Source organism: Acipenser ruthenus, chromosome 20, assembly GCF_902713425.1.
Source record: "Acipenser ruthenus chromosome 20, fAciRut3.2 maternal haplotype, whole genome shotgun sequence".
In the NCBI taxonomy this organism is placed as follows: domain Eukaryota; kingdom Metazoa; phylum Chordata; class Actinopteri; order Acipenseriformes; family Acipenseridae; genus Acipenser; species Acipenser ruthenus.
Genome location: NC_081208.1, coordinates 31,119,998 through 31,352,497, shown reverse-complemented (window position 1 = coordinate 31,352,497; position 232,500 = coordinate 31,119,998). Strand labels below are relative to the sequence as shown.

At 39.5% G+C, this 232,500-nt stretch overlaps 3 protein-coding genes across 12 annotated transcripts; 1 reads left to right on the top strand and 2 right to left on the bottom strand.

Moving 5' to 3' along the window:
• Positions 1-571: 571 nt before the first annotated feature.
• On the bottom strand, positions 572-9,229 carry LOC117425332 (AKT-interacting protein-like). Of its 3 annotated transcripts, none has more exons than XM_034042188.3 (10): positions 9,072-9,229; positions 7,677-7,793; positions 4,069-4,277; positions 3,680-3,744; positions 3,465-3,565; positions 3,168-3,256; positions 2,632-2,730; positions 1,988-2,095; positions 1,736-1,796; positions 572-1,420 (listed from the first exon to the last, which is right to left on the bottom strand). In XM_034042188.3, the coding sequence occupies exons 2-10, from the start codon at positions 7,695-7,697 to the stop codon at positions 1,313-1,315; spliced, it is 861 nt and encodes a 286-aa protein (XP_033898079.1). In that variant the 5' UTR covers positions 7,698-7,793; positions 9,072-9,229; the 3' UTR covers positions 572-1,312. The 3 variants fall into 3 exon arrangements, with proteins under 3 accessions (XP_033898079.1, XP_033898078.1, XP_058849920.1); XM_034042187.3 differs by having other exon boundaries at positions 8,961-9,228; XM_058993937.1 differs by lacking the exon at positions 9,072-9,229 and adding an exon at positions 8,534-8,638.
• An 18,782-nt stretch (positions 9,230-28,011) lies between these two features.
• rpgrip1l (RPGRIP1 like) lies at positions 28,012-81,505 on the bottom strand. Its single transcript, XM_034041797.3, has 26 exons — positions 81,398-81,505; positions 79,102-79,194; positions 78,159-78,303; positions 76,567-76,865; positions 75,630-75,735; positions 75,083-75,226; positions 69,090-69,195; positions 66,271-66,417; positions 65,840-65,913; positions 62,977-63,116; positions 59,472-59,578; positions 59,120-59,170; positions 58,089-58,268; positions 52,847-52,964; positions 50,354-50,806; positions 48,119-48,255; positions 47,434-47,785; positions 46,918-47,126; positions 45,863-45,955; positions 43,653-43,742; positions 42,607-42,781; positions 42,053-42,150; positions 34,472-34,658; positions 32,118-32,202; positions 29,518-29,651; positions 28,012-28,441 (listed from the first exon to the last, which is right to left on the bottom strand). The coding sequence occupies exons 2-26, from the start codon at positions 79,184-79,186 to the stop codon at positions 28,350-28,352; spliced, it is 3,807 nt and encodes a 1,268-aa protein (XP_033897688.3). The 5' UTR covers positions 79,187-79,194; positions 81,398-81,505; the 3' UTR covers positions 28,012-28,349.
• Positions 81,506-81,637: 132 nt separating this feature from the next.
• Positions 81,638-202,740, top strand: LOC117425155 (alpha-ketoglutarate-dependent dioxygenase FTO-like). 8 transcript variants are annotated; one of them, XM_034041869.3, is made up of 11 exons: positions 81,642-81,801; positions 104,626-104,703; positions 105,167-105,749; positions 111,360-111,509; positions 113,415-113,494; positions 114,164-114,307; positions 121,130-121,249; positions 128,292-128,392; positions 138,992-139,116; positions 199,652-199,798; positions 200,097-202,740. In XM_034041869.3, exons 1-10 carry the CDS (start codon positions 81,760-81,762, stop codon positions 199,774-199,776), a joined length of 1,548 nt encoding a protein of 515 aa, XP_033897760.3. In that variant the 5' UTR covers positions 81,642-81,759; the 3' UTR covers positions 199,777-199,798; positions 200,097-202,740. The 8 variants fall into 8 exon arrangements, with proteins under 8 accessions (XP_058849913.1, XP_033897762.3, XP_033897763.3 ...); XM_058993930.1 differs by lacking the exons at positions 199,652-199,798; positions 200,097-202,740 and adding an exon at positions 161,249-163,562 and having other exon boundaries at positions 81,638-81,801; XM_034041870.3 differs by lacking the exon at positions 128,292-128,392 and having other exon boundaries at positions 81,644-81,801; positions 200,097-202,739.
• Positions 202,741-232,500: the final 29,760 nt, after the last annotated feature.

Genomic DNA, 232,500 nt, shown 5'->3' with positions numbered 1-232,500 from the left:
CTGATATCAGGGCAACCGGAAGGCTATCTTTCCTATACATGCTTCCCATTTAAACCAGGGGTAGTAAGACTGCCTCGAACAACGCGTACCATTGCAGGACTTTATTTGAACCAGGTGCTTAATTATTTAATTGACCTTCAGCCGGGTCAATGAATTAGTTAAGAAACTGGTTACAACAAAGTCCTGCATTGGAAGCATCAGAGTAGCTTAAAATTAATTTCAAATTACAGGATACACATCTATTCCTAAAAATGTGGCATTGGTCAGAGTGCCTTATTGGATCTCATACTCTGGATCTTAACTGGCTCTCAATCTCCACATCTTTTCTAGTTCATCTTTTATCTATACATTCTATAAATAACATAAGACAACTTGCAGAATTTTTTTTGTTATAGTTTTTGTTAAAGATAGGTCACTTTTATAAACACCCATGGCTAGTCGATTTCACCAAAAGCAAGAGTAATCAATATCTCGCTTTAAGTGGTCAGTAGATGAAAGCACAAATGTGTTTACAATGCACCGTTCAGAATTAAATAGTGTTAAATAAAAATAAAACAGGCAGCCCAGATAGTTTCCTTGCTTTCCTTGTGTGCTTTAATAACAAATCCAACTTCATATAAATTACATACCAGTGTGTCAAGAATACAGTTCTCAACACAATAAAATCACTTCAAAGTGCTAAATACAGAATTAAACAAGTTATTTACAATAAGTCAGCTAACATTTACACACAGAAACCCAAAACAACCGCATTCAAGAAAAACGTAAAATGGCTGCGAAAACACTTGCATGTAAAAATGTTTAAATTATAACAATTTAACATCAGCTTCATATTTTAATACTATTTACCTTCTGCCTATAAACATTAAGACTTAAGATTGATACACCTTCACGGCAGGATTTAACAAAACTGACTCAGAAGACTGAAAATTAAATGGTCACCATTAGTGTTATCTGCAATAACTGTATTGAAACACAGACCACCTTATGCCTTGGTTCCACTTGAACCTGTGCAGTCTGAAACCCATTCACTTGGTTCAAAGTCCATATCATATCTACTACTTGGATCCAGATTCTCCAAAACACATTTAAATGTCAGTTCAGTTGGAAACAAAACACTAGGAGGTCCATGCAGTTAAAGTATGCATAACTCAATTAAAAGAAAAAAAAGAATCTGACAATATATACGTCTATTATTTTACAAGAAATTGTACTGATTCATTAGAGTTCACGGATTTCCTGGTCACACCTGCCCACCCGCCCCTCCTCCCCGTTAGTAGAAAGTGGTGGACAGCAAGTTGTTTGGAAGAGCTCAAGCCTGCAGAATGTGGTCATCCTTACTGAAGGGCTGAGTTGATCCAGGCTTCACCCACGACAAGCCCGACACCTGCACGCTTTTGGGGTGCTCATCAGGCCTTCTCTAGGTACAACACCACAACATTAAAACCAAAAAAACACCCTTTCCTCCCCCCCCACCCCCTTATATGTACACACAACTACACAGGGCTCTACTCATTTAAACTTTAATCTAAAAAAGGGTTCTCACATACCCCATCAGTAGTTCAATTGGTATTCAATGAAAAGTCCATATAAAAAGGAGTGCCATCTATATAGATCCGTAATTGAGAAGAGCAAGCTTTCAGATGCACGGGAGTTTATTACACAGCGATCGGTTCCATTTTCCAACATAGTATTTTATTTTTGGACCTCAACAGAATCTGTCAGCAATACTTACTTTATGCGTAAACATCCTTTCTCTTGCCTCTTCATGTACAGCAGGATTCCACGGAGAAAAGCTTTGGAAAGATATGGAGGAATATGAATGAATATATTATATTTAAAAACTACAAGCTGGTTTTGTTTAATTGTTTTAATAGAGACTTATACAAATGACATTTACTGTAATCAAGGTGTAGCCACTGTGCCACCAGCTTGAAAACGTGAGGCTACATGTTACACAATAATGAACACAAACCTACCTACCTACCTGATTGCATAGGGATCATCCATTTTAGGCTGGTCAAAAAGATGGCTGTTGCATAGCTTCACACTATCCACTACCTTGCTTTTAAAGAGCTGCACATCATTTTCATACCTGCGGATTACAACTAGTTACTCTCCATTTAACAGAGGGGAAAGGACGGGGAAAAAAACACAACAAACATGTCGTTATTGTTGATGGATATGATGTTTAAGTAAAACAAAACAAAAAGGATTCAAAAGAACAGCATTGGCATCAGCAGCAGCACTGTGTTCAGTATTCACTGCTCTCATTACCACAGTACAAGCTCAATTTCAACAGGGCACTGTTTGCTGGATAAGCCTTATAATCTGCCTCTATTCAAAGACCCAATGACAAATGTGCAGAGGGTGCACAATTAGGTGCCAAACACTGCACACCAAATTTGTCACAAGGGCTACAGGTATTAAAAAAAAAAAAAAGGACTTAAACCTACTTTGAGGACAGGCTGCTTTAAATCTACCTGCTATATTAAATGTTACTTACTCTAATTTTGTAAACCGCAAAAGTTAAGCCTAAATGTAATGCATCAAATTACATAAAATGCAGCTTGTGTTGCAGCCAGTGTGCAATACCATCATCTCAAAAATAGAGAACTTGACAGAACTTACAGCACTGCAGCTTCTGGGTTTAGGGGATCCACCGTCTGTATCTTATAGAATACTGTGCGGGCGTACATCAGTACCTGCCAAATGTGATTGTGATTCCGTCTGGAGAACAGAAGAGGAGCAAACACATTGGAATGGTATTTGGACACCGTGCAGGGAGTGGTCTGCTGGTAAAGATACAGTAAAGTCACCAAACACGGACTCTGAGCCTCCCACAGACCTTTACGCTTACACACATAGATAACATTTAGATGTTGTATCCATTTTGCAAAGACTTGAGAGTGCACTGTTTTTATAGATTTTAAATGTTCTTGATGTATGTTGACAGCATCAGCTAATTTGCAGCCTAATGCAGGACCTCTGCTGTCAAATATGTTTTCACAGCCAGGGGAACAAAATTATCACAAAAAGACACTAGTCAAAACTGTGCTGAACATTCGTTACAAATTTTAAACATTTGCCAATAAGACGTTTATTTTCTCAGTAGCTGATCGGTCTACTTTGTAAGACTCCAATATCAGTATACAGACATTACGGACCTCCACTTTGTAAATGCTCTCTTCACATCCAGCTCCCCCGATACTGGATCCACTAAAGGGTGGAAGACTGGGATATCAAATACCACTCGCTGGAAGAGGAGAGAAAGAGGAGAGAGGGGTTTTATTGTTATAGAAAATGTAGATTTATAAAAGTTTAGAATGGTGTCCTGAGGAGCACAAGAGGAATCCGCAGCATCCTAACAGTATTTGACTCAACCCAAAGCACATTCCCATTCCCCCTAGGTCCAGGGTCTATAACAATAGAGCACTTTGTTTAGATCGGTTTAAATTACTTACAGGACAATTGCCATCTGGGTAGTTATCAGGGATGTAAACCGAGAACTTGAAAACGCCATCCTGGTACAGTCCATGTCGGATAAAAATAACCCCGAACCACACTGCAACATAAGACCCAACATAAGTTATTAGTTTGGAACACACCACAAAGTTTATTTTTTTTAAATGCATTTTTTAATTAAAAAAAAAAAAAAGAAGAAGAAGTGGGCTCATACTTAAAGCTGATCGGTAGGATGGCTGCACGTAGATTCCAGGCAGTTTCTGTTTTATCATCAAGGTGCTACAGGATTAAAATAAATAAATAAATGTAATTAAAATCAAAACTTGATTAAATGTTTTAAATCAAGTATTTTGTGATCTTCAGGAGTAAAGATTTGCTACTTGAGAATATAGCTGAGAATTTGGCAAGCATGCATTTCCAACATCTCTATGGAGTTTAGTACTACTATTAAGTGGCACTGACTCTGTTTTGACCCATTTATTTTGTATGTATATTTATTTTAACTTGTTTAAGCTGTGTACTGCAATGATACAATTACTGGGTTCATTTTACAGTAGATTTAGATTAAAAACAAAACAAAACACACACTTAGAAACTACTTACAACTCTGCAAGCAGCGAGTACTCCAAATAAAAGGGCCCATACGAGGCATGTGTTCCATTGGTAGATTGTGCTGAAGCAGCCAGGGATATAGGCTTGGTTATCGGAACTGCATTTTTCGGTATGGAAGGAAGTTGTTTTTTGCCATAGGAAGTGCGTGGAGGACTGGTTCTGTGTTCTCCCTGCACACATTTATCTTCACGGTCAGATCTCTGCAGACAAAAGAAAAAACCTTCTCACCAGGGTACATATCCCAAAATCATATCCTGTAAACACTATCCCCACACAACGTGTACACACTACTGACTTGTGCTTATAATACAGCTCTTACATCAACAGGTTTAACTGTTTAGTGTTTCTTTACGACCGAGAATGCATATTCATGAGTATGCACAGGTGTCTTCAGTACCAAAGGGAGACACTCTTTCAGTCATAGAATAATTTATTTCTAAAGAACACATTTTTAGTTTTGCTTATTAATACATAGGGCTGTGTCCGAAGGTTCGTTCGCTAGCTAGGAATTCGAAGATTGTCTTAAACCTTCGAAGGTTCGTCAGACAGGTTCACGCGCTGTATTGTTTTTTTTTTCTGTTAACAGAAACTGTTTGTCAATGTGTGAATACTATAAAATCATACATTAAATGCCACTCAGATGCAAAATTTGATCTTTTGATTTATAAAATAGGTACATGCTTATTAAACAACAACAAAAAACAGGGCTGTCTGGCGCACAAAGATTTGAAGACAGACCACAGAAACACGCGTATCAAAGTTAAAACAGTTTTTGTTTTTAAAATGAAAGGACACTGCGCGTGTTACAACAGGCAGAGTTCACAAGACCTGGTTCCCTCATTTAGACAATACCCAACCTTACACAATCTCTATGAAAGTCTTCTCAGATCCATATAATGCAAGGCGGGTCAATTAACCATCTTGTATTTCTGACTTGTCACAATGACCGACTAATATTAAAAGGAACACAATTCATATCTAATAATGGCTCCAGAAAGAGATCAAACACAGGAAGCTAGCTTTCTCCAACTGCTGAACATGTGACGGCATTCCAGCCTGACTCATTGAAGAGGCTGCAAATCACAAAAACATGAAAGAACTCACATGCATACCAAAGAGTTTCAACACGGTCATGAAGGTGCATAAAAACATCTATAGTTTCTAACGACTGCTCACACACACAGATGTACTTTGATAGCCTTGCTATATGATTTTACTCAATAGACATGCATCATGCTCTAGAATACAAGTGCAATTCTTTTTTCATCGATAGGGGAAGTGTTCTTAAATAGAAAGTGAAAGAATCAAGCTAGGGAGGGTCTGATCCCCCTCAACAGTTGAGTGCAGGACTTTTCAATATTCATCGTTTCAGAGCACAGTGCACATGTTCATGTAGTTTTACCTTTTGTACATCAATGCCAGCTACATCAACCAACGCAACAGAACTTCAGTGGAGAGGTGGGGTTCTGACCTCTTATGATTAAAAAAGCTCTTTAATGGCTGAACTTTAAAATCACTCAAACCTGGCTACTGGCAGACATGTTAGATGAACTCTTCACATTTATACAGGCTTCCCGCGGAGGAGTTACACATCTGTTTCCTTCATTCTGCAGGGCTGGACAGCATGCCAACTGAATACAAAAATAAACTAGGGTGTGGCTTCGCATAAAAGGCCAGTTTACTCAAGAGGGGATCACTAGAGGATAGTGATGAATTTCACACAAGCTCGAAGAGGTTTTCCAGTAGCTCTACTGTCCTCACTGTTACACCGTAAATGCTACTAGCTGAAAAACAGGGTCAACGAAAAGTGGTTTACCTTACTGCTGTATTACAAAAGCACTATTCCAACTCCCTTTGCATCAAACCCTGCTATCTAGACTACACTGCAGCAGAACGTATTCTCAGTTAATGCTTTCGCAACAAAACAAATGGGAATGGCATCAGCATTACTGAGAAGGTTTGAATAGCTTTCCAGTGTTGACTATTTGCAGTGGAATGGGCAGGTTTTTCCTGTTTCCTTATTCACTAGTTGTGCAAGGCTTTCACAGTTTTAAAAGGAATAAGCAGGAAACTAATTGTGTACTACAAGTCCAGAAACACTGTACAGTCAGGAACGTCACTGCTTTTCACTGAAGTGATCAGTTATCAATACATAGCTTTCTCTATTGCATGTGCACGGCAGTATACAATGTTCAAGGCAACCCTGAAGGTCCTACAAAGAATTAACGCAACTCTAAACTGTTCCCATTAGCTACGCCATGTAGGCCTACATCATGAAGCTGTAGTGCCCTGGCTGGCGTTGCTTATGACTTACCCAGGCTTTGCATTACTTGCTCATGTATAAAACCACAATGTTTTATGGTTTATCCTACCCATGAAAAATACTGTATGCCTTTTCTTTTCGATTGGGATGTGATTTTCTTCTCAGAGCCTGGCCACGGATTCATTTATGGGTGATAATGCATTCTATCAAAACTGACTGGGAGGATAAAGTGCCATCTGATTTAAATCCCTGGTTTCTGTGTGTGACTTGAGCACCAACTTTGCAAAAGGGTGCAGCCTAAAACTTGCATAACTAAGAGTCCGTTCTTCGAAAGCAATTTCAAGTACGGAGCAATCCTCTTTATAATAACTCCTGTGTCTGATAACTGTGTTAAACCTTAGGTGTGGCAATACCTAGCATGATTAATCACACCCAAGACCTTCATAGAACATCTCACCATTGCAATCAAATAAAATATAGGTTACTAAGTGAATAGGTTACTGTGGTAGTCTTAAGACAGCCATGTAGTACTAGAATATAGATAAGTTTAGTCCTCTGTTGGTGAATGTAATTTAAGCAGTAGAACTATTTAAGTATTCCAAGTACTGAATGGAATTTGAGTACTGTACATCTCCTGGAGCAAAAACGATTGCATTGTACAGCATCCTTTAAAACAGAAATACATACATTGTTCAATCTCTTAGGCAGATCATGCAAATCCCACATTCCCAAACCGTTATTAATATGCATAAACTCAGTTGACCTAGATTCTTATATGATGTGCAGTGCTGTAATGAAAGCATCACATTCCTTTGTGAATCTTGATTAGGCACCGTCTCGGAAGTCAAACTGCGGGATAATTTTGCAACTGATTACAGCACTAATGTTAAGTGACAATAAATAAAAATTATAACACTGACTGACAGCGCTAAGCACGAAGAAACAAAAAAAAAAAGTTCTTAAATACTCAAAACAAAGTCTATGTGTCCCAATGAAAACAATGAAAAAAAATATGAGGGACTAGTATTTACCATTTCTAAAAGCAACGCACATCTTTAAGTGGTTAAGCTCCAACACTTTACTACCTTGAAAGGGGATTGTCCTCTATCTTGAGAGCTCTACAAAGAGAAGAACACCTGTAGAGAAGATCAGCAACACCTGTATAAACAGACGTTCCTGTCGCTCAACTGCCAAACCAACATCACTGGTCAACGACACTCAATACTCTATTGTGGTGATCAGTTTACTTTCCGTGCCACTTGCGAGTCACGTCAACACCTTGTAGTTCAGCCCCATGTCTCTTTCTGTTCCGTTGTTTTCGCTCCAGCTTGCTTACCTTGTGTCCTGTACTAGACATGCTCCAGAAAGGATTTCTCTCTTGTACAGAACTCAAATGTTTGCAGTAAGAGATAGAGATGGTGAAATCTCCCTGCAGCCTCTCACATCCACTTTACTGGAAAAAATGAAAACAGAACTTAGATATATTTTTTACAGTCCATAACAGTAGGCAGTTGTATAGAGATCTAGTGAAATTCAACCAAATCAGCATCTGTTAATAGTCAACTGTGAATAAATGTTATATTATAATAATGTGTTGTTCATTGTTTTCAATGTGAGTATCAAGAACCATCAAATTTCACAGAAGTCCCCTTTAAGGGGGACTTTAAACTCAGTATGATGTATGTTGCAATCCACACCGAATTGTGATATTTAGCCCTACACTGTGTGGGGTGCATTTGAAATCTTGTTTAAATATATATATATATATAAAAATAATCAAATTGCAATAAATATAATGCACTTCCACCTACTGTCAACGAATATCTAACAAGGGTGATAATAAAATTAGAGTTGCATATGCATTCTAGTCTATTACAAAAAAATCTACCGAATGCGGTGCAACTATGAGTAGGACTTAAACTACAGCCAGGGACACGCTGCTGTGAGCCTGTGCTGCGTCTGCTGCAATACGCCGCAATATTCAGAGCACACAACATTGCATCGGGCTTGGGCAGGACAAGGCAGACACTCGCCCTATATTCATCTAGTCAGGAAACAAATGTTTAAGTAGGGTAAACCGACTCAAGCATGCCGACATGCCTACTTTAAAATGATTCCACCTTATATAAAACAAGACATAAGCATACCTATAGTGGATCACAATAAGCGTTACATAGTTTTGATTTAGCGTACCTTGTATCACCAAACTATCACGCAGAATCAGAACAGAAAGAAACTCTGATTCACAGGGACAAAATACTTAAATTCAATCCAGCACGGTTAGGACGGTAGCAATATAATGCAAAAGGAGGAAGCTCATTGGTCAAACGAAGGCGCGTGGCCCACGATTCGCTAGCGACCCGTCAGTTACGATTCATGAGGGCCTGCAGGTTTGGTTGTGTTTAAAAGTATTCGCCCTGGCTGTGTCTGTCTTTGAGATGATACATAAAGAGAACCCACCCCAAATACTGTCACAAGATACGCTGTCACTGCCAATGAGCTAGGAGGTTTACACACCTGAATTAAAATACGAAGCCACCCGGAAACTACACCGTTTCTATGGTGCAAAAACAGAAGTAAATAAACAATAAAGCTGAACTGTCGTCCGTCCGACGCTTACCTGGTATTTTACAACATACTATTTCTGCTGGTCCGAACTTTGACGAGACGTCACAGTCGAAATAAACGCGCGTCGCTGCTTTTCTGGCCAACGAAGTTCTGTTAAAATTACCTTTCACCTGCTATCCAACAGCGCTTGCACTGCCACAAGAAATTAAAAACCGACTTCCTCCCCGAATCAGCCCCACTGGAAATCAGAGATCCAGCCCTTGCCTCGACCCTGATTGGCTTATAGTCGCGTGCAAGGGGAAGAAACGTCTCTGTTTGGTCAAGAAGGCTGCCAGTCTGCAGTGTTGGATCGGGGGCTGGTATCTATGTCAGAAGTGTCCTTTCCAGGTTGATACGGTTTTGTGAAATAGGGGAAGGGGACGGAGGGAGTGAGAGAGGGAGGGAGGGAGGGAGGGAGGGAGGGTGTATTCTTTTTTCTCCACATAAGTGAGTTCAATGGAATTTTTAGCGGCGAGATTCGTATAATGGCTCCCTCCGCTGGTGAGGACAGGTATAAAACTGTCCCACTATACGTTTTGCTACTTCAAACCGAAAATGCAAAAAGCACTATCCCAATTAAAAATACACGTACTACTATAATAATACATTGTAAAGGCATGGTTTATACTACATGTCCATGGCCTCACAATCCATTTTCTGACCTCTGATTAGCACTAGCAGCATTCTCGTTTTGGTTCTTGTATTTTATACAGCGGTTTGGCTGAATATGCAGATATTAGAAAGAAAGACAACATACAGATACCAAACTGCTGCTGCTTGCTTCCTAATCACTTCACTGTCTTGTAGTTCAAAAACTCACTCCCATAGGCTAGCTGTAATCAAACCACGTGACCTTCAGCTGCGCAGGTACCAGGATGCAGCACTTTAGCTGTAGGCTATAGGGGTGGCCAAAGTGGGACATCCCACTCCTGGTCTTACCCAACCCTGTCGAAATGATTTAATTGAACCAATTAAACCTTCACCTGGACCCTGAAGTAGTTAATTATATGATTTTACCTGTTAAACCTGCAGTGGAATAGCCCTCCAGGACTGTGAATGGACCCCCCTGGGCTATAGCAAGGTGTTTGAGACATTTGAATTAACATGAGCAATGGATTTTGGCTCGTGCTCATTCTGTGCAATAAGGGCTGGCATTGCACAGAACCTCTGTCTTGTGTATTTGCATTGACATAGTGTATATTATTGTATTTGTATATCTCTATATTATGGTGAAACGTCTACTTATATTGGGCTGTATTTGGGTATGATTCCTAGGGTTGCCACCTCGGAGGTAACAACAAAAAAAAATCTATTGCAGTAATATTATCTTGATTTATTTAACTTGTGCTCAACCTATGGTACTGGTATTGCAGTGCTGCTGTATAATCTACATGGATGTGGAAGCATAAGATTAAAAACAGGGTAAGATTAAAAACCAGTATATTTTAATGTCCCAGGAAGGCATATTGAAAATCCCGAGACACCTTCCTTGATACCTGGATGATCCAGGGAAAACAGGGACAGGTGGAAACCCTAACAGTACCTTACGCCAAATCTAAGCCTGTCTGTATACAATAGGATTTCTGCACTGTTTTGCCTTTCAGCTCTATCTAAACTAGATTCATTACGAGGCTGTTAAAACTGGACTTTTAAATGATGCATTGATGAGTAATATGTGTAAGAGCTGACAAGTTTAACAAAGCCATTCGTTCTCTCTCTAACCAGACTGTAAGAGAAAGGTCATTCCCAGCAGCGCCAATGACAGGTTTGGAAGCTGCCACATGTACTTTTCTCTTATTAAATTCTTTAGGATAAATGATAAGTGATCGATTTCATGACAATTAAACTCTGTAATTATTCAGAATAAATCTAATTGAACACTTCCCTGGTGAAATTAATTGGAGAAAATGACACTGTCCATCTGTGAATGTAAAACCAAATTATTGTTCTGTTATTGGATTCTATTATTTTTTTCTTTCACTGCACTTCTGGCTGCAGGTTGCATCCAATGCTGGGTGAAGGGGAGCAGCGCTGGTAAATGCTGCACACTCACCTCAATGCCCTGGGTCCATTCAGAAATATCACTGGCATTGGGCACTGTGGTGTTTGTATGAGAAGACAAATAGAGGTCATGTTTACCTGTCGGACAACTGGCACCGCAGGCTGAAAATAAGACTCCTGTTGCATTCTGGGTTTCAATACCAGCTTGATTAGCAACAATGTATCTGTAACAAGCTCCAATGTATTGTCTTACACTCAGAGTAAAACCAGGAGTGAATCAGACTGCTATGCAAGGTATTTTATCGGCTCCCAAAGAAAATTCGTTATATCTTTTTAATGACTAGTGTTATTTTTTGCCACATTGCCATATTCATTATTTAATACGCTGTTTTTTAATGATGGTGTTTAATATTCATTGGTAATTTGGTCTAGCCTGGTCTCATTCCCCAGTGTAATAACTGGATAATCGGAATGAAAGTGAAAACACCAGTCGATTGCGGTTCAAGAGCCAAGTCTTCTAATTTCCAAGGGGTCCTGGACTGTGCCAAAGCCCACAGTGACAGGGCCTGGATTTTCCCTCCTGTCCACTTACCTGTGTATATGAACAGGTTGTTAAGTCATCTTAAGAGCCATTGCATCAAACCATGCAAACCTGCGCTCAGTGCGAGAGCATCTCCATGTCCACCTGGACCCTCTGCCTGCCATTCAGTCCTGGGCCTCCCTCAAGCAGAACTGTGTTGGAGATGTGGATTAATGTCCTGCAGGGGTTAATCCGAGACCACCAGCACTCATTTAGCTTGTGAGCCGGATTCCAACCCAGAAGGTAAAGGAACATAAGAGCAAATATACGAACGAGGGGAGGCTATTCAGCGGTTTCATAGTATCTGTTTAATCTCAGAACTTTGTCAAGGTTCCAGTTGATTCAGTATTAATGTGCATGTGAAATAAGTGTCTCGCAGCCTTGCTCCTCTCTCTCTCCACTTCATTTTCAACTGTGTGCTCTGGACCTGCTTTCTGAGCTGCATGTAAACTGTTGTCTAGAACAGCATTTATTAAGGCTTGTGAATGAACCTGCTGCTCCACCCAGCTCCCCACCCCCTACTCCCTCTACTGTCCACAACCATTTTAAACGTCTATGCAAGCTCTACGAGTCCTGACCATTGTGAGGTTATGATGCAGACAAGAAACACAAAGCCCTTTACATCTTTTCAGCAATAAAGGTGCTGACCACTGAGTTTGTGGCAGGCACAGGCTGTGGACAGCTCGGTTCTTCCTGCAGCCATGACAGTGCCTTATAGTCAGCTGGACAACCAAACCACTTTAATATCCAGAGAAATATGTTCCCCAGTCCATTCCTAATTCAGAGGCTGAATTTAGTTTTAAGTGACAGTTAAAAATTGCATGTGGCATCTCCCAATGAAATTTGCCTTGACAGCCAGGACATAAAACTAACAATAAATGACTCCACCACGTCCTGATAATAAGTAATAACGATGTTAGGCTGCATAGAAATAGCAGGGGCTGGATTCAAATGCAATATTAATTTTAGGAATAAGAGTGACTAGGGAGTGAAAGAGGCAAAGAAACAAATCCTTCATAGAGCAATAGTCTCTACTTATCCCCCAGGCTACTGCTTCCCATACACCTCAATGCAGCAATTACGTGCTGTAATGTCTGCAGTGCAAATAAGCTGAGAGATTTTATTAAACCAAATGAGAGCATCATCTGTGTATTATTGCGCAGTGATTGACAGTGACGAGTGTTGGGCAGGCACAGATGTGAATGTGATAAATAAGCTTGCAGGAAAGCTCTTGATAATGTTACTGCTGATAGAGATGCACTCCAACCCTCTCTTGGTAAATACAGACAGTAGGGATTGCACTGCATATTCATTTCCATTGGAAGAAAGCTTCTTGCATACTGGTTGGGGGGTGCTGTGGGCTCATTGCTTGGCGTTTCATATGAATACCACTGAAATGTAATTTATCATGTGCATAGACTTTAAAAATAATAATAATAAAAAAAAATCTTCATATTAAAAGTAAAGGTCATTCCCTATAACTGTTAAGCTGTCTGAGCCTCAACCTTTACAATCGGTAGCAGACTGGATAACACAGATAAAACAAGAAGTAAAATCAAATTAAAATAAAACCTTTAATGTTTTAAACCAAATGGAGCTGGGATGGGCCGGACAGCCCCTGACGTTCTGGAAGAAACCAATTAGAAAGTGTGTATGTTACAGTGGATTGACAGCAGAAAACATAGGAATCAAATATGACTTTGGTCATACATTATTATTATCATTATGTGTTTGTTTAGCAGACACCTTTATCCAAGGCGACTTACAGAGACTAGGGTGTGTGAACTGTGCATCAGCTGCAGAGTCACTTACAATTATGTCTCACCCGAAAGACGGAGCACAAGGAGGTCAAGTGACTTGCTCAGGGTCACACAATGAGTCAGTGGCTGAGGTGGGATTTGAACCGGGGACGTCCTAGTTACAAGCCCTTTTCTTTAACCCCTGGACCACACAGCCTCATATACTGTATTGTCTTCAAAATAAACATGCAAGTACTGCATTAGACCATTATATATATATATATATATATATATATATATATATATATATATATATATATATATAGGGTTTGTTCAGTTTTAAAAGAATTGTTATAGCATTGTTAAAAATGAGATCTGGTATATCGTCCAGCACATCCTTCAACACTTTCATTCCTGTCATAAGCCAACCAGCGGCTTCATTCACTGACATGCGTTTCAATCAGTGGCATTGTTTGCCATCGAAGACACTGCTATGAAATGACCTAGGAAGTGTAAGACTACCTGAAAGTAAGGCATGTAAAACGAGAGCTTTCTTTAACCTGGTAGCAACAAAAAAAAAAGCATGTGCACCTTTCGAAACTGCACAAATGGGCTCTACATGTCGTCCAGTGTAGAATGATTGGATCCGCTGGATAAGGCCCTTTAAGGCACACGTGAAAGTATTGTTTAAATGCCATTCAGTACAGTTCTAACTATGAAAGATGGATATGTACTGGCAGAGCAAGTATTCAATACAGTCTGCCTGCCTGCCTATCTGTTTGTTTTTTGCAGTAAGTCTGTATAATACAATACTGTGTTTTTGTACAGTAGTTATTAGCTTAAAGTTTCAACTGTTTTTTGTGCCCAGAAATTGCATGACGTACTGGTACACCAGTAACAGTATTAGCCCAGTTTGGCTGAGGGCAGATCTGAACTTGGCGAGTGATGTTTCTGTCTCTGAATAACCGCTTTGGGGATTCACTGTCCTCATTACAGAAAGCATCCCAGGCATTATTGCCTACTGTAATGTATGGGACAGTTGTCTGGGAATGTATTCTGAGCTGGCATTCATTGGTGCCTTGCACAAGTACAGGTCATGTTATTTGATTTGAATAACAGCCCCGAGCTACACCCCGAGTCCTGCAGAAACAATCTCATTTAATAACACCAAAACTAATAACAGGAAAGTATTCCAAATGATTTGAAATTACATTTATGAATATTTGCTCAGCAGGATCAATGATCAGAAACCCAGTCTGTTTGTCTCGTGTGTTCCTATTGTACAGGAAAGGAAGGAGGCTGCTCACAGCAAACTAAAAGACATTTCATTTGATGTCACTAAGGCTTAGTATATTTCTTATCTCTATTTAAGTACAACTGTAAAAGATGTATACACTGAACTTTATTTGTGTATCTTAGGCACAGTCTTTCAGTCTCTTTATAAGAGCTTTATAAATACATGTAAGAACACATTATTGTGCTCTAAAAGTATTTAGCCTTTAGAATTCATTGACAAGTTTCTATCCCTGTGTATATTCTGCAGCCCACCTTATCTTTACCATGTACTTACTGAGACTGGGCTGGATTAATTAATACATTGACCCATGTCAAAATGTTTGATCCTTTTTTTTCTCTAAAAATAAAAATAAACTTAATCATAACCTTAACTCCATGATTATCAGAGGCACACTGAAAAAAAAAAATCAAAGCTAATGAAAATGAATTAATGGTTTTAAAAAACGTTTATCTATAAGGTGCCAGAATCTGCACTACAATGACTATGTGTTAGTTCTCAGATAGCAAGTAAGAGAATGTTTAACCTGTCAAAACTGTCATGTCCGGTTTGTTTTGAAGCGGAAGCTTTGCAGCAAGCTGGGTATCTAAGATCTCTCTGCTTTGCATAGCTCCAATAGCCCCGAGCTGCTGTTTGCTGTTAGTCAACCCACAGGCATCATGCTGTTTCTTAAAGCATTGATTTCTGAATTTATTACACCTCATTAACTGATGCATTCCAGTAATTGATTAGTTGGCAGCTGGGAGTTTATTTATTTATTTATTTATTTTTAATCAGTTTCAAGTCCATTAGCAGGATTACCTCTGAAAGGTACGCTTGCTACCTGATGCATTAGAAACTCTGCCTCTGCTCAGAGGAGATGCTCACACAGACAAGCCTGCAGTCAAAAGATCTGGGTTTCAAGACAACAGTGTTGCTGTAAACTCTGTAAGGAGCCACACTTTAAACACCTACACTAATTATATCTCACTAGCAAGTGCTCTGTGTGTGTGTAGGGGGTCTTTATAGACAGGTCAGGAAAGCTTCTTTTTGGAATTAAATACCCCCCTCTGCAGCATACACTCGCCCCACAGAATCACACAACCGTATATATGAGTTTTGATTATATCTAGAGAATCACTTGTGATTAAACTTGCTAAGGACATTCTTTATCACAAGCTAGTGAGTGTATTATAATAACGTCAGGGCGTATAGAGTCTGGCTGACTGATCGCCCGCATGTCACACTTTTAAATGTATTTTTATGGGAACCATATTCCGTTAGGAATTATACATTAATTAATGCTGGTTCCCTTGACTTTTACATTGTGCGCTTACTTACCTCAATGTTTTATAAGAGCCCCAGCATTCAGATAAGACTGCTCCAGTGCGACAGGTTCTTTTATTTTGTAATCAGATTGGAGCGGGTCTAATCCGGCATGCTGTAAATGTCACACTTGAGTCAAGCTGCAGCTCCTCCTCACACACTGTTAATGCAGAGATCAAATAGGACAGCAGCTTTTAATAGCATGAGCGCACCAAGGTCCAGTCAAGAAGATGAGTCAAGACTGATTGAACATGCACTGAATGATTTTCAGCTGACAATGACCTTTGCATTGGATTTAAAAACAAGCATATCTGTCTACCTATCTGTCTATCTGTCTATCTATCTATCTATCACATAAACACTTGCATCATGTCTATTTCATTATGGATATTGATTTTGGAAGTTTTAAAATGATATCCCAGCAGTAAAAAACAGTTTTTAAATAAACCCATGAGTTCATGTTTTGTTAATAGGGGTTTATTGTATCAAAAAGTAATTGCATTTGTGACGTACCTGTTTGCAGACAGCAGGGGGCGCTCGCTGTAACACAACCATCCAGAAGCAGGCAGGCATGCTTGTGCTTGGAACAGGCACGCAATTTAACAGGACTACAGGCCATTCAGTTATTTGAACTCCGCAGCTTTCCTTAGATTTTTTTGTCCCTTGTGTGCACAGCAAATCACAGTGCTATATAACCTCTAATAATGTTATGATTTGCAAACAAGGCTTTTTTAGTAAGGTAGTACAAGCCACAGAGGTGCTACTCTCAGGTCAAGCACACATTTCACTGCATAAAACTGAAGATGCACATAGAATAAGAGCCAGTGGCACGCTTTCAGTTAAAAAAAACAATTCCTATATGTCACACTTTGTGACACACATAGAATTACAATAGTTCACCTTAATATTCCAAAGTTCATATGAAACATTCTACATTCTAAACCCACACCACTATCGTGTAACGGTCTGTTGTAAGGACTCTAAGTGAATTAAAACATGAAAAGCAAACCTAACAGAAAAGGCTATACCAAATAAAAATGTAATGTTTTATGTATGAAGAATATGCAAGCACCAAGCACTGTATCATCTCAACTATCTTCTGGAACATTGTTGCAATGACCATGCTGCGGACAGCAGGTTCCACATAAGAGCATCCCTCAAAAAGGTACAGAAAATACTTTGGCCACACATGCTTGTTTATAGACTTTAGTGACTGGGCTGCCATTTTGTAATTTCCACCTTTAAACAGATCTGTCTGGGCAGAAAACTGTCTTAACAACCAAGAGCTGTTTCTATCCTTTAGGGTCTTATTAAAACAGCACCAAATAACTCCACAAACAACCACTGTGATGAGGATAACTGATGGAGGAGGAGGAGGAGGAGGAGGAAAAGAAGAAGAAGAAGAAGAAGAAGAAAGGTTGTTTTCTTGTTTCATTCTTAATCACATCAGGGAACGTGTTGGCATGCTTTGAGAATCCTGAGTGCTTTTGAACTGTATCTTTGTTGGGTTGCTGCCCTAGCATTTCGATATCTGATCGCACTGTTCTGAACAGATCTGGATCTCTTTCTCAGAGAGTAATGTAACTGATTTACTGCATATTTCCACACATACTCGGAGCGACTGCTGATCACGGTGCACAAAGAGATAAACTTAGTTGGCAGCTCAGGCCGTGACGTATCCAAGCAGATGGAGCTGCCTGTCTGCCTGCCAGCTCGTACACTCACCCCACAGAGTCCAAACACACAGTAATATATTACTGCAGCGATCCAGGAAGGTAATGGGACTTTTTAATCATGGAGAGTGCCACATGGAAATTTGGGACCGTGAAGCCTTTAAAAAAAAAATTAAAAAACCACCAAATATGTTTTATGAGGATCCCTTGCAGTAAATTGAAGTCGGCATGTTTGAAGGTCCTGATCCATCCGCAATGGCCTAATAGCAAGGTTCTTTTAATTACCTTTTTCTTTCATCAGAATTAAAGTAGGCCTACGCCACTGTGTTCCAGACTTGCCAAACACCAAAGAAGAAAACAAAAACTGATATATAAAAAACAAAACCTTCATTGCTTTAATCCTGATGAACCCTGCAGGTGCTGTCAATGTCACGTGTCACACAATGTAGTTATGCAGTTAGAATGTACTTAATGTGTACATTTGTTTTGTATGAGAATACCCTAACCCTTACCCTTTTCTGATACAATTATGTACTCACATATATCGTGCAATAAGATTTAAACGTTAAGTACATTATAACTATGCATAATAACATTGTAATGATGTGTAAGTACACGTGTTTACAGTAAATGCACAGTAATTAAAGACACAATGTTACCCAATTTTGTAACATAACAAAGGATCACATTTGAATTCTGAAACCGCTGTCCACCCAAAACTATGATGACTTTGTGCTGTTACTTAATACTAACATCATATATGAAACCCATTCATTTGTTTGTCTTGTTAGTGCTGCCACAATTAAAATATAATCCACTGGTCAAGTCAGCGTAGCTCAGGTGCATCCCAACAGAAATGGAAATTCAGTGTTGGATTCACAAACAGGGCTGTCAGAGAGGATTTCCAATCTTTTTCTCCTCGCTGCTACCGGAATAACAATATTACAGTATTTTTTCATTTATAATTTGGCAAGGAACACAAAGGACCTCATGCACTTTAAGTTTCCCATAAAAGCAAAAATGTAAATTTGATAAAATGCAAAAGTTCAAGCATTTCGTAATTTTGCACTCCGCTTCGATTTAACTCAAAGCTGTTTTTATTTTTAGCACATGATACCAATGTAATTGAACATACGCCAAGTGGACGCTGGCAAATTCAATGCAGGTGTGTAAATTACAGGGGGATTTCCACTGACACAGTGCAGCACGGCCTCTGGAGACAACACTCCCAAAGTGAAGCAGGCTGGATAATAAGAAAGTGGGTTCTAGAACTGTGGATATTGCATCTTTATGTTTATTAGAATTCTCTATGCAGTCCCCTGAATTAGCAACAATTCTATATATTTCATTTTGGGATGTGTATTCAATAGTTTCTTTCACTGAGCTGCTGTTAGTGGGTTCTTTCACTGAGATGCTGTAAGTGGACTATGGGCTATTTCACTGAGCTGCTGTTAAGTGGGCTATTTCACTGAACTGCTGTTAAGTGGACTGTTTCACCAAGCTGCTGTTAGTACTGTCAATTACTGTAGCTAATGTATATCTTGAGCTGAAAAATGGGGCAAAATTCAGTTAGGTATAAACTGACTCATTGACCTACAGATACATATTATTTGTTTTCTTTCCTGTTCTAAGCTGCCATTCAATCAAAGTTCCAAACAAAGCAGGGCACGCCCTGAACATGATGCTGCCATTCACAAAGATTTCATATAAAACACAGCTGCGTGGCACCTCTGAAAACACTGATCACCATAGATCAGAGGAATAATGCAGCCGCTATCAGGACAATAACAAACACATTAATAAACGCAAGAATAACAATTTGCTTCTACTGATACTAAGCCATCGTTATGCAGCATTTCCCTTCAAACCAAAGCAGTTCGGAAACGACCCCTGACTGTTATGAGGCTAAGGAACGTACAGGATGGCAATAAACAATGCTGCTCCTGCTGAGTACAATTCCGGGCAGCTTTTGGTGGCACCACCACCTGTTTTCTTGTACCATCCTTTCAATGTCTCTTCAGTGCAGAGCAGAATCCGACACTGGAGAGAGAGCGAGACCTGCTCACAATTCCACTCTGAATGGCTGCAGCCAATGCATTCAGTCTCATTGAATTCATTTTCTTTCTTTTTTTTTTTGCTTCTGATTGTTTTCCACATGAATGCATACATTCATTAAAACTCAAATCCTAAATATAATGTGTGTCTGAGTATTAATATTTTTCTCTTTTTGTCAGTGTTCAATCAACCATAATATCCTATGCAAACCTCATTTCATGTTATCTCACTAAGCAAGTAAATGAGGGTTTCAATAGGGATTGATTTAATTTCTCGGGATTAAGAAAATAAATTAATCTAGGCACTTACTGGAGGCTTTTTTTTTTTGCCTTAAAATCTGTAGTCTTATTAAAGAAAGAAGATACTCCAAATATAGTAACATACATAATGCATGCTTTTTAATTCTGAATAATTTGGTTGTATGACCGGAAGCCAGACTCAACTTTGCAGACAATGGAGGTCATTTGTGGCAGCTGGTTTAGTGACGTGGTAACTGGTTTTATGATGGACACTCTTCAAAATACTAGTACATGACTACCCAGGAATAGAACTGTAGTTACCATTTTTGTAGTTACCGTTTCTTTGTTTTTTAATGCACTATACTTGGAGGTTAGCATGCAGTTGTGAGATGAGACGAATTTATGCACGTCTGTGCAATTATGTATTTAAAAAAGCATATTGTGCTAAGACCATGGATTAAGTAATGTACCAGACACACAGGTATAGTTACAGTGCAACCAGTGCGCCAGTATTTCGAATAGTACCCCATTAGCTAACAGTGGAAGGCACAAGTAAGTACAGTATACTGGCACAGTGAGAAGAAGGCGGCTCTGCCCAGCATTTATTAAGCTTGAGCTCGGACAGAAAAATGTGTCTTTAGCTGAGGAATACTCACAACCATTTATTTGTAAGCTAACATTGTGTGATACCCACTAATATGAAAATATAGAGTGGATTCCTCCATCTGAATAACATTTAAGACTTGCTTTCAATGTAAACCACAGTGTTTCAGAATTAAAAAAAAAAAAAAAAAAAATGTTTAGAAATAAATAAACCTTTGAATGGTTGAGGAATAATAAATGTTTACTAAAATGATCTATAGTTTTCAGAAGTATAAAGCAAATTGTAAATACAAAATAAAACACAATGTAAATGCATATTTATGAGTAGAGAACTGTCCCGTCTTTATTTTCAAAAGTGATGGAATAAGAACTGATCAGGTCTGTGTGTGTCCGAAATGGTTAAAAGATTGCTCACCGTCCAAATCTGAATTTCAACGTTTTGGAAATATATATATTTTTAAAAACATTTTGCTGCACAATTTTTACCCTAAAATAATACACAACAAAAATAGGTCACAATTTTCAGCAACAGATTGCAATGAAAGAGTTATATGATTTTATTTAAATGAACTGAATGGCTTGCTTACTGTGTAACCCCCTTCGAATGAACCCCATTTAAATGATTAATATAAACATACCATTATATTCTGGCAATGCTATCAAAACGTTCTTCACTGTAAACATTATTTTATTTTGTTGTTCTCCCTGTGTCCAGCAGGGGGCACAAGCTCACCACTAAAAACAACAACAAACAAAATGTCTGAAAGCCTGCAAACCCTTCCTGTGTACTGTTCAGTGTTTGCCCATTATTGTAAAATAAACCCTTATCCAAAATTATAAAATGAAACACCAACGCAAATATAATCAGAATCCACAGTCAGTTATGATTTTGTAAACCTGGTTGTTCTGTCTGAAGTTCAAATGCAACTGTATATGAAATGAAACAGGACTGAAGAAAGTATCAGTGCACGGATCATCCCATTATTCCAGTATATATGCACACAGTACACTAGAAACAACATGCGTTTAAACACAGCGGGGTTAAAATACAGCCCAAAAAACTCAAACACAAACTGTATTGCTCTTGCCCTGAGATGTGTTAGTCAAGGAATTTAGAGAAGTAATACAATGCTTAAGTTTCGATGGAACTCATGTCAGTCTATGCCTTTCTCTGTCATTGAACTCCATACAGCACGTCCCTCTTATTGGGTCTATTGAGTTGAGCTAAGCCGTGGAAGACCAGAATCCTGCCGTCTTTGAAATAATTAAAATAGGGACCTCCTCAAAGGTTCAAGTACAGTATGTTTAAAGCTACACTGCCAGAGGTTTGATTTGCTTAACTGTGTTACACTATATTAGAGGCTCTATATTCATTATTACAGGAACAGTGTCTGTATTAAGATCTGCCGATTTTTAAATCAATTTGAGAATACAAACTATTGAGGTGTCAGGGTTATTCTGCACAAACCTGTGTGTACAGCTCTTGGGAAAGGAAATAAAAGTTAGAAGCTAATATGGTAGCACTTTTAAACAATGACCACAAATCCATAGGAATTCCAGAGGAATGGCTGCCGTTCCTGTCACATTCCATTATTTCAAAATGACTGTCATTCTCATGCAATTTATATAAGCTGTTCGGATGTATTCTTGCAATATTCCTTTTAATATCCAATTCATTTGTAGACATTATTAAATGTTGTGAATAATACTTTACAGTTCGGCAAAACCCTGATAGGAACAATGCATGGCACAGCTGTAGTCTAGTGTGTACAGAGACATTATATATATATATATATATATATATATATATATATATATATATATATATATATATATATATATATATATATATACACACACTTAAATTCACCTGACATTCCAATTGGGTCATTCTCTGCCATTGCAGTTGCTTTGACGTGTCCTTTATGCAAAATAATAATAATAATAATAATAATAATAATAATAGCTAATAACCCCCCCCCCCCCCCATGATATAGAGTAAGTTATAGTAAAACTGTCATTCTTCCATCCACATTTTATTTATAAAAATACATGTTGCCTTTTCTGAAGATTTTGAAAGCGTGCACATGGTTTAGAGCGCAGGGTCAAACGTCTATGAACTGAAGAAGCATGTGTACTGTAGATCTGAGGAAAAGGAACTTAATAATGCCTTGAACTTCACAAAAAAAAAAAAATAGACAATGGGGGATTGGGAAGTGTTTTGATAAGCCTTTACGTTTGATCCCCAAATTATAAAAAGATGAAATAAAAATGTAACTGAATGTTGGTTTTATACTGTATAGTTTTGAGAGAAAAAAAAAAACACATATTGAATGCATGCATATTATTATTATTATCATCTGTGCAGCAACAACCCTGAACCTTTTACAATCCCAGAATCAGAATGGGCTGGAATAAAACACTAATCTTCTGTTCTGGAATAAGGATGGCAATCAAAACTTGTTACCCTACATGTTATTACTGGCATGCCAGTGTTGTCAACAAACATTCAGCACTTGGAAATGTCTTTTCTTTAAAAAAAAAAAAAAAAAAACTGATGTGCGCTGATTAAACATACTTGTTTGAATAGTTTGTAAATAATTGCACTCTATATTGTCAATCAGTTAGTTTACAGTGGTTCATGTTATTTATTTGTTCACGTTAACTTGTACGTTAATTATGTTAGTTATAACAATTTAAATTTTGAGCAATTCAGTCGTTTAATGAGATTTCCCCAGAATTGCGGTGACAAACACATTGGCAGACATTGGCCAAAGTTGCGTGAGTTGAGCAAGTTGAGTCTAACCAACCTCTTAAAAACTGCCAGAGCTTGGAAGTCTAACCTAGCATAACACAAAGGCAGGTCTGCTTTTAAAATGTATGAATAGTTTCTGTACTAAACCACACCAGCATTTGGCTGGGAAGAGGGTGGTCTGTTCCTTTTGTGTTACAAAGAAAATGAACCCACCTGCGGCCTAAAACAACCAATCAGGATCTCTGCCTGCCACCTGATTGGTGAATTTCAATCTGAAATCTGAGAGTGGACGGAACACGGTTAGTCAGACACCTGACTTTATCCCTGAACTCAAGAACACATATTGCTTTTATTCCAGCAGTTTTTATGACGGGCTGGTTAGTTACTTTAATGATAGGAAATTATGAGTGATTGATTACAGTGTGCAGCACACTGGAACCAAACCAAAAAATGACCTAACATGTATAACATATGCATTTACTGAAAAGAAAAACACTGTGCATGTCTATGTGTAAAAAGCCTTTAATTAACATATCTTAACTGTCTAAAGCAGGCACCAGGAGTATTGCTAACAAAATACTGTTTTGACTTTATTTACACAATTAAAAATCTCGTCTATCTCAAAATATATCTATATATTTATATGTGCTAAATTGGAAGTGTTATTGGCAGAGGAAGGGAACACAGTCACTCTTAAGAATCACAGCTTTAAGTGGGATTTACTTTATCGTTTTGGCAGGCTAGAGATAAGGTTCAGATTCCTGTTTCTCTGTTCTTTTATTATTTGCCTATTATCAAAGACGCCACTCAAATTTTGCTGTCTAATGCATAAGGAAATCATTTTGCATTTAATAGGGGTGCCAGTTTGACTAAGGCTCTTATTATCCAAATCCACAAAAATGTTAAGAGGGCCTTTGTCTGAACAGATGTAGGAACCCTGTTTCTCGTTGCCACAGCAGTTGATGTCAACGGTCTGGTGTGATGTATGTCCCTTTGCAGCACTCCGATGTGGGGGGCGAGTGGGTGGGGGATGATGACATTGTGGTCACGTGACAGTGTCATGCTGGGGAGAATTTTTTTATTTCCATGTTTGCGGCAATTGTAACGAAATACATAACTTGTGAAAACCTGATGTGGGCCATGTAGTTGTTCCTCTGAAGAGACTTCCTGCTTTCATTAGCATGTGATTCCACAGCGACACCACATAACGAATGGTAAAATATATTAACAGTGAAAACACATTAATAGCAGCACGTCCCGCACGACGTTGGCCGTGACGCTTGCAAAGCGCAGAGCATTGGCAGCTGTTTCGAGTCACAGATACTGCTCGCCTACCTTGGGAGGCTGGGCTGCTTGCTGCTGATGTCTTTGTTTTCAGGTGTTAATGGGACCAAACAGGCCACTGCTTGGAGCACAGGAAGGTCTCAGGTTCAGAAATATGTTTGAGGTCTCGGCTTCAGTGGACTGTAGCCACACGATTCAGCTTGCCCCCGGGACACCTTAGCAGGCCATCTCATAGAGGGGCATGGCGAGCATGGAGAGCTCCCTCGTCCCCTATGAGAACTGATGGCTTGAGGCACGCTCACAGGGCACATGCTTACACATACAAGGCTCTGTGGATTGAAATACATTTCTGTTTCATTACATGAACAATACAAATGTCAGTTGCTTTAATTTTCTAATCCTAGTTATATTGCCCCAGCGCAGCTCAGCACTGCAGATCCTGACCCTTAACCCGTTTAACCTTGAAGCTGATTACCAGAGGTCATTACATACAGGGGACATTAATAACTAAATGGAAACCTGTATTTATTCTATCTATCTATCTATCTATATATATATAGAGAGAGAGATATTGAACATAAGAAATATAAAAGTAAATTAACCAGTAGTTCAAAAATGAACATAACAAGAATGACCTGCAATTTGAATTATAAAAGAAATAAAAATGAGATAATGTACAACACAGAAGAATAAAGGACAATAAATGGCTACATTGACTCAATACCACGATGCCTGAAGGTTTAAATTGAAAAGAATAGTAGATCAATAACAAAGTAGTAAATGACATCACAAACACCTTAACAGATTGAAATAGAAATGTGAGTATAGTTACCATGACATCAAAAGCCTATAAGCACCTCCACTGTTTGTTTTCACCTGCTCAGATTCAGGTGTGACCAGTGCCTGTGTATTTGGATAATTAGTGAACAACAATTCATCAATTTTGACCAGGTTACATGTGTGTCCTAAAAATGTATTAACATTACTGGCCTGTGTTCTGTACTTTATAGTTAAAACAGGCTGCAAGGCCAGAGCCAAAGTTACCATTAATTTGCCGTGACATGTTGGTTAATCTTTAAACTCTCCACAAGCAAAGCAGTACCGACAGGACATGTGCAAGTCAATCGAAAACTGTGTCGAATCCTCCACTGCTGGGGAACAGCTTCATAGCAGACAGTTATCCAATAATTACTTCAGTTTGGCACTGTCCAACAGTATTAATCAAAAGAACGCCCTGGGGTGACACTGTTCCTAAGGTTGGGTTGAGATCATCCCAGCTTCTTTTACTTTGAGCATGAAACTGTCTCGGGGAGCGTGCACCGACTGGAAACTAAAACAACATAGTGAAGGAGGGATTCTGCCATTTTCACCCTCCAAACCCCTAGCTCTGTTAATTCTGCTGTTACATAGAATAATGTGCGTCTCCTCAGGGTGAAGAGTCTTGGAGAACGCGGTGGCAATTCTAACTGTTTCCCAGTGTTTTTGGAGGTTTTGTTAGGCAAGTTATAAAAAATGCTTTTTTTTCTTTTTACTCCAATTTGTTTTCTGGGTCTGGATCAGCTGCTTCTACTGAACTGAAGAGAATGTTATTTGTCTCTAGTGGATCCCAAAGCCCCATGACCCCCATGGCATACCCTGGCAGAGGGGAAGCTGCACCGAAAACCAACAACGTTCAGTTTGGAAAGAGGCACCGCAATTGCATTTTTGCAAAGCCGACCAATTAATCTTGCTGATGATAGTGACTGGTTTGAATTATTGTAAAACATTGTGATGGTTCCTAATGATGATATATCTGAGCCCAGCCAAAGAAAGCTGGGGAGGAGGGTATCCAAAAAAATGAGATAAGAGCCAGCCTAAGTGACAACAAACATGTGGCTGTTTACTGGGGATGGTGTGGTAGGTTTTGCAGATGTCTGCGGTTTGCGGAACAGTTCCAGGGGAATGTATTAGTTATGTGGATTAGCAATCTCAGGGAAAAGGGTGCTGCCAATCCTGCCAGGAGGCAGAGTGGGGGGAGTGGGTATTATTGCAAAGTTCAGGGTTGACTGTGAGCACAATTATTCCAACAGCCTCCATTGTACATCAACAAATTAATACTGCATGGATGTCATTTCAAAGCCTGCTGAAGATGGCAAGCCATTACTGAAGCCATTAGAGCACAGATGGTTCAGACTATATGCAGATATTCATGCCTGCACATTTGCATTATATCTGCTTTTTTGCTGTTGAATTGTAATGAATTGTCTCCTAATCTATTCCATCTTCTAGCCATTAGCGGGCTTTGATAGCTAATACGAGCAGAGGACTCATTTTCCAGGACTTTAATCACACAATGCGGGGGGTGCCTAATTTGCTAAATGAAATGGGCTATGATTACTGAAGCAGAGATTTAATACATCACGGAAAATTAGGTCGATTTTAATAAATGACTTATCCCACTGAATACTTTACATTTGCTTATGAAGGAACAGGAAATGTTTGCAAACAGTGAAACTTGACCACATTACCGAGAACAAGGATAAGCAAATGAATAAATTAGTGATAATAAGAAGTACAGTCACATTAGCTATTCTTGTGTATAAATCTGTCAGCATGTCAATGTTAATATAATGCACAATGCCAACTTCTTTACTTTGCTTTCAAAAAGACAGACAGAAAGCGGGATAAAACACGAGGCATGTTTCAGCTACACTTGTGTTAAAAATAGTTTCTGATCCATCGCTTTTATTAGACTGCGTACACGCTGATCTGTCTAGTTTTCACTTCTCGATTTCAACGAAATTAAAACATTTGCATTAAAATGCAACATCCTTTGGTGTCTCTAGGTTAGTCACATAGTATTACTAGCATATTATTATTAGCATAATGGAACGATTGGAACTTTGGGGATTCTTTGAGTTCTGTTTTTCTTTAGATTTAGATATCAGTTCATGGTATGCAGAGCAGCTGCTTTCTTCAGTGTACAGTAGTACGATTTTCTTCTGTGAGAAGAACTACAAAAAAAGTAAAATATTTTTTTACAGAATGGTTATTTTGTATTGAACTATTGGTAATGCAATACATGTTTTGCTTAAATACACTGTAAACTCTCCCCAGGTTTGAGACAGAACATTTCCAATCTAACTATACAATACCTGTACGGTAGGAGGTTTCTGCTCTTTGTAATTTAGCCATTTCATGATGCACACACAGCATTCATGTTTGCAATTACTGACTGTGCCTTTTCTTCCCTCTCTAGAAATCCATGCTTGAAACATGTTAGCTAATCTGTTTCTGTTCTCTCTGTTCAATTGATAGAAATTGCACGCATCAAAGAAAATGCACACTGAGATTTAATGTGCATAAAATGGACATTAGCTTTTTAAAGAGGCAGATTAACACATTAATCCAGGCAATTTTCATCTACCAATTCCAATAAAATCATCACAGTGTAAAAGTCCTAATGAGGCTTAACAGGCTTTTTCATTTAGTCGAGTGATTAGGGATAACACTAAACTTTAGTTTAGAATGGGTACACAGGGACTTAAAGCTTGAGCTGGCATTCTGAAAAGAAAGACTTTATTAAAAAAATGAATTATCTGACATGCATACATTTGGCATAAATGTGTGTAACAAATTCTATAATTACCAGGGGAGCGCATCATTGAAATCAGACAAATATCCACTTTTGTTTTTCATATTAAAAAAATTAGAGTGGAAATGGAATAATGTAGCAAAAACACAAAACATATATATTAGAATAAAAAAAAAAAAAACCACACACAACACACATAATTGTAAATTCACTTAAATCCAAATTAAATAAAAGGCAGGGGTTATGTGCATAAGCACCCCCGATGTTGTTCTTGTTTATTTCTCGTACATATCATCAGTGCTAGTCTTCAATGACAGAGCGTAGTGCCTGGAGAGCCACAACGGTAACCTTCAGTTTTCCAATTACTGCATTGTCATCCTGAGCATCGACAACTACGGCAATAGAAAAAAACAAAAAACAAACACCATGTGCGTCACTATAAGCTTTCCTAGTATGTATTAGTTACACCTTTAGAGCTCTGTTTGGCTGCAGCATGATGTCATGAACAGTCTTTTGTTGTTTGTAACACCCTTTATAACACAGTCACATAGGTGTTATTGGTCGTCTTCAAACTAATGTGGAATATTAATAGATCTTCAGACATACATAATCACGCCTGTAATAAGTTAATCACACTTTTGACATTTTAAACTGAAGATAAGAGACTGTAGAGTTGAATATGGATAAAGAGTGAAATGTGGACAGTGGCAGTGGTAGGGCAAGTTCCAGTACATAGTCAATCTAACTGATCTCATTTTATTTCAGTTCATTTTGTGAGAGACATCCATGTGTTGCAGCTACTCCTGATGTTTTCTCACCACCTTGTTTGAATGCCTTGGTTAGTTTTTGTCAGCCCAGCTACGCAAACGAAAAGGAAACCTGACAACCACAGTACTTTCTATCCCCGCCCTTTTCCATGGTATTCCTACAAAAGTAGCATTTGTTTGATGCATCATATTGAGAAAAAATAACTTTTTCCTCTAAAAAAAACTCTTAAACACTAAAACCCCTTGCTATTTGAGGCGTTGTGCTGTGTCCTACATACATCTGAAAACCGTCTCTTGCTTTGTTTAAATTCTTTATGTAGGCCTAGTCCTTAATGTCATTAATGTACAGACATGGAACTGCACTTAGAACAATGTTGGATCTTTTTTGATAACACTGTGCTAAACAAAATAAAAAGACTATAACTCTCAGCATACCTTTAAATTAATAATCATGACGTGATGGACTTTCACAAGGAAAACATTTTTCTAAAGCAATATATTTTTCTTTCAATAAATAATGTGCAATACCTTGAAACTTCAAGTCCAATGATAGTAACAACAAGAAAAACATCTTTGACTTTGACTATAAAATGACTGCTGTAAAATGCATCACACATGGATATCTCTAAAATGAAAGCCCTTCTATAGCGGTATAACTGCATATATCATGCGCTAGCAGAACCTCAGCATACTACACTTACTGTTGATGCTTTTCTCTATGACATCCTGCTTATCCTGAAAGATGTCTCTGATGTTGACAAAAGCAAAGCCAACATCTTCACACTCCATGTCCTGCTCGTCTTCAGGAGGGTCACTAACCACAGTAAACTTGATGCTGTCACAGAAACAAAACGAAGAAACTGACACAACATAAAGATATTACTGCAGTCTTGGGAGTACATTTCAGGACAATGACTAATCTCATTGTACTGAGTCCCTGCCAAGGACTAATTTCTTTAGAATGTTTTTTATGAATCTCACTTCTACTCAGTTACTTCTACTTTTAGCAACTTGTAGCACACCTGTTTTATCTAATGAGCAGTATTGTGAATGTAGCGACGCTCGTTCCAGCTACTCTTTATTACTACCTTGGTTACTGAATGAACCAGTAGCATTTCCGCACTTGGTTTTCAGAGGGAGGTTCAGACGCTGTGCAGGGGCCACAAGGCTGAGAAACGCTGATGTAAAGCGTTCCTCAATGCACTTACCTGCTGATAACTACCTGATTACATCTAATCTCAGATATCACTATGTGTCTAATCAGATTTAAAATGATATATATATACTTGAACAGATACAGGAATGTATATGTATTTTTTTCCCTAAGGATGAAAAAGACCTAAGATATTAAACATAAGATCCAAATTCTGTTTTTGTCTATTCCCCCCCCCCCCCCCTTAAAACAAATACATATAGACAGTGTTTTGCTGGAGCTGATTTGAATTAGTGGTTTGCGCTGTGGCCAAAACATTTGGATTGTCCAAGGGACAGGAATTTATAGTACAGTACTCTTCTTTTGATATGTTTTGGCAGGAGCCCTCAAACCGTGGATGCTTGTAAACTTGAATGCTTTGAACGCCTTAATAAGGATCTTCCAAAGTCAAACAAACGTTAAACCTAATGGAATCCTGGTTTGCACAACGCCATTGCTCAAATAAATCAAACAGTACTCATTGAAAGTAAAACATACTGTTAATATTATAAAAGGGGAGACACTGAAACAAACAAACACACTCATTAGTGATGTGAAATTATTACCTCATCACCATTTTATTGACAATTAGAAGGCAACCCCCCCCCCCCAATAAAATGGAATGAAAACTTTATAAACGTGTGCTTGTTACCAGCACTGCAGGCGCATGCACGGACACCCCCAAGTACAGATCTGTATTAAAGGTATCCCATTAACCCAACAACACTGCAATAATATCGATTTGTTTAGGCATTATGGTCTTCCTTGCCCCAAAAGTGAGTGAAGCTTAACACTGGCACATTGGAAGATACAGAAAGTAATCTCCACTCATGTCTCCATGCAAACATGTGGGTAAGTAACGGCATGGCTAACAAGAGATGAGGATATTCCCTCTTTAAATGATACCATGCACTACCCTCAAATGAGTAGCTGTTTAGCGAAACTAAATGTTCAGTACTCAAGCCTCATTGCAGATATACCCTTAATAATTAATTCCTACAGATGTCAGGACAGCCCAGTTCCTGACCACATTCCGGCGCCTCATTAAGACTCACCTCTTCAGACAGCACCTGTAGAACTCCTCTGTTCTTCCCCTGGGACACTTATCACCCTTCCTTAAATGCGCTTTACTTGCTCTTATCTGCCCCCTATTTTACTGCATTTAATCCTGTACTTCAGAGTACTGTAATCTGCCAAGTGTTTAATCTGTAGTATTTTGTATTTAATCATATCTTGATGTAACTATCACTGACACTGTTATCTGCTGTATTATTGAATTGTATTTGGTCACACTTGTACTTGCTTGAACCAAAGTCATTGTATTTATCTTGCTCTTAATTGTATTATTACTTGTACTTTGATACTTTGCTTACGATTGTAAGTCGCCCTGGATAAGGGCGTCTGCTAAGAAATAAATAATAATAATAATAATAATAATAATAATAATAATAATAATAATAATAATAATAATAATAATAATAATAATAATAATAACCCATTTGTGTCCTCACCCTGTTGTCACTGCTACAGTGACATTTTGTTCAGGTTAAAATCTAATTTTCTAGCGATACAAAGTAGCTGTAAAGTAGCTGAGGTATTACAATGACCACCACCCCTACACACAAAGAGCACATATATGTAAAGAGGACCCTAATACCAACAGTGGGGTAACAAAGTTTGTATGGAAATGAAGTGATGAGTATTGAAATTTAAAGTGTATTTATTCTTGATCCTTTTCGATTATGTTCTCCAAGAACCCTTGTATAAATTGCGGTGGCAATATTCATAGATAGACTGGACTCGTGTCGACTGCGTATCTTAAAAGCTTTATGATCTCTCTGTGTCAGGTTTGATGGTGTGCCACGCTGGGCTAAATACCAGGGTGCCATTTAATGACATCATTCCTGTGAATGGTCTTTGCTGACAAGGCAGGCAGGCAGACAGACAGACAGGCAGGCAGATGTACAATCCAGCTGTTGGGATAAAGATCAGGGTTCCGTCATGTTGACATTTCTTTAAAGTGGTCTTTACTGACAGAGTACATAATCATCACAGCGGCGTCAGATGAAAAAGAAAGTGTTTGATGATGTTTGTGCCACTAATGTTTACCTCTCATGCGCCGGGTCTTGTCCCTGGAGCACAGACCTCAGGAACTCTCGTCTTGGCTGGTTATTTTCTTTATCCACGTGGATCACTGTCAGGACAACAGGCACAGTGCGTTACTTGATACAATCTGACACTACAGAGCTCTTGAATTCCATTTAGGAATCCATATAAAAGCAGGAAGTGATTCCCCCCCCCCTCCCTACTTTTCAATGTTTACTTGAAGAGGAAAGCAGCCGGCGAAGGGGAGCCGGTATTCAGTCCTGAGATCATGTGATTTGTTGTCTTGTCACTGGCAGGTTGATGTGCGCGCTGTCAAAAGGGATACAGGCATTGCCTGAGCATGCCACATAACTGTCATCTCCTGTTAATGACACTGGCAGTCTCAATTGGAAAACCCTGCAGCCTCTATTGTCGTGTATTTGAGGTGATTTAATGCGTTTTCTTTCACCTGAGGAGTCGCTGATAATGATAGTATATGGCAGAGAGCTTGTCCTTTCTGACAACAACAGTAATGTAATCCTCTGCTCCTGCTGCCACGCAGCGGTAAGAGGTGTAGCATTAGGGGGAACCAAATCCATAGTATTGGAGACCTCAATCGCAAGTACACACATACACAACGCAGCCTTTAGGAGACCAGAGCCCACTACATCGTCTCCTAAAGATTGGTTTTCTTAACCTTTTCCTGCCTAATGACCACCTGGCAGTCAACCATCAAGGCTTACTGTAAAGCCCAGGATAGGGCAACCTGTAATGAAGTCTTCTGTTACTAGCTGATTTAGCAAAGGCACAGACTTGTATGTAATCTGTAATCTGTCATGTGTAAAGTCCCTTGCATGAACATGGTATGACAGCTTGTTTAATAGTGATTTATTTTGTTGACCCTGTAAATTCCACAGTAAACCTTCATAATCACAAGTGACGAGAGAAAAAAACAAACAAAAAAAAAACAATACAAAACCCACACATTTCCCTTGGTACTGGCAATCATTATGCAATAGGCAACCTTAATCGCCGCTTATTACCCAATTACCGCTTTGTGAAGACATGAATTTATAAAAACAGAATGAGGATTCTCCTAGCATTCTCAAAAGGGAAATAATTACACTAATGTTACATAACAAACAAGGCTTAACTGTGTTCTTTTTTTTTTGGCTTTAAACAAAGAGTTAACAGCATTTTTCATTAGCTGCCTGTCGAAAAAAGAAAGATATTACAGCAATAAAAACACCCACCTTTCCGAAGGTGTACAGGCAGTGAACAAAATATTACAATGAAGATATCCCAAATAACACATGGATTCAACTGAATTAATGAGTTCTTCAACTAGCTTTAGATGTTATTGCTTGTGGATTCGCGGTTCAACTCAATACGTCTATTAATTTCACTCTGGGCTGCTATTCAGGTAAATCTTTATTATTAAAGATAATGTTCTGTTGACCCTGGATACCGCTATGCAGACAAGTCTAATTAGGCCTCCTGAGCGAGAGAGGGAGTAAAAACCTCAATCAACGCCTGCTCTGGATTCATTTCCGTTATCAGATTACAGGCTTTTCTTATGACATTAACGAAGATCAAAGAACTGAAATAAAGGAGGAGAACACGTTTCAAGAGAATATTCAGAAATTACAAAAAATAAAATTAAAAAAAAAACAACTCGAATCACATGGATTGTACCTGACAGGGAGCCTAGACACTGAGCTTCCCACAGAGTTTAAACGATGAAACACATTATATAACATGAACTTCAACAACAAATGTTTCTGAGAGTTTAGACCTAAATTACATACTTTGCTCGTCTTGTTTGTATTGCAGAAACCCTATTTCAAATTCAATGCATTTATTTTAACTTTGCGTTGGGTTTTCCAGTCCCGCGGTTCTTACCGTTGCTGTAGTTGCAGTGTATGGTCTGCCCATGCTCCAGTTTGGGCAGTGGCATGACCGGTTCTTACCGTTGCTGTAGTTGTAGTGTATGGTTTGCCCATGCTCTAGTTTGGGCAGTGACATGACCGGTTCTTACCGTTGCTGTAGTTGTAGTGTATGGTTTGCCCATGCTCTAGTTTGGGCAGTGACATGACCGGGTCTTACCGTTGCTGTAGTTGCAGTGTATGGTTTGCCCATGCTCTAGTTTGGGCAGTGACATGACCGGTTCTTACCGTTGCTGTAGTTGTAGTGTATGGTTTGCCCATGCTCTAGTTTGGACAGTGACATGACCGGGTCTTACCGTTGCTGTAGTTGCAGTGTATGGTTTGCCCATGCTCTAGTTTGGGCAGTGGCATGACCGGCTCTTACCGTTGCTGTAGTTGTAGTGTATGGTTTGCCCATGCTCTAGTTTGGGCAGTGACATGACCGGTTCTTACCGTTGCTGTAGTTGTAGTGTATGGTTTGCCCATGCTCCAGTTTAGATAGTGACATGGGTGTCTCCTCAGCGGGCAGGTTCAGGAATCTGTACTCTACAAAGAGGTTCAGGATGCTGTCGTCTGCTGCTGCCCGAGACTCTGGGGACAGGGTGAGGGACACAATTTCAATCCGGATCTTTTCCGATGGCTGCAGAGAAAAAGAAAAAAAAAAATCCAAAGTCATTTATTTCTCCCCAAAAAACAATAACCCAAAGCAGTCCTATTATCTGTCACAGTAAGTGTCGTGACTGGAAACATGTATTTGTTTATGTCCCCCTGTAGTCTCCCAAGACTGATTTGTAATGATTTTATTAAAGACAGTATACTGATGACAGTCCAAACAGCTGTCTTTAAAGGGTTAATGCTGTAGGTACAGGGCCCACTCAGCTGACTCTGCTGCAAGCCGATGCTAATGTGAAGTGAAGAAATCACTACAGCTGATAATACAATGCACTGGTAAGTGGTGGCTGCTTCACAGTCTAAACCAAAAATGAATTTGGGGGTACAGGCTACTACATTATGTGTTATAAAAGTCTAACACTAACAGCACAGGATCCTATTAGGAACTTTACAATGTATATTTATGTGACACAAAGCCCTGCATTTAGGCAGTGACTGAATTAAAAAGGTAAACCAGACCTGCAAGTGTTAACAATCCTCACTTTCCTGGCATATCTAGTTAAACAGAAGAGATGAATGGCACATTCCAGCAATCATAGCGGTGGTGCTGGAGAAGGGCAGGCCAGTCTGATCTTATCTGATAGTGTTAATGTCTCAGGTGTTCAGCTCTGTATATCTGATTAGAGTGATGTGCGGCTTATTGGTGTCAGTTCTGCTCGTCTTCACAATTTGGATATTTCGAATAAGTGCACTGCTAGGCCTAGGCTAGCTGGCAGATTATGCTGTGTTGTGCGCGGCAGGTTAATTTGGTTGCCTCCAGTTGTCAAGCATGAATAGCACTGTTTGCAAATTGTTTATCAATGCGTTCAGGAATGCTCTGCCCTGTAAAGTGATTCCTGTTATGTCTAATTAAATTCTTAGCCGATCTGATCATCTCACTCAACTAGCTTTACATGTGTGTAATTTGTAAATCATCTCATAGTTACCTCCATGAAAGTGGCATTGTCTAAACCATTTTTTTTGTGTATATATAGATATATATATTTTTTTTTTTTAAATGTCTGGATTGTATAACTGCTGTGTTGAAGTGTTGTGAAATTTACCTTTTAGTCATTTATTTTTTTTGCAGTGCCCTTTAGATTAGTTACATTTATCAATAACAAAATTTTGTAAGGAACAGGTGAAAAAGAAAGAAAGAAAGAATGATCTTTCATTACCCTGGATGTTGTGTTTCCGAGGAGGGTTTATGGTCAACCACTGTTTTTTTGTCAGTCTGGGTGGCCAAAAAAAAGTCTTCTTTAAATCACATATTTAGCAATATATCAGTGTTAAGCACAAATGTCAATGCGTGGTCAAGAACAGATAACAAAGCTCCAAGTTTGCCAAGCAGTTGTGGGGAACAATTGCTGCTAGCCAACAGTGCCCAGATGCTACGAGAAAGATTCATCATGTGCAAATTACAGCTGGGGCGAATCATATTTTACTTTCAACAAGGGAGAAGTCTTCCCGGATTCACATGACCACAGGATTTCTAAGCTTTAAATATAGATACTAACTTAACTTAAATCACTTGAACCAAACTCACTGCTTTGTACACATATATATACACAAGCATATGGTTTACTAACACATATATATATATATATATATATATATATATACACACACACACACACACATACACATACACACATACACACACACATATAAATCCTGTACAGCTCTCTGACTGACCTTTCACATTGATTCCAAGGAATCGATTCAATCTACAGAACACCCAAACAAAGACAAACTAGCCAAGGTTATATGTTGATACTGTTACCTTACTTCCATGTAATTAACTACTTCATTGAACCACGTGCAGTACATTGTAGGTGGTTGTTTAATGTTTAAAATTGACAAAATACAAACATGCAAACACTTTTCTGCTTCCTTTTTCCTGTTTTATTTCACCCGAAAAATGTATCCTACAATACAATACAATATTCGAAAATGACTGAAAAAAACCAACACATTTTTTTAATTAATGTATAGTTTTAAATACAGGAGACGTTATTAGACACATCTCTGTCCAGGATTAATGCTTCCTGTCTGAGAGTATCAACACATACTATTTAACTGTAGCAATCTGCAGGTACAATATCGGCTGTCTTTGGTACAGGGTTGACAGTGACCATGCTTTGTGGTGATATAACCCGTCAGAAACATGCACATTTTAAAACAAACTTCATGCTCTTCTATGGAATCTCACTAGAATTTGAAACATACAGTACTACCAAAAAAAAAAAACCCACAAATACAGCTATTACATTGATAAGCTAAACCCCCTCCGTAAAATAAACACTGATCAATTCTGAAAAATATAATACTGCATTCCTGCCTTTAGCTGTATTTTGAATGTGTAGTTTGTAGTTTAAAAACCAAAACAACTAGCTTAAATGTGATCTAACCTTACAATAATAATACTACTAACAACAACAACAGCAACACTAATACTACTACTACTACGATTAATAATAATAATAATAATAATAATAATAATAATAATAATAATAATAATAATAATAATATCAGCAATATAGTGTACCTATTTGCATCTGTCAAATGTTGGAGGGTATGTGAATATTGTTAGGCAGAGGAGTCCTCAGCCTGGTTTAACAATACAGAATTGAAATTGAAAACAGAAATTGAGGAATAAGCTACCGCAACAACGTAAACAAATGTTTGCAACTCACTTCACCGAATTGCGGTTTGAGTTTGAGTATTATCTTCAGACAGCTGACTGGCTGACATCATTTTAAACAAATTAGGGTGCAGATTGCATAGAAATTAAAACAAACAAAAAAAAACAAACAAAAAAAAAAACATGTATTTTCCACTTGCTTACACAGCATTAGGGTATTGAAATGTGTTTGGTCATGGCCCTTTTATTTGATCACACATTAACTTCTCATGTTTTAAAGATGCTTTTAATAAGAAACTAAACCTGAATATTTCAATAATAGCGCTTTATTATTTAGTAGATTCACAGCCACTACTCAAGCCATCCTTGTTTTCTCCAGCAATACAGATACAAGACTTTCGCTGGCAATATTACTAGGATTAGCATGGCATGATGAAATATTTAGTGGAGTGTTTTTTTTTTTCTTTCTAAAACCTAATAAGCCAAATGCCATTAAAGTGATGGTCTGACTGGGAAAGGCTTTTCATATTCAAATTTGAGGAGGAAGAGATGAAAGCACAGAAAGGTTACTTGGTTTAGATAATAACCCCTGGTGCTCCACATTCACATGTATAACGAAAATGACACCAATCCCATTGTCTCGCTTTATTTTTTACTTCTCATGCAAGTGTTTTATATTGGGGTGGGGACAGCTTTTTAAACCCTTTTTTTATTGGCCACCAAAAGCGTAACAAATAAAGAAGATATGACTATTGAAACTGTCTCTGTTACACTCTGTTTAAAATCAAGAATTGTAAGCTACGCAGAACATGTCAATAATAAAACATGTTTTTTTTTTAATGCGACAGGTTCAGTAGTCTTTCCTCTGCCTACTTCCCTGTCGATGTACCCCTGTTTTTGAGGAGTGTCAATGTGTTTCCCCAGATTGCCCCACAGCCACCTGGGATAGTCTGATTTTTCAATTTGCATAGAATGTGCCGTGCTTGCTTTGCAATGAAATAGGATTGGGTCAATGTACTCTGTTTGTGTTTGGTGTATGTGTCATTTATTTAGAAGCTGTTTTGGTCAGATCACTGCAGGTCTTTCAACATGTATGGCAGAATTTTTTTCTTTTTCTTGTGGGAATTATACCACCATTTGTCTTCGTTATCTAAGCTGCAATAACAGTATGTTCAGTTTAGTACTAAGAACAAGCTTAAGTATACCTCTCTGAGGAATCTCATAAAAAATGTAGCAACATTTTTCGAAAACATAAAAAACAAATGGTGAACAAAACAAAACACTTCTTGTGGTTATAAATAACTCCAATTAAAAACATGTTTCTGTCAATGAGAGGATTTTCCCTTTACCAACAGAGACCCATGCTTTCAGCCCAGAAAACCTCAGCTGCCTTCAAAGCTTGGCTTCATTGGTTAAGTACAAGAGTAATCTGAAGGCAAACAACACTATTAACTATTAATCTTGCTTTTAAAACATCATTACTAAAATAGACAAACTTAAAAACGATCACATACAATGATTTAATTAATTAAACTGGCTGACTTTGAAGCATACATTATACACAGTATATTACAACACTATCAGCAATCACATATATTGAATATATATATATATATATATATATATATATATATATATATATATATATATATATATATATATATATAAAACAAATGACAGTAAAGCCAAATTTCTGTCCCTTTAGCTCCTGCCAAGACAAAGACTAATACACATGCAAATGCCCTTTGTTGACATCGTTCTTTCTTTTTTTTTCAGGAATGGAACAAGGCTTTTAATCAATGTATTATACATCAAATTGATAATGTTAACTCCTGATTATTCAGATATATGAAATATTCATGGAGAACTGTCCAAAATTGTACATTTCCTTGACTTTCTTCTCCATTAATTATCATGCCTGGGAGCTTTTTAGTAAAAGGAGCAGCCATCAGCTTGACTGAACTTGACAAGGCGGCATGGTCCAATTACACCGGCTCTCCGCAAAGCTTTGATGTAGTGAAAACACAAAGCGATAGGGGCAAATTGTACAGCACATTATGTTAATGGCTTGATTTAATCCAGCCACTAAACGTTATATAGCCTGTTAAAGAAGATGCTAACACTAATTATGCTACTTTGGAGAGGGAAAGGAGGGGACAAGCATTTCACAAACTTGTAAATGAAATGAAACAAAATGAAGTGATTTCTGTTTAATTGTACACATCGCTGGCAGGAGAAAAGGTGTACAAAGGTAACCTGTTGGGTTTCCTTTTTAATCAACACATCCAAGAACTAACCAGAGCCTGCGTGAGGAGCTGGATTAGGATATTATTTCATAATGAATATGTCACTTCGATTACAGCACTTAAAAATTGAATTGTTTTGGGCTACAACGCACAGCCCTGTCTGCTTTGCTAATTAGTGTGTAATTACAAGGTCTGCTGAGTCGAAGCCACTCAGCAGCGGTCCTACAAATTTATAGATGTGATTATCCAACAGTAAGCAAGACGATCCTTTCCAGAAAGCGACTGCAATTCAAGTAAATACAAAACAAACAATCTAAGTATTGCTTGGCTAAATTACCCTGACTGATTTAAAAAAAAAAACAAAAAAAAACACATTTGGATTTAAAAAAGAGAAAGAAAAGGTATGGAAACACAGCATAATCACTGAAAACCATGAATACAAATCAGTGTTTTGTGCATTATTGTTATTTTGTGTACAAAAACTATAATTATGTTATAGAAATTACTTCCAAATGCTTTTAACTACAAATCTTTTTTTTCTGTCATGAGAGGCACTACTGCTTAATTAAAAACAAAAAAAAAACCCTAAACAAATAAGCAACAAAAAGAAACAAACAGTACGGTAATGTCACTGAAATAAAAAGTGTTTTGATTCATTCCGAGAGTCAGGCACACCTCATCACTCCATCAGCCCTTTTGGCTTGTCACTATTAGAACAATGTTTCCAAATTTGAAACAATGGGCATTATATGTAAAGTGGTTCCACGTGGAGACCCACATATTCTTTAGGTCATCTTTAAATAACCAGAATCATGCTTTCAGACTAGCATTACACAGTTTATTTGTTCAGTGTTCATTTTTTTGTATTCATCAAATCAAACTGAATCAGAGCTGAATCATTAACGTATATCACTCAGAACTTCAAATGATGTGAACAGGGAGGGAGGAAGCAGTGCGTATACATGGAGGGTCGGAGTCCGGACTGAGTCACAGTTCAAGCTATTTTCCTTTTAATGAACGGATCGGGCTGATGCATTTAAATTCCCACTGCTGAAGAGCGCCGTCACGGGGAAGAGCCGGTGGCGGCTGTTTTAAAAGTCTCAGAAGTGCCGCTGATCTGTGATGCATGCTCTATTATATATCCTCCTGTTTTATCCTGACTCGCCTTATCCCAGCCCCTCTGGATAATTGAGCAGTTCACCTGGGGCGAGGATTGAAAGCCATGCAGATTAAATGTTTTGTTGTTACAGTGCGGTACAGGAGACTCTGAAGCTTTCTATAAATGATTTCAGCAGCTTTCTACTTTCTCTAAAAAAGGACATAACCAATTAAAGGTAGAATGTGTTTTTTTATGGTACCAATAGCCAGTTGCTTAAATGTGGCTCCCTGTCACAATTCTGATAATTTCATAATTTCTATCAATGTAAGTTTGCAGAATGAAGCTAGACCTCATATTAGAAGCTTTGACGAGAGGCAGCATTCTTATTAGGATGCAACCAACATTAAAATCTACTTTTAAAACAAAAGGGCTAACATTCTAGTCGCGTACTGCAGTGCATCCATAGCACTGATTCACTTAATGACCATTAATAATTCTTTACTTGAGTTTATAACGTGGTACATTACAGCATTTAAGTGCACTGAAGATGTACTTAAACTGGCATTTCTGTCTCGGTTTGAAATCGACAGTGGCATTTTTACACCTCTCTCGAGGCTGAAATGAAAGACACGCAGCCAATCAAGCATGAGCAATTGCTTAATGTAGCTGGCCGCATTATGAGATGTTACACATGCCTAGCTAAGGCAGACAGTACATGAAAGCCAATCTGAGGCTGCTATTGACCAGTGTAGCTGCTTGACTTGCATTGTGTTTGAAAAGCAGGACCGGTTAGCCTTGCTGAGATGGAACATCATTGAAAAAAAAAACAAGAGACCTGGTTCAAATGACCTACTGTGCTTTGTCTGGTTTAAAAAGGATCAATCAACTGTTTTCAATAAAGCCATTAAGCTTAGATACAGAGGTATGTGCAGCAAGTGATATCTTAATAAGCCTCTAATCTAAGGAAGAAGAAAGTACAAAAGATCACTTTGTAGAGAAGCTCTCTCTTATCTTTCAATAAAATATTCTCATTTTTTTTTTTCAAAACAGCTTCATGAACCAAGTCTTTACTGTTGAATCTGGAGGAAAAATGGTAAATTAGGTCATGGTTTCCATACATTTTACTTAATAAATCTGAAATATCCTTAATTAAGAAAAAGGATTCACAGTACACAAGTACATATCGCTTTTCTTGATCCGCTTTGTTAGCTTTTTCTAAACGCATTAAACTAAAATCTAAATCAAAAGCATATGTTTCCTCATTTAAAAAAAATATATATATTTTCCCTTTCTTCCAAAGGCCTCATGCATTCTTATTGTGGCCTTGATCTAAAAAACTGCAACAACAAAAAACAAACATGTCAAACAAGAAGGTACACAGCAACATGCCAGACCTGCTTTCTGCTCTGGGGTGCTGGGCCTGGAACAATGCAGTCATCACTGTCGGAGAGTATTGATTCATTGGCATCAGTGGCCAGCGCATCCTCCCCTTCTGGGAAAGCAAGAGATTGACAGCGTTAAAAACAATTAGAATTACAGGCCTTACGAGGGGAACTTGATAGCTACAAATTGTCAGGATCAAGAAATATGGAGTTAGACAGTCAAGCGGATCCATAAGCAGTTACTCCGGGTAGATCTTAAAGCTGCTGAAATCAATGAGCATTGCCGGGCAGGAATAACTGTCTGCTGGGTATCTCTGTACACTTTATTGCTTTATCTATGGACAACATTTCAAGAAAACCTCAGCCTTCATACGTAAAGTGAGATGTACAACAACAAGGCTTGAAAGTTACGCACACTGTACAGGCACAAGGTCAAGAGATTTATGAAAATGTATGCTGTTGTTTGTCTGAGCAGACGATCAGAATGTCAACAACAATGTTGCATAATGCTTTTAGAATCTGCATGCGTATGGATTCACAGAGTAATATATAATAATGCTAAACACCTTCTTCGTCCCGCTCCAACACCTCTTCTGGAATGTCCGATTCCTCCTCCTCTTCTGAGAGCAGGCTCTGTTCTGCTAGCTGCCCTTCGGAGAGGTGCGAGTCCTCCTCTTCCTCCTGGATCTCCTGGGCAATCTCCCCCAGCTCCTGATTGTCTAACCTGCCTCTCTGTAAATCCTGTGGAAAGTGATCAGAAAACCATGATCCTCAGAGTTACTATGCTCTTACCAAGAAACGCCTGTGTTCAGTCCATTTTGTACCTAGGTAATTGCATTACATACTATTATGATAAATGCAATGTTTTTAGATCCAGTTTATTATCATGTAGGTTAGATGCATGTGTAGGGAAGGTGTATGCCAGCTACAAGACAAGGTCAATTACTTTACGACAGTAAAGTAATACACTCAAAATAAAATAGTTTTAAAGCACATTGAAAACAAGTTACCACACCATAAAACGCTGTGCTTTATAAGCTGATGAAATGATACATCCATGGCGATATACTATTTATTATGAGCTGTCCCCCTAGAGAGATCCAAAACAATCCTTAAAAGCACAAAAAAAATGGTGTCATTCCTAAAACAACCAATTAAGCTGCAGCAAAGTTAAATATACAAATAATGAGCCTCTTTGACTGTGTATCAATCAAACACATCATGTTGGAAATCGAAAATGATGATGGAAATGAAGGGAAAGCTGCTTTGGGTTGCTTTCTAGACAGTAATTCTTGGGGAAAAAAGCAGGCAGATCCAAACTGTATCTGTTTGCAGCTCTAATCGGTTTCAGCTTTAGACAGCGTGGTACACATGCACGATTGTGGAGATGGTGTTTAGAAATGATCAGGGTCTCTTTTAATGATGTTATGATATTTCTAAGTTTCGCCCCATTTTAATTCTATATTAACCCTGCGGTTGTTTTTATTCATCAACCTGCTTATTAACATCACATCACAGTGATGCTGTGCAGTGGAAAGCGCTCTGAGCAGGTACTGTTAAGATCATTCAAGCAGATCCCATCACTGTTTTCCTTGTCTGATGCACTCCATACCTCCGGGATCAGAGTGGGGCTAGTTGAACTTGAAGGCTTGTCTTGTAAGATTTCTTTCTCCTCAGCAGGAGATGGACTGACATTCTGGACCTATCACAAGACAATGCAAACGTTATAAAGAAATACTAGAACAAGATTTGGCCACCAGCATCATGATACGTCTGTTTCTGATTTAGAGTTTTTCATTATAATCAGATTTATTTTATTTTTTATTTTTTTAACCAGAATGATCTTAAAACATAACTCAAACACAATTTACATTTTAGCATGATATAATTCTGTATTTTTAATTATTGCTATTGGTTAAGCCAGGCTTATAAAATCCTATGTCTGTTAACTCAAAATACCTACTTTGCTTCAATTAAGCAGAACATTGAAATAAAATTAAGATTTACATTGTTAGAGAAGGAGTTCCATCTGTCTCCTATAAACTTCCAGAGAGTTAATTTGCCTACCTGGCTGGAAATTTCTTTAATCACGCTTTATGGCATGCTATTAAGTTTAGAACCAATTCATTTTGAAACTCTAAAACTCTTTTATGAACAATATAATGGGACCTTCTCTAGTTTTTCCCCCACTTTTTAAAGTGTTTGGTTTTGTCTTGCAGCCAATTACCCTACACCAATAGGATATGATTTAACTAAGGCAGATATTCTATAAGCTTTGCATAAGCATTACTGCTTCATCAGTGTGGTCCCGTGAGTAGAGATACACCAAAAAATAAATCCCCATCGAAGAAAATGCTGTTTTAAAATGTAGTTGATTTAATGATTACCCTATGGCATTGTTGAAGGAAAGTTAATCCTACTTGGTTTTTATTTAAGACAAGGGACATAAGTTACTGCCTGGCCCCATAGACCACATTCTGCTGGAGATGAGGAAACTCTGAATGCCCAACAGTAAGGAGTTCATTCACTGCCAAGTAGAATAGGAACTGTTTCCTGTGTGTAGCTGCCCTGAGCACTGTCTACAGCACAAAGCAATAAGCAGCTGCCTGGTCCACTCCCTCCATCAAGATTATCCATATTTTTTTATTTTTTTTATTTATTAATTTTTTTTAAAATTTAGATTGACCAATTATTACTTGAATTTATTTTTCCCCCCAATTTGGAATGTGCGATTATGTTTTTTCTCCTCACTGCAGTGAGTCCCCGCACAGTACAGACGTTCTGAGGGCGTGTGAGCGTCCTCCGATCTCATAAGCCTAAAGCCAGAATCACTTTTACGCTGAGCAATCCAGAGTAGAGGTGGGCAGGCTACTGGTCCCGGAGAACAGAGATCAGCCTTGATTTTTATCTATAATAATTAATAATAATTTCTTTCTTAGCAGACGCCCTTATCCAGGGCGACTTACAAGATATCACATTATTTTTACATACAATTACCCAATTATACAGTTGGGTTTTTACTGGAGCAATCTAGGTAAAGTACCTTGCTCAAGGGTACAGCAGCAGTGTCCCCACCGGGGATTGAACCCATGACCCTCCGGTCAAGAGTCCAGAGCCCTAACCACTACTCCACACTGCTGCCCATTCATCTACTCTGAATGTGCTCGGTGTCTGGCCAGTAGGGTTAGCTATTGTGCGATGAGGAGAAGGAATCCCTGCCAGTTTCCCATCCCCCATCACGTGAGCGTCAGAGCCAATGTGAAGTCCCCTTTGGAGTCCCCAGCAAAGTTCGGCCTCTTTGCACAGCCCAGATGTGAACTGGCACCGTCCAAGCTGTGTGACTCATCCTGCGCTCCCCGCGGCAGAGCTTTAACTGGATGAGCCACTCGGGGACTCCCATCCATATTTTTGGATCAAGCACTTGTGTATAGTTTTCTTGTCCTGTTTTGTATTCCTGATTTTACTTTTTATACACATTGTAGTGGTTTGCATTTGTTCTTATGCCCAATAAATAACAAATCACAAAAAAATGAAGAGTAGAGACAGGTAGGGAGACAGACAGTTTGCTTAACTAGTGTAGACAAGCATGTTAGTAACAGTCATCCCCCACCACTGCTGTAAACACACTATGTAGCTATAAACAGTAACTGTGACATATGTATGAACAGCCAGACAGATGGACAGGTTCCACCTTAAACTCGCAGATTATGATACACTTAACAGGTAAATCATTTCCTAAACTTGTTTCATCAGAGCTGGATAAAGGATTTTAAAAGTATGATATACAGTACATATTATGTTGGGAGGGATAGTATTACTTACTGGACTCTCTGGTGTTGTATCTATAAATGACACTTTCTTGTTTGGTTGTTTATCCTTTGTGAGTGTACGCTGTCTGGGTTTCGGCTGGGGAACCTGTAATGACACAAGAAACAATCAAGACATCTAGCTAGGAGCTGAACTAATTTGAAATGATATACATTGCAAAAATAAAATCCTGCCATTAATCAATAATCAACACACTGTATACAGCAATGTCAAATTCCATGAACAATGAGAATACAGAATATGCATACTGTATATATCTGCATGTATCTATCTATAAAAGAGAGGCATTTATAATGACATTTTGCCATTTTCATTTAAGAGTTTGTTTCAAATTTCTGGAACATTTCTCACAGAGCAGTACATTCTGATTTCTCCAGCCAAATCGCTGCCCTCCCTAGATTAACATTGGAAAGCCCCTTTGTAACACATTATTATCATTTATTATTATTATTATTATTATTATTATTATTATTATCATCATTATTTATTTCTTAGCAGACGCCCTTATCCAGGGCGACTTACAATTGTTACAAGATATCACATTATATTTACATACAATTACATTATTTTTTACACATTATCAGATACAAGGTCAGAGGATGTGAGCTCGTACTCACAGTCCTTCCCAATTCTCTGTAATCGTTTGAAGTACAGCAAATCTGTTTATTTATCTGGGCAGCTATGTTGTACTTGAGAGATCATGGTAGTAAAGCAAAAAACATTGAAAAATCAACCAGAATTATATTTTTTCTGAAAAAATATATATGTACAATACATGCCATGCAGTTGTAAAACACTGTTTTTAAAAATTATCTTTAAACCCACAAGCAGAAAAAAGAAAAAGGCTTTTATTTTGTAAGACAGTACATAAACAAGGTCAGAAAGGTTAGGGTTAACCAGCTTCTTGGCACAGCGAAACCTGCTGGAAGAAGTGGAGATGGAATAATAGGACACGTTTTAGCAAGTTCGGGGAACAAAAATAAAACAGAAAAGCGCTCCATCAAATCGCAGATGTGGCGATATGCATTGGAAATGGCTTGTTAGCTCACCTCCAAGACTGAGGGGAGTGGCATACTTGGCAATGGTTCATTCCTCTCCTCTTCTAAAGCCAACTTCTCTGGTATCTGCTTGGGAACAAACTTCGCCTGCTCCACTGTCATAGATGATCCACTCGGTGGAAGGTATGAAAATCTCCATTGTAAAGTGACATCAACCGTTCCATTGGGTCGTCCATGTCCATCTGTCAGTTCAAAAGTGCCTGGAGAGACAGGAAGGCGCATGGGGTAGAGAACATGGTTGGGAAAGATCTGGTCAATATATTTCTTATCAACATTCATCTCCCTGTTTTTCTGAGTGTCATTCTGACCTAAGAAACTACAGTAGAATAGTTTTTGATTCTTAACATAATCTTGGATCTGTTTATTTTCAAGTCGTGAGCAGTGTAGTAAAAAAAAACAAGATCAGGGATGTTTTTTATCTCCCTTACATAGTAAAAAATATATATTTCTAGACCTTTATCAAAAACAGAACATGGGTACTGTGTTGATGTTTTAATTTTGATGTACCTGTAATGGCTTTATCATGAGCTAAAGAGATGAGAGGCACTTTGGCTTTGCCTAGGTACAAGTTATCTTGTGAGTCAGCGTCGTCAAACACATAGAGCACGAGAGCCTCTGATTTCAGGTAGCGGTCTAGATCCGCGTTCATTGGCACAGGGAAGCTCATGTGATCGCTGAACTGCGGGCTGTTGCTGCTTGTAACAATGGGAGTGTCATGGTCCGCGAAGTCAAAGAACTTGTACACGATGTATGGGCTTGGCTGCAGGTGATCTTGCCGTGGTTTCAGGTTGTTACAGCATGCCACTGTCACATGGAGCTCGTTCAGACTGCCTTCAGCCATGGCGGCAGTGCTGAGCGCCTACAGAATTAAACCAAAAAGGCACGGTTTAGTAGAAAAAGACATGTAGATCATTTTTCTGTCACTGCGTATAGATATGAATTACTAGGGGTGTGCAAAAAAACTCAAGAAAACAAAAAAAAAAACATTTTACTTACAAAAGCATTAAATATACAGTAAATATATATTGTACCATTTGTGAAATCTTAAATGCATTTAACTGCTGAAACCAAGACAGACAATAGGAAGGTCAAGCTAAGAGGCAGTGGATAGCCTGGACAGTCTGCTCAGAATACTGCGGAAGTGCAAAGTGGAAAGCAGAAGTAAAGGAAAAGAAAGGCTTTCACAACGTACCTCCTGGACCTTGCCTGAATTCAGATAGCCGAGGGCCTTTGTCCTCTCTTTGTATAAGCGGACAGCCTGGTCCATGGGCACCCGCAGCCTCACCCAGTATTCCAGAACTCCATAGATGTGAACATCTCCTCCCACTCCTAATTAGAACATGAAAACACATGCTTGCATTAAATAAATAAATAAACACATAAATAAAAAGGCATATGTATACTATAAACATGGTCTGATAGAGTAAATGAAAAATTCAGCCATATATAGCATTCTAAAATAAGTACTGTAATCAAAACAGACATCAGAGATTGATAGTATAGCGTGTCTATATTGGTCTATATCTGTTGATTGAATATGGAATAAAAAATATAGATAAATACTATGGATAAGAGGCTGGAATTGATTTTCAAAGGATGCATGGACTCAGGCCAAAAGAAGCTTGACGGATTTGCGTGTGAACATCTCTCTGCCTGTTAAGTTTAAATAATTCACTGATGTTTTCTTGCCCAATTGTATCAATTCTTTTTAGCCCAGATCGACTTAGCAAATGCCACCAGGGGTTCACTTAATGGTTTAAACTCATTCTTCCTGTGGAAATATGTTTTTGTTTTGTGCTGGCACCACGATACACAATACCTTTAGGACAAATCATCTTACATTCCTGTAGAAACAAGTTAAAGCAACAGCTTAACCAATTTCAATACCTATTTTAGTGCAAACTTAATCAGTAAGATGTGCAACAAGAACTAAACTCTTTAGCAGAGTGTCTGTTCAGGCATCTTTGAAATGATTGTCTTAATTAGTTCTGACCTTTAGAAATATCAAAAAGTAGTTTGAACAAAGCAGATCTATCCAGAATTGTAAAACGAATCCCCACCGGCCAGCTTGCTTCAGCCCTTGTAGATGATTTTCGAAAATCAAGCAATTCAAAATCAATTATAACACATCATGGAGAATCAATTTCAAACAATCCTTTTGGGATGACTAACAGTGTATAAGGGTTTAATGAATTTAAGGCATTTGATAAGTTGGTTTATTTAATAAGAGATGACTGGCGCTCACTTGATTTCCCTATGCTAATCACTATAATGTACTTCAGTTAAAATTAATAAATAAATAAATAAATAAATAAATAAATAATAGTCATTTATACCGCGCTGACGTTTTTTTTATTAGAAGATGCGAGTCACATTATTCATAAACAGCATCACAGCTAACATGCTGTAGCTGTATTTTACCCACAAACTGTCATTGTCAGGCAATAAACACCACCCAAAACCCTTTTATACAAACAATAAAATAATACAGCAGGGTGGTGGATATGACTGTTTTCAATAAGATGATTTAGACTTGATATCAATATCTGGCTTGTTAAAGACTCATAAAACATAGTCAATATCAGGAGAAGAACGAGGCTTAGGAATAACACGGTGGGATTGTATTGCTACATGTTCAGGCTTAATCACAGTGTCTCAGACAAACACAACTTTATAAGAGGCATCTTTAAGTCATTTTTGTTTGCATTTATGTAAGCATAATGTTTTTGGTTTGTTTTTTGTCCAATAGACAAACAAGTGCTACACTGCTTGCTCATCCCTGGTAGCTACAAAATGTCAAATGAACCTTAAGAGCCTGAAAGCTGTTTGGATCTTAAATGAAACCAGGAATTTGGCTAGTTGCAATCATGGCTTTAAATCACAGAGGCATATTGCTATTACACTGTATATAAAAATGCTGCAGCCCCATTTTATTGTGGAAGCTGTAAAAAAAAAAAAAAAAAACTTTAGCAGTTTTCTAATTGGGACTGAATTTAGAATATAAAATTAAGAAAATAAATGAAAGCTGTTTTTATTATCAAGTTAACTAAGTCACAAAAACAGGACTGCTTGATGTTTCAAATCTTGCTTTGTGGAACAAAAAAAATTAAAACAAATAATTGAATATTGAAATGCAAATTTAAGAATGCAAAATGTTAGATACTTATGAGCTCCCCTCCCCCCCCAGCAGTGTATGCAAGTGTTTAATTTGAGAATCAAGCTACTGAAAAATAAATAATGCCCAATACCGCACAAACATCCACTTGCAAACTTGCAGTTATTCATGGAGGTAGGTTAGTGGAACTGAGCATCGCATAAATGCCTTGGAATTTATCTTATGATGGAAGGGTAATAAAATCCTATATATTTCATGCCCCACTTGGTGGCAGTGACAGCATATCGTAGCATGTTAATTAGGTCTACTCACCAACCAGAGCCGCTGTGCCAAATACTGTGCCGTTCTTCTCAAGGATCTCGTGCAGCCGCAGCTGGCAGGCTGCAAAAGTTTCATAGTCCATGCCATGGGCCAGCTGGATCTCTAGTGTGACTGAGCTCTTCTGGAGGTACTGTAAAAAGAAGTCATCCACACGCACAACATACTGGGAGGTGAAGTCATACGCTGGCTGGGAGCCCCGGACCACTGGAGTGGCTTGCAGTTCGAAATCGTAAAAGGCATAGGTGCAGAAAGTGGAAGGTTCCCGGTCGCCAAAGGCCCGGAGAGCTTCGGGAGAGAAGTTGACTTTGCTGATGTGGATCTCAAACAGGTTCTCTCCTCTCTCGAGGTGGACCGTTTCATCAAACTCATCCACTCTGTCTTCACCTGTGATCTCTGCTTTGAATTTGTACTGCTTGGTGCCATAAGCGATATCTTTTAATTGGGCTGTAACACATAAATGAAAAAAATAACTCTTACATTTAAATGATGTTTTAAAGCAGTCAGAAAGAGCAAGGGTTGGTTTTTGTATCAATAGGCTATTCTTGTATGGCAGGGAGCACAGCAGTAAAACATTTATAAGCCTGGGACATGCGATGCTGTGGTAAGTAAGTGTCTAGATTAATATATGTATGATATAATTTCCTTATTGTAAAACACAATTTCTATAAAATAATGCAGACACTACAGAAAACAGTTAATTGTAAATGATTTAAAAACAATCCTCACAACAGCACTGTGTCAGCTATGTTTGAGAAGATTAGATTACTTTCATGAACAATCAGTCTTTATACTTCAACATGAAATTGGACATTAGCAATCTTCTTCAAAATGCATGTTTGCCTGGATAAATCTTGAATAACTGTGTGCAGTATGTATTAATACTCTTCAAATGAGGAGGAGAGACAGGCGCAGAAGAGAAAGGCACCTTTTCTTTGAAAGTTAGTCAACCAAGACAATACAAATACAAAAACTTGATATTTTGGTAAATACAGAGTAAAGTCAAAAAATAACATACCAATTCTTAGGCAGTCTACAATCACTTTCGATTCACTAAAAATGTACAGAACATGCTTTTGGCCAGACCAAGAAATATAACTCGCTTGCAAAGCTTTATAAGCAAGTTTCAGACAGCTCTTAGTTAAATACCAATATTTTGCATATATTGCATTGTGGGTTGGTTAAGTTGAAATTCACTTTGTTTTAACTCAACTTGTCCCATGCTGTACCAAATTAGTACCAGTTTAAACACATACATTAGGAGCTTCCCTCTACTTAACCACTCTGCATTTGAAAACAGCAGTGGTATAACGCTGTTGAATCTCCTTTATCATTTAATAAAGTTCAGGCAGCATTGGCCAGAGGAAGAAATTTCTGAAGAATTAAGTACAAATGTTTTCTTGCACAGAATGGTTTTGATTTTCATCATCATGTGCTATGTGTTAGATTGGGGTTTAAAGTGTTGGTCTAACGCCTAATGTGTGCATATTGGCATGCCTGTACCAAGCTAAATGCAGTCCAGATGTCTTTTGAAAGATGAAAAAAGGCGATGATTAGTTTGGGGTTCCATTTTTAAGAGCATGTTTACTACAACACACTACTACAAAATACCCCTTGTATCAGATTTCTGAATATCAATAGTAAAATGAGCTTAAATAGATTTGATTGTGTTGTTTTTCTCTGCAGCGGATGTTTATGCTTTTGCTCTCTTGCCAGGAATGCTGTTCATATTGGTATAATTCTCCGTGTCATGTCCAATCATCTATAACTGGTCCCTTGAGATGTAATTCTAAGCAGGGTGACTGGCTGGGTTCAAACTTATGTCCAGGTAGACAACCTCAGACCCAGGTTGACTTGATCAAAGAAGCCAGTGATGCATTGATGAATGGGGTTCATGGTTTCTTCCTTTTCATAGACATACGTATCAAATTATAATATAAAAGTGTTCTGACCTATTAAATTGGATAAAAAGGCGTAAAAAAAACAAAACAAAACAAAAAAAACACACCAGTCAGACCACCATAAATGCAATTCTTGTGTACCATCTGCCCACATTTGTGCACAAGTGGTTGGCAGTTGTGTTAGTTGGCTAGTTACTAGGTGTCAGTGGATTGATGTGTTTGTGTGCATGATTTATTTTTCAGCCAACAACATTAGAGTAAACACAACAGGAATAATACTGTTTACCACACCAGTAAATACCCATAACTGATGGTAGCACAATATCTGGAAGTGTTGCTATAGCACCCGCAGACACTCCAAAAGCTAGTAGACTTCGTTCTGTCCCTTCTTTTTCCTCTACATCAATCTAGGCAAGATCCTGCAACTACATGAGCAGCATGAATACCATGTGGATAAAAATCACAAAGTCTTTCAATTGTGTTCTTCATCAGTGTGAACTAATTCTGTCAGTTTGACAGTAACGTTATCCGCTTTATTTTTTGCACACCATAATCACCATAAGAGACTCATATGGATCTGACATACCTTCCAGTTTTCTGATTCGAGCAGCCCTAATGTCAAGCAGTTGGGCATACTGCTCAAGTTTCAGCTCATATTCATGCTTAATGTCTTCCATCTTGCGTGTCACCGCTTCAACCTCTGTCTACAAGAAGAAAAAAAAAAAGTACACACTTACATTCACAGAAACCACTAAATGGATGACAGAGAGCATGGAATTGTGAAAAGAAACCTGCTATGCAACACTGGTCCACATGACCAACTATAGCAAAGTCTTACGCAACAATGGCTAAAGGGTATTTTACAGCGTTTCAAGGTAAACAGATGATGCTCCGACACAAGAGTATGAAAGAACACAGAGCTCAAAGTGATCCACTATCAGGCAGTGTAAGGAAACTGGTGGATGGAAGGAGATGGCAAGCATGTTCCATATAGCTTGATGGATCAAAGCCTGTAAAGGGTGCAAAACTAATATCATTGTGACATTCCCCAGCTTCGGACCAGGCTGAGCAGGGTCAACAAAGGTCTCCCAGCAAGTGCATTTCTGAGCCTCAAACATTTTCTTAATATTTTGAATCTGAATTTGTTGGTGATACAAAGGCCATGCAAGACCCATATTCCTCTTAGACAATTTCGTGTTTTTCCACATATGGTGTAGAACTGTAGCTTCTGGGCCAGTTCTTACAAAGGGCTAAACTTTTTTTTTTTCTTTTTCGTTACAGTAAAATGCATTCAACTGTGTCCATGAAAATAATTGTCCCACTTTAGCTTATGTAAAAATGCAGTAGCTTGGCCAAATTACTAACAGCCCATAATTATAAATTAAGATTTTAAACGCTTTTCACTTTCACAGTGTTTTTTCTACACTTTTTTTTTTCAATAAACAAACTTTTTTTAAAATAATGAGTATCCAGGCAACAGAATAAATGTGTCACAGATTAGTTGGCTCTTTTTTTTTGTGTAACACGAGGACGCAGTATTTATTTTCTGCTGAATGCTGTAATGATTTTACGAGCATATAAAAAATTGCAGATGTTGAAGGTCACTTTATAGAAAAAGTTTTTTTTTTTTACTTTGTATGCAAAGACATTACTGCTCAGGTATAAGCTGCAAGAAGACAATGTTTTGAATATACGACATGGACTAAAACATGAGGGAATCATTAAGCTGCACATCAAAAAAGACCAGGTGCTTCTCCTCTACTTGTGACAATTTACTTTAAAGCCTCAAATCAGTCAAACAGGTCTAGTCTGTCTTAAGCTTTCATATCTATCTACATTTATATAAATATTATTTTACCAAACAAAGGGTAAACCACCTGTTCAGACAGTTGAGTAGTCCGCAGGAAAATTCACTTGACCTTAAATTAGCAGGCTTCCTACTCTTTGACTGGCTGAACCTCAAGCATCCTGGAAGGTTAAAATAAAATCAACACTGGCAACAAATGAAACAACCCCATCACTGTGCTTCAGAACCCTCTCGGAGGGAGAAAAACAAGAAATAATAAAAGAGAAAGACAAGAAAACACAACACAACTCAGGTATATAATAGGCAGAATTCCTAGGGGTGCCGGGATTACTGGTGAAAAACGGGTCCTGCAATGTGCTACAATAAACACTGGGGCCGGAGGCCCTGCTGTTTACTGAACCCAATAAACAGGCCGGCCTGCAGCCTCACAGTTTATAGGGAGGCCAGCAGTTCTTTATTGACTCATAAATTAGACTCCTTTAAGAATTATCACTTAATTAAAATCTTCTTTACTACTGCATGCACATCATATAGAGCAAGGAACGTAAACATACATAAATAAAGAAAGAATTGCTCCCGTAAGAAGCTGCTATATCACGGTATGCACTGTATTTGAGGATTCGGTCAGTATGGGGCTGGAGACTTGCCCAGGTGCTGGGCAGTGTAAAATTACTATCTCTGCATGGAAAATGGAAAACTTAAATATTACAAGTGCACTCAAACGACTCTTGGTTGATCATTTTCAGGAACGCAACAATAAATCAGAACTTTAACATATACATGTCCTTTGCTTTTCTGCTCTAGGGCGCATTCAACTTGTAATTGTGTCGCCCAGCGCTGTTGGAACGCTGGACTTTGGCATGACCAGTTCATGGTTTTTTGCTATCCTGTGCCGTTGCAAATGATACAGCCTCTAATGTTTTAACCTGCTGGTAAAATATTGAAACGTAACAGCTCCACAATGCACTGGAATTCACTATTTCACAGTATTTCTTTATCCTCATTTATTCCCAGTTAGTTTGCAAGTTAAAAAGTCAATGTCGCAGAAAATAATTTGACCAGTTTGATCAGTTGGAAGCCATCAGTAAATCAGCTGGTGGTACACACACAGCAAGCAGTGTATTTAATATCCAAACGTGCCATTTGTCAATGTAATATCCATGCCACTCATTTAATCAATCAGGGATGTGCCATACTGTGGCAACTGGTTCAATCTGTCAGTGCATGTCTTGTGGTTTAAGCCGGTTTAATATAGGACTAGTGCGGTACCACTGGCAACCCTGTTCAAGTTATTTTGGCACTTGTTTTGACAGTTCATTGCAAGGGCAGGCTGCAGTCCTGTTTAATTTGATGATTCAGTAATCTGCTACACTGGCTTTAAGATGTGCTATACAATCAGAGGCAGATACAGAGGCACAGAATCTCTTTTAAACATATGATAAAAAAGCAGTTTCCCACTAAAAAAAAAAAAAAGTATTTATATGCATTTTATGAGATGGGAACATCACATAAACCTTGAATAACAAGTAAAAACAATAAATGCCAGCAATAGTTACGTTATTTAAATGTTTCAACTGAACATACACCGGACACTTTTAAAAATCTCCTTTTTTGACTAATATACTTTCAATAGTTTAAACTTTCCAAAGTTCACCTTGTTCAGTTATTAAAAAACACAGAAAAAAAAAAAACCCATAAAAACGGGAAAGCATCAGCTAAGTGTTTTCAGCCAGCATCAGAGCTAGAAACTCTGAAGGCCAACTGGGTTTGAATCTAAGCCTTCAATGAACGTTACCAGAAGGATATTGGGTAACCTAAGCTCCAAAAGAAATAAAATAAAAACAGGTTATTTCCTTGGTGAACACTGATTTGTTACAGGCATTTTAGACCTCCAGGTTCTGGTTTTTCACATGTGCAGTGGGGTGCTCAAGCGCAGTAGAGATGACGTATTTTAAGTGCATTGTTCTTACATTCTGTACTCGCCAGCTTTAATCCACTGCACACGTGCAAAGCAAAAGCATTCTTTCAGGGATCCTTGTGAAACTGGAGGACAGATGAAGCAATCCAAACTGATCAACTCCTCTGTCAAGCAACAAATGTATCTGTAGCCAAGGTTTAATAAAAAAAAAAAACGAATTTAATTATAAATCACTAAAAGCATTTATTTTATATCATTACTGTAAAATCACCTTTATGCTAATAATAAATAACGATTTACAAAACATTAAGACCTAATAAAGATTACAAAAAAATAAAAAAATGTCAATAATATTGCAGGACTCTACCTGTTTATACAATTTTATTATTTCCATGGTTTAGTAACCCTGAACCAACCTTCGTCTGTACATGCATACCGCAAGGAGGCAATGACACATATAAAAACAAAGGTGAAGTAAATTGTATATTTTGTTTTACTGATGTGCATTTAATTTGTATTATCTGTTGCTATCTTACAACGCAGACTGATTTCTGACATGAGATATATGGTAGTTGTTTAAGACAATCTCTCCTAAAGGGGAGTATTTTCCCAAATGAAACAGAACATGTAAACTGAGCAAATACTCATGTGCTCAAAACCATGTACTGCTCAAGTATCCAGCAAATTTAATTACATGCCATAAAATATTAATCAGAACCAGATGATTCCTTTTTTTCAGTTTCTTTTTTTATGGATAGTTTTGGTTTATTTACTCAAGATGAATGGATGTTTAACCAGTCCCAGATACTGCAAGACACTTTGTATGCATTTATATAAGTTAATAATGCATATTTTGTTTAGTTAATTCACGTGGTGCCCGCAGGACCAGCACAGGTTTGTTGCATTGTACATGTATTTGGTTGCAGAGAAAATACAAAAAGGGTAAAAAGACCCTGAGTCCTGTTATTACTGATGAGTAAGTTTACCTAATTTAAATGCGTAAAACCACATATAAAATGGTTAATACGCCACATAGGATTCAGGTAAATGGCAATCTGCCTAATGTTTACCAAAGGTAAGTGAAAGGAGAGCCGTTTGTGTGCCAGCTGTGTGGCGTGGCTACTGACCACAGAACCAATACTGCCAGGCACTGCCCATGGAGAACCCTGTCAGAGCAGAACCAATACTGCCAGGCACTGCCCATGGAGAACCCTGACAGAGCAGAAGCAATACTGCCAGGCACTGCCCATGGAGAACCCTGACAGAGCAGAAGCAATACTGCCAGGCACTGCCCATGGAGAACCCTGACAGAGCAGAACCAATGCTGCCAGGCACTGCCCATGGAGAACCCTGACAGAGCAGAAGAACTGCACCCTGATAACCCAGGCTGGGAATAATGGGGCAGATTTCACAAAACCACAAGAAAACCGATGGAGAGAATATTTCTGTGCAAACACGTTTCAGGATCGAATCACTGCTTAGGTCATTCAAAAGGTATGCCTGCAGCCATTTCTGATGCCGGACTAATCAATGAGTTAAATAATTAAGAAGTGTTAGAAAACCGATGATTGTTTAAATGCATAAACATTTAGACCATATTTCACTTCTGTAAAACCAAGCCCTCTTACAAAAGTGAGAGATATATATTCAAACCAACAGATTTAGTTAATAAATGTGGTGAGTAATTCATGTACAAAATCTACCGTATCACCAGTGCCAACGCCTGTGGGTTGGAAGAAATTTTGTTTTTGAATGATAACACAAAGAAGGAAACTACTTTACACTTAAAATTACCTCCAGGTTCTTTTTACTAAAAATATAAAATAATGTTTCTGCCCTAAACACCAAAGTCCATTCTGCACACTTATAGTTTGTATTTTTTTTTTATACTACTACATAATTCCTTGCAAAATGAATAAACCCAAGCTGTAGCAGACAATACACTGAAGGACAAATAAAGGTTACTGAGTTTTCCTCCATCAAAACAGTACCACACTAGCAGACACATCTGAAACATTGAACTGAAGCAGCACAGTGCTCAGCGGATACCGGTCCTAATGGAATATGATCTGCACAGCTCAGCTGCGATGGAGACAGGGTTACCTGGTAGTCTTTGTTAATCTTGTGCTGCATGATCAGCATGTTCCGTGTTTTCTCGAGTTCCTGCACGGTCTCAGCGTGTGTGGCCTGAAGTTCACGCATCGTGCGCGCCAAATCCTTGTGCATGTCGTCTTCGACTTTTCCCAGAAATTCAAGGTCTCGGTTTTTCTGGTTTTTGCGAACCTAAAGTAGACAGAATAAACCGAGTACCGTCATTTTTCAGATAAAAAACCCCCCAAAAAACCCATAAATAAATAAAAAATAAATGTATTTGCGTTAATTTTGTAAGGTTATGTTTAACAGACATTAGTGCATCAGTTTGCTTTATAAAGTTCAGGGGGTACATGTCCCATGACACCCCACAAGCAATCTTTTGAGCCCTTATCCCACATTGGAGGTGTGTTGTTTCATGGTCTCTCCCAACATAACCAGTGGAAAGAATCATACCCCCCCCCCCCCCAAAAAAAAAAAAAAAAAATCCTAACATGATTATTCACAGTACTACTGTGGATACTTGAGTTACTGACTTTCATTTTTTCAGTGTAACCTTGTTAACAACTCAGACACAAACGTGGTACAATAAACACTTGCACATGACACATATTGAACAGTGTTTGCAGCTCCATTACTCTGTCTTTTTTATTATCTAGCATCATTTTTCTGTTTTTCTCTCCTAGGTGATTGTAGGGGATGTTACATTTGTGAGTTGCAAAGAGTTACCAATCAAATGGGCTTCCCATTGTTATTGAAAAACAGACACCTTTTTAAGCAAATGTTCCTATTGTAATAATGAAATATGTACACAGCCAAAATAAATGTCATCTCGCCGCCCTGCCCACTCCTCTGTGCTTTCCTCATATTAAAAAGCTGACATTTGCACATGCATGAGCAAGCTGCATTCGCCACTTTTGGGTACACAAATGAATCAGTTACTTGAAATGCCAGTCACTCCAATCCGGGCACAGGAGGGTTACCCAGTTATTAGACAAGAGAGCAGGCTGCACTTGGAAAAGGGATCAACTTCTCTGCATTACCTTTATAAGCATCAGTGCTTCGCTGAGTTCTGCCACATCAATATCACTCTCCTGAAATTAAAAATAGCCAAGAAAGAAAAAGGCTGTTATCTGGAAATGAATAACAGAGACACACTAAAAAATAACATGGATTTGCACTAAACATGATGCTTTCCTTGAATGCCATGAATAACTCAGCGGACGTCGCATTTTGGGATTTTCTTTTTTCTTACATTTTAGGATGCATATTGCACGGTGGATCTGCATCATGCATAAAACATTGGCAGCTATCTTTTGTCATTTTCACATTTGTCAAAGAAGGGGGTGGTGCATGGTAAAAACTAAAACAATACCACAATAAATATTGACTCACCTTTGTGAAGAACTTCATGCGGTCTTTAAGTTCATCAAACTGTTGCTTCTGCTCCAGACAGCGTAGTTGCAGCTCCCTGTTCTCCTGAGACAATTTCTCATTTTGGTCTGATATACAAAGAATAAAAGAAGCTGCTAGTATACAGTGTACATGTTACATAGAATGACAGCATGGTCTAAGTTTGGATGTAGACAATACAGAATAGGTCTTTTACTGATTTACTGTAACAACCACGCAGTAAATAAACCTAAAGGAGGTTTGTGCAGACACAATAGACAAGCAAAAGATGAGAGAAATAAGAGAGCCTACATTTTAAGAGCTGGTGCAGCTCTGTTGCTGATCTAGCTTATTAAACTGACAACGACACAGAGAGATGAACATGTTCAGTTGTTTCTGAGCTCGACCTTTCTCAGATGTTCCAATGTACAATACTGAAAGTGGACACTACAGAATTCGAAGATGCTTAAAGCTGTAATGCCCAAGGGTTACATGACCGCTGTAATGGTCTGTGCTGTAATGTCCGTCGCGGTAATGTCATAGCGCTGTTATGGGCACTAGCTATAATGGTCGGCGCTGTAATGTCCCTCGCGGTGATGTTGTGATACGATGCCCAAGTACCTTCTGTATGGGATAAAAGTTACCTCAATCCTTGCACCAAACACAAGATATGTCCAACAAAACCTAATGTACTGCATATAGGGAAAAAAAAAAATACATTTGTGGATGGTCTGGAAAGACAACAGCAAGAGGTTGGAAAAGTATTGTACCATCTGTAAAAATTCAAAAGGGCATTTACAGAGTTAAAGCTTCAATTCTCCCAAGCAAGCTTCAGATCTGTGCTGTGATCCAGGGATATTAGATGTCTCTAATAGGCTGCTGACAACAAAAACGCCACTTAATAGCATTTACAAATATGATCTAAACATGATGGGTGTTCTGACATAAACGCTGGCCCAGAGTCCTTGGAAGTTTTCAATCAGCCACTTTCCAGATAAGGAACAACATGATCAATGTCAAGCTCTGTCTTGCTTTTGTACCAAAGCTACTCAAGCATGATCTGAACAGACCACCCAGTATGGGACAGGGACAGAAAGGGACTGCAACTATGAGCCTGATCCATCCAATTCTTTATACATGGGTGTGTAATTAACTAAAGTACACCCCAACCCCACCCCCACACACAAGCTCACAGGCCACCTGATACCTGCAGATAATAACAGTAATCATGTATGGGGACATCGCCATGAAAGGTCATGAGCCACCCTATTGCTGTTCTGCGCAACTTTCTTTATAACATTTTCCATCCAGGGGTCGAGTATTAAATGTTTCTTTATTTTATTGGAATTTAAAGTATTCTTGAATAACACAACCTGTCTTTCTCCGAGATACTGCTAGGTCATTATTAACTTGGGATGTAGATAAAAGGAGAATAGAAAATATTATATATATATATATATTTTTTATTTTTTTATTTTCAAGTCACTGGAATAATTCTTGCTGTTCTCAAACCCCTGACCTTATAGACCTTATGCCATCCTAACTATTATTATTATTATTATTTGTTTATTTAGCAGACGCCTTTATCCAAGGTGACTGTGCTTGGCCAAAATGACCCTTTCTGAATTAGTATAATCAGAGGTAAGCAGATCCCCTTTATATATTATTGATCTGGCAATTAATTTACACAAACTATTTCATAAAACGCTACAGTTTTAGCATGCCTTTGTGTGTGCTTGTTTATACGTTTACTGATTATAACACTGTCTTCCCCTTGAAATCTGGATAAGTGGCTAATTGGGGGACACATGATCTAATTGTCTACGTGTGCCATCTGTAAATTAGAAGTTTAGTAGACAATAATTGCTTTACAATTCTTTTATAATGGTAAAACTACTTTCCAATTAAAATTAGCAATAACTCCCTTTTGTAAAGTCAAATTAAAATTTGACATTTGGAGGCCCTGGTAATAAAATTAAAGAGCTCTAATCCTGTAAACCTTCTGTGATTTCTACAGCAGAAATTTGCACCCACATCCTTCACAGATTTTTTGACTTAAAACAACAATGTTGTAATTGTTTTAAAGAGACATTAATTAAAAGTCACACAGCAGAGTTCAATATGTCACATATGGCTCATTCTGTATTACATGTCTATTTTATATAAATACAAATATAAACACAGCAAAACAAACTACTCTGTGAGGCTGGATGAAATATAAATGAACCACAGAAATGCACTGTCTGTATTTATTTATTTTTTTTACATATAGATATAAAATTACGAATAGAAGGAATTCTGTATTGGGAAATGCCTGTAGTTTTTGTATTTGTTGCTTACATAATATGATTTTTTCGAGGCCCCATAGTTTTCTTACAAAAGTTTACCACATTCAACTTGCACAGAAATGTAGCCGTTTCCCCATGCTTTACCCTAGGTTGTAGAGTATTATGCATTTACCATAGTTTACCATGTTTTTTAATATGCTTTACAATACCTCTCTGGTCTTTACAATGCTAATTAAACTATGCTTTTACTATGACTTAGTACACTGCAATGCTTTTACTGTGGGACACTCTTATAAGGGTTGTTTTGTACTTTCCACTGTGGGGCGTTCCAAAGTTTTGGAACTGAATGTCAATAACCTTTACTATGATCAAGAGTGTTACTATATTGGCTGAGAAGTTTGTGCCGGCCTGGCTTTGTAAAACGGCCGATCGTACCAATCAGATCTGCTGTAGGGGTAATGCCATATGTCAGCAGTGAAATGTAAATGTCAAAAGGCAGACTAAACCTCAGAAGACCATTATTCAGCCAGCTGTGAAATAGGATAACCCCAAACTATCCCATGGGAAGAGGACTGAATTCCCAGTTTATCCATGGGTTTGTATTTGGAACATTTGTCTCCTTTAGTGTCTGACCTTACAGCAGTTAGTGGTGCAGGGGCTCAGCAGCATAATATGTGGTTGTTTTCTATGGTCTTATTGTACTGGCAGTACCCATTACCTCTCCAGGATGGGGCCAAGTGGATCATGCAAATCTCTATAGCATTTATGGCAACCTAACAGAACTTACTTCTCCTTAAGATAGGCTGCCAGTATGCCACAAGGAATTAATTTAAGACCTATGTCTAATGAACACCCGCTGGGCATCAAATCTGTGATCTGCCAGTCCAAGGACCAAGTCAAGATCTGGTACATACAACAACTGGTCACCCATGTCAAGTCTGCTGCAGTGTTAAACAGTTGAGTACATACTAGTATTATAAATTAATCCAGTTGATCACTCTATATTTGGGTCTCTAATAATAGGCAGAGGGATGGAAATAAGACTCTTACTGCATAGCAGTTTCATCCATTCCAGGTTGTACTATAAGCTTGATTAGCCACAGTGTGTATAGGTAACAAGCTTAGGTGCATCTTAATAAACTCATAGTAAAAACCAGGAATGGATCAAACTGCTATATAACGGGAGTCTTATCTCCATCCCTGAGGCATGTGAAATCTACCTCTTTCAAGTTTGATTCTGTCCAGGATGTCATTTTTGTCAGCGAGATCTGACTTGAGTGCCACCTCTAGCTGGGCGATCTGCAGTTTTAACTGCTGTTCTTTCAGCTTCCACTGCTGTTCGTGGGTCACATCGAAGGCACTGGGAATGAGAGAGAGATAGCGAGAGAAAGAGAGAACATGTGGCATGTAAGAAACTATTGGAAGTCATCATCAACAGAAAATAATAATTAAAGTGGAAAAAAAGAAAAAAGAAAAGCTTTTAGTGGCTCAGAGACCGCTGTCATCATGTCTTAGGAATTAGGCAAACATATGCAGGTCTGCTGCTGTTGAAACCAAGGCGCCTCACTCAGGCTGCGGTTAGGGAACATGAAAGACTTTATGGGATGAGCAAAAGGACTGGCCTTAATTTAGAGCTTCATAGCCAGAAATCCTGGCAGTATGCAGCGTTTGTGGGACAGGGAAAGGAATTCAGTTACATATTCCAGCGGAATAGAGTTCCAAACAAACCCAAGCAACAGGCTGCTGACAAAACCATTCTTTCCGCATACAAAACCCTTCTCAGTGCAGCACAGAGGGCTGCAGATGCCCACCTGACCGCTTCTGAGGCTTGGTGGAACGTGGAGCCAGCAGCTTGTTCTAAGTGGGCTTGACCACAAAGTGACAGCAACTGCCAAGCTGGAAACATGGGGGGTTCCGCATTTGACTGCGGTGCACTTAACAAAGCAGTCTTTGTCATTTTAATTACAGCAGATTGGATTGCTTAGGGACTGTGTGCAATCAAATTATACACAAGGGTCAGCTCACAAAGAGGGGGTAAGGAAAACTAGAATGGAAACCTGTGAATACTGCAGAAAGATTTATACTAATGACTTGAATGATGAAAGACATATAGCTGAATTCCGTTCTGCAAAATTGTTCGTAATTTGCGTAGTCTAGTGATACTGTTAACTCTATGGTCATTTGACACAAGATCATCACAATAGTATATTATTATCTGCTCCATATGTCCCATCTCACTATTATGTGGTGATCACATCATAGTGCTTCGAAATGCTCTTGTGTCACTCTCTAATCCGATAACCTGACCTTCATACCCCTCTTCATACATTTATTTTTTGTGAACCTTAACATTCTCTGCCTGGATACCTGCCAAGCAGTCAAAGTCACTGGGAGCCAAGGTTATTACAGCCTGACAGCCAGGACATTTTTGACAACCCTGGCACCAAATCAAGGAGCGACTGTTTGAAACTGCTAATGTAATATTACTGTGTTTTGCCACCCTCCACCCCATCTTTTTGCAGATTTCAATTATTTCATATTCATTTTTGGAGTATTGCATTACAGCAGTATTTGCACTTCTAGTCACGGTACATCAACCATAATTATTAGAGATCTATAGAACAATGTTGATTTCCTTCATTTATTCAAGTCTTGAGGTTTGTTGCATGCAAGACTGGATTTTAATAAATCGCATTTGAGTTTGTAGTTAAACTCCCTTCAATTAGGAACTGCAATCTCAGAGAACATACAAATCTCCCACAAATACAAGCAAGATGTCCTGCAAAAGATGTTTTATTAACAGTTCAGCAGCTGCAACAATAGATCCAGGCATTGATATTGATTCTAATGGCAGTGAAAGAAAACCTGTTAACCCCAACTCTGAGCTTTTTCATCTTTCTCAGTGGCAAACCATCAACCTATACTTGCGCCCTGTCACCGAAGACAAGAGTACTCTTATATATGACATTCTGTTTCAGCATTTTTAAATTAAGAGTTTTAGAATACATGCACAGTAGCGTTCTTTCTTTCTTTCTTTCTTTTTTTTTTTAAATACGTGGCTATAGACATACTTGTCTAGTTTTGGAATGTCACTTTAAAAAAAAGAAAAGAAAGAAAAGAAAAACAGGAAGATGAGATTTAGAGAAGACAAAAGGAATTCAGGAATGAATGCCACAAAAATGTCTGATTTACTGGACAACAGTGCATACATAAGCTTCTTCTTAAGAACTCAAGCGGTTCCACTGCAACTAAAGCCAAGCAAACCATTTTGTGCCAAATTCTGAAAAGTTTAATTATCATATTAAAAAAAAAAAAGATCTTGTTGTATATTCACACTTGAAATGACTATGACGAATAAGAGGTTAAGCGCAATCATTTGGAAGCCATGGACTTTAAATGTACAGTTTACAAATAATGCCAATCCCTAAAAACTTCTTAAAAGCAGGATCGCACACATACCCCATATCATGCCATACCATTCTTCTTCCTTTTTTGGGACATATGCTGACAATACAGATTTTATGAAATACGGCCATAGGGTTCTCCTTAAACAATACTATTAAATAATAAAAGCTGGTGGCAACTGGGCTTGGTTAAATTATGATTATATGGTCATGAATCTGTAAGGTCTAGAACCAAAGTGGTCTACGTGCATTCAGCATGTTTTAATATAATTTATTAATATAATATAATGTTTTGATTATAAGCTGGGTCTCTGCCCTGTTGATGGGTCTTCGATGAAATACAGCCTATTCAAAGCAATATCCCCATATGGTAGTGGACAATTCTATGGTTTCTTAGTGCTATTTAAAAAAAATAAAATAAAAAAAAATGACCGAATTTTTTTGGTACATATTTTAAAATAATAATATCTGGAACAGAATTTGAAAGCAAGCATTATGCACATCTTGAAAGAAAAGTAAAAAAAAATTATCCAAGGTTCGTATTTAGTTTTGACATTGATTAAATATACATTTCAATTTATTTATTTAAGCAGAAGAGAACTAATTTCTGAGAGGGTCCACCACAAGCTTCTCAACACATGAGAAAGAGTCACAGCAAGTGCCAAATCCCATGCAGTACCTGTTAAAAAGTTTATCATAGCTTTCCTTTAGCAGATCCTTTTCTTTTTCCAGGTCACTGATCCGGTCTTGAAGCTAAAAAGGAGACCAAATAATAATAGTAATACTAATGCAAGTAATAGTAAACAGCCTGTTGTAGCACACCGCCTTTACTCCAGAACACAAGCAGCCAGTTGCCATTATTTATGTTGTACAAATGACATTCATCCTTTAAGACAGTTTTCATCTTGTAATATACAACAATCTTCAGAATCAATGAGATCACCAAAGCAATGTTGTACAACAGTAGAGAATTTGTTTTAAAGCGCAGTGAACTTGGAAGTAAACATCACACATTCAACAATAAAAAACAAGGCCCTTTTTAGAATTCGGAAAGTTGTGCACTGCACTCATGAACAAATGATCCCTTCATTTTCATGAACAGACAGTTACCTCTTCAGCCCGCCTCTGTGCAAATGAAGTGGCTTGCAGCTTGTTCTCCAGACTGAGGGTCTTGAGGTGCTCCTCTTTGAGCTGTGCGTTGAGCTCGTCCACCTTCGCCAGCAGCGCATCATGGCTAGACTTGAAAGTTCTTTGGTTCTGGAAAACAAGTTACCCGGCAGTGTACGTAAGCAACTGTCATGCAAGTAATAAGCAGACTATAAGTAAACCTTCAACATTTTTTAAGCCTTTGGTATCTTAGATCAGGCTAGACAGACAGACACTTGGACAGAAAATAATTGATCTTACAATTGTCCTTTTGTTCTCCAGTATTTTAACACTTCAGTATCCAGCCAAGTTACTGTATGTAAAGACTAATTGGATGGAAACTATTCTCCTTGCAAAGAACAATACATTCAAATAAATAAATACGTTTTTGTTTTCAATGAAATTATTTATACATTACTTTTTCTGCATGTTGTATGTGGGACAGTTTTTAATTACACACTTGCATTTTTTTGCCATTTCTTTTTTATTTTTATTTTCTTTTTTTAAGTCATGCACTAATAAAAAAAAGCCCAGGACTGTATATTGTAAACCAGGCATCACACAGTAATATCAATCCATATCTAACCCGAGGTCCCATAACTCTACTGTATTTCTGTTGCAGAGACCAGCCAGTAGGAGACACCCTAGTTTTATAATAAGAAGCGTGGTCGGTGCTTGCAGTAGTTGCCCAAGTGTCAGTTTTTCCTTGGATGGGACTAACAACTCTGCAGAATTGTACATCTGGGGACCAGATAAAGTGTGCAAGTTGCAAAAGACCTGGTCAGAAGTACTGGCCAGAATGAAAAACGGCATGTGGCGGGCAGAAAGGAATCTGAACCACAGATATGTGAACCGAAGAGCCACTAATTCACAGCCACAGAACATTTGTTTGTGTAACTATTCATAATTCAGTTGCATTTCCACCCCCTTTTGTTTATTACACAGCAGACTGAAGCTCTGATAAAAATACAGTAGTGTTTTTTGTTGATATTATATGTCGTGCAAATCCAGACTGTCATTCAAAAAAAACAAAACAAACAACATAAAATACTAGTTCAACTGCTATGACATTTCTAGATTATGTATTTCTAGTTTATGTACCATAAAAATTGAAACTAGTGGGGATATTTTCCTGTGGGAATACTAATACAAAGGATAGCAACAGTGACTATAAATGTGAGCATTTTTCTGGCAGGTCAATGTTGCGTTTCATTGCTTGTCATTATATGGTTTACCTTAATCGTCTCTTGGTCCAAAAGCAATTGAGCTACTGAACCATCCAATATAAATTAAACCGAAAAGGAACTTTCAAATGAAGCCCTAGTGTCTTATTTGGGTTTGTAATTAAAAATCCAAATTAATGCACCTCTTCCCTATTTTTGGTTTATCTATTTTTAATATTTCTTAGTTTTAGCCCAATTATATTGTTGTAAAAGTAACTGCCGAGTCCAGCCAACCTCATCAACAAGGGGGTCAGTCAAAAACACAATGACTGAATCGTGTCCTTGCGGGATTACATTTAAAATAAATGCTGCTCTCGCACTTTTAATTTCCTTGATCTATGAAGAACTTGATTGAGATATGAAGCAAAAATGTCAGCAAAATTCAGATATACAGCACTGTAAAGGCTGCTACCCACCAGACGTGATGCGTCTAACGGAACTGTGCAGCAATACAACAAAATGAATAGAACCTGTACTTTAGATAAGTATCTTTTATATGACCGACGACGGAGGAGCAGCACCAGGGCAATGTGAAATAAATAGGATTGAATCTAAGGAATTGATCAATCAGAGAACAGCTTCAATGCACGTGGTCCAGCATGGTGAAGCAGTATCCACAATGACGAAGGAAACGATCATACTTGCTGTTGAAAAACTACCCAAGACTTTATGACAAAGGGCATCACAATTATAAAGATACAGATTTGAAAGACAATATATGGGAGTCCATTTTGAAGGAACTGGATAAGCCTGGTATGTATGATTTATTGCCATATGTGTTGAAATACCATCAGAGAAGACGCTCATAATTTCCACCTCATGTTGACGAATATGTACCAGTCTTGAGCATAGTTTTGTCAATAGCAATTTTTAACGCCTCTGTCGCTTCTGGTGTGTATGGTCATGTCATTGCGAAAGTATCTTGTCGCCCAATTAAAAAAAAATCGCATAGCGACTGATATGACAGCCTTAAGCTTAATGGGAAAAATTGCATTAAGACCTCAGTATGCTGCTCAAAGACTTATTATTTTACGACTAGCTTTATTGATACAAACATTAAGAATTTTGTTAGCCAATCGCTATTTTTTTGTGGTTTCAAATGGTTTACATAAATAGGTAATTATTGTTATTTACAGAGACAGAAGTACAGATCTTACTTTTATGAAACAGTACACTAAGGCACATAAAAATAAGTTTTTTCTCTTGACTAGGAGTTAACCAAATAACACAAAACTTGGCTAACTCTGTGCAGTTATGTAATGGCAGCACCTTTATCACAGCTATTATTTGTTTTGTTTATTTGGTACCTTTTTTTAAAACGTTACCAGGTCAGTTACACCATAGTTCAAATTAAATCATAGGGATAGTTCCTCATTAGTTTTGCCACATCATTTTTGATTGACAGTAGGATGATCTATTTTCATATGTGTTCCATTGTTAGAGTGTTGAAGAAGCCAGTCATACAGTGATCAATAGCAGAAGTGAAGGCTTGCTGAATTTCAGGCACTTCTTTACATTGCCATTTCTATTGGACAGACTGAACTGGGAATCCTTCTGTACCTCTTGAAGCTGGAAGAACCTCCCTTCCAAGACCGTGAAGGCATTACCCTTTTCAGCAAGCTGCTTCTGCAGCTTGATCATTCCCACGTTGTCCTTGATGGTGGACCTACAAGTTTTGCAAAAAAAATTATAATAATTAAAAAATAATAATAATACTTGCAGTGTAATTCAAAATAGAATAATGTAGTCAGAGCAGTCTGAGCTGTACATATTAATAATGATTTTAAAGGAAACTAGATTGGGTTAGACAAAGGTTTTCATGACATGTGTGTTTATGAAGGCTTTAGCCAGAATCAATATATACTTTTTTTTTTTTTTTTAATGAACCTATATTTAGATCCCTACTGAAATAACACTGACCCCGAGACAGACCTACCTGGAATAATATGACAGAAGTTAAAAGGCAAGCTGCATTAAAGGATTAAATAAAGTATTATACTAATAATAATTTTCAGCAAAACAGATTGCAAATGCAACCACAAAAAAGCAATTATTTAAAGATATATATTTACTGCGATCTTTCAAGCACATGTTGAGAAAAAAATGTCACAAATCTACATTCTATTGAAAAAGTGGACTACAAAAGCCCAAACATCTGTATACCAGCTGAAAGCTCAAAGCACTCAATTTTATTCTTTCAGATATCAAAGACCATGGTGTCTTGGCAGTGCCCAGTCAGTTGTCCCCACACAAAAGACAAACAAACTCAGGAACCTGGGACATGTGCCTAAGAAACGTCTTTGACATAATGTTGAAACGATCAGTTGGCTCTCAAGCATGCTATGTGCATATACTGTAGTTGTGGTAAGTAAAGACGGCAGCACTGTCAGATTCCTGTCTTTGGAACACTAATAATTTTATTAATCTGGCTCCACACATCAAACAAACAACACTCTACATGCAAACCACTCAATGGCTTCAAAGGGTTTGACAAGGGGTTTCTTCTGTATGAAAAGCATTAACAAGCTAGGTGTGCGGTAACTTTCCTGGGTCAGGATGGGATGACAGCATCGTAAATGTTTTCTTACTTCAGCAGTTTCAATAGAACTGATGTTTGATGAGGAGACCTGTGATGTGTATTTATACTGGAGGAAAGTTTTTTTTTTTTCTTATATATTCTCATTAAACAATATATATATATATATATATATATATATATATATATATATATATATATATATATATATATATATATATATATATATATATATATATATATATACACACACATACATAAAAATCAATCAATCCACATAAACACACATTCATTTTTTATAGAATTAAATAAATTAGTGTGGAGTAGTGTTTAGGGCTCTGGACTCTTGACCGGAGGGTTGTGGGTTCAATCCCCAGTGGGGGACACTGCTGTTGTACCCTTGAGCAAGGTACTTTACCTAGATTGCTCCAGTAAAAACCCAACTGTATAAATGGGTAATTGTATGTAAAAATAATGTGATATCTGTATAATGTATAATGTGACATCTTGTAACAATTGTAAGTCGCCCTGGATAAGGGCGTCTGCTAAGAAATAAAATAAATTAAAATAGAAGGAAATAGATTAAAATAAATATTGGGTGCATCAATCGCGTTGACTTGAGAAATAGAAACAAAGTGTGACGAATCATAAAATGGGTCGGTGGCTATGCAGTACAATAAAGATGTAAAGCTAATGTGTCAAAGCATTTAAACTCAATTTACTTCCAGACTAACCTGACAGATATTGTTTGAGATCATTCCCAAGGATCCAATCTGTTGAATCTTTATGGGATATGGATCAATTGGTGATCCTGAACACAGCCCTGTTTAACACTCTTAGTGACAAAAGACACGGTTGACTTCAAAATGACATTTATATATAAATAAATAAATAAATAAAACATCTCCAGCATCCACTGGTAAAATCCTGAAGCTAAACCAGACCCAGAAAATATGTTAAATAAAACGATGACAATGTTTCAAAATCCGAGCAGAACACACAGAGGAGAATATACGGTACAAGGGAAGAAAATGTCATCTTTTACAAATGATTTACTGCTTTGCAACAGAAACTCATTTGTATAACTGAGATTTATAAGATACTGTGGTTACAATGTGGCATTAAAACATTGTTTCTGACTTGCCAGAATCATGGGGAAAGCATTTCCCAAAGACAACTCATACACCCGCTGGTTTAATGCCACTAAACAAGGCTTCCCAGCACTGTCATTCCCAGGACATGGTGTTCTCTTCTTTCTCTTTACTAACCATCATATACTGCCACTTGGAGAAAACAAACTAGCTTCAGATCAAACAGTGACCAGCGGCAGACGCTGCACATTAAGCTGCTATACACTGAACACACTGAGACACGCAAGAAGTAATTCAGTGTAAATATTTGCAATGTAACCTCTCAGAACCTTAAGTGCTTCTAGGACACATTTTGTATACTATGCATGTATGTAAAACATAGCCTAATTTAGCTGTATATGTACATATTAGTAACAGGTAAAGCAGATCCCAGTGTCAGACTGTTAGCGTATATACACACACACACACAACCATCATATATATATATTTGTTTGTTTGTGCAGTTCTGCTGGACTTCTGTTAAAGTGCCTGCTGTTTGGCTGCAGTTTTGCTATACTAACACCATGTTGAAAGGAAGAAACAGCTCCCCAAAGAGGAATGGAAACTAGTGTTATGTTGTTAGCCAGCAAAGGACATGCCTTAGATTTCAGTGTTGGCGTGTTTCCTACTCTCTCCAGATGGAGAGTGTGGCTTTTTAGATGAAGAAAACAGACATTATAAAGTATAGCAAGATTAAGAAAAGAATGTACTATTATAATTTACAATCTTAACCCTTCCCTCACAGCATCCTCAATTATAAATCAACTGTTAACGGACTGGCTCGTGGAAATTGGATATTTATTGCCTGCTTGACATTTTCCCAGACTGCATCTGAGAATCAAGGATCCAATTCAAGGCAAGACTTAAATAGGTGCCGGGAGAGTGCAAGTGAGGGGCTGCATGGCGGATGTATAAGAATCTCTTACCTTTAGGAAACTTGTAGTTTCTGATCTATAGCATATATGCATTACTTTCTGCAGTCAGATAGTTTGATGGTTCTGTATACTACAATTATCTGTACAGTACGTTACTCGGGTGAAGTAAATATTTTGTTTTCGCACCTTCAATTTATCTTATGGGATCTATTTTAATGGCGGTTAAATGACCCCTGGTAGAAAACACCAGCAGGATTAATATAACGTTACAGGGGGTTTAGATACACTATCATTTAGATTATTAGAACAGACCCTGTGTCAAACTGCGGTCCACTGCTCCACAGTATGTACCAGAAGCGAAGTAAATGCTACATTTTCAGCTTCAGTAAGAACCATTTGAACACATGCAGCTGAATCAATTGTGCTTGGAAATCAACCAGAATGAAAGCAATTACAAGGCTCATATTTAATGATTATGTTAAGATGGAATAGCTTACAATGGTATGCCGTGCCCCAACAATTTCACACAAAGCCAACAGCAAATAAAAAAGAAGTATTGCTGGAGCCCGCAACTTGTCATTCTGAATGTGAACTTTGCCACAGCAGCTGGGACTGGCAGGCAAAGCCCTTTTTTATTTTTATTTTTCAACTGTAAAACAAATATATATATATATATATATATATATATATATATATATATATATATATTATTAAATGGAAAATGTGTATTAGATGCAGCTTTAACTTACTAAAAAAGATTTGTAGGCCAAGCAAAGTCAGACATCCAGCCTACTTGAAACAGATATAAGATTCTTAGCTAATGAGTCATTATGTAGAACATATGCAGAAATCACAGCTCTGTGTTCTGAATGGGGCCACAACAACAGGAAAAAACATGACTTTAATAAAAGCAAGCAGCATATTGGTTTTTACATCAAAGCAATTAAGGGGCTTTGGATAACCAAAAGTATGTGTCAAGCCGATGCCAAACCAAACTGGTCAATTAAAGACACGCTGTGAGGAGTTTAAATAACATTTTTCTAAAGGGATCTTTGCCATAAATGTCATGCACAGTTGGAAGCGGCTGCTCTTTAGAAATCTAGCACTTCTGGACCTAGTTTCAAACAGAAAATCGTGGAAATATGTTTCTCTGATGTCCACGTTCGCTTGGACTGAGGTCACATTGTTTTGATGTGATTTACCGTTTTAAAAGTGAGCGTAATAGCATATGACAGGGGGAACATTTAAAAAGATGTAGTATTGAAAGCAGAACTGATTTCCAACACATAAAAAAGTGTGTGTCTGTCTAACTAGCTATCTATCTATCTATATTTATATATGAATTACCAGTATTTGTAATAAGATTGTTGTTCCATTTACTGTATTTCCTGAATTGTGTATACTGTAGTGTAGTAATAGTGGCTAATTAACTTCTTGAAAATGATGTCTGTCATTTGTTATCAAAAACATAACTGTCCTAGCTTACACCAAATATTCTAAAATGTTTCCAAAACTTAATCAAAACACACACAACAACAGGTCAGCTTTAAGTGTAGCGAAGCTATTGAGGATTTTGTTATCAGAGATGTAGCGTTTGGCAGAGATCTTATTAGTAAAGAGTTCTGACTGGCTGGAAATCCACACCAGACATTCCTCTTTGAACAAATGTAATAATCAAAACAAACACGCCAAATGTATTTTCAGAAGATTGAAAACTAACGAGAAGTTTTTTCTGTTTTTTGTTTTTTAAAAGAAAGGAAATTTCAGTGTAGCAAGAAATGTGTGTTTAGGATTTCCTTCGCAGGCAGATGTTATCCGCCAAGGAAATTATACACATCACAGAATAAACTTTTTGCAAGGCTATGTATTACCATTGTCCGATGGTCAGCGCTACAAGTTTTCACGGATGCAGCCTAATATTTAAACACACCCATAGATAGACTAATGCAGATTTCAACATCAGATTTCATACTGTGATGATAAGAAACTTCCAAGGGATTACATTATGATTACGCTGTCTTTTTTCAAAACATGTAAAACAAGTTGACATACAATTCTTAAAGCCAGTATGAGCTGTTTTAAAGCACTGGATTCACTTTTCCCATGGTGGTAATGAGCCTGTGTGACTCAACTAAATAATAATCAACTGTGTCCAAAAGTTCTTTAATCTTTGCAATTGACTAAAGCGCCTGAGCTCCAACAATTATTGCATCACTACCCAGGGAGTGACTTCAAAAGGGCTGCTAGGCCACAACCGCTGTGCAATTTCAGCTGCGTTTGAAAAACTGCATCAGTGAAGGTGAACCTGCTGCCTGCACATGCAGTAAACAGACAGTTGCTTTTAATGTGTGCTAGTACTTGTGGTACATTATATAGGGGTTTTCAAGGTGGTGTGCTTAATCTTAACTATCCGAGACAATGGGTCCTATTTATTGCTATGCTCTAATGATAAGGCATGACTTATTTAGTTTAGCAATGTCAAAAAAAAAAATGCTATAATCACACTAATAAGAACCACAGGCTCATATTTCCCTTTTACCCGTGCCCCTTAACTTCCCTTATTGGGAAACTAAAATGAAGGGGCATTTTAAACACAATTTACCACTTTGAGTCCTGAATTATTCTTGTCGAACAGGACAAAACATGAGAGTATACATGAGAAAAGGGGCACCAGTGTGGAGTAGTGGTTAGGGCAATGGACTCTTGACCGGAGGGTCGTGGGTTCAATTCCAGGTAGGGACACTGCAGCTGTACCCTTGACAAGGTACTTTACCTAGATTGCTCCAGTAAAAACCCAACTGTATATATGGGTAATTGTATGTAGAAAATAATGTGATATCTTGTAACAATGGTAAGTTGCCCTGGATAAGGGCATCTGTTAAGAAATAAAATAATAATAATAATATATTATTATTTTTATTATAATTATGAACCTCTTCAGCTGTGGGGATACACAGACAAAAGAAACTGCTCCAGCTAGTCTTTATATAGAACGCGTGGTGCTGTGGTTACCTCTGCCCAGTGGCCTGTTGCTCTCGAAGCTGCAGCAAGGAGTCCTCATACTCCACCTCCTGTCTCCTCAGCTGCTCCCTCAGGATCTCTGCAGCACGCTCCAGGTCCTGCATCTGTCCCCTCTGAGACTCGATCACATTCTCTCTATGCAGAGCAGCATGGAGAAACATGTGTGTCAGCCAGGTGCAAGGCGATCCGTACGAGACAGGCACTGACACGAGCAGTGCCACACAAACACACACAACCGTAAGGGACAACAGATACAACTGGCCTAATTTAGGGGCAAAAGAAAACTGTTGATTTCTCTATGTAGTTTAGCGAGAAACCGGAAGGGCAATGTTCTGCAATGAACTTACCCACTGGAATTGCAGTATTAGCATAAGCATGGCATAAATAAGGTATGGGAATCTGCATCATTGGTTCAACTGCTCCTGAACCCAAACTTCTCATGATTCCGAAATACACTGTTGTTACAATGTTGGAAAGAGAAATCTAACTATTTTTGTTTGCAACACAGATAGGTCGTAGAGGGATTTGATGTACATACAGGTTGCGGATTTCAGCTCTAGCATCATCAAGCAAACTGTGCCCGTATCTTGGAAGCATTGTTTGGGTCGATCTTGCTGTCAGATCCGGATCTTGAACTCTAACTCCTGGAGAAAAATAAATATACTTGTAAAACATAAAAGGCTTAAGGATTTCTTCCCAATAAAATGATTTAGAAAAGGCACTGATGTTCATAGCAATAGAGTATTTACATCTGTCATGTATTCTCCTGCCTCATAGATTGATGTTATTGATTATTATTTCAATAAAATACATTATATGTAAAGTCAAGTACACAAAACAAAAGATGCACAGATATCTTCTTTTTAAGTGAACTGGTTTACTTGACTTTTGATCACCAAACTGCTTGACTGGTTTATAGAAACGGTTCAGCCATCATTCAATCTAATGCACAGCAAACACGGTGTGGTGCCTCCAAACAGGATGTGGAAGTGAGCCCGGTCGTGAGGCACGCCACATAACACAAGATCGCTGCAAGCAGATTCTGTTTACACAACATGTGCTTTTCTTGTGGTGATGTGTGATCATTTTTAGGAGCTTTATTAACATGTATTAAATGCTGTATTTTTTCTTTTCTCAAAAGACTTTATTGGATCAGTGTTTGTTTAAAGTGGGCAAAGAGATGATGTGTGGCAGGGCTGGATAAAACCTACAACGTGGCTGAACTTCTTTCACAAATAAATGGTACGCTGAGGTCCAAACCAAATCATTTTATATGGCAAACACTGTACGTATTGCATTATTGATCTAATTTAGAAACATAATGGGTCACACCATCTTAAATTATATTTAAAAAAAAACATGACTTGATCAAACATTTCAGTCTCATAGTACTATTCACTGTATGCACGGGCTGTACGTGGTTTGGTACTGTATGTCTGCAATAACAGGGGGAAGGTGGGCACACTTCCATATACCTCTTTTCAGATTTTCCTGCATAGTGACATCCTCCTGGACCTTCCTGAGACCTGTGTTGATACGGGACTGCACGTAGTTGTATGGCGTGTATCTGCGGCCCTGGACCTGTAGCTGCTGCTTGGCGGAGATGAGCCGATTGCGCAAGCCCTCGTTCTGCTTCTCCAGCTCACGCACCTTCTCCTGCAGCTCCTCCATCATCTCCTCCAGCTCCACATCCCGGCCAGCCCTCCTGGCCCCGCTGGACTCTGGCTCCCCCTTCTTCCTATCGTTGACTAGCCGGATCAGCTTGGTAGCCATTCTGGCACGACACAGCACAGCAGAATGGAAAAAAGGAGGTGAGAAAGAAAAAGAAAAAAGAACAGGAATGCAGGAAGTCAGCAAAAAAAAAAAAGCTCTTTTGAAAGGGACATAATCGCTATGAAGACTCCAGTGCGGAACCTGAATAATACATTTCAGGTTTTGATATAACTATTACTGTCTGTGAAGAAGCCTTTGATGTTAATTGAAACCATTGGACAGCAATCTGCTTTATAGCACTGACAAATAATAGTTTCCGAAGGCTTATCGTTGAAGGTTAGTGCATGGGGAAACACATACTTGCTCCATATGTTCATTCAATATAAAAACCCAATGCTTGGTTCTGTATGAATGCACCACAGAGTACTAAAAATAGTTGTGGGCAGGGGATGTGGTGGGTAAAATGTATGATTTGCAATTCCTACTGTACCTTAGTGTAGTAAAAGCTTGCGAACAGTAAAGGACATTCCACTGCCATATTGTTCCCAGTTTTCCTGTAGGTTTTTCAAAAGCCACACTCCAATTTAATAAAGCTACACAGACTGTAGGTGGCCAATATAAAAGCCCCCATGGGACGCACGTCCTTAATTATAATGAAAGCTATCTTTAACGTCATGATCTTTAAATAATGCAAAAGATAAATGTATTAATATGGACCATACATCTTCCTTTTATTACATTCAAACTGTATTTTAGTTCATTTTACTTATGCACTCGTTATGTTGAAGGTAGTCCAGAGCTGATGCAATATACAGTAATGCAAAACATGCCAATTCGTGTATGAAAAAAAAAAAAAAGTTGGGCAGACAGAAGAAAAGTGGATTTGATGAGCAACACAAGTTCAAAGACAAAAACTGGTTCCGCATCTGAAAGTACCACACTGTATCTGTTTTTAAACCATTTTGGTCTCATTATAAATCAGGGAATTGGAAAGAAAGGTGCACCTAATTTATTTAAAGGTGACTGATGTGCTGCAGGGTAAATGACAGGTATGTTTGGCAAGCCAGGACAGATGCATACGAAAATCTGAATTCCCCAAATTACCATCTTACCAAGTACCAGCAGCTGCTGAGAAAAGACCTACTGTAATGGTGCTATCTCTGTGACTATGAAATACAATGAATTATTTTCTTTTAAAAATGGCCTTTAACTGTTTTTAAAAGGTGCTTGCTGTCTGTAATTGAGGTTCATAATGAAGACAAGGTAGTAGTTGCTTTACTGGTTTTCAGACAGCAGTGATGGATGGGTCTGGCTCCAGACCACTAGTCTGCAGCACTTGATTATGAATCTGCACCTTTTGATTTTGTCCTCCTGTTTGCGGGCATGCTGTTTGAGGAGGATGTTCTCATCGTGCAGCCTCAGGAAGCGATCCTCCAGCTCGTCGCGGCTCACGCGGGACACTGCCTGCCTCGCTCTGGTATTCTGTGCAGCCGAGGACTCTGCCAGTGGAGCAAACTCAATGTAAAACAGAGCGGCCACACAGCGCATTGCACTTTGTGCTTCTGTCATGTGACATCCCCCCAATCCAAGGCCAAGCCATGCAGATTCAAACTCTTTTGTTTCTGCAGTACAGCTAATCAAACAACACAATATCAAGAACACTTATGTGACAGCTCATGTTGATATTTCTTTTTAATGTTTGTTAAAAAATATATATATATATATTATATATATATATATATATATATATATATATATATATATATTTAAGAAACCTGCCTTGCAAATCCTACTGTTTTGTAAAAAGGGGGCAGAGTAGCAAGAAGAATGAGGCCAAAGGCTTGAGGAGACAAGGAGACGTGTCTGCACTGACTTCTGTCAGAACAGTTCTCTGCAAATATCCATAATAATCATACCCTTGCCCTATTTTTCTGAACCTTCCATAGCCACCATGTGCATACAGTATATTCTTATTTAAGGGATTCATATGGATCTAGTTTAAACAAAATGCATGCAAACATCTCTTAACAGAAAAGGGAAGAAAGGAAATGTATGTTATAAATAGAAATCAAAAGGGTTTTCTGTTTATGGCAACAGGATATTGAAGACATAGGAATCTTTGAAAATAAGACAAAATCCTGACTTTTTACAAGACAGGTGAAATACACAAGTGTCTTTAATCATAGCGCACTGACTGTTTGGGTCAGTTATACTACAAAAGAAAGAGATTACAAAGGACATATAATGAAGATACTGATCAAAGTCTGTAATGGTAATAAATAGCAGGTGTTTCAAACCTTGCAATCCGCCAATTCCAGCAAGGTTCAAGCTTATATCTTTCACAGGCAGGTCTCCCGCTGTTTCATCAGCACCAGCCGACATGGCTTAATCTGCAAAAAATGAAGCACACAAAAACTTGCCATTTATGTTTAGACAAAGCAGTCAAAATATTGCAGCTCTGAAAACCTGTCAAGTGGCTGTTTTCAGGGCAAACTGAGTACGATACTCCTGGAAGTCCCCTTTTGTTTTGCTTTTAAATGAAAAACATGTTACTGGAGAAATGTGAAAATAAATAAGTAGCCTTTCAGCTCTGGGGTGAGGGAGATGGGGGGTTGACTTGAAGTTTACAGTACACGGAACGAGTTTGGTGGTATCAGTAACAGTCTACCTCAACATGCAATCTGACACAATGTGTCCATCAGGTTAGAACTGAGGGGATATGGCTACATCTTTAGGGTGAAATGGTTATGCTGACCAAGCCTGACAATTGTCAATGGCATTTCAGACCCTCACTTTTTATAAACGTTACAGTATGTGCCACACGTTGGCAATTGTTAATCATTAAGGTATAATTGCCAGACTGCAACTAATGAAGTGCTAAATTTATTTAGTCAGGTATAGTGCATGTAGTAATAATAACACAGTTGAACAACATCAGTTACCTAGCTATTTCCTATCTGATGAATGCGGAAGCCGAAACTTTGTAGCCAATTATTAAAATAGTGAGTTATCAGGTTATCAGTTGCTTTCCTTCTTCATTAAGTATTTCTAGTGCTTGATGTGTATCCTGTTGGATCCTGATTCTCCTCGGATATAGAGCTGTTTGCTGGTTTTTGTTATTCTCTTTTTGCTGACCACTGTTTATGCCAGTGATATCTTCAGCAGTTTATTTTATGTTGTCATAAATTATCTTCAGGCTCGATGATTTACAGCATAACCAGACAAGCACTTTGTTCTACACTTCAGCTTTTAAGCCCCTCAAAACGTGTTCAGCATCTGGGTGGCTACACATCATGTAAACATGTGTTTTATAGTTGCATTACCAGGTGTTTTTGACTCTACCTGCTGTACTTCAATAGCCATGCTTCTACACAATTCACTGCATGCCACCCTGTTTGAATCTGAAACTGCTTATCATGCACAAATGGCTGTTGGATAATAAAATGCAGTTCTTTATGGCACCTGGATGGGTAGTGGTTAATAGTGCGGAAAATATTATACACAAGAATTATTACACTGTTTGTGACACTATACGTTTAACAGGGTGCAGAGCATCTAACTGTATCAGCCACTGACTGAAATCAAAGAATATTATAAAACTGCTTGATTGGGGGATATAATTGACCAAGAATTTACTTGAAATTAACACTCTAGTTTGATTGCAATTAAGGCATTGCATTATTATTATTATTATTATTATTATTATTATTATTATTATTATTATTAATAATAATAATATATTATTAATAATAATGATGATAATAATAATAATAATAATAATAATAATAATAATAATAATAATAATAATAATAATAATAATGTTTTTAAATATTATTTTTATGTTTTTTCCAAAAATAGAAAACAGTAGGAGGTGACCTGCACACAATTATTGTTTCTTAATATTTTTCAAATTAAACCAAACATTAATTATCAGTAAAATTGTATTTAAACTAAAATGTGTTTTATAGTAACAATGATTATATAATTACTTACCTTTGCATGTTATATGTTTATTGCAGTTGGAGTGGAGGTAAACAAATAATATTAATACCTATTCATTATTTCGATTTCTGATTAATTATTTTATGAATGCAAACACAGCTCAAGACTTTCTGAAGGCTGCAGACTACGGCCAGTAGGCTTCGGGTGATTCTGTCTGTGTAACATTAACCCCTGCTCGCCTCAAAACGAAGACTGATTATTGTATGACCAATGCTAGCATCCTAAAAAGGGTTTCGACATGTTGCTATATGACACTATGATTCATGCTGGTGAAAAAAAAAAATGATGTTCCTCGTTTATATATTCTCTTGCATTGGATGCCCGGGGGAGGAATTGTGTTTTATCTGCAAATCACTCTGTACAAAAACAGTATCGTGATTTTAGTTCAACTTAATCACATCTACTAACAGCTACATTCCAGCCTTCGTTCCACAGTTAAAAGAAAAAAAAATAATAGCAAAACATGCTATGTTATGGTTAGCACAGACTAGGTTTTGGGGATTATCTCTCAATTAGCGTATCCATGTTAATATATACCGACACAACAGTCAAAATGTGTCCTATATTTCTATTTTCATACTCCGAGCTTACCTTTTCTATCAAAACACAGCCAGCACCTCATTTACCCCAACGACGGTTGCTAATACACAACTCCTCTTCCGGTTTCGTTAACAACGGCGCCCTCACTGAACTGAGCATGCTCAGTTAACAATTTGCATTTTGGGAGTTGTAGTTCTTAACTATTTATTTCTCTCGCTCTCTCACGTGGAGAGGCACGGTGCTGAACTGAAAAAAACAGGGTGAAGAAATGCATGCTGGTAATTTGAGTTCTCCAGCGCATTGTATACTGTTGAGGTCTATAGCAGGTCTTGTGAAGATAAACTACAAATTCCAGGATTCTGTTTAAACGAAAGAGGCGGTGATTCAAACCGGGTCAAAGAAACACGAGCAGGATGAAGCGGTCAGAGAATTCCGATAATGATAAGGAAGTCAAGGTAGGAATTCGTGTTATTTTTATGCAGTCATATAGAACTACATGAGAGTGAATTGTTACGCACTCTTCCACGTGTTTTGCAAACTGCACTTTTGTAGAAAGAACTGCACAGGTCGTGTGGTCTATAACATCACATTTTGGAACCCGTGTCCAGGTTTGCAGCTTCGTGCATTTTTCATTTGAGTTTTTTAGCCACTTGTGCACTCTCCTATTATTGTGGTATGCAGACCTTATTGACAGTCAGGTTTGTTTGCCAGGGGGGACACATTGCAGCTTCATTCTGTAGTACCACTTGAAACATCCTTGCTGTTCGGTCACCCCACGAAGCAAACAAACAGACATACTCCTAGTGCTACTTACAACAGTGGGAGGTTTACATTACTTAGTGAAGTTGTCATCAAATACATAACATTCATTTTAATTTAAAAAATAACTATACTAGCTTTGCAGTTTCTGCACACAAAAGTGGCAACATTAAATGCATATATAGCCTGATCTGGTGTTGTGCACTGTGACCATCCTTTTAACCTAGAGAAATGTGAGACACACAAAGTTGAGAAGTAATATTTAAGATGTAAAGAATACAAAGGTCAGCGGATTATATCACCTCTGCAGTCTGCACTAGTAGGGTAAACAGCTTTACAGACTATGCTTTGCTTACAGTACAGATCTACCCACCACTGCTAACACTGTAATGCACTATAGCAAAGTAAGATATTGCAATATGCAGATCGCGATACGATTTGCATCACAGTACATGTGATGATCCTGATGGGCTGCTTCAATGGTGCATACATAATAAGATCAAAGGATCATTAAATGAGGGACTGTTTTGTTCAAATGCAGTAGATCGGATTGGGAGAGTATGTATTCATATTATGTTAAAACACTCCATTTGGTGAACAGTGAGCAATGTGGTGCTTTTGGTCTTGTGTCACATATACTGACGATACATACTGTACCTCTATTACGATATGATATATCATGTAAAGAAAGTATCACCACTCGTTGTGTATTGATTACAACCCTCTGCTTATTTTTGGGTATGGCTTTATTCCTTTGTAAAGATGTGCTTTTTTTTTTTTTTTTTCGATTGGTAGCATGTTTCATGCTTGACTTTTCTAACACAGAGATTGCATATGGTCACAGTAAGCCTGTACTGACGAGTGTGGGAGGATGAAAGAAAGCTCAATTAAATGAAATCCGGACCTCCACTTGAGATTGTTTTTGGGGGTGGTCTTTGATATATAACAGAGCGATACTTTTCAATATAATTTAAATAGACTTTATAGACTGTATCAACGGTGTTTTTTTTTTTTTTTAATAAATTAAAATAATAATTGTAGAATACAGACAGCACCACCTTTTAATGTACTTCTCAGTCTCAGATTTTCCTGTGATCTTGCGAAATCGAGTTCTGTCCTTTTGTGTGTAAAGAAGCTCACTGAATAACCTACAGTGTCATACGATCAACAGGGAAAGACCCACACTTGATAGCATTTCGAGCCATTTCGGGTTTTATTGTGAACTTAATTAAGTCAATGTATGTGCTTTTTTATTGTTGAATTAAGCTCATTAGTAAAACTTGGAATGGCTTCAACATTTTGATATACTGTAGAATAACCGTTCACTCTCAAAAGCATATACGCTACACGCTTGTGTGCGTGTATTTGAGCTAATTATATTATATATATATATATATATATATATATATATATATATATATTGTAATAGAACTTCACCCACTCGGGTTCGTTGCCCCTTTAAAAATAGACCCAACACGACAGAAATGGATTTTAAGCGCTGGTGCGCTATTTTTAATAAACACAAAAATCAAACAAAACAGACAAAATAAACACCTAGCTCTGTACGAGCACTAACTAACACACAGGAACACCCTGGCTAACACGGGACAGCTACGCTGTTTCCCCGTCCTTACAAAACACACTGGTTTTATACAGCACTTACTTTTTAACTCATGACTGCCAGGAAGCAGAGCACACCTTTCTGCCTCCTTCTCCTCAGCAGCCTTGAGCAGACTAGCTGCCTCTCTTAAATACCCTGCACCTGGTTTTAATTTAACAATAGCTACCAGGTGCAGGGGATAATTAATAATAAAACAATTAACAAATCAATTAAACAATAAAGTAAAACAATTAAACAATAAACCGAATACAATTAAATTAAACAAATGTGCATTCCGCACATGTTTTTTTCTTCAGGGAGGCTTTAACCCCCTCCCTGCTGTCTTACAATATATATATATATATATAAATATGTTAGCTCATATACACACACACACATACACAGGCTTGAAAGGTGGTATAACTGCAGTGTACAAAAAATGAAAAAAACATTGGGATGTACACAAAAGGTTTAAATTATTACAAATAATATATTTCAGGACGTTTCGGACAAAAGCCCTACTTTAGTTGTGTAGAAACAAGTGAACACACTGTAGTAAACATTTTATAATAATTATTATTATTATTATTATTTATTTCTTAGCAGACGCCCTTATCCAGGGCGACTTACAATTGTTACAAGATATCGCATTATTTTTTTTACATACAATTACCCATTTATACAGCTGGGTTTTTACTGGAGCAATCTAGGTAAAGTACCTTGCTCAAGGGTACAACAGCAAGGTCCCCGACCGGGGATTGAACCCACGACCCTCTGGTCAAGAGTCCAGAGCCCTAACCACTACTCCACACTGCTGTTTTTATATACTCTGTGTGTGTGTAATATATATATATATATATATATATATATATATATATATATATATATATATATATATATATATATATATATATATATATATATATATATATATATATACACACACACACACACACACACACATATACACTTATAATATTAGTTTTTTATGGTAGACCTCTAGAAATCAGTAAATAGTACTCTGTAAGAGATTTAGTTGAGTCTCTGACATACTCTTAAAACAGGTGCTGCATTCGTCATGTTGATGGGTAGGGGATTTGGCACACTGGGGTAATTCACTGGCCTTTGATGGCTTTCACCTCTGGAGTTGTGAGTTTGTCTGCCTCAACTCAAGTCACAGGTGGAAAGAGTAGTGCGGTCTCTCAACCCACAGTGGACATCAGTCCTCATTACAAAACAAACACCTCACGATTTGGCACAGTTGTCAGTCTCCCCTTGAGAGAGGCCCAGGACTGAATGGCAGACAGGAGAATTGTAGGGGTCAGGATTGAGGTGAGCGCTCTGTCAGTCCAGCTCCTCACGTTCCATCCACAGTACATTTATACTAAATGTCTTTCTCGTTGATAAATCCTCATGAGCGGAACAGTCATGTGTTATGAGTTTCGCTGTGTAAATGTGGTTACTGTACTTATGTTTCCCTTTCCAGAGCAGCAATTCAAAACAGGCTAGACTGTTATCTACTGTATTTAGTGTCATAGAATATCTAGCACCAAACAACACAGAAGCCAGTACACAGTGCCAAAAAATATTACATAACATACCCAAACAAAACTAACGTATGTTATTCACAATAAGGAAAATATTTCTTACACTTGCAAAGACAAAAAAGCTTTATTTATTATAGCTGTGAGAATACTGATATGTTTGTCAGAGAGGTCATGACTTGCTCTGTATGTCTGAGTGGTATCAGTAAATTGTAATCTAATTTGGAACCTGTTCCCAGCACCCAGACACAAATAGCATGTGATCTGATTAAAGTATTATTTCCAAATACAATGTTTTATTTTTTACGGTGTTCTTGCAAGACCCACGTTTACTGATAACGAAACCCAGTATGAGCCTGCCTTATCACCCTGTGCAGAATGGAAGTGGACCAAAAGGCTCCTGAGAGAAAAAAGAAAGCTAAGTTACTTCAGACATCTGAAGTGGCACGAAAGCTCTGAACGAACAATCCTGGAAGGAGACATAGAAGGAAAAATGAAAAGGGGACGCCTGAGAACGAGATGGGAAGACGGAATCAGGAAGCTTTTGGGGATGGATCTCAGTGAGGCAAGCCTGAGGGCAAGAAATAGAATAGAATGGAGACAGCTTGTGAGGGTGGCAACGTCCGGCATGGGATATGCCATTGATTGATTGATTGATTGATTGATTGATTGATTGAACAAACAGCACGCTGTATTTATAGAATTTAGGGACTGCATTAAATGAACAAAGCAGACATTAAAGCGGATTTGCTTATAGACCTGGGTGGGTGTAAACAGTTAATCAATTCCCAGACAAAATGTTTACCCTGCAAATGAGTGTAAACACAAAAATGTATAGTTACTAATGTGTGCAGGCTGTCATGTCGGGCCTGCTATTTAGCCTAAGAAAGTGTTCGTTTCACGAGAATCAGCAACTTATTTGCCATCAGCACATTTTATGTTTTAGTCACAGTATCGGCAAACACTATTAATGGACCAATAATTGAGAAATAGTGTTGACCGCTCACATAAAACATGCTTGGGATTACAGGAGCAGCCACAAGGCTGCCTGGGACTTGCAGATTTACATTCAGACCCTGCAGAGAATGGCAGCGCCCCCCCCCCCCCCCACCCCACCAGCTTTTAACTTCATCAGCCCCCCACCGAGCAAAGAAACTGCTCAGGCTGATAATGTTCGAACCATTACACTAATGGACCCAGCAAATGAAGCAAAGCCAAGACACCGTGCTTTATTACCAGAGGGGGCCATTTCCTCTGCAGTCGTAGTAGCCAGAGTAGCCAGTATTGATCAGGCCATCATGATTGTAATCCTGTATAAAATGACTTGTTATCACTGAGGAACTGTTAATCCTACCCAAGCCTGTGTCCCTGCTTTTTACTGCCTATCGGCTGCCGTGGTGCTCCCCCCCTGGTGATTTAAAGCCTTGTGGTGATCATGCTCGGGAGCCCCTCTTTGACGAGTGCTCAGTCTTCTCTGTGTAACCCAGGCTGTCTCTTTGTCTTAAAAAAAACATCTCCCACTTAATTAAGGAGCAACCAATTGTCTGTCTCCTTTAACCTATGGTTGTATAGTGGGTGCTTTTTATGATTTGAGCTTTTAAATACTTAGTGAAACCATAGTGAGGGGAGTTTATCATCAATAACAGCTAATACAACAAAACAACACATGTGCAGTATATATATTTACACATAGCTGAACTCATGGTCCTTTCATGAATTGAAACAATAGCATACAGTGGTGGCTTTGACTTTCCCATTAAGATCCTTGCCATTGTAACAGGCAGTGTTGCGGAATGGATTCCGACCTCTGATTCTAGTAAACAGTGATTCCATTAAGCAGTGTTTTACATAGTGATTTCTATGGAAGTCCATCTGGATAAAAAAAAAAAAAAAAGCATTGTGCTGCTTTAGAGCGAGTCAGAATCTCATGGGACCGAAAAAAGGCAAGCACGTCATTCTGCTGCTATGCTGTCCCTGCCTTCGTTCTGAGCAATATAATGGCTTTTATTACTTTTGAAAACCAGCGAATATACGAACATGAAAATCCCATGTTAGTCCCAGCACTAATATATTTATATATATATATATATATATAGTAACATTACCTTACCTTGAATAAACTCTATTACCGGTAATAGATACCACCAAACGGCATGGATTTGGAGCAAATCTGTCACAGTTGCACTGATATGGTACCATCATGGTCCTGCAATGGATTACCAGCATGTAACGTGGATTCATACCATTGTTTCCATTTAGCTTATACAATCTGCCCTTGTGTTGCGCTGCTACCGTTGAACATCAGTTGTCAAGGGTGAACTTTAAGGCTGGAATGAGACATACAGGACCGTAAATAATATTGGTATATGAACGTTACTATTATGTATTTGTGGATCTGTTATAATAAATAGTTATTTAAAAAGCTCTGTCTTGATTCAGTCAGTAAACAGAGGTGGCTGAGTTCGGCTGCAGATTTGACCTCTCGTATTCGATCCTAGCCATTTATTAAGGTGTAAAGTTTCTTTATTGGAACAGCTTTCCTCACCTCTGCCCTCAGCTAATCAAATAGTTTACCTTAAGGGAAACATTCATCTCTCACTTTCATTATTACCATTTTTGTAGCTGTGAAGATATATATTTATGTCTACAGCCGGCTGTAACAGTGAAACTAGGTATTGATCTGGATATTTAGTAATTTCTTTCAGCGTTGCCATCAATATCATGTCAACATCTGTCTGTACCATGGTTGACCTCACAAATATCTCTCTCTTTTTTTTGTATTTTCCCTTTGGATTCGGATGATGTACTATGCTAAAAAGTAAATGAATGAATATGAAGTTTTTAGTATTATTCCATGACCCCAAGGCCAGCGCTGCTTCATTGATCGGATGTTGGGACGCATGCTGATTGTTGATGTTGAAGTTTTCTGCTTTCGTTTTCTCTTTTTCTTTGCTTGTGTGTTGTTTGGTAAGATGCTCTCCTATTACAGCGTTGTCAGTATATACAGTATGCTTTTACCACCACTGCCTGGAAAAGTTCACCAAACAGCACACACTTAAATCTTAGTTTAATCAACATTGTTTCAGTTCAGTTTATTGCAGACCAGTTTAATGCTATTAAGTTTGTGTGAGAATTGACTGTAAAATAGAATTCACTATCTTAATAGAAATAACAGTAATAATATATAAATGAACAGTACAAATATATACATTATCGGTACATAGTCAAATGAATTATTAATATTAGTAGCAGTATTATTATTTTTGTTTGTTTATTTTATTCAGGGAAACTGTAAATGACGTTGTTTGGTGGAAGGAAAGTGGATTAAAAGCATTGTTTAAATGTGTGTGTGTGTGTGTGTGTGTGTGTGTGTGTGTCTCTGAGCTCTTGTTCATAAGCCTAAACTTTGCATGCATTTGTGATTTGAAATGGAAAAGGAATCAGATTTGCAGCAGACAGGTTGACTGGCATGCTGTCAGTTTGTGCTTTTCATGAATTGGCAATGGTCTCATTTAGGACCTTCAGATATGTGTCTGCCCGGACAGAAAGAGAGTGCTTTGCATGTTCTCCAGAAGACATCCACTCCTCGCTGCCTCGCAGCAAGCAGCCGAGCATGACAGCCGCCCTTCATTGCTGTCTTCTTAGCGTTTAACCTCTGACCCTCCACTTAGTCACTGTGCAATGGTTAGAGCAGACAGGATGCTCCTGAATGACGGGCAACGGCCAGCGGCGTGCTTGTCACAATTTGACTGTCAAAAGTAGCCCACCGTTGGGTTTCAATGGATTTTAAACCTTTGTTCAACAGTCCATACTTGAAGCTTCCACTGCTGTCAACCACATGATCAAAAGTGCATAAAGAATTGCCTCGACTGAATATTTCCCCCTCCATCATAATATAGGCAGATTTTTTTCTGTTCAATTTATTCAGGTGAGTTGCACCGGGGCCAGGAGGTTGGATCTTGTTGCCAGGGTAAAAAAAAAAAAAAAAAAAAACCTGACTGCTGTCAGTAGAGAGAACGGGCAGGTTAGATTCGGACAATCCTGCCAGTTAAAAAGAAGTCTCAGACTTGTTTTGTACGTCCAACCCCTTTTTTTTGTTTTTCTTCAAGAGAGACAAGACTGTGCAGACCCCGGGTGCCTGGGGTTAGCTGTCAAACTGGAATGTTGGTTAGGGCCCGGTATTGTAATGTAAAACTGTGGGAAGGTCAGCCACTGTCATTTGTCGCTGGGTGGTGAAAGCCTGAAGTGGGGGGGGGGGGGGCAGGGGTTTGTTTGTCCAGTGTATCTGAGGTAGCTCATTATCTAATTAAAGGTGTGCATTGTAAATGAGGATCAGCCAGCAGGCGCCTGTTTAATGACTGCTTCAGTGGATGCATATCCATTACCTGATTAATGAGTTGATTTGATTTTGTGTTGGCCGTCACTACTGTAGCACACACCTCTATAGAAAGATCTATAGACAGGAAACTTATTCATGTAGGACAGATATTGACGAGTCTTTTGTTGTGTGTGTGTGTGTGTGTCTGTGGATTTGGGTGAGCAGAGCTGTGTTTTCACTGCAATATAGTTTTGCAGTGAGGCTCTTGTTTGGGTCCTTTAAGTCCCGGGTTCAGTCCCTGCTGCCAGTGCACATTCTACCACCCCCTATAGGTTTGAATGGGTATAGCAGGGCCGTGAATTTTATGCTAAAGATTTTTTTTACTGACATAATTAATTATTTTGGGATATCATTTTAGCGTGCTTCATTTTTACAAATGTCACTAAAGGATGTCAAGCAAAAATCCAGATAACTAGTACTGCATTTTACTGTAAATGTGCATTATTATCGATACCTGTGTCCGTTCTTTTAAGAATTATAGTACAGCAGATAGCGCCTGATTGCATTGGGTTAAACTGTGTCATATTACATCTGAATGGAAATGTGTACTCCATTACTACTTCTTAATAAGAATGGATTTCGAGCGATGTACTGTACTGTAACACTGCTGCAGCATGGTGAATGAAAGGTCACATTACATTCAAAGTGTTGACGGGAAATCGCTCAGAACCTGCATTCTGCCACAACAGACAGCTGTCACTGTAAGCGACGTCTGGCCGGCACGACCACCAAGTCTGTCATGATTTCAAACACGGCCGAAAGACACCGATATTGATCAGCCGGAGTGACAGATTGCTTGCAGGGAACCCAAGCTTTTCCAGGGACACAGGATCTCAAGCACTTTGTGAAAATGGGGGGCTATGGCAGAGATGAAATAAGACTGTTTCACGAGCAGGATCCAAATTAATTCTACAGTAACCCTGCCGGTAAAAATAAAACACAATGTATAAAAAAAAAAACCCATAAAAAACCACAGTGCACACGAAAAGGCTCATATTAGCATTAATACCCTCCACAGTTGTCATTATACACTGATACACTAGATTAAGTCATGTACCTTCAGCTTGCTGTCATTTATTTAGCAAGTAATGGCCACTATGTTGGATGTTGATGCTTAATTACATGTGTGTGTACATGTGCTTTTGTGTACTGAATGTAATGTGTGTGTAATGTACAGTGACTGTACATTGAATTTGGGGCTCGTACCATGCAGTGCAGTGTATGAACAAACACATGCTTTCATACTTAATTACAGAATTCATATGGCAAAAGCATCTACTCTCATTCCTTATTAGTTTCAAACCCTTAATCATCATGAATTCATCATGAACAGGCAAGTGGAAACACTTCAGATGACAATAGGGATTAGCATGGTGGGCTTTCTTATCTGCTCCCACAGTATGCTGTACAGTAGCTGCATTTTTTTCCATGACTGTCAATTATAATGGGGACCTTATAAATGCAATGCATGTTCTAGTACTGCTAGATATCGTCTGTTAAGCTACACCAGTGTGACTGACTTTTTTTAGTGTAATTCCACTCATGATTTTTTTTTTGGCACACTAATTGTACTGCTTTCTCATTTTATTTCTTATTTTTACCGTTTTGAGTTTTCAGAGGAATGTGGATTACTGTCATCAGAGCGTGTGCATTTGCCAACGGAATTTAAGTGTAAGCAATATTTAAATTGAGCATTTTCTGTCTTTGTTTGTTTGTTTGTTTGTTATTAGAGAAGGACCCGCGGTTCACAGACAGGTGATTACCTCTTGAAAGCCAGACTGCAGCAGCCTGTAATTTTTGAAAGACTTGAATTGTTTTCAGTGTCTTTTGTTCAGGGGCTTTTGATTGCCCCGCTGATCAGGTGCTCCAGGGATTCCTGCTTACTCTGGTAAAATTACTGCACATCAAATGCTAGATGACTGAGTGCTCTGTCAGACTAGCAGCACTTTATACAGACAGCGAGAGATAGGAGCAGAGAGATACTGAGCTCTAATAGGCACGCTCACAGGATCTCCCCCAATCCTTTGACAGTTATTTCCTTTTGTTCTCCCTCTCGACCCACTTCCTGCCAGCGATTTGTGACATGTTTTGCAGAAGATCAAACAAGCCCGTGGCACCTGATTACGATGTACTGCTTGTTTACAGTCGCCTTTTGAAGGACCCCCCAGACAAGAAGGAAGGCTTCACCTGAACTAATTAAATTTGCACCTGGGATGCCAGTTGTGACAAGAATGCCTTATTTAAAAAAAAAAGAAAAAAAATATATAAGATAAGCAGCTGTTGCTATAGGCTTGATAGTTTTGTTAGATGGCTTCAGGCAAAAAATAAAGGCTACCGTTCAGCTAAGGCAGTTATCACGACCTGCCACTCAGGCCTGTCTGTAGTGTGTGCACCTAGTGCTAAGGTATTACGCAGAAGAATCATGTAAAGGGATGTCTTGTCAGACCTAGAGGCAGAAGCCCGAAAAGAAACACACACACACACACACACACAAGCATCACACCAGAGAAACGTGTTGCGCTACTGTGGCAAGCTTGTACTGTAACTGTCTGTACAGTAATGGGAGCACAAAGACGGGTCTTACTGTATACCCAGAATGTTCAAGGCTGTTGTGGGAGTGAAGGCGAGTGCTAAATAACATTTATAAACTGCTGTTTTCAATTAGCAGGCCCCCATCCCAAGTGCTGCTTGGCTTTTAATAGCACCCCTGATTTGTAGCCTTTTAATACCAGCAAACAAGCAAGGCTGGATTTATCAGCGCCTTTACTGCAGGTTATAATGACACAACGGTAAGGTGATGATGAGATTTGCATTGCGGTATGCAGGTCATCACGTGATGTGTATTTTGATATGTGATGGGCTGTATTCAGCTCAAATGGTTCAAGTTAAAACACAAAACAAGCCACTGTACTGCACATGTGCTCCTACGATCAGCGGCCCCCAGAGCCCCAGGATCTGTCCTGCCTGTCACTTGTGATCTGAAACTCCACTATTATCCGAATGGATGTCATTTGTGCAGCTGACGGAGGTCCAGGAATGATTTGTGTCTTTTCCCCTGTGCTAAAGACTGACCTGTCCCAACTGCGAGTCATGCTGTATTACATAGGTTAAATGAAGTCATTATTTCTAGGCCGCTGACTACAAGCAAGATTAATAGTTTTCGAAAGGGCTGTAATGGAAGGCCGACCCAGCCTGGCTTAAGCATTATTTCTTATTTAGCCGCTCTCATCTCTCTCACCTTTGGGCAGCGGCGCAGTGTAATTTATGTTTGGTTGTGTTCCGCAGGAGGTGAGAGGTCAGTTTTAATGAGGGTGCATGTGATTGGACTTCAGGTTTGACAGCCTTCTGCCATTAAGGGCATCCAGCAAAGACGCTGACACTGAAACGGAATTTATTATTTCTAGAAATTTCTCGAAAAACAAATAATTATAGGAAAAATCTTTTGTAGCAAAAAGTTTGTATTTGTGGATGAGGAAAAAAAGTTACAAGAAATAGATGCCTACAGTTATTTATTTCAGCAGATACCCTAACCGTTTAAAAGAGGTTATTATTGCTAAAGGTGCCTCAACTAGCTATTCATTTCATTGTCCTTGTCCGGATATGAATACTTTTGAATTAGTATTTTTTTGCTGTTTTGCAAAAGAATTGCTTAAATAAATAATTTCTTGAAACTTTTTTTTCCTCATCCACAAAAGCAAAACTTTTGCTACAAAAGATTTTTCCTAAAATTCTTTGTTTTCAAGAAATTTCTAGCAATTGTACATTTCCATTGGGGTATGTAAATTTTACACACACAACATAAGTTAACTTATAGAAGCATCCATATTATTACAGGATTCACATATATAAACACTCATAACAGAACTCTAAACTAAAGTGTTACCAAAAATATAGATTTTGTTTATTAAGTGCAGGCACAGCATTTGTGTTCATATAAAGTATTGGTGTAAAATGCTCACACTTTCAAAGAGTTTTAAACTGTCGCTGTTTGACTGTACTGCAGATGTAGGGTCATGCTCACTTTAAATCAGGAGTCATTGCATGTTTTTTTATTGAATCAGTTTTGAGAGAGAGAGTCCATTGAGTTGAAAAAACCGACCTGCTTTTTCCCCACCTCCCTTACTCTGCATCAGTTGGTCTCAGTCACACACCGCTTGCTGTTTAGACTGCTTCATGCATTACCAGACAGAGTGCAAGGCAAGCCGTGGAATACAAATGGTTTGCATTTCTGTTTGTTATTGGTATGGTTTGTGCTTTCCATAGAAACATATTGCCTGCTTCCCAGGTATGCAGTGGGAGTGAGCCGCGGCAGTATGTTTAGTTGATCGATGACTTTCTCAGTATATATTTTATTATGAACACTGCGTTATTTACAAGCCTCTTTTTCGTGTTATCGATTGCAGTGTGCCATGCGTGTGATTTTCTTTTCTTTTACATGCTAAAAAAAAAAATATTCAGTTGTTTGTTAAAACCATACAGTGTATTTTGTAGAACATTAAGCCAAAATACAAATCTCTGTTCTAAGGTGTTTGTTACACATTTCAAAATAGTTTTAGTATAAAAGTGAATGTAGCGTGTGTGACACTACAGAAGGGTAAAGGAACCCAGGCAGCTTCCACGGGATACACAGTGCTGCTTATCCATACAATAGGAAGTTTAACTGACTGATGTGATTAACATTAACCCAAGAAGGAAAAGGTATCTGGGGACAATAAAAACGGATACGATCTGTCTTTACACAAGCAGAGACGTTTAACAGAGAGGAAAGAAAAACTGCTGTGTTGGATAATGAGTAAACTGCAGTACGCCTTTAAAGATTTAGGAGTTTTAATGCAGTACTGTATTTATATATATATATAAAAAATAAAATATCTCCTGCAGCTTTGTTGAGAGATCATGGTACAGTAGTAATGTTGCAGCAGGATTTATTTTTTAAATTAATTAACCACACAAGAAAAATGACTTTCTATCTATATTTGCAAATGATTAAGACACCACTGCCTTTTACTAGAAGTCCTGAACCGCACGGCAGTGTGTACAAAGCTTTGTGGTGTTGCAGAACAACATGAGCTGATTTTAATAATTCATACATGCTGTCAATCGGTACTAAAATCAACCAGGAAATGAAACAGAGCCAAGCAACACAGTAACTCTCAAACACACCTACAAATTGAGGGTCTGAATAATTGCTAAACAAAAAAAAAACTGCTATAAATGTATTGTTATTGTTTCAGGATGTAAAGTATACCTGGTAATAGCATAATTAATAACATATCTATAGATGGTATATAACCACTCACAACATACTCCTAAGATATTTTTGAAGCTTTCGTAAGCAGGAGTTTTCAGATCTGTTTTGGATGGTTGCTCTCAGTACTCTAGGTCGTCAAAAGAGCACAGCTCCTTGTAGTGCTTGTTGTTTTTAACAGCCAGTCTGACATACAGGCCTGCCTTTTCCCATGAACCAGATCATAATTTGAAAATGGTCTAAAATTGTGTTGAGAAAGGTCATTGGTTTATTTAGCATTATACACACTTTATAAACCCAGGTATGATGTATAATTGTACCACTAACAATTACTGTAAGATAGCAAGAATATGATTGTAAAAAAAAAAAAAATACAACAACAAAAGTTGTGTCTTTATACTTAACAGCAATAAAGGCTGGGCACACCTGCAGTATACGTACTCTCACAGAGTTTATATTTTCAGCGGTGGGTGTTTGAGAGGTGCGCAGGACTTCCTCATCATTCACCAATGCGGTTCATTCACAGGCAGGCAGGCCATGCTGACACTACATATACTTTACTGCGGAAGGGATCTTAGCTAATTCACTACCTTCAGCATTTCACTTCCTTGTTCAGTGTGTTTATCACATGACACTGTTTGCTTGCAGCTTGCACAGACCCTTTAGAAACTGGGACCGTGTGTCTTGAGTTCTTGAGCACAGCCCTGCAATATGTTTGTGTGCAGACACTAGGGGGCACTACAGCATCACTCTTTCTGAGCTCGGCTCCTCAGTTCGACAGTACACCGTCTCTTCAGCTGACTGAAGTTTAGATGTCGGAGAGTTTGTTTTATTTTTGAAAGGGCACGATTTAATATATTCATCTCCATTCCAGACAGCCATTACCTGCCCCGGAACATGCCCTTCTCACAGCTCTGCCCCGTTAACGCTGCTGATTTGGTGTAATTATTAGCAGAATGAAACACTAACTGGGGTATTTAGCAACCCCTGCCATTGTTTTCTTTAGCGTTTCTGTACGTGACTGGACCAGCAGTCTGGGAGTGAATTTAAGCAGGTCCGAACTGAAGCCCTGCACAACAGGAGGACCGTTTTCTGTGCTTTTGTGTAGAATAGGTTTATATTAACCACCCCCAGTCGGCGTGCAATGCGCAGCACAAACAATTCCATTTTCAAATCAAGCACCGATGGTGAGTTTCTAAACCACCGCCTGTTAATCTTTCATGATTCAGGCTACCAAGAAAAGTAAAAGAAGATTAAGCTATTCAATTCCTAGTAGAATATTTCTTTTGTTCAGATTGACTGAGAGGAAAGAAAACTAAATTGAGTGGCTCTGATGCATGGCGGTGCTGCTGCTGCAGTGTTTGGAATACACTCCTAATACAATTAGCAGGAAAGTTATCGAAAATTGCAGCTCAACTACATGCAACCTAACCCTAACCCTAAACCTAACCATGATTTTAAAACAAAATGCACAACTTGATCTCTCAATCCCCAGTATTATTATGGTATACTACAAAAAAAACAATTACTGGATAGAAATGTTTATACAGAAAGCCTCCCATTAGACCAAGTCTTATGTGCAGAAAAATCCTGTTAACAGATAGCAGAGTTTTAATAAGCATGTGTCATCTCACCCACATATACTAATATATCATGACATGCTTTTTATCGCTTCAGTGCAAGGTGGATATATATATATATATATATATGTGTATATATATAATATAATTTTTTTTCATATCTATGTATAGTAATGGGTAGCCTGTGCTCTGCCAGTGGGTGAAGGCTTCATCGTATTGATAGCTCTCAAGTCTCGCCAGTCCTGTCAGTGTAACATGACAAGCAGCATTTCTCAGTAATGACAGTTATTGAGGATGACTGACAGCAACCCTGACTGAGACAACAGGTTCAGTCACCAGCGAGAGGAGGTTACCTGCGATAGAAAACAGACCAGAGCGTCCGATTGGGCCAAGTCAGGACACAAATATACATATATATATATATATACAAAAAAAGAAGATAAACTTTTTTGTATATAAACTAATGGGACTATAATGCCCAAAGCCGCAGGCTATTCAGAATACGTGTATTTTGGAGAAACGATGTAAAAAAAAAAAAAAAAACCCACAAACAATGACTATAATCTAAGAATATTTTTGATCCCATCTGTTTCCTCCTACTTGGTTTATGTAGTCATTGATTTGTGTACAGTGTGTACAGTACAGAGACATTTTTTCTACATGTGAAACTGGGTCTGTTGATAATTATGAGCTTTCTTAGTTTTATAGTTCTGTTTGTGATAAGCCTGGTGTAGCTTTTAAATAAGGGAGGTTCGCAAAAAAAGAACCCGACCAACTTTATTATGTATAAAATATAGAGCTTGTATTATAATTTAGATTTTTCTTTTTCTTTTTTTCTGACTCTCAGTTAATTAAACAATCAGGGGTTCAGTTTATATTCTATTTGGCTTTATTTTATTGAATTATTCAGTGCTAAAAAAAAAAAAAAAGCCAGATTCATTTTTTTTTGTATCCAGTTCTGGATTTGAAATTCTTCACTTTGTAAACACAACGTCAAGTTTCAACCATTATCTTGGTTGTCTATGCCCAGTTAAGAAGCATGACAGCTACAGCAGTTGGAATTGAATGCTCTAGCTCCTTATTGATCCAGTCTTCTGCTGCCAAGACGGGCACAGGCGCTTTGCTCCGAGGACCCGTAGTGGTGCTGTCCTTGACACTGCCGGTTGGACTGTCTTTGAGGTCACTTCTGTTCCTCCACTCTCTCGCTGGATGGTCACATTGGAGAAAATTCTATAGCTCCACTTTGCATGGTGATATTGATTTAAGACTGGCTGAACTTGTAACTCGATTTTTTTTTTTTTTTTTAATGGAAGCAAGACGTTGACATCTCAGTGACTGCACTTATGGTTAACATTTGTACATCTATATTACCATATAAACATTGCCCACTGGCTGTCTGCACTGCTGAGGGAACTGTGCCAAGTTACTTTTCACAATATCCTGAAATGTTAAAAAAATCAAAATGTAAATTACTTTAAAATCTCATAAAAGCCGTAACCCCTTTTTTTCCCACATAAAACTAAAGAAAGCATTGATCATCAAGAGCAACAACTAGAAAAAGAATAGCGTGGCTAGAATCTATCTAATGTGTCACAGTTTTTCTTTGATTCTAAACGGATGTCTAATTACCACACACTGTAGCACCTGGAGGCTGAATTTTGCTCTTTGTATTCTGTATTGTGATAACGAACAACTTTGTTTCTCTTAAATAAATAAATATATTTTCCCCCTTAGTTTCATCTGGTTTCTGATTTAATACGAAGAGAATCACTAAAATATATATATATATATATATATATATTTTTGCTGTTGATTGCTCAGAGTTAGCATTCTTATAGCTCTTTTCCTTTTCACACGAGTTTCATCGTACAGTACTGTACTGTGTGTGCTTCCGAGCAAGCACAACGCTTTAATCTCCCTGTACAAACGCAAACGCTTTCCAAGGATTTCTTTTGAGGTCAGTCCATTTTTCACGAGAAGACAGAAGTTTTCCTCCTTCCTGTGTTTACCACGTGGGGCCCAGCACTCCTGTTAGGCAGCCTGAGTACACCTGCTGTACTGGAGACAGTGGGAGCCACATCGCCGGGAAGGGAAGCTGAAAACAGATGACTCTGTCAAGCTGCTCCCAGCGATCGGGCCGCTTTATTGATGGGATCTGCGGGGGTGGGGCTCAGGAGCATTGCCACAGCAAAGAAAGGAGAGAGCCTTTCAATGATCTATCATTTCAACTTCCTAGTATCATTACTTACAGTGCGAAATCATGTGTGGCAAATCTGAGGCTGGACCGGGCTTGGAGATTGCCAGTGCAGTGCCTCCCTAGCTTTTTATATAAACAGCTGGTAGGTAAAATGAACAATGTTCCCTCCAGGTTAAAACAATCATTAGCAGACCTTTACCACACCAATGCATGCCTCTGAGAGGGGATCTTAGATGTAGACCCATTTTTCATAGATAACCTGAGTTGTTTTAAGCATAATTGAACTCTTCCCTGGCTTGCTGGTAAGCACACTGTGCATATGCATGGTGCAGCTCTATGTGTGGGAAAACTGGTGCAAGGACTGTGATTTATTGCCGAGGGTAAGGAAGGTTTCGACTTGGAGCACAAAGCCAAACAGTAGCTTAGCAGGAAGGAAAATAAAGTAGCTTTAAGATTAATGCTTAGTTTATCAATGCTGGGTTAATTTTTACATGCAGGGCATGTCATAACACTTGGGTGATTTGTAAAAAAAAGACAGAGTTCCTTATGTTATACAGTATGAAGACTTGTTTTCTGCTTTAATTATTGACAGCGATGAAGGAGGATTAGCTGCTGTAGCTGTGGCTGGTGGTTAGCTATCGCATATGGAGCTGCCCATTCGTGAAGCTGTTGGAGCTTGTAACTTGGGTTAATTTGTACACAAGTTAGCACTGCTGGTAGCTGGCTGCTGGAATCTTAAGCCATACAGGAAGATGCAACAGTAATCTCCTATTTGTGTGTGAATATGTATTGTACAGTAACTCCATGACTGCTCATAGAACCCATAAGTCAGTCAATGTAAGAGACAGGAATCGCCAAACTGTTCTCCATAGAGCTGCCACTTAAACCAACTGAGTTCTAAAAAGCTTTAATCAGTAACTAATATCAGACAAGCTTAGCGCTGACTGGCAGATAGGTTCGACTGCACAGTTTTACCTCTCTTTATTCCATTAATTAAGACCCATTACCGTTGAACACAAGCAGTTAGAAGATGTTAAAAATTTTTTTAAAATAAATAAATAAATTGAAAAGAAAGTTGGCAGACATAAGATTTTTCCACGCAGTGCAGTCCCACTGCTCAATACCCTGGCTGCACAGTGTATAATATGAAAAGTGAATTACTGTCTTGGACTGGGATCGGAGAGCAGAGTTACATGCAGAACTTCAAGGGCAAGACCCAAAGAGTATCACTTTGACCTTCGACTAACGGTGCAAAACTGGGTTTGAACCCAGGCCTCCAGAGGTGAAAAGCTACCCAGACAGTACACCTAACTTTTTATATACAGTGTTACCAGCTCTGCAAGGCATTTGGTGAAGACTCTGGGCACTGCAGGGATGGAAATAAGACTCCCATTGCATAGCAGTTTAATCCATTCCTCGTTTTACTATGAATTTAATAAGACACACCTGAGCTTGATACCTGTACACTGTGGCTTATCAAGTTTGTAGTAAAACCTGGAATGGGAGAAACTGCTATGCAGTAGTCTTATTTTCATCCCCGTGCTGTGATCACATGTATGTGCTGTTTTTCCTCCTCGCAGTAGCAGCCAGACCAGCACATGTTCTCCCTCTCTGGATATCTACAGTGCGTTAGTGTTAGAAATGAAGGTGCTACCCGGGCCGCGGGGCTAAGCTAACCGGAGATGTTTGTTCAGGTGTGAGATCCATCAATTTCTGCAACCTCTACAAACTGGGCAACATTCCCTTGTCATTTTCACAGCACATGCCTTCAACGACCTGACACCCAGGGCCCAGATCTTGCAACTAAGTGAAAAATGGAGCGGGGCGAATATGGGTTTGATGCCCCTGCTGGTAATACCACAAGCCTCTGATGTTTTACAGGCTACATGTCAAAATGTTTGCTTCCCTGACAGTTTTACGTGAGCTGATCATTTCTGAGATCGGTGTCACACAAATATTAACTATTTACTCTATAATCAGGGAGCTGTATTATATATATGCCAAAATGTTCTGAATGTCTGTGTGCTGCAGGGCTGTGCAGGGGGGAAAAACCTGTTTTGGTTTTAAAGTTTAGTTACAAATACAGTACTGTGCAAATTTCTTAGAACGCCTGCATGAAAACCTCAAGGTGTGAGAATTTCAATTTCCGGTCAGTAATCAGTTATATAGAAAAAATAGACACTCGTGTGAAAATGTTAGACCACTTTGTGCTTTAATCAGGCATCTTAAACAACTTCTAAAAAAGTCTTGTGCATTTTACCATGTGTGGCTATGTGTTCCTTTTCTCTTACTATGTTAAATGTATTACATGTATGGCTTATTAAAATCACCTTAAATTAGACAGTAACTAACTTACCTATTTTGACAATTTTCCAAGATTTTCAGTTTTAGTGGTTTGATTTTATATGCACACCAAATCAAAACTACAGAAGCAATGGGGTGTTTTAATACATTTGCACACTACTGTATGTTCTTGAGAAAACAATAGGGGACCATTGTTACAGAATCACATCAGGTAATAGTGATGGTGTATGACTCCAGTTGCATAGCAGTTGAAGCCATTCCAGGCTTTGGTGTTCACCCCACAGTGTTGTAAAGTATGAAACAAAGGCAGGATGAGAAACTCGTGCTGTTGAAATGAGTCTGTTAATAATCTTCTTTGATAACGAGTTTTCAGATCTTATTAAGGTATTCTTCAAGTCAAATGTCAGCCCTGTTTTTTCAGCTGGGCCGTGTGATTACTGTAATTGCTTTGCCATCTTGATAAGTGGCTTCTCCTTGCAGCTGAGTAGAATTGCATGGCAACAGAGGCCTGTGCCACACACTGTGTGTAAACCCCTGTGAGCCGCTGGCAGTGCAGCCTTCTCGAGTCACAACACTATTTATAGAACGGGTGGAAAGTCATCCTTCTGGATAACTGCAGCAGATCTGAAGCTGCTGTTTAGTTGGGAAGCCTTACGTTCAGCAATTAGGCGTGATATGACATTATTGTGACATGTTCAGCTCATTATGTTCATGGTTAACAGGGCTCCTGTCTACTTTTCCCCTGTGTTATTTCTGACACCCTGGAGCATATAGTCCTTATAGTGGCTCATATTCATTTTGGGGCTCATTTAGCAAGTCGGGGGGGGTTAGCCCTTTTTCCTCTGGAGTGCTGGGTTTGAATCAGGCTCACGTGTAGATAGCACTCAGTGGATAGAGAGCACCCCACAGTGCTCACTAAAACACAATACCGTTATCACTAGGCACCCCTTTCACAAGCACCAAAATCAGTTCTCCCCTTCAGAGGATGCAACTTTTTTTCTGTCATTAGGTCACTTATTTTGTGATTAGTATATTCAAATTCAAGCCAGTTGTATAGCTCAGATTAACTGCATGTAAACAAACATTAACTGAGTGCCATGTTCTAATCACCCATCGGAAATCCTGGAAGAAATTCACTGCCAGGGGGAAGACCAAAGGGGCACATTTTTTTTAATTTAATTTTTTTTAAGAGGAATTGTAACATTTTAATGACAGTACTTTTTGTTGTTCTTTTCTGTTCAGAAAAATGTTGCGTTGTGTTCTTCACTTTCATATAAAGTATTGTGTGTGTGTGTGTGTGTGTGTGTGTGTGCGTGTGTATGTGTGTGCGTGGAATCTGTGAGTTGCTTGATGTATTTGACATCTGCTTGACAGCTTCCTTGTATATGAGAAGAGCAGTGTGCTGCCCGGGCCAGCTCTGTGTATTTGTCTGTGCACCAGGCTGAAGTGCAGCACTTAGCCAGAACTGACAATCAGATACCTCCACTCCAGAGTGCATTTTAATGTAATGCGCTTTTGCCACAGGCTCAGCATTTGACACAAACAATGAGTGTGTGTCAGGTTGTTTGTTTACTCATTTTTAATTTGTTGTTGTTTCTTTTCCCCATCTTTTTTGCACACGCGATGGTGGTGGTGGTGAATTTTGTATCACCTTAAAATGTCCACTTATTATTTTCAACAAAACATTACAATAATTTCATCAGCTAAGTATGATTGAACAAGAGAAATAGGTACCTGGATTTAACAACCAAACTGGTGATGGAGAATATCCATCCAGGACAAGCCAGTGCTAGGCAGCTATTAAAGCTGAGGGAGAACCCACCTTTAAAGCTGCTATTAAAGCTGAGGGAGGACCCACCTTTAAAGCTGCTTCCCGGTTTCATCCTGGGTTAAGTTTATGGTAAGGGCTTACTGTACTGTTCTTCTATTACTCTGTGCTTCCTGCTATAAGCCCAGCGACTGGGGCACTGATCTTTCCTAATGACACCACCCAAGCTCTTTGTTAAACCATTCACTTGTAATAGGCTTGGACACCTTGACTCCCAGCTGCACCTCATCTTGTTAAACATCATCTTTGGCAGAAAAGGCTTATGTACAGTAATGACTGGTTGTACTGTAATTTTGTGTGTGTGTGTGTGTGTGTGTGTATACAAGCATTGAATCATTGTTCCTTTGATACAGGGGTGTTTTAGTGTGGGATTGTGGGGCTGAAAGCACACAGTAAAGTATTATCCAAAGTATTTGCAAATGTTAGTAATGCATTGTATAACTTCCTCTGCAATTCTTTAAAAATACATTTTTGATGATTTGTTAGAGATCGTAAAGCATATTATAAATTACAGGTAGAAATGAAAATAAAAAATGAATAAATAAACAGTCAAGCCTCTTCAGATTCCAGTGTTCTGATCATCGTTGCACAGTGCAGAGTGCACAGCCTTGGCGTGTTTTAACGCACACTTTATACTTGTGAGTCAGGGCATAGACCGTATGTTTTGCAGTTTAATGTTATCAACAGCACATTTTATTTCCTTTTAAAAGCCGGCCATATTTCTGGCAGGGTTCTGCCGCATTCCTAAAACGTCCCATATGAAATCACTGGCATTATTAGCCACATAGAAATGAGAGATGTGTGTTGTAAATGTCTGCGGTTATAGACGAGGCATGCCTTCTTTAAAGATCAGAGTGTGCTGAGTGCACTGAAAAAAAAAGAAAGGGAACTTGGGTTAACCGTTGTAAAGACTGAGCTGGAAATGGCCTGTTCCTACTTCACCACACAGTATTTTATGCACCTGTGTGGAATGAAAAGAAGGTGCTCCAGGGGCACAACTACACATGTACAATTTATTTGGGTATCAAGGTTTCACTTCAGGTTTTATGAGATTTACAGGTTTGAATGGAATGTACCCCAATAAAACTGCTTTGAACAGCCTGCCAGCTTTTGTTTTATTAGGAGGACAGCATACAACTTAGGGCATATTTTTATGTGATAGCTGGGAACCCCACTGCAGTTTAAAAAAAAAAAAAAAAAAAAAAAACGAAAGAGAAATGACTATAAAAATATACTGTCAAATAGCCATGGGTTTTACAAGAATGATATATCATAGAAATGGATTTAGCAGCATTTAAACTGCGATTCCCTTGAAAAAACAAAAAAGTATGCTTCAGTAGCTATAGCCACTCAGTGGATATAGAAACAATGGGGGGGGAGAGCTCTGCATAAACGCATAAACTGAGAAGGTAAAACAAATTCTTGGAGTGGAGTTTTACATTCTTGGAGGAAATAAAAAAATGAAGGCCTCTCTTGAAGCGTTTCAGTCTCTGATGGAGAATGTTATGTGTGTTGTTTCTTTCTTTGGCACATGATATATGGGTTATCTAAGGAGTAATTCAATGTGGGTAGCGGATTTGGTGCTCCAGACACCCTGATATTTTGTCGAGGAAAGGTCTTGGCTGAACGAATTTCTTAATCAAAATAGAACTGTATGCTAGCAGAAACAAAGCATATTTAGGACCGAGATCTTGGTTCACTAAAAATGGGAGAAAAAAACAAACATTAGCACAGCATTCTTACTTCAGGAAATATAATCAGTGCTATTAATAGAAGGCTTACTAAAGCAATGCTTGTATTGGTGGTCAGTATGTTTTCTTTTGTCTCGCATGTATTTACAGAAGCAGAAGTTGCTGCAACAGCTTGGAGGACAGCAGATACCGTATCTAACACCTGCCGATGAAGGCTTTCAAGAGCTGGTAAAATGGGTTTCAATGTTTGGTCTGTTTCTTCCATTGTCACATTGCATTATAAAACAGACCTCAACACTCTCATGCAACCTTGGCAGGTTTTGTAGTCAACCGCAATGTGCAGCCATACAAGTACATTGTTCAGCTATACACCCAAAAATAATGGCACCTCTATTTATTTCAGTATACTTTCTCTTCTAAGCATGCAATAAATGTTGATTTTGATTCAATAGTTTGACACAAGGGGTACACCTATCACTTTTCTTGGTCTGTTGTCTAGAGTTACAGTCAGTCTCTAGTGCTGGATCTAGTTGAAGAGGTGGATGATGGTCGAAAAAGTTGTCAAAATATGTGACAATGGTAATATCTCATTACGTCTTATAGACAAGGAATTACAGAGTCAAATAACTGACTATCTGATGGTTAAGGGTAGGAGAGAGAGGACATTGAAATTCTGCTCCATTTCCTTTAGTGGAAGACCAAGTACTCCAAACTAGCCCTGAGGGAAGCCCACAGCACTCCCCCGGAGCTGCACGGCCCGGTCCAGACAGCACTCTCCACCCTCCTGGAGCGCGGCTGCTTGTTCCGGGACCTGGTCCAGATGAAAGGTAAAGACATGTTCACACCGGTGTCCCGTGTTCTCATCGGAGCCCCGGGACACACCTACAAATACCTGAACACCAGGCTCTTCACCATCCCCTGGCCTACTTCTGGCGCAGGGGTCAGGTACTGTGACGATGAGGTGGCCAGGGCCTGCCAGGCTGTGAAAGACCTCAACGACTACCTGTGCGTGGAAGCAGAGAGGTGTCTGACACGGCGTGAAGGAGCGCAGAGCACGGCGGAGACAACCGCAAGTGTCACGAGGGAAAAGGAAAGAGAAGCGAATAACAGAACTGTGTTTAACGTGACGCTGCTGAATTACATGGACCCCACTGGAATGAGCTACTTGAAAGAGGAGCCGTACTTTGGCATGGGGAGGATGGCGGTGAGCTGGCATCACGATGAGAACCTGGTGGATCACTCGCCGGTGGCGGTGTACAGCTACAGCTATAAAGGTAACGCAGGTGGGGAAGGAATGTGAAATCACCAGGTCACTGCTTGTTGTTATTTGCACTTCTTCCACCCCTAAAGCTGTCTTTATGCTCAACTGAAACACACCTGCAGCCCTGTCGGCTCATTCTGCTTTATGGCTTGCTAATTGCTTTAGTGTGTCCTATAATAATAATAATAACATCCCTATCTCCTTTTTTAATTTTTTTTTAATTTTTATTATTGTTGTTTAGCCAGGCCCCCTCCTACTCTCTTTGGCCCTGAACTATGTAACTTTTTTTTTTTTTTTTTTAATGTTTTGCAGAACGCTGTATAATTAACTCGCTGGTCAGTTGCCAGAAATAAAAAATAAAATCTGCCAAAGACATCAGTCCAGATCCCCCAGGTGCACATTCCCACTTATAAAGCCAGCTCTTTTATAGTCGTTCTCAGCATTGTCTGTATTGGAGTGATTTGTCAAATATAGGCTTGCTGCAGCTTCCTGCTGACTTTATAGCCCCACTTCCCCTTCAAGGTACGAGTGGGGCTGCCTTTGAACAGACGTGTTCCAGGGAGTGCCTGGAACCATGCGGTAGTAGCTTGTGCAAACTTGCAATCTAAATACGTAACACAGTATTAATTAAAAAAATCTATACAGCAAATGCTAAGAATGTAATTACACTCCTAGTTTTCTTCAGAACCTCTAATTACGTGATTGTGAGATCTTACCTCGACGCCACCCACGATACCGGTGTGTAAAGAGGCCCAAGGCTGGCTGTGTGTAGAAGCCAGCTGGAGCAGCGAGAGGACAGGGTTCGAATCCAGCTTTATAACTTTGATCTGTTCAATCTAGCCCTCGGTGAACAGTAGTCTATATTGTGTAACTCAAAATTCAGCATCGTTGACACTTTGCCAGTGCTGTGAAGAAGCTAGACTTTCCCACAAGATGATTTTGTTTCTTTTATTTATTTATTTATTTATTTGGAAAATGGGGTTCATCCCCCCGCCCCACAGTTTTAACAACAAGGAGAGACGGAGAGACCGAGCATTCAAGCCAATGATAACTATTCCATTGTAAATCTGACAAGCTTTTTCCAACGAAATGACTAGATTTTGTTTACACTGCCCTGCAGGGACACATGTACAGCGCTGGCCAAAAGTTTTGCATCACCTAGAATTTTAGGATTGAGATATTAATTAAAAAAAAAAAAAAAAAAAAAAAATACCTATATCAACTAAATGTAAATCTTTTATTTAACATCATATAATTGAAGAAACTACAAAATGAGATCGCAAAAGTCTACTGGAAGCCATAATAGTAGTATTTCATGTTAGATTTCGAAATGTTATGTTTTTTAATTGTTGTCAGTATATGGAAAACTACAAAGCAGTATGTAATTCATTATGCAAATGTAACATTATTCAGCAGCTTTCATTCAACTTTATGAAGTAACATGTGTGAATTCTGTAGGTTGATACAACACTTTGAGCTCTAAGCCAAGTTGGGACCGTATCAAACCCTTATTATTATTATTATTTATTTCTTAGCAGACGCCCTTATCCAGGGCGACTTACAATTGTTACAAGATATCACATTATTTTTACATACAATTACCCATTTATACAGTTGGGTTTTTCCTGGACCAATCAAGGCAAAGTACCTTGCTCAAGGGTACAGCAGCAGTGTCCCCCACAAGGGATTGAACCCACGACCCTCTGGTCAGGAGTCCAGAGCCCTAACCACTACTCCACACTGCTGCCCCCTTACTCTGCCTTGTCATATCAGAGCACTTCTGCTGCCACCTTCATCGCTGATGTACTGATTGCTGTTTTGAAAACACTGTTAAAGGAAGCTTGAACCCATCTGCTTTTTCTTACTATTCAATGCCCTTACTAACTCATGTGCTTCTACAGCTTTAACTGGGTTTAAACCAGCATAACCAAAACCTCGTCAAAAAAACACTTTTTTTTTTCATTATCGGGAACACCTATGAGAAAACACAGCATGTTGTGTTTTCATTGTAAAGAGGCTTTAACCAACACTATGAAAAGGGGTGAAGCACTAGACAAATACTTCTTCAATTACAGAGCTATACAGACTCACGCATATCGGTTTCACTGGGAAAATAAAATACTGATTCATCTTATAATTAAATATTGACCTTACCCTTACCTGCAATATGTTACGCAATAAAAAACAGAAAAATATTCAATAGTCTTACCTTGTGTGTTTTTCACAGTCGGGAAAATAAAAAATATGAGGTTTGTTGTCAATTTCATACAGAATTTCACAAAACAGATTAATTAAGATTGATCAAAACTGCAAGGGGAAATAGAACCAATGTAAACAATACACGTCCACCAGCACGCAGAATGGCAGTCATGTTTCGCTTTGCGTTTTAAACGGTCTGCACATGGGTATGACATCAATTTCCTCATTCAAATCCGTCCAATGGCAGCTCTGTCTTCTCCAGAAGAGCTCCTCCCATCAATTTTAGCCACTCCTATAGGATTCATATATATATATAGATATAATTTTTCTGCCACCTGTGTACAGATTACAGAATAGATCTGTACAGACCAGAAGGATTTATCACACTTCTCAGACCCCCCGACTGGTCAGTAACTTTGTTTCCTGTGATACTTTTTTTTTACACAACATCGCATTCAAACAGATTTCATTTACTAATATGAAAAAAAAAAGAAATACAATTTTACACTCCAGAAATAATAAGGGTAGCAAATCAGGTTTTAATATTGCACGATTACTGGTGAGTATCATTCAACACAGACAAAAATCAAATGAGCGAGCAAGAAAGAAAAAAAAAACAAACAAAACTACTTGGATAGACAGCATATTAAAAGTTTAATGCGTAAATGTTTTTTTTTTTCCCTAAATCTGAACCGCAGCATGTTTTACAGACCACAGCTCCATATTTGTTTTTTTCCCCTAATCCTCTCCTTGTTATCGTATCAAAGTAAGCTTAAGATCTTAGAGCATTGTGTGCATTACTGCCGCATGGCTACAGATTAACGGAGGTGTTAGTGGGGAGTATGATGCAGTTCTGCAGCACAGTATGCATGCCCTGTTTGTACAAACACCTTCTATACCCTGCAGTAACCTTTTATAAAACAAGCTGTCCTCTGAGTTGAATGTGGGCAGGACAATGAGGTGCAACCCTGAAAACACAGTACTCAGTGTACTGTTCTGGGTTTTATGTATTTTCCAACAGTGCAGTTAAGTAGACATTTACAGAAGAATCATTGTGATTGAAAGCAAACATTTGCCAAGTACAGTGTGGCCTGTCATTCTGCAGCCACATACTGGCTGATCAAAAGCACACCCACGTGTCTTATATACACAGAGAGAGAGAGAGAGCTGGTTTGAATTCTTTTGTGTATTTTGTAATGTAAACTAAATCATTCTTTTTAAAGCAATACCCGATAAGTCACATGTGCTCAGTATAATAAGTCTTTACAAGTCCTTCTGTTGAGCTCCAAATTATTAAACTACTAAAAAATAACTCAATTTAACGAGCGCATTCCAGAGGTGCTGGATTTATGAGGAAAACCCAGGAAACTTTGATTAGAACTGCACTCTCTCCCTCTCCCTCTCTCTCTCCCTCTCCCTCTCCCTCTCTCTCTCTCTCTCTCTCTCCCTCTCCCTCTCCCTCTCCCCCTCTCTCTCTCCCTCTCCCCCCCCTCTCTCTCTCTCTCTCTCTCTCTCTCCCTACCTCTCCCTCTCCCTCTCTCTCTTTCTCTCTCTCTCTTGCTTTTTAATCTTCTCTCCCTCTTTTCCCTCCCCCTCTCTATCAGACTCTCCTTCCCCCTCTATCTGACCCTTTACATTAAAATGCCTTGAAAGCTATGTAATTTGCAGCTCTCAGAAAGCATTCTTGAGAAATTAAGTTACGATTTATCTTCTGAGCAAGAAAAAAAAAGAATGAAAGAAAGCAAGCCCCACAAATAGTTTAGTATTGATTTATCTCTGAGTGTTTGGTAGATCCTGTTTTCTCATTTGTGTAGTCTATAATAGAACAGCCTGGAGCAAGTGCATTGAGCCTAATCAGACCCTGCAAACAAAATGACGTGGACTTTTCATTACAGATCCCCCTTCTCTGAATTTAGAGCAAAAGTTGAATTCCTTGACAGATTAATGTCATTCCAGCCCATGACAGGGTATTCTGTTCTCCTCCAGTACACACATGGCTACATGCCTTTAAATGCTTTAAAGCATAAATGTCACAAGAGTGTTTTTCCCACTTTAATTATTGGACTTAAATTATTGGACTAGACTAGAAGGATTTACCACACTTCTCAGACCCCCGACTCGCCAGTAACTTCGTTTGCTGAGATACTTTTTTTTATTTTTTAATTTTTTTACACAGCATCGCATTCAAACAGATTTAATTTACTAATATATATATAAAAAAATAACAGTAAATAAATCTCAATGCAAGCTGATATTTCCCCTCTCTTAATGGTAGCTGCTAGTGGCCATGCTAAAGAGAATTCAATTGAAAATACAAATTCCATTTGTTGTTGCATAGTAATATTAATATACCAGATTGCTGGTTTGATACACCATACTGTATATATGCTTTACCTGCAGTATCTGATCCATGATGAAGTAGTTTCAATGTGCATGGAATTAAGCAGCTTCATATTTTTATAAATTTTTATTGATTTAATTTAGTCATTTGTATTTATTAAATGTCTTAAAACATTAATAACCTTTCATGCTTGTCATATGAAAGGTTATTTAATGCATCAACATGAGATCATTACTTTGTTTCAAAATGTCGATCATTTCCAGCCAACGTGATCACAATTGTTTGAAGTTCCAAGAATCTTTTTTAGAATGCATGAATGGATTGATGTGTGACTGGCCATGCTGCATTCTGTAATAAGAGTTCTGGAAGGTGTTCTGTCTGCATTGGTGTTCCACTGAACCCTAGCCCGCTTTTCCTTTAGTTAAGTGCAGAAGATAAATAAATCTTCCTTGCCGGAGGTGAAAAACTGGCTGGCCTGCGCTGGGGCCGAGGTATTTACTTCCTGTGGAACACATAAACACATAACAAAGTAAAGAGACCCCGAGACGTGACGCTGATGAAGCACAAACATTGTTGTGTAGCACACATTGAAAAAGTAAGCAGGGTGGTTTCACTCGGTCTGCTCTAAGCACAGGTGTGCGGATTCCAAAACAGTTGTCCTTCCCAAACACATCTGGGATGGGGAGGGTCTTAAAAAAGGCGGGTGGAGGGGGGGGGGGGGGGCTGTTTATAGTTCTAGCAAAGCCATTAAGAAATGAAGTTGCCCTTGATTGATTTGATTGTGTTACTGAACACATTTAGGTTCAGTAAAATCTTACACTAGTCAGTTCTTAAAGTTCAGTAACATTTTGTTTGTAACGTTTGTTTTCCATGTAGAGAAAAAAAAGGTGCATAGATGGATGCAACGTGTGTTAAGGAACACATTGCAAAGCTGAGCAGCAAATACTGAACAGCTTCCTGTTTGGGCAGCGTTTGGTGTGCCTGACCCTTGGTTGAATGAGTGCATGTTAGTGACAGGGCTACGGGGTGCGATGCAACATTGTAACGCAAGTTGTGTTCTGTTTGTCTTGCCCTTGTCTCCAGACGCAGAGAGCTGCTCCACGGAAGGGGATGAGAAGCCAGTGTCTGGGCGGGACTGCACTATGTGGCATGTTGCTCTGAAGGTGGCCTGGGACGTCCACACTGCCGGCCTGGCACTGCCCCTTCACTCCGGGGACTGCTACTTCATGCTCGGTACAGGATCACTACGCTCTTTAACATTGTTCTGTGGGAAGGCTTCTTCTTTTCAAAAATGTTTTTTATCAAGTTTTATAACCTTTGGTGTGTTTTAAGCGTGCACGTTTTATTAATTTAATTGTATTTTTAGGGGAAAATTTTACAATAATAAAAAAAAATGAATAGGAAACAATAGAACATTTAAAAAAAAAATCTACTGTACATCACTTTAGAGCATTAAAATGGTTTCTACTTTGTATCCTGTACAACTGTGATGCCTGTGGCCATCCATTCTCTATCTGAATGCTGAAAAACAATGACATCCTATTTCATTAATCTGAGTTAAAAGTCTGTGCACCAGACATCTCTTCCAGATTCCGTCGATATAAACTTGTACACTTCAAAAGGAACAGAAACATAACTTAACAGAAAGCGTATGCACAGCAAGCAGGCCCCTTCATGTTTCTGTGTGTAACACTGAGGGAATGAATACAGGCCCTATTCCCATGTTGAGGATTCATTTTACATGTTGTCTGCGGGCCCCATGAAATTGTCTGCCTTAGAAAGGTTAAGAAAACCAAATGTTATTTTATTAAGTACCTTGACAGGGCTGCGATCATGTTTAGATGGGAGTGCGCGGCAGATTACACCACTTCTTTTTGGTTCCAGATTACAAATCACAGTTTTATGCTGATCCGACGCACAGATGCTTTCCCCTAGTGGGCTTCATCAGATGTGCTGTGTGTCTTGGGCATCTTTAGCAGGACGTTTTGATGTTCTTAGAGCAAGACTTATTAAGGTTGAGCTCCAGATCATCTGTTTTTAAAAGGAACCCCTGGAAAAGAGAAACAAAGTTGTTTTTCTGATCCCTGGCCAGTCCCACCACTATCCTAGTTTGATCTCTTGAACACAGGCCTACAGATGAGGTAGAATCCATGCTGTAGGCATGTGTCACCGCATTCTAGAATCTTGCATAAAAATCTTCTAGAATCTTACATAAAACAAAAAATAATAATTAAAAAGAAATTAAAGTGTAGATACAGAACCGGACTGCCACAATTGAAAGTATAAATACCATAAATTAAAAAACCCTGGACAGTTTAAGCCACTTGTTTTTGTATATTCTTTATGGCTTGCTCCCCTGTACCTATGAAAACCTCGTCCCTTTGCGTCTCCACAACGAAGCTTTCAACTGCTAACAGAATCAGTGGAAAGTGACACTGCGGAAAGGAACATTTTTAAATGAAGCAGGTTTGTGATGACATTACTAAATCAAATCCACACGGGACACTGGCTAAACAGATCCTGCAGAAGTGCCCAATATGTTTAAAAGCCCAAGGCTTCTATATTAATAGAGTGGTGAGAGAAATCAGGCCCGGTCGCGCAGGTAACACCAGCTGTTTGTGCACCACAGCCTGCTTTTCATTGCAAGATGCATCAGCGTTTAACCTTGTATCAAAAGCATACATAGCCCTTATAAAAGTGCACCGCAATAAATGTGCACGCTCATTTTGAAAGTGTTCTATGCTTTTCCCATGGATATACTATGTATACATTTACCATCGTTTGTCATGTTTTTTAATGTGCTTTACCATACCTGTCTGGGCTTTGCCATGCCTACCTATGCTTGACCATGCTTTCACTGTGATATATCACACTTTCCTGTGCTTTTACTGTGGTAAATTTTAATAAGGGAGCTGCTGTCTTAAAGGAAAATTGCTTTTCAGTTTTGATCATACACCCTCCAGGATAATACAATGTGTCTCCAGAGACCCATTCTTCTTGTGCTGCAGCCTGATTGGTTGCTTGCTAACCTTTGGTACACAATAACTAATATGATATCTTGGAAGATTTAAATTTCATTTTGAATATCTTTTCCCTGGCTGGATTAAAGCTGATTTATGTCTTGTAATCTGCCTGCAGATGATCTGAATATGACCCACCAGCACTGTGTCCTCGCTGGGGTGCGGCCCCGATTCAGCTCCACACACCGCGTGGCAGAGGTAGGTCTGACGAGCTCACTAAACACGGCTCAGCCTGCCGAGGACAGGCAGCTTTGGATAAGCCAGGCCAGCATTAAACCTGCACTGCAGCGTCTGCCAGACACTTGTGGGAGATCTGGAATCTCAGGTCTCTTACTCATTTCTTATATATAGAGTACTGTGCAAATGTATATGAACACCCCACTGCTTCTGTGGTTTTGATTTGCTCTGCATATGAAATCAAGCCGATGTAACTGAAAATCTTGGAAAATTGTCAAAATAGGCAAATTAGTGATTGTCTAATTAAATTCCTGATTTTAATAGGCCACACATGCATTTAAATTAAAATAGTAAGAGAAAACTAGAGACTTTTTAGAAGTTATTTAAGATGCCTAATTAAAGCACAAAATGGTCTAACATGAGCAGTACTACAGTAGGTGTGCTGTTGGATAAATAAATCAGTAAACATAAACCCTGGAAAGTAAATATGTATGTACAAATGTTATACTCTTATTTATTGGGATTCTGTGTATTTTGTTTTAAAACGTGTTTCAGTGTAATGCTGCTATAAAACGAAAGAGAAACATATTTTATTGTGAGAGCATTGCAGTTTAGTTTTTGTGTTAGAATGCAGTTGGTGCAGCACTGAAGCTGGCTCTTGTCTCTGATGCAGTCCTAATATGTTCACAGTGCTCAGCCGGTACGCTGGAATACATTTTTGGCCGCTGTCAGGTTGCTCTGAACAACTTGCACAAAGACCCGAGCTCAGAACGGCCATCGCTGGTTTCTCTGGAGACGTCTGTTCTGAAACAAGCCGAAGAAATCCACAATGAGGTAAGACCTGACGAGGATTTAACATACAACAAGACATAAAAACGTTTCTTCTTCAAACCCCTTCTTCTTCATATGAACAAACATTTGTATATATCGAGGATACGGAATGATCATTCCTGGTATTATTTATGTGTTTGTTTCTTAGCAGACACCCTTATCCAGGTTTTTATTCCCCACATGAGGATGTCCCAGTAAATCACAAGCATCGACAGGGCGAGGGGTTTATATTCAGACATCCTTCTAAGGGATGTTATAAAAAAGCAGTTCTAAAACATGTTACGTGGCAGTATTGTTTGAACTACCGAAGCGTAGCTCCATCCTGAATTTCAGCAGCACACCACTGGATTGGAATGTAAACAAAGACACATTCAAAACTCGTCCCGGTAAGCATGTCATTCCACTCGAGTGTGATAGCAAAAATGTATCCCCCCCACCCTGCATATACCCACGCTTGTGGGTATATGCAAATGTATTCCATTGTTATCCACGTACATATTAGCACCCTCATGAGAACAAAAAAAGCACTTGTATATACCAGCGATGGCCTACTATGCTCTTCATTTCACAGACTGCTGTTTTTCTAAAGTTTACGTGCTGTATCAGTGCTTAAAGGGAAACGATGAGTCAGTTAAGCAGCTGTGATGGGGAGGTCCATCTGTTCTTCACTGGGGGTTAGTGCTGATTTTAGCTATGCTTGGATCAGCAGCATCTTCTCACACAAACATGATGCAAGCACAACTTCCTTACTAGTAAGCAGTAGGCTTTCTCAGAGTCTGTTTAGCTGTGTTACCAGTTCAACGCTGTCCATTGATTCCAGAAAGACACGTTACAGATGTTGGAATCGAAGCTCTGAATTTTATGTTCTGTGCATTTGTTTTGTTGCCGCAATGGTACTTAACACTTTCAACACTGCAGACCTGTATGGAGGAGACTAGTAAACTAACCCATACCCGGCTTTATTCCTTTCTCAATATAAGGCACTGAAGTGCTTTCTTTTTTTATCAAACAGATATCCTTCATGAAGTCGCTTAGTGCTAACTGAAAGCAATCCAGGGATGGAAATAAGACTCCTATTGCATAGCAGCTTCACCCATTCCAGGTTTTACTGTGAGCTTGATTAGCCACTGTGTATAGGTTAACAAGCTAAGGTGTATCTCATTAAACATAGTTAAACCAGGAGGGGCTCAAACTGCTATGCAATGCTGGGAGTCTTATTTCCATCCCTGCAATCGTACCCGATGCAGATGGGGTTGTGCAGGGGATGGGACAGTAACAGGCTGTCCTCCACACTAATCCCAGGGGGTTGTGTAGGGGATGGGACAGTAACAGGCTGTCCTCCACACTAATCCCACGGGGGTTGTGCAGGGGATGGGACAGTAACCTGCCGTCCTCCACACTAATCCCAGGGGGTTGTCCAGGGGATGGGACAGTAACAGGCCGTCCTCCACACTAATCCCGACGGCGTGTATCAAAAAATCATACAAGACAGTGCAGATCTTCATACACACTGAAATGTAACCATGCTGTAACACTGCATTGCGAGAATGGCAGAGAAGCTTCAGAGGAGGTTGTTTAGAGGTTGTATTCGATATTTATAATTCAGAGCGATTCCTGTGCAAGAGGGGAAGGATATCTCGGTAACAGCTATATCACTGACACACGGCAACCTTTTTCTTGTAATAAAGCGCGATATAGTGTTGACATCTCACATAGGATTACAGCAGAAACCATTGTTAAGCGTGGTTGCCATTTATTTAGAAAGCAGGTCGCTATTTATAAAATCCAAAACTGCAGCGAGAAGGTCAACAGTTATATCTGGTGTTAAAATGATAGATTGAGCTATTTGTTTCAAGTTGCCCATGAGGGCAATGTCTCCACTTGAATGATTTATTAGCATTTTCTGGCTAAGTATTGTTCTGTGTGTGTGTGTGTGTGTGTGTAAGAGAGTATATTGTAGCGTACAGTATTCTCACTGTAGTGTACAGTATTCTCATAAACAGTACTGAATGCGTGCTAAACATACAGTTTACAGGAATCAGATGTTGCCATGATTATTGCGTTGACCTGCTTTTAATGCTCTTGTGTTAATGCAAAAAATATCATACGCTACTCTTCTCTCTCTTCCCCAATTACACGATAAAAGATATTTTAACTGACCAACTAACGAGCGAAAAGGTGCAGACACCCAAATGCTGTTGTGTAATTGCCGTGTTTTTTGTTTTTTTTTTAATTAACGTGCAAGAATAAGAGTAGGAAATATTTGGCACTTCCAAGTCATTCTAGATTTGCCCTTTAATATATATTATCGTTCAGGCAACCCTGTCCTTCTGAGTGTGAGCGAGCATTCCAAACATGGCCCAGTCTCAGGCCTAGCTGCGCTACACACATCTCGCTGGCTAGCAGATGATTGTTTGGTCATTAGCAATTTTCACTAAAGATCTCTGCTCCTGCAGCTCTGGATTGATCGCCTCAATGACGAGCCAGCTGGGCCAGCCTGGGTGATGCCATGCCTGCATGGCTACTAGGTGCGGCTAAAAGCAGCCTCCTGTTGATCGGGTCCTCATCACATCTCCCTGGAAATTGATCAAACCTGGCCAAGGCCGTAGTGTGATGTGGAAAAACCTAGGCTTGTATAATTGAAAGGGGTTAGAGGAGTTTGACTCCCAGGTCACGGCGGCGATTATAGTCAAAGACAGGCTGCTGGATGTTTAGCACGTCACAGCCAGATGACAGGCACGGCAGGTGGGCCTGCCGCTACAGAAGGACGGAGATGCAGAATACAGTACCAGGGCAGGTGGCATTCAGTGACCAGGCCTCTTAAATAATTGACTCATTAAACTGCTTTACTGGAAATGCCAGGCTCCGTAGCAGCACTGCGGTAGCTCCGGGGAGCGCCCTATTGGCTAGTCCAGAGGCTTTAATCATTCCCTAAAGGACAAATAAACAATCGGAGAGGCACTGAGGCTTTATACTCTCCCCTTGTCCTGCGCCCGGGAAAATGGAAATAAAACAGGTTTGAGCTTTAACAAAGGCTGGCATTTCAGTCAGGGGTGTCTTGTATACAGTGTGTCAGACCTGACAAACCTCAGCTCTGACTGATAAAGCCGCTGTGATCTCCCTTTGTGTTTTCCACTTACTGTGCCTGCAGACTATGCCAAGGGCCCAGTTTTCAAATGCGAAAGGGAAAACAAAACAATTTTAACACTAGACTTAGCCCTTAATATAGACCTGCCCCTTAATGTTGAAGGATAATGTGATCACGCCCAATGTTCGGCCAAATTTATAGCAAATGTTGTTATGGATGTTTGCTTTTTATTGCCATCAGTAGCTTCATCCACAATTTTTTCATTTTCATTTCAAATGGTGAAGCATTGAACTTGTGTTTTTGTGGTACGGCAATTTTGTTTGTCATAATTATTTACATACCACGTTTTTCTCGTCCGGTTTGTGAATTTTAATGTGGCACCAGATATATATACACACATACATGGTTTGGACATTTTATGCCATGTAAGCATTAAATAATTTCACAGTGTTATCAAAAGTTTTTTTTATAAAATGTATTAAAAGCCGCTGTAGTGATGGAAGTGTTCTAATAAAAACGTAACCCCAGGGTAAGTTCATGAATGTTTTGGAGTACCTTACCTAAGGTCACATTAGAGAGTCCAGGGTTAGTGCTTATCAGGGTCTGGTAAACCAGCCGCAATGTTTAGCAGTTGCATCAACCCAAAGAAGCTGTAGCACGCTGCTGCGCTCCGGCGCTCCTGAGAACCCTGAGTGCCTTGCTCAAAAATGCCAGCTTGACCGGCTCCTGCCTTCTGACCAGGAAGGAAGCGCTAATCCCATCCAGGGACAGCGCACCCCTGCAGTGCGGGATCACGACCCGGAAAATATTCTTCCAACCGGAAGTCTGGATCCAGCTAACCTGGTGTCGGGAATGCAGGAATCATTAAAAACAAATAAATAAATAACTTACGAATGTAGCGCCTTTTAAAATGTAAACTTCACCACTCTACACATCCTATAAATCTTTGTTCTTTAGTTCAGGTGTAAAGTAACTGCCGATGCATGTATTTTGAAGTACAGAAAATTGGTCCGCTTCTAAACGTAATGATATTCTAATGACATCAACACTATATACTGTACAGTATATTATAATGATGTCACCACTATATACTGTACAGTACATTATAATGATGTCACCACTATATACTGTACAGTATATTATAATGGTGTCACCACTATATACTGTACAGTACATTCTAATGATGTCACCACTATAAACTGTACAGTACGTTCTAATGATGTCACCACTATATACTGTACAGTATATTATAATGGTGTCACCACTATATACTGTACAGTACATTATAATGATGTCACCACTATATACTGTACAGTATATTATAATGGTGTCACCACTATATACTGTACAGTACGTTCTAATGATGTCACCACTATATACTGTACAGTACATTCTAATGATATCAACACATATAAACATGCAGAAGGTGGTTGTTTTGTCATTGAGGTCAGTAATTGTTGAGGTCAAAGTTTTATTTCAACACTGTTAACTGTGTTTATAACCAAATCATATTGGATTTGAAGTGAAAATGCAAGCAAATACAAATACATTCAAGTGTTACAATATAAGTCATACAATAAGAACAAGAAATACAATAATTCTCAAGTGTGACAAACCACAATTCAATAATACAGCAGATAATAGTGAAAGTTACATCAGGATATGATTAAATGTTATTGTTTGACGTTGTGTCAAAATGCAGAATGACTAGCTGGGGGCTGGGGGGAGTTCAGTTTGTTTCTACAGTAGCTTCCTCCATTCTCATCTGCTGTAGCTGGGGCAATTGCATACACCTTGCACATCTACATATCCTTTAAATTACCACTTCAAAAGCTGAACATTCAAAATTATTCAATGAAAAGAATGAGTGAATTGTTTGATATGTGTAATCATCCATAACTTCAAACACTCCTATGGAAAACTGTAAGAGATTCAAGCAGGCAAAGATTTTTTATTTTTTATTTTTTTAATGACCGCTTTGCTAGGCAACTGATTGGCTAAGACAGTCTGTGAGCTTTATAATAAAGGTAATAGCTATACCTGTACCAGTGGCTGCCTCTACTAGCTGTACTACAGGCTACTGTACCCCAATACAGGTACTGCAGGCTACTATACCCCAATACAGGTACTGCAGGTTACTGTACCCCAATACAGGTACTGCAGGTTACTGTACCCCAATACATGTACTGCAGGCTACTATACCCCAATACAGGTACTGCAGGTTACTGTACCCCAATACAGGTACTGCAGGTTACTGTACCCCAATACAGGTACTGCAGGTTACTGTACCCCAATACAGGTACTGCAGGTTACTATACCCCAGTACAGGTACTGCAGGTTACTGTACCCCAATACAGGTACTGCAGGTTACTGTACGCCAATACAGGTACTGCAGGTTACTGTACCCCAATACAGATACTGCAGGTTACTGTACCCCAATACAGGTACTGCAGGTTACTGTACCCCAATACAGGTACTGCAGGTCACTGTACCCCAATACAGGTACTGCAGGTTACTGTACCCCAATACAGGTACTGCAAGTTACTGTACCCCAATACAGGTACTGCAGGTTACTATACCCCAATACAGGTACTGCAGGTTACTATACCCCAATACAGGTACTGCAGGTTACTGTACCCCAATACAGGTACTGCAGGTTACTACACCCCAATACAGGTACTGCAGGTTACTATACCCCAGTACAGGTACTGCAGGTTACTATACCCCAATACAGGTACTGCAGGTTACTGTACCCCAATACAGGTACTGCAGGTTACTATACCCCAGTACAGGTACTGCAGGTTACTGTACCCCAATACATGTGCTAGTGTTAGACTGCAGTGGGGCTATGCAGTCTACTTCAGGCAGCTACTCTTGTATATAAACCCATCAGTGCAAAGCCATGGAATCTGGCAGGTGGGTCCACCAAATGATGAGGAAACATGTGGTTCCAGGCTTGTCTGCTTTTATAAATGCATGTAACAAGATCAGTAAGAAACACACCTGTCTGTGCAACACCCCCCTTTTCCTCCATCAGTGTCGTCATGTCACTGAGACTTCAGCTACTCTTTGAAACTCTAATGCTGTTTAATGCCGGACTGATTAATAACCATGTATGTACTTATAGCAAACCTGCCCTGTTGTGGTTACCACTAATGTTGCTGTGGGAGCCCCGCGGGAGCTGTTTATAATCCACCCGACTTTAACAGGGGAATACTTTAGGTGGCAGGTGAAGCCCTAGCCTGCTTTGATTCTGTGACGGATGCAAGCCTTGTATTACCAGCTCTGAGTGGTTGTTTTAGCAGCAGAACACAGCTGGTTATTTGAATGTGGAAGTCTCTGGTGACATGGTTTCTGTCCACAGGCTGTGCCGGCTGCTTGTATATTTTGATAGTTGGCCGTGGATTTTTTTTTTTTGAAGCGATGAAAATGTGTTTTTTTTTTTCTGCTATGAAACACAGATGTAATATACAGTTTAAGCATGAGGAAGGGTAGAAATCGCTTCTCCGGGGGGGTGTGGGGGTGTGGGGGGGGGGTGTGGGGGTGTGGGGGGGGGGGGGGGGGGGGGAATGGGGGGGTGGGGGGTTACAGATTATAATTAGCGACAATAACAAACTTATAATGGATCCCTAAATTAAAGTGGTATCAAATAATTGTACGTTTCTAAAAAAAACATAGAATCTAATAAAACTAAGTTGGTGAAAACGTTTCCATTTGGCGCTCCCCTTCTCCTGCAGGTGGAGTTTGAATGGCTCCGGCAGTACTGGTTTCAAGGCCGGCGCTACGCAAAGATCAGCGACTGGTGGTGCAAACCCATGGAGAGGCTGGAGGAGTGCTGGAGAGAAATGGAGCTGATGGTGAGTGAGGGGAGGCACTGCGATCACATTGCACACACAAGCACCACCATGCAGATATAACACTGAAACTGAACGCCAAGACAGAGGTGTCTGCCATGCTGCGTTCCCACAACCAGACTGTCACAGCTAGATCATTAACTTGGCTACTAAAGTATAACATCCAGCTCTCCTGACCTCGTGGGCTTCTTGTGTTTAATGCCAGAAAACAAAACAAACAAACGAAAAAAAACTGTAAATGCTTTAAACCCATTTAATTTGTTTTAATGTTTAAGTCTTTCTTTGCTTATCCGTATGCTTCGCAATAGAATGCTCTCTGTCTGCTTCTAAAACATTACACAGTATGGAAAGAGCAAAACCAAAAAAATGTTGAGTTCTCCCGGGGTTTCTGATTTCAACAGGCCCCAGGGTGCTGCTTGTCAAGAACCTGAGGGGTTTTCTAACAGACAGAAGCTGCTTCCGATCCTAATTTAAGCTTTGCTTTTATACGTGATTCCATTTAGCGCATTCGTTGCCATTTATTTTGGCTATTGCAGATGACAGCTACCAGCGCTAATTGAAAGTGGCTGAGAAAGCAGCCTTACATACTGAGGCTCTTGGGCTGTTTATGTGTTTATTTTTATTTTCATTGCATGGGCTTGTCCTCCTGTTCACAGCACAGGTCTATTAGGTCCATAGCTCAGTGCCAATTAAGGAAGCAGTAGGGGGCGCTGTTGCATTAGCATTGAGGGGAAGTCTGTGTTTATGAACTGCAGCATCTCAGCATTAGCCAGATTTAATGTGCTAACTCTAAAAAAAAATTTCCTGTTGCTGTACAGTGGAGGTGACAATGTGCAGGATGTTTTAGGGTGACTTAAAGAAACAACAACATTTGCTCTTGTATAGTGTGTGCATCTTCACACAGGGTACCGGTACTGCATTGTATAGTGTGCTCCCCTTCACACAGGGTACTGCAGCTGCTTCATCCTTTATAAGAGCAAATGAATAGTGTGGGCATGATACAAATGGGGTTTGTGGGTAATTGTATTAATCTTGTCAAATGAATGTCACCCCCATGCCTAGGCACATACCTATACGTCGTTGGAGAATGCAGCCTTATTTATGAGAATGAGCAAAAAATAAAAAATAAAAGTTTATATACAGGTACATGATTACAGTTTGTAGTCCTGCACCTTATCCTTTATCTTCTGTCCTTGATCTGTAGATTCAGTTTTACACCTGCATAATTAACAGTTCTTAAAACCAAAACCAGAACTTGCCGTACTTACCCACAGAGTAATTTGTATTGCGTGGCAGCTAACCTTTAAGCTAAGATTTATCTTGTGCAAGACGAGTAGAATATGCACAGTTACTGCAAGTACAGCAGCACCATGTTTAAAACATGTTGTTTTTCAAAGCCTCTTTAAAACATGTGGTATTGTGTCAATGCCTAACTGATATTACCCAGAACATAAGTGTGAACATTGTATTAAAACGTTTATCCAAAATTAACTTAAGGTTTTAATACATCTTTTTTGTTTGTTTGTTTTTGTTTTTTTTATCCATTTTAATGCTAAAAGCATTTGATAGAAATGTCCCCTATATTTACTAGAATCATAATGCCTGCTGTATCTACAGCCATATGTATATAAAGCTGTATGTTATTAGATATATACAAACAATTTGCAAGTGAAACCATATCTAACCAGGGACCTGAAATCCAGTCCATATTGGATATCTCATTGAATTAAATTGTTAGCTCTTGAAGCTGGAAATGGTTTTGCTTTGTTCTATCTGTGTTGCATGAATAGGCTTCCACAGCTGGCATTGAATGAATAAGTTTTGGTCTGGATGGTAAACTTTTTAGAGCTGTCAACGGCAGAGTGGATGTCAAAGAAAACGGTGGTTCCAGCTTCGCTTGTACACTTTGTTTTGTGTTTTATTTATTTATTTTTTTATTTTCTTAGTGTCTATAATAATAATTGGGGTATTTTATTAACTTTTTCAGTAAAAAAAACATCTGCTAATTTTACAAAACTAAAACCTACAACTAATTTAATTCAGGGTTCCTTTAGAAATCTCAAGTCGTTTGTTCAGTTTATACAGAGGTTTTGCAAGCACATTTTCTCTAGTATTGGGCTCTTGGGTTATGTGGAAAGTCTTTTTACTGGCTATTTGTATGCAGCATATGTTGAGTATCCGTTATAAACCTGCTTCTCATTTGCAGTCTTCTCTTTTTCCAGGTTTTTATTTACACAGCTATCCACACTGAACCACACTTATTTTAAACTTCTTACATAATACTGTGCTTAAATAGGATTGTGTATTGTATTGTCTCCTCCTGCAAGAGTAGAAAGACATTAACACAGGGTTTTAAACTTGTTTTAATAGCTACAACCTTGCTATTGAAAAATTCAAATGAATCGTTTTAAAGTATGAATAATACAAGCTAACATGGAAATAAAAATCTTCAAGGGGTCTGGGGGTGGGGGAAGGAAGACGTTTGAAAGGTATTTTAATTTGATCTTGATATGAGGATTATTGTCCTTAAAATTCAAGTCAAATAAAGGCCTTTTTTATTAAGTATATTCTAATTCTAGTGTTTATAGCTGGCATTTATCTCCCTAAGGATGGCTTCCTTCACCGCGCTCTGTTGTAATGTAAATGCTGAACCTTCCATTTGAATGACATTCTGATAAAACATCAAATAGTTGTTTCTTTCAAAACTATTACCTTATGAATTGATGAGCCATTTAATGGAAAAAGAAAAAACCATGCGCCGGAAAATGAAGGTTATTCAAATGCTTGTATTTTTTTGTTTAAGAAGGGGAGAGAAAAGCAAGGGAGACTGAGGCCTTATCAAGTGCAACATCAAGATAAGCAGCGAGTGAATTTGAAATTTTCCTTTCCATTTGAAAGGAGCTGTACAAGCTTTGCTTTCGGGTAGAAAGAGCGGAGCATAAAAGCTGAAGTCTCATGTGATGTGAGTGAGAGGCTTGCGGAAGCTGTTCTCAGATGCAGAGGATAGAGAATCAGTCTCCCAGGGTCTGCTATCATGCAAACCGTACAAAACTGACATTTATTTAAACTATGAACAATGAATGGCTTTAGCAAGGCTGCGAGGGGAAAAAGAAGGAGAGTCAGGCTAATGCAGAACATTTTAAATACAGTACAGTATAGCATTTCGATGGAAGGACAATCCACTCAGAACCCTGCTTTCGATTTAGAATCCCTTGTTCATAAATGTCTTGTGGTTCTTAGAAAACTCCCAGAAAAATAATAGATCCCACTACAGTATTATTATTGCGATAAGATTCTTTTAACTTAAAATCATGCAAATATTTTACTGACAAAGACACCGTCAGTGGTTAAGTATACTGTTTATACTGTATTTTTTTATTTTTTTCATTTAGATTTTTTTTTTTATCATTGCTGTGATTCCTGGTTATTAGAACACAGATACACATATTGATAATGATTATTGATGATGTTTGGGATCAGGCTGAGGGTTTTTGGTATAGTAGCAGGTTTGATCAAGGTTAAGAGAAATGCATTGTGGTTTTATATAGCAGCATGTACCCGGACGGGACATTGAAATCCCAGCAGAGTGAAATGAATTATCGTATTGGCTATGAAATAGTCTTTCCCTGACAGTCAGTTTACTCTAGCAGTAATGTATTTAGACAGCAATTGGCCTTAATAACCTTTATTGACTTCAGTGGGTCAGAGCCAAGAATGTAATTATTAAAGTGTATCAATTTCATTGGAGTATAGAATTGCAGTGTATATATAATTATTTTAAGGTCATCTGGGCCAATTAATCCCTATCCATTTATTTATTGCGTTTGTAAAACCTTATATATTTTATAGCTCTGCCATGCTTTTCATTGTAAATATTATCTGTAATTTTAGATGAAAAATGAATGTTTGGCATTTGAGTGGTTTAAACAAAATGAGGATCATAAATAACACTGTAAGCATATACTGTACATATTGTTTTCTGTAAAAATTGAAGCTATTTAAATAATTCTGCAGCACAGTATTATTATGTGTTTATATATTACCAAACAGTCTTTAAATATTATCTATAAAACTGTTTTGCAATAATTTCTTAGTAAGTACATGCAATGTAACAGTTTATTCAATACTAACGCATTGTATTGCATGTAAATCCTTACATGATACTGTTTCATAAGCGGAGTTCCAGATGTTTTGTCTTAGTCTGGGTATTCAGAATGAGGATACATTAAGGAGCCCGTTAATCTTTAAAATCAGAAATGAAAAGTGTGCCAAAAGTCGAGGGCGAAGTATTTACAATTCTCTTTGAAGCGTTTCTCCAACAGGATAAGCAACATTTTAGGAACTGCCTGATAGTGTTCAGGGTAAATAGTTAAACCCCTATGGAGAATCTCACATACTGATACAGTGCTCCAGAAAGAAAAGAATTGTGTCTCCTAAAGCCACTACAACCTACAGCTTAGTACCGTAAGACAGAGGTGATGAATAGAATCCTACAGAGGATACATCCAGTGACAATATCAACAAAGACATGAAAGAGAAGTGAGGAGACTTTCTGTTTTTAACCATTTCCCTCCGAAGGTACAGTACGATTAACAGCTGGGCTCAATAACACATACAGTACAGTACAGTACAGTACGATTAACAGAATAAACAGGTGGGCTCAATAACACATACAGTACAGTACAGTACGATTAACAGAATAAACAGCTGGGCTCAATAACACATACAGTACAGTACGATTAACAGCTGGGCTCAATAACACATACAGTACAGTACGATTAACAGAATAAACAGCTGGGCTCAATAACACATACAGTACAGTACGATTAACAGCTGGGCTCAATAACACATACAGTACAGTACAGTACGATTAACAGAATAAACAGCTGGGCTCAATAACACATACAGTACAGTACGATTAACAGCTGGGCTCAATCACACATACAGTACAGTACGATTAACAGAATAAACAGCTGGGCTCAATAACACATACAGTACAGTACGATTAACAGAATAAACAGCTGGGCTCAATAACACATACAGTACAGTACGATTAACAGAATAAACAGCTGGGCTCAATAACACATACAGTACAGTACGATTAACAGAATAAACAGCTGGGCTCAATAACACATACAGTACAGTACGATTAACAGAATAAACAGCTGGGCTCAATCACACATACAGTACAGTACGATTAACAGCTGGGCTCAATAACACATACAGTACAGTACAGTACGATTAACAGAATAAACAGCTGGGCTCAATAACACATACAGTACAGTACGATTAACAGAATAAACAGCTGGGCTCAATAACACATACAGTACAGTACGATTAACAGAATAAACAGCTGGGCTCAATCACACATACAGTACAGTACGATTAACAGCTGGGCTCAATCACACATACAGTACAGTACAGTACGATTAACAGAATAAACAGCTGGGCTCAATAACACATACAGTACAGTACAGTACGATTAACAGAATAAACAGCTGGGCTCAATAACACATACAGTACAGTACGATTAACAGAATAAACATCTGGGCTCAATAACACATACAGTACAGTGCAGTACGATTAACAGAATAAACAGCTGGGCTCAATAACACATACAGTACAGTACGATTAACAGCTGGGCTCAATAACACATACAGTACAGTACAGTACGATTAACAGAATAAACAGCTGGGCTCAATAACACATACAGTACAGTACGATTAACAGCTGGGCTCAATAACACGTACAGTACAGTACGATTAACAGAATAAACAGCTGGGCTCAATAACACATACAGTACAGTACGATTAACAGAATAAACAGCTGGGCTCAATCACACATACAGTACAGTACGATTAACAGAATAAACAGCTGGGCTCAATAACACATACAGTACAGTACGATTAACAGAATAAACAGCTGGGCTCAATAACACATACAGTACAGTACGATTAACAGAATAAACAGCTGGGCTCAATAACACATACAGTACAGTACGATTAACAGAATAAACAGCTGGGCTCAATAACACATACAGTACAGTACAGTACGATTAACAGAATAAACAGCTGGGCTCAATAACACATACAGTACAGTACGATTAACAGCTGGGCTCAATAACACATACAGTACAGTACGATTAACAGAATAAACAGCTGGGCTCAATAACACATACAGTACAGTACGATTAACAGCTGGGCTCAATAACACATACAGTACAGTACAGTACGATTAACAGAATAAACAGCTGGGCTCAATAACACATACAGTACAGTACGATTAACAGAATAAACAGCTGGGCTCAATAACACATACAGTACAGTACGATTAACAGAATAAACAGCTGGGCTCAATAACACATACAGTACAGTACAGTACGATTAACAGCTGGGCTCAATAACACATACAGTACAGTACAGTACGATTAACAGAATAAATAGCTGGGCTCAACACATAAAACAAGTCCTTTATTTATTTATTTTTGTCCTACGTGTTTTACAGTACAAATATCTTTATTTTAAATCAAATGTATTTATATAACTGGATAAATAATGAGCAGGATCCTTATGTAATGAAAATGTTAATCTAGCACTCTGTCGTATAGCATTATGCAGTTAATGTCACATCCTAACATCAAAAAAAGAATCATCTTTGTTTGTAGACATGTTTAATTTGAGAATGTATGTATTAGGCTGCCACAGTATCTGTATTGAAATATCAAGGACTCTACATAAATCAGTTTAATATTGTTGTCTTTGAAACCTTGAAAATTAGTTGTGAGCCACTTCTGTTGGAATTACACAGAGGAGAAATATTCCGATTTTAAAATACATTTAGAATTTTTAGAATTTCTAATATGTTTTTTCGATGTGTAGTAATTTGTGATTGTTCTTTGCTAACAGGAATTAGTTCAGTTATTTCCCCGGTAACAGCGATTTCTAGATCGGCAAGACATGTTGTCAGATCAGAAAGATAACATCCATATAGTGGTTAAGAATAAGAAGATATTCCAAGCCCTCAGAGGTGAATGCTCTTATTACAGAGGTGCTGGAATCACAAACGGATGTGTGACACTACTCGGGCTCCTGAGAAGCAAGAACTCCAAAGGCATCATTGTGCCTGGGAAGTGATTTTCCTCTGCAGGTAACACCCTTTTCTGTTGACAGTCTTCATTATCACTCACTTAGCATGCAACTGTTAGATCAGCCCAATAACAGACAGTTCTGTTAGCTGAAATATACTGGGGCGGAGTCCTCAGCCTGCGTTTATCTTCCAGTTAACTCGACTGGGCAAAGTGGAATCGGACACATTGTGTTGCTGCTAATTTAAAGAGATGACAAGAACTGTGCATAGCATCATCTAGTGCATCCCTGACAGTGGGAGGGACTATCCATCCCATAGTGCTGCTTGTAAACACAGTACAATCAACATTTGGGACAGTACCATGCAGGGATAAAAATAAGACTCCCATTGCATAGCAGTTTGATCCATTCCTGGTTTTACTATGGGTTTAATAGGACACACCCAAGTTACATACACACTGTGGCGAATCGAGCTTGTATTAAAACCTGGAATGGGTAACAAAAACAAAAAAAAATGGAATGGGTGAAACTGCCATGTACTTAAAAATACAGCCAGAAAGCCATTGAATTACAGCAACAAACTTTTAAACTAGTTAGATTTTCTTTAATGGCAGATTCGCCACACAAGTAAAGAAAACAAATGCTTCCAGGTAACGTTTTTGTTTTGTTATATTAATATATTTGGTGGCACTTACTTTTATGCAAGTAAATGTTCTCAAATTAACATAAATGTTTAAATAAGAAAAGAATATATGTATTATTTTATAGGAAAACGACATCATTTATTAATATACAAATTACAATAGGTGCATTTTTATACTCGTGTTTGTTCTGGGCACCCACCAGAAATTTTAAAACTCAGCACTACACTGTCTAGTATTTTTTCTTTTAAACTCAGTGACTTAGACTGGCGGTTGTCATGCTGCTCAAGTATAAATTTGATAAAATTACAAGAATTTTAAATATTTTATTTATTTGGCCGATAATCAAGATTAGCCAGATGATTTACAGAAGATAATAGCTGAAAATGTCATTATCGTCCAACCCTAATCCCTACCCCATCCACCCACCATCTGCATCCCCCGAAGTGTCGGAAATGTCCATGGACACTAAAATGTGAAGAATAGATAAGCGATCCAAAGCAGAGCCTTTAGAAGCTGTGGCACTAATGCCTGAAAGCTCTTTCCTGGGATGCTGTGCGGCATTATTCCTTGATTTATAAAGGCACAATTGCTAGATAGTGAACAGTTTATCTCCCTGGAATAAATGGAGTAGAAACGATAGTGTGCTGTGATTATCTGTATTAAATTAGGCAGAACTGTGGAGGCCTTTTAAAGTGTTCCTCCCGTACATTGTGAGGGCTCGCCACAAACAAACAACAATAGTGCCAAATCTGAGAGGCTTTTGAAACACAGCAGTTAAAAAAGAACGTGGACAGCAAAAGGCTGTCCAGGCTTGGGTAAAGCCTTCCTTTCTTAAATGCCTCTTTCTGTAATTCCCATTCAAGCTTTTTAACTGAGTGTAATAAGCTGGAGTTAACGTTAACAAAAGCTGGGACGAATGAATATTCGCTGCTGGAAAACACTGTAAAATTGTTCGATTTACCTGAGACGTCAGTATGAAAGAAGAATTTTCAAAGAGGCTGCTGATCATTTTTTTTGGAGGGGGGGGGCACATGACACATTCAAGTATTATCTTAAATAACACTTTGATCTCTATTCATTATTTAAATCCAGTAAAAATAAAAGGAAGAAAGGAAAAAAATGCTCTGAATAAGGCAACATGTGTCTTCTGGCAGTGAGCATTGGGTAACACAGCTTTTAAGGGCTTATAGGTTTTGATTTCTTTTCTTTTTTTTCAGTCGTGTACAAGGAAACATGAACAAATATGTTATTGACGGATATTAAAAATGAAACACATGTTTCCAGAAATTACTCTGCAGATACTTGATATGGTTTAGCTGGGCTTTCCAGCCAGAGTGTGGTCTCTTTTAAACCTTAAGCACTTCTGGACAGACATAGGCAGCTAACTCTAACCAACTCCTCTGTAGATCTGCAGCCATGAAGGTCTTCAGAAGACCCTTTGCAGCGCCAGTGACGGACATCCCAGGGTGGGGCGTGTACCCAGTTCGGAGACAGCATTGCTCCTACTGCTCTTACCAAACAAGCCAGGGATAGCCATTTCAATCCCTGCCCCCCCCCATTTTGAACGGTTATTTGGCTGTGTTTTCTTTTCCTTGCCAATGTTCTGAGCAGGGGCACCAAAGATGTCATAATTTACTTCGTGACCTCAGATCAGGCACACAAAGAACATCACCACCTGTTGTTATTCTCACTGATCTCCAAGCCGTTGCAGTGCAGCTGTATTATCTAGGCAACAGCACTCCAATTTCAGGGGGACTGTGCGTCTAGATCCTATAGGTTTCACTACAGTCACAGAATGACTGCTGGATTGATAACTGCACTATCGGCAGCACCTAGAATGACAAGGCGCAGGTCTTTACTGAGGGACTCTGGGAATGGGAGTGGGATCCAGCGCATGTGATTTTATTATGTGTTTATTGACTGTGGTTATCAGAGCCAGCTAGTGCCGGACAGTGAAGGTGTTGCAGAGGGCTTGATCAGTGACCTGTCTGTTAGAATAATCTAATCTGCTGCGCTCTCTTCACTCCTTTTCCCCGGGTTTCTGAGACTCCTTCAGCTCAATGGTGATTATTGTTATCAACATCAGAGGGGCCGAAGACGTGGATGCTAAGCGGGAGTCAGAAATAGGAAGTGTTGGCTGCCAAGGACCAGGCTGGAGATGAGAAGATGATCCGGAAGTACGATTCTTATCAGAGATGCAAAACAGACTCGGCTGCTTTTAAAAAAAAAAAAAATTAAAAAAAGGGGAAAAGAACTTGGCAAAAGCTTCTTTTTTGTGCACTTTTCAACAAGACTGACATTTTAGAGCATGTGCTTTGTATATCGATACAATATCCCTTTGATTTCTTTTTTTGTGCTATTTTATAAACCACAGATTTGGATGGTCTGTGGGTGGAAAGCTGGCAAATGTTTTTTAATGTAAAGTTATGTGTACCGTGTTTCCGGTTGTATGTGCGTTGGGAACAGTTGCAGAATACACAGTCCACTGTGTCTCATGTGCAAGCTGGCTTATCAATGAAAAGTGATTTAAGCAGGGAAGAATGGAAAGGATCAACAGTGTTGTTTCTGTATTGGTGCATTGCATCATCCCAAAAATAAGTACAAGTGCCCCCCCCCCTTGTTATTTCATGATGTCATAATTCAAGGTTAGGCTGTGTTACCAGTATACAGGCATTTATGAATGGCTCTAGGGAAAAAGCTTTAACAACAATACTGTATACAAAATACTGTACTCACTAATCAGTTATTATTATTATTATTATTATTATTATTATTATTATTATTATTATTATTACTATTATTATTAGGAGTAGGAGTAGTGATTCACTGTTCCACATAACATATATCCTTGTTTTGCAATTAAAACATGAAAAGTAACACCCTAAAAAGGGGAGCACAATGTTGAGTTTATCGCACCCCCTAGACGCTTTCATCCTCATCAGTGCCACTGAGTGGAGGGTGCAGGATTGTTGAGCCACAGTGACTGAACTCTCCCTGCACCCCTCGCTAGAACAGGAATGAGCAGCCCTTTGCAATGCCTGCTCTGCAGATTTAAAATAAAAAGAGCTTTGCTTTCCAGACCTGTCAATCCGGACCCTTTATTTATTTATTTTTGCTGTTGTTGTTGCTAACATTAAATATATTGCAAATATGTAGAAGAAAGTGGGTGCTGTGTACTTATCATATTTTCAGCTCTGTTTTATTATTTAGGAGGGTAAAAAAAACAAAAGAGAGAAAAAAAGTTTGATCTTTTAAGTAACATCCACAGCCTGCTGGTTTATCTGGACCGGAGCAGCAAGTTCTTTCACAGAGTAAGAGAACATCGTGCACACTGTGTGTCTCAGGGGGATGCTCAAACTGAATGCATGAGGTCGCCCAGTTACAGTGTTTGTATCTGTTGAGATTTCAGAGCAAGTCATCTCAGCTCCACTCACACACGTCCTTCCAGACAGATACACTGATTCCTGTTTCACAATTGTTTTTACTCTAAACAACTCAACTTTAAAAAAAAAAAAAAATGTATGTAGCTCTTTCTTTTTTTCTTTCTTTCTTTCCAGATGAAAGGTTATTGCGATGGTTTATTCATTTTAAAACCGGCTCCAGGCCCACATGGCAGACACAAACTTTTCTTTTATAATCCAGGATCCCAGAGGGAAGGGGAATGCTTTCAGAAGAGGGGCGATGAATTTCATTTTATTTATGGGAGAGTTTTCAGTGGCTCATGCTGACTGTGGGACGATCAAACAGACAGGAACGTTGTGGTTTTTATGGAAAGCTTGGTCAATCCTTTTGGCTTCTTAAATGGGACTGTAGTTGAGTTATTTATTTTTTTTAACCTTACTCATTTCTTTTCTCCAGCGACTCATTAAGTTGCAGTATGATATTTCAGTACAATATTTCCTACAAAATGCTTTTAAACATTCACTGATCAACAGTCAATGCAAATTATAACTCAGAAATAGCAACCATTAATCTTGATTTGTATGTAATGAAGAATACTGTTAAATACAATAAATTGCATTTATGTTGAAGCTGCAGAGAAAACATCTTTTAATCAGATGTGAGTTTATAAAAGCCCTCTATCTGGCCCTGCGTGGATGTTGACACTGACTGCACCCTTTTAAACTTAAATAAATATTAATTACTGTCTCTTCACTAAGAGTACTGTATGTTAATGTTGGCCATGGATGCTGTAGCCTACAAGGGGCTAATATATCATGTTGCATTGCTAAAACATATTGCCGCTCTAGAGGTCACACAGACTTGAAACTGGAACAGCTGTACAACATGCATCTTAGATTGTTTTTAATTGTCTCACCCTTCTTCAACAGCAGTGATTCTTGTTTATAAAGTCAAGAGCCGCTCCACAAAGCACAAGCGCAGCACAGTGAAGGGGTCACATGCATAACCCCATTGCATGGTTACAATTTAAACGCTCCCCCTTTTGTTTCCATTAATGTGTAGTGAAGTTGTATACAAGAGGGAGGACACAAGGCAAGATCCTGTGTCGGGCTTAAATAACTCATTGTAAAAGAGTCACAAAGAGAGCACATTGCGGTCTCCACAGAGCAGTTGTTTGGCATTAGCCTTGTGCATCCGACCGCAAACTCGGTTTATTCATGTGACAGTGGCAGGGAAAAAAAATAGTTTTGCTCTCCTGACCCACACTGCCTTTTATTTTATTTATTTTTTTACTGACCCTCAAGTATCACCTATAACAAAAAAAAATATATAATAATTATTTCTTTCTCCCCTTGCAATATAAGGCTTAGGCTGCTTCAGAACAGCTTGAGACTGATTCTCAATTCTGGGCAACACCTGTTCCTTCGAGCAGCACGGTGAGAGGAGGGAGATGGGATTCCTGGAGGAACTGGGGTCAGTGGAAAGTGGGGGTGGGGGGGCTGTTCTTAACCGGGAGCATTAATTAACGGCTGTGCAAGAGTCAAATTGTCACAAGCACGGTAATGAATTCATTGCAAACCCAAGAAAAAAATAACAAACCACATCAACACGATTAAAAAAGGGAGAACAAAATCCTCTGGCTTTTGAGAATCAGTTGTGTTTTGATTACAGGTACCCGATTAAACTTAGTGATTGTTTAAATGCATCTCTCTCAAGGATACTGGTTTAAAAATAAGAATGATAGAAACAACATAGTTTTGTTTACAAATTAGATACACTGTAGAAAGGAAAGTATTATATTAGTAGTAGTAGTATTGCAATAATATATATGTTAGAAAGTACTGTTGGATTATTTCCATTACCGCAAAAATCTCAATATCCTGTTGTCAATGTTACCAAACCCAACCCACATGCCGTCTTGGTCTTGTTTGGTACAGTACTTGTGTACGTTTGCACACAGAAAGCCTTCCTAGGTCTACTGTTGGCATGCTCTGTTTCCACGTGTATGTTTGTTTGTTTGTTTGTTTGTACACAATTTAAAAGTTCTTAGAGACTCAAGTGTTTGCAGTGTAGTTTAGTGCTGACCTATAGAAGAGGTGTTTCCCACAAAGGGAAGAATAACAAAGCCCACTGTTTCTGCTTCATCTCCCCTGTAAGAAGCACATGCTCAGCCAAGCAGGCAACAGTTGGGCTGAAGACACACTATTGCACTGGGAACAAAGGCCTGCTCCTCTAAGGTATGCACTGTTTTCAAACATATCCACTAGACTGTCAGCTGGCCCTCTCTTCTCCTCTCCACTCTTCAAAAGCATTTTTCTAACATTTTACACTTCATATAATCTGGTCTGTAAGGCAGGCTTGCTTCAAGGCTGACACAATTGATGCCGGGCAGAAGACGTCAGTCCCGAGTCGCTCTGAGGGTAAATCTGTCAGAAAGGGTACCCTCTCAATCACCCGTAAATCGCAAGTGTCAAGCCTCTTATCCTTCACATCTTAGACTAGCCAAGGCGTTCCTGGAAACCTCTCCCACCTTCAGAAGGCCAAACCTTGGAGATCTCAACAGCCGGGGATCTTCCAAGTGGAAAAGTCAAGTGTTTATATCGTTCCAGTAATAACACTTGGGGTAACAATGGAGCCAAAAGCCTGGTTAATAAAGGAATTAAAAACACACTTTGACAAACTATAATGACAGCTTTTGTTCTTTATTTTATCATGGGGTCCTACAGTGTTTGAGTACCACACTGCTGTGTGCTACTGTACCTAATGGCAAACGTAGTTTCTGAATTGGTTGTGCATGCAGTAGGTAAATAAAATGTTTTCCCGCTAGATCTCAAATATACTGCTGTTTTTTGGGGAATATGTTCATCTCCTGCATCTAAAAAGCAATAGCGGGGGGTCCTGGTGCTGTGGTGTATAGTACTGTAGGACACCTGACAAATCATACCATCAGTTTTAAAAGTTCATGTCGGCTTTGTATCAAATCCCATTTCCTGTTCTAAGGAACGAGTTGTTACAGAAGCTGCAGTTAACTTTTTTTTTTCTTTAGTAGTTAAAATTCTTTGGAACGCTCTTTTTCTGATTTACTGCTTTAATATGAAGGATCGGGGCTGAAGGTACTGGAGGTGCTCTGAGATTTCTAATGGGCTGTCAAGGGCAAGACACCTGGTCGGCACAACGCTAGCTCCTTCCTGTACAATTGAGCAGGTGAGGGGCAATAATCATATACAGAAGTACAATTACTTGATGCTTCCCCTGTTCCATATGCTCGGCCATGATGCTGGCAATTAATCACATAAGGGTAACAGAACTGCAGGATGAAGAGAGAGAACCCCAGCCCGAAGAGCAAGCTCCAGACACCACGGAGGAGCACAGACAGGAGTGGCTCCACTCTGCTCACTCTCAATAGGGAGAGCACTAGGCTTGGTCGCACGCTTCATGGGCCAGGGGTTGCTGGGATACTGCAGTAGATGAAGAGGCACTGGCAGATGTCATTTCATTCTTCCTCTGTGCATTTGGGTACAGGGGAGGTGGGGGAGATTATAAATGGATGAACTGCTAGTTTCACCTCTTGTTCTCTGTTAACTCCACGTTTCAATATTAGGTCAGTATAGCAATGCTATTTGACTCACGGTGGGGAATGTGTCTCTTCAGATATACCTGCGCTCATGGGTCTATATATATTTAAGTTTTAGCTCAAAGAGCCAACTTCCCAATATATAGGAGCCAATGTTTTAAACAGTGGATGTTGAACAGCTCACAGGCCCATTAAACCCTTTGGCTCCTGAACTGTTCAGCTCCTCTTTATTCCTGCAAAAATAAATACAACTGAGGAATGTGAGCCCTTTTTCTGCCCTGTGCTATCCCAGTCAAGAGGATAACAAGCATTATTGAATTGTTTACCAGTGGTTAAGAACACATTAGCAACCACTAAGTGACAAAAGCCAAGAGGGATTTGGGGGTAACCTGCCCTGAGCTACACTTGAGACTGGAATGAGGGTCTCATCAGTTTGGCGGTGAGGTGCTGTCAACGTTTGTGTCTGGTACTGTCCTGTCGCACTAGGCCTTGTTTGCGTTTGTTTATCCGTAGAGCCTTTTAGAAGAAGGAGACATTGACACATTTTCTAGTAAAAATATACACGATGGGGGTCAAAAGAGTACCTGTATTCTTTCTCACGTTCAGAGAAAACAGAACCTATAATCAGGGTCACCGGGACACTTTTTTTTGTCCATTTCAGGAAGTAAAGGATAGGATTTGTCAGCAGTCTGTAAACACAGGCACCCTTAAAGGCCCGCGCTAACAGAAGGCTGAGATAAGGCAGGCCAGTGCACCTCTCAAGCTGTTTGTTTGTCCTGGTGACCTGCAGCCTGAACACTGTGAAAGCTGGGAGTCCCAGGGATCACCAAGGGGGTAAATGTGAAAGCCTCACTCAACAGCAGGTTAAAAAGTGCTATCATTAAACTAATAAAGAGGCACAGACAGAAACCCTCGGAGATCTTTGTTGTCGAGATTTTTTTTTTTTTTTAGAAAAAAGCGATTTGGGTTCAGGGTGTCATTATTAGTCGTGTAAGTTGATTTTTTTTTTTTTGATAAACCTTTTTTAAACCAGTTGTCTTTCCCCGTTGTGGTTTGCTGAGATGGGTATTTTTTGTTTTGTTAATTTAACCTTTTAACCGGAGTGGAAATAAATGTTCAGGGTTAGAGGGAGGGAGGGAGAGAGGGAGAGAGGGACTGTCTGGAGGTTGGTGGTGGTTAGTATTTCCTGAAGTTACCAGTTGGACAGGTACAGTAAAAGTTCATCTATGTTGTCATGTAGATGATCACAGTTACTCCCGGTATCTCATCGCTTACACATCCCCACTTCCATTATTGCAGGCATCTGTACACATCTGTAAAAGGAGTGCTTGCTTCTTAACTACTTAACTAAACTGTCACACCTCCAAAGTTTTTGTGCTGTTGTACTGGCATGAAACAGCTTGCACCGGTGCAAGCGGAATGGAATTAGCCATCCGTTTACTTGAAAGTTTATGATCCATTTATAAATCTGGACTTTTCACCTACAGAACCCTGAAGTCTGTAGGTTTCTTGTCTCTGTGCAACCCCAGAACATATACTGTATATAGAGGACGCGGCCTTACGCCCATGAGTACAGTATGTCACACTTTACATATATATAGAGAATCACTTGTCCAATTCTTATCAAACTTGCCCAGGACATTCGTTAACACAAGCTCCCTTATAATAGTTTCCCCTAGCAATAGCATTGCAAAGTGCAATAAAGCACAGGGAAGCATGGTAAAGCACAGGTAAGCATTGCTAAGCACAGAGAGGTATGGTAAAGCATGCTAAATAACATGGCAAACCAGGGTAAACTATGGTAATTGCATAGTATAAACATGGGAAAAGCATGGTAAGAATACTAAAATACTGTGCAAAAAATATTAGTGGTATTGAGTGTATCAGAATCTGTGGGGTACATGGAGACATCTGTCTGTATGGATGCAGGTTCATGGTGAAGTAGTTTTTTGTATGTTACCAATAGTTCTCATTTTCTATCTGGAGCTGCAGACAGGGACCAATGTGAGTTTCTAACCCTGTTTGAATGTGACTGCACAGCATCCTCCCATTCCCACTCAGATCACTGGAGATGCCAATAGGCACAATATGGCCAGGCTGTTTGTCTTTTGCAGTTTTTTTTTTTTTCAGAGCATTTTGTACTGTTTCAAAAGAATGCTTTAGAAGTGTTCTGGCAAGAACAAAAACTTTGTGATCAGAAATGTAGAGAAAAAGTGAGAGAGAAAAAAGATATGTATGATGGAGAGAAATGAAACTGCTTCACTTCATCTGACGGAAAAAAGACAGCTCTTAATGAGCCATTGGATCTGCTCAGTGTAACATATCCATCACAAACAAGAAGACGCTGACTGTTTAAGTGAGCGGGGATCACACTCTTCCTTTAATTTGTGTTGCCAGATTCCTCTTCATTCCTGTTTCACTGGACCGGGATAGAAACGTATGCCTCTGGATCGACACTCATTTAGAAACTTGAACTGTACAGAATGAATTGCTCGCCCCTCCCTTAGAAAGGAAAAATACACGCAATACAGTTAACAAACCAGAAATAAAAAAACTCTGACATTTTATTCGGGGCTCTCTAAGCCGTCTTACGTGGTCTCTTACTAGTTTTTAAATCTTATTTGTTTTGTCAAGTTGTGCTTCAAACACCAAGTTTAAATATAAAGAGGTACTTGCTTATGTCACTGTTGCTGTATTTGTGATCTAAGCAGGATTTGAACCCAGACTTCTCAGGGGTGAATGGCCAGTGCATTACATTACCAACTTGCACCACTGAAATATTTTAACAGGATGCAACTGCTGCTCAGAAATAACATTCTTTGGGCCCCCTACAATTGGGATTATTCGTAATCAATATTCCGATGTCTGTTTAGCTTGAAGGTCTGCTTTCACCTGCCCACTTTCCTCACGTGCCTGACAATTCTTTCACTTCGTTGATTAGTTAATAGCTGGACAGTATTAAGGAAAGCATTGATTTGTTGCTGCTGCTGCTTGCAATGAGCTCTTTATTAATTGTGCTGCTTGTTGCTTCTCATTCCAGACCTGGCTCGTGCTTTGCGCAGTGGAAGGTGAAGAATGTCCCGCTGCAGACAGGCATGAGGCTGTGCAGGGCCTCCTCCCAGTCCTGGAAGAGCGAAACCAGCTCCGGCAGCACTGGAGGGCCAGGTAAAACTGCTATTGTACATCGTACAAAAAAAAAATACAATGCACCAGCAACTACCGAGAGCACATCCCTTAGAAAAGTTTCCCATTGTAAAAGCATAGCAAAATGTATTAAAGCACAATGAAAGCATGGTAAAGCATGAGCAAGCATTGTAAAGCCAAGAGAGGCATGGTAAAAGCATAAAAGAAAGATGGCAATCCATAGTTAACTATGATAAATGCACAGTATAACCATGGGAAAAGCATGGGAAAACAGCAAAATTACTATAGTGAACTTTTATAAGGGATAGGACAGTGTTTCCAAAATTGTGGTCCCAAAATAATTTACCTACATCTCCCACACTCCAAAACCATTAGCCTGCTACCTAACCAATGATGTGTCGACAAGCAATATCCTAGTTGCTATTCATCTATGGGTTCTGAAGGCTCGAATGCTTTGAATTGTGGAACTGCTTTGATTTGTAATGATGATGAATATTCTGCAAGCCCTGCCTGCAATCTCCACGACAGGTAAGGCCTCCAGATAACTCATAACAATTCACTTTATGGAGATACAACCCAGCTCTAGTGACAAGAGGTTTTAACAGTCCCCCATTACTGAGATAAACCAGGTTTGATTGAGCGGTATTTTTTCAACAGCTCCACCCCCAGCCCTCTTCATTTGTAAGAATGTTTCCTAATACACCGCCTAGGTAAACAAAACAAGAAAAAAAAAAAAAAAAAAAAACTTTGCATGAGGCCTTCGAACAAATGGGTTTGACCTTTGCATGCTGCGGACGACGTAATCAGGTTCTGGAGCCAGCGCTGAGGCTGATACAGTCTCGTCTCTGGGCAATATGTTGGAGCTCCTTAACAAACTGAGCAGCAGACATAATGCAGGCCCCTCAGAAAGAGCCTGAAGCAGCTGAAGGAGCTGTGTCGAGAGTGTGAGGCCAGGGATACCTCAAGAGGAAAGGGTCCCCAGTGTACAGAGGAGCCATAACCCCACCCCCGCTACTCCCTGTTTGACGTTTCTCTTCTTGGCGACATGTCTCGTCCAGATGACCCCTCCAAACACACTGTTACCATACACCTCTCCTTGCCTCACCAAAGCCCCCCGGCCTGACGGCTGGAATGAAGCCCTGACAATGGCAGCCATCAAGCATGTAGTGGTGAAAGCTATAAACCATCCTCTTGAGCTCGGGCAAGGCAGAGAGGGGGTCCACGGGGTTTGAGAGGAGCAGCCGACCGCTTGCACAGGAATTACAGGGGGTGGGGGGGTTGCAAAACAGGAAGTAATTAGTTCTTGTCAAGCGCCAGGCAATAGGTTACAGTGCTTTTACAGTGCTTTACTTTCATCAGCATGAGAAGAAGGATAAGATAATGGTGTTTTCCTTTTCTCGGGGTGCTCTGAGCTCTGATAATATATTTATCTTGTAGTGCACGTAGCGATCCTCAGCACACATGATTGGAGGTTCAAAGCTAGTTGTCAACAGTCAAAAGGCAAAGCAAGTCCAGTCGTCGTAAGATGGGTTTGCTACCCATCATATTAAGCCTTGCACCTTTTTACAATCACTACATTCATAAAAGCAGAACTAGCCATCTATCAGTATATCTGTCGATAGATACAGTAAGAAAGAAAGATTATTAACATTTGAAACAGATTTCTTTTTTGTTACAGTAGTAAAGCTGTGAGGCCAGGTGCTCAAGATTTAAATCCCCATTACTGTTAAAGTAATCTGTTAATCTTTACAGAAATCTGTAAAGGGAGACAAGAAGCTCTTCGTTGTGACTTATAGGAGTCATGTACTGTAATTCAGGTACCAGGCAGGGGTTACGCAGTTTCTATGATGAAGCAGTTTTTGGGCCTCGTTTTTAATTGCTTGCATACTCTTGTAAATTTATAGCTGCCTAACACGTTGTAGCCCAGATAAATCTCAGCTTCTTGCAATTTCATTTGCATCTTGATCCTGGTGATTTAATACACCATGACACAGGAAAGCTCTGTGGTGCAATTTTTTAAATGAATACTCTGCAGCAACCAAGTCTTTTAAAACACTAATGCCTCTTGGGGACCTGGGGCTGTGTAGGTCTCCCTGGGTTTTAATTTAATCTCATTCTGCTCCTAACGATCCTCAATACCTCAGGTGAAATGCTCTGAAGGGGGGCTTAGGCGTTAGAAGAAATAGCAGATTTACCGAAGGATTTAGTTTGTTTTCATGAGACGATAGCATGTGATGGACAGGTTATTATAGCCGCTGAAGAACTACTCAGATCCCCTTTGAAGTGGCCCTGCTCCGACCTCTGCAAGCAAAGGTCAGGACTTGGCTAATAAAATATGTGCATTACCACAGCCAGCGTGCAAACACTGAAGGGAGCAGCTGTGAATTCTGTACTGGCCGTGCAAACTGCTGTAGGCTTTCGAAGGTCATTATATGATAATGAAAATTATTACCAAATTACATGGGGGTTTACTACATGAGTGCAGGATGGGAGGAGACAGAGCGAGGCTCGTATTGGGTTTGATAACTGGAGTGTGAAGGTGCCCATCTGGTCTTCGGCAGTTTGATTTATTTATTTTTTGTTCCCTCTAAAACAAACACAAGCATGGGGAGGCACTGGTCTCTAATGTGCTGTAAGAACAGATTAAGAACTTACAAAGAATGCTTACTCTCTGGGACTCTGCGATTGCTGGAACAAGTGAAATGTTTGTCCCTGACATCATCAGTATTGTTAAACTATCCACTCCTTGTGCTGACATGCTTCTCCTGCTGGTTTTACATTCATGTGTTCCACTGGTCTTCATGAAGCTTTTTTTTCCCTTTCCAGTCCGTTTCCCCCAACATATCCCCCTCCCCAACAAATACTCCAGTAGGGCTGTGACATGAAAGGAGTATGCAAGTCAAAGAAGGGTCACCTGTAAAGCTATAGCATCTCACAATAATGTTAAACACTGTGTGCCCGATAACACACACATGCTCAATCATGCTTCTAACATGAGAACTTTCTATAGCCAGGTGGTAAGTGACCTCGAACTCTAATTAATAAGGGAATAAAGAAGAGCGAAAAGCAAATAAAAGATCTATTTTATTGAGCGCTTGGATATATCTGTTATTATCATGCATGACGATAGGTAATCAGTAGGGTGCTTGGCCCACTGTGATTGTAAAGTCATACAGGACTCCAGGTTGATCTGCCACCCTGCTCTGTATATTGAAGGTAGTTCTGTGGCTCACTGGGTTCCCCTATGTGAACACCAGCCTGCACACTGATCTAATAGAGCCATCAGGCTGACTAGGGCGTCCATCCTTGGATTAACAGAGCCATTTCAATCTGTTGAAAAGCCCATTTCTCCAGTATATTGACACATCAGTTTGTCTAAAAACAGTGATCGCCTGGTTGATTGGCAGCGATGGTGTGTGCATACGTTAGGCAGGGCAGGGTTTACATTGCTCACTCACAGTTATTACTCGGGATTTTTACAACAATGGGATTCATCCGCCTCTCTGGCAGGGGCCAGTCTACCCCAGACGTCCCTGGTTTATTAATCCCACTTTTAAAGTATTTAGGACCTTTTGTTTGATCTTGTTCAAAAAAATACATCTATCTTGATTTTTGACTATTGTGAATGACATGTATGACTGTAGTGGCTGTCAGCTTTTAAAAAATATTTACAAAGGTGACCTCTGACTCCAAAAGTCTTAAGCTCTCCACCACCTGTACAGCCAAAGGGTGTTTTTAGACTTGAAAATACATACCGGTATTTCTTTTTTCTTTTTTTTCTTTTTTCTTTTTTTTTTTTTTTTTTTTAAACATTTGACCATTTTGGGCACATGCATATTTATCTTTTTATGTATTATTATTATTTATTTTTATTTTTTTTTGTCAAAGAACCATATCAAATTTATTCAAAATCTTCACTCTCAAAACACATGCTGCACTAGAACAAGTGGCAGATAATATGTGGCGACTTTATATTTTATTTACTTTATACAAAGTAAATATACATGTTTATTTTTGCGCTGGCCCTTCTCTTCACACACCCTCGCCCTCCAGAGCAGAGTGTCTCAATGAATGAAGCTGTCCGGCCTACAGCTGTGCGAGATGCTCAGCTGCCCAGAAAGACCTCTGACCCCCGTCCATTTGGTTCCTGCCACATTTCTTTTGTTCCCTGCGATTGTTTCCCCTGCCTCCTCCTTTCACCTGTGCGGTGGCCCCACTATGAGAAAGGCATTAAAAAAAATGAAACCTGGGATCAATAGAAAAGGCCACTCTAGCAAACAATTGAACTGCAGGCTGATTAAATGTTTCAGTACAGCAGCCACCAGTTGGCCGGGGTCTGTCGAGGACCTATCAAGCCATTGTGGTGGCCTCTCTTCAGAAACCTGTCGCCTTTCCACAGTGACTAAACTCCACCCACTGGGAGGGTCAAAGAGGGGGACCCCCTCACAGATGGGAGGTTTGAAAGATCTGTAGCATATCCATCCATTAACAAGCAGACAGGTCCATCCAGTTCCAGCTTTAACAAGCCCCACAACAATGGCAGTGACGACTTGTACAGCTCTGCTCACAACTGTTTTCACAAAGCAATCAACATTGCATTCATTCTGCTTGATTTAAAGACACAGGTTTCAGTCTAGCCTAGCTGCCCTGAGCCATTTATTATTGTTATCTGGTATGGTTATGGTGTTTTCACTCTGGTAAATGAATTGTTGTAGTGGTGTGGGTATGTAATAAAATGTGATGGAATTCAATGTGCATAGAAAAATAGAAAGTTTTTGTCCCCACAAATAGTCCCATAAATAGCAGGAATGAAGACTGCAGGATTGTTTTTTACTTGTGGTTTGGAATAAATATTTGTATTTATTTTATTATTTTTGTAGAAACCACCGCCCCCCTTACACGTCCATCCCCCCTGATGTTTTCAGATTTTTGTTTTGCAGTTCTAAGAAAGCAAGCAACGATTCTCCAGACCCAAGTGATAGAAACAAGGTTAATGTATAAATACACAGTTAATTACTCTTATAGTAACTGTTTTATTCATTAATAAAGTTAAGTACTTTTATAGCATTGTTGCTGCTATCCACAGATAGAGGAATACTCTTGACACCAATCAGCTTTGTCTTCAGAAAACAAACTACTCGAGCTTCCTATTATGACTATTTCCTGGATTAAACACAGCAGTGTAGTTCACTGTGTAAAACTGTGTGCCCTGGATTAAACACAGCAGTGTAGTTCACTGTGTGTGCCCTGGATTAAACACAGCAGTGTAGTTCACTGTGTGTGCCCTGGATTAAACACAGCAGTGTAGTTCACTGTGTGTGCCCTGGATTAAACACAGCAGTGTAGTTCACTGTGTGTGCCTTGGATTAAACACCACAGTGTAGTTCACTGTGTAAAACTGTGTGCCCCCGTGCTAAAAGTAGTTTGCAGAAGCTCCTTTGACATGACTATTGAAATGCACGTTCAGCGGAGCGTCGATTGCTCCAGTTTCTCAGTTGAATTGTTACATTGCTGAATTTGTATCTATTCTTGCCGGTAATCTTAAACTCTTTGGTTTGTTGTGCAATAGTAAAATAAACGTTCTTTTTGGAAGTCATGATTTGTTCACATGTATCTTTTTAAAACTTGAAAAAGTATTTTTTTCATTTGACAGTTTCTGACACATGAATCATCCTACCACTGAAAATCAATTTTAATTACCAGGAAAGGTTCATGAAAACACTGGTTTGTAATTATATGTTTTTAACGAGGCTAGCAAGATATGTTTATAGCGCAAGGAATGCAAAGAGTATTGTGTTGGATACGGGAAAAGGTGGTGCAGATCCTTTAATACCAGGCCTGACTGTACAAGGGGTTTTACAACATGTTAGTAAAACCCATAATTATTTTTTAAAAGAACATTTAGTAATAGGATAGCAACCATAAACGGAGTGCTTAAAAAGCCTTCAGCAGTGGTTTTACTGGGCCTTGACTCCAGTTAAAATATCAAGTGTGGTTACAGCATGTGGACAGGACTGACTGTGTCTCACTCGTACTGAGTTCACTGCTCATTGCATCCCAGCACATTGGCTTTGCTGGTGTGAGTTTTTAGTGTGTGTGTTTATATTGGTTAGTCATCAAGGTCTTGAAATTGATTTTCTTACCTGGTATTGGTTTTGTTTACATTATTACGCAGTCTTCACTTGTGATATGCAAATATTTCAAATTCAAGGCTGTAGGTAAAATGCAGTATCCTTGTACCTGTGCAGCAATGTGGAGTAGTGGTTAGGGCTCTGGACTCAATCCCAGGTGGGGGACACTGCTGCTGTACCCTTGAGCAAGATACTTTCCTAGATTGCTTCAGTAAAAACCCAAATAGGTAATTGTATGTAAAAATAATGTGATATCTTGTAACAATTGTAAGTCGCCCTAGATAAGGACGTTGGCGAAGAAATAAATAATAAATGTGGTCTCCTTGCAGCTAGACCATTGGAGTAAGTAAATTACCAAGCATTGCTGGGCAGATCCTGTGGATATCTCTAACAAGACATCTTTTGTATGAGAAAAATGGGTATTTTTAACAGCAGGACTGCTGACTGTTTCTGTGTTTTTCATTTAATAAAACTTTGATGCAGTAATAGAATAATAATTCTGCAATTGTGATTGCAGATAATCCGGGTTTACTGTTCAGTACGGTGCTCCCTCGATATTCCCTAGTTCCAAATAATACAGTAAAGTGTCTGGTGCAGTACTTCACTAGGGACGCGCCCTTCACTAATCCACATCCCTCACAATTTCACTGCAATTCTCTTATTCCTAAATCAGATCTTAGTAAAGGTGACCCATAACAAATAGAAAGTGCTAATCTACTGTATATACCCAAGCAGTGAATGTGTCCTATGCTATTTAGTCTTTTAAAGTGATGTCAGACTCTCTGAGAAAGTAGCTGACGTTTGAAGGGTTATGGAGTCTGTGTAGACAGAAGAACCCTAATGCAGAACAGTAAGAGCACAATTAAAGTGCGAAACACGACCCTCACCACGATTAGGGTTCTTCCGCGTTCTGCTGTAAAGACTTCATACAGTTCATAAAACTGCACTTTGGGGTTAAATCATGACTAATAATAAAAAAAGATAGAAATACATTTTGTGTTTTATTAGTAATGGGATACCTAATAACACTTATTCTCTGCTAACTGAACCATTGTTAAAGTGGGGTTAAGAATTGCCTGAGGAAAGATAAGAAAGGGGAAGGGTAGGGGGGGTATTTATGAGACAAAAATGCAGCAGACAGGCAGGCTTGTCGACAGATGTTCAGAAGGTGACGTTACAATTCTTGAGTGCCTACATCTCAATGAGGTGGCAGCAGACACGCACGCGCACACGCACACACACACACACACACTCACACAATGCATGCCAGCTCAGGTGGAAGGTGGGTCTGGCAGTGAAAGTAAATCGTTCTCCTCCCTGCCTAGACTCCACTCCTTGCATCTGAATGAAGCTCTATGTGTGTTTGTTGGGGGTTTGGGGGGGGGGGTGGCGGCAGCGAGACAGTGATAGTGTCTGTTCTGTAATTAACACTCAGAATCCTTGCCTTTTTTTCCTGGAGTAACGTGTACAGTAATGATATTGTTAGCTCCCTTAATTTCCCAGTTTCACCATCAATTATGCCATGTGTTCTCCTATCCAGTTGGTGCTACCCTCCCCTTTGTTAATTATAACCTACAAGACTGTTACAGTTAATTTTATGGCAAGCATATTGTCTCTTCAAGGATCCCGAGCAGGTCATAAATTATCTTGAAGGTGAAATGCAACTTGGGGGAAACAGTTATGAAAATTCCATCCATCTCGCTTTGGAGCCCCAGCTGCTCCTGTCACCGGCGCCGCAGTGAAGGAATGATGGTGGGTCAGGCCTAGGAAGCAGGGCCCAGCCTGTCACCGTGCAGGAAGCCTGTCCTGGACCTGTCAAGTACCAGCCTGCTGCCGCTCCCCAGCGTCCCCGCTGCGCAGGCAGTGTGAGGCAGCCAGGCACAGGGGGGGACAGTCCCAGAGCTGTCTCTGTTCATTACTTTACAAAAACTTAGTTAAGGCAGGCAGGTACGAAGACCTTTTCTCTTCACTTCTGTCATGATGTGAGGTATCATCTCAGTGTGTGTGTGTGTGAGTGTCTGTGTCTGTGTGAATGTTTGTTTGAAAAGAAAGATTTACTCCAGTAAACTCAGCCTAGACAGCTGCTATCATTGCTTTATTATGAACAGTACCAGGTAATTAATTAACTGAGCACAAATGGTGCGCTGATGTGAAATGGATGTTCTGTTAGCTTGGCCGTAGTGGGGAATTCGGAGGGCCTGGTGTTAAGACCCTGGTGTCCTGACATTGCTAATCATTCATCGATGATGGTTTGCAGCAAGAGCTGTAATACGTCAGCCTCCTGTGCTGTTAAAGGTCCATTAGGTGTGGGCAGGCTCAGGTGCAAAGCATCTCTGTAGCGCCTCAGCCTCCTCCCTCCCAACAGCTGCCCTTCCCTTCCACCAGGATACATCATAGAATATGCGGAGTGTACAGACAGACCCCCGAGGTGTGCACGGACTCGCTTGACAGGTATGCCACACTGCTTTACATGAAAACAAAAATACAGATTCAGCCTTCCTGTTCTGATTGTAGATGAGAACCTGGTAAAGATCTGATTGTACCAATCCCCTGGTAAAGATCTGATTGTACCTATCCCCTGGTAAAGATCTGATTGTACCTATCCCCTGGTAAAGATCTGATTGTACCTATCCCCTGGTAAAGATCTGATTGTACCTATCCCCTGGTAAAGATCTGATTGTACCTATCCCCTGGTAAAGATCTGATTGTACCTATCCCCTGGTAAAGATCTGATTGTACCAATCCCCTGGTAAAGATCTGATTGTGCCAATCCCCTGGTAAAGATCTGATTGTACCTATCCCCTGGTAAAGATCTGATTGTACCAATCCCCTGGTAAAGATCTGATTGTACCTATCCCCTGGTAAAGACCTGATTGTACCTATCTCCTGGTAAAGATCTGATTGTACCTATCCCCTGGTAAAGATCTGATTGTACCAGTCCCCTGGTGAAGATCTGATTGTACCAATCCCCTGGTAAAGATCTGATTGTACCTATCCCCTGGTAAAGATCTGATATATTCCCTGGTAGCCTGCAGTGCAATTCCTCACCACATTCAAGCAGTAGAAATATCGCTATACAGTGCAAGGGCAATGTTTTCTCCTGTGCTTTGATAAGGATTTTAATTCAGTATGGTCAAATGCTGTTATCACACTTTTTCATAGTTACACCTGCTTCATAGTTTCTTTCAGTCGTATTGCATGTCCAGTCCAATGTCTTTTTAAGGAACTACTTGTCGCCCGCCACCCCCCCTCCCCCCAAAAAAACATAAGGCGGCAAAAAAACAAGCAAAAAAACCCACAGAAATCAAATGCATATTCCGTGTCTTGATTGACACAGTCAGAATTGTTATCCCCTTTATATTTCACTGGTATAATATAATGCCTGGTGGTTTTTAAAAACCACCACAATGTGACCCAGTTCAAAACCAAAGCTCGCAAACAAGCAAAAAAAGCTTGATATGGTAGTAATACCCTGTAGAGAATGCATAGCTGATCATGTCTTTCATTAGACCCCCTCGTCATTGGTTCAGGAATGCTATTTTCTCTGTCAATTATCCAGCAGCTAATGGCTGCTGTGCCCGGTATTATTGCCCACAGTGTTATCTGCTCAAAGAGTTTCCCATTGTCCTTTCTTCAAGTTGAAACACCTGGGAAATCAATTGAGCATCTAAACAAGCAGTTTAGATTAGACTCTGGAGAAAAGAAGGCTATTTTCCGGACTTTTAATTTGGAACCATTGAATTGCAGAGATTCCTCGGTCTGAACCCGATACAGGTTGGAGCCGACGGAAACACTAACTATATTGTGTTCAATCAGACTTTTTTTTTTGTGATTTCATCAAAGTTCAGTTAATGAGAAAAAAAAAAGAAAGTGCTCGGCTTTTTTTTTTTTTTGGGTAGGGGAAGGTGGTGTGGGTATGGAATGGGTTACCAAGCCTGCTTATTGATTGTGAATCATTGGAAACCTTTTAGACCCTGCTTGACAAAAGTTATGAGATCAGTGAAGCTACTAGGAACCCGAGGAGTGTTAATGCGCCAAGCGGCCTCTCTGGTGTGTAAATGTAATGCTATTACCATAAGCACGGATGTGTCTGTGCAGAAATGTCTGTTAATTTATTTACTTTGCATGATGTCATTTACTTGACCTACAAAAACACAAATCCTCATTCAGACAGACTTGTGTACAATTTATTGTGTTCCACGTTCCTTTAATTGATCTACAAAACAGGCTGCGAAGGTGGCTTCTGACGGCTGTGACTCACCTTCTCTGAACACATGTTATTTATTTTACAGTGCTGCAGAATGTAAAAATTCCTGGTGTTTGCCGATTCAAGATCCTGTCAGTTTTACACACTACTTTATAAACTAGTAATGCAGCTGCATACTTGTTTCAGACTGCGTCTGTTGTTCTGTAGTGTAGTTTCCTTTGCTGTGATCATGAAATGCTGCAGTGACAAGGACACTCAGCTGTAGCAATGGCAATAAGGTAGTCTCTGGTAATTTACACCACCAATGATTACATTGATTTCCTAGGAATGCTGTTTTGGGTACAGTAATTGCATGGAACTTAATAGCTTTCAAATTAGATTTTGACCTCCGAAACCGTGCAAAACAAACCAATTCAAAGAAAGACAACACTGGAGAAAAGCAAACCCTAATAAACTGGAGCTCTTCATTCCACGGTACTGGAGTAGCCTTTTAATCACAGTGATCCCCTTAACCTGGCTCTGTGATACCCAGCAGATTGTCATTTCAGGACAGAAGAATCTGTCAATGACCCTTCTGTCTGGGTCCCAAGTTTTGGGAAAGCTGTCTTCTCTATAGACGGTGCGCCCTGGCATCTCTGACAGACGTGTAAACAGATGCAGCCGTTGTTACTAATGACAGGTGATTATAAGTGGCGTGGGTGCCAGGGTAATTAAACCCTATGCTGACAGCAACATTTGGTGCCGTGGTATTCCAGCATTAGAATAATTGTTGCAGCACATTTTCACCTGCTAGGCTGTGGCTCTGAACATCATTAATTATGCTCTGGAACACGCCTTGTGGAGATGTAAGCTGGCATGCTCTCGGATCTGTGTAATGTGCTGGCGTCCTAGGCTGGGGATACCTCTGTCCGGCAGAATGAAAGGGCTGAGGGAGTGTCGGGGATGGCAAACAGAAGCGCTACGACATGGTTACTGAGGTGAAAATAACATGCTGCCTTCCATCACTGCTTGGAAGCTTGTCTTCCCATGTCCTGCACTAATTACCTGCTTCAGCTTGTGTTTATCTAATCAGCGTGTGGGTGTGAGTGGAATTGAGACTGTGGAAACTCAAATTGCTGGAGAGTAATAATAATAATAATAATAATAATAATAATAATAATAATAATAATAATAATAATAATAATAATAATAATAATATTTTTATATAGCGCCTTTCATAGTGGACCACTATCACAAAGCACTTTACAGAAGTAGGCTGTGAACTGTGCATCATATGCAGAGTCACTTAAAATAGGACATTCATTTAACATCTCATCTGCAGGATGGAGCACAAGGAGGTTAAGTTTCTTGCTCAGGGTCACACACAGTGAGTCAGTCAGTGGCAGAGATGGAATTTGAACTGATGACCTTCTGGTTACAAGCCCTGGACTTTAGCCACTGGACCACACTGCCTCTTATGGTACTGGATGATGCAGTTCACCAGCCTCTCACGTCTGTCACCCCTGCAAACCTGGCCTGGGTTTAAATTAGTTTTGCAATCTCCAGACATTACCGTTATTTCCTAATAACTGGTGTTACACTAAATAGAAATGGAAATGCTTTTTTTTTTTCCACCGTTACCGAACAAAAGCAATACGGTTGAGTACATACCAGACAAACTCGCCAAAGATGCTCTCAACACAATTTTTTTTTGTGCTGTTTTATATTATGCCACAGTGTACCTAGTAGCCAAGGTTTAATGACTTTGCTGGATTTGGTTAATTGTCCTTGTTTCCTCCATTCATTGCTCAGTCATGTGTAGAAGGTGCTGGAGGCAGCAGTGCTGGGACCAGCCAAGCTGCTTAGGCAGAGAGGACTGCTGGGTATCTGGCTCCCTGGCACTGGCATCATTAGGCACATGATGCTGTCTAATGCAGACAAGCCATCCATTCAGAAAAGCAGCCGTTATAAAGGAGGTGCAGGTGGCTCAGTACATAGAGCATCCTTGAAACATAGGGGTCGCAGGTTTGAACCCAGCCTAACCTTCCCCATCGTACAGCTCAATAAGATGGCATTTGAGGGCGTGGTTTACCACCCCCCCCCCCCCCCACACACACCTCCAAGGTACACTAATGTTATAAAACTAGCAAGAAGCAGCTTCGAGTAGGTGTCGATAATCGTTCTTCACATAATTGGAAAGATACATAATGGTTTTCAGACTGACATCGCCAGTCATTTCCACGAGTGAAAGTCTGTCTAATGTTTATGTTTGAGGATTGGTAATTATAATACCCCCTCCCCAGTTCTCAAATGAAATGGTTTCCATGTGTTCTATAGAATGTGTTTGCTGTGTGTCAGTTTGGTGTTTGTGATATTCCCAGGAGGTGAATGGGTAGCCTGTGCTGCTTGTCAGTGTAACATGACAAGCAGCGTTTCTCAGTAATGACAGTTATTGAGGATGACTGACAGCAACCCTGACTGAGACAACATGTTCAGTCACCAGCGAGAGGTTACCTGCGATAGAAAACAGACCAGAGCGTCCGATTGGGCTGAGTCAGGACACAAATATACATATATATATACAAAAAAGAAGCTAAAGACAAACATTCCCCTCCACCTCTTTTTTTTCTTTTTAAGCTCTTGATAAATGGTTTGGATTACTCCTGTCTGTACGCCTTGTAAAAACAACTTTCCTGTTTTTTTGTTTGTTTGTTTTTTTTCTAAAGGGAAGTATGATAGGGAAACAATGGCAGAGTTCTTAGTCGTTTCTTTTTTTTCTTACAACCGGAGAGCAGAAAGCTGTCATTCTATCGAGGGGGTGACTGTGGGACTCAATACCAGATCAGTGACTGCTCTGTTAACCGCCCCTGTTCTCTGCCGCGATGGCAGCACTGCTCCCCCTCACCCGCAGTCAGTCTGACGCCAGGCTGAATGAGAAGAGCTTCCATCAGAAAGAAGAGGGTTCTCCTGCAAGCTCACTGCCCTGTATCCAGTGGCCTCCTAAGCTTGTTTCTAGTCCAGTGCTTGCAGCCAGCAGATCAAGTTATACTGATCTGCCTAATTAAACTGTCGCTGTCTGCCTCTACAAAGCCATTTAACCAACAGGCATTCCTGCCTATTAAAGGCAGCGGCATCGTGTCTCCTGTGACAAATAGAAAACCTATTGCATCACTTCTCTGAGATTTCAAATGAGTGCAAGTGAACGCAAGTATTGTCTTAACTTCCCTGTTTAGTAAAAACAGTCTCTCCGATTTCTATTTTGTAATTTGTATTTATTTTTTTAAATACTGGCTATATGCTTGTTGTACTTATTATTATATTATTATTATTTGTTTATTTATCAGACACCTTTATCCAAGGCAACTTACAGAGACTAGGGTGTGTGAACTATGCATCAGCTGCAGAGTCACTTACAATTACGTCTCACCCGAAAGACAGGAGGTTAAGTGACTTGCTCAGGGTCACACAATGAGTCAGTGGCTGAGGTGGGATTTGAACCGGGGACCTTCTGGTTACAAGTCCTTTTCTTTAACCACTGGACCACACAGCCTCCTATATGTGGATATCCATTGAAGTAATGCCTTCTGAATGTAACGGAAGGTAATCAGGTGGGCACAATGCCTTTGTATTTTCCAATAGTGTGTTTGATAATATCCTACTATCAGTAGTGGAATAGAGCAATGATGGTGCGATTTATATATGCGTTTATCGCCATCCTTTTCTTATATCTCTGCAATAAAATTTAGGTTGGGGTCAGTGGAAAAGTAAGAGTAACTTATTGCAGATTATTGTTAATGTGAACAGGCAAGGCTCAGTGTTGTAATTCCTTCTTCAAGTATAAAGTATATTCAGAGCGTGCCAGGGAACGTATCTTTGGAGTGAAGGTCTTTGATCACTTTAATTAGAGACCAATGCCACCAGATAATTCAGCTTGCACAGATCCTCATTATGTGCTGGAGAAATGTGATTAAAACGTGCACTGCATTGAGAGCAAGCTTGCCTGGAAAGCCTATGGGTAATATCTGCCTTATCAGTACTTCCTACCAGCAGTGTAACAATAATTGGAGGCTGTATTTGCTTACATTCTCTTGTCGCTTGATATTTATCTACAGTTTTGCATAGAGGTCTTTTCTTATTAGTGAAATGATTCTGCATATCTGATAACCGTGCACAGCCACAGGACTAGAGAAACTACTGTTTGTGTCTGAATAAAAGTAATTTACGATTAAAAAGTTTCTTTTTTATTTTCGCAGATTTTCAGATGAATTAGATCTCATGCTATTGTGCTTTTCTTTGTTTGTTTAATTTAGAGTTAAATACAATATTTTTTGAGATAAGCTTTTTTGCATTTAGCATAATGTTAGCATGACTGTGCAGAAACGTTAGAACAGCTGTTGGAATTGCTAAATACTTCCCTTCACAGTAGGACGTTATATAGAAGTAACTCGGAATGGAGATGAAGGTAGAGTTGTCACAAACTATCCTACTGTAGATGCCTTTTAGCTCTTCTGAAAGCCAGACTCTCCCAAAGCTGATTTCTGCTGAGGTTTGAATCATGCCAAGCTTTGTTGTTTCACACTCTCTGTGAAGGCAGGAGCAAGCTCACTGTGTGTAGTACAGGAACTAAGCAAAACAACCATTGTGCTACAGCGCTTACAATACAGTGCTATCCACATGCACCAATGCACGCCGGCACACCTGCAACCAGCATGTTCACAATGCGAGCTGCAGTGGGGTAGAAACCCTACATGGATAAGCAAAACCCATTCTGCCAGTTGGTCTGGAAAACGTATGATACCATTTGCATTCCCAGAATGTAGCATGCGGTTATTCTTTAATTATAATGGCCTTAGCAGTATGGGACTTTGCTAACCATCTTTTAATCTACTGAGCTTTAGTTGAGAGCAACCCATCCTTGAGAAACAGCAGTCCTTGGCGCAGGGCACTTTGCAGTTGCAGACTTGCACACACACACACACACACTGAAGCAGATGCACACAGTTTATTTTAAACCCAGGGACAAGCTTGTTCATTACATCCCAGAGCTCAGCAGTCTCTGAAGGGAAGGCTGCAGCTGTAGCTCTCCTCCTCCTTCTCCTGGCTTTGCCCTCGTCCTTGCACTCACTAACTGGGAGTCTGTTTAGCAGACCATGTTGTGAGTGAAGGTGCATCGTTTGTTGCCTAGCTTTTGGCAAAGCGGAGAGAGTCAGCTGGGATATAATTAAGACTCCGAGTACAGGCTGTTGGCACCACAGGAAGGGCATGTTAGATGTTGTTGGGAGTTGGTGCTGTCAGTTTGGCCAAGGCGGGTGACTTCGAACTTGGGACAAAGACATTTCCTTTTAGGCTATATTCCCTGGCCCCCTTTTTCCCCCCAGTCATCTCAGGGCTAGCGCTGGATTAGCATGTGTTACATCTATATGTCAGTAACATTTTAAAGCGAGAGCACATTTCCAAAGTGAATTATGCATATGTTACAGAGAGGCGATTGAAATCCCACAACTTTTTGTCAAGACCACAGATTCTACATTAAAAAAGCAAACAGACTAAACGGGCTAAACAGTTTGAATTTTTTTAACGTGTTTGCCCAACCTGGGGAGCCATCACTTGACAGGCTTTACTGACATTTCAGTAATTGGATTAATTTACTTCTGGGCATTGCTGGTGTCATGCGCTATATATTTTTTGAATTAGGTTTAGAGATGAGTGGTTAAATTATTTAAAGTGGTTGTCACACAAAATTAAAATGCACCCTCGTTAAACTTCAAAGGAATACAAATTGTTTACATGACCAGCGCTTTTATTTGATTTTTTAAATGTATTGTCTCAAATGTACTACTAAAACCTCCCATTTATATTGCATACCTAAAACTTTTAATTAGCCTTTTATGCAAACGCACAAAAATTGCTGGCATGCTGGTAACATTACAGTTGGTACAATGCAAGGAACAAGCACATGTCTTTGGGAAAAGTCCCCGAACCATTGAGAGTCTGGGTATTGTAACGAATTCCAACACAAATAACAATGTCCTCCATGGGTCTTCCAGCATTGAGGCAGTTTTGACCAGCTCTTAATGTGTCTCAAAATGATCCGAGGGCTGGAGGCTTGAGGTGATTGCCTGCTGGGTCTTCAATTGAGCAAATTTAGCAGCCATCGTTAATACCTGATGAAACCAGTAAAACTATTGAAAGCATGGGGGTTCTGTCACCTTATATTGGCTGTGTTGTATTATTATTATTATTATTATTATTATTATTATTATTATTATTATTATTATTATTATTATTATTCATGCTGATTTTCATTCTTTGATAGTATCATTACTGATGAGTAGGTAGTTTGGTACCCATACTCACAACATCTCTTTACTCTACCTCCTGCATTCTCCACTGGCTGCGGATGAAAAGAGCTATGCCGGATTAATGATAGTTTGAGTTTCACTAAGTTTATAATGTGAATGCTCCAAAATGTTTCCTTTCTAAAAGCCTGCTATATGACAGTTAAATAGCTAGCTGGATATGTGGTAGCCAGAATTGTAAATGAAATAATGCAAAAAACAGATAAACAACTAACTAAATAAATAAAGGTATAAATAAACAAATAAATAACACTGCATTTCTGGAACCCTGGGTCAAAGCGGTATGTATATATTCATTTGCCTTCAAATCCTAGTCCTGCAAGCATGGTGAGGAAGTGAGGAAAGTCTTGTCTTCAGCTCTCATTATTACCAAGCCTAGGTGCTAAATGGACAGTTGTTTTAGTTGTCAGTTTTAATTCTCTCATCTTTGCAAGCTTACTTCTCTCAGATAAATATTTAATGGGCTGAGTGTTACGTGATGAAACAGGCCCTCCAGACAAGCTTTGAAATGTCATGTGTACACAGTGGCCTGAGGTGCCTGTACCAATATGCCCATTATATGCTCTCTGTGGTAGTAAGCGAAAAGCAAAACTAGCATTTCTTTCCTTGAAATTTGTGAATACAAGGCATGGTTTCTGCTAAATACAGTATAGATTTTCAAACAGCACTGTCACAGCCGTTTTGTTTTAGCAGGCAACCTTGAGGTAATTATTAGCATCCAGAGAAGCGCCATCTGGTCCATGGGTTAGTAGAGAAGATAGTCGTTTATAAAGCCGGTGGTAAAAATGTGAAGAGCTCTGACTGTTACAGTCCCGCAAGGTTATTTTTAATTGTGACTTAAGAGGAGGAAATACATCTTCACCAAGTTCTTCTGCTCTTGTAGGACAAGGTGTTTGCCTGAAGGTGGTCCTGTGCAGAAACGCACAGGATGCTCTTTAAAATGAATCACAAACAGTAATCATGAGATGTAAGGCAGTGATGAATTCCTGTATGCTAGTCTGGGTCAGGGTGTTCACAGCATACTGTGCCTGTTGTGCATTGGTTTGTAAAGGGATTTTCAGAACTGAGTCAACAATCTGCAAAGATTCAATGACCCCACTGTGAAATAAAACAGTTCAAAAATCACTGACGTTGTCTCTCGGTGTCACTGTCTACCATTGTCTGCTTACTGTGATTTGAAGTTGCTGAAGTTTTAGTTTTTGTTTTATTTTGATCTGTTTTATTCTGAACTTTGTGCTTTTTAAAATATATTAACATTTCATGTCTGAAAAAAGCATTTCATAAACAAATCAGACCAGAGACATTCTCAAGACCTGGTAAGCCAGGATTGGTGCCCTGGCTTCACCAGAGAGGCACGGAATTGCAGAGCAAATCAGTACACTGTGGTAATGCTAGTGCTATCACCTTTCACAGCCCAGCTCCAATTTTGTAAGCCCTTGTTCTGATCTTTTTCATTTCATTCCAACTACACTTTTATGGTAGTTACTGTTGTTTGTATGTTATTTTAGCTTCTTTCTTAAGTAGCTATTTTGCAATTTAGATGAAAATACAATTAAGCCACATCTGTTCTTAATGTCTTTAATGCCACACAGATGTATGGCTCTGTTATAGCCCTGTCTGGCAGGTTGGCTTTCAGAAATGTACATTTTCCATATTGAGTTAGACAGTTTTCTATGTTAGGATGTGTAAACTTAATTCAATCGTCGGAAGAAAAATAGGTTAACCCTATCTTTTATTTATTTTTTTAATGTTTCAAAACAATTTGCATGTGCTGGGAAGGAGATCAGAGGAAAGCACATGCAAGGGACATTAACTTTTGTTTTTTCTGATACCGTTCCATCATTCCTGTGAGCCTGCTGAACATCCCTGCTAATACAGCGATGACAAAGAGAACATCCCTGCTGAACATCCCTGCTAATACAGCGATGGCAAAGAGAACATCCCTGCTGAACATCCCTGCTAATACAGCGATGGCAAAGAGAACATCCCTGCTGAACATCCCTGCTAATACAGAGGTGGCAAAGAGAACATCCCTGCTGAACATCCCTGCTAATACAGCGATGACAAAGAGAACATCCCTGCTGAACATCCCTGCTAATACAGCGATGGCAAAGAGAACATCCTTGCTGAACATCCCTGCTAATACAGAGGTGGCAAAGAGAACATCCCTGCTGAACATCCCTGCTAATACAGCGATGGCAAAGAGAACATCCCTGCTGAACATCCCTGCTAATACAGCGATGACAAAGAGAACATCCCTGCTGAACATCCCTGCTAATACAGAGGTGGCAAAGAGAACATCCCTGCTGAACATCCCTGCTAATACAGCGATGGCAAAGAGAACATCCCTGCTGAACATCCCTGCTAATACAGCGATGACAAAGAGAACATCCCTGCTGAACATCCCTGCTAATACAGCAATGGGAAAGAGAACATCCCTGCTGAACATCCCTGCTAATACAGAGGTGACAAAGAGAACATCCCTGCTGAACATCCCTGCTAATACAGTGATGGCAAAGAGAACATTGGAACCTCATCTCTCGGGCGCTGGTGCCAACACCGCAGATTCAATCCAGCAATTGAAAGCATGGCATGAAAGGGTGAGCTGAGGCGCATCTGTCTCTCATGAAAGTCTTGAAGTTATGGCACTAAAACCTGTTACGCACGCTGTGACGTGGCACAGAGATGCAAGGACCACATTAACGGGGCGCAGTGGAACAGGCACATTTCTATAAATGTCCTAGAAGCCTGCAGTTACGTTGCAGGTGATTTTGTATCAAATGTTGTATTGCAGATGTTTCTAGTGTGCCAGGTAAGTGCCCTCCGGTGCACATTAATGACATTTTGGCACTAAGCAGACACTTGCCTGTAAGAGAGATTGTTAAACCCTTCCTTTGATCTCTCAGCTCCCAACTCCCAGCACACAAGCAAGCAAGCAAGCATGCATGCATGCATGCACGCACGCAAGCAAGCAATCTCCAACAATATGGAGATACACATAATTATGTATTCTTAAAAAAAAAATGCTAGCAGTAATTGTTTAAAAACACTTTATTAAGAATGTGCAGATTAATTCCTTCATTTAATTTTGTTCTACAGAAAGACTTCAAATGAGTTTGTCTGTCAAACAAATAGCCCACATTCATATCCTCCTGAAACCAGACTATTTCACAGTCAACTCAAATCCACCTCAGTTTGTTTTTGTGTCTTAGTTTTTTTTTAAATTTAATTTACATTGTCCAGTTAAAACCTGTGATATTCCCATGCCTGATTCCTGAAACAGATATTATGAATAGTAAAGCTAAATGAATGAATCCAGCTGTGTGCAGCTCTGCAGGTAAAGCGCAGGTAACCAAGCCCTTCCTAAGAGCTGGGGCACTCGGGTCAGCTGTTACTGTGCAGACAGTTGTTGGTTATTAATCTGGACAGACCACTCGGATCAGTAAAAGAAAATCTGCCAGGCTGCCACTCAGTTAGCACTCTCTAAGCAATGCCTTTAAAAACACAAAGAATGATGGCAGGTTAACGGAAAAGAACGGCAAGCTTGTTCATACAATGCATTGAACTGTTGTGACAGCCACAGGATGCTTTTCCAGTAGATTTGAGTAAGTACCTGTTATTTAAATAAGTACCTGTTACAGCGTTAAGTCAGCGAGGAGTATCTGAATCCTGGACCATCCTGTGGATTCTATTACACGTCACCGGAGAGAGGTTAATTTACTGCGCAACGTTGGGATGGATGGACCACTCGCTACTTAAGCACATGCTATTTCTTCCCTCTTGTCTCCCAAGCATGCAAGTACAAACAGCTTTAACACAGTTCTTTACCTAGAAACAAGCCCGGGGCTCTGGCCCAATACTTTTAATATATGAAAATTGAGCTGCTTTGAACTTGGATGTTTTTGATAACTACTTGGTATGCTTCCTGAAGGATAACCTGTAGGCTTGGCTTTCCAAACCCTAATCCCTTTGATTAAGTGCCAGGACAGATAGCTTTTATTGAATAACTCAGCCTCATAATTCTCCTTCATTCAGAGTTGAAAGAGAACTGCTCAAGTCTCCGTAGGTAAATCCGCAGACTTAGTTAAGATAATCCAAACACTGCAGTCGTGTTTTTTTTCTCTCCCTCTCTCCCTATCTCCCTCCCTACCTATCCTTATCTCGCTGTCTTTTCTGCTCAGGGGTTGAGGTAGTTAGCTATGGAGTGTTTACATATCACTCACTGGTGAAGCTGTGCTTTGGAAACCCAACTGGCAACAAAGATCAGAAAGCCAGCCCTTTAAGATTATGAAGACAAAGAGGACTAGCACAGTTGCTAGGTTAATTAGCCCTTCTCTCTGCGGCCGCGGGATACAAGATTTAATACCCCGGCCCCCCATGGTGCTCATTCTTAACTGCCACTTGAGGGAGCTCGGACTACTCCAGATGAGTTCAACTGTGTTAAGAGTGCCCACCAAGATTTAAAAAATGATTTTTCTTGCCCCTTGTGAGTCCTAGCAATGTTATCATGGATATTTCAAAGACTACAGTATAGCAGTACAAGTTGCTTCTGCTTCCTGCTACAAAATTGCATCCTGTGCTGTCGCTCACATTCACCCCAGTTGCCTAGCTACAATCAGGCCATGTGACCTACCACAGGAAATAATTAGAAAACAGGAAATAACAGTTCATTTTTTTATTTTTATTTTCTTCTTCACTGCTTGAGAAATCTGTTTTTTTCCTGTATTAAAGGCAGCAGTAATACAGTATTGGTCGGTTATGGATTTATTTAAAAATCTAGGGATCAATGGTATAAAAATCAGTCTAAAAAAGAGCTTCTGTGCAGAACAAGGCCTACATTGAACAGCGAGGACCTGAGGCTTCCTTGGCGTGTCACTCATTCCACAGTTCTCCCCACTGCGATTCCCCAGGGGGCTTTTTTGCTCTAACTTAAACCAGCCCCGATCAAAATGGAAAAGCGCAAGTTCATTTCCTTGACCCAGATTAAATATTGTCTAAAAGATCACAGCTGCGATAAAATATGTTGTTTTTAAATCCGTTTATACGTGGCGAATCCAACAGAAAATGCGCTCTCAAAAACAAAACAAAAAGAGGTCTCTTCAGAGCAAGGTGTCAGTAATTCTAGTTGAATGCACCCATATTTACTTCCAGTGGTGATGGTGCAAGGGCTGTACTAAGGACTAGAAAGACACTGCAGTACTGCACTGCTGTAGTTCTTAAACACATCCCAGAAGCTGTCCTGAGGAGACCCTGGGCTCTATTTTAATTATCTAAACGGTGAGCCAATCTAAATGCCAACACCCTGATATTGCCAAATCTATTTGCATACTTCATTTCACTGTATTGTTATTGTACTGTATGTGATAATGTTAATAAACTGGTCATTAATTCAGCCCTGTTGGATTAATAGTTAAAGAGTGGCGGTGTTAAGATTCTGCACTGTTTACCCATCCATCTATTATATACTTTCATTCTAGACCCTTGGAAATTCTTCTGGATCTGAAGGCAAAGCAGTCATCTGACTTCACAGAACTGTGGAATAGATAGTTGCAGGAGGTTTGCAGGACACAAGCCTCTCACTGCAGTGACCCATGAAGTGGCTCATTATAGCGGCACGTCCCGGTTCCCTAACCTTGATTTCAGTCTGCCTGTAGAGGCAGGCCAATAGGAGTCCTGAAAGCTTGTTTAAGAAATATGTTTGATTCCTTTTGAAATGGATTATTAAATCTGGAGTCTTCCTGCAAACAAGGATTTCAAAATGCCTTCCAACCACTATGAGACAAAACTGGCAAGTATAATTGTTTATGAAAACAACTGGGATTGTATTAGTAAATGTTCTTGTATACTTTAAAGACAATGGTTGTAGATGTCTTGTGGTGGTTGATATCTTATTTTTATGTACTGCACTGTACCGGTATGTTTTTCTGCAGTTTGAATAATTGAAGGAGTTTTTTTTTTTTCTAGTTTTAATTTAAATTTTCTGTGAATAGATTAATTTCCCAGCACCGCAGGGCCTAGTTTTAAATTAGCTTCTTTATGCCGAGATGGGATTTAAAACATTCTGAGGTGCTTTGCTTGATTCTAAAAACCTTGGATTGCATGTTTAAATATTAAATCAAATAAAAGTGAATAATAAATAACAAACAAGCCTTTGCAATCAGCGCAGACGAAGGCTTCAGTATTCATCGATATCACTTTGATAACATTTCTCATTCAGAGAGTGGCAAAGGGATGGGACACACATGCACTGCCTGGAGCATCACATACCCAGTACTGAACAGATTCTAATCTGTGTAGGACCTTTAAACAGTCAAGCAGTACCCTACCCTAACCCTAACCCTAGTGTTTTTGAGGGGTAGTTTTCCACCTGCCACGGTCAAGTCAATCAACCAAGACATGAATCCAGGAGAACATCATCTTCCGTCACGCTTTTTTATTGACTTTTTTTTTAATTGTAAACAGTTTGCGTAAATGCAGCTACTAAAGGGGATGTAAGTTGAGTACTCTATGAAGATACATATGTAATTCACTCTCAGCTTTTCCACATTTCAGAAGATTCCTTCATATCTTATTTTGCCACAATTTGTGTCACTCACAATATGTACTCTACTACTGTTATTATATACTTAAGTATAATTCGACAAGCAGTTTATTTTAGACAAACTTGCCTGATTACAGTATGAGGAAGCACACTGGTTGAAATTCCTTTAAAGTACGTTTTTTGAAAAGTGTGCATTCCCTTCTGTACACGTTAACCTGTATAATAGCAGGGGTGGGCTCCATGGTGACAAGGATGTCCCCCAAAGGAGAAAAGCACAAACTGGCTTATTCTGTGCTTTCATCATTGCTAACTCAGGATTAGCTGTTTGCAAGCAACAGCTAAATGCTTGCAGTTGCTAAGGTCCAAGACATGCTTAGCAGGCTGTATGGGATGCGTTACGTACAGTGCCTCCTCAGGGCGATTTTCAAAGAAATTATAGACGATTAAAGAGTAAAAAGAAGATCTGACTCATAATGGCCCATTCTTTGTTGCCGTGGCTCTGCATTGAATCAGGTTACGGCAGAAGACTCTGTTTAAATAGTTTCACGCTGCTTCACTGCATTTCCATCTTCAGGTTTTATGAAACCACCCTGGTACTTTTTTTATTAGGTTATCTTGGATCAAATATCGCAACACACTAAATACCTTCACGTCTTTCTGCTAAAGTAAAGAGCAGCAATACATTCCCGGTGACTGACCAGGCAAAGGCAGGGTTAGCATCTTACAGCATCGCAGTGGAATGGAGGCATGGTTTATGCAAGGGAGTCTTTGACACACATTGTTATTGTTGCCGTTGAAGTTGAAGGATTCAGGGGATTCGAAAGTTTAACGTGAACGATAAAAAAAAAGAATTGTGCAGCTCTCCGTTTGTTTTCGTTTTCGGTTTATGATTCTTCATGGTCTTGTCGTACATATTCTAGAAATAAACCTGGTCCTGCATTTAAATTTTTTTTTTTCTTACAGTTTATGATTTGTTGTTGTTATATCTGAATGCTTTCCCCCAGTTCTATAAACACAGCAGGCATTAACAGGGGGTTGAGTTACAGCTACCAAGTCCTAATGGGAGCACTACTGTACCTAGCAAGAGCACCGCACACTCGCAGTGTTTTCTATTGAGCTACACTTTTCAAGAGCGACTGATTTAGCATATCCGTTATCACTGGAGAAACACATTATAAATAAATAAATTAATAAGCTTAATTTGCTTATTTGCTGTGCTGAGTTTCTGTGTTTATCCCCCTGATATTGTCAGTCTGCTGAATAAACCATTAAAGCAATTCATGCATATTACTAACTTCTTGTTCTTTAGTATTTTTTGTACATTAGTTTTATTAATATTGAATCTGTTTATAAAGCTGCCACAGACTAGTCTTAAGAGTTTACAGAGATTATACAACAAAAAACATATCATACATACATACATACATCATCAGTTCAGATGGATCATTACATGTTGATATGCAAACTTAATGCATGTGTGAACCAAGCCTGTCCATGTGGTACCATGGAAATGTGACAGATTTATCAAGAAATCCCACTGTTCAGTTGAGACTGGTTATTTTAATTGTTACTTGATTTCATGAATTAAGGGACATAAAGGAGCTGCGCAAGGCTCTGTGAGTGCCAGACTAGGCCTGTGTTCTCAGAGTTCCAGAGCTGGCCTGTGCTCTCAGAGTTCCAGAGCTGGTCCGTGCTCTCAGGGTTCCAGAGCTGGCCTGTGTTCTCAGGGTTCCAGAGCTGGCCTGTGTTCTCAGGGTTCCAGAGCTGGCCTGTGTTCTCAGGGTTCCAGAGCTGGACTGTGCTCTCAGGGTTCCAGAGCTGGCCTGTGTTCCCAGGGTTCCAGAGCTGGTCTGTGCTCTCAGGGTTCCAGAGCTGACCTGTGCTCTCAGGGTTCCAGAGCTGACCTGTGCTCTCAGGGTTCCAGAGCTGGTCTGTGCTCTCAGGGTTGAAGGGTTGACTGGCCCGGCCTCCAAGTCGCTCATTAAGGGAGCTTAAGTGGGAGATGATGATGTCACCCTAGAATGAAGCTGAGTGACAGGACAGGTACGGCTGCTCAGTAATGACTGCTTTGGATCTGCATGAACTTCAGTTGGCCTCTTATTAGCTGGTCACGCTGCAACCCTGAAGTGTTTTTTAGCATTACCAGAACTGTTCATCGCTAAGGGGATACAAAATAACACTGCCTTGGGGCTGGTGTAAAGATCCTGTGGGGTTACATGTGGTATAAATATATTTCCTCTTTGATTGAATGTTCTTCCCCAAAACAATGGACAATGTAGAAAAACCTAGCAGAAAATAATAAATCATTTTTTTATGTTGGTGTACGACTGTAAAACTGTCAGGTCTGGTAATCTTTTATGTGGAGACAAACCCCCTATTTCACTGTAGAAGATTCAGGATTACAAACGCTGACATGGGCCAGTTTCATGTGGCACTGACGGGCCCAATGTCAGGGTGTAGTGTCATCTAGCAACACCTGTGCAGTGTGTTGGTGGAAGATTATTGACTAATCATCGTCTAGGAGAAGCATGGGTTAAAGCAGGCATTTCTGGTGTTAACACAGGCATTCAAACACATGACTTGGATAACCCATTTGTGAAATGCAGGGCTGTTATGTAAACCTTTCTAATGGGTTTAATGTATTCCTCTACCTCCAGCATGCATTCTGTATGCAAATTATGAATGATTCAGAAAGGGAAAGGTGCCTGATATCACAGAGGAATGTGGCACTCATCATTCTTTTGTACTGGCGGATTAGGCAGATCTGTTATGGGTTGTTAACATGAGGCTTTCAATTCAAATTAAAAGGAGACCATGTGTAGAATTAGATTAAAAACAATGCGAGGCAGTGGCTAGCCGAGTATACACTGGACTTTTACCAACAACTCAGTAGCTCCTTTCCTATTCATCCGTGCCAGTGCAGAGAGCCCTATTGTTGTGTCTTGGAAGCGGCTTTGTGCTGTGGTTTTGTTTCCTATTTAGTCTTGTAATGGGATGTAATAACCTGTATAAATCACATTGACTGGTAAAAAGCTCCGTAGCCAATAGTTGTCAGTCATGGCAAGCATGTGTCTGATGACTCAGTGGCATCCGAATGGAGTTAAAGGGGGTGCCTCACAAGCTATGGTCATGGTAGAGTTTTATCACACAATGGAATGGAACTTGTATGTATATAGTGCCTTTCCCCTACACAGAATCTGAAATCGCTTTACAAATAATCAAGAAACTGCAGGAGTTCAGCCACACCTGCAGTGGAACACCAAAGCATCTACACACACACACACACACACACACACACACACACACACACACATATATCTCGCAAGCGCTGGATACATTTTTGTTATTCCACTGAAGTGGCATAGCATGCTGATCGTGACGAGTCTCGAATGTGATGTTGCTTCCATTCCAATCCAGTGGTGTGCTGCTGAAATTAACTCATGGCTCTATCTAAAAAGATGGTTGTGAAGAGGCCATGAACAGGATTTGAAATAAATCCGCGTCGAAACAAAATGAAAATAAAGATCCGCCAGGTAAAGTAATCCTTGTCGGGGCTCATGGTTTACTGGGACATCCTCTTGCACCAAATAAAAACCTGTATACCACAAGCGATCATTCAGTATCCTCTGTATTTATCTATCTATCTATCATAGATAGATAGATAGATTATATTTTTGGTGATTGGGTTCAAAGTGATTGGGACCACATTGGAATCAATGCTTAGGTGGCATGCTGTTTGAATCTGAAACTTTAACTTTCTTATCAACAGGTTTCAAAACCTGTACATTCCAACTTCAAAAAGAAATGTGGAGCATGGGGCACCTTTCCAGCCCGCTTTGCAGTAGGCCTTGGACTTGCACATAGAGTGGCTTTGCTGGCTTCCTGTATCGTTTCATTTGGAGCAGTACCGAGGGTGTATTAAAGCTGAAAGCCAGTCCCTCTTCTGCTTCGTCATAATGTAGAGCTGTTAGTTTGTAAGGTGAAAGTACAGGCAGAGTGCATTGCTGCGCGGCTGACAGCTTGTCAATAACCCAGCTTTTTAGTTTGTTCATAGTCAGCACTTGCTGTGCATTTTGTCACACCGTTGGGAAATGTATACAACAAGATTATACATTCGGAATACCACAGGAACTTGTGAAGGAAAAACCAGCAAATGATAAATGATGCACTTTCTGCAGAGTGACACGCTATCTTGGGCTATTAACGGGCAGGGGTAATTGCAGTGGATTGTAATAGCGTGACAGATTTAAAAGTACACTGTGTCCAACATCAATCTTCATCGGAGCAAAACCAGTTTATAATAATCTTCATTTACTTTATAATGGAGCCCCACCACTGCTTAAGTAAGATCAAAAGAATAGTTGAGTATTTTAAAGAACAATTTAGCAGTTTTGCCTCCTTCTCTTGCCAGGACCCCCGTGTAAATGAGATGTACATCTCAAGGGTTCTATCCTGGTTAAATAAACACATTTGAAAAATTAGAATTGAACAGGTTTTGCATAATTATTACAATGGTACTGCAGGCTATAAAAAAGTAATTAAAGAGCTACAACTTTCATGGGCTGAAGGGTGTGTCTGCAGGGCGTGATAAATCATCGTCAGGGGCTGAAGGGTGTGTCTGCAGGGCGTGATAAACCATCGTCAGGGGCTGAAGGGTGTGTCTGCAGGGCGTGATAAACCATCGTCAGGGGCTGAAGGGTGTGTCTGCAGGGCGTGATAAATCATCGTCAGGGGCTGAAGGGTGTGTCTGCAGGGCGTGATAAATCATCGTCAGGGGCTGAAGGGTGTGTCTGCAGGGCGTGATAAACCATCGTCAGGGGCTGAAGGGTGTGCCTGCAGGGCGTGATAAATCATCGTCAGGGGCTGAAGGGTGTGTCTGCAGGGCGTGATAAACCATCGTCAGGGGCTGAAGGGTGTGTCTGCAGGGCGTGATAAACCATCGTCAGGTGCTGAAGGGTGTGTCTGCAGGGCGTGATAAACCATCGTCAGGGGCTGAAGGGTGTGTCTGCAGGGCGTGATAAACCATCATCAGGGGCTGCCTGGGAGAGCTATTGAAATGGGGTTTTGGTTAGTTTGCTGTATAAAGTCATCAATCTTGTATGTTAATAGGATACATAAAATAACCAGAAAATGGGTTTAAAGCAAAACGGTTTGTTTTAATTGGGAGTCAAATACCATTTATCATGAAACTGGTAAGGATCCATTATAAAGAAATGATAATACCTCTATTAATGTTATAAAGGATGTTATAAACTATTCAGCATATATAAGTGATATGCAACACAATGCAGTGTGAAAGCATATTTATATATAGTATTTATGCATTGTCCCGTGCTATTAATCACATCTTTAATATCATGTTTATAGATAGATATTACTAGACACGTAAATGAAAGTGACTCTGCAAAGGTACGTGTTCTTCTGGTTTTCTATACTTCGATGTGTTTTTTTGAGTTTGAGGGACACCCTGAAAGCTTCGATTCAGTTCCAACACCTTAAGGGTGGCTCTTTAAGAATCAGAGCTTGTATTTTTCAAAGCAGCTGGCAGGGTTAAATAAATCGAGAACATGAAGAAACACATTAACCGCCAATACTCAAAATGTGACAGATCCTCGCACAAAAACACTCTGGCATGCTTTAAAAGGCACGGATACAGTTGAGGGAAGCCTGATTGCAGTTCGTTTATCCCACAGATTGTAAGATGTCCACTGGGGAGTTTAAATAAAGCAGTCGGCTCCGCATCTTGAATTTTGAAAAAGATTAAATTAATGGGGTGTCTCTTTGAAAAATAGATAAGTGATGTGCTTTACCTAGAGGACTTGAGTGCTGATAAGACTGCTTCTAATTTTGAGGTCTTGAGTGTTGACTAGGGATGTTTAACCAATGGGTATGTATGTCTGAGACCAAAGCAGATTCAAGACCTCTAGCTCTATAGGGATGTATATTTTACAAATGACACTAGAACTTGTGTTGTGCCTCTAAGTGCTAGCTCTTAAAAAAAAAATATATATATATATATATATATAAAGACTATACTGTGGAGTAATGTTGTAATCAGATACCAAGGAAATATGTTTTGTTGTGTAAAACAGAACATGGTTGTGCGACTTTGCAGCTTACATTTTTATGTTTTGTTTGCGGCTGGTCAATAAGGCGTCTTGCTGGAATTACCATGTGAAATGCTAAGGAGTGTGAGGAATGGGTTCTGGGGATCTAGTCCAAGCTCCTGATGCACAGGAGCGCTCATTAGAAATCCGCCGGCTGCCTTCAGGCATACAATCGACAATATAATTCAGCAAATTCATCCAAGGCAACGTAAAAGGGCAAACGCAGAGAACAAGAAGTATGTAAAGCAGAGGGATTAGGCAGCGCTCTGCAGGACTAAAGGTTAAGGTCTATTAGCAAAGTTAAGGAATGCTTTAAAACATTGATCTCCAGGTTTGTGAGGCATGGGAACATGATGTTTTGTGGTACATAAGCAAATGCTTCGTTACCAGGTTGTTTTTTTTAGCTGCCTTTATTGTAATGTCAGATTACATCAGAGCAATCGATAAGAATCTATGTTGTAATGATGTATTGATTTTTTTTTTTTTGAGGAATATAACTCCATTTATAACCCCAGGAGTGGGAGCTGCAGGAGTGCAAAATGAAGAACCAGGTTTCCTTGACTTCAGCTGCAGTTTACAATCGATTAACAAGAGCTGGGGAAATAAGTCACACAAAGGTGAACGCTGCCTGGCCTGAAACATGATTACAGCACATTAGCCTTTTGGTTAAAACTTTGGGGTCACGATAAGTTAATTAGCGCTTTCTTATGGTATTAATAATGACAGAAGGTGGCTTTACATTGATTTTTGTTTTCTACTTTTCAAAATTGAACTGAACTTAATAATCTGTTGATTGTTTCTCAAGTAGTCACTTGGCTTACTGGAAGCGATTAGTGAACGCCAAACCTCATAATGCTTCATAACGCTGTAAGCACTGGACAGAGAGTGGTTTCAAACAAATGAAGGCAGGATACATAAAATAACTAGATGTCTATAGTTTAAAAACAATGCTTTAGAAACCATCTATATCTTCTTAATACTGTATGTCTGAATTTTTTTACCAGTCTTGCTAGCTGAATTTCAAACATTTAAAGAGCTGAATTTTTAAATAACCACTAGGGGTGTGCAACTGTAATTACTGCCCCCTCTGCAACTGTGACAGCTCTGAGTTAAATGGAAAATCTCTATATAGAAATCACAGTTTCAGAGGGGATAGAAACTACAGCTGCACACCTGTAAAGGGTCATTTTTTAATACAAATTCAACAATGAATAATGAATATGATATTTTCAATTAAATTATTATTATTATTATTATTATTATTATTATTATTATTATTATTATTATTATTATTATTATTATTATTATTATCCACTGGGGAGATCATTAGTGTTATCTGAAGTTGGCTTTGTTTAATTAAATTAAATTCTTCTTCTTGTTTAGTTCAATCCGGAGCACATTCCTCCTGTTGGAAGCCTAGCCCTTGGGCTGACACTGCACCTGCACGCGTGAGCCTGTTCATGCGGAGCAGACTCTGCAAATTGCATTTGGTTGTTGTTTTTTTTTTTATTTTATGGATGAGTCTGAGACCACCGTGTTTGAAATACTTGCATATCCTTTTGTTTAAAAAAAAACAAAAAAAACAAAAAACAAACATAAATGAAGAAACAAAAGATTCTGAGCAGAATAAAAGGGGGCCGGTAATAATGTAAATAAAGTGGATTTTAAAATGGACTAGGAAGCTGTTACAGCATGGCTGGTCTGCTAACAGTGTCCTCAGTAAAGGCATTTCCACATTCCCAGCCCCCATACCCCTCAAAGCACCTGGCTCTTTCACTACAGACTTCCTGTTCTTAAAGCTCAGCCTTCCCTCATCTCCACATCAGACATCTGCAGCCTTATCTAAATCTGGATCAAGAACGACACATAGTGAGCTATGTATAAATACAAAAGTGCCGGCACTAATTCATACACGTATAATTAAAACCAAAAAAGTGTGAAGTCGGTCGTCCTTTTTTTAGTTTTTTCCTCAGAAGAAACATTTCCCTGTCTTTTGATGTCTTTGGTTAATCTTTTTTTTTTTTTTTTTTTTTTTTTGCTGTCATTGTCTTCATCTTTGTCATTTCCATTGCATAATGCTCTCTTCCCACAGCTAGGCCCTTGTTCAATTAGAAAGGTAGGAGTTGGATGATTATCTTTTCCAGTGTACCGTGTTTGATACTGTTTATTTTACTAGCAGCAACTAACTGCTACGCATCTTCAGATAAAGCCTCTTATCTGTCAACAGCACTCTTGTGAATTAATCATAATTCAATAGGTTTACTGATCAGGATTCTGAGATGCATGTTAAGATAGAGCAATCAGATTTGTCTAATCTATCATTAGCTGACAGTTGCTCTGGGCAGAACATAACTTGGCGTTAGCACCTGTTTTTGATCAGGTTAGCATGGCTCTCCTGGAATTAGGTTCAGTAGCATCCCCTAACGTACTGGAACAGAAAAGAGGAATGCGTCTCTCTATTAAGTTTGTTACAGGGTAATACATCGTCAGGGGTGTAACCCAAACCCCAGTTTCCTCCCCCTGTACTTTCCAAACCAGTAGATTTCTATTGTAATTTTCTCAAATAAAAAAAAAAAAATGAAGAGGTAATGTGGCGAGCTGACGAATTTGAGAAAGGATTTGCGGGGATCAGATAGGAGTATAGCGTTGGGCTGCAAGGGTCACCTGGACAGAAGGGAGATAAAACAATAATTAGTTCTCAAACATAACAAATTATCAACCCAGTCACGTCTGAAGGCTCAGAGATTTGTTTTCGTTTATTTGCCCAGTTGTGCATTCTTGGGGGTAATTTACAGCATAGCTTGAAGCAGTTGGCTTAATTCAAAGGCATAAATGAAAGCTTTGATGGCATCTTGACATATTTTTCTTGTTAAGCAATGTTTAAGGTAGAGATACAAGAAGCAATAATTACAGGTTTGACTGCAAGTGCAACTTGGGTTCACTGCCGTCAATACAGCTTTATCTTGGGGAAAAGGCTGAAAGTGGAAAATTGATGTTCAGTTTTATTGCAGGTGGTGCATAACGTTCATTTGAAACGAAAAGCTTGGCTTTTATGAGTTTGTTGAGTTGAAAGGTTATGTCTGTGTCAGGTACATGTTGTAAATACAGGATGTATTGTTCAAACAAAGCATGTTATGTTTTATAGCATGCACACACTCATACTGCAGTCTCCTTATAGCATGCACACACTCGTACTGCAGTCTCCTTATAGCATGCACACACTCGTACTGCAGTCTCCTTATAGCATGCACACACTCGTACTGCAGTCTCCTTATAGCATGCACACACTCGTACTGCAGTCTCCTTATAGCATGCACACACTCGTACTGCAGTCTCCTTATAGCATGCACACACTCGTACTGCAGTCTCCTTATAGCATGCACACACTCGTACTGCAGTCTCCTTATAGCATGCACACACTCGTACTGCAGTCTCCTTATAGCATGCACACACTCGTACTGCAGTCTCCTTATAGCATGCACACACTCGTACTGCAGTCTCCTTATAGCATGCACACACTCGTACTGCAGTCTCCTTATAGCATGCACGGACTTGTACTGCAGTTTCCTTACAGCATGCACTCACTCGTACTGCAGTCTCCTTATAGCATGCACTCACTCGTACTGCAGTCTTCTTCTAAACAGTATTGAAACATATTGAATGATTATCAAGAAATTAATGTATGTATGGATGTATTGATGTACGTACGCACAAAAAAACAGTCACAAAGAGATGATAAAATACCAAGAAGCAATGCGGATTGAAGCAGCCTGAGAAATGCAACAGCAAACAAAGTGAAATGGAACGGCATATAAAATGCCTTTAATGCTGTGCCAGAGACAGATTAGAAGCATTACACAGTTTGGATAAAGTAACGAGACAGACTTAACAACTGACATTCTGTATTTTACTCTATACAGTGGTAAACGACTTGTAAGCGTTAGTGGCATGTTATATCATTGTGATACTGGCACATGGTCCATGCTTGTTTGTTTGTTTGTTTTTTCCTGCAGTGAGGGCTTGCTAAACAGACCATGCAACCTCCATTATATTTTGTTGATTGTTTTTTATTTTTCCATGTGTGAGTGTGTGTGTGTGTGTGTGTGTGTGTGTCCGTGTGTGTGTCCGTGTGTGTGTGTGTGTGTGTGTGTGTCAGTGTGTGTGTGTGTGTGTGTGTCAGTGTGTGTGTGTGTGTGTGTGTGTGTGTCCGTGTGTGTCTGTGTGTGTGTCAGTGTGTGTGTCAGTGTGTGTGTGTGTGTGTGTCAGTGTGTGTGTGTGTGTGTGCATGTGTGTGTGTGTCTGTGTGTGTGTGTGTCTGTGTGTGTCTGTGTGTGTGTGTGTGTGTGTGTGTGTGTGTGCGTGCGTGCGTGTGTGTATAGTCCGTTGATTTTTATTTTTGGTGCAATTCATCGTCAATTAAAAAATATTTTCCAACGTTCTGTTTGTGTATATTTTAAACAGCACAAATTAAATCGAGAGGCAGGTTGTGTGAAACACTCAAGCTGATGCCTGTCAGTAAAGCTTTCCATGTTGGCATCATTTCTATACAACAAACCCCTTTAAATTATTCTTGACACTGTGGAGAAACATCTACTATAAATCTGTAATGAGCTCTGATGAGCTCTTCCCAATTAATTAATGTGCATGCAGTTTTTTTCTTTTATTCTTTACCAACCAGATGCCACTGAATAGCTCAAATAACACTGCTGTCAACAGTAAAAAATGAAGATCCAAACCCTAAGAAAGGTACTTCGATACTGAAAACAGATGCCAGGTTATTTCTGTTGTTACGCCATACATCCTGGAGGAAGCCGCCATAGTTTAACATCTGCACTTCCACTGGCTTAATTACCCGCACCGTCTCGCGAGCCTGTCAGCAGTTTGTTTGGTAGGAAACGCCAGTGCAAGCCATCCATCTCCCTCAGTTCTTTCGTTTCTTAACAGAAGTGCGGTCAAATCCGGGAGAACGGCTGGGTCAGCAATGCGCGCCACCCTAGCAGGGTAGATCTGCATAACTTTCGGTGCCGTTCCTTAAGATACCTGATGATATACCCTTATACCAGCTTTAAGCTGGACCGGAGCGGGACACTTTATTTCAGTGTAATAAAGGGAAACACTGCTATTGACACTGTCCTTGTGGTTTTAGGGCATGTGAAAGGGGAGGGCCAATGGCTACAGTCAAGCACCATGCGAGTTTCACCTCAGACCCAGTCTAGAATGAGATGATGTCAGTTACACAGTAATAGCACACTTGGGTACATGGTAATTACATTGGGAATACACTGTAACATCTATAGTTACAGTGTAGTTACAAAAAATATATAACCATTTCAGCTAGTGCTTTCTTCATTAGTGTAACCTGACAACCTTTTAATGATGCAATCATGGGGCGTGCTTCTGGGTTCTGATGCTCCTATCATGAGTTGTTATCAGTATTCTTAGGAAGTTTAAAGCCCTACAGTTTTTTTTTTCCTTCCGGGTTCCATTGCTCTGCATTCCCTGTTTAAAAAGCCAGTACATTTAGTGGAATTTTAATCATTTTAAACTGTCCAATTCCAACATTATATATATATATATATATATATATATATATATATATATATATATATATATATATATATATATATATATGTTTAGATTAGAATTTATTCATGGCTCGTATAAGTTTTAATTTTCCCTATAATTTTGAGGTTCGTTTCTCGATTGATTTGATTAAGAGCGCCCTGCGTTATTTAATTAGCTTTCTGCTCGACTGCATTTGGGCTAATCAGAGAGTCCTCCGAGCCTGCTGATTGCTATTCCACGATGCCAAGCAACTGCTCTGTAACCACAGATTACAAGACAGAAACTGTGCAAATGGAACTTGAAATGCATTTATATTCAGATTGTACAAAATCAATGTAAACCTATAGCTGCATTAGGGATGATTTTACAGTGTACTTAAGAGTAACAGTGCATTTCCAAAGCAGAACAGTCATGGTTATTAGTCTATGGTGTTGTTTTTAAAATATCGGGCAATATGGTTCATTTAAAATTAAAAAAGAAGAAGAATCTAACAGCGTGATTATGGTAAACTTGCTTCTTACCCTACAGCCTTACGTTGTCTAGATTGATAAAAAAAATAATGTTAGCATTGCTAATATAGATATATATATATATATATATATATATATATATATATATATATATATATATTTTTAAATAATATATATATATATATATATATATATATATATATATATATATATATATATATATATATATATATATATATATATATATATATATATAGTACAATACACTACAGTAGTTGTCCACGGCTCACCCGTTGCTTATTAAGTGGTGTTGTGGGGTTTGTGTTCGGTGTAGAGAAGCTTCTTGTTCTTTTAAGAGCCTCTGCTGGTTGTCATTGTAATTGATTAATGATTGCTGTTGTTGTTGTTGTGGTGTCCCCCCTCCCCCCATGTGTTTAATGTATACAGCAATCATTATTGTAACCAGGAGCATTGCCTCATGTCCCAGGGGCACTCTTGTAAATGGGTTTCTACAACTCCAGTGCACCCTGCCTGGCTTTAAAAGGTAAAATGAAGAAAAAGAAAGAAAGAAAGAAAGAATCTCCATTTAACATTCTATTAAAATATAAATATGATTTTAAAAACATAATAATTAGAGTCAGTATGATAACTATGATTTGAATGAAAAAACAATGGGTTAAAAAAAATGTATATATATATATATATATATACGGACACATAAATACACACATATATGCTAGCATTGCCAGTTATACAGAGAAAGCTTCAGCATTCTATTTTGAAACAAATGTGTCTGATACCTGGAGAATCTGTGATTTACACTGCATAAAAGATGGACTGTATTTGTATCCAGAATATTGCCTGTCCTTCAGATCTATCTGTCTTGCTTACGGAGCTCGCTAAAGTGGTGGAGATAAACTAATATTTGTGTATAACCTCAGCCAGACAATACAAATGATCGAGAATTTTCATCTTCTTATGCATGCAGAAAATATGAAAAATTGTGGTTTACAGATATTTTCTCAATTCAAGTGTAAATGCAGGGCCCTGAGACTGCCCTGGGCCACGGCAGTGGCTTTAAAGAAGTACTATTTGCCTAGCAACTGAGTAAAAAATGATTGGAATATTAGACTCATCTGCTCTGCATTAAGAAGCCCGCCTGCCCGCCCAACAACTTTCTGCCATCGCAATATGAAAGAAAGCGATTTGAGCTCATCTCGAGCTATGATTGACAATTACAGCTGCATAATTCACCCAGTCGTCTTTTTTTCTTCCCCTTTATTTTCCCTCTCGGTGACATTCCAGAGAAAGTGCCCAATAAATATGTCATATATCATCCGTGGCTTTAAGACTCTTATGGGGGTAATCTTCCACAGCTTGCTGGGCCCATATTCATCATGAGATTTGTGACTTGCAGAGGTCACGGCTCTGGTGATTTCCCCTCCTGATATTGTCCTTAGTGGCTTTGACAGTAAAGAGCTCCATCACACTCATTGGTAAACAGCCCTGTCTGAGGGGGGCTCATCAGCACCTATGAGAGTGAATTACTCCGGATTGCACCGTCTACTTGGGCCATTGCAAAGATAATTAGATTTGATGTCAACATTTCTTTGTCACCTGCTTCCCTTTTGTGTGTGTGTGTGTGTGTGTGTGTGCGTGCATGCGTGTGTCAGTTGTTATTTTGTTATTTATTAGCACCCTCAACATCGCCATCTCTGTCAGCTTTGGTGGAGCTTGTGTTGACAGTCATGAAGTTAATTAGCAGATCTAATGAGCGTCGGGTTTGAGAGCGAGAGAGAGAGAGAGAGAGAGAGAGAGAGATTTCAAGTGATTACCCGATATCTTTTGTTATGGAAAATTTGACAGCTTTTAATTTATTTATTTTTTTCCATTGCTTTAGTTTTAAGAATAGTTACTACAACTGCTATTACTACTACTATTAATAATATTAATAATAATAATCAGTAAGTGAAGTCTCCTTTCTTTGAACTCTTTTAGACACCAGTAAAAAACAGTAATGTTGTTGAAGCTGACACCCTGGGATCCTTCAAGAAGCTGCTTGATGAGATTCTGGGATCAATAAGCTACTAACAACCAAACGAGCAAGATGGGCTGAATGGCCTCCTCTCATTTGTAAACTTTCTTATGTTCTTATGTTCTTATGTTCTTATGATGAGATTCTGGGATCAATAAGCTACGAATAACCAAACAAGCAAGATGGGCCAAATGGCCTCCTCTCGCTTGTAAACTTATGTTCTTATGTGTTATATAAAGTGATTATATATAATCAGCTACTTTGCACTACACAGCTTTACAACCCCTTTTTGCGACACCTGTGAAAATGGGAATCAAAACCCTGTCTGGTGTTTTTCAGCTTGTTTTTACAATGAAACTGCAATCACAACGTTTCTTCTCAGGCCTGTGTCCTTCTCTGAATCTCAGTGCGGCTGTCTTGTCTGTTCTGTCGTTCTTTTCATTTACTTTCTATTTATCATAATCTGCCTTTTTGCTAAATAACCCCCCCCCCCCTCCCCCCGCCCTCAATAAATCACAGGCAAAAAAAATACTGCTCTCCCAGTCAGATCTCACATCACTTCTGCAATGATGAGAACTATTTTCATCTCTCGTTGAAGCATTGAGATTTATTGGGCTTCGATAAGCGACAAACTAGCCATCATTCTCAGCCAAATAGACTCCCACGTGCATTTATTCTTATTGCATTGTGTGATGCTAAATGGGACTGCAGTCTCCGTCCCCCTTGAGGCCCCGCCCCTGGCAGAGTGGGACGGTCTCCTGTCTATGTCATTACTTTCTATTAGATAAAAAATAAACACTGTAAAGGAGCGAGCTGCGATGGATTTGCCTCTGTCCTCTCAAAGCAGTGATAGGATATCAGAAGACCTCCACCTCCAAAGTCAGCCCCCTCCCATCCAGCCTTAGCAGGCCTGTCCCTTGAGGGCACTTTCATTGTACTGTAATATTAATTCTGCTAACTTTCAGACTTCATTGCTGACAACAGGCCGTTTGGCTTTCAGAGCATATTACATTAAATTTCCCATTTAAGCCGCGTCTGCTTCGGAGGCCAGGGATGCGAAGGAAGTCTGGGATCTTCTGCCACTCTACTCAGAGGGCAGGTGTTTTATAAATTGCTTTTAGCTGTGTTTTCTAGGAGTAGGGAGCCGGGTTAAACCTCTCTCTGGCACTCGGATTGTATTTAATCATCAATAAGGATGAAGCCAGCAAAAGAGAGACACGCGGCCCCACATTTCTTTGAATTTTTTTTTGCTTTATAAAACTTAATAGGGATGTTGTTTTCTTCTGGTGCCTTACACGCCTGCCCTCGGATTCATTTTGCTGACCTCTGTCTCAATATGCTTTGGAAAAATGTGATAAAGTGGCCCGTTTACTAGTCTGCCTCATACCCTTTCCAGGTAATGTATTCCACCCCTCACCCAACCACCACCCTCCGCCACCCTATCAGTGCCCTAGACTGATTTCATTGACAGTGTGCTACTCTTGAAGTGCTTCGGCTGATTCTTTTACCCTGTCATCATTTATTTCCAGTCTGAAGTATAGAGTGTGTGGAGGCCTAATTGGATCTCCTCGAATTGAAGCATAATGCACTGGGTAGTTCTTCTGAGGGGTTGTCTAGACTTGAAGAAAAGCTGCTCATCACCACTGCGATTTTGCTATCCCCTAATCTATGAAGGGAGGTGGGCTCCAGGTTAAAAGGGGCCCGTCCTACACCGGCAGCATTCTACAGAGTACTAGAGTACCACACTGCCTTAAACATACGTATATGATGGGATTGTGAAAAATGTCTAATACCACCATTGTTATATAACAGTATGTGTGCAAAAAAACAAGGGATCAAGAGAAACTTTGCACTGTATTATGTTGCTATATTAGTCATACATCTATTTCAATTAGCCATGCCACTTGGCGAATTAACAAAATATGCACTATGCAATTTCTTGTTTAATTGTACAGGTGTGCAAGACAAAAACCAATAACAACAACAGTCCTGCAAAGGCTTGCTTCAGTTTCTCAGTGAATGGTTTGCACATTCAGATCAGTCTTGGTGTGTGAAGAATCCTACAGTCATCATTCTTCATTTGCATACCAAATACGAGCGTCGACTGCTGTGGACACTTTGCCTGTACTGCTGACAGCTGACAAATTTGAAATACATTTAGAAGAATGCAAAGGGTTTACTGCTTGTAATGGGATTCTATATATTTAAAAAACAAAACTGTACATTATGGGCCCTATTTTTAAGGACAGTGTTTATGAAACATTCTCTTAAGTTAAACAGTGCTTTGAAAAATAAGAATAAACTTCTAACCTCCTAAAATAATTAGAAAATGGTTTAGGGAACTACCAACTTAATTTAATTCATTCAAATGAGCTTTTAAAAAAAACATCCTTGGTGATGGTGAATTGTAAAAAAGACATTTAATAATGCTGGGGTCAACTATACTGCAGTACTATAAGAGTGTATTGTTTTTGTTTTAAGGAGAGTCCCAAGGCACATTAAACCAAGACAAGATGTATTTTAAGTCTGGTAACACATTGTGAAAAAAAAAAAGGGAATTGTTAGTTTTGTCAACATCATCCTTGTTCCCCCTTTTTTGTGCTGAGAATCTTTTGTTTTTTAGGATATGCAGGTATGTGAACTACAACACTATGAGGATTGGTAAATCTAAACAGAAAAAAACATGCTGGGTTTTTTTTTTTCGGGGGGGGGGGGGGGGGGGGGGGGAGGGTGGTGACGACAATACCACCAAAGGGTTAAATCAAAGCAGACTTTCAGCGTACTGCTCAGACTGAGACATTGTCTAACACATCACGAGTCAGCAGATAGTGTCATGTGGGTTATAGCATGGCCCTGTTCGAGGGGCTGAGAATCATTGTGACACTCAGGGGGCTTCTGTGTCACCCTGACGGTTGCGCTGCTCTACAGAGGGCTGACATGCAGGACAAATCCATAAAGACAGATAAGTAACAGGAAGAGTGGCAAGGGACCAGCCTGAGTGCTTCCCACTCTCACCTATATTGACGGATAGGTCCTGATTGGGAGCAGGCGGTTCTACTGCTCATCGATACTGCCAAGGATTTCCGGGAAGGGGGAGGCATGTAAATTGCAGCACTCGTGAATTAAATAATGCAGTGGAGCGCCGTCCTTATCCTGTTATTATTTTGACGGCTGTTCTGTGAACAGTTCTGGGAAAACCTAGAGAGGTCTGGTAGTGATGTGTGAATGTTGTCAGCTTTCCTAATGGGCCTGATGAGCTCAGCGTGTCTTTAAGGATATTGATTTCTTCGGTTGTGGTGGAGGTGATTGACACAGGCAATGTGGAGGGGGTTCTCCAGGGGGTCTGTGAGGAAAGATTTGTTGAAGATGTATCTGGCGTCTCACTATCGTGCAGTACAGCAGCTAAAAGGGTCTGCACAGTGCATTTAAAAATGTGTCGTACAAAACCAGTTTCTGCTGCGTTTGTCTCTGGCTCGGGACGCTGTATCTGCTTCGCTCGTCTCTGGCTCGGGACGCTGTATCTGCTGCGCTTGTCTCTGGCTCGGGACACTGTATCTGCTGCGCTCGTCTCTGGCTCGGGACGCTGTATCTGCTTCGCTTGTCTCTGGCTCGGGACGCTGTATCTGCTTCGTTTGTCTCTGGCTCGGGACGCTGTATCTGCTGCGCTCGTCTCTGGCTCGGGACGCTGTATCTGCTGCGCTCGTCTCTGGCTCGGGACGCTGTATCTGCTTCGCTTGTCTCTGGCTCGGGACGCTGTATCTGCTTCGTTTGTCTCTGGCTCGGGACGCTGTATCTGCTTCGCTCGTCTCTGGCTCGGGACGCTGTATCTGCTGCGCTCGTCTCTGGCTCGGGACGCTGTATCTGCTGCGCTTGTCTCTGGCTCGGGACGCTGTAACTCACTGAAGACAGTTATCCAGCATGTATGCTGTGTTGGACATCAATGCTTTAATAAAGCAAGCTGCCTTTCCCATATCCACAAACATTTTTAGGTGGTACATTGTGTGAAGACATAAAAACACACCCAATAAAGTTACCAAATCAACACAGACATTTAGCTGTGCTAACAGCGATTTGGAGTAAATAGCTCTGAGAATCAAGACCGTTGAGGCAAAATGTTTATCAAAAATTTTACTAAGTTTCTAACTAACCAATGTTTCTGTGCGTAAACTTGAATGAATAAATTAGTAAATAAGTCATTTAAGAAGAAGATGATTTTCTGTCCTGTAGATTTGTGTTCTCATTGAATTGTTTCAATCCGTATGGTGGTTAATGGTCTATTCTGCTAATTCCTTTGATTGAAACACAAGTAAAAACCATCCAACCAGGCCGAAGCTAAGCTCACATCTGTGCAGAAAGGCTCTCGAATGTTTATTTATGGCTGTGTGAAATGGAGGCTAAATTAAGCCAGCCTTTTGCTGCAGAGTGGATAAGCGACCATTATGAATTACCCTTAATTACAGCTATTTCCTAAACTAATAAACCTGCTAAATCTTTATAGCAAGGTTCGTTTACCCAGAGCACATAAAGAGCTGCAAGCGCCAGGCATCAACCACAAGCTGTCTGGCAGAGTCTTGCTGTAAGCAGGGACCAGTGCTATAAATTTGATGTAGGTTATATTAATAGCCATTCCCTATTACTGCCCACAGATGCCTATAAACATAAAAATTGCTCTCCTGTGAGCCTAACTATCTCTAGAAGCTAGATGTGGGTAATGTTCCATAAAGAATGCTTATGCAGCGACAGAAGATTAAGGCGCTATTTACATTTCAAGCCATGTGTCATTGCTTTCGAGGGCCGACCAGCCTTGGCTTACATGCTCTTTAATGTTTAACATGCTAAGAAGCTTTTTTTTCTTTCTTTTTTTTTTTTGGCTTGGTACAACACAGTATAGTATTGTGACATGGAAAGTGGTTGTTTTGTTTTTGTTCAGTACCTATAGTGTATAAGCGAAGGTGCACAAGGTCTGCATTCATGCTTAATATCCGTTTCTAATGGCAGATGCTTGCTAACTCCAGTCTTTGATACATTCAAAGGTGGGTAAGCTAGAAGTCAATAGGAAACACCCATTCGTTTAATCTTGCTGTCATTTGAAAAGGAGTGTTTCTGGCACTACGGAGGAGAAACTATTGTAGGCCATTTGTGTAATAATATTAACAGATTATAGAAGCCTTCATTTACCTGTATTTTTAAAGTAATTATTGTGTTCCTGAGACCTGTAATTAACTCTGAAAATCTCAATAAATATATTTAACAAAACTATGCTGTAGCAATGTGAAGAAGAGCAAATATGTTTGCGTGTTTCATTACAGCCTTGTTAGAACCACAGGGTGATCTATAACACCTTATAGACAAGTCTGCTTTACACATCAGAAATCTTAAAAACAGAGAATTAGTGATGGGCTCTCGTGAATAATGGAATGTTGAAATATCCAGGGAGCCCTGTGTGTGCTGTGTACTTTGTGTACTGTGTGTGCTGTGTGTACTGTGTGTACTGTGTGTGCTGTGTGTGCTGTGTGTACTGTGTGTACTGTGTGTGCTGTGTGTACTGTGTGTACTGTGTGTACTGCACAGTGTTGAGACTAACACTACATGCAAGCAGTACTACCAGATACACACACACACACACACACACACACACACACACACATTCAGAAGCACAGTGCCGCCTAGCCTCTGGCCTGCAAACTGTGTTGGCCAACGTCAGCACAGGCCAGTCCGGCAGCTCTTATAAACAGTGCCCTTGTAATCCCTCACACCCACCGGCATTCCTGTCAGAACAGGCTCCACTACTGTGGATTGTTGCCTGCATAGCCGGTATAGCAGGGCTCTGTCTCTCCGAGATCTGGAGCCTGTTAGCAGAGCACTGTTGTTATTATTAGTAGTCGTAGTATTGTTATTAAGTTTTCGTTTTTATGCGGCACCCCTTGGAGAACACTGCACACGTTGTGTGCATACGTGTAGCGGACCATTCCGAGCATTGATTTGTGAAGGTTCATTAGATAAATGCTGACATCACAGATTGATGTCTCTTTAAACTAGTGCCTGGTGCAGAGCCATCAGGGGGAATCAAAAATATTGACTTAACATGTTTGTGCAGAGTGCCCGCTGGAGAATTCCACTGCATTAACGGGATCCATCAATTGAGGTGTTCTTCATTATTCTAGTTCTACAGTTCACAGTTGGAAACGGGCCCTGTCAGCTGTGTGATTCCCATTCAAGGGATTCAGCTTCATCTTCAAGAGGAGGGAAGTAGCAAAAAAAATATATAAAGAGAGAACTGAATACAGGCAGTTGCATCTATTTTTCATCATCACATTTAAGCCTGCTGTTCAGTAATTACAATTTTTGAGTATAGACAAATTTTCCTGTATGATTCAGGGAGGGGAAATTGACAGGGGACTGATTAATTGGCCTGCTTTTTTTCCAGAGGCCTAGGAGCTATTTTGGTTGCTTAGCGAAATGTTTGCAGGTAAAATAGCATCGATGGGTTTGTTTGTGTTTAACCCTTTAACCTCTCCAGCGTCGATAGATTGAATGCATCATTTGTATTTGCAAGTGTTTCTTTAATTAAGACCTCCTGAAAAAAAATCTTTGCCATCGACTCGTTGCATTCCCTTATTGATTAAGCACGCCGAATCATGTACTTGCTCTTCAGCGGAAGGCTCCAGCCTCCTGTCATGACATGCAGACATGAACAGTGAACAAGACTCAGCTGACAGGTCTGTCGCTGTGCTGTGGTTTACAATGAAGCACCTTGCTATCCCCTTCAGGTATCTCCAGCACAATTCTGAGGCTTGCTTCTTGTGGAAAACCAATGTGCAAGCTGCAGATACTTGTATGCAAGATGCATGTTCTGTAGAACCTCATGCTTGCAAAGCCCACACTCGAGAACTGATCTGTCAGCCGAACACACAACCGGAAACAAGGCTCCAGGCTGTTGTAAAGACGTGAAGACAGTGTGCATATATTAAACCATTCAGAATAATTGCAGACATTACAGACACCTCCCTATTCCTGATGTGTTCATACTGTTGAGGTTCTGCTGTATATCCCCTTTGGTCACAAATCTTTTATTTGATGTTTAAACAGTTTGTGTGAACGCAGTGGAGTTCGAGAAGTTGCCCTGCCATAACTTAATAAAAAGATATAGGCATTATAAAATAGATGTAGATAGGAAACTTAACATGGTCCAACCATCTGAATATTCTTACAAACATTGCTGCACATTAATTCAAAGCCAAAAATCCATGTCTAAAATGGCAAGTGATGTGTGGGATTAATATAAAAAACAACAACAAAGTGATGCTTCAGAGTTGGCAAGCGAGTCAGAATCGGGGGATACAGATGCAGGTAAAACACATCACTCGGAAGTGCTTCACACTTTCCAGACACTGGCCAAACTAGTAAGGTAAATGCTGCGTATAGTGATCAACATTTTGTTTTGTTGTGAACCTATTTTCTGTTATGAGGAGAGTAATAAACGAAAACCAAAATTGTGTTTTTTTTTTCTTTGTACAACACCCTCTTTTCCACATATATTTTTTGAAGAGTTTATTTAAGTAAAATTTGACAGTTTTCACTTACATGCACAGCTTAAAAAAAAAAAAAAAAGTAAACCAAAGGTAATGCTATCACTTCATGAAAATGTGTCATTTGCCACTTTGTTTATTGCGAAGAAACTACAATGGCAGGGATAAAAAAGAAAGAAATGAAAAAGAAAAAAAAGCAATGTCTACTTATGTACTGTTTCTGCCTGAAATACGCATTTGAAAAGTGTATAATTTTAAGTTTGACATCCTCTGCTTTGTAGTTAATTCAGTGGAGCAAAGTAAAGCCTTCACAACCTATTCTGGAATATTACAGTTTTACATATTATTTTAGGATACATAGTATTGGAAATTGCTTTAGTTTTGTTAGATTTAGCTGGGAATTGTGCAGCATGTGATTGTAACAGGAAAGTGAAAGTAGTTTCTGTATTAATTTAACGTAAGTATGTTAGTAATGTACTTTAACTTAGGTGTTGTATTAAGTGATATGATTATTACATTTGACCTGTTGTCAGAGCTATAACTTTTTTTTTTTTTTGTCTCCAGTTTATTGTAGAAAGTCTTGGGAAGTTGAGAGGGGCTGCTGTATGTTTTAAAATGAGACACAGTTTGGTTTTATTATAGAAATACATGAACAAAAACTTAAGTGCATATGTCTATATTTCCTTTATTTTTCATATGGTAAACTAAGTATTGTTAGGAAAATTAGCAATGCGGCCACCAGTAAGTGTTCAGTCACAGGAAATTGGCCGAAGAAACCGAGCCTGTCAAAGATCTTTTATGTGAGTTTAAAAAAAACCTGTTTGGCAACAGTAAGAGATGCACCTGCGGCACGCCTCTCAAAGATGGCACAGTGGATATGCACTGAAGTTTATTTTCCCCTCTGTTTACTGTCATGCCATGTATTTCATTTAGAAACTTATCATTTACATTTAAACACTTTGGAGCTAGAACATGCATATTTAGACCCCATGCTACACTTTGAATCAGGCGTTTATTAAGATGCTTATACAACATGAGTGCTTTCGTTAGTTAACTTGAATGCTGGCTGCGCAGTAATTGTCAGAACATTTTCTAGTTTTAATAAAATTAATAACATGCTGTTTTAATAGCAATGTAGTGAGATTTTTATAATTATTTGTTTGCAAGATGTCGTTTGAATGCTGGTCAGGAAATGATATTTGCTTTCTATTTTTATTATTAATGGCGATCAAACTATTGTATCATATTAAGTAGTTATTTCTGAGATGTATTAGTTGATTGGTGCAAGTGCAGTGTTGCAACGTTTTGTTACTGTATGTAAAGTCTGATTGGATAGTCAGATTTTCATGACCATTTAAACAACCCCCCACCACTACGCACGTCTTGAGCGCCCTGTGACCCCCCAAGGTTTGGAAATGTCCTTATCTGGCCCGCCAGAGAATGTAATTGAGTACCACTGCTGTAGCAGCCTGTAGCATTTACACCATTCTGTAACATGTACACCAGCCTGTAGCATATACACCAGCCTGTAGTATATACACCAGTGTAACACAAACTTTGATTTATATCACTTTGTGTGGAGTGGGGAAACATGGTACAACAAACTCTGGGCACTGCAAATGTCAGGATAACTGAACTCACGAATGTGTAGGGTCTCTTATTGTATATGTCTACTTGTGCAGTATGGGCTACTCAAACTGTGTGAAATGATGTATCTTATAGTAAGAGACCCCATACACAGTGTATTATGTGATTAATAATAGATTACATACACTGCAAGACCATAACAACTGCAAGTTGTCTGAGTAAAAGTTCATTCCAGAAGAGGGAAACTGCAGCGTACCTTTCAAGCACAACAAAGCCAGTAGAAATTTATTATGATCGGTATTTGCATTTCTTTGCCTCCAAAATTTGTACACAAATGAAAGTGACTCCTCTGTAGCCCCCTTAAGGCAGCAGTGTCTGGAGGCCCTCTTGGATTGTCTGTGCCGCGGTGATAAAAAGCAGGAAGATGAAGGATTAGCTTGCGATAGGTCAATAGCTTTTGTACTTATATAAACTAGTTACTTGGCAGAAAAGTAGTGCCATAGCATTCACTAGTCTCGCATTCCTTGAATATATTACAACAGGTGAGGTGCTGCATAATCATACATGTATTCACTCTGTTGAATAGGCCCATTATAGTACCGTACATCCATTACAGCATGTACAATATAACACAGCCATTATAGCACATCCAACAGAGCACATCCATTAGATCACATCCATTGTAGCACGTACATTATAAGCACATCCATTAGAGCACATATATTAGAGCAGATCCATTATAGCACATGCACTAGCACAACGTCATCTGGTTTCTGTTAATGAATACATATTTTCTTTTTCCCCACATGGTGTTTTTCTGGTGCAAATGAAAACAAACAAGAAACACATAGAGCTGATTTTTTCCACCATCATCATTTAAAACAAATATTATTAAACAGTACAGTCTACCTGTAAGAAGCATGAAATATGTTTGAAAGATTTTTTTTTCTCTGCTGGTCAATCAGCTTTGACTTTTTTTTTTTTTTTTAAGTTTTTAAGTTTTCTGAACTTCAATACGTGGGTTTACTCAATGCAACGTGATTTGCTTGTCTTTCTCTTTTAAGATTATGCTTCGCCTGTCCCACATTATTAGCAGCAGTCGGAGGAGCGATGGGTCCCTAATGGGTGCTGGTACAGTAGATCCTGTCACCAGCTTTGTAGCCTTATTTTATCCCGTCCCTGCACTCAGAAGGATTAGTTCCCCTTTAAGGAAAAATTGAAAAGTGACATTTTACTATTTGCATCCAAACTGTTTTTCAATTTCCCCAGACGTTGGTAGCATTTTATTACAATTGTCACAAAGAGTAACAATTCTGTTGTGCTGTGATTATTACGTTTTACCCACAGATCACCAGAGCAATTAAAAACTGTAAATAAGGCTGGCCGTGTTTTCAGACAAACAATGGACTCCCGGAGGAAAGGTTTATTTGAAGAGAGCATTTCTGTAAATACTCTCTCTTCTACTAAATGGCTGCATTAATTAGAAGCTACAGGACTGTCTTGCCAGTTTAGCAGCACCGCACAGCTTAATGAAATCACAATGGCATGTATTTTTAACACAAGTTGAAGGTGTTTACTTTTGTATTGCATTAGGAATGATGATGAACCACTTTGTTTTGCAACCAAGGCAGTGATAATGCAATTGTGAATGCTACATGTGTATTGAAGAATGCGAATACAACCTTGTACAATGCTGGAAATAGCAGCACAACATGTAAACCAGATACACTCAGCAAGATGTGGTTTTGCATCCCTCTTGTACAGTGACTTGCACACAGCTTAACAACCTCCTGTCTTCTGAGTGCAGAACACTTCAAATGAACAGCAAAAAATTAGAAAAAACTTTCATAATTGAGAGGTGTAAAAATTGAACAATCTAATCAAATGTCATTTTAAGATGCGGTGATACCAGCTTACTTTATTCATCTTTTAAGAGTGTTTAAGTATCTAGTATCTGCACTAGGTTTGACAGGAGCAAAAATGAAATGGTAAACTAGCCTCCTGGAATAGAAAGGCAACATGCCCCAGATTTCTTTCCCACAATTCAGGTGAGGAAGGAGTCATGCACTGCTTCTTATCATCCGATACAGGAATGCCTCGAAGCAAAGTTTTGTTCATTATGAGAAACTTTTTTTATCGCTGTTGTTGAATATGGATGCAAAGCACTTTGTTTCTACTTGTCCCTTTGTGGTTTTATGCTAACTATTGTCATTTCACAGATTAAACTCACTTTGGGGAATGTATTGTAGAAAAAACAAAAAAAAAGACAAATCCAGTGTTCCAGGATCTGCCCAAAAGCACTGGGCTGTCCTGGCAGGAGCTTTGTGTGTGTGTGTGTGTGTGTGTGTGTGTGTGTGTGTGTGTGTGTGTGTGTGTGTGTGTGTGTGTGTGTGTGTGTGTGTGTGTGTGTGTGTGTGTGTGTGTGTGTGTGTGTGTGTACTCTTCTGCATACGCATGAGTAACGTTGGGTTGCTTAACAGACCACAAAAGTCAACAATCCTATCGGAAGGACAACTTGTGCTTTTACTGCGGAGTCTAGTACTAGAAGACACAGCTGAAAAGGAACATGTTAAGCAACTCACATCTTGGCAAAAAAAACTGGCTTCCTAATTAGATCCTTAACGGTGGAAAAACATTTCAGCACTGTGTTTTGGCTCAACGTGTTCAAGGATTAGCAATACTGCATACAAGACCTACAAGGAGCCCAAAGCACTGTTTGCCTAGCGCTATGATTTATTGCACCCATGTCATATATCTGTAATGGAGGTTATTTGTTTTCTTGGTACAATATTTGGTTACAGATTAAAAAATAAAAACGAAAATATATATATATGCACACACTGATCTAAATACTACCATCATTTAAAGGAAGGGGACCTTGAAAAAGACAACATCTCAGTGTGTGCGCATTTTATGTCTGTACAAAAATCTAGTATATCTAGTTGCACCCTGTTTAGATCCATTGTTTCTTCTCTTTGAAGTTGGATGAAGCTGCTCAACTAATTCCATGAATGCATTCCAGGCAGTAGATGAAATGTGTAAAGGTGGATCTGCACTGGAAGCGAGCGATGCAAGGGAATCATTTAAAAGTAACTGGAACGTATAGGTGCATCTACATTGACTGCGAGCGATGCAAGTGGCCAGCTGGGTGAAGCAAGCGACTCCACAGGAGTAGGGTTAGGGTTAGGATCAGGGTTTTCCCACCAGTCGAGAGTGACGAGAGTGAAACGGACCAATCAGAAGGAAAGTCAGTCCCCAACCCACTCACATTGGGGGACATTATGTACATAGCTGTTTGTGTACTGTTTTGTGGGTGCCGGGGGTGCATTGTGTTGTATTACGGCGAGCGTGTCTGTGTGTGTTTTACCTCTTACCCCTGTCAGTGGGACCCCTCTCTCTCCTGGGTGTGTGGCGACTTCGCTCTCTCTTTGGTGTGTGTTGGCTTTGTTTGCTTGTTCTGTAGTCTATGTGCTGCGTGAGTGGTGTTATGAATGGGTCACCTCTGTCTTGTGTGGGATTGAGCGGGAGAACAGCAAGAGGAATAAGGACATGGTCACTTGACTGTGTCTGCTAGAATATTAGCTTTTGATGTAAAAAATGTGCTTGCTTCGCTCACTTCCAGTGTAGATCCACCTTAAGACACTGAGACAGGTTGGGAATGTGGATGATCTAAGCTGCTGTATTGACAGGGCGCCCTTCAGCTATGTAGTAGACTGTATGCCTAAAGTCTAGATCCGGTTTATCGCCGTGAGAACGGATGCTTGTAGCATGTATGCATATATGTATAACAACGCATTCAGTTCTCTTGGAGTTTTACTAGTTCATTAACATCATTATTATCCCTTATTGACTAAGTGTAGTGAAACTTAAGAATTTGACTTCTATATAGAAGATTAATTTGAAAGTAAAACTTAATGGAAACAATTTCTGTGGCTTTATTGAGTGCTAATTTGTAATGAGGTGATTATATCAAACTTCTGTACTCTCTAAGACAACCTAATGTAATGTAGGAAGTGGAAAAGGAGACTGCAGTTAAAGGTCATAGCTTTGATTCAAGATGTAAGCAGGTCTGCAGACTGCCTAAATGGGAGAAAAACATGAAAGATCAAATGTTTATCTCAAATTACATGACAACAATAGCTTGGATCAGCTTCCCCATGTTACTAACACATTTCATACAATATGCAATTGTGTTTTCAATAGAAAAAATCCCACCGATACATTACACCCTACAAGGTGTAGGCTCTTTAATACCTGCATGCCAGAGAGACAGAAAACACACTTTGCCTTGGGTTGTCTTTTATATTTTCATACCGGTAATTCTCTATCTGTCTGTCTGCACATCCCCAAGCGTACTGTAACATGACCTCTTGAGAGGCCTGTGTAGTGTTGCTTTCCACTCTCAGAAAGTTAAGTGCGATTGGAGCACTAAAAAAAGCAAAAAAAAAAAAAAAAAAAGCAAGGAAAACAACAAGAAAAACCTGGGTTTGCTTTTTAGAGCATTAAATTGTGCGACTTGAGAGTTTGTCAGCATGTCTTTCAGGACTGTCAGGTGAACGTCAGACAGCATGAAACGCTCTTCGTGAAGCCATTCGTATCCCACTGAGTATCCCGGCGCGAATGCTGGGCTCAGATTTACACAGATTTGAACTACTGCTTCATGACCTGCATCACTCTTTCAGATGCCTCAGAGGATATGGATGTGCTGCCTGTGTGTGTTTCTTTGCCTGGGTCACGGTTTGCCATGTGTGTCAGGGGGGTCGGGGGGGGGGTTGGGGTTGGCAGCTAGGCGTAAGCGATGGGGAGGAAAGCCAGGCTCCCCCATGGGCCCCCGCAGCAGAAGCAGTGGGCCAGAAGTAATGTGTCTGTAAAGGACTCTGCAGCTCTTACCTTGCAACTCACTTCCAGCCAGCTCTGGTGCTTTTAATCAGTGGTATTGATTAGTTGGCAGGTTTCCTGATGTGTTAAATTCCCTTTTTTTTCACATGGCTGTAAGTGTGGAGGCAGTGTGAACTTCAAGGGCAGCAGGTCTCGCCAGACGCCTCCACACAGCCCTGCCCCTGTGATCAGATTGCACCTGGTGTGCCAGCTCACATTCACCGAGTAATCACTGGCCAGCTTCAACCCTGTGGAGCCACACAGGAACTTCTCACAATCGTATGTGTCTATGGACTGGATTTTCCACTTGAAATAAATGAAGCAAATTTGGAGCAACATTTATGTTGCATTTTTTGCATTTTTGTCTTGTGTTGGCTATCTAAATAAACAAAAAAAGTAATATTAACAATATTAAATATGATGCCTTTTCCTACAGAACTAAGCTGAGTAATTGTATGGTGTTCCTTCACATAACAGCATTTCGAAATTACTGGGTGACTGGTCATTTTATTTATCCCCAGCCCAATGCAGAGGATCCAACCCATTCTTGATTTTAAGACAGCGAATATGGCCGTACAGCCGAATCAGTTTGGCTGTTTCCAGTTCTCATCATCTAGGGACGTTTGTGTTGTCGGATACATAAATCTATAAGCTTGTGCCTCAAAGTCTCACGATTTGTTACTGGAGGTGTTCTGTATTTTCCTTAAAAGTTAATGTTTTTATTATTAGTTTGCCTCATGAATTCCATGCAATAATTCCTACCTATCAGACTGACCTATGCACATCAACAGATCACATGCATTATATAGTTTCAGTTACCCTGGGGGAGAAGACGGCCTCTTTGAAGATACTGGAGGCAGTTACCAAAAGAATGTATCTCATTATCATCAGGGTTGATTGATGAACATTTCAAAACCACGAGGTGTGTTTTCTCAGGTGAGGTGTTGTTTTGCTTGTTATGTAGCGTAGCTGGATGTGTTCCCGCAAATGCCAAGTTGCCAGAACAGCAAAACAAAAAAGTCTACACACCCCTTTAAATAAAAAAAAAAAAAAAAAAACTTGTTAACAAGTACCTGTGCAGTTTGTGATGCGAAATATCTTCACAGTTCTTGGACAGTCACCAGCTTGTAAAAGGGACCAGGGTGTCTGGGAATACTGCAGTGAGGGGGCTCCAACCTACAGTACTGAAGTCATGAAATCCATGTCATTGCAGGAAATGTCAAATAGACCACTGAATTAAGCAGCAGGTTTAGCTTTTATATTTTGCCGTCAGATAGCTATGCTGTGGCAACTTCTGACCCTGTCAAGCAGAATCTGATGCCCCTGTTTGATAATCAAAACCTTTTTTTTGTAATCCACAGATTAGCTGATATAATTTTGCTGCCACAGGCAGAAAACCTCCCATCTGCAATTAGAATCACGAAGCACTAGATCGCTGAACTCCATGTGCCTGTGCCACTGTGTCTCTGTGTGCAAAGGGCTGATTCAGACATGGAATAAAACACAATGCCGCCAGTCTAACAGGAGGTGAAGTGTAGAGCCAGGGCTTTAGTGTTCCCATTATGAGGACTGAAAAGACTATTATGAAAGCTGTAAAAGAATGACTGTAAAACAAAGTGGCCCCATTCAGAGCAGTTGTGTTACCATAATCCCAATGACAAACTCTTACCTGCTACATGAATAATAGCAGAAAGACTAATTGCGGTGAAGACAGAACAAATCCTTTTTTAATCCTGCCTGTCATCTCGTCTGAGTCCAAACCCATTTGTAATAACCTCAATAACCAGCAGTAAATCTAACCTTTCTTCATCAAATATTCATAAAGGCAAGATTCCTAACGATTATCTGTCTCATCATATTTACTGCATGTTGCCTTCCTCTTTGCTCTGCTGCGGACATTTTTAGTCATATGTAATTAAAGTGAAGATGCTTTCGCATCCTTGGATGGGGAAATATTGACAGTGTTGTGCACGCGGCGTGGTGTCGTCATCCCCCTGTGCATTGGCAGCAGAGACCTAACCCTCTGACTAAATGATAAACATGTACTGCAAACACTACAGTTTAAACATGCCTGAACTAAGAGAAAATAATACATGGGTTGCAACCACAGTTAATATTTTTTTATTATTAACATGTCCCTGCATTAATTAACTGCCCATACTTTCCTGCTTTTTCACTCAGCAGTTAGCAATGAACCAGGTGTCTTATACCATTGGGACACGGGTTTAGATCATCCCTGAGCATACACGTCGGGGCACTTTTGTCGAAATAAAAAGCATATCGACTCCAGCAATTGCTGAAACCAGTGCTTGGCTGATGTTAAGCAGCATTAACGAAACAGCCACGTCAGGCTGGATTTAACCTGTGTCCCATTGGTGAAACACATCTTGTTTCTTTGCTATCAGCTGAGTCAACCAGCTCCCCAGCCACTGGCTTGTTTCAGGTGTAACCTGCACCCTCGCCCTCGGGGGCAGACACACAGTACACTCCGAGCACCTCCCTCCACCCTCAGGGGCCTGCTGTTCTTGTTTTGTCACACAAACTGTTAAATGTTCACAGTGTTTAAATGTGAGATAATTACAGTAGCAACCTAATTATTATTATTATTATTTTTTTTTTTTCTAATCGTTTAAAGTCTGTGTGTTAAACCCAAGGAAGTATCGGCATCCAAGAACATAATAGAGCACACACCCCTTTACAGAAAGCACATATATATATATATATATATATATATATATATATATATATATATATATATACTGTTTGTAATAAAAGGGGACTTTTTCAAGGGAAGGTTACCAGTTACCAATTATGTGATGCATCTTATTAATGTGAAAATAATTAACAATAAGTCATTATTGTACTTATGTTTGTCTGAATAACTGGCAAGTGGAATTTAATTAATTCATTGATAGCGCTCTGATTTGATGGTGTTACCGTATAACAGGTACGATTGTACCTCCCAGATAATAGAATTCTGTAGGTCAGCTTCTAGTCACAATGATTTCACGAACTCTCATATACGAGATCATCACATTATTTTTTTTTTAAAAAAGCAGTTGTTAACCTTAGTACATATTTCAGTGAGTCTGCGTTTTAACAGTGAACTGCAGTTTCTCTGTGCTGTCTGTGTGTAATCACCCCCATTCTACTATTTGTGTCTTTTAATTGGAAAAAGTGGTTGCTGATTACAGTGCTTTGTGAAGTTTTTTTTTTTCGTGTGGCTGAGGTTAGCCTATAAATGCTTTTTTTCCAGTGGAAATGAAATTAGTTTTCACAGACTGCATTAAAGGTAAAGTTACCCGTATGTGCAGGTATAGAAATACATGACATCCATCCAATGGTTGTCCTTGTTGCTGTGAAAATAATCACAAGTCATACAGTTTTAATATTACTTACATTTTTGCATTGAAACTGCTTGCCAAATGGCTGGCAAAATCATTTAAAATGTTTTCAAGGAAAAATAATATGCAAATATACCAGTAGTTAGAATGTATTTTAATTACTTGTAAATTTTGGCTTAATTGCAAGAAAATGCAAAAACAATCCACATTGAATCAAAATTATTATTTTTTTTTATATAAATTAATATAGAATAATCTATTCTATTTTGAAAATGAATCTGGACCTGGCAATGACTTGAAAGACTGCAGTGCATTATGAGTGCAATAACAGGATACATATTTTGTACACTGCCTACTTCCTTCACAGAGGTGAAAGGTCTGATGGTCCAGTCAAGTAGTTTCATATATTTTCCAGGCATGCTTTGTGCTGCATTTTACACACTGACGTTCTATGTGTGAGAGTAGAGGTGACCTGCAACACTGCTCACCCTCCCCAAGGCTTTTAGTAAGTGGCATTATGAATGGCTTGCGCTTTTCCTACAGTTTACAGGAACCTCTGGATATTGGCACATTCTAAAACACTAGTCTTGAAAAAACAAGACAAAGTTAATGGAAGTCCAGGATACACATCTGCATGAAACAAGGGCGTCATTCAAGCGAAAAAACGTTTGCCCCATTAATACCCGACTGTAGGCAAGTAAAGTTTTGCGTATCTGAATCTAGTTGTCATTGAGCAATGGAAACCCAGCTTTTGTGCTTTTATTTAGTCCTTCGTACAGCCCAACCAGGGCTATTTTCACTGCTCCGAGCCCCTTCCTGAAATCAATGAGCACGCTTTCCCAAATACTTCCCTCACCTCACTCTCTGTAAATCACTCTCAATGCAGGCTGAAACGGCACACAAGTCTCCAGAGAGCAGGAGACCTCACTGGGGGTGGCTGCACCCATCACCACTTAACATAACTACTCTCCCTGCTGAGCCTGGCTCATAGCTCATAGCAGGCATTGTCAGAATGGAGCCCCTCAGGATTGTATCTGAGCCTGGCTACAGTGGGCAAAGGAGATCCTTTATCTTAATGTACTCAAGAGTCCTTGGAAAAACCGTGTCTGGTATGCAGTACAAAATAGAGACTGTGTGACCATTCAATGGGAACCCTGTGACCTACCCAGCGGCTAGCATGTTCATTACACACACACATTGCTTGGACTTTGAATGCACAACCTGTATTGTTTCCTTTTAACTGTGATGGCATGGACTCTACTTGCTCCTGTGCTGGTACGTCAGACTTTTCTTAAAGGCAAGGCTGAATTCTATCTCTGAAAGGGGTGGTTAACCAAGAGCGTTCACATGGAGTGAGGGAGTCCAAATTAGGTCATTAATTCTTTTTTTTAAAGTGATATGCAGCAGAACACTGGGCTATTAAAGCTTTATAGCTGCTCATCTGATAAAGAACAGATTTGCATGGGTCTTATCTGACAGGGTCCTCCAGGGCAGTTTGGGTGCGTTGAATAGTATTGATAGTGGACGTAGGTGTTTATGGTAAACAGCAGAGGGGGTCACTCTGTACTATATAGGGGGGCAGTGGTTAACCTTATAGGGGATGTGACAGATAATAGGAAATGACCACAGAGCTTGGGTAAACAGTGTACCAACCAGTCCTAATTACTATGGCATTCCACACTGTAGCAAAGTAATATATAAGTATTTGCCATATTTTATGCTCTAAGTCTTTACTTCTAATTGCTAAAAAGAAGTTTCAGAAGCAGTTCTGTGACTCGGTCCTAGTTTGGCTGGCTTGTCGTAAAGCATGCACTGTGAAAATCGTTCACTGCGTTCGGATACTAGGTCTTTCCCATGATGTTATAACTGGAAGGAATTTAACTCCAGTGTGTTTGTTTTCATTGTTATTTTATAGGAACAATATTCTCTTTTTTACTCAGCTATTGGGCAGGTTAACAAATACCTCTCTGAAACACTATATCTTTTGTTCAGCAGTTTTCTACTCTTGTCCCACAGCTTAGTATGATAAAGCTTTGGAATTCAACACGACATCCCCTAAAGCTAAATGTATACCTTGTAACTAGGCAATCCTAGGCTGATACATATAATTAGCCAACCCTGTTTGACCCCTGTATTGTTACCTGCAGACAGGTGGGAATTGTGTGTCTCAGGTGACCTTATCATGTGACCGAGGTCAGAGGTCAGCTGGTAGTAACTGTATTGCTGTCATGACAGCCCATTCATCACGGTACTTACAGCTCTGACAGCCGGACAAATAGGACCAGGTATAAAAATGTTTTTTTTATCTTACCTGCTGGCCTGAAACAGAAATTGCTGGTCATAAATTTATTTCTTCGTAGAAACTGGCAGATACTATGCAGGTATGGTAGCCTGAGGGGAAAGGGGGCATACCTAGGTGTTTTTGCAATTTGTTAAGTTGTTAAATGCCTAATGGACCCCCACCTGGTCCCGGCATGTTAACGGCCAAGTCACATTGCCTCCCTCTTTGTCTAGACTGTAATTGTTTTTTATTGTTTGAATAACATACTCTGTTTAGCGTTTACCTTCAACGCAGCTGTGAGTTGTACTCCACATCTGTGAGGCCAGCTATGGAGCCCAGACGCCCACACGGAATACGTTATGCCCTGAACACACGATTTCTTTTATATTGCAGGAGTCCGGCTCATAGCTTTTGCAGTGAGTCTTACGCAGGCTCCCGGTGATGACCAGCATAGTTGCAGTGCTATAAACACGGACTCTTTCCCACATTTTCAGCATGTATTACAATTAATAGTCTTTGCAGCTCTTAATGCAAATGATTGTTTTATGTAGTTTAATGAGCTCACAGAGAACTATAAAGACCTCACAACATTTGAATTTGTAAATAGCAAGTTCAACACTAAACACGGATAATTATTTTGCATTAGATTTGCTAGGAGAGAAAAAGAAAAAAAACATTAAAAAGGTCTCATTTTCCTTGCAGGAAATTACTGCCATCAGCTGCTAGTTTGTCATGCTGCACATGATTACCAGCATTTTATATAAAAATGGGAACCCCAGTACTAATACACAAGACTGCTGATCCATCGTTAAGCATTCTACATACTCCATCAGAAAATGTGTTAACACACCCCGCTGCAGGGACATCACCCTCCCCTCCAGGCACACTCCTGTTGTTACCTGTAGAAGCAGGCAGTTATACATGCCACCTGCAGGATCTGTTATAGGTCAGGAAGCAATGTCACATTTACAGGGGATTTTGCACGCCACCTCCACCACAAATGAAACCCCCACCTTCAATCAGTGACTCGGAGGTGAAGCGGTTGTATACCCTCATTACTGAATGCTCTTAATACTTTTTTGTTTTTGTTTTTGTTTTTTAATTACCCGGTAAGTAATTAGGGTCTATTCATTTGATTGAAACTGATTTAGAAACAGATGCCTTTTAAATCATTGAAAGAAGGGACTTTGAGAAATCCAACATCTCAAGCAGTCTGTGTGTGTGTGATTCTCTTACAGTGAAACGACTGGTTTGGTCTTGATATGTAAACGACAACTGTAATTACATTCTATTTTGATCAATTGAACAAAACGCATTGGACTAAATTCTCAAAGCTATTGGTTCCAATTCGTCATTAGCAATTTTTTTTTTCAGCAAGTATGCACTGACCTTGTGCCACAGGTGTGCAGTCGATACAAGGGAGTATGATGGATCGCAGTTTTACGGTGTTGTCTACATCATTCAAGACTTATGAAGTGTATGTTTTTTAAAGCTAGCTCTTAAGCATTAGTAAACCTAATCTGAAAGAACATATTAAAAGGTTCCAGTCATCCCTGACTATGGAGAGGTTTCCACTATGACATTTACATTAATAGTTGTTTGGGAACCAGCTGATCGAGTTCTTATTGGTATTCTGCATTTATTAGTGTAATTACCGGAGTCTGTTGCATTCATGTAGTTTTCCTTCCTGTAACAAGTAAGATTTGTTTAATATGCAGCTCTGTCTGGCTGTGATAGATAATTGCACACTTAACGAATAGCAGCTCCAGATGCTGATCTTAAACAGCGCATTCATTACAGTGTATCTGCGAAGCCGAGCAAAAGAGAGATTCATCATTTTATTTACTTACAACAGAAGATGTTTTTGGAGCAGGCAGACGAAATAGAGCTACATCTCTGGTGGAATCGATGGCCAGCGCATTACTGTAAAACGTATTGATTAAAAAAAACGCCAAGCACAATGTTAGTCATTTAGTCTGAGGAGTGAGGCAATGCTTAAAGGAATTTATCCTTTGACTTGTGCATTAACCTTTTATTGACTGGTTGCATGTCCATAATTAACACTCACTTTAGCTAAAGTGGTTAATTTTAGCATCATGACCAGTGCTTGCAGATCAGTTCAAGTTATGGTAAGTGTAGAGTTGACCTTGGGGAAAAGTGGGGTATCTTAAATACCTTTCACATTAGCATAGCATTCATTGTGGTCTCAGTGGTATTCAGTAAAACACAGTATCAGTTATCATTGAAGACAGGGATTTTTGTACTGCACTCGTATATGATCACAGATGGTATCCTTTATTTTTGCAAAACCTTCCCATGTTGGTAGCCACGAGATCTAGGTCTCAAACAGCTATTACGACGTGACCAGTCACTTTGCCTTCTTCTGCATCATAGACACCCTAATAAATACTGATTTCAAGAGCAATTAGATGTGCAGCACAGCACAGCAGATTGAAAACCGGTACCAATACGACACGCAGAAATGGAATAAGAAAACCCTTTTTCTGAAGGCATAAATGCTTATGCAGATTCAGTCTGCAGACATCAATTTCCTAATTACCCTGATGCACAATCTCATCCATGTGGCAAAATAACCATAATCTGACCTTTTAAAAAAAGAGAAGCTGTGTTATTGTGTTAATTTGGGCACGATTACAGTCAGTTGAATATTTATGCTAAGCGGATTGTCCCCACTTGCTTCTATTCCTTTAATTCTTGTACTAAATAAATAATGAGAACATTTAAACACATTACTCGTCTCAGAGCCCTGAGGTCGGCTAATCTTATTATTTATGAAGTGATGTGCTACATAATAGTACTTAGTGCATGTTAACAGATGCTGTTATCAGGTGCTGATGTGAAGCGCTCAAGATATATTGGAATGTTATATGTTAATACTGTCCTCCAAGTCTAATGTACAACCGATTGAGGGCAAATGATTCTGAAGTGTAGCACTTAGCCTTGGGTATTAAGTGGTTTAAACTAAATGTATAACCACAAATTGCATGAACAGCTAGCTGTCCCGTGGCTGTGTTCCCACAGGGACCACCCACCTAGAGTACCGTACAGATCCATGGAGAAGGAACTTCGTGGTCCCAGACTCTGGAGCCCTCAGGCTTGCTCAGGAGGCTGAACTGGAAGCCAGCGATGAAGAGTGTGTTTATAATGGTCTGCAGCTGGATTGACACTGCTGATGTGACTCCAGTGTTTCATAGCCATGGAACTTGCAACATTATGGAATACTGGCCCAGGTCATGCTCCCAATTCTGTGTGTACTGCAGAATTACAAGGGCAATCAGAGGCATTGCCTTACAGACAGGACAGCTTCTGATACTAAGAGTTCTAGATGAAGTACTATAGAGCCCTTTTCTGAAGTTGCCAATCTCAACCTACCCCCCCCCCCCCATATCAAAATGAATGTGTGAGTGTCTGTGTACTGTAACAGACATAGAGTAGCAACATTCTAACCAAGTTCAGTGATCTGCCAGTTTTACTTCTTCACCACTCAACTCAAATACGTTTTCTTTTTTTTTTTTTTTTTAGGTGCCAGTCCAGACTTGCCAAAACATTACCAGCTGATGAAGAACCTATATGCCACCCTTACTGGAGCGAGCACAATGCTTCTATGCCACTGCCATTCGACCTGCAAGACACATTATTTCACCTAGAGGACATTCTGAACCTCGCAGGGTAAGCATGCCTGGCAACACCACAGAACAAACTCAGCACTGTTTACTGACAAGTGGCAGTTCATATGAATAAGGGTGGAATGGATCATGAACTGATGATGGAACAGCTTACCTCACTTTCCTTTTTTTTGAGACTCTAATGCATGTTGTGGCAGTAAGTGCATGAGTACCCCCATTCTGAATAAGTGCATGAGTACCCCCATTCTGAGCCATGGCATAAATTTCTAGTTAATATTAAGTATCTGTGATTTAAAATTGAAAAAAAGTTCATGACTTTGCGTACATTTTGTTTTCATCAGGCTTTGAAGAGTGGCACTGAAACGGCTTCCTGCTGCATGTGTGTCAGTCAGCCGGAATGGATTGCTGAAGACACTGATCAGCGTGCTTTTAGACGATACCCATCAGCACTGAAAGGGCTATGCAGTGTGAGACCAACCCAAACACTACACTCATACCTGGAGTCACAATTCTAGGTTAAGTTAGTGGTTGATTGGTATAAGAAAGAAAAACAAAATGGTAATGGCGGTATGGCGCTGCTAAAGTCATTCTTTTTTTTTTTTTAAGATTACGCCAAAAGCAATACATGGTTACCGATCCTTGCATTTTAAAATAAATAAATAATAATGAAAAAAAAAGACTATAATTACAGGAGGGTCTGATAGAGACCCAAGTGTGCTGCAAGCTAGAGCCAAATTCAAGCACAGCCAGCAACAATGAACAATCACTGCCAAAGCTGTCCCTGCGGAGGTCTTCAACAAGATGAACGGAGTGCGCTGGCTTCAGGTCCAGTGTTAGGTGGAATGCTACCAGAAAAATGTTCACTTGCCCACCAGACAGGTTAAGGGTCAGTTGCCTTTAGACAATGGAGAACCACTAATTGTCCTACAGCAGTCTTGCTAATTAGAATTAAATCAATGCAAAAACAACTGTTGTGTGACTAGAATTTCCTGTGTTCTAGATCCATATCACATTATCTGAAAAAGCAACAAGCAATTTGTTTCGGATGGCAAAACAAATATATATATATAACGTGGTTGATGGTCCTTTGGTATGCAACAGATTGTCTGCATATCTTTCCCACTCTGCCCGAATCCAAATGCAGATGTAAGGAACGTGATAAGGTCCTGCTAAAAACCTTTCACCTGAGGGTTAATACTGGCAAGCTTATGTCCACTCCAGCCACCCACAGCTGATCTCTTGTCACTTTTAGGATATATAGTTTGCAGAACTGTATCCTGTTACAAGTTGAGACAGATACTCATCTCTGCAATCTGGTTTCTCGAAAGAAGCAATTGGTTGACCATCTGTGACACTTACTGGCAGCCTCCCGGTATTGATTATTTCAAAGCATCTAAAACCAAAGAGTTGAGAAGCATTGTTTTATTGATAAGGTCAAGCAGCTGATGCCCTTATTGATAAAAAGGTTCACTGTTAACTTGCTTACTGTACAGCACGACGCTGATGAAGAACATCACTTAGCAGCTGCAAACTGTGTCTGTAAGTCTGAAAAGCAGGCATGTTTTAAGCAAGAGCACTGTTCACTGCTTCCTAATGAACAAACTTGGCGCTACAGCCTTTACCGTGGTACAGTGCATTTATGACATCTTGGTTTGAACTCGTAGTACCCACAGGGTTTCATAACCACCTTTGTTTAAATCATATTTTATGAGGGGGCGTGTTCAACAATAAGTGACCAAGAACAATTTCTCATAAAAACACAAATGTATTTAAAGAATATAAATCTTAATAAGGTAAAATGCTGAAAGAATGCACAAGAAATAGCACATTTAATTTGCATTTACAAATGGATCCCACAGCATGACTTTGAGACTCATTATTGGTTGGAGCACTTGTTCCACATGTCACTGCATTATATTCCTCTTGTTTTCAAATATATCTTGGTGGACTGGATGCACCTCGCTTGTGGTGCGGTTGCCAACTCCAGTTTAGTCATTTTTCCATCTTCTCACTAAATGATGAACAGATTATTTTCTATGACAAGAGGTCCCTGTGGGGACTTCCAAAGGAAACAAACACAAGAAGTGCTACAAGCTAACGCAAGGATATAGCAGGTTCTTCTGTACAGGAAATGCACAGGGCTATCAAAATGATTGCTAAATAAAGACCACGCTGCAAGATACAATGCACTACAGCTCTCTCCTGGGCTCTATGGAGGATGACAGTTCCTTCTTATCTTAATGAATACCTTTTAAAAAGGCAGGTCTCATCTGGAAATTATAATGCTGCAGCACAAAGCCTATTCTTGCTTTCCTTCTTTCTTTTCTTATGTGTATCTGTTATGGTATATATCTATTGCAATTGATTCTTTCAAAACTGTTACAGTAGTGACCATAGTACTTGACATATGGTTAATTATACACAACATTAAAGATCTTAAACAATTAGTGATTACAAACATGGTACTATTGTTTCCATGAATTTTGACTTGTACCAGTGAGCATTTTGGAACATTGTCTGTTTACTTTGCACGAGACGATACACATGGCAAAAAGAAGGTATACTTGAGTCTTCAGGAATGTGCAATAAACAGTAATATACAAAAATAAGTCATGTAATCACAGTGCTGTAGCTCAATGCGGTGCAGACCATTGCGCTGTGTAATCACAGTGCGGTAGCTCAGTGCGGTGCAGACCATTGCGGTGTGTAATCACAGTGCTGTAGCTCAGTGCGGTGCAGACCATTGCACTCTGTAATCACAGTGCTGTAGCTCAGTGCGGTGCAGACCATTGCACTCTGTAATCACAGTGCTGTAGCTCAATGCGGTGCAGACCATTGCGCTGTGTAATCACAGTGCGGTAGCTCAGTGCGGTGCAGACCATTGCGGTGTGTAATCACAGTGCTGTAGCTCAGTGCGGTGCAGACCATTGCACTCTGTAATCACAGTGCTGTAGCTCAGTGCGGTGCAGACCATTGCGCTGTGTAATCACAGTGCTGTAGCTCAGTGCGGTGCAGACCATTGCGCTGTGTAATCACAGTGCTGTAGCTCAGTGCGGTGCAGACCATTGCGCTGTGTAATCACAGTGCTGTAGCTCAGTGCGGTGCAGACCATTGCGCTGTGTAATCACAGTGCGGTAGCTCAGTGCGGTGCAGACCATTGCGCTGTGTAATCACAGTGCTGCACTTTTCTATTACAAGCAGGGGCCTTTCCTTTGCCTGAAGCCTGGAGGAGCTTGGCAGAGCGTACCTCCACTTGGAATGCCTGTCTAGATGCTGTCCAGTCAGATTAAAAGAACAAGATACTTACGGATTTCAGTCCTGGCACTGCCCAACCTCAGCAACCCAAATTTGCATAATTCTATTGTCTCGTAAGGTGACTGTAATAAACGGGGTGACAGAGCTGTGCGTTCTTTATGTTAGAACCAACATAAATGTAAATTGAAATGTATTTGTTTACGACTGTAAGTCGCCCTCGATAAGGGCGTTTGCTAAGAAATAAATAATAATAATAATAATAATAATAATAATAACCAAGCCGCAGGGGCAGCCAGATATAATTGAGTCATCTGCATCTCATCTAAAATAGATGAAAGGCCTGTTTAATATCGCCGGGAAGAGACCGCTTATTTCAAAATGAGCAAACACAGGAAAGCAACTTTAATTCCTCATCGTGGAGGAAGACAGGGCTGGCATTTCCATTCAGTGGCGGCCCACAAAATCTTTTATCAGCCACGTGGAATTAGCAAGGAAAAGCCTCCACACCTTGTTCCTTGTTTATGGTAATCATGCTCAATACATGTTTTGAACATCTCGCGGATAAAAGCTCCATTAAGGCTGCATTAAGATATCTGGATAGCTGGCTCTCACAACAAGGACGTGATATATTCATTAGGGGTCGTGTTCACCTTATCTCTGGCCCTCTGAAGGTTATCCGCGTCACTGAGATTGCTGACGTGCGCTTGGCAGCAGAAGTGAGATCCCTTGATTGACATATCTTCAAATAAGCCTTTGAATAGCTTTCGGCGTTGGCCTCGGAATAATTTAGATGTCAAATTACATCTAGCAGCCAGGGCCGCTGGATCTCTATATATTTTTGTGGCGTTGTTTAAATATTTGAATTTCTGAGCTCGGTCAAGGTCCCTATATTTGGTTAATAACGAGATGAGGAGAGTGTTTGCCTCTGAAAGTGCAAGATGATTTTATTTTAGGAAATGCTATAGGGTTCGGGCTAACCTTTTTTGCAAGCCTTTTCTGTGTATACAGTGCAGCAGCTTTCCGCATCCTCACAGTGTAAACGGACCTCATTTTTTTCTGGTTGGCTGGGGACAGAAAAATCAATTAAACCTACTTCTCACCTGGCTTTGGCTAACAACGGGCTGTGCTCGGGTTAAACTTAATTGCCTCTTAGTTTGAGAGGGCTTAGAAGAGGGACAACAGCACACACACACACACACACACACACACACACTGTGCCTTCTCTCCCATTTATGTCAAGTGCAGAATGGTCTTTATTGAGGATGATCGGCCAAGTGTCATATTATATGTGCACTTTAGAATAATAAACATTATAAATATGGATGATGATGGGGATCAGCTGAAAAGCATGGCAGATTTAAACCACATTACTGCGGATGAGTGGAGTAAAAACACAATGATTTCATCTGATTTATCATTGTGCCTCATATTCATTTTGCCCACACAGATATTTCACAGCACAAACTAAGGGGGTTGCCAGTTATAGAGTCAAGCTGCTTTTGTTCTTTATTAAGACAAAAAGGCACATTTCTTGCTCAGACTGCTTAGTCATGGACGAACTGAGGAAAGCATCTGACCAGATGGGCTTTGGGAGATTAGTGGCCCACGAAACCTTGACAGCCTCGGAGAAGCAAAGCAAAAATGTAAACAAATGCTTTTGTTATAGTGGAGAAAACATAACAGAGCTGATACTGCCTAAGACACTAATCTCTGTAAATACAGTATATCAAAACTATTCTTTAACATGACATGGGCTGATACCCCTTCAGAACTCCAAGGACACCCACATGCGTTCTGATTCTGGATTCGGAGCAAGTGGGGGGAAATTGGGTTTCCTAAGATGATCCACAGCCTGGTTGTGTAATGGACAGCTGGTCTCTTCACACTTCTCAGCTATTGGATACAACTGAAATGCGTTTATACAAGACTGCATGGGAGTGAGTGTCGCATCTCATAATGGGGAAGCACTGTACTGGGTCGATAGAGTTTCACACACTGTGTCTATGTGCTGCTTGGAAAATGGTTTTCTGTCAATAAAATAAAAATGCTAACCTGTCCTTACTGGAAATCAATACAGGAATGACTTTTCTTGTATTTCTTTCTGGTTCAGTTATTTCATGGAGGAAACCAACACACACATATGTATGTATATATATATATATATATATATATATATATATATATATATATATATATATATATATATATATATATTAGCTCAAAGAGCCAGCTGCCCTCATATATATATGCATGTGTTTTTGAATAAAATAAAATGTTTTTGGTATTTCTTTTTTTTAAATAGCTTTTACTGTGGGTTGTCAATCCCGTTTTCCTGCTCCCTCAATGAATGAATATTGATATTCCAGCATTGCCTTTTAAATCCACACACTAACAACAGGAGCACCCATGTGAATGCTACCAGTGTCAGTGGAACCTTTAATCCAATCACAATGTGTCGATGCTGACATCAGAGCCCACAAGAGGTGTCCTTATTAATGCATAACACCCGTACTACAGGAGATGCCACTGGTCACAGATTTGCTTCAAACATATTTGAGGGTGGATGAGAGGCGATGACTATAAGGGTTACTAACCTAATATAGAAGTTAGAAAATTATTCCACCAGTCATTAGTTGTTTTATTTTTGTCCTTTTTTTCTGTCTGGCCAGTTGCTGAGAGAGCATTTCTGACAGTAGGTCAGACCACAAACAAATTCTGGTTTAAAAACTAATTGCAAACCTTCAAAACAAGCACACAGTGTGCACAGACACCTGAAATTAGCGAGCGTTTCCCTTTTGAGCAGTTGTACAATATTTTGTAGCGCTATCAAAAATATTAGTGCTGCTGAAAGCCCTGCTTCTGCTGATTCACCCTAAACAGTGATTACCCCGTTAGATCAAACTGACCACTGTGCCTCGGAGCAAAGTGAACAGAAAAGGTGTAGCCACGGGCTCACTTTCATCAACGTATCAGTTTGCTGTCTTGTTGTGGAGCCCAAAGCTTGATTCTATTACACACCACACACGCCTTGTTCATTTTTGTTTTAGTGCCTGAGAAATAAAAGACTTCTTATTCCAAATGATGCTGCCAGGCAAAACTCTTCAACAATATATAATGGAAGATGTTGGACAATATTCCTTATAGGTCCTAGTGACATTTTGTGTTTGGCATCGTGACAAACCGGAAGGGCTGATGAGGGACCTCTCTCCATCCTCCTTTAGTTTGCTTTCTGTTTGTTTGTTGCAATCCTCTCACAGTGGAGCAGTAGGATTTCTCCAGCGCTGTCCAGGGAGTCATTATTGCTTTGTTAAATATTTCATGGACCACAATGCATCTGTCAACAGACTTTATTTAAGGGGAGGAGGGGGGGTAGAAAAGGAGAAAGGTCAGCAAAGGATTATCTCCCAGACCTTTTCAATTAGCGTACAGTATGGGTTCATCGGAATTGCATCCAGAATCTGCTTTAAAGCACACACACAGAATCCCTTACCTTTTAATAAATAAATAAATACAGGAAAATAAAACCTGGCCTCTGGATGTTGTAAGGTGCTGCTGTCGATATCTCCAATTTTTGCGCTCCTGTTTTGTTTCTTTTCCTTTTTGATTAGTTCAAAGGGACAGGTTCAGAGCTGCTTTCCCTTGTTCGTGGAGAAGCTTGCTGAATACTAACCCACAAGTGTGTGTCTGGTTCTGCTCTTGAAGTGGTGCAGTAAACTCTTCTTTTGCTCACACTGCAGGCCTGTTCTGTTTGAGCAGGTTACTGAGAGGTCTCTGATCACCCGCGGCTTGCTCTGCTTTCTTTCATTCTTTCTTCTAGCTTTCTTTTTTTAACTGCAGATTTCCGTTTCTATAAGGAAGGGTCTCGATTGACAGTGGCATTTTGAAGGGCACTCGGTATGGTATACATTAAGTTATGGCATGCTTACATTTCTTTTTTTTTTTTTTTTGGTGATCTGAGGGGATGGATTCTGCAAGGCTCATCGCGGATTACTTCACTTGTTCTTTTTCTGTTTGTTCAGTTAGTCTTTTGCTTTACTTTAAATTATGACATGCTTACAGAAAACGACCAGGACTGCAAACACAGGCACGGCTAGAGGACAAAAGCCCTTGGAGCAGACCCGTATAGAATCCTTTAAGCCCGTACGGCATAACTCAGGCTGGAAAAACACTGACGCAAGGGCTCTGACAACTGATACACAGAGTGCTAACACAGGCAGCAGCCGTCAGGGCTTGGGGGAGAATCTGACATGGCGACTTTTACAATAGAGGAATGTTTAAGGTTAGAGAAATAAAAGACTGCAGATGGAATCAGCAGAGTTGATCTTAGCCTGCAGCCCCCCTCAGCTAACTTTGAACTCTATAATTATTTCTGCTCCTTCCCTTCTTTCCTCGTGCAGTCTGTTTGATAGAAGGCAAAGCCAGGCAGATACAGCAGACCTGTCTGTGAGCTTCACGACAGAGGGGCCGGCTTCACACCTGCTTTCCAAGCGCTTTATTTGTAGCTTTGTTTAAGAATTTATTTGTGTAACTTTTGTTGTAATTACTTTTTAAAAATTTTTTTCACACATATCCATTCTATCAAATCAAAATCTATTAAAAATCAGGTATAAAATATATATCTGGATAAACAGTATTTCAGTGATGAGTATTTAATACTACAGTTATCTGGTATCTGGCAATAATATATTCCCATTGTGTTGTAGCTAAATCACTAGCCAGTATTTCCGTAGTTGGCTTAAGAAAACTATTTTCAAATAAGATGTTGTTTGTAGAGCAACACAAGTGCTATCGATTTCCACAGTTCTAAAATCCTTATTATACCGCAGTTACATCTGTAGCGTAATTAGTGTGAAGTTGAAAGCCGATTTGTTCTGTAGTTAGGAATCAGCAAATGTGTGGGGTTTGCTGCACAGGGATTTTGGTGTATAGTACAGCAGAATCAGCTTTATTGGAAATACTGTACGCTTTTGACTCTCCACTGCCACAAATTAGGAGCCTCTTTTCCTTCAGAGTATGCATAGTTGCTAAATGCTGTATGTAGGCCTCTGCGATATTTCACAAGCAAAGCTTTGCCCAGGTTTAACGCTTGCTACAGAAGCAGTGGCCATGTTATAGATCTCCACTTTATATATATATATATATATATATATATATATATATATATATATATATATATATATATATACAGTACTGTGCAAAAGTTTTAGGCAGGTGTGAAAAAATGCTGTAAAGTAAGAATGCTTTCAAAAATAGACATGTTAATAGTTTATATTTATCAATTAACAAAATGCAAAGTGAGTGAACAGAAGAAAAATCTACATCAAATCAATATTTGGTGTGACCATCCTTTGCCTTCAAAACAGCATCAATTCTTCTAGGTACACTTGCACACAGTTTTTGAAGGAACTCGGCAGGTAGGTTGGCCCAAACATCTTGGAGAACTAACCACAGTTCTTCTGTGGATTTAGGCAGCCTCAGTTGCTTCTCTCTCTTCATGTAATCCCAGATAGACTTGATGATGTTGAGATCAGGGCTCTGTGGGGGCCATACCATCACTTCCAGGACTCCTTGTTCTTCTTTACGCTGAAGATAGTTCTTAATGACTTTCGCTGTATGTTTGGGGTCGTTGTCATGCTGCAGAATAAATTTGGGGCCAATCAGATGCCTCCCTGATGGTATTGCATGATGGATAAGTATCTGCCTGTACTTCGAAGCATTGAGGAGACCATTAATTCTGACCAAATCCCCAACTCCATTTGCAGAAATGCAGCCCCAAACTTGCAAGGAACTTCCACCATGCTTCACTGTTGCCTGCAGACACTCATTCGTGTACCGCTCTCCAGCCCTTCGGCGAACAAACTGCCTTCTGCTACAGCCAAATATTTCAAATTTTGACTCATCAGTCCAGAGCACCTGCTGCCATTTTTCTGCACCCCAGTTCCTGTGTTTTCGTGCATAGTTGAGTCGCTTGGCCTGGTTTCCACGTCGGAGGTATGGCTTTTTGGCCGCAAGTCTTCCATGAAGGCCACTTCTGACCAGACTTCTCCGGACAGTAGATGGGTGTACCAGGGTCCCACTGTTTTCTGCCAATTCTGAGCTGATGGCACTGCTGGACATCTTCCGATTGCGAAGGGAAGTAAGCATGATGTGTCTTTCATCTGCTGCAGTAAGTTTCCTTGGCCGACCACTGCGTCTACGGTCCTCAACGTTGCCCGTTTCTTTGTGCTTCTTCAAAAGAGCTTGGACAGCACATCTGGAAACCCCTGTCTGCCTTGAAATTTCTGCCTGGGAGAGACCTTGCTGATGCAGTATTGTTGCTGTGCTCAGTCTTGCCATGGTGTATGACTTTTGACAGTAAACTGTCTTCAGCAACCTCACCTTGTTAGCTGAGTTTGGCTGTTCCTCACCCAGTTTTATTCCTCCTACACAGCTGTTTCTGTTTCAGTTAATGATTGTGTTTCAACCTACATATTGAATTGATGATCATTAGCACCTGTTTGGTATAATTGTTTAATCATACACCTGACTATATGCCTACAAAATCCCTGACTTTGTGCAAGTGTACCTAGAAGAATTGATGCTGTTTTGAAGGCAAAGGGTGGTCACACCAAATATGGATTTGATTTAGATTTTTCTTCTGTTCACTCACTTTGCATTTAGTTAATTGATAAATATAATCTATTAACATGTCTATTTTTGAAAGCATTCTTACTTTACAGCATTTTTTCACACCTGCCTAAAACTTTTGCACAGTACTGTGTATATATATATATATATATATATATATATATATATATATATATATATATATATATATATATATAGCCTTTTTCCTCAGCAATATCTGTGTAGCTCTTGGTTTCCCAGACAAGAGACTGAGCATTAATAAATTAACACTAGGTCTTTGTAAAGTCTATTCTGGATTAAGAAAATGAAAAGCTCAGGTGTACGCTAACACGCTCAGAATGTAATGAAGTTATTAATTTGAATTTTCTGCCTTTTTTTCCCTCTGTGTGGATGACGCACCTTAAACTAGCAAGTACCATTAGGAGAGAGGGTGAGCTGGGCCTCTGCCAAGTGAGATGGCTGCTTTTCCAATAACTTGGCGATGAATAAGTCATTCTCCTTTCCTTGCGATATTAAAGTTAACACTGCAGAGCGAGGCTGGAGCAGCACCTGCCTCCAGTGATTGGGATCCATGGCCAGGGCACTTTGAAAACAGCACAAAGAGCCAGTCCCTGCAGTGACAGTCCAGATGTGTGTTGTCTGGTTATTAGGAGAATGCTGTTTCTTTAAAGACAAGCTCTCTAATTGGAAGTGAAGTTCGCAAAGCTCCCCAGAGTCTTTGGTTTCTAAGACACGTAAAGTCTATCAGGAACAGTAGCGGAAAAGCGCTGTTTAAAACCGAGATTCATGTTATAATGAGAAATTATAATATACCAGATGACAGAGTGGTCTTAACAATTCAACCGTCTTCAGGATCCTTTTATGAACAGCTTGTAGCATCATCTTAATGCCACTGCGGACCATCCTGAACACTTCAGTGAACTTCATGAATAGCAGCCTTTGCAAGTATGTAGACATAACAGTGCAGTTATGTGTGTCTTATATTCATGTTTCACACGTTTCTGGGTCTCTTACGTTACACAGGCAAACATTTTATATACACTGTCCCTATATAAACTGATGATCTACAGTGAACACTTCAACTACAGTAATCACATTCCTACCTAATTTGTTATGCATTTGTGATGACTTTGAATTTGTGTTTTTAATTATTTTATCCCTTTATGTTCCAACTTACTTCAGCTTGCACTGGGACCTCACTTTGAAAAGAGAAGGGGGGGAGTCATTATCCGGCTAAAACGGTCTGAAATGAAGAATTGCCAACAAACACTCCACACAAGGTACACTACATGGAAAACAATAGACATGGATAAATATCATGTTACATATCCACACCAAGCCCAGCTTGTCAGGCCCACGAGGGAAGCGAATGCAAAGTGATTTAGATGCTGAAGGGAGGTCTGGAAATGGAGGTCTGTGTGCCAGCAGAGCTGGTTAAAGAAAGCCCAGTCTGGGAGCTCAACACATGCAACAAGGCATCAGGCAGGCCAGGGGACAGCAACACTGGACTAATGTGCACAGAGGGAAATGCTATTCTGGGTTGCAAGTGTAAATCTGAAACCTTTGCTGATGTCAGACGGTTGCACAATGGCTCGAAGGAGCTCTGGAGCTCCCTGCTTATCAAGACTTAACGCACATTATAAAAATCAATGTCTTTTCTGCTTCTGAAACTTCAGAAAACAGCAGAACTACGGGGCGAAAATGTGCAGGTTTGTCAGATGAGAAGGAGCTGCCAACTAGCATAGTTTTATGTGTTTTTCTTTTTTTTTTTTTTACTGTTACTTCTGAGGAACAGTTTTAAAACAAGTCAGATTTAAAATCTACTTCCCAGGGCTTTACAAACAAACCCGTTTTACACAAATAGTAAATAAAAAAAATATTTAAAGTAAAATAATTAATTCCTGCACCTGCACCTGCCAGGATAGTCGGATCACTGTGACTGCCTGTACTAGTGCTACCCATACCAGAACATCTCCATTCCCATTGGCTTTCAGATGAATGGGTTCAAGTACCACTATAGTTTTCAATATTGCTCTAAAGCACATGTGCCAAGAGGCTGCACTGCAGTACAGACTTATAGCCTCTGAGTGTCTCTGCAGCTTTGTCAAGTTCTCCAGAATAGTGCTGGATACAGACCGCATGAGCACCACTTATTCATTTTGACTGAATCAGAGCCCACACCCTTTTCATTTATTTTATAAGTTCCCAGTTTAAGTGATCCATTATGCATTTTTAAATAAGATAGCGGCGTGTGTTTTATTAACATCCTTATATTTTCGTTCAAAGAAGCAGCTGAATTATTAAAAGGATTGCTGCTGTGCATCTCTCCACGAGGGACTGTAGGTTTTATTCAAACGGAGAGCTGGTCCTTTTGCATCCCGCCAGCTTTAATGGCATTCAGATTAGGCCAAATAGAACCCTAGCACGACGCATAAAGAAATCAGGCTTATTGGTTTTAAATCTGAACAGACAGTGGCTTCGAGGAACCGATGTAAGAAGTGCCATCATGGGTTTGGATGCCCACGTCCCTGCCTCTTAGCAACTTTATTATTCATAAATTACTCCCTGATTAAAATTTCAAGAGGCTTGGAACAAAAGAGTCTGTCGTGGGTAGTGTTTTGCATATGCACAGCCCAGAAAATAATGCACAAGACATTTTGTAGAGACCTTTAACTTCCCTATGTACTGAGAGGACACGTTTTACCAGTACCCGAATATAGAGCATTTGTGTGGGCTAGATCTTAGGCAGGTTTATTTTTATTTTAAATCTACATGCAAATTAATTTTATTTAACTATAGTATATCTTTTTTTCTGGTCAGGAAGTACCCTTTCCACAGTGACACAGTTTGAGTCAATCAGGCTGCTGTGAGTGGGATTTCAGTGATATGAATGGATAGTATAAGTTTAATTTGTGTGATTATCCCTGCCTGCAGATAACAATACATGGGCTTACCTGCTACTTGCATATTATTGATCTTCTCTAACAAAATATACACATGGAAAACTGTTATGATAACTGAACATTAAATACTACTACTAATATTGCTATTATTATTATTATTATTATTATTATTATTATTATTATTATTATTATTATTATTATTGCCTCTAACTATTTTATAATTACACCTTTATGACACAGTTAAGTACACATGCAAAAACATGTTGAATTACAAAATGAAAAATATTGGCAGTTGGACAGCTTTTGTAATTATGCTGTGTACTATTGTACTACATAACCACACAGACATATAGTGTAATCACAATGTACTATTTAGTGACACATGATGTAACATGTACCTATTATTATTATTATTAGTAGTATGATGATGATTTTAGTTTTTATAAACGGTACTCTTAGTCACTTCCACAGAGGTGAGCGTGTGTGATTTCTGAGCAGGCTGGTGAAGAAGCTGACATAGAGCAGGATATCAGATTGGAAACGCTGCCTTTATGAGACAAATTAGCAAACTAAATTGAAGAGACTTCCTTCCACAGGGGTCAATTAGGGACTGACCCTTAACTACATGTTTTCGGACCTGTATTTGACATCATGATGAAAAAAAAAAGAAATGTAATGACTACCAGACACAGGATTAAATTAATTGCACTTCTAGGTATATTCCCTTGATATATTTAGTGTGCCCATAGAGTTGTGAAGTCAACTGTTTTAGATGGTGCTTCCGTCAATATTTTTAAGTCAAGATTAAAGATTTCCTTTTATAGTCTAGCCTTTTTAAATATAATTGTTTTTATCTATTTATTTTTGTAATTTTGTGTTTTATCATTCTGATTAATTTACTGTTTTCTTCAATTGTTATATTTTGATTATTATTAGTGTGATTATAATAAATTATTATTTATTGCCACAGGGGTCACTGTTGTGTGGTGAACCAAGGACTCCCCAGCCAACCTAACCCCTACCCCGCCCAGGCCAATTGTGTCCCACCCCCTGGGAACTCCCGTCCATGGTTGGCAGTGGCATAGCTTGGATTTGAACCGGCGATCTCCAAGCTATAGGGCGCATCCTGCCTTTACTTGATGCACCACTCGGGAGCCCCTTCATTGTTACGTTTTTGTTTTATTTAGTCGTCGCCAATGGTTTTTTACCCTGGTTTTCTCCCCAATTTGGAATGCTCAGTTATTATTTTTTTTATCCCGGTTCACCGCTGCAACCCTCCGGCGACTCGGGAAACGGAGGCTGAAACACGCATCCTCTGAAACGTGTTTCTGCCAATCTGTCCTAGGATCTCCCTGTCACGGTTGGCAATGACATAGTCTGGATTCGAACCTGCGACCTCCAGGCTATAGGGCGCATCCTGCACTACACGCGGAGTGCCTTTACTGGATGCGCCACTCGGGAGCCCCTCATTTTTACTTCTTGATAATGTATACTTAGTTGTTTCTATTTTAACCGATATATAAAGAAAGCGCTTAGAGATACTGTGGTATGAAAGGCACTATAGAAATAAAATACATTGAAATTGAAATTAAACTTCTTGGCCTTATTTCCCTTACAGGCAAATCACCCTCTCCATGATAAATGTATAACTGGGGCAAATCTACAAAGGCAGAAAAATGGGACTTGCACAATGGGACTTCATTTTTTATTAAACAAAACTATAAATTGTTAAAAAGAAAAGAAAGAAAGAAAGAAAGAAAGAAAGAAAGAAAGAAAGAAAGAAAGAAAGAAAGACAGACATAGCTCTAGGTATATATGTGGAACAGAATAGCCCAAGGGCAGAATATTGCAATAAGGCCCCGTAGAGATTTTTGATCTCTTCTTTTAACCCATGTTCAAACTACACCCCTTCTGATGTTGCCCTTGGTCTTACAAGTGTATCAGTAATTATGAATGAAGGGAGTAAGATTTGAACAAAAGTACAGCACAAGTTTCACAGAGAAAAGTGATTGTAATAAAGATCAATAGACACGAAACCAAGTGATTTACAAATAAATTAGATGTTTTCAAGCCCTGTTGCAGATCTTTTTAATTAAGCACTATTTGTTTAACTCTCCGAAGTTCAGCGTGAAATGATTTCTCCTGAAAAAGTAATTAATCTCTTCACCCCCAGCTCTGGATTCAAATTTTAACAACTGTGGTCATTACATACCATACCCTCAGTAAACACTGGGCAGCACAATTGAATTGTCTTAACATTTCTGGTACATTTTATCCATAGTCTGTATTTTACCATAAGCAGGCCTCATGTTTTAAGTTATAGCTTTAAGAAACTAAGTGAAATAAACAGTGTATGCCTTCTTCAGTGTACACAGAGTTATGGAGGTCTCAAGTTTTACCTTTTAATTTGTGATTGAATTTTCTTTTTTTTTTTTTTTTTTTTAAGATTTGCACGTCTTTGAACTCTGAAACTAATGTCCTGGTAGCTAAACATCAAGGCAGCTCAGGTTCATCATCCACTCCACACGCTGTTCACTAAGCATGAGACCCACTCAGTGAGCTGACAAAGCCTCTTTTTGAAGTTGTGTCTCTTTGCTCACCCAGTCAAGCCTCTATAGCAGCTCGAGATGATCGCCGGTGACCTCTGAACAAGAGGGGACTGTCAACAAGCTGCAAAGAGTTTCCCTCTTTATATCAACTGCCTGAGCAAACGCAGTGACAGTGTTTCCATAGCAGGCCAGCACAGTTTACACACTCCAGATACACTTTCTTTATTTGATTTTATTTGTTGTTTTTGTTTTTTTTCAAACCTACAGTCGGCTTCATCAAAGAGCCTCAGATTGGTGTGACTCACACCTAGTGTTTGCCTACCTCGCTTATTACCAAGCAACAAAGGGGACTGGCAGTGGTTGTGCAAGCACATGGAAAATGAAAATGGGATATGAAAGCAGCTGATTTGCAGGCTGTGTGTGGGCTATACAGGATGCAGACGCACTGCTGGACGGAGGTGCGCTGGGTCAATGTCTTATCATGCCTGGGATTGGAAACACTGACAGGGATCAATACGGTTCAAAGAAAGTGCTGTCATACAAGATAGCAGGTGCAGCGTTCTGCATGCCTAACAAAACTGCTACAGGTGCAGAATGCAGTCAAATCCAGGGCGGGGGGCTGCTCTTCCTAGTTGGCACAGAGCAGGCCTGATTGTTCACACGTTCCTTGGTCTTAAAGAAACGTCATCTTTGGAAACCTGAGAGCAGCACAAAGGCAATAAAGAGCATGCTTAGTGCAGATTCCAGTGCTGCTCAATGAGCTTGTCAAGAATTCTTGGTTAAAAACAATACGCTTCTTGTAATACGTCTTCTTGTAATCAAGGTTCTTTCAGGCATGGTATAATGGATTCATGTCTGGGCAACCCACTGCAGAACTGTAATACTGTTTGCAAATCTGTGTGTGACGGTGTATAATTTAATACCTAATAGTAATCTGTAGCGTATGGGAAAGCAAACAAACATATATAATATCTAGATACATGTAATTGCTGTGGTTGTTATTGTATTATTACTACTGCACACCATTTCCGAGTGTTTTGTGCTCCCAAATGATTTGTGTTGGTGTTGCTCCATCCACCAGGACCACGAGAGCTCATTTCATATGGGTCTCCCAGGTGGGTATCGAACCCGGGACTGAGAGGTGAAAGGCGAGTGTCGTAACCATTACACCACCTACTCCTGTCAATAAAAATCTGGCTATCCATTTCATTCAGAGCCAGTGTCTCATAATACCCCTGTCACTGAAGACCCCAGGGGTGGGGTTCATCCTGTTCTCAGTTTCTGCTTGAGTTACATTTCAGTATGTCTGTTCTACCTCACTTGTGGCCTTCCACCGCACCCCAGCTGCCCCTATCCTTTTAATAATGTAGCCAGGATCACCCTGCAGAACTGCAAAATCTGCTGTACGATGGGGTCCGGCTTCTAGTGGAATGAAACACCAAGAAACAATTGCGTTCTGTAGGGTCACTGCATTGCTGTGTCTCCATCTAAGTATGGTACCTACTGCACTTGTAACCCTGTGCTTACAGTGCATCAATGATATTGTTTCTGTTTTCAAGCTCTGAATTGCTGGTATAACCAGAGCCTTGGCTGTCCTGGGTTAAGGAATGGAGAAACTGTGAGTGTAGAAAATGAGACCTCAATGTCAGTGCCGATGGTGGGGTTTAAAACCAGGGCTTCCCCTGGCTCTCTACCAGACAATCCCACCAAATAACTCTGTTCCTGTTTCCGTCCGCACTCCCACTGTTTCCTTAGAAGGAACAGAACAGATTTTACCTTGTTTGCACTTGACTGTAGTGTTTGGTTACTGGCTTTCATTTTCAAAGGAGGCTTATCCAATGAGCAGTCTAATACCTCACATGGTGTCTGCTCTGCAGATGCAGGGTTTAGTATCACAACTAAAGAACGGCATTTTTTTTATTTCTATGAAAAGCACCTGTTGCTAGTGTGTCTTTAGCAGCTGTATAGAAAAATAATCCCAGCCTCAGCAGACTCCAGTAACATGAACTCTCCTGGACCCTGTGAGGCTTGATACGCATGTATGACACAGCATTGTGCCGTCTGCACAGCAGTGCAGGCTGGGAAGCTGTTATTAATGATGTTTTAATTTAATCTTACAGAACATATACAAATGTTATTTAATTTCATTTTTTTTTCTTTGTTTTTTCAAAACAGATGTCTCTAATCCTTGTAAACTGATCTCTGGTAGTGTATTTCATTTGAAATCTTCAACATTAAAAGAACAAAATTGATCTTTTTTAAGCAGAAACGTGCTGGATTCAATTCCACAGCCCTGGCTCAGGGTGTACCAGTACATTGCCTGAGTGATTTGGCCCCCGACGCTGGATTCTTTCCTTGTCCCTAGGCTGTTCTGTATTTGCGGCTGCTGGCGTCCTTTTCCGTGCACAGCAAACATGTTGCTGACTCCAGCCCGTGGGATCTCTTTTGATTCACCATCAGTCTTTATTCTGTGGTTTGATACTCACTGATTGACTTGTTTGCACGTTAAAGTGTTGCACATAACAGAATGGTTCCACGATGCGGTCTGCCCCCGCGCCGCAGAGTTTGAACACATCAGGGGCCCGAGATTCTCCTTCTAGACAAGCTGGAGCGCTGTCAGCAATGTGGTATTCCAATGGCATGTCTTGGCAGAACTGTGATCTCGATGTTGTCGCACAGCTTTGCGTGGGCACTTTTTATTCCTGCTGATTGATACTGTCTCGATGTCTTTGACGGCTTTGACGGTGGACCACCATCGAACATGGAATGCTGGCTTGCAAGAAGTCAGTGTCATGTCCCCAACATCTTTTGAGAGGGAATTGCGCCTTTTCTCAGTGTACCTCACCCCTTCCTCTAAACGTGGTCCACTGGCCAGACAGGTACTGAACTTTATACTAATAAGTGGTTTCCCAAAATTATTTTCCGAACATTCGCTTTAGACAGCGCCATGCAATATGTGGTTCACCAACCAAGGTAATGTTCTTGGTTTTGAATTAAATTGGCTTTTGCTTTTCTAGAACTGCGGCTATTGCTTCACCTACTGGGCCTGCCTACCATGACTGAATTAGGTATTACACTGACAATATGGTAGCCAACCCAAAGATACAGTGTGAGGTTTAGCACAGTCATAATGAATCGTTAATGATCAAATAGTAACACCTGCATATTCTGGTCAATTAACACCCGCTCTGCTGTCTGTTACAGTATCTTATCCATTATCTTGCTCAGCTGATTAAGGACACAAAGTAACACAAAAATGTTTTCCTTCTATACACAGATATACAGCTGCGAATCGAATTGAAAGCGCTGTTTTGTTGTAAAAAGTATTCTGCTCTTATGGAGAAAAGAAGTCTGGGGATCATTTCTGATACATTTTAGCATACTTTTGAAATCACTGATGCAATCTTTTGCTTCAGTAAGTAAGTTGTGAAAAATAATTACTTACCTGTCATAACTCAATCCCACCTCCCTCTCACCTTGACGGCTCTTAGAAAACGTGCAAAACATTCCTTTGGGATTGGCTCAGTTTAAATAACGCAGAGCACATTAAGAACTGCCAAGGAAAAGTGATATCGGTGTCTGGTTTAAGAATTCTGGCAAAAACTCTCAAGTTCCACCAAGTGAACCATCCAAAAATAACATAAGGAACAAGTAGGCAATTTTTAAAATGCCGTTTTGGGTTTCTGTGCATATTTTCCAATAATTTAATCAGTTATAATGAAATCTCTGTGCAGATCATGGCCAGTAGGAACATTGAATGAGTGACAACTGATGATCTCCTAATTAATTTGGAAAGAAAACACAGAATTCTGTCTTGAATTTGAAATTAGCCACTGTACCACTAAACAGTGTTATTTTTAGGAAAAATATAACCCTTTCGTTAATAAAAGAGGTTAGTTTCCAAGTCTGAATAAACTTTTGTAGGTAGCTTTTTTTTCTCTATTGAACCTTCTTAACTTACATCTGTCTTCAGCAATTTTGATGAATTACTTGATGGATGCAGAAGTGGTATAAAATGCTACAGCGCATTAGACTGGTATATTGTGTGCTTCTTTAACGTCTTCCTGTATGAAAGTACTGGAACAAGTCAAGTAAAATCACTGACTGTCACATAAGGACCCAGAGCCAACAAACATCACATTTACAGGCTACTACCATATATAGAAGTGATGGAAATTGAATGTGAGGTTGGTTTGTAGATAATGGGTCTCACCCTCTGGTTCGAATGTGAGGTTGGTTTGTAGATAATGGGTCTTCTCATCCTCTGAATCGAATGTGAGGTTGGTTTGTAGATAATGGGTCTTCTCATCCTCTGAATCGAATGTGAGGTTGGTTTGTAGATAATGGGTCTCACCCTCTGGATCGATTGTCAGGTTGGTTTGTAGATAATGGGTCTTCTCATCCTCTGGATCGAATGTGAGGTTGGTTTGTAGATAATGGGTCTTCTCACCCTCTGGTTCGAATGTGAGGTTGGTTTGTAGATAATGGGTCTTCTCATCCTCTGGATCGAATGTGAGGTTGGTTTGTAGATAATGGGTCTTCTCATCCTCTGAATTGAATGTGAGGTTGGTTTGTAGATAATGGGTCTCATCCTCTGGTTCGAATGTGAGGTTGGTTTGTAGATAATGGGTCTCATCCTCTGGATCGAATGTAAGGTTGGTTTGTAGATAATGGGTCTCATCCTCTGAATCGAATGTGAGGTTGGTTTGTAGATAATGGGTCTTCTCATCCTCTGGATCTAATGTGATGTTGGTTTGTAGATAATGGGTCTTCTCATCCTCTGAATCGAATGTCAGGTTGGTTTGTAGATAATGGGTCTTCTCATCCTCTGGATCGAATGTAAGGTTGGTTTGTAGATAATGGGTCTCATCCTCTGGATCGAATGTGAGGTTGGTTTGTAGATAATGGGTCTCACCCTCTGGAGCTTGAAAGAAACTCACAGCAGAGCAAACAGCGACTCTGAAATGTTCAAGCATTTCAGTTACACCAGCTTTGGAACATCTTCACAGCTTGTTCATTCTGAGGTCAATGGCGGCATCACTGAAATTCAGGTTCAAACTGGATAAGCTGCCCATCTCGTGGCAAAAGCCCTTTGTCTAATCGTGGCTGTCATTATTTTCGTCCTCTGTTTCGTTCCGTTTTGCTAGGGTGTCATATAAAATATATTGTAATATTAACCATGTTATGCTCAAGCATTTTTGAAATGACAAAAAGTACTTTATGTGACTAGATTATGTTTCTTGTACAAAACACTTTTTTTTTTGATTACCTATTATTAAATGACCTTGTTAAGGCTCCAGCTACATTCCCACGAGAGTTTTTAGGGATGGGTTATTAGCCCCATCCACACTGACTATACATTATAAGACGACTTTTCGCTGCTCTCAAATAAAAATGACGGACGGCTTTCATCCGCCCGCACACAAACACAATATTATAAGTAATAATACACACAAATAATAATGCATGAATAATAAAAGGGGCGGGCACCTTGCCACATACACCCCTTTGTGCGCAGCACACATAGCCTCAACGGCCACCTCCCCTCTTAAAGTCCCAAAAGTCCTCCCCATGCGCCAAGGGTGAGGACGGAGGCTTCCACTGGCCCCCGAGTGGCAACTCGAGTTGCATACTGGCAACCCTGCCCCGTAGCATGCAGACGTCCCCAGGCGACGGCGAGCAGGTGACCCCAGGCCATGGCGAGTTGGTGATGGCGAGCAGGTGACCCCAGGCGAAGCAGAGTCGACGACCCCAGGAGAAGCAGAGCCGGCGACCCCAGGCAAGGCAGACCCAGTCACCCCGGCCGGTGCATCCCCTCAGGAGCCAATGGCTGGAGTGTACCCCCGGGAGGCGACGGCTCCAGAACCCCCAGCAGCGGTGGCCCCGGACCCCCAGACAGCGGTGGCTCCGGACCCTCAGACAGCGGGGGCTCCGGACCCTCAGACAGCGGGGGCTCCAGACCCTCAGACAGTGGGAGCTCTGGACCCTCAGACAGCGGGGGCTCCGGACCCTCAGACAGCTGGGGCTCCGGACCCTCAGACAGCGGGGGCTCCGTACCCTCAGATAGCGGGGGCTCCGGACCCTCAGACAGCTGGGGCTCCAGGCCCTCCTGCAATACAAAAAGTAGAGACAGCGCCAGCCCCGGACCCTCTGGAGGTGAACTCGGGACAAAAACACTTTTTGAAAAATAAATAAAAAGCGTACTTCACTCCTTCCTTGTCCGGGTCCTGGAGGCGTTTATCCCACGCAGGACACCATATGTGGCAGAGTGGCTGTAGTGCACAGGTGTGGTGATGTCACGGACCAGGAATAAGTGCAACAACAACAAAAAGGGTCTGGCACCTTGCCACACTATCGACATATTCATATTAACTAACAGTTAACAAAACATGACAAACATTTGATGTTAACATGCTAATTATTTTACAACTATTAAACAGAATGTTCCCTTAGCATAAAGCGTGACCATGAATTCTTGTTCCAGGGGAAGGGACCACTCTGCCATGCCACTGGAAGCCTGGCCCTGAAAGCAGTCTTTCCCTTGATCTCTTTCACAGTCAGACAGATTCTTCATAAGCACACAGCCCACCCCTCCCTGGATTTATAAAGAAAACATGTTTCAAAGTCCCTAAACACAAGCTTATTTCTCATTACTTTTCTCTTTACAGATTTGAATTTTTTTAGAATGTCCTGCCCATGATATAATGGACAACATATTGGCTAAACCAACTGCCTTGTGTAATCAGATCAGATACATGTTGGTGATTATAAACCTCTTTTGGTCCTTGACAGACGCTGTAATAAAAGTGTCCATAAATTGAATTTCTGCTTGAAGAGAACAGGGAATATCTTAGGAGCATTTCAGCAAATCATCTCCAGCCTGTATGGCAGAACTTCAATCGATTCAGGAAAAATGATCCGTCTATGGCATGACTCCGGCAATGCAAGGAAAAAGCGGGGAGGATGCGAGCCAAAGAAAATAAAGTGCACTTTATTAGTATTCAACATTTATTTTATTGAATTTGCACAAATAGACTGACATGGAAAATACTTTTTTATGTTTCAAAGGCTGCAACTGCTTTAACTCTTTGCAGGCAAAAACATCTTCAAGAACCCAGACAAGAGTCGAGTGAGACGTTGCTCGTAATAATATCAAGGCTTCTGTTGTGCATGTGATTTGCATATCACAACAACATTATTTCTGCAGAAATAATGTTACAACAAGGGGTGGGTGACTGAACACTTAAACAAAGTTCAAATATGTCTTACGGGTGTTAACGTTTAAGCAATTCACTTTCCGGGTTGTGTATAGATCTTATTTTTCTGCTATGGAACGCAGTACACATGTCAATGTCAGAACGCTGGTATAGCTTGTCAATGCCCCCAACAATTTTGACACTATGTCATTTAAGATACATTTATCACATTATTAATACTTCTCATTCTTGCTGAAAAGTGTGGGTCGACAGTTTTGGGTAACTGTAGCCTTTTATGGAAAAGTGCAAAGTGCAAAGCATAGTGGTTAAGCATAGGCAAGCATGGTACAGCACAGAGTACTGTATGGTAAAACATGGTTGACAGCTGCAGTAAGTGCACAGTAAAGCTGCACATACTCTTTTAGCCAATAAACTGTGATTGCAGGATACGCTGTGCACTCCACTTCTTTCCAGATGGAAGATAGATGTTCCAGTTCAATAACACACAAACACTCTGGATCGCTGCCACGGACAGGAGGGAGAGATGCATCCCCTCCAATACACAGCCAGGTCTGCTCCGGGATCCAGTGAAATCGTGGTGCGCGGTTTTAAATAACATAACCCTTGAGAGCTAGAGGAATGGGATAATATTCCACATCAGCGTGCCAAAGCCTTGTGAGTTAATGCTGAGATCTCTGGTGGAATTACCATAGCTTAAAGCAAATAGCACTCACCTGCATATAACAAGCACATCTCTATAAGTGTATCACCATAGCGAACACGTATATAAAACATAGCCTGGCCTGTTGTGATATAAACAGTGTATAACATGCTTACACTGCACCAGCATTTCAGAAAAACTATTTTAAAAGCAAAGATGTGCATGTCAAAGATGTGCATGTCACATGCATAACAGTACGGGATGTGTTATTGATTGGCCTGGATGTATCGTTTGCTGAGACATTTCTCTAAAATAATTCAACCTTCATAGCTGTCACTAGTTTCATTTTTGTCATGCTAAATATTGAATAATGCATTAGTAGATATCTCTCATTTAAGGGAAAAGAATGCCTAAAGCACATTAACGTAAGATTGGTAATCAGTAACAGAATGGGTTTAAATAAGTTTCTCATTATTGTACTTGGTTAACATCTCAAAGGAACAGTTTTGTACATGAATTGTATAAGTTCCAATTTTAGAAAGGTTTTAACTATTTTATACGTATGTAATAGCAATTTTGGTTTTCACTTTCTTTTCCTTGTCAAATGGTAATGTGTATATATTTAAAATGAATAGACCCTTAAATAACTAAATATAAGTGCCATTTGACTGGTGTTTAATCAAAAGGAAGGTTTTTGTGAATTCAGTAAATCAATATTTAATAGAAATTTTCTAATTACGTTACAATTCATTTTTCTACTTAATATACATTGATTTCTGTTTGCTGTTTTGTCAATTAATGGAACTTCATAGTCCATTTTTTTGTATTAGAGTTTAATTACATGCTATTTAACCCAAATGTTCATGTAGAACATTAAACCCCAGGGTTAAGTATAATCTGACTCTCCCTTTCCGAGATGGTTACTGATTGCTTTGCTGGTTTGATGTAAAACCAAAAGAATGTTGTTTCTTTCATCTGTGTGAAACATCTCTGGTTAGAACAGAACACAACTGTTGAACAAGAAACATATTCTCAAATTTACTACATACCACATACAATACCATACACTGCATGAAGAACTGAGCCAACAGTCACAGGACAGAAAGACTGAGATTAAGACGCCTGAACCACCAATAAGCACGACATGCCACACTGAACGCAGACAGTAAACAAACTATATCGACCACAACAGTCTGACAGGATGAATTTTGACCAAGTACTAAAGGAGTACAATATACTATGCATGGCTTAATCAGTGACATGACCCGGGTTCAATTACCAGCTCTGCAATGGAGAAATCAGGAGGGTCACATAAACACAGGCGGTTCCGGCCGTGCTGTTTAACTAGCAGAACAAACGGGAGGGAGGTCTTTGAACCATGAGAGGTGCCACTGCGCCCGGACTCTGCACAACAAGGCTAAATTGTTTGAATGTTTAGGGCAAGCTGAGGGACAATGGTGTGGCCAGCATTTCTGGTTCATATCGGCATCTTTCCCCTGCGTGTCAAGTTAATTAGAGCTTCTCCGACAGTTTTGTGGCAAGTAGCTTTCCTATATGCAGTGCTGCTCTTGCTTACCCCAGCAGACAGCTCGCAAGACAGTGGGGAACATTCCGAAGGGCAGCGCAGCCCTCGTTATTTGGAGGGTGTGTGTGAAGAGTGTTATACTTTCTGTGTGGTGGCTCATACATGTGTTTTGGGGTTGCTGGTGTGGCCGCATGTCACTCAAGGCTCCTGCCCTCAAGTTACCAAGACAGAGGGATGACATATTAATGTCAGGCTAAAAATATAAGAACACGCAGAATATTAGTCCCCTGTCATTACTCCTACCGAGCTAAAGTCATAAATATCTAACATTACCCCTGGATGCCTCTGTATATGGACCCCACAGTAGTTGTAGGATCTGATATCATAACCCTTATTTTTACAAGCTTGTCTTTGTGTATTAGTCCCACAAGACAGTTGTGTTCAGTTATATGCACGTCATGAGATACGGTTATAGAATCCCATGTATTGGTTCATAATGAAAAATGACAGCTATTTTAACCACATTGACCTTTGTGCTAAAAAAGATCTTTTGAAATATGAGGCCCTGATCATGAAACTTGAAGTCGCTCTTTTAAGAATGATTTTATTTGTTATTTATTTGGTTTGCTATCCATGGTACTCGCTTTGCTTTTTTCTAGAGGAGTTGGTGTTTATTCTTATGTTTCAAAACACTGTGCTAAAGGTTTTATGACCAGTTGTTTTGTTTTTATGACATTTGCATTAAGTTGAACTGTTGAAATGGAATATATAGAAACAATGTGGTTGACATTCCTGTTACACATGTAAATCACATGATTATTATTTATTTTGTTGGTAAGGACGCTACTACTTGCTTTAAATGGCTTTATTACTAAAAATTGAGAGCACCATTGAAAACTGCAGGACTGTAAAAACATGAAACTGCATTTTTCAAGGTGTTTGTCACCCATACTTTTATTTGAAATCTTATTAAGTGGTATCCTCCTTTTAATAAAAAATAAATTAAAAAAAACATGAATCAGAACATTCTAACAAACACAGTCAGTCCACATCACGCCAACCAAGCGAACGGTTACAGTATACGAGAAGACTGCACTCCATTCCCTGCTAACCATGAATGGAAACAAAGCCCATGCCCTGAAATTTAAGGATGACACTTACATATAAACTCTTATCTTATTAGGGGCAACTCAACACAAAAGCACAACGGACAGCTACTTCAGATGCTGTGTAATTCATTCCAACAACTCTCAAATTAAATGGCATGTTGCTTTACTCGAATTATATAATTAATAAACGATCCTTTCTATGACCTAGTTAATTAAACCCATTGGTATCTCTGTAACTGTTGTGCTTTTTACTCAGCAAATGGATCTGGTTCATTTTACTTTCCTTAATTTCCGTGCCTTGTGTGCTGTATCTGCTAAAGACACAGCCATGTATTCTGTAGGCAGTTCTTTTGCATTGTAATATATCTGCAATGCCATCAAGTTATCAATTTTTATTTTTTCTCTATGCAGCTTTTCATCACATGAGATTCCTTGGTGTCTCTTTACAGCATTCTTTCTTAGTTCAACCTTCTGCTCCTCTTTCGTTCGATCCTCCTTGTTTGCATTCCGCATATTTAATAACACTTTTCAGACGGACGCTTTCCAAGATGCCCAGTGTTTGGCATATAAATGACATTTTATTTGATCCTGAAGTTGAATGTTGAAAGAGTCTTTTCCTCACCAGTAGCAGCTTGGAGATATGTTTTCTGGAGGAAGAAGGCCCATATCTGTTTTCATGTCCAAAAGGACAAGGTTGTCTGCTAGCCAACATCCTTGCTTTGGTATGGATCTCTATTAACTTACTGAGCTGTCATTTCTATGGCTGATCATCAGTCAGCAAGTAATTTACACTTTGTAAAGCCTCCTTTACATGGGGATGGTGCTGGAGAAGGCATTGCTGGTGGTGATGGTGGTGCTGTTGTTGTAGCTGGGACTTTGTACTCTACTTTACATCTGTTCTACATCTGTGTCTGGCTGCGGAAAAGAAATAAAGTGGAGAGAACGGATCAATCTGCAGGACAGGGGAGAGAGTGAGAGAGGAGAGCTGCTCCAGGCCCTCCTTGAATAACACCTGCGGACTGGTCATCTCACGCTGAGCTGCAGAAAGACCAAGCAGACACAGGGCAGCTTACTTCTTCTTCAGACTTCGCAAGCAGAGAAGGGGTTCAGATCAGAACTGGCAATCTGCACTCTGTAATACACACTGTCCACTTCACGAGCAGAGAAGGGGTTCAGATCAGAACTGGCAATCTGCACTCTGTAATACACACTGTCCACTTCACAAGCAGAGAAGGGGTTCAGGTGTCGTTACGCAGGAACGTTCCTATTGATTTCTTTTACATTCACAACATTCGTACAGTTTGAAGCAAGCATCAATGTGTGATGCATTTCCCCTGCAGAACTAGAAGCAGTGTGGGAATCAGTGTGAGGATAAGGTTAAAGGTTATGCTTTACTGTGAGTAAGTGTGGAATGCATCATGAATTAATGATTAACTGTGAATTCATTATGAACTTTAAGTGCCACCTCCACAAAAGGGTTGGATTTTGATATCTGAGGCCATTATATTTCACTAAGGTATGAATCCTTAATACAAATAAAATGAGTTCCAATTAAATGATTCCGTTTTAAATTAAAATTTCTAAATTAAAATGTTCTATTTACTAACTATGGACTGCAGTTGTGTTTCTTTTCTGTTAAAACAGTTATTTTTTAACAGAACAGACAACATTCTTAACACATTTCAGAATGCAACAAAACATGAACAAAAATGGAGACCAATTTATTGTAACTGTGTATTATTATTATTATTATTATTATTATTATTATTATTATTATTATTATTATTATTATACTTCTAGCCATGAAAAAGCTAAAATGAATATGCTGATATAAACTACCAGTAACAATGTAACAGGTTCTTTACAAATACTTCAATTCGGATTTACTCTGGGATTCACAATTTCATTGTGGGTCCCACACCCCACACTTGCATAAACTACACAAGACCTCGTCATGAATTGATGTTTACTGCATTGGAATCCAACAGTTTACATTTAAATACATTGGAATTGCAGCCACTTACTATAGATGTGTGTGGGAGATGACTTGCAAAGTGCATCACCTAAAAATAAATCCCGATATGAACATATTTTTGATCTTTTATTTAACATCATGTAAACAAAGAAACCACAAAATTATATAGCAAAAGTCTACCGGAAGCCATAATAGTGTACAGTTAATCATGTTAGATTTGTAAATGTCAAATGTTTTAACTGTTGTCAGTTTTTAATTGTATATGGAAAACTACAAAGCGTTATGTAATTCAATATATTAACGTAACATTATTCAGCAGGTTTCATTCGACTTCATGAAGCAGAATGTGTTAATTCTAAAGGGGGATGCAAAACCTTTGGCCATAGCTGTAGATATATGAATAATAATAGAAAGGTCACATTTAAGCAACCTTCAATTAAAGACTGATGCTTGCTTATATGTTTCCAATATAAGCAGTCTCTGCATTAACAACGGGTTACTAGGTATATATGCATTGCATAAGTCGTAAGCCTGTAGTATTGAAGAAAAAAGAAAGCAGGGGCCCGTTTCTTAGATATCATGCAATAATGTTAAAGCTGTGTTGCACTTTTATGTACAAGTCCATCTGACTGCCTCTTATCACACAAACCCTCGCTGCTTTGTGTTTTCTTTACAACAATAACATTGGATACCTTCAGATATAAATGCCAGATTCCTCAACGAGGTATGGCATTTAAAAACTATATTATCTCTCCTTTCAACTAATGCACCTGAATTAAGCTGAATTGCTTTTGGCCGCTATTGGACGGTGTGCTTGTGTGGGATAAGGTTACGTGCATCGTACTGTTACACAGGCGTGTATATGCTGTGAGGATGTCATTAAACAATTCATATCACACCCATGGATATCTGTAAAGATGATCTGTAATGACCTCTACATCCACCTATAATTCAGTTACCAGCGGTGATGACTGTGCGGATTAGAGTCATTTTCATTGTCTTAAGAGCCTCGCCTGTCAGGTGCCAAGGTGCTGATAATCAATCATCCCTCTCCTCCGCAGAAACATTAGAACTCCACTTGACTTGAACAAGAGCTGGAATAGATACATTATGAGAAGAAACCGCGCTACCTGCCTGTGAAAAATAAATTAGGATCCCCAGAGAGGGCCGGGAGATAAAGGAAAAAGTGTTGGGTGGTGTTAGCTTTATTTAGCAGGGCTCTCCCCACAAGCCATTACAAACATTCAAATCTTTTTCTTCCCCTTGCTTATTTTCTGATGGCCTTATGCGGTGTTGTTTCCAAAAAAAACAAACAAAAAAACGATCTCATAAGACTCTTGACTGCAAATCTTTCCGTTTGGATGCTCGGACTTCAATTTGAGGTCATTCTGTGCTACAGAGTATGCTTTTGTAAAAGTACTGGTAGATACTGGAGATGCTGTGGTAAAAAATACAGAATTTCTTGTTCTCTTACAGAATTTTCTTCATAGACCAGAAAAGAAATGGTGAGATAGGGTATTCTATTTTACAGTAAGTGCAAAAGTTGAAGACAACTCTTCTGAAAGGGATAATGAAAAGTGTCTTTCCCTTGTTTAATTGTTTTTTTTTAAAAGTTATTTATATAGAAATGTCATATTAAAACAACCTTCAATTAAGGGTGATAGTTGCATCCATAACTTAAAATTAATTCTAAGAAAAACTTAACTAGCTGTACTATATATAAATCAATAAAGGGATACTAGGTATACTTGTAATTGCAATGGCCATGGCACAGTTTTTGCTTTGTGAATGACGCCCTGCTGTACTGTGTGTCTCTGCCAGTACCTCGGACTGGCAGGCAGGCAGGAAGGCTTTCCCTCAAACTGCAGCTCCTCCTCCCAGCTTTCCCACACACCCCCTCCTGTGAGGAGCCGCTGACCATCTGACAGCTCTGCTGCTGCTGATGGGCTCACTGTACACATTGCTGTCCCCCCCCCCCCCCAACAACAGCACCCTGTCCAAAAACTTTCAACAACCTCAACAACAACAACAAAACCTTGCTCCTGTGACCTTCTACAAACATCTGCATATATATTTACTTACATATATTAAGCAGCACTTAATACTGGCACTACTGCTGGTATTAAATGTTGTCCAGCACCGCTACTCTATAGGGTTCTATATGTAATCAATTAACAAAAACAATCTGCACAAGCTTGAAACAGTTTCTGTTTTCCTCATTGATTTCAGCACCTACTTTTATTGCAAGGGGGGTTTGCGAAGTTCAATTGATTTGACAGCCCAGCTTCCATGCCATAAGCATTGATCTAAGACGTGGTTGCAGCTAAGAATCTGCTAAAGTAATTGTTCTCGCTGGCCGGCACACTTCCCTCACAATACCCAACACTGTTCCTTAACCAGCTGACATATTTCTGAACTTTCAGTGAACTTCAGGGGAATGTGTAATAAAACAAACATTTGCCTTTTGATGGAAAGCAAATATAATACAAAGGATTACTAATGCACACTCCTTGTGTATAAAGTTATTTTTTAATGTACTTCATGTATTGCACTGAACTTCTAAAAAGAGCAGCTATGCTCTCTTACATTCCAATCAGGGGCCGGCTTTCCACTGATTACCCATCGATTAAAGGATCTGGGTGTCATTTAATAGACAGATAACAATAGATTAGAAAAACATTGCAAAAAATCATATTGTTATACAATGCTGTTAAAATCAGAAATAAATTAATCTTCTTTGTGATAATCTGGACAGGTTTGAAAAGTGCTTTGGAAAGACCTACAGATAATTAAAAATAAAATGCACCAGAAACCAAAAAGCCCGCTTTCCAATGTTACGCAAACAAAACTGCTGAAACGTAACTGGAAAGCGGAGGAAATGCAATGCAATGCATTCCTGCACTGCATCCCTGCACTGCATTCCTGCACTGCATTCCTGCACTGCATTCCTGCACTGCATCCCTGCACTGCATCGGTCAGCCAGTCCCGCAGGCCTCATCAAAACAGAATGGCCACTCTTAAACATCCCCCCATCACATTATCTCAAGTGGAGGAGAAAATATGTCTTATTAGTTCACACAGTGCATCTAAATTCTGTAGTACAATGATAAATAATGTACAAAGCTGAGAAGTACAGGGCTGTTCATTCTTGACCTCCTGTTACTCGGTTGTGAGGCAAAGTGCTCACCCTGCTAAAATAGTGGGGATGACAACCGCACTGGCCTGGCAGGAACCCTGGGCAGCCGAGTCTGTGATTTTTGCCAAACATACAGTCTGTATGCCAGTCATCTGCAAGCCCAGAGCACTGAGGTCCTTTTCATCAGAAACCCAACATGTACCAACACATTGATTAGACCAGCCCACTCCTAGGGTGTCAGTCAGTGTTACTTTTCACTTCCTTCCCATAACCTTCAAAAGGTCACTCTTTATTACAAACTTTTTTTTTTTTTTTTTTTATCACCACTAGTGACTACTGCTTAAATAGCAACTCACAAAAAATATAATAAATAAAACTATCAAATGATTGCCTACTTGTAAAAAAAATAAATTAATAAATTAAAAAGTATATAATTTTTTTTTTTTTTTAATAGATGCTTTTCCAAAGAAACCTTGCTTTGTCAAGGGGAAGAAAATAAAGAGAGCTCGGCCTGGCTTCAAAGGGAGCATTTCCATAATTGCCCTGTAACTTCAGCAAAATAAATCTGAAGAGCTATGAAAAGCACAGTCTCTCAGATGGGTGCACTACAAAAGCCCATGAGGTCCCCCCAGTCCCACTTGTTACTATTGTAATTCAGTGAAAGAATTCAGTTCCCTAACCTCCACCACAAAAGGCATGAAATCACCGTCCTCCCTCCCTCCAGGCCCAGCCCTGAAGAATAAGACTTTATCCAGTCTTTGTCTCATACCTACCCACTAGCACCCAGCGAAGAAATATCTGAAAGAATACCTTAAAAACAGCGAGACCATTAGGCACTCAATGCAAAGCTAAAAAAACATGTTAACCTCCTTGGAAAATATGTGTTTGTCTCCTTCCCACCTAAACAGAGCAAAATGTGCTTGTTTTGTTCCTTTGCTTATATGACTCTTTTGAATCATGTGGCTGTTGTGTTCTAGGTGTCTGTGAAGAAATAAATAGATTGTTAAAAAGTTTGCGTCGTACAGATTGTAACATACCGTACTATAAATTACTCTGCAGCTTTAGATGATTACTGTCTTTTTGTGCTTGTTTTACTGCTGTTCATAAAAGACATTTTAAGGACTAAGCTAGCACAAGTAATGCATTTTGTAGTGAATTCTATTCAGCTGCTCTAATATGATTTTATTTTCCTTTTTATTGGTGCAATTATTATCTGTTTCCAAAAAAAAAAAGAGGAAGTTTTTCAGTAAAGTTCAGCTCGGACAATCCGGAGTGCCTTATAAAGGGATTAGGACTGCGAACAAAGACTTAAAGCAGCTTCAAAGCCAGACCAGGAACACAATAGAGATGACATTTGTACATCCCAGGGTCCGCGCTGCCACTCTCTGAATACCCTGTCCAAGGAGGGGATGGGAAACAAAGGCTGAAGTGGAGAATGGATGAAAACACAAGTCATCTTTCTTTATTTGTGTCCCTTCTCATTCACTGGACTGTTTTCTTTAGCCCAGCAATGAGAATCTCTTCTATTTATTTACTTTTTATTTTCTTTTATTTAAATTACTGCTGACGGCTCCATTTTAAGCCCCTCTGTGTGAAAGAGGAGTGAGCGATCCTTAATGGATCAATCGAAAGCCACAGCCTTTCAAAAGACAGATTCGATTTTGTTTAATTGATTCAATATTATAAAAACGTGGCTCTCTTTTATGTGTGTTTTTGCTCAGTGCAACAATGCATTTATTTAATATGATTCACTGTAGTGCACAGCGACTACACTTGCTAATGTCACTGCATCAATAAAATCCACTCAAA

Excerpts from the sequence above, each read along its gene's own strand:
- LOC117425332 (XM_034042188.3), bottom strand. The coding sequence starts at position 7,697 with ATGTCTAGTACAGGACACAAG. Across the intron at positions 3,745-4,068 it reads TACTCGCTGCTTGCAGAGTT|CACCTTGATGATAAAACAGA; the intron begins GTAAGTAGTTTC and ends TTAATCCTGTAG. Across the intron at positions 2,731-3,167 it reads AGAGCATTTACAAAGTGGAG|ACGGAATCACAATCACATTT; the intron begins GTCCGTAATGTC and ends TCTGTTCTCCAG.
- rpgrip1l (XM_034041797.3), bottom strand. The coding sequence starts at position 79,186 with ATGTCGGCTGGTGCTGATGAAACAGCGGGAGACCTGCCTGTGAAAGAT. Across the intron at positions 63,117-65,839 it reads TATGATAAACTTTTTAACAG|TGCCTTCGATGTGACCCACG; the intron begins GTACTGCATGGG and ends TCTCATTCCCAG. Across the intron at positions 58,269-59,119 it reads AAGCACTGATGCTTATAAAG|GTTCGCAAAAACCAGAAAAA; the intron begins GTAATGCAGAGA and ends TGTCTACTTTAG.
- LOC117425155 (XM_034041869.3), top strand. The coding sequence starts at position 81,760 with ATGAAGCGGTCAGAGAATTCCGATAATGATAAGGAAGTCAAG. Across the intron at positions 104,704-105,166 it reads ATGAAGGCTTTCAAGAGCTG|TGGAAGACCAAGTACTCCAA; the intron begins GTAAAATGGGTT and ends CATTTCCTTTAG. Across the intron at positions 121,250-128,291 it reads GGAGAGAAATGGAGCTGATG|AGGTGCTGGAATCACAAACG; the intron begins GTGAGTGAGGGG and ends CTCTTATTACAG.